The sequence below is a fragment of the Bos indicus x Bos taurus genome, chromosome 23 (genome assembly GCF_003369695.1).
Source record: "Bos indicus x Bos taurus breed Angus x Brahman F1 hybrid chromosome 23, Bos_hybrid_MaternalHap_v2.0, whole genome shotgun sequence".
In the NCBI taxonomy this organism is placed as follows: Eukaryota; Metazoa; Chordata; class Mammalia; order Artiodactyla; family Bovidae; genus Bos; species Bos indicus x Bos taurus.
Genome location: NC_040098.1, coordinates 11,225,544 through 11,513,901, shown reverse-complemented (window position 1 = coordinate 11,513,901; position 288,358 = coordinate 11,225,544). Strand labels below are relative to the sequence as shown.

Genomic DNA, 288,358 nt, shown 5'->3' with positions numbered 1-288,358 from the left:
GCCATTAGATGTAGCCCAGTATATCCCAGGTCATCTGACTTAGTCTACTCTGTATGAATCTTTATCTTCCAGGGAAATTATATAGTGGCACTGTCTGTAAGGCACATAGCCCAGTTATCTGTTGTTAAAAAACAAAAATTCCACTAAGTAAACCCTTAAGTTGTAATTGACTTTGTTCAGTCTTTGTGAATCAGGCAGTATCCCAGCTAGCACAGAGAAAGGTGCTTGCAGACCTTGTGCAGAATGGATGGTTTTTACAGGCAGGAGTAAGGTGGGCAAGGAAGCAATTAGCAAATGAAAGGAAAGGATTGTTTTAGGCCAGATCACCTTATGTGGGGAAAGGATGAGTTTGAGTCATGCAGATTCCATCTTCTTCCTTTGTAGGGGTTGTGGAGGGTGGGATGGAGAGGGTCCAAATGACAGATTACCTTGTTGGTGCTCGTCAGAAAATTCCAGGATGAATGACTGAGACTACATTCCCAGGGAAAGTAAAAACTGCAATTAGATGAGGTATTAAATCTAAGTTTGTTATACTGGGCTTCAGCATAAATGATGCCGTTTTGGGCCTATGGTTTCCTTTTTAACACTACAAACACCCTTTGTAACCAAAAAGGCCCAACTGTACAGTACAAGGAACTCTGCTCAATATTCTATAATAATCTAAGCGGGAAAAGAATTTTAAAAAGAATAGATATATTTATATGTATAAATGAATCACTTTGCTGTATACCTGAAACTAACACAACATTGTAAATCAATTATAGTCCACTATAAAGAGAGAACGGAGAAGGAAATGGCAGCCCACTCTCCAGTGTTCTTGCCTGGAGAGTCCCGGGGACAGGGGAGCCTGGTGGGCTGCCGTCTCTGGGGTCGCACAGAGTCGGACACGACTGAAGTGACTTAGCAGCAGCAGCATAAAGAGAGAAGGCAATGGCACCCCACTCCAGTACTCTTGCCTGGAGAATCCCATGGATGGAGGAGCCTGGAGGGCTGCAGTCCATGGGGTAGCTGAGAGTCGGACACGACTGAGCGACTTCACTTTCACTTTTCACTTTCGTGCATTGGAGAAGGAAATGGCAACCCACTCCAGTGTTCTTGCCTGGAACACTGTTCTTGCTCTCCCAGGGACGGGGGAGCCTGGTGGGCTGCCGTGTATGGGGTCGCACAGAGTTGGACACGACTGAAGTGACTTAGCAGCAGCATAAAATAAAAGTTAAAAAGTAAATGTTAAAAAATAAAAATAAAGGGCAAGACCTTGATCTTGAAAAGTAAAACAACAGCAGCTTAACCTTTGTGACTTGCCAAAGAGACGTGAAGGTCAGAATGGCTGTTTTCTAAAAGATAATAAGATGTGGAGAGAAGGGAATCCTCACGCACTATTGGTGGGAATGGAAATTGGTGCAACTACTATGATAAAAAATTAAAAATAGAACCACTGTTTGATTCAGCTTCTACTCTTGAGTATTTATCCAAAGAAAACAAGAACACTAACTAGAAAAGATATATGCATTCCTATGTTCATTGCAGCATTACTTGAAATAACCAGGTTATGAAAGCAACCTAAGCACCCAACAATAGATGAATGAATAAAGATGTAATATATAAATATATACATATAATATTCATATATGGATATTAATCAGCCATGAAAAAGAACAAAATCTTGCCATTTGCGACAACATGGATGGACCTAAAGGTCCATATTACGCTAAGTGAAGTTAGATGGAGAAAGACAAATGCCATATGATTTCACTTATATGTAGAATGAACAAACATAAAGCAGAAACAGTTATAGATACAAAGAACAAATTGGTGGTTGCTAGAGGGGAGGCAGGTAAGAATGGTGGGGAAAAAGGTAAGGGAGATTAAAAGTACAAGCTTCTAGTTACAAAATGAATGAGTCATAGGTCTGAAATGTACAGTGTGGAGAATTTAGTCAATAACTATGTAATATCTTTGTATGGTGACACTAGTAAATAGACTTACATCATTCTGAAATGTGGGCTTCCCCGGTGGCTCAGTGGTAAAGAACCCACCTGCAATGCAGGAGACACAGGTTTGATCCCTGGTTTGGGAAGATCTCCTAGAGGAGGGTATGGCAACTCATTCCAGGATTCTTGTCTGGAGAATCCCATGGACAGAGGAGCCTGGCAGGCTATAGTCCATAGGGTCGCAAAGAGTCAGACATGACTGAACACGCATGCACACACACAGGCATTTTGAGATATATAGAAATATTGAGACAGTATGTTGTATAACAGGAACTAAAGTTGTAGATAAATTATACATCAAAAACAAATAAATGAACTCAACTTATAGAAAAGGGTATCAAATTTGTGATTACCAGAGCAGGGAGGGGAAGTTGAATGAAGGTGGTCAAAAGGCACAAACTTCCAGATTTAAGTACTAGGAATGTAATGGACACTATGATAAATATAATTAACACTGCTGTATACTATATATGAAAGTTTTGTTTCTTTTTAAAAAAAATTTATCTTATTTTGCAAGACAAGGGAGACTAACTTGACTTGGTCACTTCTTGCTTATGCCTCTGGAAATCATGGGCAGAACTTAAACTCTTCGCCAATATTTTTATGAGGTAACCACTAACCAATTCCCTATCATTTAAGAAAAGTCTAATATTGTAACCAATCACTGTGAAGAATAAGCAGTCACTGGGGTCGCTAAGAGTCAGGCACAACTGAGCGACTTCACTTTCACTTTTCACTTTCATGCATTGGAGAAGGAAATGGCAACCCACTCCAGTGTTCTTGCCTGGAGAATCCCAGGGACGGGGGAGCCTGGTGGGCTGCCGTCTATGAGGTCGCACAGAGTCGGACATGATTGAAGTGACTTAGCAGCAGCAGCAGCCTCCTCACTAATGTTGTTATTGTTTAGTTGCTAAGTTGTGACTGACTCTTGTGATCCCATAGACTGTAGCGCTCCAGGCTCCTAAGACCATGGGATTTCCCAGGCAAGAATACTGAAGTGGGTTGCTGTTTCCTTCCCCAGGGGATCTTCCCGACCCAGGGATTGAACTTGTGTCTCCTGCATTACAGGTGGATTCTTTACCAGTTGAGCCACAAGGGAAGCCCTAAAGTTTTGTTTCTTTAGCCTTGTATTTATATGAGCTGATGGATGTTTACTAAGCTTATTGTCATAGTCATTTCATGAGATAGGTCAAATTATTATTTTGGACACCTTAAATTTATACAGTGCTATATGTCAATTATACCTCAATAATTATGGAAGAAGAAAAAAATAAAAGAGTTGTGAGGATCACATGAGATTAAGTTCTTGCATGTGGTTCATAAACTGAAAAGTGCTATGCAAAAGTCTGGAACTGTAACTAAGTCGTTAAGGATAGGGAAGACTTTAACAAAAGGCACTGGGGAAGAAGGGCCTCTGGGCAGGGAGAATGAAAAGCAAAGTGGTTTTTTTGTGCTGAGACTAAAGGAAACTGGGCTTTGAAGTCTAGCAAGATGAAAGCAGTCAAGGAAAGCCTATGTTTTTAAGACCATTAAGTAAACAAAGGACCCCAAGCTTAAAGGATTAAAACCAAGCCTTATGGTCTTACACAGATACACAAGAGCCTGGGGGCACATAATACCACAAAACAGTAATGAATGACTTGCACACATGCTTCTTTCGCTGCCTAGATGGCCTCTGTTGAAGGCAGGCAGGGGCATTGTCATCTTTGTTTCCAGGAGCCTGATAATTTCTGCTCAAGGGCACTGCGCTCCATTCTCAAGGAACCAGTGGGCGTCCAAAAGTCTTGGGTCCTCGCTAACCCAAGGGATGGGACAGACTCCGCAGCTGGGTAGCCTTGAAAAGCAGGTTCTGTGCACACTGGGGTGCCCTCCCCGTATCCGGTATCAGATGTCCAAACCTATGAGAGCTCACCCCATCCAAGGCAGAGTATGCTAATCCTTACTTTAAGGGAGTGTAGATGGGCGTGGGGGTGGGGGTGGGGAGGGCTAGGGGGTGGGGTGGGTGGGGACCGATTTATGATGGAAATCAAGAGTTGGTTGGGGACCATGACTACAACAAGTGAAAAAACTTAATGGAACTACGCAGATGGGCGCGAGTACGCGCGCACACGCAAAAATGAGTGCAAGCCTGAGTGGTTAAATCTGAGGTTTGTCATCTAGTTAATTGCTTCGGTCTAGTCCATTGGACAGGACAGGACAGGGAGGCCTGGCGTGCTGCGATTCATGGGGTCGCAAAGAGTCGGACACGACTGAGCGACTGATCTGATCTGAGTCCACTGTACTCCGCCGATATTAATTTCCTGGTTTTGATAACGCAGTGTAGTTATGTAAGGTGTTGAGAGAAGCTGGATGGGTGATGGGTAAGAGGGACCTTTTTGTACTAATTCTGTCACTTTGGGGGAGAGTTTATAATTATTTCAAAATGAAAAACAAAAAAAACAAAAGGACTCTCACGGCAAGCCTAGCCCGGTCCCGCCCACCCCGAAAAGGACCCACCCCTCAGGCTTCTTCGCTCAACTCGGCCTCTCCTGCCCGAAGGAGGCGAGGAGGGGCGGGGCGGGGAGGGGGGCGCATGCGCAGACCCGGAACTCGCGCCGCGGCTCCGGGAAGTCACGCTTGCGCAGTCTGTCACCCTGGTAGGCGCGCCAGCCTGTCTCCGCGGTGGGAGCCTGGGCAGCCTCGGCCCCTGCGCTTGCCGTCTTTTCCGGCAGTTGGGGCTCTTCCTGTCGTCTTCACACCCGCAACCGCCCCGCGGCCCCCTACTTCAGAGTCCCTAACGCGTCCCCACCCCTCCTCCGGTCGGCTGGCAGCTGCTGCGGGGGTTTCGCCTTGCCTCACTTCGAGACCGCTGGCCCGGCTGGCGTCTGCGGCTGTTCGCCGCCCCCAGCCCTGCCTCTCCCCTCAGCCCGGGGCTCCGGTGAGTGTCTTGCTGCCGTTGTCTTCCGTCCATCCCGGCCTTTTCCTTTCTCTCCTCTTTCCCTGACTCTTTTTTGGGGTTTTCCCTTTCCCGCCGGCGTCTTCTTTCCAGCCCTGCCCTTTCGGCCCCTGCTGTCAGTGCTTTTCCTCCCGGCTTCCAGAGGCTCCTGGCCGGTCCTCCACATGGTTTCCCAGGCTCCGCACCCCGTCCTTTCTGTCTTCGAGTGCTGTTGGGGCGGGGTGCCAGGCTCTCTTCTTTCCATGTCGCTTGCTTTGTCTCCTCGCTGCCACCGCTCAGTCCCCTCCAGGATGTCTGTCGGTCGTTACCAATTTTCACGTCCTTTTCTTTTTTTCTGGAGTCTTAAGAATCTGAGGGGTGTTGTCTGAGGCGGTTGTCGAAAACCACCCCCCTCCCCCACCTTGGGGGGCGGCGGTTACCTTTGCGTCTGCCCCCTTCCCTATGGTTAATCTTAGGGTACCGGGCTTCAGATAATCCAACTGAAAACCACAGGAAAATGTAGTGAAGCCGTCTTTAAAGAAGAGAGTGGAGAAGGAAAGTAAGGACTTGGGGCAGAGTCTGTGCAAAAAGACTTCAAGTGTGCAGAATGGCAGGTAGAGTGACCCAGAGCTCCCACTAGACGAACAGACCCAAAGATAATCTTGTTCTTTTTGAAGTGTACAGGGGAAGACTGGAGTGGAGACCACTGCCTTTCTTCTCCCTTTCAGCGCACTTTGGCTCCGAGTTGGAATTAGCCAGGCAGTGGATGTGGTTTCCCTAAGCGTAAAACAACCGCCACCACAATAACAGGCTCCAGTCTCCCCCAGGCAAGAGATGGCAGCTTCCTCTTAAGGGGATGAGGTCAACTCTATTCCGCTTGGTATAGAAAACCATTCCATGTCCTAACCCCACCCCCGTCATACATACATATTTTCGGCTCCTAGTAATGGGCATAAGAAACCAATTTTTCCTAGCTAATCTTTTATAAGATACTCAACTAAGTGCATAGCATTGTACCCGATATGGGGAAAAATATTAAAAGCATTATAAGACAGGGTGCTTGCTTTCCAGTGAGTTAGAGTTCCAGGAGGAAAAATTAGATATGTGACTATTAAGGAATAGTCTCAGCTCCAGTGTTGAATTGTCCAAATGAAAGATACTAGGTTGTCAGTCACAAAGAAAGAAAGAATTGGTGAGGAAAGGGGATATTTATGGAGTTCACAGGGTACTTTTGTAAAGTCAGTCAGTTAACCATGCATAACTCTCTAGATACAATGATAGTTTTCATTTGATCTTCTTTTAATGTTTGCCCCGACTTGTGAAGATCACATTCTTCTGTTAGATTTCTTTTTTAACTTTTAAGAGTCCTTGCTTACCTATCATTTCTTAATTCTGAGCTGGAGAATGAAAGAAATAGGGCAAGGGCCTCCAGTGGCCTATAGGTCAGGACAAGAAGGCTTGAGTTGTCAAAGCTTGAGGGAGAGTCGTCTTATGGAAAGTACTTGATTGACCCAGAAAACCTATAAATTGCTATAGGGCAATAGTAACTTTTGATGAAAGGTTATTAGAATTATCAATTATGAATTTATGAGCAGAGGAAAAGGATGGGGGGGAGGGTTTGAAGAAAGGCCGAAGGGAAGGACAGTGTAACCTTAGCCATTGCATTAGAGACTGAATGAAGGTTGAAAACCATTCTGTTACAACATTATTGGCCTTTTATAGGAGTAACTTTGAGTGCACTTAATCTCCTGTTGATCTTCTACAAAGTTTAGGAAGACATGCTAGCAACTTAAATGGGTCAAAATTTTGTTCTCCAGTTTTTATATACCCATTAATATAAATGTAATTTTGTTCTTTTAACTTTGTTGACAACTGAAAATCATTAATTTGCTCAATTTATGTTTACTAACTGCCTGTTATATGGAAGGCATTGTTTTCTTAGCTTAAACACTCTTTAGTTGTGTTTTTATGTGGAAATAATTTCATTTGTTAAAATGTGTATGTATATGTATAGAGACAGACAAGAACATTCTCCGGAAATTTTCAGACAGGGGAGGAGTACTAAGCACTCTCTTGCTTCAGACTTGTTTTTAAATCTGGTTTTAAAATTTCCTCACCAAACTTAGAGAGCATGTGGTTTTCATTGTGGGTGGAGGGGGTACAGGCTGACAAATAAGGAACCACACCCAAGCTTCATAAACCAGACAGAGGTTTAAAAAGAATTCTGATATCCTAAAAACATTTGAGTTTGCTTTGATGTTAGCAGAAACTTCCCCATAAAAAATAACATTTTATAGTAAGATTGAGACGAGTTCAGTGTCTTGAATTTGTGATTACTGATCATTTTAGCACATCGTGAATGACTGAAGTAGAGCCTTGATTTTGAATCTCTTCTCTGAAAAAATTATTCTTTATGTGATTTCCCCCCCCAGTATCTTTTTGTAAAATTGCTTAATGTTAAGTCTTTTTTCTTAGTAATAATGTGTTTACACATTTCTTAAAAGGCTACATTTAATCTCTGAAACAATTTTAAAAGCTGCTAATTATCAAGAGGAGAACCTTAAGAAAACTTTTGTAATTAAAAGATGCTTGCTCCTTGGAAGGAAAGCTATGACAAACCTAGACAGTGTATTAAAAAGCAGAGATACCACTTTGCCAAACAAAGGCCTATATAGCAAAGCTAGGGTTTTTCTAGTAGTCATGTACTAATGTGAGAGTTGAACCATAAGGAAGGCTGAATGCCAAAGAATTGATGCTTTTGAATTGTGGTGCTGGATGGAGGAGACTCTTGAGAATCCCTTGGACTGCAAGGAGATCAAACCAGTCAATCCTAAAGGAAATCAACCCTGAATATTCATTGGAAGGACTGATGCTGAAGCTCCCATACTTTGGCTACCTGGTGTGAAGAGCTGAGTCATTGGAAAAGACCTTGATGCTGGGTAAGATTGAGGGCAGGCGGAGGAAGGGTCAACAGAAGATAAGATGGTTGGATGGCATCCTCGATTCAATGGACATGAGTTTGAGCAAACTCTGGGAGATGGTGAAGGCAGGGAAGCCTGGCATGCTGCAGTCCATGGGGGTCACAAAGAGGCGGACACAACTGAGTGACTAAGTAACAACAAAGCTATTTAAACCTCATTGGTATCAGTTTTCAAATATGTAAAACTAGGAAGTTCGGGCCTCTTGTTTTTAAGGTATCTTTCATCACTAAAGTTATGACTCAGGTTTTTTTCTTTTGTAGTATTGTTTCCATCATAGGTCTTTGTTTTAACTTGTCAACTCAAATAGATAGCAGACATCTGTCGAATACCATAAGCCATGTCACAGTACATTTATACCTATAGGTGAAGATTTTAGTCATAGATTTTTTTTTAAATTATAGAAATTTTAAATTTAAAAGTTCTTGGTAACTTAGTACACACTCATTGAAGAAAATGTGGAAAAACACAAACAAGAAGATGATCTGTTGTATTCTCACTGCCTAGAGTTAGACCACTAATAATATTTTTCCCCACTGGTAACATTTTTATATATGTTTCTAATAATTCTGTGCATATACAGTAAACACATAAAAGTGAAATGGTATATGTTCTGTTTTATAACATTATTTTCAATTAGATTGGAAATATTTTTCCTGAAAAATGTTTTTTGTCTTATTCTTTAAAGGCTTGCCTGACAAACATTTAAAGATATTTTAATTGTCTGCATGTTATTTCATTGTAGGACTTTCCCATGATTTAATCAGTTCTGTTCTTGGTTATTCAAGTTACTTGTAGTTTTTCTTTGTCATTACAATGTTGCATTGAATCCCCTTGTGTGTGAATCCTTGTGGGTCTTTGATTCCTTCGAGGTAGATTCCTAGATGGCAAAGAGTGGTACTGTCTGTGTTACATGTTCTTAATATATGTGTCTGGTATTGTGGTCTTGTTCCCTTCTTTCTGAAAAATGCAACGCTCTTCCTTAAGGATATATTCATGTCGCTTTTGCTATATGGTAATTTCTTTGTATGTTTCCACAGCATTTTACTTGTTGATTTGCTTACTGAATTGCTTCTAGTTTCTCCTAACACAGTTGATGGCATAAGGACCATCTTCTATAGTACACATCTTGTTCATGTTCCCTTAAGAGCCTGTGTGGAGTGGGGAAGTCCCTGGCAGTCTGGTGGTTTCGTCTCTGCGCTTCCACTGCAGGGAGCACGGGTTCCATTGGCACAAGAAAAATAAAAAAGGAACCTGTGTGATAGTTTCTCTAGGCCTTATACCTAGGCATGGTAGTTCTGTGTCAAAAAACTTTAATGTATACTTGTTTTCACCAAGTATTCTGTTTGTCTGGGTTTTGTTTTATACTGTTTGTATTCCAGAAAACTTAGGTCAATTTACATTCCTACTAGTAGGGTAGGAGAGTACAGAACTGGTGGATTCCATCTCCAAAACTAATACCTCTTTTTTTTCATTGTTTCTAGCAGCCATGGCAATGACAGGCTCAACACCTTGCTCGTCCATGAGTAGTCACACAAAGGAAAGGGTGACGATGACCAAAGTGACACTGGAGAATTTTTATAGCAACCTTATTGCTCAACATGAAGAACGAGAAATGAGGTAAAGAATTTTGAGAAAATCGAGTCATGGTTTTGGGATCCTTCTCTTGTATCATGAATCACATTTGTAATATGATTGAAAGAAGACAAGAGTAGCAGCAACCATGTTCTAACCAGTTCCATTACAGTGGAGTGACAGTGTCGTTGATTTCCAAGGTCCTTGCTAATAACCCACTTATTTCTATTTCTGTTTACTGGTCAAGAACGTAAAATTCCATGGTACTATAAGAAGTTAATTGGACCAAAACCTTGCAGTTCATCGTTAAGGCACTGTGATATAATGGAAAGAGCAGCATTATGGAGCCAGATCTGGGTTTAGAATCCTGCCTTTACCATCTGGTCGATGTATGAGGTTAGAACAGATTTTTAGTCTTTCTGCACATCAGTTCTCCTATCTGGAAAATGAGGAGAGTACTACTTGCCTTTCAGCATTGCTGTAGGTATTGAATGTAACACATATGAGTACCCACCAAAGTGCGTCACACCTAGTAATCACGTGAGTGGTGGTAGTAGTAGCGTTACTGAGTCGAAGCTCATGCTGCTCGCTGCACTGACAGACCAGTAAATTGAGAGATGAGTTGTTGGGGCAAGGAATAGTGACTTTATTCTGAAAGTGAGAAAACTGAGAAGATGGTGGACTCATAGCTCTAAAGAACCACCTTGCCTAAGGCTTTTCTTCCACTAACTGGAGAGGGAGTAAAGTCAGACATTTCCTGGTTCTAGTCAGCCTCCAGAGGAGTTGTTTTAATTTCTTCCTCCCTGCAATCATTCACAGGTAGGCCTGGTCATGATTGTTCTGTGAGTTAAACAAAGGCCTTTTAGCTTAATGCTCATTACTTGAGAGGCAGGGTTACCAGAGATGGGTCATTACATATAATTTAAGCTTATAAGGCGAAATGGCAACCCACTCCAGTGTTCTTGCCTGGAGAATCCGAGGGACAGGGGAGCCTGGTGGGCTGCCGTCTATGGGGTCGCACAGAGTCGGACACGACTGCCTCGACTTAGCAGCAGCAGCAGCAAAGGGTCTTCCCTATTAGAGTGGCAGGTATTGTTACTGATCTAGTGTGTACTATCCATGAAGTAACTCATTTAAAATTTTTTTCCATTATTTTATTAAGAAAATATTCAGAAGCACAGAAAAGTTGAAAGAATTGTTTTCAATAAATACCCATACAGACATCATATAGATTCTACATTTATCATTTATCACATATTGATCTGTCTATCCCTTAATACATTCATTAATTCATCTTAATCTTTTTGCTTGTACTTCAAAGTATGTTGCGGATGTCTGTATGTTTTATCTCTGAATATTTCTGCTTGTATAATGAGTTTGATATATATATTTCTTAAGGGAGTTTAAAGTTTGCATACAATGAAATGTACCACCTTAAGGGTACATTTTGATGAATTTTGACAAAAATATATACCTGTGTAACTTAAATCTTCGGAGAAGGCAATGGCACCCCCCACTCAGTACTCTTGCCTGGAAAATCCCATGGACGGAGGAGCCTGGTGGGCTGCAGTCCATGGGGTCTCGGAGAGTCAGACACGACTGAGCGACTTCACTTTCACTTTCATGAATTGGAGAAGGAAATGGCAACCTACTCCAGTGTTCTTGCCTGGAGAATCCCAGGGACGGGGGAGCCTGGTGGGCTGCTGTCTATGGGGTCACACAGAGTTGGACACGACTAAAGCGACTTAGCAGCAACTTAAACCTTTCTCAAGACAGACTGTTACCATTACCCCCGAAGGGTCTTTCCTGGAGATTCTTCTTCAACCCCTGGCCACTGCTGTTGTGGTTTTGTTTCTACCATAGATTAATATTGTCTGTTCCATACAAATGGAACATGTAAATGGATTCATTTGAATAAAGCATCTTGCACTCAGCCTAATGTTTTAAAAGTTCATCCATTTTGCTATTGTGTCCATAGTTTGTTCCTTTATATTCCTGAATACCATTCTGTTTTCTGATTATACCATAGTTTGTATGTTCTTTTATTGATAAAAAATTAGGCTTTTTAAAGTTTTTGGCTGTTCTGAGTAAGTTGCTCTGAACATTTATGTATAGATCTTTTTGTGAACATTTGTTTTCAGTTCTTAGGTAAATATTTAGAAATGAAATAGCTGGCTCTTGGCTCATAAATATACATAAATATGTGTTTAGTTTTATGAGAAGTTGCTAGACATTTTTCTAAAATATTTCCAATGATGTATGAGAGTTGTAGTTGCTTTATATATATATTTTTTAAACATTGGTATTGTCAGTCTTTTAACTAGCTGCTTTTGTGGATGCTCAGTGTTATTTGATTGTTTTTTTAATTTGCATTTCCCTAATGATTAAATGATGTTCAACATTTTTATTTATATGCCTTTTGGCCATATTTTCCTTTGTGAAGTGTTTGTTCAATTTTTTTTTTTGTTCAAATTTTTTAACTATTGAGTTTTAGAATTTCTTTATACATCTTAGATAGTGATCCTTTGCTGTAGATGTGTTTTGCAAAGTTTCTACCAGTCCGTGGCTTTCCTGTTCATCTAATTTGGCTTTTTTTTTTTTCTTTTGTGGTTATTGCATCCTGTGACCTGTAAGAAACCTTTGCCTACTCCTCAGTCATGAAGATAATTCTATTATGTTTTCTTCTGGAAGTTTTATAGGCTTAGTTTTTATATTTATGTGATCAATCTTGAATTGATAAGTGTGTGGGGTATGAGATGGGGTTTGAAATTTATTTTCCATATGGATATCCAGTTATTTTAGTACTCTTTATTGCAAACTTTCTTTTCCCCATTAAATTGCTTTGGCACTTTTGAAAATCAAATGCCATATAATTGTGAATCTGTCTGGGCTCTTTGTTCTATTTCATTTATCTATCTGTCTGTATGCCAGTATCAGATTGTCTTGATTATCAGAGCTTTGTAGTAAGTTTTGAAGTCAGTATAAGCCTTCAACTTGGTGGTGGTTCTTGTCTTTTTCAAGGTTACTTTGGATATTCTTGGTTTTTTGAATTTACATATACATTTTAAAATCAGCTTATCAGTTTCTGCAGAAAAGCCTGGTGGAATTATGGTTGTAGTTGTATTGAGTCTGTGGATCAGTTTGAGGGAGGGTTGACATCTTTACAATATTGACTTTTTGATGCGTATCAATCTATTTTTGTTCGGTTTTTAATATTTCTTAGCAATAGTTTGTAGTTTTAGGGTGGAGGCATTTCATGTCTTTTGTTTGTCTATTAGTAATATTTTTGGATTTTTTTTATGCTATTGTAAGTGGGTATTTGAAAGTTCATTTTCCACTTTTTTGTTGCTAGCATATAGAACTATAACTGAATTTTGCATATTGACCTTAAACCTTACAACTTGCTAATTTACTTTCATAGTAGCCTTTTTGTAGATTCCTTAGAATTTTCTTTGTAAAGAATCATACCCAGATAGAGTTCTACATCTTCCTTTCCAGTCTGTACACATTTTCTTTCTTTTTACCTTTTCACATTGACTAGGATTTCGGGTGCAGTGTGGAATGTAAGTGATGGGAGTAGACACCTTTTGTTCCCGTTTACAGGGGAAAGCACTGTTTCTCTGTTAGTTATGATGTTAAGGTAGGTTTTTCAAAGATGCTCTTCATTGATTGGGAAAGTTTCCTTATGTTCCTGTTTGAGAATTTTTATCATGAGTGGGTGTTGAATTTTGTCAAATGCTTTTTCTGCATCTTTGAGATGATCGCCTTGTGTTTTCTTTATTCTTCCACTATAGTGAATTACATGGACTGGGTTTTGAATGTTAGACTCACCTTCCATTCTTAGGGTAAAACCCTCTTAGTCAAAATGCATTATTCTCTTTATATATTGCTGGATTCGGTGTGCTAAGGTATGGATAAGGATTTTTGCAATCATTTTCTTCAGGAGGGTAGAAATCATAATTTACATGGGATATATGATTTGATTTTAAATATGCAGCTCTGTATGCAGAATAGCAAGATACTTTATACGGGTGGTGGCTAGCTTTGTTCACTGGGACAAATAAGAGCCTGTACAGTGCTCTTTGTTAGGATCATGGGGCATTCAAAAATAAATTTGTATGCTCTAGGCATGTAAAACCTGTTGGGGATGGTTATTTTCAAATACAACTGCTCTGTTGAAATCAGAGCTTCTGGTGTTACAGTTACAAAGAAATGTTTATGAGTTCTGATTAAGTTACTTATTTTATTTGATAATAGTCAGTTGGTACTTGTTACCTGTTTTATTTACAGTAGTGTGTATATGTTAATCCCAGTCTCCTAATTTATCACTTCTTTCCATGTTTCCCCTTTGGTAACTGTAAGTTTGATTTCAAGATCTGTGAGTCTATTTCTGTTTTTGTAAATAAGTTCATTTGTATCATTTTTTAATTAGATTCCACATGTGAAAGTCAGTCAGTTGTGTCTGACTCTTTGTGACCCCATGGACTATATACAGTCCATGGAATTCTCCAGGCTAGAATACTGGAGCGGGTAGCCTTTCCCTTCTCCGAGGGATCTTCCCAACCCAGGGATCGAACCCAGGTCTCCCACATTGCCCACAGATTCTTTACCAGCTGAGCCACAAGGGAAACAGATTCCACATATAAGTGATACCATATGATTTGCCTTTCTCTAACTGATTTACATCACTTAGAATGATAATCTCCAGGTCCATCCATGTTGCTACAAATGGCATTGTTTTCAGCTTTTTTATGTCTGAGTCATATTCCATTGCATGTATGTATCACATCTTTTTTATTTGTTTCTCTGTTGATGGAGATTTAGGTTGCTTCCATGTCTTGGCTATTGTAAATACCGCTTCAGTGAACATTGGGGTGCATGGATCTTTTTGAATTACGATTTTCTCCAGGTACAAGCCCAGGAGTGAGATTGCTGGGTAATATGGTAGTTCTGTGTTTAGTTTTTTAAGGAAGCTCCATACTTTTCTCCATAATGGTTGTACCAGTTTACATTCCTACCAACAGTGTAGGAGGGTTCCCTTTTCTCCGTAGCCTCTCCAGCATTTATTGTTTGTAGACTTTTTGATGAGGGCCATTTTGAACAGTGTGAGGTGATACCTTATTCTGGTTTTTACATTTCCTTAGTGTCCTCGTTTTTGGACATGAGTTGATATTTGGTCTTAAGTTTGTTGATACAGTTTGGTAGGACTGTTTTATTTTGGGTTTTATCACTCCAAGAAAATTTTAAAAAAAGCAGTATATAAATAGCTCATATAACTCAACATCGGAAAATCAAACAATGCGATTGAAAACTGGGCAGAAGAGCTGAATAGACATTTTCCCATAGAGGAAACACAGATGGCCAGCAGCCACATGAAAAGACGCTCAGCCTCACTAATCATCAGGGGAATGCAATTCAAAGCCACAATATCACCTCACACCTATCAGAGTGGCTGTCACCAAAAAGAACATAACAATTGTTGGCAAGGATGTAGAGAAAAGAGAACCCTCCTGCATGGTCAGTGTGAATGTAAATTGATGCAGCTACTGAGGAAAACAGTATGGAGGTTTCTCAAGAAACTAAAAATAGAGTTACCATATGATCCAGCAATTCTATTCCTGGGTATATATTAGAAAAAACCAGAATCACTAGTTCAGGAAGCTGTGTACCCCAGTGTTCATAGTAGCATTATTTACAGTTGACAAGATATGGAAGCAGCCTAAATGTCCATCAATAGAGGATTGCGTAAAGAAGATTTGTAATGTGTGTGCACACACACACACAAAATGGAATATCACTAAGCCATAAAAAAGAATGAAATTTTTACCATTTCAGCAACGTGAATGGACATCCAGGGCATTATCGCTAAATGAAGTAAGTCAGACAGAGAAAGACAAATACTGTGTGATATCATTTGTGTGTAGAATTTAAAACATACCACAAACCAGTAAATATAACAAAGAAAGAAGCAGAGTCACAGATATAGAGAACAAACTAGTGGTTACCAGTAAAGGGGAGGGGTCATAAAGGGGTAGTGGAGTGGGAGGTACAAACTATTGGATGTAAGAAAGGCTACAAGGATGGATTGTACAACATAGGAAATATAGCCAGTATTTTGTGATATTTGTAAATGGATTGTAACCTTTAAAAACTATGAAAATTTGAAAAATTAAATACAGTGATTGGCAGGAGCTACTACAATAGTAAGTAAACTCAAATTGGAACTGTCAGAGATTTTCAAGAGTTTTGATGTTATGGGGGCAACATCACAGAACCTTGACAAATAAGCAGAGTTTTAATGATATGAGACAAATGATGGTTAAGAAACATTTAATTATGAATATGTGGCTAACGTGATGCTGCTACTGCTGCTGCTAAGTCGCTTCAGTCGTGTCCGACTCTGTGCGACCCCATAGATAGCCTCCCACCAGGCTCTGCCATCCTTGGGATTCTCCAGGCAAGAACACTGGAGTGGGTTGCCATTTCCTTCTCCAGTGCATGAAAGTGAAAAGTGAAATTGAAGTCACTCAGTCGTGCCCAACTCTTAGTGACCCCATGGACTGCAGCCCACCAGGCTCCTCCGTCCATGGGATTTTCCAGGCAACAGTACTGGAGTAGGTTGCCATTGCCTTCTCCAACATATGATGAGCAGTTTGAAATAATAAGTATTGGGCTGGTAAATTTGGGGGCTAATAAAAGAGATCAGGTTGTAATACAAATATTTGTTTGTATATGTCTTGTTGTCTTTAAAATCTCTAGTTTTTCCTCCCATTTATATGCAACTTCTGTGCCATTCTGTAGTAGAGCACTGGGTTATATTTGCAACTTTTTATTTATTTATGGCTGCGCTGGGTCTCCAGTGCTGCATATGGGCTTTCTCTAGTTGCGGCAAGTGTGGGGCTTCTCATTGTGGTGGCTTCTCTTGCAGAGCTAGGCATGTGGCCTCAGTAGTTGTGGTGCATGGGCTTAGTTGCTCCTCCGCATGTGGGATCTTCCCAGACCAGGGATGGAACCTATGTCCCCTGCATTGGCAGGTGGATTCTTAACCACTGGACCACCAGGGAAGTCCAACATTGGTTATATTTGAACAAAGGGTTTACTGCAGAAGATAAAAGCAGAAGGAAAAATGAAAATCATTTGGAAATTGTCTCCTGTGTAAAAGTAGAATATGAGAACATTGGGTTATTTCATAGAAACACTACAGTAATCCTACATATTGGTTTAAACAATTAAATTCCCTAAGTCTAGTGTGGCAGAATGCTTATTGAAGCTCCTTATAGGTGGCAAACTGAATACATCCAATAATGCAAATTTCATATTTTTTTAATCTGTCTTTTGCCTTTCCTGGCCTCTGTGTTAAGCTTCTCTAGCAATAGCAGTTCTCCTATTCTCTCATGTGATCCTAGGTGTCCATAAAGAGAGATAGGTATTAATAATCGCCTAGTTGTTCATAGAAAATTAGAAATTTGTAGATTATCCATAGAAAATGGATAATTTGTAGCAGTTTGAAATGAAAACTGAGGCAACTGGCATTTCTTTTTACAAAATGATCTGTGTTGTTTCTGTTCTTTATAAATATTATTTTGGAGGATTAATTAAAGCCACAAAAGCCTAATTTAATAGGCAATAATTTTGTGCTTTCCCCTTTCTTCCCCCTAAATCATTTAAGAATTCTTGTACATTTTACCCTCTGAGAACCAGCATCTGCTGCTACTTCTCTTCCATATTCTTACTCAGGTTTTTCTGTTTGCTTTTAGTCTGATCTGATAATGAGTTTTGCAATGTGTGGTTATTACAGTGAGCAAGTGCAATGTTTGATTATTACTAGTGAGCAAGTGTCAGTTTTATTTGGGCCCCAGGAATGGGTGAGTCTAGACTTATATATTAAGAAGAGGTGGCAAGAATACACAGAAGAACTGTACAAAAAAGATCTTCATGACTCAGATAACCACAATGGTGTGATCACTCACCTAGAGCCAGGCATCTTGGAGTGCCAAGTCAAGTGGACCTTACAAAGCATCACTACAAAGTTAGTGGAGGTGATGGAATTCCAGTTGAGCTATTTCAAGTCCTAAAAGATGATGTTGTGAAAGTGCTGCACACAATATGCCAGCAAATCTGGAAAACTCAGCAGTGGCCACAGGACTGGAAAAGGTCAGTTTTCATCCCAATCCCAAAGAAGGGCAATGCCAAAGAATGTTCAGACTACCTCACAATTGCACTCATCTCACACGCTAGCAAAGTAATACTCAAAATTCTCCAAGCCAGGCTTCAACAGTACATGAACCATGAACTTCGAGATGTTCAAGCTGGATTTAGAAAAGGTAGAAGAGCCAGAGATCAACTTGCCAACATCCGTTGGATCATAGAAAAAGCAAGAGAATTTCAGAAAAACATCTACTTCTGCCTTATTGACTACGCCAGAGCTTTTGACTGTGTAGATCACAACAAACTGTGGAAAATTCTTCAAGAGATGGGAATACTAGACCACCTTACCTGCTTCCTGAGAAATCTGTATGCAGGTCAAGAAGCAACAGTTAGAACCAGACATGGAACAACAGACTGGTTCCAAATTGGGAAAGGAGTACGTCAAGGCTGTGTATTGTCACCCTGCTTATTTAACTTATATGCAGAGTACATCATGTGAAATGCCAGGCTAGATGAAGCACAAGCTGAAATCAAGATTGCTGGGAGAAATATCAACAACCTCAGATATGCAGATGACACCACCCTTATGGCAGAAAGTGAAGAACTAAATAGCATCTTGATGAAAGTGAAAGAGGAGAGTGAAAAAGCTGACTTAAAACCCAGCATTCAGAAAACTAAGATCATGGCATCCAGTCCCATCAATCCATGGCAAATAGATGGAGAAACAATAGAAACAGTGACAGACTTTATTTTCTTGGGCTCCAAAATCACTGCAGATGGTGACTGCAGCCATGAAATTAAAAGACACTCACTCCTTGGAAGAAAAGCTGTGACCAACCTAGGCAGCATATTAAAAAGCAGAGACATTACTTTGCCAACAAAGGTCCGTCTAGTTAAAGCTATGGTTTTTCCAGTAATCATGTATGGGTGTGAGAGTTGGACTGTAAAGAAAGCTGAGCATTGAAGAATTGATGCTTTTGAACTCTGGTGTTGGAGAAGACTCTTAAGAGTCCCTTGGACTGCAAGGAGATCCAACCAGTCCATCCTAAAGGAAATCAGTCCTGAATATTCATTGGAAGGAGTGATGCTGAAGCTGAAACTCCAATACTTTGGCCACTTGATGCGAAGAACTGACTCATTGAAAAGACCCTGATGCTGGGAAAGATTGAAGGTGGGAGGAGAAGGGGATGACAGAGGATGAGATGGTTGGATGGCATCACGGACTGGATGGACATGAGTTTGAGCAAGCTCCAGGAGTTGATGATGGACAGGGAAGCCTGGCATGCAGCACTGCCTGGGGTCGCAAAGAGTTGGACACGACTGAGTGACTGAACTGAACTGACTAGATAAGTCAAACTAATTTGTTGAGATTTTTAAAGATTTGTGTAATATTCATTTTTAGGGTAATTCTGGAGAATTCTCAGTTTTGATCATGGAGATACCCACTGTTTATTTCTATACCATTTTCCCTGGTTTTAAGTGACTCATCTGCAGAAATTAGCAATATTGTCCACTCAACTCGCTTGTAGAGTAGACTAGCCTTTCCTCCCATCCCTGTTGCCTCTGAATCGAGCTGTGTTGGAGGCGAGTCTAAATTAGGTGTAGTAAAGGGGGCTGATTACAAGTAATCATGAATGTGTGCGTACATTGTGACACTTTTTTTTTTTTTTTTAAATTTAGTAAATACATCTTAGGCTTTCCTGGTGGCTCAGAGTGTAGAATCTGCCTGCAATGCAGGAGACCTGAGTTTAATTCCTGGGTTGGGAAGATCCCCTGGAGAAGGAAATGGCAACCCACTCCTATATTCTTTGCTGGAAAAGTTCATGGGCTGGTGGACTACAGTCCATGGGGTCGCAAAGAGTTGGACACGACTAAGCGATTAACAACAGACATCTTAAAAAAATTGCTGTGTACAAAGCACTATTCTTAGTGGAAAAGGAGGATTCAGATGTGGTCCTTGTCTTCAAAAGAACTTACTGTCTCATGTGGGAAATGGGTCTCACACCCTAATAAAGGGAGCTCATGGAAGCCTTGCTGGGTGGGGTTGGGTGTGGCCTCTATGTGTGGAAGTGCCTGTCCCCCTCAGGGTCCTGGTTTGGAACATTGGAGCTGAGCTGGAGTGACCTCATCAGAAGCTGGGGTGTTAAGCTACCTGGCCCTGCAGTCAGAGACGTGTAGTGGAGGAGCCTGCCTTTGTTCATACAGTCAGCCCCTATTCCATTTTATGTTTTCTTGCTATTGTGTTTTAAAGCAAATTTGAAACATCTGTCTTTTTAGTCCTGTCTGCTTCAATATGCATCTCCAAAAGCATGGGCATTTTCTTGTCATCACAATGCCAACATGAGTCTAACAAGTTAGTAACTCTGTGGTATTGTCTCACAGAGGATGTGATTCATAAGCCTTTTGTAAGATGTCACTGTGTTATGCCATTTTTGGTGTCTTCAAGATCTTTGACTTGGTCCCAGTGAATCATTACCATGGATCATTTTGGATGGTAGGTTTTTTCTGGATATTTTCTCTAATAAAAAAATCTGAGGGAAATTCCTTGGCCATCCAGTTTTAGGACTCCGAGCTCTCACTGCCTGAGGGCCCAAAAGTTTGATCCCTGGTTGGGGAACTAAGATTTCATATTTCACAAATTGAACGCAGTGGCCAGAAAAGAAAAGAAGCTGGTTGTGTTCAAGATGTTGATGCTGCTGAATACTTTACTCTCAGGCAGATTATCTACTGAGACCAGTTTAATTACACTTGCAGCGGCAGTGTAGAATACTTTACAGTTTGAATTTAGATTTAAAATTCAGAAGGTGCAGTCTCTGTAACACACATTGTGTGATAGCATGTTAAGACTGCTGTCACCGTCTGGTGTGATCATTCAGAGAACATGTAGTCAGAAAGTATGATGGTGTTTGATATTCAGGGCCCAGAAGTAGCTGACCAGGGTTGAGTTCTTATAGTTCTTACCATGAGTTTACTCTTTTTGTGTGTGTGTTTACTCTTACTCTTCCCAACTTCAACTGTTTAACCACAAAAATGGAATTAATTTTCACTCTGGAAGTTACCAGTGGTGCAGCCTTCTCTCTCTGATGTGTATGCACACATAGATGCATATCCCCAGACATTCTGGGAACTAGGAGAAGAGGAGTGGGCAGACTGGGAGTCATGCAAATGCTTTCTTCTTCCTTCAGAGTTGCAGTAGATCTTTTCACTTCCTGGGAGTTTGGACGCAAATTCTTATTTATCATCTGAGCCTGTGGATTTGTACTGTAATATGATTTCTAATAGTAAATAAATATAATTAAATAAAAATATTCATTTTCACTAAATACTGGTATTGCAGTAAATATTCATTGACTAAAACTCATTATCGTCCCATGTTCCTCTCTGTGTGTTCCCTGTCGTAGTTAGTGGCATCATTATCCTCTCACTCAAGAAATTCTAAGACTGTTCGCTTGACTCTTCCTGTCAACTGGTCATATTTGCAGTGACTCTGTTCACATCATTTTGAGTTTCCAGCCCTAGCTCCAGGTCTTTATTGTCCATCTGACTCATGATAGCTTTTTTTGTTCCAGAGTCCCTTCCCACTTCTGTCTCCTGTCTCCTTTCTCCTCTGCCTGTTGCTTTTCCTGATAGTCCATCAGCTCACTACGGGCTGCCATTCTCAAAGAGAAACACCATTCCGTTGTGTACAAGCCTCTAGTAGCTCCTAGTTGTGTACAGACTGAGAGTCAACCATCCTTGTGTGACGTCGAAGTACAGGGTGCCTCAGCTGGCCTAAACCACATGATGGTGCTTCGTGTAGCCTATATGTCTGTTCTTCCCTGCCCTGCTCAGCTGGTCTGTTATCTGGGATCCTGACAGGGACAGAGGAGATTCCAGCCCCTGTGCTTTCATTTATTATGCAGAATAAATAACAGGAAATTTTACTTGTTTCTCTTAGTTTTATCAAATCAGTATGAGAGTATAGGTCAAAAATATTCTTGGATGCAGTTTCTAAGGTATCCTACTCCAAGGATTTAAAATGTCAAGGTTTTTTTTTTTTTTTTGGTGCTTTTTTGGTATTGTTTTGTAATTGTTTGTTTTGGCTGTTCCATGTGGCTTTGTGTCTTTTATTAGTGCCGCTCATCACCTTTTGTGAACATCACCCCCCTTAAATCTCCAAATTCTGTGTTTACCTTGGTTACTTCTGTGCTTGTGGCAGGGGGGAGGAGGAAGATGTGAAAACAAAAGAAGTAGATTTCAGTCTGGGGCAGGGAGAGAAACACCCTGATAGAAGAGGTTATCAGACACCAGCTGTTGGTTTGTTAAGGAAGAACTACCACACCCAAAGAGAGAGAACTTTACATTTTGAAATTAGATTCTTTGTTGCATTAACATCTTAAACAATTTTTGTCAAAATGTAGAGCTAACAAAGGATGAGAATCTTTTCACTTGCCTTAGTAACTGTAATTTGTTGATTTAATGAAGCATTTTGAGTTTGACCTGTTTCTATCAGTAAAAAAAAAATTGTACATAGATTAACAGAAAGTTATCATTCAAATGTTAATTTCATATGTCTTTATTTTTAGACAAAAGAAGTTAGAAAAAGTGATGGAAGAAGAAGGCCTCAAAGATGAAGAGGTAATTAATATTGGAAAATTTCCTTGAAACCAAGCCTGGCAGATCATGTCTTGTGTAGCAGGTTGTTAGCATTGGCGCATGGAGGAAGGGTTTTGACTTGTAACAGGAAATTATGAGGGCTGGTGTGCTTCTGGATTTAGGTACTTATGCAGAGGGAGAAGTTAATTATTAAATACCAAGAAGGATGACTTCTAGGCTCTGTAGTAGTAAATTAATTAGTTTTAGAATTCCAAGGAAAGGAAGACATGAAATAAAATGAAAATTTTAAAAAGCAAATTAGCATTTTTTTTAAATTAGCATTTTTAATTCACTGAAAATGCTCCATAGAAGTGGAGCAAATTTCTGAAATTTTTGTCGAGGTGAAATACCTCTCGAATCAGCCTTTCCCCCCAATGCCCACAGATGTGGCAGAAAATATAATAAATAAGAAACTGTGAAAAGAACTGAAATGGCTGTGGAAGTGTTCTCAAAAGGAGAAATGAATCATAGAACCCAGGAAAATGGTGAAAAATACCCAAGACTTGTAGGAACAATAGAAAGTTAATGCATAAAATGAACCATAATGTGTAAAAATTCCAGAGAGAAATTTAAAAACCATACTTGTATATAAGAAAAGTTAAAGAAAAATGTTGAAAGTTTATCCTTCCAGTTTAGGAACATTAGAGTAACAGGCTGTGAAGCAGGTTCATCCACGTCCACAGAGGAGGCGTCCTCTGTTCAGTGTGGTTATGGTGTCTGAGGGCTGGGAGGCAGGGCTGACCTCCTAAGGGTCCTTCTGTGGTGCTTTCCTGTGTGAACAGATGGTGCTTAGTCTGGCGGGGCCCTGCTTTCAGGGTGGGCTAAACCACAAATAAGACTTGTTGCAGAGTCCCTTCCCACCTCTCTCCCTCTGTTTAAACATTAGAAACGACTCCGGAGATCAGCGCATGCTCGGAAGGAAACAGAGTTTCTTCGTTTGAAGAGAACAAGACTTGGACTGGAAGATTTTGAGTCCTTAAAAGTAATAGGCAGAGGAGCCTTTGGTGAGGTAAAAACACCACAGATACTTATCAAATACAGGAATCCCACAGCACATCGAAGCTTCTAACGTAACGTGAGCTTGTGATGGCTGTTAGAACTGCAGCATGGAGTGGGTGGGCCCGGCTTTGAGCCGCGCGTCTTACCTGCTCTCTGTCCTCTTTTTCTTGCCCTCTCACTGTCCCAGGGATCTGCTTGTTCTTCTCTGTTTTGCTAGAGATGATGTTGATGCTTTAAGTATTCATCTAGAGGGAGAGTTGATAGGTAGAAAGAAATCAATATTGATTGCTTAGTGAGTGCTTCTTTCCGAGAATCATGACTAATATGTTATACATGATGTGGTTAAGCCTGAGGGGATATATAATGTTCCAGTGTCACACATCCATTGGGCAGTGGTACCAAAGCTGGGCCAAGGTCTTCCTGATCTCAAAGCTGTTGCTTTTCCCATTACACTGCCTTTCCAAGAGCAAACTTGCAGCATATTTCCACCCTTTATTTCTTCCTGCCAGATTGGTACAGCTCTGAAAAGATAGCCCTGGGAAACAATTTATAGAAATAAGTTAATGTGGGTGGTGGTAGAGAATGAAAGCATTTGCAGCTTTGTCCCAGCTGGTTGTCCAAGTGCATCCTGCTTGGTCACAAGGGCAGTCTGCTGGGGAGGGTTTGAATGAGCCTGTGCAAGATCCTTCCCATTTGTGGAAAGCACCCGAAGTGAACAACCTACTGATGCAATAGTTTCACTATCGTTGTGAATACAAAAGGAGCAGCACATTATTAAAAACCAGCACCTAGGGGAAATGTGAGTACATATTCAAAGGCACAGGTGAGAGATTAAATTGATCCCTCAGTGTTCAGAATCCCTGTTGGCCTCTTGAGAGAGGAAAAGGTACAGGACCACATCTAAAAGAGCTTTATGTTCAACGAGGAGGGGACCTGGGACTCAAGGAAAATAATGTTTCAGGGAGAAGAAAACATACTTGTCTTGGGGGAGGAGGAGGGAATGTGCAGGGACTTGCCGAGGAGTTGTATTTGGGTTTGCAGACCATTTCTTTTCATCATAAATTATCTGTTCTCTCTCTCTAAAAAAAAAAAAAAAGGAAAATAAAAAAGAGAAAGGAGAGCTGCAGAAAACTCTATTTCCCTAATTATACATTTTAGTTCCTCCCCCATTGCCAGGCGTTTTTTTTCCTGTGCCTTAGCTTTTGCTGTTGTTTTAGACATTGTTGTAAACATTTCCTTAGGTTTTTTTGAGCTGACTGGATGACATGTGTCATGGGTTTAATGAGTCCAAAGTGAGGGTTTTGAATTAGCTTGATCTGTTCAGCTAGGGATCCAGAGCTATTCAGAGGTGGAGATAGATATCTGAGGGTGTTTCGGCACTGACCTCACTGTGTATAATATATCCATTTTGAAACATTGAAAAGCATTTTCTTCTGCTTTGTTATTGCTTATATAAAAATTGCAGTACTTTTTCAGTTTAAATATGATTTCTTGTTACACATGAAAGCGTTAGTTTGGCATCGTGAACTCTTGGCGTTTCTCTTATAATATTTAGGTGCGGCTTGTTCAGAAGAAAGATACGGGCCATGTGTATGCAATGAAAATACTTCGTAAAGCAGATATGCTTGAAAAAGAGCAGGTAAAGCACAATTGTAGCAGTGATTTTAGTTACCTGACGAATTTTTGTCTTCTAAAACTGTTTTTTGCTTAATTGAAGTGTATATTCCTCTCTTAGTTTTCTTTAGCCCTGTCATATAATATTGCTTTTCTTTCTCGCCTCCCCCCCAGTAGAAGCAGTTACATATATTTTAGGTACAAATAATGCCTAAGACATTATGTGCAGTCTTTTTAAAGTTGAAAGTCTACTAGAGAAACATCTGCTATTTGTGTTTCACAGTTGATCACAAGCTGTCCTTGTCATTAGGAGCAGTTTTCTGAGGTTGTACTTACTGTGGTAGCTTGTTCCTTACAGAATGTTGAGGAAAGTTGTGTATTGTACCTTGGAACTGAGACTTAGGAACTAGAATTTGGAGTTTGATCTAAAATAGGTCTTAACATGCTTCATTCTGTAAATTCACGCAAACCCAGTTTGGATCTTCTGAGTGGCTTATCACTACGTGAGAGAGGCCAGTCTTCTTTGGGAATGAATTTGAAAAAATATAATGAAGGTGGCACAGCAGTGCAGACTCATTTAATGATTAAGAATATTTTCTAAAACTTCAAATCTACTTTGCAAATAGATGTATAAGCTGCATCCAGTATTTTATGCAGAATAAGTATGATTTTAAGTATTAGACAGTATATATTAAAAGTGAGAAGGCAGATTTTCTATAAATCTGATTTAATTTAGCAGAACAGATTGTAGTGGGCGATGCCTGCAAATATTCTGTAAAATACCAGTTGCTACAGGAGGGCAGAGAGACCCCCCTGGAAAGGAGAGCTCCAGATACAGAACCACAGAGCCAGGATGGAGGTTGGCCCCACACCCAATCCTTCCAGCCGCTTGAGAGGAGCTATAATCACCAGGGCTTTTCTGCCCTTCATTTCAGTGCTAGCTCAAAATTTGGGATTTTAATTTTTTCTTTAATTTTCCTATGTTACCCAGAAGCTTTAGACTCCCAGGGATTTTGGTCAGAAGTAGCAAATACCCTGGCAGTAGATGTTCAGACATTATATGTTAACACCAACCTTATTCAAAATGCACACCAGCCCTCTTAATGTATCTAAAAATCAGTGCGATAAGGGTATTGACACTGTAGGAGCTTCAGTTAATCTTGAAAAGGAGAATGTGAAGCTGTATTGATTACTCCGTATAGTTTGTATGTCACAAGTAAATTTTATTTTTACAAGATATATTTCCTGTAGTTTTAATCAAGACTCACAGTATTTCTTTATCAAATGAATAGTAGGGTAAAATTGTAAAGAGAAGTGCACGTCATAACTTCCACTTACTAATCCTTCATAGAGGTAACAGGTGGTAACAGAGGATGATCCAAACATGTTGTTTAAAGACATTCTGTCAAGTACTGTACCTTCTTCAAAATTAGTTTCTAAAGACTTTCTACATGAAGATAAAGGAAATGTCTGTTCAAATTAGGATTTTAAATGAATTAACTTAAATTGTTAGCGCCATTGTTGCTGATGGACTCAGCTCCCTAGGGTTGATCTCAGCATGGTCCAGTTAGTTTCCGGCCACAGACATGACCTGGGGCAGCTGTCTTGAGGAAGCAGGCAGCAGCTTTGTGGGGCAAATCCATCACTTCTGAGTGGGGCTGACAAAGTACAGATTGAGAGCCTGACTTCTTGTAGGTATAGGTGCCCTCTCCAGAGAAAAAATTCTTATTTGCTTTTATGAAACTGAGCAGGAATTACAGCTACCCATTTAGAGTTCTGGTTGTTATTCTGTCTCACAAGATGGAAGTTTCTGCTACCTGGAAAATGAATTTTAGAGCATAAGAGACCAGTGTTGAGCTAGTCTCTTCCCATTTCTCTTCCTGTGCGAAAGGACAGCCTCTGGTTGTGATGCCCGTGTAGAGGTAGGATGGACCCAAAGACTGTTCCCTCTGCTCTCCTAGTGCCCTGGGTCACAGCTGGCACATAATCCCCACCCCACTCAGTGTTTATGGAGCAGGGGAAAGGGAATCCAGAGCCCACCCTCCTGTAAAGTCGCCTGACTCCACCCCTAGACCTTGAGTTCTTGACTTGCTGTCTCAGCCCCAGGAGAAAAGGGCAGGGTGTGGCCACCGTACCTGCAGCTTTCCCTGTGACAAACCAGGAATGTTGCAGTCACGGTCCTGCCTTCTAAGGTGAGTGACAGGCAGCAGTGGTCACACCTGTCCTTTCCGTGTGTCCCTGCAGTAGGCAGAGGCCTTCACAGGAGCCACGGAACAGGTTGGGGAAGTCAGCTTCGTGCAGTCTTTGTGTGGTAACTGACTGGGGCAGAGCCAGCAAGTGCCGTGAGCATTTCCTCAGATCTTCACTGGGCTTCATCCTAGTTTTATGGCACCATTCCTTATCACCGTTACCTTCTTCCATTTTTCCCACCCTCATGCCATAAGTAGAGATGTAAAAATGTAAAATTTCTAAAACACTGAAGTTACTTAAAAATTTCCTTGAAAACAGTTTTGGTAGAAACTGAAAACTCAGTAGGAGTTTTAGGCCCATAGGAGTGAGCACGGAAAGATGAGGCAGGTTAGGTGTAAGACAGGAGAGAAGGCTCTGGGGTCTGTGTCCGAATGGAATAGAGCGCGCCTGGCTTTGCTGAAGACATTCCATTAAGGCAAGCATGCAGAACATCCTATCAAACAAAACAACCACCAGGGGCTGAGTTTGCCAGTAGAAGTGCCAGTTTGTGAACTTGGTATATCTTCACCTCCAAACATTGTAGGAGGTCCCACCCTGGAGCACATGTTGAGATAAAAACTTCTACTCAAGGATCAGCCTGAGTCGTAATAAATTTACATCTGATTCAACCCCGTCGTGCAACTTAACAGCACTTATACAAGAAGAAAAGGGGTGTGACTTGGTGATATGCAGCAGTGTTTTGATTATTATTATATATTTAAAGTAGATGAAGTCAACTTGATAATAATAAATTAATAAAGTAATCCTCCCAAATCTTTGGCCTAGCTTGGTCTCCTTAGCTAAATGTTTCAGTACAAATAGAAAACTGGCAGTGTCATAAATGAATCTACAACTCTTCTTAGCTGTTGTCATGTTTCAGTTCAGTCAGAACTGAGTGCCTCCTGTGTGCACAGCTGTGACCATGTACTGTGGCATCACAGCATCTGGGACTGTCAAGGTGCCGTCTTCACAGATGTCTCTGAAGACCTGAGACAGGATTTGCTTAGAGTCTCATCTTGGGGACTTACTTTGATCAAAAAAGAATTATTAGAACAAAAAGATATGAAAAGAATGGTAATTTTAACTAATCAAGAGGTTCACTTTATAGCACTGTTAAAGTTTCCATTTGCATTAAAGCCGTTGATTTTTGCCATTTTCAAGCCTTTCATCACTCAGGTTTTCATCACCGAATACCTTCAAGTCAAATGTTGTCAATTTTGAATTCGTAGGTTTGCCTAAGCATAAGCTGTATCTTTTGCATCATCACAATTTAATACTCAACAGTATTTAAATTGTTTAAGCAAATATGCAGTCTGATAAAGCAGAGCAAGGCTTGTCATTAATCCAATGCATGTACCTCCAGGTTGGCCACATTCGTGCGGAGCGTGACATTCTAGTGGAGGCAGACAGTTTGTGGGTTGTGAAAATGTTCTATAGTTTTCAGGATAAGCTAAACCTCTACCTAATCATGGAGTTCCTGCCTGGAGGTAATTACTTGATGATGAAAGGTCATTTTTCCTTTTTGTTTTGTGGTTTCTCTCTTACATGGATTAACCCTCCTTTCTACTTTTAACCGTGCTCACAAAGTTGCTTTCTGTATCTTTTTAGGTTTGTAAAGGAGGTCAGTAATCTGTCTGTGCTGAGTACCTTTCTACAGCTTTAGGGCCATAAAAGTAACCTTCTCATTCTCAGGATTTCAGACGGATATTTATTTTCTTTTTAAATATATAGAAATAAACTAGGAGCTTTGCCTGTCCTGTCAGTCTGTTTACCCAAGTGACAAGATTGAAGCTATTACATTCTTTGCTTCAACTTTTTTCCCCCCTGTAACTTATAAAGAGTGAATTTCTCATTACATATATTAGTAGTCACAATCTGTTTCTTATTTCTGAAATTTAAAGTTTTTGGTAACTTGGCATGTGCATCTTGTAAGACAGCTTCAAAGTAAACCCAGAATAGAACATACGTCTGTTCTGGGGAACACAGTCTGTTTCCCAGTGAGCAGATAAACTGTGAGCACACTGGTAGAAAAAAAAAAGAAAACTTTCTCTTTTTTTGCTTTTATACCAAAGCTAATCTAATTGTGGCATAATATTTGATCTGGTGACAACCTTTAGTTAGATCTAGGGTCATCAGTACTTTTTATTAACAGCTGATGAAGGTTAGAAAAGAATCTATATGACAGAATGAGGAGAAACTTTTTAACATTTAGATGTCAGTTGTTATAAATAGGAGTAAGAACCAGCTCAGGAACCAGCCAGCCCCTTGACGTGCGTCTCCACAAGCCTTACGTGCGTCGTCTTCCGTAGCTTTCCGTGTCCCCTGGACCCTGCCCTTTGCACTCGGTGGGGCTGGCCTGCACAGCCCAGATCCTCTGGCCTGAGCGCTCTGATCATGTGGGCACGCTCACACAGGTGAGGCCCCTGGCTGCTCTCCTGGGCCACTGAGCTGCGGCCACTCAGGTACCTCAGAGCTGGCCCCACTGATGTGCCTCCAGATTAAATGTGTGGCTGCCAGGAGTGATTAGGAAATCATGTTTTTCAAGTTTTGGGAGCATCTTAATAAGTGCCTTAATTTTTGCCCAAGGGTAAAAGTTAGAAATAAGCAGCATGACACACTATTAAAATCTGAGGTTTCTGTCTCTTTTCCATTTTCTAACATAAATGGCTTTCTGTGCAATGTGAACTGAATCTTTCCTGTTTCTTTTACCTTTAAACTGCTTATTCATATTTGCTTTGCTTTCGTCTGACTGTTGAATTGGATCAGAATCTTTTTTCACCATTGTATGTTGATGGTATTAAGCAGAAATACTTAAATTTTGACTTTGCAGAAAACTAACAAAGTTACTTTACTGCTAAAATACTGACATTGTGTTGTAAAAGTTGCATAAAGCATTTTGTACCCACAAATAAGCACTGGAGAAAAAACCCCACTGGTCTTGGGAGGTGTTCATCATGCATGTTTGGGAGGCAGTTATTACACATCCTAGTCTGTAGCATTTACTGTTCATATTTACAACAGCTTTTGTTGACTAACACTTTGCTACCTAAATCCTACTTTTTTATATATGTTCTAGTGTTCTGTGAATAGACAGTGGAAAGCTTGTTTACAGCCTCCCCAGATTTTTACATTTTTGTTTAGGCTTCCTTGATAGCTCAGTTGGTAAAGAATCCACCTGCAATGCAGGAGACCCTGGTTCGATTCCTGGGTTGGGAAGATCCCCCTGGAGAAGGGAAAGGCTACCCACTCCAGTATTCTGGCCTAGAGAATTCCATGGACTGTAAGAGTCGGACACGACTGAGTGACTTTGACTTCACTCAGCCTGTTTAATAACTGTAGTACAGCCATTGTTAGAATGTGGAAATGCCTTAGAGAAGTTTGTAGGTATTTGTGCCAAGTGAAAAATAAAGTAGCTCTTTCCCCAGTCCAAAAAATTGTCTTAAGCAAATTTATTGATTGATTGGTTTATTATTTTAGTGTGGGAGAAATTTCCTTTCTCTCTCCAAAGTAAAGTGGAAATCATTGCTCAGGGGTCAGCATCAGTTAGCTTAGTGAAAGTGTTTTGCCATCTGTGGCTGTAAATTTTATCTTTTAAGTGTTAGAAACTGCTTACCATTTCTGCTCATGTTGGGCATTTCCGCCCATAGTAGGTCATCTCTGGGACACAGCAGAGGCCTATTTAGCACCGCCTTATGGTGGCAGGTAGGGAGGACATATCTGAAAACTGGCTGTTACTCATATTGTTTTGTGTGTTTGTGTGTGTACGTGTGTGTACTTTGTACCTTCTTGTTTCCAGGGGACATGATGACCCTGTTGATGAAAAAAGACACGCTGACAGAAGAGGAAACTCAGTTTTATATAGCAGAAACAGTATTAGCCATAGACTCTATTCACCAACTTGGCTTCATCCACAGAGACATCAAACCAGACAACCTTCTCCTGGACAGCAAGGTACTGTGAGGTGTGCAGGCTGACCAGCGTGTCTCTACCTGTCTGAGCAGCCTCTGCCTTAACCCCTGCGCGACTTGTCGTAATCACAGTAGGGGAGCTGTGAGCTCCCTGGTGTATTTTCTTCTTTTTTTTTAAGGTAAGAAAGGCTTATGAATTCCATAATTTGAATTTTCCTCTTAAAGAACATTTTGAAAAATTATTAAGCATAAAATTGATTTAAGTTATTTTGTAGTGAAGCCAAAGATGATCATCTTCTCATATGATTAACTACACTAACGCATCCCCTGTCAAGAACCCCTCTGCTGAGGTATCCCAGCCTAGAACTAGGAATTACAGCGACAGCAACAGAAAGCTGTCACAAAGCTCAGCTTCCAGACCCTGTGCCCTGCACTTAAAGCGGAGTCCTGCTCAGCCTCCCTGATGGCCTCTTTGTAGTTAGCTTTGGACATGCACGTGAACTGAGTTGCCTGATTCTTAAACTCTCAGCAAATCAGAAGAGAATCCCTGTGCTGCTGTGTTGTTGATGCTGCTTGACAAGTTACTCCACCGTCTGGACCTGACTCATCTATGAAGTGAATATATGGATTGGGAAACGCTCCAAAGTTCCTTCCAGCTTTAAAATTCTAGATTGTTGTGTTCTGGTACATAGAATTGTTTTCTAGATTGAATTCTTTTAAGTAGGAAAGTAAATTTAATTCATAGGGTATTTTCCTTTCTTACTGTCTTTTGATAACAGTCTTTGGAAAAAATCTGAAGTTTTAGTCTACTTTCTTTGAAAACCTTAATCTTTCTGTTTCGAGAGTAGATTTGTCTAGTAATTTCTTCTGGTTAATAGTTTTTTCCTTCATTATAAGAATAATATACAAACATAGTAGAAAATTTGAATAATACAGAGAGCTATAAAGAAGAAAAATGTAATGTCATTGTTCAAAATATTTTTTTATTATTATTTTTTATTTAAATAAATAGAGTACTTTTGGCCGTGCCGGGTGCTCGGGCTTTCTCTAATTGCCGCGAGTGGAGTCTGTTCGCCACTTGGGCTGTGTGGGCATCTCCCTGTGGTGGCTCCTCTTACGGAGCCTGTGGGATGTGTGGCGTCTCCCCTTGCGGAGCGCAGGCTCCATGCGGGCGGGCTTCAGCAGCTGCAGCTTGCAGGCCTAGCAGCTGTGGCACACGGGCTTAGCTGCGCCGTGACGTGTGGAATCCTCCCTGACCAGGGATCGAGCTCGTGTCCCCTGCGTTAGTAGGCAGACTCTTAACCACTGGACCACCAGGGGAGTCCCAGTAACAACTGTTTTAGTGTAATAGCTTCAGTAGCTTTCTCTCTGTGCCAGTTTATGTACAGTTAGTGTCCTCAAAGTGAATAGTAAAATGGTAACATGTATGAGATTATTTTTCTGTCCTTAAGCTCAGATATATTTTAATAAAGTAGCAGCTCTGCTCTGTGTTGTCTTGGGTTCAGATGCCTTGGTCCTGTACCCAGTGCCTTAGTGTTGGCTTCACTGGAGGCTAAGTCTGTGTTCAAGGCCAGCAAACATACTGAAGGCCAAGAGCTGGGGACTCAATCTAGCTGAAGAGGACTGGGGACACCTGTTTGGTGCAGACATGCTCTCTACAATATGTCAGCCCAGACTTGTAGAAGAGGGCTCATTTATGTGTTTAGCCATATTGGTTGTAAAAGTGAAAATGTAGACATTTTGAGTTCCTGCTGTATACTGAGAAGTGCTACAGAGTTCTCTGAAAATCTAGGTTTGAACAGCATTTGCTCCAGGCACTGTTTTTTAAGACTGTTCTGGAGTTGTCTAGGTAAAACATGTAATTAAAACTGTGAAACACTTCCTTGGCTTGTAGAACAGGTTATTTGCAAATCTAAAAGGGAACTAGCAGGTTAGTAGGCTCAAAGCCATCTTTGGTAGTTTACCTTTTATGCTTGTGCTTGCGTGTGTATACACATACACACACACACACACACACACACACAGCCAAACGTAATGAGATTGAAAAAACCAAAGCAACACAGAAAGCTACTCTTAAGCAAGGCTTCTGTAGCCTTGTACCCTGGGATGTTTATATGTTAGGGACCAAAGACCACAGATGGGGAGGTCACCAGGGCTCAGTCCTTGGCCACATCACTTCTGATTGTGTGACCTTGAGCAGTATAGAGTTGCTCCCAGCAGCAAGAGTTGCTCCCCTAGTTTTGGTTTTACCTCCTTATCTACCTAAAATTTTGGTAGGTGGACATTTGGTCCTGACTGTGGCCATTTGGTTCATGACAAAAGTTCCTTGAAATTTGGTCCAATCCAAAACATCCATTTTAGACAGAACTAAATACCAAGGACTTTTTGGTGTGGACCAAATGTCCCGCAATGGAAAATCTCACCACCCCTAGAACACCCTCTTCTACCTTAGAGAACCAGGAAAGGAGCCTTACAAGCCTTAATTCTCACCATTCATGCCAGGAAGATACCATGATACGCATTTTCTAGATGAGATCAGGGGTTGGAGAGGGGTTAAATAATCCTGGTCTGGAGAGAAAGAGCTTTGACTTCTGGCTTTGGTGCTGCCATTTCACCAGCAAGTCGTTTAATGACTCTGAGTCTATGAAAGGTGGCTTAAGAATTATAAATGAGACAACACATTTAAAGGCATGGTGCCTGGCTCATAGGAGGTGTGAGTTTTCTTTGAAGAGAATGATGAAGTCAAAGACTTAACGATTGGAATACAGTATGGCAACACTTATCAAGAACTGTACAATGAAGTTGATTCCCTTTGTCTTTGGAATAGTTTACTCCTTGGAATTTATCCCAGTGAAATAATTCAAGTGGAGAAAAAGCTATGTGAATAAAGACTTGCTCAAACAGCCTTTTATAAAGACCATCCTCTGTATCATGCCTGACTAGGGTTGGGAACACGGGCCCTCTCTGGCACTGCGATGCTTATTGTAATCCACATGACTTGAGATTGGATTAAGTAGCATTGTGGGGATAGGTAGACAATGATGTACTGAGTCATTTGATTATTATATAGATGTTAAAAACAATTTTGAAGAAACATAGAATATTGATTGAGGTAGTTCAAGAGGTAAAATTAGATGCTGTGGTTCAAGAGGTAAAATTAGATGCTGTGGATACACCCAAAACATATAATATTTGTATAATAGGATTTGGAGTGATCTTTAATTCATTTGCTAGTATATATTTCTCCCCATAATAAAAGCAGCAGCAGCATCCTTTGGTTGTGGAGCCGTAATGGGTAATGCACGGAGCTGGAGAGGATAATGTTCTCTTCCACATCCGTGAACGTTCATCTGTTCTTTCCCTTGTTTCCTCTCCATAGGGCCATGTGAAGCTTTCTGACTTTGGCCTTTGCACAGGACTGAAAAAAGCACACAGGACGGAATTTTATAGAAATCTGAACCACAGCCTCCCCAGTGATTTCAGTAAGTGTTAACAGTGATGGTAGCCTTTTTATCCCTGGAAGAGCTATTCCCCCTGGTAACCAGAATATGCAGGATGGAGTAGGAGATTCTCATAGTTAAAGTCTTTCGAGAATAAAAATACCTCCCCAGGTTTGCCTGTGATTTGTACTGTGTGGTGAGAGAAGATGAAGGCCACCAAATGTGTTAAGGCAGATGTCCCAACAAGCATTCTTTGGAGCTCTCCTGAGAAGGTTACAAGGGATGAACAAGGAGCAGGCAAACAAAAGTAGTAGAGGAAAAAATCCTGGGAACAACTCCAGGTTAGATTTACCATTGGTGCTTCTTTCTGCAGTGACAGAGCGAGTTACTTTCGCTCTGTCAGACTGTTGAAAAGTCAAAGTGAAAGGGTTAGTCGCTCAGTCGTGTCCAACTCTCTGTGACCCCATCGACTGTAACCTACCAGGCTCCCGTGTTCATGGACTTCTCCAGACAAGAATACTGGAGTGGGTTGCCATTCCCTTCTTCAGGGGATCTTCCTGACCCGGGGATCGAACCCAGGTCTCCTGCATTGCGGGCAGATTCTTTACCATCTGAGCCACCAGGGAAACCCCCAAACCATTGAAACTATGTAGTAAAATTACAGTTCATCCTTGGGAAGCTATGTCTGTAGTGTATAATATATACAGAAGTCTCTGATTATGTAAGAGTTACTACTCTTGGAAATTTGATAGTAATTTGAAAAGTTGTGCATGTTTTAGGTCTACTTGAGGACCGTCGCCTCTCTCTGATGAGACTGAATTCCCCGTAATTCTGATTCAGTTCCTTGTAATTCTGTTTAAGGCCTGTCCTCCTCTCTGGTCATATTATCTCCAGAGAAGTGTGGCTTAAAACTCTCTGCATGATGCTTTGAATCAATGCTTTAGCGCCTCTGACTGGGGCTTACGGATTTGGTGGGAAATGTATCATGCAGAGTTCTTGGTGTGTGGGGAGAAAAGCGAGACTTGAGGGTCTCCTGTGGCTTGAACCAGAGCCTAAAAAAGTAGTAAACATTGCTGAACTTTTCTTATTAGAACTTGTTTTCTCTACTTTTAGCTTTTCAGAACATGAATTCCAAAAGGAAAGCAGAAACCTGGAAAAGAAATAGACGTCAGCTAGTAAGTAATATCTGTGGCTTCTTAAATGCTACACACCAAGTATGAATCAGTTTAGAAATATGCACATAAATTTGCATTTGATAAATGTTTGCAGCTTACTATTCCTTGTTTTAAATTACCTTAAGGGAGGCCTGTCACATTGGGAGCACCAAAAGTTGTATTTTGAAGGAGGGCAGATATAAAATGAGGTTGTTTTGGTCATGACATTTTCAGTGGATGACCTCATTCTGACCTTTTACATTAGTGACAGCTGCTTTCCTTCCTCTTCTACCTTTTCCCTCTGTTTATGGTGGTAAAAGGTTATATTTGAGGTGGAGTTCTCTCAAACTGAAACTAAGTACAAATATCTACCGGGAACTTCAAGGCTGTGGTTCTCAAACTTGTGATTCACTTAGTTCGCCTGCCCCACCCTTTCCTATGTTATTGCAGAAAGAAGAACTTGGTCATTAAAAACTGGAGAGAAATTTAAGAGAAATGCTTACTTTAATAATTCGTGTATATACACATAAAATTATGCCCCATAAGCTTAAAAATAAATAACATTATTGCATTATCTCAGTAACATGGTGGAACTTATTTAAATAGTGCAAATTTACCACTGAAATGTTCTGTCTAGGCAAACTTTTATTCTGATCCATTGGTTCATAAATTACAATGCACATATCCCATTGTCTAGTTATTGGAAAATTATTGACCAGATGTAATAGGACTGTATATCCCTACATATTAGGCTTTGCAAGAAACCCAATAGCAAGTTGAAAATAGTAAAGCTAAACTGGCAGTGGGTCATTAGAAAGCAAGAATGGCAAGGATGGAAAACTGGGACTAACTTGGAATGAGGATCATGCATGTGTGTTTCTAGAAATTGTGGCATTTCTGCTTGTTGGTGTACACAGTTGTAACTTGGCAGGTTTGCCAAATACTATGTTTTGGCCAGAGTCCTTAGTAAAACACTGAATTAGGGTTCTCTGTGGTATTTCTAATAATTCATTTAATAGGTTGCTAGTAAGTACCTGTTAGTCATATGTGAAAGTTGGAAGCCTTAGGATTAAGAAAGAATCAAAGGAAAGGCTTGCATTTTTTGGATTCATTTGAGGTCCATTCAAGACCATGTTTTGAATATTATGATTTTTATGTTAAACCCAGGCCCTGGGAGAGGCATTAACCTAAACCAAACATTTTTGGAAATATAGTAAATGAGACTAATGTTTGATATCTTGTCTAACATTAATTTGGGGATACTAAAGTTTGGTATACCTAATCACATCATAGCCTTCTTAGGAACTCTGATACTCTTTAAATGTTTAAATTTTATAGGTGGTTGAAGCACCGTTTACATAGGTTGTTAAGGATTAGGGAACATTGGGAACAAATCTTTTCAGATGCCTCTATTGTCTGTCACAGAGCGGTAGGTCTTAGCCTTGGCTGCTCACCAGAATCACCTGGGAAACTTCAGAGCATACTGATGTCTGGCCTGGGTCCCACCCCAGGAGATTATGATGCAGTTGGTTTGGGGTATGTAGTCTGGGTACCTGGTTTTTTAAAAGGGCTCTGGGTGATTCTGCTGTGCAAAGTTGAGACCCTCTACCTAAGAAACTGTTTCTTAGACAGTGGCTCCTCCATTACTGGGAGACTGATATTTATCTGTGTTTTGGAAGGTAACAAAAGGTAAGGAATCTTCTGTGATTAAAAAGCAGTTTTTAAGGCAAACTAAGATTAAATCTTTGGCCACTTTTATTTTGGGGGTAATTAATCTTAAATACCTTAAATTATCCTCATACTCTGAGAAGCTTTATGCCCTTTGACATAAACCAGAGAGTCATGTCAAACTTATTAGGAATGCCTTATAGGTCTATAAGGAAGGAGGTTCCACAAGTTCTACATTTGGAGTTAAATGACCTTTAATATTTACTGTTCTTGAATTTGAATAAACTTAGGTTCTCATGCTCTGGTTAAGGTTCTTGCCTTTTTATCTACAGCAGAAGTGGTCATCCTCATATTACCTCCTTTGATAACTTGGAAATAAAGCTACCGTTACTCAGTCTTCAAAAGGTCATTTAACCCTGTGCTTTTTTGACCTTTCGTAAGTGATCCCATTCTGCTAGTGGAAGGTTAATATAAGTTAATGCTTAGTATAAATTTATTGCTCTAGGGTAAGCCTAACATATGTAGTTGTTCACCCAGCCTGTTACTTTTCAGCCTGTTACTTTTCAGTCTGTTGAAAATCACAGAAAACAAGTGGAGGCTTTACCTTCATCTTTGGCTGCTTAAATTCCGTTCTAATATTTGTAGTGCCAGCATGGTCCTGGGTGATTGTTAGGCCAGTAACCGATTAGGACGTAGGTATGAGTGAAAGTCTCTCAGTTGTGTCCGTACAGTCCATGGAATTCTCCAGGCCAGAACACTGGAGTGGGTAGCCTTTCCCTTCTCCAGGGGCTCTTCCCAACCCAGGGATCAAACCCAGGGCTCCCGTATTGCAGGTGGAGTCTTTACCAACTGAGCCACAAGGTATGAGTCAACCTTAATTTATTTATTAAACAGAGGTAAAAGTTGAAGTACATCTATGCGTCTAATCTTTGTCAGTTAATTTTTTAAAGTGTAAAATTTACAGAAGTGATTAAGAAAGAAATTAAATCGCTATTTCCCCTAAAATCCTAAATGAAATAGTAAGTTGCAACACATCTGAAATTACTCTTAACAGTGAACAAAACTTTTTAGCACAGCTGCAATTGACACTGTAAACAACACTTAGACAACAAAAGGAAAAAAAATAGTACAGATTTTAGGTATTAAGAGCTTGAAATTGGAGGACACGTCCGCGTGGAAAGCAGAGGTTTGGGCAGGGGCCGGTCCCTGCTTACCTGCACTTACAGGTGGGGCAGTGAGCATGGGCTCCCAGGGAGGGGCTCTGGCTCCCAGGTGAGCACGTTACAGCAGTTTGGAACCTGCTGTTGCCCGCATCCTGTAACTCCAGGATTTTTTTTTTATACCTTAGTATCTTGAAGTTCTTTTTTTTGTAGCAAGAGATCTCAGTTTTATAATGGAAATCTTCGGACAAATAGGATTTACTTAACATCCAGCTTTGCTGGAATATATTTAGTCTAATTTGAAGAGGTTTCTATAGTTTCTTAACTTTTATAATTAGAATTAAAATGCTAACATTTCTTGGGGAAAGCCCAATCCATATTTCAAACTTGAAAGATTAAAAAAGTGGCATTTATGTTATTTAACATGCATATTTGAAAGAAAACAATGTACAATTATTCATATGGAAAAAATGAATTCATACCTTACAATATACACAAAAAAATTATAGATGGAAAATAAAATTTTACAAATTTTAGAAGAAAATACAAGGCAATATGTGTATGACTTCAGTAAGGAAGAGTTTCTTAAATAACATACTGAGAAATAATGCAGGTAATTAAGTATAAATTGTGAAGGAATAAGTGTATTTTACTACTTTAAAGAAGAATAATTTGTATATTGAAAAATATAAGCAAAATAAGAGGCAAGCCACATGGTCCAAACTCCTTTGGAATCATCTTCCAGTTCATGTGCGTACTTACCCTTAGTCAGATGCCCTGGAGAAACTCTTGCACCTCTGAACCAGGAGATATGCATAAGAATTTTTATTGCATTTTCATAATAGCAGAAAACTAGAAATAACCATGTCCATCAACAGGAAAATGGTTACATTCTGGAATAGAATATTGTTTAGCAGTGAAAATAATTGAACAACGGCCACATGTGACAACATGGTTCAAATTTAAAAACAAAATAGAGGAAAAATCAAGTAGCAAGAGAAGACTGCATGTAGAATGATACCATTTTTACAAAGCTCAAAAACAAAACTAAGATCTCAGTTTGAGAGACTTGTGGCAAAATTACTTTTTAAAATCAGAGGAATGGAATTCCATGTCGGTTCAGTGGTTAGGATTCTGAGCTTTCACTGCCAGGCTGAGTTCAATCCCTGGTCGGGGAACTAAGATTCCACAAACTGTGAGGCCTAAAAAGGTTTTGTTTTTTTTTAAGTTAAAAAAGAATTCCAATGAATCAATGATAAAAAGTGATGCAACTGGGAAAAAAGCTAATAGTCAAAGGATCTGAACAATAATTCACTGAAAAAAAAAGAAAACTGAATGTCTGATTAACAGATGAATATGCACTCAGCCTTACTAGAGATCTTGCAAATGAAAACAGCAAGATCCTATTTCATATTCATCAGATAGGTAAAAAAATGGAAGTCTGGCAAAGCCAAGTGTTGGTGAAAGTGGATCGCTAAGAGCTATCCCCACTGGGCATGTTTAAAGAGGAGGACAACTTGTCCACCTTGGAGGACAACTGAAAGATGTCTCATTGAGTTGAAGATGCTCATAATGGAAGACCCAGCAATACTCCCAGTGCCCAGGAGGTGTTACAGGAATGTTTATTCAGGTGTTACTTGTTAGAATGAAACACTGGAAGCAGCATAAGTGTCCATTTACAGAAGAATGGATAAAACCATTGTGACGCTTGTATAATGTCACAGCAGTGCACAGCAGTGAAATGGGTGAACTAAGAGCCGCATGAGTAAATCTCAAAGTCATAATGTGGAAGAGAAAAAGCAAGTTGTAGTATTGTAGAATAATACAGCACAGTATGAAACCCCTTATTAAGAGTTGAAATATGCAAGGAGTAATTTGTCATTTATGCAAATTTCTATACAGTCATAACACAGCAACTTCAGGTTGTTATGACTTCAGTGAAGAGGGAAGGAGTCTCACTTTTCTTGTTTACATAGTTTCTTTTAAAAAGACAGACGACCCGAGAGAAAAATACCACAGGTTATTAACTTTTCTTTAATATAGGTAATGGGTACATGGATGTTGTATTCTCTGTGCTTTTTTTTTTTCTATACATTTGCACTGTTTGATAATATTTTTTAAAACACCACACAGCTGTGGCTTTTAACTTTACAAGTTGTATAACATGGAAAGCACTTAGATCTGAGCTTTCCCCACTGGGAAGCCCTCAAACGCTGAGCACAGGAAGGCTGTGACTGCACTTTGCCTGGTATTGCAGTCCTGGTGTGAGAGAGTAGATTATTTGAATTTAGAAAGTAACCGCCTAAGAACTATTACATACATGTTTCAGTTTGGTAAGTAGATATTTATAAACTTTTGACCAATAGTTTATAATTTTATCTTTAATTTCCATACGGGGGTCTACCACCTGACTAGTTCTGAGGCCTTAGGCAAAGCCGTTTTGGGCGTCAGAGTTTTATCTACAAAGTCCTCTTTGCTGAGTTTTGTCATAGGCTCGTAAGCATAAAAGTATCAGAGCCTGGCACACACTGGGTACTCAGTCTGTTATGGTACTATTATACTTGACAGATCCCCTTGACCTCTGCCTTTGAGTGAATGGCCTCTCACTTCACTGACAAGGCTTTATTTTCATTTTGGAAGTGCTGTGGAGAGGCCTTCCTGCTTATTTAGTCTGTGGGTAGCTCCAGGAGGTCTCATAGCCTCTGGTCTCTAGGACAGAACTCTGGGCGTCCGCCTTCCTGCCAGGCCTCCCTGACATGTGGTGCGTGTTTCAGGCCTTCTCCACAGTAGGCACTCCTGACTACATTGCTCCTGAGGTGTTCATGCAGACCGGGTACAACAAGCTCTGTGATTGGTGGTCGCTGGGGGTGATCATGTATGAAATGCTCATTGGTAAGTCGCGTGCTTTCAGGGAATTTTTCTTTGGGGTCAGGAAGGAGCCGTGCGTTGATAAGGCTGTTTCAGTTGGGGTACCTAAGTGAGCACTTCTCCCCCCATGTCATTCACTATGAAGTTTCCTGGGTAGAAAACTCTGGGTCATCGAATGAATCCCACTGTATTTGGGCTCACGGGCACCCTGTCGTGGCTTTGCTGATCATTTATCATGGTTTTCTCTGACTTTTCCATCCTCTCCATCTGGCAGCTCTTTCATTCACTGGCATTTATTAAACACCCACTGTATTCAGAGAGCCTTCACTGGGCAGTATTAGAAGCACTCTTACTTGCTGTCCCCCTTCTCTCTCAAAGCCTTCAAAGCATGGACTGCTCTGACCCCTCTCCCTCTTGCTTGGTGTATCTGTGTATTTAGGGGACGCGTCTGGGGGGGTGCCATATGCCTGAGCACTAGGAGAGCCCCGTCTGTGGTGGCCCAGAGCGAGTCCGTGTAAATGACGGTGTGGGTGTGGCAGCGTCTGGCTGCTGTCTCTGGAGCGTGGGATGGGTGCGTGTGGAGGTGGATGTGATCCGTGCGGGGGGCACGTGGAGCGACACGCTGTGACTGCCCTCTCCCCTGCAGTTCTCAGGCGTGGAGTCACTTTTCCCAGATAAGGATGTTCCTGGAAGGGGTTATTCCTTAGTGCCGCATCCTTTTTTTCCCCCTCTTGGGGCCCAGGGAGCCCCGTGTCCACAGCTCGACTTCTGTCCTTCCTCTTGAGCCCCAGCTAGTAGCTGGCTCCCTAGTGGTGTCAGAAGCACAACTTCACTTTGGATTTGGGGGAAATGAAGAATTGGTTTAGTTGTTTCCTGGGATAAGTGGGAATCCTGTCCATGTCACATAGGAAAGGACACCATAGGATCATTAAAATTCTTTTAGAATCAAATTAAGTGGAATAATCTCACTCAGATTCAAGAGTTCTGGGATGTGAAAGCTCCGAAGTTCCCTTTTCATTACAGGCTACCCACCTTTCTGTTCTGAGACCCCTCAAGAGACATATAAGAAGGTGATGAACTGGAAAGAAACTTTGACTTTTCCTCCAGAAGTTCCTATTTCTGAGAAAGCCAAGGATCTAATTTTGAGGTATCAGAGAACATTTCCCCTGTCCCCCACCTAGGCCTTTTGAGATGAATGAATCCTTTTTTTTTTTTTTTTTAAGAAATTTCATCATTTCTTAGGTCTGCCCTCTGCTTCCTCCCATTTCTCTCTTTTTTTTAAAAAAGGGGAAGGTTATTCCTTTTCTTTTTCTGAGGAGACTGCTTGAGGTGTGCTGAAAAGCCTCTCTTTTCCAGATTCTGCTGTGAATGGGAACATAGAATTGGAGCCCCTGGAGTTGAGGAAATCAAAAATAATTCTTTTTTTGAAGGTGTTGACTGGGAACATATCAGGTATATCCATATAAAAGCTTTTAGGATAATTTGAGTCTATAGCTTGCTTAATAGTAATTTAGAAGCCATTACTGGCATGCCAAGTATGGGAAGAGAGCTTCTTAGAAATTCAGGGTCTTGTCCTGATTTTCATTCCTGTTAAGGATTGGGAGTTGGGACTTCCTGTCGGCCATGTGCCACAGGATTTGTTGAAGCCAGCAGTTGTTTGCAAAGTGAAACACCTTTGGATTCCATGGTGAAAGGACCGCCTGAGCATCGTGTTTCACTTGCTTCTTACCTCGGACACACCAGTCTCTCTAGTGTTGGGGGCCACCAGCCGGACAGTCTGTGCCCACAGGTGGAGGCTGTTATTGGGGGGTAGAGAAGGAAGAAAGGAGTTGAGGGGGAGGCAGGGGAGCATGAAATTGTCGTGGGAGTGGGTCGTAGAGTGCTGTCAGTGTTCTGCCCACACCGCTGTAGCCAGCATTCCCTGATTGCTAAACAGAAGATGAAGTTGTATCTGTTTCATAATTGTCCCTAATTTGCATGTTTGTGATTTGTAACCTTTACCTTTTAGCCTCTCTACTCGGTGGCACTTCTGGTAGAAGAGGGCAGAGCCCTGCACGAAGGGACATGTAGAGGTTGAGTTTCCCTTTTCAGCAGACAGGGCACGCTGTCAGGAATAATGCTAACTTTGAATTTTAATTTCACCTTATTTTTCTTGTCTTTCTTCCTAGCTATGGATAATTGTTACATTTTTTCATCACAGTTTCGTTTGGATTTAGTCAGCTAGTGTGATTGTCAGTGGTCATAGCTTTTCAAAGGAAATAAAGGCTGCCTGTCAGTGGACAGAGTTTCCCTGTCAGTCAGATCAGGGGTCTTTCCCAGACTTTAGTTGTGACCCATATGATTACTAACCATAGTAATTTTTGGAATGTCTGTTCTTGGCAGAGAGAGACCTGCTGCAATATCTATTGAAATCAAAAGCATTGATGATACCTCAAACTTCGATGAGTTTCCAGAATCTGATATTCTTAAGCCAACAGGTAATACCACCACCACCTCAGGCTGCCTTATCAGTGCATTATGTCCCCCAAATTTGGGTGTGATGTTTACAAATCAGGGTAGAGAACACGGAGAGGAACTTCAGTTCTTCAGGCTCTTTGTAAGTATATGTCCAGTGTTAATGCTGGGCAGCAAGTGAGACCTTGCCAAATGGAAAGTGAATACAAACGCCCACATTCAGACGGCTCAACCACAAAGATTTGCTCTCTTGTTTATTAAATTAAAGGTTAGGTAACCTGAAATGACAGAAGTTGGAAAATAAAACTTTAAAAATATTGTGAAAAATATGAGGTTCAAGGAACATAGGCAAGCAAATGTAGAAAATCTGCAGAATGTTCTCCAGAATGTTACGACTCATCAGGGTAAGGCTGTGAATCAACTCTGACATCTGTTTCTTTCCCAGTGGCAACAAGTAATCACCCTGACACAGACTACAAGAACAAAGACTGGGTCTTCATCAATTACACCTACAAGCGCTTTGAGGGCCTGACTGCACGGGGGGCGATACCTTCCTACATGAAAGCAGCAAAATAGTTTTCCTTGAAAAGGGATCCTAAATCGAGCAGAGTTCTTTGTACAACATCATGGTTTTCTTCTCACATACTCTTTTGAAAGAGTTTCCAGAAAGTTTATGGAACCCACCAACATGGTGACCATGGTGATAGTGAGTGGATTCTCTTCCATAACATCTGATGACCAGTGGAACAAAGACAACTGTTTCTACTGTGTTGGCCATGAATGGCTGTCCTGTTCTTTAGAAGTATCATGAGCCAATCTGATGTTTTTAAAAAACCTCAAATTTTCCTAAGTTCATCAGAACGAAGGGGGAAAAACAGCCATCATCCAACTTTGAGACTGTAACATAAACTTATTATCAGCCAGTTCTGGGTTTTTGTGACATGCTTCCTGTCAAGCCCACCAAGTATTTTTTTTCTTTACGGCTAAAAGTTTATAGTACTAAAGGAAATAAAGCAATAAAGAGCGTCAGCAGCCAGCATGCTGGCTGAAGGAAATGATCCGCCATTCTGAATGGGTGGTTATGGTGGTTTCTCCCCAGACCTCAGCCTCTGGCAAGTGGCTTTTTATAGCCTCAGTCATGGTGCACTTTATTTATGGTACTAGGATAAAGACTCTCAGTCCATTTTGATTTATTTGCTCCTGCCCATCTAAAATACTCCTGCTGCTTTTCTGAGTGTTGATGGAGGAGGCCAGCTTGATCCATCTTTGTTCTTAGAAGGCCCAAAGGCTGCTGGGCATCACCAAGGAGGCTCAGATCACGTGGAAAATCCTCACCTTCTCTTCACGACTGTATCAGAAAATCCCCTTGGATATTGCCATGGACCAGCAGTACCCACAAGTGCTGCCAACAGGACCTAAGCGCCTTCCTGAGAACACAGCAGGGGGAGCCTGGGCAGAGCAGGAGGCTGGGAACCCTCTTGGCTAAGGTGCTGCTCCTGTTGTGTCTCTAGGACCTCCTGGAGCGGGGAGGGAGCCAGCCCAGTACACAGTGCAGAGCCTGCCTGCAGACGCTTGTACAGCTCACGCCTCTCAGTCCCTGGTGCGGCCGTATTTGTATTCTCAGTGTTTCTCCTCTCCCAACTTCAAGTAACCATCTTGCCTTGGAATCATGATTACAAATTTTTCCTTTGCAGATGCCTTCCTGGGGGATGGTCCTCTCCACCCTAAAGGGTCACCTGCGGGCCTGGGCTGACCAGGCCTCTCTGCTGGGGTGGTCTCTGAAGAGAGACCCTCTGAATTTTAGCACGAAGTGCCTTTTCTTTCACAGCTGCCACCACCTTTAGAGAACTTCTGCTGCATCAGAAAAATGTGGAGGCTCCATATTAATGCATTACTGCTTTAAAACTTTTTGATGACTCTTAAAGCGTCATTTGCACCTATGTGATAACTTTGCATATTGCAGAGTGTCGTAGCCAAGTCACAACTGGGAGACTGCTTCCTGCCAGTCTTGAGGTTGTAAACATCAGCTATGAAAGGAAAGTATGTCCTAGCTTAGCCATTCAGGAAAAAAAAAAAATTATCAAAGTGACAGTAGTAAGTGAAACCTCTGGGTTTTAATGACTTAGAGGAAGGAAAAAGAATTTTAGGGAAATATTAACTCTGGATGAAGATCATGTGTTTGCCCCTTATTCTTTCATTCATGGTTTGCTGGTGAAAAGGAAGTGAGAGTCTTTTGTGTAACTATGTAGTTTCTTTGGATTACCAAATAGTTGGGGTCTTGACCCCCATGTGTTTTGCAAGAGTGTGTAAGCATGGGTAATGAGAACAGGAGGGTGATAGTCTGTATGTTGGAAAGTGGCATGGGATGATTTTTCTTGGCAGGGTGGGGGTTGGGGGGATGCCCACATTTTAACTTCTAAACTTCTGAATAAAGTGTGTGAAAACAGTTGCATAAATTTGTGTGTTTTAAAGCAAATGTGGCTTGTAATACCAAGAGGCAGAGTGCTGGTGGCTTCTTCTAAACCCCTTTGTCTGCAAAGCATTGCAACAGCGAACGCCATCTTTAGGCAGAATGCTTTACTGTCTCAGGGAAGATGGGAGCCCGCCCTTCTGAACCAGAGTTCGTGTGAAGAGACGTCTTCTGTCGGCCCCATGCCCCTGCTCCTTGCACCTGGCTCAGTCTCAGGGCAGCGGGCGCTCCTGCAGTTCAGTGCAGTGAGGCCCAGGGGAGACCTGCTGGTGAAAGTGCTGTCAGCTGGTGGGCCCTTTGTACAACTCAGCCCCATTTTCCCCACAAGCTGCCAAGATGGACACCTCAGCTCCTGATGTCCACCAGAGCAGGGCTCTGCTCGGGACACGTATGTGAGGAGCCTTCTCTGGGTCCAGGAAAGGAGCCTCAGGCAAAGACCAAGCAGGGTGGGAATCTGTTTAAATTGAGGCATCTGTTTAAATGCAGCTTAAACAGAATGTGTTGTCTTCCCGTGGCTCATGAGTTTCAAGAAATGTCGGGAACCATTGTCTCTGGGTTCTGTCTCTTAGCGGGGAGTTAGAAAATAATAGAACTTAACTGTACCATGTACTAAAGTGAAACTGAATACTGATGCATTCAGTCTCCTTGATTCAGGAGTACATCAGGATTTTCTTCAGTACCTATTTAAGAATTACTTTTAAAAGAGGCAAATTCCTTTGGGATTATAGGCACTGACTAGCAGATGGCTAATTTTAGTGCTCATCTATATAACATAAGAATCCTCTGCCACTGATTACTAATACTCCTTCTCTGAATCATTTCCTTGGAAAATACATTTCCTGGATCACCTTCTGTTACTCTCTCCTGGGCCTCTGTGTGTTACCCAAATGGTGTTTTTAATTGAATGCAAAAAGGATTCAGTGAATGGTGTTTTTTCCTTTCCTAGTTAGCAAACATTTCCCTGGAATTGTCTTATCAAAGCCAACACTGACTTAAAAACAAGGCTCTGTGATGCTTTTCAGGCATATTTTCAGAGACAAACCTCTTGCCCACATAATACTTAAGCATCCATAAAACACAGAGCTCAATCCCAGGCACTCGAGGGAGCAGTAGGGAGCCCACTGTGGTTCTGAACCACAGATCGGTGTGAGGAAAGAGTTCCCAGCCAGCAAGTTGGCTTAACAGAATTGTGGCATCAACTATAAAGTTACTACTATATTAGTGTTGCTGTAACAGTACTGTTAAGCCAACCCTGAGTTCCTGGGAAGGTTGAGGACACTTCTCAGAGATGTTTACAAGTAGCAGTGATTTAACAGAGGGGAAAGTGCAGGCCAGGATTTGGGAGGCTGGTAGGTATGCTCCCCTCGGAGAAGGCAATGGCACCCCACTCCAGTACTCTTGCCTGGAAAATCCCATGGATGGAGGAGCCTGGTGGGCTGCAGTCCATGGGGTCGCTAAGAGTCGGACACGACTGAGCGACTTCACTTTCACTTTTCACTTTCATGCATTGGAGAAGGAAATGGCAACCCACTCCAGTGTTCTTGCCTGGAGAATCCCAGGGACGGGGGAGCCTGGTGGGCTGCAGTCCATGGGGTCGCACAGAGTCGGACATGACTGAAGTGACTTAGCAGCAGCAGCAGGTACGTTCCCCTGCAGTGACGGAGGCATGGAGCTACGAATAAGTATTACTTTCTAAAGAACACTTCTCAGTGTTAACTCCATTTCCCTCTTCTGGCTTCTTCCAGTTGTATGAAATGTGTTAGTATTAATTAACCCATGTGCAAAACATGCTACTGATTTTTTTAAGCATTCCTCTGGTCACTGGTGTCCTAACTGCCATGTCCACTGGCTTCTCTTCAGCCCCCATTTACCTGACCACTCTGCGGCACTCTCACTGCTGACTTACAAACAACTGCTCCACCTCTTTGACTTCCCGTTTGTAGTTCTGCTGCTGCCTAAGTGCTGGGGCTCCTCAGAACAGTGCCTTTGCCTTCTTTTCACTTCTATGACTTCTCTCATACTGTGACTTCAACTGCCATTTTTGTGGCGAGATCTTCAAAATGACCATCCTGCCCAGAATATCTCCCCAGAACTCTAGATCCCACATAACAAGTGCTTATCAGAAACTACCACCCGGAAGGCCTCTTACCAGCACAAACTGTTTAGGGAGCTTCTCTTGCTTCCACTGCCTTCTTTCTAGCTCATTCTTCCTGCCATCCAAGCCAGAAATTTCTTACACAACTCCCATCAGTGAACATGTATAATTCTTGGGTGTGCTCGTCCGTCCTGCCAGTCTTCATCATTCCTTGCTGAATCCATTGTTGTGGTCTCTTTGCTGGCCTCTTTGTTCCTATTCCTTCCCCTTTCAAGTCTGTTGTTCTCCCTGCTGCCAAGGAAATTCTTTAAAATTTCAGATCTGGTCATGTCATTTTCCTGCATAAAACCTGTTGTTGTTCACTCACTCACTGTTGTCCAACTCTTTTCGACCCCACGGACAGCAGCATGCCAGGCTCCCTGTCCATCAACTCCAGAGCTTGCTCAATCTCAGGTCCATCCAGTCAGTGATGCCAACCGTCTCATCCTCTGTCGTCCCCTTCTCCTCCTGCCTTCAATCTTTCCCAGCATCAGGGTCTTTTCCAATGAGTTGGCTCTTCACATCAGATGGCCAAAGTATTGGAGCTTCAGCTTCAGTCCTTCCAGTGAATATTCAGGATTGATTCCTTTTAGGATTGACTGGTTTGACCTTACAGTCCAAGGGGACTCTCAAGAGTCTTCTCCAACACCACAGTTCAAAACCACTAATTCTTCAGTGCTCAGCCTTCTTTATGGTCCATGTCTCACATCCATACATGACTACTGGAAAAACCATACAGACCTATGTTGGCAAAGTAATGTCTCTGCTTTTTAATATGCTGTCTGGGTTTGTCGTAGCTTTTCTTCCTAGGAGCATCTTTTAATTTCATGGCTGCAGTCACCATCTGCAGTGATTTTGGAGCCCAAGAAAATAAACTCTGTCACTGATTCCATTGTTTCCCCATCTATTTGCCATGAAGTGGTAGGACCAGACACCATGATGTTAGGTTTTTGAATGTTGAGTTTTAAGCCAGCTTTTCACTCCTCTTTCACTTTCATCAAAGAAGGCTCTTTAGTTCCTCTTCACTTTCTTCCTTAAGGGTGGTGTCATCTGCCTATCTGAGGTTATTGATAAAACCCTTAAGGCTCCCAATAGCTTATGCAGTGAGACCAAACACCTTGTCTGAGATACAGGAGTCCTTACTCTGGCCTTACTTCTGCATGCCCCCATCCTCTTCCCTCATGACAGTAGGCAACTGTTTCACCTTCGCATCTTTGATTATACAGTTGAACTGGTTTGGAATGTCTTCCATTTAGATTCATGGATCCAAAAGTACTGTTTGTCTTTAACAGTTCGGTTCATGTGTCATGTATAGAATCCTCTCATGAACTCTCCTCTAATCCTCACAGGAACTGGCTACTCTACCCTTTTGGGATTCCCAAGTGACCTCAACTATTTATGGATCTGTCTTCTCCAGGCAATTATAAAAGCCCTCTGAGGGAGGGAATTGCATCCTAGGCAGCGTGTCCCCATGATTAAGCAGTTCGGCCTTGAACATCCTCAACAGGCCATGTCTTCAGAGCATGTTCTTAACCTCTGTGCTGTTAAGGGCAGGCCTGCCAGGGAGGCCGGCTTGTTTAGCACCCTTGAAGTTGTATCACGAATAAGCTCCCAGGCGAAGTGAGCGGAGGGAGTCCAGGAGGACCCGAGTAGAGGCCGAGACAGAGCAGAGGAGGAGCGAGGTGTCCTTTCCAGGGACCCACCTTCTCACCTGCCTTTCACTCCTGCCATGTTTCCTCACTTGCTCTAAACCAAAACTAGTTCATAAGACATATGAGCTGTCCTACCTTATTTTACATTTGGCTTTGTAGGGTCCTACTTAGTTGGATTTGAGGGTTCAAGAGGTCTTGAATGCAAGTTAACCAGACACTTGAGAAGGCAGACCCTTAGGGCTCTGGAACCTGGGAATCACAAGGAGCCGCAGGGCGGGGAAAGTGCACATGGACTCCAGGTAAGCTCCCTGCTGTGTGGGAAGGAAGAGACCCTCCGGACAGCCTGTGTGCCGCCCTGGCTCCAAACCTACTCTAAAACCAGCAACAACAAAACAACATGGACACAAATGGTAACATTTTATTATAGAAAAAGCATCCCAAATGTAAGGACTTGGTAAACACTGGTAGGTGAACAAATGGAACTTTAAAGGTAAATACAAAGTAAAGAGGCAAAACCTACAAGCCTTTTGCCTTAAAGAGGAAATGTCATGTTCTCCTGCAGATGGTATCCCGCCAGAGCACGAACGGCTCCATCTCCCACAAAGGCCTCAGGTCTGCTTTCTGAACTATGCCCAGTTTAACAGTTTCAAAAATGATGGCAAGAAGTGGCACTGAGTGAATCACCAAGACTGACTCTTAACCTTCTATTGACTATTACTCAGTTAAGGCTCCCAGCACACTCTGGCTGTGTTTCCTCCGAGGAGGACCAGCTGGAACACTATCCATCCTTCCTGGGCTTATTCCACAGTGTTTCCACAGACCTGCATATGTTAGGTTACCACACGGAATTTAGTTCACAACAGCATTGGCTATTGCATATTGTGCAATAAATTAAGCTACTTTCTAGCGTCCTTACCCTTTTTTCTGTCATTCTTTTAATTCCTTTTCTCCACTTTGGAGAAACCATTAAGTCATCTCAGACACATTTTAACACTGTCTCCATGCCTGCATCCAGTTCCTTAATGGCAACTGTTTCCTCATCAGCTATCTATGACCTGATGCATACACAGACTCAGATCCTAAACCTCAATTCAGGTTTATCTGCTTGCTGACACAGATACCTCTGAATAAGACAGTCTGGGCAAAACCATTTTCTTATGAAAATGTTTCTGTACAAACAGCCTGGCTTTCTTATTTAGGCACTTAGGAAAAAAACACCAAACCTGAGTGCTACCTTTTTCATGAGAAACACCTCTTGCCCAGCTGGCCAGTAGCTGACTCCTGATGGGAGTGACTGTAACCCAGCTCTTGGCCCTTCGAGAACTGTGGAATGTCCTGGCCCTGGGGACAGCAGCTGTGGCTGAGAGGAGCCACCAAATTAGAGCGATGCTTCACTCCAGGCCAGAGGGGAGGGGCCGCCGAAGACACGCCTCTCCACCAGAGGGAGCCTGCAGGCCCTGCTCGCCCCCCAGCCCCCAGCCCCCAGCGCCTGGTGACACCTCCATGCATTTCCAGCACACTCAAACCCGAGCGCTGGGTCCAAAAGCACGTCAGCCCAATTCTGGGGGGAAAAAAGACCTAGTTTGTGAAAGCCTGAGGAAGTTAAATTATTTACACAGAACAGAGTACAAGCCATACTTTCATACCTAGCTTTGTACCTAAGCAAGGACTAATTGTGTTAGCTAAGACACGTTTACCCCTAAATGTTAATATATAAGCTATAAAACAGAAATTATACATACTTACTACAGACTACACAAAAGTTTGACTCCAGTTTCCTTTGTGATGGCATGGAAGTCAACTGAAAAGTGTAAAGGAAGCACCGTTAAACAATCTGGGCTGGTCAACTACTCATGGGTGTAAATGTAGTACCAGTAAGGTCAAAGCCAAACCTGACCTCAAATATGAGCCCGTTCTTTTCACAGAATTAAAACTACCCTCTGGGCTACAAAATAACACTAACCCTCAACGGCAACCCTGGCCATCAGCCATACAAATGGATGCCAGTGTTCATCAGAGTAACTCTGTAGCTGGGGGTTGGCTCAGTTTAACCCCTTGCTCCTAATTTTTCTGAATAAGAACAGAGCACTGACGTGCCTTGGGACACTGGTCCTGGTCACATGTGCAGAACACACGCCTTAAGAACACTCTTGTTCATCAAGCCTGGAAAATAGCTGTCAGCACACTTCTGACTTTCCCTTTGGAGGACTGTGACTAGGGCAGTCATAAAATGGCACTGAGTAGCTTCCCTATAGTATCTTATGGAAATATGGGACACGGTATCATATGGAATTTAAGAAAACCAGGCCTCTTCTTAAAGAACTTGAAGGAAACTGTGTCCCTTCTTAAATGCTCAGGCTCGGTGACTGGAAGGCCAACCTCTACCACAAAACGGGAGAAAGTCTCAAGACGCATCTAGCTATAAGCTCTGAAGTGAGCTCTGCTGTTCACAGCCACAGGGACATCAGTATAGACAGGAGTGACCCCACGGCGATGCAATCACTAAGCTGGATCCCTTCTGCCCTTTCTTCTTTTGGGGTTGATCTTAGTACAGTTTTCTTACCTAGTGTGTGAGCAACTGATAGGTTATTTAAAAATCAAAATACCCTGATACCTAAAGTATTCCATAGTATGAAATGAACCTACAACGAAAAATCCTACACTGGGACAAAGCCTAACCACTGACGCTTCCCCACTCAGATCCACCCCCCGTCCTTCTTCCCGAGCTCTTACTGGTCTTTCTACTGAGAAACTGAGTACTTTTGGAAACTTACTGCTCACATCTTAAAAGCCTGTTACACCATATCTGAGGTCTCCCAGACACACCCAGACAACATGCTAGCCTAGGGTGAAGACTACAGCTTCACGCCAGATTCCGAGCCAGGAGAATCAAAGTGGCCTGATCTGGAGAGCTTCTTCAACTTGGGTGTGAATTTCATTCCAAAGGAATAATAATCTGTTTAGGCTCAAAAACCTTGCAGCTAAAAAGGTTTCATAAACACTGTTACGCATTATCCTTCCTGTCAAAGAATCCGTGAGGTTTTAGATTGTTCACTGCAATAATGAAAAACAAAACTGAACTGAAGCTCTTAAAATTTCCTTTTGGACATTTTGAATAAGAGCCTATTTCTTCCCAGAGGCAGCCTGGGCACAGATGCCACCAGGATGGTACCTTCACTAACCTCTAATGAGCATCCCACCACAGTTTGCTTGTAGAAGGTACAGATTGTCTCCTTTTAAGTTTGGTCCCTTTGCTGCTAAGTAATGTGCCTGGTATAAAACAATCAACAACAACCAAGAACAGAGTGCGAAGGATGAGAACTGCTTTGCCGAATATGAGGCAACAGGAGTCCTGACTTCCTTCTCTGCTTCCCCAGTTATGCAGACCTGGTGAACAGCACCAGACCCCAAATTTTCAAGTTTCCAGGGCTGCTGCAAAGCTGGTAGTTTAATTACCAGCGAGTGCTTTTTCATCCCCTGCTGGAAGCACAGGCTTCCTGAAAAGGATACAGATTAATTATGGGAGAAGAGGAAAGGACGGGGGAGAAGCATGTCTCCTGCTCAGTGAGACAAACCAGGGGAGGACTGGCTGGGCATCCCACACAGAGACAAGGCCTGCAGAGGGACAGACCCACAGCCGGCCCTAATCCTGAAAGTCATTAGAAGCCATCTGAGAAAGTGGGGCATTCAGCCGGTCAAGTTCATCCACTTGGGGTGGATGGTGCATTAATATTTCTTGGTCCTCCAAGACATCTTCTCCAGCAGCGACTAGATTTGTGAGGGACTTGCTTCTGACACACTGGAAATCCACATGGCGACTCTTCCCTTCTTCTTTTTCCCAGGACATCTGGATAAAGGGGCGCTGCACATAATTATAGATTACTTCTGACCGGCCGCCAGGTCTCCTCTTAATTTTTTCTTTACAGGTAGGGTAACCTGAAACGGGGAAAAAAGGCCATCATAACCCCAGAAAATCGATCACTCGGGTTCCCATACTTCCTTCTTTATAACCGCATCAGTTTCCTCCCAAATCGCCAAGACTGTGTGAAACCACAGGGAGGAGACCATGTTCTCCAGCCCCCGGTGCCCACGGCCTGCTGCCCTCCTGCCCAGGTTAGTAGGTCTTGTCCCTGAAAGGGAAATAACAAAAAAGTGTATTCCTTCTAATGGAAGGGGGAGAAGCCTCTTACTAATTTCACAGGTCTGTCTTTTACTGGCTTCAGCACTACAGGACACAAATCCTATTGTGGCCCTCTAATTCTGTTGCCTACAGGGCATCCTGTATGAATAGGTAAGGAAATGTGAAATGTTTAAGCCTAAAGGAAAAACTGGGATGCTGCCTACAGTATCTAAAAGGCTGTCACACGGAAATGGGAGAAATCTTATTCACCTTCGCAGACTAGAACTGGAACGAAGACGGAAGAGGGAGGAGGTCATCTACCAACTGTGGAAGAATGTTCTCATGGTAGGACAGTCTGATGGGCTACTCTGCGAAATGGAGTGACCCCTCTCCCTCTGTCCCTATGGTTATCAAAGAGATAAAGGAGGACATAATAGAAAGAGGTTTAATAGATGATCTCAAAAATCTCTTCCAAGTTTAAGTTCCAACCTAAGTCAGACACAGTAACAGGTTCTGTGGGCAACACCGAGACAGCTACAGCAGCAAAACGCAGGTGTCAAAAGGCCTGCGGAGGGGAGACCAGGATGGCTTCCGCACTCTCCCGACAGTCAGTCTCCAGTACGCTTCCATGGAGATCACAGGTTGGGAGCCCCTGCTCAAATCATTTAAAGCAGTTCTGTCAATACACCCAGACATTCCTCAGAGATATGCAGGGAATAAAACGAGTCTCCAAGGTAGTTGTCAGAAGGACCCTTCCAGATCCCAGAAAGGTCCTCACCAGGACAGCTGACTAAACAGATGGCCCTCCCACGTGGCGAGCCCACGAGCCCTCCATTTCCCTCCAGTGTCCTTCGCCCTGACTGCTCTGTATCCTGAGGCAGTTAACTGGAACTTATTCCTACAGCTGCTTTAAAGCATTTTCAACTGGAAATGAAAAGAAAACATACGGGCAAAACAAAAACTGGAATTTCAAACTTGGGTAGGAATGTAGCTTCCATGTGGGTCTCTATTCTCTAGGCCCTCAGCAACCAGGTTTTAAGGACATAAGATATGGCCACAGCTCCAACTATACCCACAGGCCATGCGAGCTGGATACTGACGGGTTGTTCTTTACCTTCAATCCCAATGCGAATGTTTTTCAGGCCCCGTTCCTTTAACACTGTTTTAGCAACATCCCGATTCTCAATGTATTTGAAAAATCTGTAGAGCTTAGAGCTATAAAGAACTGGAAAAGAAAAAATAAGTCTGGGGTTAGTCATGGAGTGAATACCTTTGTAAGAGAAAGGAGATGAGCTAACAGATTCAGACTAATGAATGACCTGAGCCCTGATGCCAAAAAATTGATATGGATCACAGAGTAAATGTTAAATAATAAATCAACCATAAGAAACCATGTTAAGAAATTTTCATAGTCTCAGAGTAGGGAAGGCTTTCTGGATATGACATAAAACCTAGACGTCATAAAGGAAAAACTAAAACATCTCTGCTTACCCAAAACCAAACAAAGCTAAGAAGACAAGGAACTGAGAAAAATACCTGCCACTCTTATTACAAAGGGCTAGTTTCCTTGATATCTATGGAGAGTAGTCACAAAGAGAGCTTTTGCAAACCACTAAGTAAAAGACTAACGATCCAACTTTGTAATGGGCAAAGGCATGACTACAGTTAACAGAAAAGGAAATTAAAACGGCTTTTAAAAAGATGTTCAGTCTCATTCATGGAATAAGAAATGCAAATTAAAACTCCAGCAAGATGCCGTTTTTCACCTACCAGAGTGGCAAATATAAAATTTCAGTAAAACTGTGTCTTGGTGAAAAATGGGAAATAAACTCATCATATACTGTTTTGTGAGTTATAAACTGGCTCAACCTTTAGAGAAGATAATTTGGCAAATTTTATTAGAATCATAAAAGCACAAAGGTTTTGACACAGAAATTCCATTTCTAGGGATATTATTCTACAGGGATATACGTGTGTGAAAAGACTTTCTTTAAAAAGATAATTCACTGGAGCATCAGCCATAATTCATAGCTTAAATGGTAACCAAAAGGGCTGGTTAAATCAATTATGGCAGTCATGCAATGGAATACTATACAGGTATTAAAAAGATGGTGGGAGCTTTTAATGTTAAGACATGATATAGAACAGCCTCTACAATATGGTATCATTTGGGGAAAAAAACATGTACATAATTGCTTATGTATGTGCACTGAATAAATCTGGAAGAATATAAAAGAAACTGAAGAGGAAAACTAGGTAGATGAGGCAGGTGTGGGAAGAAAACTTTTCGATGTATATCCTTTTGTATTTTCTGAATTTTGAATTACTACCAATTCAAAAGGGTTTAAAAATGAAACAGATGGAGAAAGGAATGAAAGCACCTCTTCACGTGTGGCCGGTGCTGACCTAGCAGGGATGCCAGGGGCAGGCGTGGGAAGCAGGCACGCTCACGGTAGGCCCCAGCATGAAAGACCTGCATCACCAGACTGATCATCCAGGTGAGTGTGCTGCTCACCAGCTCACCAGCGACAGCCCACTGGTTCTAAGGTCTAGCTACGACTGGGCAGCACGTTTCTTGCTGAAAACATCTACATCGTGCCGGGGCTCCTACTTTGAGAATACTCCTCTCCCATGGGTGGGGGGTGGTCTTCGTCCCAGTCCACAGAATCCTCATCCGTCAGCACGACAATGTGGCACTCTCTCTCCCCTTTCTTGGCACAGCCCACCATGATGGGCAGGATCAGCTCTTCGAGGTAGTGATCAAACTGCTTGTGAGCGCCGTCGTTGGACAGTTCATGCAGTAAAGCACCTGGGAGACAAATGTAAGAGAACACCCTCTGCTCAAACGCAGGCGCTACCGGAGTGAAATGATGAGGTAAATGGCTGTCATCATTGGTAAGGTCCAGAAACGTGGCTCACTTCAGGGCAGAGAATGTTTCCTGCTCTGAGGTGATAATTAAGCTGAATTTGTTACATGCTTTACACATTCTACCAATCTCCTGTTTAATAAACCCCGAGCATTCTGATCAGTTGAGGTTTTTTCAACATGCAATATCAGAACACAAACATTAATTTATGTTAATGGTTAACCATTATTTGGGGATGACTCTTTATAGCACCTCTTCTGAAGATGCTCTGGACTGCAATTTAGAGTACCACAGGAGAGGAATAATCTAAGGTTTGGAGACACCAAGGGACTTTCTCTAAGTGGGTACTAGACTCAGTGGAGAAACCACACATCCAGAGAACGTCATGGAACATGAAAGAAAATGTATCATGAACTTTAAAGAATTTTAAAATCATTTCACAAAGCTTAGGTAATAAGAGCATGGAGTCTGTATTCAGAAATCAGTTATCCCAGCTTTAAAGTTTAGAGCTTTGAACAAGCCAATTCCTCCATCTTTTCATTTGTTAAGTGAGATTATCACCCATCTTTCAAGGGTTAATTGTGAAAATTAATGCAAGTTTCTACAAGGGCTTCCCTGGTGGCTCAGAGGTTAAAGCGTCTGCCTGGAATGCGGGAGACCTGGGTTCGAACCTTGGGTCGGGAAGATCCCCTGGAGAAGGCAATGGCACCCCACTCCAGTACTCTTGCCTGGAGAATCCCATGGAGGGAAGAGCCTGGTGGGCTACAGTCCATGGGGTCGCAAAGAGTCGGACACGACTGAGCGACTTCACTTTCACATCTATAAAGCACTTAACAAACACTAAGTTAATGATAAATGTAAGAAGTACCCAGCCAATTTATGTCCTGTGACTATTACTGAACCTTACGTCGTATCTGAGGATCAGTATCCTTATCTGTTAAAGAGTTGAGATCCCAAGAGAGGAAGCAGTTAGCCTGGTGACTCATGGGGTCAAGCCAGCCTTAGAGCCCGCTCACGTTCCTGTGTTTACTCTACTTCCTCACAGAGTTTTGAAGCAAAAGAGGGAATGGTTAGTACCATGTCTCTTCTCTGCAGATGATCTTCAACCCACACTGAAAATGCTTTCTGTTTAGTAATAAAAATGTTAATTCTAAGCAAATTCAAAGTTTAGCTGCTCAAATGCAATTTGGCAGCTTCTCCTGTACTCACTCAGATCTTGACATCGGATAGTGTTGAAGTCAAAGTTAATGCAGAGATAATCACATGTATCTCTAAGGTCTGGTATAGAGATGCCATCAGGACAATTGATGATACCAGTTTTGTAATAATCCTATAAAGAGATTGAAAAGAGGAAATGTAGTCAAAGAACAAGATGAAAACGTCCCTCTTCAACCTTGACTCATTCATTCCTGGTTCAGGTAAAGTGCTGGGTTACTAGAACTATCACCAAGTTGGTGATTCATTAGACAGCAAAGTGACTCCTGGCCATCTTGACATGTTTAATCACAACCTGATACCTGACTGAGCTCACACAAGCAAGAAGGACTTAAGAATTACAGGAAGAGAAAATAAAGCAGGAAAGGCAATAACTAGAAATGACAAACCCTGAAGTCAGAGCAGTCTGAGGAACTCTGAAGGCTTCTGACTACGCATGCCCCCAGGAAGAGGATGGAACATGAGGGCACTACGCACCAGCACCGTTCGGAACACAGTTGCACTGATCCCTTCTGCAATCTCATACTCGCCCTTCTCGTTGGGACGCGTGAAGTTGTACTCTCTTCCTGGTCCAAACATCCTGAAAGATACCCAGGCAACAGTGTTACCCTCTCCAGCAGGATTCTCCACAGATGAAACTTCTCTCCCTTCTTTACCTTATCCTGGAAGACTCCATTCCCCTCTTACAATATAATTTTAAACAGAGCACCAGGACTCAACCCCTATAAGACACACTTAAGTCTTAGGAAACTCCCTTCAGACAGAAAAAGGCGGCAGCAATTGCTTCCAGTGTTTGAGTGCAACAAGGAACAAAGCAGCCTCCCCAGGTCACCGGCAGTGAGCTTCTGTGGCGCACAGCGGCACTTGCAAAGTCTCTGGAGCACTGGCATCCTGGGTGACAGTGTCTCCCCCTGAGCCTTCCTGTTCCTCCCCCTCACCCATCAGCATGTACCCATCCAGCACGCCATCCTCGATGTTTCTGAGTTTTGCTTTTCAACATCTGATAGACAAATCTGAACTAGTTCGTGCAGATGTTAGTGCTTTCCCTTTCCTGGTACATTTTACAGCCGAGCTCTGGAAAAAATGCCCTTCTTCAATTCAGGGAGTAACTAATGATGGGAATTTCAGGTCAAGCCAAAAAAGAGAGGAAGAACTAGATCATCAACAGTTTGACATATTTCAGAGAGGCAGGCCTGCTCTGGGCTGACTTCAGAGGTCATGAAAGCACAGGGAGGAAACCTTGTTTTTATACTCATCCATTCCCATCCCTCCTCCCTCTCTCAGATCCCTTCCAGAAAAACTGGCCCCATGACTCCTACTACCCCTGCTGCATGTCTGTGCAGGAGCTGTGGAAGGAGAAGCCAGCACGAAGGACAGGGCAGGCGGTATCGTCAGTCAGCCCGACGGGGACTCACTGCCTTTTCCTTTCTTAACCTGTTGGGAAGCCCTGCTGTCCAGCTGTTCAAAACTGTTATGCTCCACCCTGAACTGGGTGCTTTCCAAGGTCTGAAAAAAAGTCACATGCTCTCCAAATCTGCACTGTACATAAAAAATCCATCTGATAAAAGTAGTCTTCAAAGAATGCTGACTTTTTTCTGGAATGTTTTGGGTGAAGTGTAGCTTACTAGCAATGAATCAAAATAGTGAACAACAGGCCATAAACATAACCCCACCTCAGAGCCATTCATCCAGGAGTGGCATGGATCTGCACTAATCATTCTGTTTCTCAGCTTGTCCTCTGTGACTAGTGGCCCACATCTGTATGCTCAGTGGCCAGGGATATGAATACTTTATGTAGCCACAGGACAGAACAAACCCAAGAAACTCTCAGAATTCATGACCTCGGCTGACTCACTGATGAACCACCTAGATAAAGGGGTCTATTACCCAGAAAACGCTTGCCTTTCTTTTCTTGAGCACTACTTTCAGAGACAGCTTACTTCAGACAGATAGCCTATCCTAAGAAGCACCTTCTTTGGGGGACCTGGGGAAAAGTGGTGGTGAAGATACCAAGACTGAAGACATGAAGTCAAGTCTAAAACAGGACCAATTTAGAAAATGTTTTAATGTTCTAGCTTAATCTTAAGTCATATGTTTAAGAAATATATAGGTTTGGCTTCAGTTAAAACTGGCTGGTTCATCAGCCAGTTCATCATTTGTATATATGTAAGTAGACACATATTTGAATAGCTCAGATTTCACTTAGCCTAAAATTCAGCAAATGGTGTGGTCCATTCTGTTTTCTAATTCAGTTAAAATCAGTTCAAAGTCTGGAGAGAGGTTAAATCTTTAGATAAGATCCACTCTTAAGTACTAGATGAAAAGCCAAATGTTTGTGTGTGTATACACTCAAATTATTTTACTCTTATCCCAGTCTGCTCTACACATTAAGGTGTGTACAGCTGGCTAGAAGGAGAGCTCCTCACTCCCAGCCCAGGCTCTAAGAATACTTCTGGGACGGTAATCCTCCTCAACAGATGCTTTCCTTTTCCTAAACTCGAGTCATAAAAAGCTGGAGGCAGGAGATGCTGAGGGGAGAATAAGACTATATTCTGAATGAAGCAGCACAGAGAATGGAACATGAAGAACAGAGAGAGCCATCATCATACAAAACAGCCAGTTACAAAGATCTAGTTTCAGAAAGCTTGATTAGTGATGGAGGTCTTAGAAATTGATGCCACCTGGACCTTTTGCACTCCCCTTTGTGGGGGCTCAAAAGTACCTACCCCCCAAAATCACCAACACATGTAAGGTTTTTATGCTGTTTCACAAAAGTATCAAGGTAGAAAAGTAAGCGATTCAATGTTTTCATTCTCACATCTAATGCAAGGCAAACAGCAGGTATTTCTATTCATAGAGAAGAGAGTTAATTTGGAAGGAAATTATCATCAATTACCTGCCCAACATGGTATCCGGATGAGCAGTGAAAATCTGTGGGTTGACAACAAAACGTGTACCGTCCACAAGAAGTGTCACTTTCTCTGGCGCCTGAGAGTGAACGTTACAGCCAAAGCCCACAGCGCTGTTTCCAAATCGCTCTGGAGCAATGAAAGGTTCATGACTCCGTTTATTCCCACTCGGGAAGCAAGAGCCTTTGACATCTTCAGGAAGTGACATCATGTGAGGGAACGGAAGATTTGCTGGCTGAGAGGCAGAGTCAAGTGGAAGGTCTAAAAGATCATACGATACAAACAAACCAAAATAACTTGACGGCAAAAAGCCTCGGGAGAAAAATAAACCTTGTCCTTTTAAAAAAACAAGAACAAAAAACATTAAACAAGAAAATGCCCAAGCTTTAGGTATCCAAAGGCAAAAACTCTTGTCCAGAGCACATAAAGAAAAAACAAACTAGAGACCCATACTGGATGCCCAGGAGCTTTTCCTTCTGCGTTGTGTATGTTTTTGTGTGCTGGGAGAGGGCAATGAAGGCAGTAATGCCCGCATTCTAAAAATATAACTATCAGGGAATTTCCTGGAGGTCCAGTGGTTAGGACTCACTGCTTCCACTGCTGGGGGCCCAAGTTTGATCCCCGTTCAGGGAAGGAAGTCTCGCAAGCCATGGGGCATGGCCAAAAAATAAAATGATTGAACACTGGAGAAGAATTTCTATGGAAAACAAGCAACTCTCTGCCATATTTTCAAACCTCCCCTAGTCTTGTTTCACAGGCACTTTATTTTCATTTTCACTTCTATCTCTAAATACTGACCAAATTTCCTGCATTTTATTTAAGAAACTTGATAAATTCATTAGCCAACACTATTCGTTTTCCACATTCTTAAAAAACATTTCTAAATTTTATTTTCCAAAAAGGATAGTGATAGTCTCTTAATTGCCCCACTTTTCCTAGAAATTCATTGAAAAATGCATTTTCATTACGCACAGGGGAATCCTAACATTACCAACACCATTTTCTGAACAGACAGGTCTTGCTCTCAACGGAAAAGTTCCAATGCAAATGGTCTTGGATTAGAATTCATTCATGGAATCAAAATTTTTGTTTTAGTATCACCAAAGAGCCATTTCCTTAAAGAATCTGACATTTCTAAACCTGATTCATTATCTGTAAAGTGAAAATAACGTTCACTCCACCTACCTCACAGGACTGGTTTAACTATCAACTGAAATAACAGTTAAAACAGCACTTAAAAATGTATAATACCACCTCATGTAAATAGGCTGAAAACCAGATATCTGAAATCTGGCTGTATACAGAAGATGATACGGAAAAAATATTTTCAAAAGGATTACCAGAAGATTGTTTTTAAAATTTTTTTGGCCACACCATGCAGCATTGGGATCTTAGTTTCCTGACCAGGTATCAAACCCGCATCCCCTGCAGTGGGGGTGTGGATGGCTTGGGAAGTCCCAGAAGATTCTTTTAATTAGGGACCTCTCCTAGTATATTTTATGTTAATGCAAAAGAATGTGTTTTTTTTAATGAAAAATTTCAAATATATCAAAGCCTAGAGTTAATACAGTATGTGTACATCACCTGGATTTGGTTAACATTTTCCTAAATTTTCTTCACACTTTTTTAGAAAGAAATGAAATAGGTACAATTTAATGTCTCACTCCCACCCTTCATGTCTCTCCCACTCTTCACGTCTTTTAAATTCGTTTACAATAATTCATGAACAGGATTACTGTCCATGACCTCTGAGAAATTAGTTTTATTTCAGGCACTTAAGATAATCAAAAAAACTGTTAGCTAGAGTATACTTGATTTTTCCCCATTTGCTTCTGCTGCTGCTGCTGCTGCTGCTGCTGCTAAGTCACTTCAGTCATGTCCGACTCTGTGCGACCCCATAGACGGCAGCCCACTAGGCTCCACCGTCCCTGGGATTCTCCAGGCAAGAACACTGGAGTGGGTTGCCATTTCCTTCTCCAATGCATGCATGCATGCTAAGTCGCTTCAGTCGTGTCTGACTCTGTGCGACCCTATGGACACCAGGCTCCTCTGTCCACGGGATTCTCTAGGTAAGAATACTGGAGTGGGTTGCCATTTCCTTCTCTACATTTGCTTCTAGAGGAAAGGAAACCAAAATTTAGACCAAAAACCTGTTTAGGGTTCACATCCTATAGCCTCTGGTAAATTTTCAATGTGGCTCTCTGTTTGGATACCAAGAGCTAAGTTTCTACAAATCCTTGGGCAAGCTTGTAGCAAGAAAAACTTTAATCACCAAGCCAGGCTTTCAACACTGTAAGTGCTGTTTTTAAAAATGAAACTAGGTACCTAATTTATTACCTCAGTTCTGCAGAATACTTGAATTTTCCCCCAGCAAAGAGGCAATTAAATTGGGCTGATTCCTGAAGGACGCCTCAGGTTCCATCCTACTTAAATGGGTGAGCAGGACGAGATTCGCTGCATAAATTCTCTGTAATGGGCACTCTAGGGTGGCAGGTACACTCTGCTTTTCTGTCAGCAAAGGCTGGCCAGAAAGACACAGGTTTAAATCCCAGTCCCCCACCTCTTAGCAGTGTGAACCTGAGCAAGTTACTAATAACCTTTGAAGCCTCAGCTTCCCCATCTGTAAAAAGATTAATCTAAGCAGGGATCAGCAAACTTTCTGTGAAGAGCTAAAAAGTAATTATGTTTGGCTTTGTGGGTCACAGTCTCTGCCACAGTGCAGGAAAGTAGCCATAGACAGTATGTAAATGAATGGGCATGATGGCTGTGTTTCAAGTTTTTATTTATAAAAACAGGTAGTGGTTCAGAGTTGATCAGTCTGCCACCCTTGATTTAAAAAAAATAAACTTTTAGCACAGTGAGTGCTCAATAAATGGTAACTGCTATTATTTTTGTTGCTACTGTTTTTATTAAAAGTTAAAAAGAACCTAACAATTTATCAAGAGCCTTGACATCCATTAACTCAGTATCTTCCAGCCTTGTGAGGTAAGGAGAATATTAACATCCTTGCTGTCTAGATTAAGCAAGCAGGGCTCAGAAAGAGTAAGGCGCTCATTCATGGTTACAGCTAGAATGTGAATCTCCAAACCCAAGACTATTTTTCTTATACTATTATCACCAAGTTAGATGTACTAAACTGATTAAGTAAATGGAGATATTAAAGCAACTGTACTGTGAGAACTGGACTGTGAAGAAGGCTGAGCGCCAAAGAATTGATGCTTTTGAACTGTGGTGTTGGAGAAGACTCTTGAGAGTCCCTTGGACTGCAAGGAGATCCAACCAGTCCATTCTGAAGGAGATCAGCCCTGGGATTTCTTTGGAAGGAGTGATGCTAAAGCTGAAACTCCAGTACTTTGGCCACCTGATGCAAAGAGTTGACTCATTGGAAAAGACTCTGATGCTGGGAGGGATTGGGGGCAGGAGGAGAAGGGGACGACAGAGGATGAGATGTCTGGATGGCATCACTGACTCGATGGACATGAGTCTGAGTGAACTCCGGGAGTTGGTGATGGACAGGGAGGCCTGGCGTGCTGTGATTCATGGGGTCGCAAAGAGTCGGACACGACTGAGCGACTGATCTGATCTGATACTCTAATTTAAAAAAGGACTTCTCTAACTGTCCAGGGGTTACGACTCCATGCTTCCAATCCAGGGGTCACAGGTTCCATCCCTGGTTAGGAAACTAAGATTCCATGTGCCACATGGCACAGCCAAAAAAATAATTTTTTTTTAAAGTGGAGATTTTTTGGTGATAGCTTTATATAATTGTGATATGTAAGCTAAGCCAATTAACTGGACATATTATTTAGAGTAAGAACATTTATGCCTTCTGGGAGAATAGGTGCTCAGGTGTCAGAAAGCCCTCCAGACTAAAGCAAGAGCTAATCATCATACCATCATTCCTGGGACCTAGAGGATAAGTAAGATTTTGAAGACCAGAAGAAGCTGGACTGTTTGCTTCTTTTTCTTGAGCTGCAGCTGAAGCTTCATCCATCAGGCAGCTGGCCTCCTGCTGCAGTAGCCTGTCGCTCTCAGTGCCGCGGCGAACACTCATCCTTGGACTGTGTGTCCTGAACTGTCTGCTTGATCACAGGGAAATCCTGGAAGACAGCAATATGCACGATTTAGAACTAACTAGAGAACTCTCAGAGAGTTCTTATTCTTGTTTTGAGAAGAAATGACATCGTAAACATTTCTGTGATTTTATACTGAGAGGAATTGGGCTGACTTGAGTTGTATTTACCAAATCACAAAGAACACTGATAAACTTGTTACTAGGGAATAATTTCAAACTTTATTTATAAACAGACATCAAATCCACTGACTTCGCCCATATTCACATTCAATTCTGCATATTAACTGGTGGTAAAATAACTTGGTGGTGTTTATACCACAGATTCACATAAGGGACAGAGAGTTCAAATTGTCAATTAAAGAAAACCAGCCCATATGTCTCAAAAACTTGAGAGATACATTCCCGCAACAGTTGAGCACTAGGAAATGAGAATCACAACTACAGTGCGAGCGTGACAGTTGAAACCGGAAGTCATGGGCACTAAAAATAATTTTTTTTAAATAATAAATTTACGTATGGTGCTCAAGTTCTCCTTTATAAGTTCTCTCTTTCACTTTCTGTACCTTTTGCTTGACCCCTATCTCAAAATTACAGCAAGATGTCACTGGTTATAAGCCTAACTCTCTCCAGCAGTGCACAGCCGTGGTGAACACCACCTCCCGAGGGATGCCGTGTGCCGCGCAGCCGCTGCTTGGGCAGAATGGCCGCCTCGCACCTCTCTTCTGGGTGACCACCCTGCCCCGCAGAATGGCCGCCTCGCACCTCTCTTCTGGGTGACCACCCTGCCCCGCAGCCTTTCCACCCTCTGGGGCTGCCCAGCTGCCCCAAACATCCCTGAAAGTCATCCTACTTAGCACGTTCCCAGTTATACTCTACTAGGTTCCACTAGGTGTTCTGATAGAAGAGGCATATTACTAGCAATGTTTATGCCTAAGGATTGCATGAAAACAATACAGGAGGAAGAAGTTATGCTTTAGGAAGAAGTTTCATCACTAAGATCAGGAACATGTTTTAATAATAACTCTGAATTTCCTGACATGCAAGCATGTAGAGGTGCCAATAAACACTTTAAACTGCATTCGATTTTGAATAACTTCATAATCTATATTAGTACATTTTTGAGCATAACGATTGATCATTTAGTCCTGTTTTAACTTGCACAAAATATCAATATAATAATGAGCCCTTTTTAAGAAAGGAGCCAGTACAGATGCCTGAAAGCAAATAATTTTAAAGAGACACTTTCACAGTTGACGAAATCTTAAATTCTCAGATAATAGCTCTTACAACGTAAGGCACACAGAGGAGATAAAGTGAATGTTCTGTTGGAAAACCTGACATATGGCTACAGCTTTTTCCAGATTACCCTTTCTTAAAGAAAAACGTATTTATGTATTTACACAAAACATGTGGCCCCTTAAAATTGATCCCTAGCAACTGGTAAAGTCAAATAGAATCACCACTGCCTTCAAGTTTGACTCAGAAGATGTCAAAATGAAAATCAAGACTAGAGAATAAGATAAAGAAGATCCATGAAACTGGACAAAGCATTACTAACACGGAAGGACCAAAAGGCGGTCTGCTTCTGTCAGCTTAACTGGGTTTGAACCACGTTCCACTCTGTGTACTTGCGCTGCTTAACTCTTCACTAGCTGCTCCAGAACCGAGTTCAAACTTCTTTTTGTTGCTCTCCAAAATATCTCTTGGAACAAAACAACTTTGAATAAACAGATTTCTTGAGAATCCGCACAGACGAGACCATTATATAAGTTACTTCATTTATTCCCTACAATGTGTGAAAGAGTTTCATTATAATAGACTATAATGAAAACATTTTCTTCCTAGTCTATGAATAATACCAGGGCTCAAAATTCAGTTTAACTTACAACAATGAATTAATAAACAGAAAGACATGCTTGAAAATTAGCAGGGGCAGGTATCTCCAATGAAGAAAAAGAAAGTAACCTGCTGAGCACTTGACAAGCATTTTATTTGTATTTAGTTAATTTTTATTATAAATAAAACATGAAAATTCTCCCTCTCAGGAGCCTGGTAGGCTGCAGTCCATGGTATCGCAAAGAGTCAGACACGACTAAGCGACTTCACTTTGACTTTTCACTTTCATGCGCTGGAGAAGGAAATGGCAACCCACTCCAGTGTTCTTGCCTGGAGAATCCCAGGGACGGAGAAGCCTGGTGGGCTGCCGTCTGTGGGGTCGCACAGAGTCAGACACGACTGAAGCGACTTAGCAGCAGCAGCAAAAGAATTCAAGCGTTATACAGGTATACTATAAAAGCATATCATTTGTAAAAAAACATACAAACTATACATTCTCACTCGGTAATATGCTTTTTTTTTTTTTTTTTTTTTTGAAATTAACATTCTAAAACCACCCATGTTAGAAGACACATCTATCTAGTTCACTCATTTTTAACTGCTGTGTAATATTCTATGATTCTGCTTTCCTATCTATGAATTAAGTTGTTTCTAACTATTACAATGTTTCAATAAATAGGATCAAAGTGTACCATGAAATTCCAAGACAGGACCCAATTTGCAGTTTCTCCAAAAGAATTTGGCCTCAAAACATTTTTTTTCCCCAAGAAACCATCTCAGGATTAATGCTTAGTGGCACACACTTTAAGAAACCACCATCATTTCTCAAAGTCCCCTATAAACTAATTCTTCTATAATCCTAGAATGATAGAAGAAAACCCTCTTGATCTATGAAACCTAAGAAGCAAACTGACAGACACTGAATTCTTCAACAAATAACAAAGCAATGAGTTTCAACATTATGGTAAGGGTCTGCTCCCCTTCCAGGATGGATGTTTCATTCAACTTTGAATGTATATTTTTATTGCCTACCATGGCTCATTTCTGTAACCATCCCCCAAATGCATCTTGGTCCTCAGAATAGATCTAAGAAAAAAAGAAAAGAAAGAAAGAAATAAGCAAAGCACTTGAATATAGTTCTCCATTGCTACAAAACTGTCTGTGGCCAACACAGACCTAAGTCATAGCAGTATACAACGACAAGCACCAAAGGATCGTGCACACCCCTGGTACACCTAACAGTAACTGAAGAGACTGCTTCAGAAAAGAACTAGGAATTACAGACACATAAATAATGGAACTCTGACTGTAGAGCTGTGAAACAAAACAAACATCCAGCGAGCCAGCTCAAGCATCACTTCCACACAGAATGTGAAACCATGTTTTAAACACTCTAAAGAGCTACACAAATACATATATCTATTATCTATTATTTATCTATTCTATATTATTTATCTATTTCATAGGCCTCCTGTGAAGGCCCCTATTTTGTTAAAGAGTTGCTCTAGCTGACCCGGAACGGCAAAACCTTTACTATAATCTCCCCACCTTGGAAAATTTGTGTATAATCTTTGATAGTGGAATTTGCTCCATATAGTCTTTGCACCTAAAAAAAATGACATGTTGGTTTCTCCCTAGAACATAGTCCCTCTCAAGTATTAATCCATAATGAGTCTATGTATTTTCTTCTTTTTACTTACAATTCCCTCTAATCATTTATGAAGAAAACAAGATTATGGAAACGTGATTTGTGTAACTGAGTTCAGATCTTGCAACTGAACTATTCAGATTTTGAAAATGTAGTTGGGGGACTTCCCCTGCTGGTCCAGTGGTTAACACTTCACCTTCCAATGCAGAGGGTGCAGGTTCGATCCCTGGTCTGGGAGCTAAGATCCCATATGCCCTATGGCCAAGAAACCAGGACATAAACAACATAAGCAATATTGTAACAAATTCAATAAAGAATTAAAAAAAAAAAAAGAAAATGTAGTTGGAATGCCTATGGGGCCAAACTTCACATGGACAGATCTCAAAAGCATAATGCTTTCAGACTGCTAATGATACGAGGAGTTATAGTCATAATCCAAGAATCCTGTGATAGAATAATTGTATTTTTCCATATATAAAATAGCATCAGTGTTTTACTGCTTATAAAAGCAATCTATGCTCAAAAAAAAAAGTCAATATAGAAAGATATAAATACTTCAAAAATCAAAGCTGTGGTAAAATACATGCACATGTATCTTTGGGCACATATTCCATTATATCCTTGGAATAAACGCCTAGAGATACAATCACTATAGAAAAACGTAAATAAGTTTTGATGTATACTGCCAGACTGTCCTTTATAAACATACCAATTTATACTCCTTCTGGCAGCACAGAACATCCATTCTCCAGAACTCTGGCTAACAGCATATCAACCTTCCTCATCTTTGCTAGTGAGATAGTGTGAAATATGACAGCTCATAGTGTGGTCATTGAAAAGTCATTCACTCTTTTTAAAATTTTTAATTGGAAGATAATTGCTTTACAATATTGTGCTGGCTTCTGCCATACATCAACATAAATCAGCCAGAGGTACACATATATCCCCTCCCTCTTGGACTTTCTTCCCTCCCACCTCCCACCCCATCCCACCCCTCTAGGTTGTCACAAAGCAAAAAGTCATTCATTTTCATCAACACTTGGAAAATTTCACCTTTAAGAGCCTTAAAAGATTTCAGTAGGCAGGGAAAAAAAATCCCATGCTGGGTAAACATTGGGTAATAGCAGTGATATTCACGTCAAGTTTGTCCGGCTTGACGAGAATCACTGGATGTTTCCATGGCTTGCTCTCATCTCCCTAGAAGTATAAATGACAAGGTATGATGACAAGACCACCCACTGCTGCTGCTAAGTCGCTTCAGTCGTGTCTGACTCCGTGCGACCCCAGAGACGGCAGCCCACCAGGCTCTGCTGTCCCTGGGATTCTCCAGGCAAGAATACTGGAGTGGGTTGCCATTTCCTTCTCCAATGCATGAACGTGAAAGTGAAGTCGCTCAGTCGTGTCCGACTCTTCGCGACCCCATGGACTGCAGCCTAGCAGGCTCCTCCGTCCATGGGATTTTCCAGGCAAGAGTACTGGAGTGGGGGCCATTGCCTTCTCCGAAGACCACCCACTAGACTGAGGCAAAGCAGTTTCTGGCTTTGGCGTTGTTACTATTGATAATTAAGCCTCACCACCAAGAAAACGTTCTTTAAGCATCAGTGTTTTCATCCATAAAAATAGGATGATATCAGCCACTACAAAGCTAGATAGTCCTTTCTCAATTAAGATGTATGGGAAAAAAAGCATGAAGTGCTATACAAAAGCAAGAGACACATCTGTTATATGAATCTCCCTTATACAACTGCTTAGTTACCATTTATTGGGCTCTTGAAGCGCGTCATCCTCCACTTTTGAATATACTTTCTATGTTCTATTGTATGGTTCTACTGATTTCAGCTACATTTCTTTCTGATTTCAGCAAAATGACACATGGTACTGCCTTTAGGGCTTCCCCAGGGGCTCAGGAGAAAGAATTCACCTGCAACACAGGAGATGTGGGCTTGATCCCCAGGTTGGGAAGATCCCCAAGGGAAGAAAATAGCAACCCATTCTAGTATTCTTGCCTGGGAAATCCCATGGACAGAGGAGGAGCCTGGCAGTCTATAGCCCATGGAGTCGCAAGAGTTGGACAGGACAGAGGTTAAACAACTACTACTTTTAGAATTCTCTGAATTATTTTTTGCCTCAGTTGCCTAACTTGCCCTTTGAACCTGACCTTTTGTGTCTTTCCACTTTTCCCTCAGGAATTTGTTATTGTTTAGTTGCTAAGTCCTGTCCAACTCTTTGTGACCCCATGGACTGTAGCCCACCAGGCTCCGCTGTCCATGGGATTTCCCAAGCAAGAATACTGGAGTGGGTTGCCATTTCCTTCTCCAGGGGATCTCCTCGACCCAGGGATCGAACTGTTGTCTCCCACCACTGGCAGGCTGAGCCAGCAGGGAAGCCCAGTTAGCACAGATCTAACAAAATCCAAATGGCTAACCAACTAACTGCCTTAATATATTCTCAAGAGTCTGTTTTTTCCCCACACTGATTTGAGATGGCACTTTAATCAAACACTAACATAATTTATGCTTGGTCTGGTTTTTAAACTCTGTTCCACGGATTAATCTTATTTGTCAATACAATTGTCCAATTTAACAATCTTGACATCATTTTTCTGTCATTTATCTAGAACTTCTAGAATGGTTTTTAAGTTGTCAACAGGGAAATTTTTTCTTTTAATCTTTAAAATTATATCTTAACCACTCACTTTTTTTCTGCAGTGATTGCTAGTTTAGAATTATTAAGTTTCATAAAGCATTAAATTTAATGGAGATGGCAGCTGCACGCATACCAGTTTATTACTCAGAATGTAGCTTTGTTTGCTCTCTTACTACATGGAAGTAAAAATTTGCTTTACCCAAAAATATTACTGCCATAATTCATTCCAATGAAATATTTTTTAAATGTGTGCATAATTAGATGTATTAATACTAGAGCATTTTTACTATTTATAAGAGTGTTTAGTCAAGTTTTTAATTCAAAGTAAAAATGTTTATTTCAGCTATTTTAATACACATAAATACATTATTTACAAGTTAGGTTACTATTGCAGCTATACTAGAATACTTTTCTGTGCAAGATTTTGCTTTTCTTGAATACTGGTCAAGGTTCATACACCTGCCTTTTTTATATACTCTTCCTGTGGGTCTAAGCAACTATATAATTAATCCCTGGTAAAGATCAATTCCCTTCCCCTAACTCTTTTTTTTTTTTCTTTTCAAAGAACTAATGCTATGAAATGTTCTCCCATTTCCCATACCATTTCCTCATTAAGTCTCAAATTAAGGGAACTGACAAAGCAATCTATGGCATGTGTAAACACTAAAAAAAAAAAAAAAAAGTTAGCTAGTATTACTTTTTATATACTCAAAACCAGCTTCAAGCCTATAAAAATCTTCAAAGACCTTATTTTTTAAATCTCTAATTGTTTCTTCTTTCCTGCATTAACACCTAACCTCAACTTTCATTCATTATCTCAATTTCAATACCAAAACCTCTCAATTATCCGATTAAAAAAAATCATCTTAGCATTAAAAAAAAAGGTACACATTTCAAGTTATAAGATAAATAAGTGCTGGAGATGTACAACATGATACAGATAATTAACACTGCTTTCTTTACCTCACCTATGAAGGTTGCTAAGGGAGTAAATCCTAAGAGTTCTTATCACAAGGGAAAAAGGAATCTTTTTTTCTATTTGTCATGTTTCTATATGAGATTTATGTTCCCTAAACCTACTGTCATATCATTACGTAAGTAAGTCAAATTATGTTGTACATCTTAGACATATACAGTGCCACGTGTCAATCACATCAATAAGTGTAGAAGGGAGAAAACTATCTCTGGGTATCTGTGTTTTCATAGAGATCAAGTACTAGAGTCCTTATATATCCACTTGCAGAGGCAATAAAACTCAACTATGATACCACTGTTAACTCTTAATTCCAAACATTTGCTGGTAACAAACATGTTATTTCTATAAACCAAACCTGTAGTTTTAGAACTAAAAACTACACATCTTTCTATTGGACCTTTTGTACTGACTAAGTGCTTTTATCAGCTAGGTTTCTTTTTTTTTTAATCTCTCAAAACCATGGAGAAGTTTCTGGTAGTCTCTTCAGATTATCAACAAATTAGTCCCAACATATATATTATAGCCAGCACTTATTTACCAAACCCCTACTGTGTGGAAGGCACACTGTGTGCCAGCACGGAGCAACACAAAGGACTGAGCAATGCTCTCAAGGGTTGGCCCCAAGCTCCCACTGAGGAGGTGGGGCTATATGAAAAAGACAAGCAACTTTAGGTAATAAAACAGAACAGGTGGTTCAAACCAGCGGTTCCAGATTCTCGGGCCTATTCTTACAATGAGTCTGGAATTTGTGATTAAAAATTAAACAGTCAGCTTCTTAGGCAGCTCTTATGTGGCACTCAGGTTCGGGGATTATAAAATAAACACCGAAGTTGGAGCGAAAATCACCTCTAGACAGTGTGGTTGGGAAAGGAAGTCTTCATATGAGATAAGATCTGAGCTGGGCTCGGAAGCAAAGATTTTCTCCTCAACATTATTTTTTTGAAACTTTTCAAATCTACAGAAAATTGAAAAAGTTATTATAACCAGTAAAATCTTATATATCCTTCAGATTTACCAATGATCATCTGCTCCCCCACCACACAAGTTTTTCTGAATCACTTAAAAGTTAACATTACAACACTTCACCCAAGTTGCTTCAGCAAGCACATTCTAAGCATGAGAGCATTCTCTTAAAAACACGCAGCAGCACTGCTCTCATGTCTAAGAAAAGGAACATCTGCATAATCTAACATATAACCAATAAGCAAATTTACTCAACTGGCCTAGTATTTTCTTGCATCATCTTTTTTGGGATCCATAAGTCAATCAAGGCTCATCCCTTACATTTGGCTGTTCTGAATCTTTCATATTCTGCATCCTCTGTCCCTACCACCGCAATTTGGGGGACAGCTGTTTGACATGAAATTGACTTTTTAAAAAAAGTCTAGGTCAGAGAAGGAACCCTCCTACACTGTTGGTGGGAATATAAATTAGCGCAGCCAACTACAAAAAACAGTATGGAGTTTCCTTAAACTAAAAATAGAGGCATCATATGATCTAGCAATCCCACTCCTGAGCACATATCCAGAAAAGACAAAAACACTAGTTCAAAAACATACACGTACCCCAGTGTTCACAGCAGCACTATGTACAACAGCAAAGACATGAAAACAACCCAAGGGACCATCAACAGATGACTGGCTTAAGAAAATGTGATATATAGATACAGATGCGTGTGCGCGTGTATGCACGCACATACACACACACACACACACACAGGAATACTCCTCAGCCATAAAAAAGAATGAAATATTGCCATCTGCAGCAACATGGAGGACAGACCTAAAGAATTTCATACTAAGTCAGAGAAAGACAATTATGATACAACTTACATGTGAAATCTGAAAAATAATACAAATGAATCTATATACAAAACAGACAGACTGCCAGACATGGAAAACAAACTTTGGTTATCGAAGCAGAAAGAGGAGGGGTGACAAATTAGGAGAACAGGATTAACAAATACAAACTACTACATATAAAATAGATACACAACAAGGATTCACCATCTAACACATAACTACATTTAGTAGCTGATAATAATTACAGTGGAAAATAATCTGAAAAAACATATAACTGAATCACTTTGCTGTGCTAATAAAATATTATAAATCTATTATACTTCAATAAAAATTATTTTAAATTAAAAAGTGTAGGTCAGTTCTAACATCCATCTCATTGTTTCCATGTGATGTGATACAAGTTAAATTTTTTTTAAACAAGAATACAGTTGTACCCTTCAAACTGCCATCACATCAGAGTCACGTAATGCCAGGCTGCCCCACTACAGGGAATGTCTGATTATGTGGATGAAGTGGTGGCAACAGCTCTTTCTGTTGTAAAGAAATCTGATATCCTATCTCCCAGTAACTTTTCACCCAGGGGTTTCAGCATCTATTGATGATTCTTGCCCAAACCAATTATTAATACATTTACGTTTGGGACTACAAAATGATGACTTTCTAATTTTATCATTCTTCCTACATTTACTGTCTAGCATTCTTCTGTGAAGTAGAACTACTACTTCACTCTCCCTGTATCTTCCTTTTAAAATTTAATTATGAACTCAAAGATCTGTTTTAATATAATGCATTAAAATGATCCATTACCATCTTTTTTTTTAACTTCTCCAGTTATTGGTTCAAATTGTCCCAGGTATGGCTAGTGGGATTCCCTTCAAGCCTTCATCTGTCATTTAAACACAATTCTATTGGTTTTTGGAGAAGGCGATGGCACCCCACTCCAGTACTCTTGCCTGGAAAATCCCATGGACGGAGGAGCCTGGTAGGCTGCAGTCCATGGGGTCGCTAAGCGTCAGACAAGACTGAGCAACTTCACTCTCACTTTTCGCTTTCATGCATTGGAGAAGGCAATGGCAACCCACTCCAGTGTTCTTGCCTGGAGAATCCCAGGGACGGGGGAGCCTGGTGGGCTGCTGTCTATGGGGTCGCAGAGAGTCGGACACGACTGAAGCGACTTAGCAGCAGCAGCAGCTATTGGTTTTTTGAGGCTACTTCCTATATAAGTTTTCTAAGCTCACCTTTCACCATCTCTGACCCTGACTTACAGTCAGCCAATTCTCCAGAAGACTTTCTTCTTTTTAATGGACAAAAGCATTTATAAATCAAGATGTGAACACCAGGTGTCTTATCTATTGGGGTGTCACAGTCTACTGAAATGGTTTAGAAGCAAACCTGGAGATTTTTTAAAACACAGAGTTTATACTGATATTTTCACCTCAAATTTGACATTATGGTTTTTCTTTACTTATTTTATATTAGTACTATATCTTTTCTCTCACAATGAAAATCTTGGTTCATAATTCAGTTTTAAAACTATAACATTAATGTTACTAACATTTAAACCCACTAAGTTTAATTGTCTTTTGGGGGCTAATTCTTTTTGTCCTTGAATTACATTTCACTAGGGATGTATCGTCAGCATGCTATGTTTATTTTATTTTTAGTTATACTATTTTATTCTGTATGTCCTGTAATTTAGGTTCATTTTTGTTTTTTAATCACTCAATTATAGCTTATTTTTCATTATTTTTTGATTATGTAAAACATTTATATGGTTCAAAAGTTAGTGTTACAAAAAAGGAATGCTCAGAGATATCTCTCCCTTCCCCTCCAGTATTTTCCTATCTATTCCCTGCACATAACTAGTTTTATTAATTTGTTTATCCTTCATGTTTCTCTTTATAGATAATATGTGTATATACATATAAATTCTTAATTCTTCTGTTTCTCATGCAAAAGATGGAATACCATATCCAGTTCTGTACTTTGCTATTTTTCTTAACACCGTATCTCAAAATTCACCCCGCAGGAGTGACTGGAAATCTTCCTCATTCTTTTAATGGCTGTTTAATACTCCACTCTTAGATGTGGAGAACTTTGGTTCTTAGATGTAGAACTTTGGTTCTACCTATTAAAGAAAAGAAAGGGCATAAAACAGGGTTAATGATGTATAACAGGTAGAAAAGTAAGAGTGAAAAGGTGCTTTATTATTATAAGAAAGGAGTGGAGGGGTAGACCAGCCAGGTCAGAGTGAAGGATTAATACAAAAGGGTGGCAGAAAACAGAGTAACCATCATACCATACAACTTCAGGGAACCCCACGCACACCACCATTTAAGGAGCTACACAACACACGACTTAGATGGCTGTACAGAACAGCCCTAGGAGAACACAGGTTGAAAAATAAGTTGCAGCTAGTTTACAGAGGCCTTGAATTATAAAGTAAAATAGAGTTAAGGACTTTGTCTTGTAGGTGAAGTTTTTATATAGAGAAGTTTCATATTCAACATGTTGCTTTAAAATAAATATAACCACAGATGGACAAGGAGAGTAAGAGGTTACTGGAACTGTCTAGACGAGACAGGATCTCAGTGGGGTGACAGAAAGAAGGGTAGCAGCTGGGAGATGCAGGGGAGAAAGGCAGCGTGCCCGCCGGCCTTCATTTCCGCGTATGAGCTGCTGGCAGAGGCCAGGCTGGCAGATAAAAGCACAAGGACGGCAGTGGTGAGATTGTAACTGCTTGGATACACTTCCCTGTCTCCTTTACTTGACGCTCCTAACTTACTGCTCTGATAGCCTTTCTGCCAATAAACTTAGGTCCAAAAACAGCTTTTGTGCCAGAAGACTGTATTACAGTTACCTGAATTTAAGACTTAAAGACCTTACATTCAATTAGTAATTGTCTAAAGGCCTTTAAACAATTCCCTTTACAACTTTATCAAATCACCTAATTAAAAGAACTATTAAACAAAAGGATTTAGAGAATAACTTTTTTACTCACTAATAAGACAAAAAAGAGACAAATATAGTTGAATCCCCAGTATCCTAAGTTTGATATTTCATTTTTAATGATACTTATAATCTTTTAGGGAGAAGGCAATGGCACCCCACTCCAGTACTGTTTCCCGGAAAATCCCATGGATGGAGGAGCCTGGTGGGCTGCAGTCCATGGGGTCGCTAAGAGTCACACACGACTGAGCGACTTCACTTTCACTTTCCACTTTCATGCATTGGAGAAGGAAATGGCAACCCACTCCAGTGTTATTGCCTGGAGAATCCCAGGGATGGGGGAGCCTGTTGGGCTGCCGTCTATGGGGTCGCACAGAATCGGACACGACTGAAGCGACTTAGCAGCATAATCTTTTAACATGCTCTTTTTGCGTTTTAGTACTTCAACTGCCTATCAAGCCAGTCTTAAAGTACTCAAAAAACCTTCAGTAAATCCTTAAACTTAGATTCATTAATTTATCTGAAGAAGTTTTTAAATACTGCAACCCCTTTCAAGATGCAAAGTTTTCTTACATCCTTAAATGACCAAATCTAAACCCAATTACTCAAGAACACATTCTACATTAGAATCACTAATTAATCAGTTGAGATTCAATATGCCAAATTACCACAAACAGTCCATCTTAAGTCTAGATGGACTAACCTTTGTTGATTTTAACATATATCATTTGCTACATGTTATTCTAAGTACTTTATAAATGTTATTTAACTTAATACTAACAAAAACAACAAAAAACCTTTATGAAGTAGCTGCTATTATTATCCTCATTTACAGATGAGGAAACTGAGTAATAAAGAAGTTAAGAAAAGTTCTCACAGTCGCACAGCTAATAAATAGTACAGCCAGGCTTCAAACATAGGCTTCTGGCTTCAGAGTCAAACGCATGGTACCCTTAAGCTGTGCTATATCTGCCTATTGGAGATTTACTTCTGATTTACTTCATGAAGTCTATGTTAAGTTTCCCAAGTTTGGAGATATGATCTCAAGCCAAAGATCTGGAGCCAAGACATATGACCTTTCCGTGCCAGTAATGAACACCCCTAGCACCTTTTCTGTTTAAATAGTTGCTTTGAAACAACCTCTAAATCAATTAACTCCAGATAGCAGATGATTTTACAATCTTGAGTTCCGAGTTCAATTTAAGACCTTACTTAATTCTGCTATAACTCTCAACTTTATTACCTAAAAACAGAGTAGATCAAATTCTGTAATTTCCACACAGGGTGCTTCTATCTTTTAATGGATTCAACTAGTTATGCTCATTCTAATGACAACTTTAAGCTAGGAACAATCCAAGGTATATAACAGGAAGAGACACTGAAGTTAAGATTACTTAATGGCAAATTTCCAGGAAATTTCCAAGATCTATACTATTAGCAATAATGTCTTAAACAGTACAAGGGTGTACAATTTTTTAAATTTTAAATGTATTATTCAATATAGTAGGCCATTTGATAAGAAAGGCTGAGTTCTTGTATGGCAAGATCTGAAGGTCTTAGGGGACAGATCTATGAAGCAGTACTGTAGCAACAGAACAAATGTTGAAAATTCTGGAGACAATCTACAGTCACTGTGTCAGAAGATGATTCAAGGACCAGTATTAATCAGTGTCAAAAGTTTTCACTGACATAGCAAAAATGAGGGCAACGGAGATAATGTAATGCATGCATACAAACATAATTATTATCCCAATTCTAAGACAACTGACATTGACTAAGACATCAATCTAAGAACAGTGTTTCAAGAAAGTGCTATCATATTACATACATGATTTTAAGACACAGCCTGATTTAAAAAATATTAAAATGTGAACTAAAGAATTGTGGCAGATGTTAGTTTAATGCTTTCTTGGTACCTAAACTTTTACTTCATTTTTTTATATTAAATGTCTTTTCTTTTATAAAATAATGGTGACAGAAAATGATAGGTGTTTTGTTTTTTTTTAAATGCTGGTCACCTGATGATGATGGGCTCCCAATTTTACCCCCACAATCATAAATCTCAAAAAGATCTGGGGTCCAAATCACCTTCCATCTAGGACTACAAAAACACTATTAGTTCAGCCCGGTCTAACTAAAAATATTCCAAAATAAAGAATCTCTTGCTTATTATTAGCTCATCCTATTGTTGGCCACTAATGCTTGGGGGGGGGGGATTTTTTTTTCCTTTGTGCCAAGTTGAAGTCTGCCTTCCTCCCTGCTCCCACCATGACTTCCGTGCATTGGTAAGTCCTATCCCCTAGAATAATGCATCCATCAGAATGGGATGGGTGAAACCAAAAAAGAAAACAAAAACAAAAAAAACCCACATCTGTTTGAAGGCATCAGACAACTAGCAAGAGAGCCAAGACTGTGGAGGAGCTGTGATGGTCAGTTTTAGATGTCAGCCCAGGAGCTACAGTCCCAGTTATTCAATCAAATGCTAATCTAGGTGTTACTATAAAGTTTTTTGGTAGATGTGATTAAAGTATTTAATCATTTTAGGTTAAATAAGGAAGATTATCCTAGATAATGTGCGTGAGCCTGATCCAACCAATTCCAAGGCTTTAAGAGCAGAACTGAGGTTCTCTGAGGAAGAAAAAATTTGTCCTAGTCCAATCTCCACATGGTATACACTAACACCCTTCAACAAATAACTTAATATATATGTGCCTGTATTTATATACAAATAGATGATATATATTATTTTGATGGTATATAAATAGTACATAGAACCATAATCCACAATTAAAACCATCCTTTAGAGAAAATTCCAGGACCAAGTGGCTTGACTAGCAAATTCTTCCACATCTTTAAAGGAAGAAATTGTATCAATCTTATCAATATAAACTCTTCCAGAGAACAGGAAAACAGGGCATACATCCCAATTCATTTTCTGAGGCCTGCATATAACACTGACTCAAAACTTCACTAGGACATTACCAAAAAGCATTATGGATGACTTTTTCTCATAAGCACAAAAATCCTATACCAATTATTTAAAAAAAAAACAAACCCAGATACATAAAAAAGGATAATACAAAGGTTGGCTTAACATTCTAAAAATTAATATAATTCATCACATGAAAAGACTAAAAATGTTTTATAATAACTAAAATAGCATCAAATAGTACTGATACACTAGATTTTAAAAAGGCAAGTTGAAACAATCTAGTCATAGAAAAAGATTAAAAATATTAATATTCTACCTTAACTACAGGCTTATCATATGTGATTTTTAAAAAACTGTTTTATTGACTATGCCAAAGTCTCTAAAATGAATGTGTTAACTACTTTTAAAATGAGAAAAATAAAAGGAAAATGTACCTCTAAAAACAGGGAACTCTTTGAGAAAATGATGGAAGTTTTGAAAAATCTTAGAATACTTTAAATTTTTTAAAGTTTAAGAGGAAAATGACATATCACTACTTAAGAGATCTTGACATTTTTTCCATCTAGATTCAAGAAGAAATATTAGGAATACCAGACAAATTAGGAATTTAGGTTAAATACATGAAATAGTTTCTCAAGCAGATTACTCAATAGGATGACAGAATAATCTTGATAGCTTTAAATCCAACACAAGGACTTAAGGTGGAGGCGTGATGCGCTTCTTAGGGGACTCAACAGCAAGCTCTAAGGAACAGGTGGAAGGCAGGACATGTGGGCAGGCACAGGATAAAGCATGATCCTCAAGTCCCAAGGTGGAGAACGTTCAGACTGTGTTAGTTGCTCAGCCGTATCCAACTCTTTGTGACCCCATAGACTGCAGCCCACCAGCTTCCTCTGGAATTCTCCACGGAATTCTCCAGGCAAGAATACTGGAGTGCGTTGCCATTCGCTTCTCCAGGGGATCTCCCCCACCCAGGGATCAAACCCAGGTCTCCTGCACTGCAGGCAGATTCTTTACTGACTGAGCCACCAGGGACAGATTACCTGGCATTTAATTCCCTAAACAGACTGCTATGAGCTAAATTAAATTGTGTTTCCTTCAGAATTCATATGTTGAAGTCTGTTACCCTAAATCCTCAGAATGTGGCCTTTAAAGAGGTGGTGGCTCTTTAAAAGAGTGGACATGACTGAGTGACTTAACACTCACTTTTCAAGATTAAATGAAGTCATTAGTGGGCCCTAATCCAATACAACTGGTGTCCTTTTAAGCAGAGATGAGGACAAGAGAGGCACAGAGGGAAGACCGACCATGTGAAGACACGGAGAAAGCAGCCACCCACAGGCAAAGGAGCAAGTCCTAAGAAGAAACCAACCCCAGCAACACCTTGAACTTGGGCTTCCAGCCTCCGGAAACTCTACTGTTTAAACCACACAGTTTGTGGTACTTTGTTATGGCAGTCCCAGCAAACAAATACATAGATATAACTGCAAAAATTAAAATTTTATCCTTTCCCACCAAAAGAGTTTTAAGGCCAATACACTGAAGGAATCTTACATGGTTTTAAGGTATATACTGTGGCCCTCCTATAGAAGTATAGATCATTAGTTGTTTTATTCTAAGAAAGGTGAACTTTCTCTAGTAACCTTAACCAAATCATGTCACAGATCTTTGTACTACACCCCAGTGCTTTCCAAAATTTTAGTAAGCCCTGCCTCCCCCATGTTACAGTAAGAAAGTTTAATTTATATCTACACTATAAAAGCCTTAACATTTCAACACCTGAAAGGACAATCTAAATCTAAAGAAAATATCAACAGTATCGTAAATTATTTTAAAAAAACCAATTAACAATCAGCATCTCCTGAGAACTCACAATAGTCAGGTGTAGATCAAAGCATTTTACATGAATTAACTCAATCCCAATAACCCTCTGATGTAGCTACTATTACAACCTCTATTTCAGAGAAAGAAACTGATGAATGTCCAAGCTAGTAAATGAAAGAGCTAGGATTTAAACCCAGGAAAAACTGGCTCCAAAGCCCACATTCTTAACCACTGCCCAGTGAAGAATAAGGAGGGCACTACTGAGCATAAGTATTAATTGATGGAGTCGGTCTAAGCTTGAACGCTGGCTCAGCCACTGACAGGTGTATGACTTTGGGCAAACTTAAGCTCTTTATGTCTTAGGTTCGTTGGCTATAAAATGGAGGAAATTAAATGAGAAATGTAGACACATTGAGTGAAGAGTCTGGTACAAAACAATGTCTACTAATCAGTCTGGTACATAATAATGTCTACTAATTAATAAGTCCTTATTATTTCTTTTTTCGGCCACACCCTGGTGCAAGCTGAACCTTAAGTTTCCCCACCAAGGATGAAACCCTCACTCCCTGCTGGGGAAGTGAAGAGTCTTAACCAGTGGACCGCCAGGAAAGTTCCAAATCCTTACTATTTCTAATTCTACCTTCCTGAATATACAAGAACAATCCAAAAACACCTACTGTGGGGACTCTAAGAAAAATAGCATGGGGTTCTCTTCTTTCATCTGTACTTCTTTCTTTCCTACTATTCCAGAAATGCATATACTATTCCAAAAATCTCATTTCTCATAAGAGGTATATGGAATCAGATTAGCAGTTAGATCAGTCTTACTTTCTGTCTCCAACAGAGATACCTAATAATTTGGGTAAGGACAACAGTATAGTTACATGGCAAGTTCAAAAAATTCTGGGCTTTGCTCAAACATCCAACATTTAATAAAAATTCAATGTACTTAACCTTTACTGAATTAAAAAAAATACCAACTTCATAACATTTCTTGGGATTACAAGAGAACTATTTGCTCATTATTTCAAGGTTCAGAATTCCTTATTTTAGTATTCCTACTCTTCCTGGTTTATGTGGTTAGAACACACTCTCCTTCCATCTCCATTTTTCCAAATATTGCTTTTGTATTCATGTGAAAGTCTCAGTTTTCTTCATCTACTTATAACTGAATTTCTCTAAACCGTTTCCATTTTTGAAGCATTTTTCTTGAGATGATTTAGTGGGAAGAACACTGGGCTAGGAGCCAGGGGTCCTCTGCCATCTCATCTCTTAGATTCCTCATCTTAAAAGGCAAGAGGCGGGGGGAAAAAAAGCAAGAGGACTGCACCGTATAAATTTGTAATAGGTTCCCTTATATCTCTAAGCCTCACAGTTCCATGACTCTGGGTCTTCCAACTAGAAATCATTCAGCATTCCAACAATTTCCCTACACTTTTTACTCCAGTTAGCCAAGGAGGAGTAGGCATGTACAGATTCAGGGGCAGCTGCTGCTGCTGCTAAGTCGCTTCAGTCGTGTCCGACTCTGTGCGACCCATAGATGGCAGCCCAACAGCCTCCCCCATCCCTGAGGAAGACGCCATAATCAAGAAGCCCAGGTTATAGAAGGAAAGACAACAGTATTTTGTGAATCAACAGAAATAGGTTAGGAACAAAAGTGAAACACTAAGGAGAAACCAAAGACAAAAAAAAAAAAAAAGTCAGAAAACACAGAGCCTAACTCTAAGCTCATCCCTACACATCTATTAATATCTGAAGGACTAAGAAACAGAAAAAGCTTTCGGCAGCAGAGGTTATCCAGCCTTCATATTTGCCTCAAGGGAGCAATGCAACCCTGTGACATCTTTGTAATGTTGTTGCTAAAATGGCCTACTACAAAATAGGCATTACTGGGGTATCTGATGACTGAATTAATGTTCAGATAAACTGAAAGCCCTTGTAAATGCTACTGGTACTGCTACATAACAGGAAATCTGAGTTCAAGGCCAGATGAGAATTACACAGCATTAGCTGTCCTGGTTCTAAAGGGAAGAAGACTGAAATTAGTTGGGAGGGGGGAGATTTAGCCTAATGGCATTTCTAATGAGCTGATGATACTGGAAGCAGGCCCCTGAAAGATAAAAGGACAGATTAACAGGCACAGACTATCTCCAAGGCAGGCTTCCAATGTGGGGCTAGTGGTAAAGAACCTACCTGCCAATGCAAGACATGTCAGAGAGGCAGGTTCAATCCCTGGGTTGGGAAGATACCCTGGAGGGCAAAGCAACCCATTCCAGTATTCTTGCCTGGAGAATCCCATGAACAAGAGGAGCCTGGCGGGTTACAGCCCGTCGGGTCACAAAGAGTTGGACATGACTGAAGCAACTTAGTACACAGTAATCTCTAAGGCATTAGAATATGTATTTCCTACCCCAATATCCTGGTAGCTCAAACGGTAAAAAAAAAACTGCCTGAAATTCGGGAGAACTGGGTGTGATCCCTGGGTTGGAAAGATCCCCTGGAGAAGGGAACAGCTTCCCACTCCAGTATTCTGGCCTGGAGAATTTCATGGACTGTATAGTCCATGGGGTCTTAAAGAGTCAGACGACTGAGTGACTTTCACTCACTCACCCTGATGGCAGAGTCCAAGAAAGCACTCTTTAGTTTCCTTCTAAAGACTCAGACCTTCTTGGCTTATGATTGGCTAGGGGACAAAGGAGAATAAAAATCAACAAAAGGATAAGGAAGTTGGCCAGTTCTAAAAATTCTCAGGCCAGTCTATTTTGCTGTTTCTCTAAGTGTGGTCCCTGGATCACCAATAACAGACCCAGAAAGGGGGTGCTTGCTTAACATGCAGACTCAGGACCCATCACTGATTTCCAGAATCAAATTTCTGAGAGTAGTACAAATAAAAACCACATGAGTTATCACCGCACACTTCTCAGAACGGCTGGCATCAAAAAGAACACAAATGCTGGCAAGGATGTGGAGAAAAGAGAATCATCTTACACTATTGGTCAGAATGTAAATTTGTGCACTCACTATGGGAAACAGTACGGAAGTTTTTCAAAAACTAAAATGAGATCTATGTGACCCAGCAATTCCACTCCTGGTGATACACCTGAAAAAAAACAAAAGCACTAATTGGAAAAGATACACGTACCCTAATGTTCATAGCAGCATTATTTACAATTGCTAAGATACGGAAGGAACCTAAATGTCAATCAACAGATGTATGGATAAAGAGGTAATAAATATATGCCATGGACTAATACTCAACTAAAAATGAAAAACAAAATTTGCCCATCTGCAACAACATGGATGGACTCGGACGGCAGTATGCTAAGTGAAAAGTCTGACAGAGAAAGATAAATGCTGTATGGTATCACTGATACGTGGAATGTAAAAAAAAATACAACCAATATGTAACAAAAAAGAAGCCAATTCACAGATATAGAGGAAAAACTAGTGATCACAGGGTGGCAGCGGGGTAACAAAGGGGTGGGGAGTGGGAAGCGAGAACTACCAGGTATAAGACAGGTTCAAGGATGTTATTGTACAACACAGGGAATATAGCCAATATTTTGTAATAACTGCAAGTGGAAAGTAATCTTTAAAATTATATAAACAATTTTAATATATACAAAAAATTGGGAGACGGGTATTTACATTTTGGGGGGGGGGTATTTACATTTTCAAGGCGCAAATTCATGTTTAAGAACTGTCCCAGATGTGCAGGGAGGGTGAGAATAAGTTGAGGATGAAGTTCTTTTGACTGGATTAATCAAATTCAGCTATGATAACAGCACTGTTTGGGGACCATTAAAAACTCTTAATTTCTCAGGTAACAGCTGCTCCTAGTTGTTTAACAGCTAAGAGGGGGACAATTAAAGGGCCTGAAAAATGCATTTTCATAACCGGGTTTAACAGTTCCTTGCCGCCTGTTATCTTGCTAGTTTATTCACTGGTTTCTCCTTTAAAAATAAATCGGATCAATCCCGGAATTTTCAGAAAGAATCACAAACTCCAAAAGAGAAGAGATTTTTTGAATAGTGCAGAACTGAAGACACTCAACGCTATAAAAAGTAAGGTTTTATTTAAAAGAAAATTACCAGTTCAGTCTCCCCCAGCTCTTCAGCACCGATGAAAGCTGGTAATTTGTGGGTGGCAGAGAAGGAAGATTTTGAAGAAGGGGTGCAAAGAGCGAGAAGTCCGACCCAACTACCTAATTTTTAGTGAATTCAATGAATTGCCAGAAAACAAAAACAAAAACACGCAGGCAAGTGTTTTATCTATAAACACTCCCGAGCTCTCACTATTTCTCCTCCTTTAGGATAAAAACACCAAAGGCCTGCAGGAAAGTCAAGTTATACTTCAGCTGTCCCCCGAATGTGCAGACCTATGTCCACGCAAAGCGATCCCCTCTTCTTCCCCGGATTACCAGGCTTTACCCTCAGCACGAAAACCGGCGCCTGGAACCCGTTTGCCAACGTTTTTCCTCGAGATGATAGCACCGCCGCGGCCTTTCGATGGGGGTACGACCCGGAGGGCTGCCGCCCGAGCGCCGTCCTGAGGAGCGGGTCCCCTTACCCCCCGACACAAAGGCATTTCCCGGGGCCAGGCCCGCCGCCGCACTCACCCTGCCGGCTCTTCGCGTCGGACCACTTACCTGACGCTCCCGCCGCGCTCCGGAGCCCGGGGCCCGAATCCGCCTGGGAGGCGCGCGCGCTCACGGCGCCGCCAGCAGCCGCCGCGGGGACCGGCCGTGCCGCAGCGGCGCGCGCCCCGAACCTCCCTGCCCCAGCTCGCGCGGCCACGCGGCTGAGTCACCCGGCGCTTCACGTTAAGAGTCCCCCTCGCCGCGCGGGGCACGCCGGGAAGGCCGGGCTCAGGCCCGCCCCCTGGGCCGCAGGCCACGGAGTGTCCCCTTTCCTTCCCGACACGCCCCACGGCGCCACGGAGGGCGCTGCCCCACGGCGCCGGGGAGGGCGCTCCCTATCTTGCACAGCCGCGAGAGGTCAATTTCTGAGCTGCGGATGCCCTGTTTCAATTATTGAAAGTCTGAAACGGAAAAGTTAGTAGTTATATCTGAATGGCGAAATAAGCGCGCGCATCCCCGGGACAGCCAATGCGTGAGTGACTGTGAAAGTCGCGCGGTCGTGTCCGACTCTTTGTGACCCCTCGGACTATACTGTCCCTGGGATTCTCCGGACCTGAATACTGGAGTGGGCAGCCGGTCCCTTCCCCAGGGGACCTTCCCAACCCGGGGATCGAACCCAGGACAGCCAACACTTTTAGAAAATTGTGAAGCCCGGATCTTTACATAATATCTGGAAGGAGAAGTTTATAAGAATAATGGAGTTCTTTAAACACGTTTTGCTTGGAAATCCCTATACTGGATATGCATTCTGACCGAAAGGAGGGTGAAAAGCTCCACGTTTTTCTCAAATCTTGAGTTTAATGATGGCAAACAAAGCTGAATTTTCAACAAATTTTTATTCACCCTAAAGCAAATTATTGGAAAATTGTGTTATGAGTAAAATACTTCAACACTCAAAAAAATCTATGTATACTCCATGACCTATAAAGCATATAAAAGGACAGAAATAGCCAGTCCTTTCTGTCGTGCCTTCTACTGAGTGCATGCTGTGTGCTGAGTCGCTTAAGTCATGTCCGACTCTGTGACGCCATGGACTGTAGCCCGCCAGGCTCCTCTGACCATGGGATTCTGCAGGCAAGAATACTGTAGTGGGTTCCCATGCTCTACACTTTTAAAAGTTAATAAAAGTTATACTGATTATGCAAAGTATTATTTTAAAATTGTCAGAAACCAATTAAGTTAATAATAGTACAATTTCTTAAATTTTGAGTGCACTTTTTTGTTACTTAAGAGTCTAAGAACTAGTTTTAGGGCTGCTGGTTAGGATTAGAGTTGCAATGGAAGGAATAAGAGAAAATATCTTATTCTAGTAGCTTGCAGTGGTAGCTGGATACTTATATAGCAAAACTGCCTCATTAAGGGCAACAACTTTAAAAAATTGAAGCTATAGTTTGTTCATTATAATTTTATCTTAGAGTGTAGAGAGGATCATTACTGAATTCTGTTCTTTCACTTCACTTATAATGACGGTAAAGCATCCAGCGTTGTGTTTGACATTCAAAAAACTAAGATCATGGCATCCAGTTCCATCACTTCATGGCAAATAGAAGGGGGAAACGTAGAAGCAGTGACAGATTTTATTTTCTTGGGCTTCAAAATCACTGCGGAGGGTGAGTGTAGCTGTGAAATTAAAAGATGTTTGCTCCTTAGAAGGAAAGCTAGACAAACCTAGACAGCATGTTAAAAAGCAGAGACTATACTTTGCTGACAAAGGTCCATCTAGTCAAAGCTATGGTTTTTCCAGTAGTCATATACAGATGTGAGAGTTGGACCATAAAGAAGGCTGAGCACCATAGAACTGATGCTTTTGAATTGTGGTGTTGCTTGAGAATCGCTTGGACAACAAGGAGACCAAACCAGTCAATCCTAAAGGAAATCAACCCTGAAAATTCACTGGAAGGACTGATGCTGAAGCTGAAGCTCCAATACTTTGGCCACCTGATGCGAAGAGCCAACTCATTGGAAAAGACCTTGATGCTGGGAGTGATTGAAGGCAAAAGGAGAAGAGGGTGGCAGAGAATGAGGTGGTTAGATAGTATCACCAACTCGGTGGACATGAATTTGAGCAAACTCCGGGAGATAGTGAAGGACAGAGGAGCCTGGCATGCTGCAGTCCCCTGGCATGGGGTCGCAAAGAGTTGGGCACGACTTAGCAACTGAACAACACCTGTGTTTGAATCAGGATGGGCTAGGTTATATATAGTACTGCACTAGTCACCTGTAGGTCAGGTGACTCTCCAGGGCAGCTCACCTCCACGTGGTGACTCAGCATTTCCAGCTGCTTCCATCTCTGGCTCTGCCAACCCAATGTGAGGTTCCACATCAGAGACGGCAGAAGAGCTACACTGGAGGATTCTGCAAAGGCTTTTCTTTGCCTCCTCCGGTTATGGACCTTTCATTTCTGCTGACCTTTCATTGGCCTGAGCTAGTCACATGGCCAAACTTGACTGACTCCCAGAAGGCTGGGAGGTACAACTTCCTGTGTGCTGGGGAAAAGGAACAAGAAAAAAAGATTTGGTAAACACAGCATTGTCTCTCTCACAGTGTTCAATAGTAAAGATAAATATAAACCAATCTGAAAGTGTTACAGGATCCAAGCTTTACAACCAGAGTTAACATAGAGAACTGTTCAAACTAAAGCCTTTATTTCCATTTCTATATAGTACAGTGTTATGTCTGTTGACTTAAAAAAAAAATTCACAACCTAAAAGTTGAGAGTTATGTTTTATTTGGTGGGAAGTTTTAGGACTTCAAACCCAGGAGACAGCAAGCATCTCAAGTAACCCTGAGATGTTAGGGTTACTGCTGAGCGAGGAGGTGAGGGAGAGGAGCCAGGTTATACCATTTTGCAACAAAGGGCAGGCAGTCTGAACATCAAATGATTATTGTTAAAGAAAACCAAATATTCCAAGTTAAGGAATTTAGCGCTTTTCTCTGTATGGAAAGATGCAAGAGTCTGGGCTCACTGAAATCATTCCTTTCATACGCACCTCAGCATCTGGAGCCAGTATCCAAGGTCTACACGTCTTGAGCTTCCTTTCCTCAGGGCTCATTGTGGGAAGTGGCCATTGTCTGATGGCGGATAGATAGCAGGTATTCTTCTCCTTCCTGAGGGTCCTCAAAGCTCACTGGCTTACACTGGAGGGCTGCAATTGCTGATAACTGTGACATCCTTGTTTAATGATATGGCAGGAAATATTTCACTTCTCTTGTCCTTTGAGTGAAAAGAAAGAAAAAACTTTTCTGATGTTCACGTAAGGCAGTTCCTGAAACAAATTCTCACTTTATGGAAAGGTTTCTTTCAGCAAATTTGTAATATATTACAAAACTCTGGACCCAACATTGGAGAATTAGGCTAACTATTGTGTCTTTTAATTAGGAGTTAAGAGTAAATTATTCTATTTTTGCTTCTAATTTCATAAACTGTTAATGAGCGTCCATGGGGTCACGAAGAGTCGGACACGACTGAGCGAGTAAACAACAAAAACAAATTTCATATAATGAATAGCGTATCAGATCTGATATTTTGGGGGTAGACATTAAGGAGATGGATTATGAAAACTGTATGGTCATAGAAAGCTGATTTTTATCAATTTATTTCTAATTTAATGAATCTCCGAAACCTGAATCTCTCAGATGTGTTTGTATCTGGAGTTGAAAACGTTTTTAATGTCAAATTGGCAGACCAGAAATTTTCGATTGTCACAATGGCCAGTTCAAAAGGCAATATAGTTCATTTGATTGTGTTATTTAAGTTCCTTAAATATAACATCTGCTGCTGCTGCTGCTAAGTCCCTTCAGTCAGTGGCTGACTCTGTGCAACCCCATAGACGGCAGCCCACCAGGCTTCTCCGTCCCTGGGATTCTCCAGGCAAGAACACTGGAGTGGGTTGCCATTTCCTTCTCCAATGCAGGAAAGTGAAAAGTGAAAGTGAAGTTGCTCAGTCGTGTCCGACTCTTCACGACCCCATGGACTGCAGCCTACCAGGCTCCTCCGTCCATGGGATTTTCCAGGCAAGGTTACTGGAGTGAGTTGCCTTTGCCTTCTCCAAAATATAACATGTACTACTAGTAAATATTACAAAGCACTTTCCACAGTATTTCTCATGACAACTTCTCAAAAGCCTTGTGTGAAAGAAAAAATGAAGCTGGTATTGCTAAGACAGCTCTCTAAAATGGAGCCAGGAGGCCACTGAGGAAATGTGACTTATGCATGCTCAGTCTGGATGGAATCTGACCTTTTGATCTGATGAAGTAATCCAGAACATTTGCCAGAGACTGCTGACAGTCTATCTACCTATTGGACTCTCACCCTAAAAAACTCATGATTCCTTAAAGACAAGTATTTTTCTGACTTGCATTGGAGTTAATCACCATTTTTTGCCAGACAACTTTTAACAACCTCATGGCTTTTTGTGTTTATAAGCCTCTGACGCTGGGAGGGATTGGGGGCAGGAGGAGAAGGGGACGACAGAGGGTTAGATGGCTGGATGGCATTGCTGACTCGATGGATGTGAATCTCAGTGAACTCCGGGAGTTGGTGATGGACAGGGAGGCCTGGTGTGCTGCGATTCATGGGGTCGAAAAGAGTCGGACACGACTGAGCGACTGATCTGATCTGATGTGATCTGATTCTTTTTCTTACCAGGAACCCTCCTTCAGGGTTACCCAAATCTATGTGTCCCCAGTTAGAGTTCTAAGTAAACTTTTCTTATTTGTAGCCTCCTGCGTAATTTTTTGGTTGACACCTGGGAGATAGATTTTACTACTCAAATTCACAAACAAGAAAAACAAGACATAAACAAGTAAAGTATCTAAGGTCATTTAACTACTCAGTTGTTCTGGTGGGCTGAAAACTCAGACCAGCTGACCCCAAAGTTCTTGCTTGACATTCCTTGAGTGAGTGGCAGCTCCACCTGCTTCCAGGTGAACTCCTGAGCACTTCTAGACAGCACCCTAAATGCCTTCAACTGTTAAAACCAAGTAAATTACGGTTGACTCAATCTTAGAATGAAAATATTTTAAAGTAATAGCTATTATCAATCATATAAGAAACTAATTATCCTTTCTACATACTACATTGTATGTAGTAAATATAAAAACAAACCCCCAAATGCCAAGATTTTTTAACTCACTCAAAAGAATTACATTTGCAAAAACAATTTCTTTAAATGCTTTAGGTTGTATAATCTCTAGACCTGCAGACATATCAAATGAAACTTTATCGAAGAATAATCACTTATGTTTGGGAGTCCAAAATTGGGCTCAAATATAGATGCAAATGACTATTTCTGACTTTTTAGCAGGGGCCAGAACTCTGCATATTGACCCAAAGTAGATTCACAAGAATCTTTTGTACTTCACTTTCATCTGTTCACCTTCAGTAGCAATCTCTTCATGAAAGTCACAAAGGCTTATGACCAGCAGGAAACAGACTGGACCTTAAGTACATAATCAACCAGAGAAGCAAGAATTTTAAGTTCCTAGTGACTAGAATTTGCTACTAAATCGTTATTAATGTACATATGCTTTACATACAACTTCAGTATGCCATTTAGTCTCATTTATAGGACTATGTTTCATCTGCAAAATCAATAAACATACAACCATAGTCCAAAGGTGTAGGACCCCAAGAGAATTACAAAGATGATAACCACAGGGTCTTTCCTCTAAGGGAACTTTAAAAAGTTAAGTTTGGTTATTTTGGTAACCAAATAGGAGATAAAGGGAAGTGAATCCACATCAGAATATTCCACTATGAAGTAAAAAAAGAAATGATAGAATATCCTAATTTTGCTGTCCCGTGTGAATTAATAGATATAGGTATTATGCATCAATAGGTCCTAAGATTATAAAAAGAGAGAATTCGATATTACATGCCTCCTGAGGGAAGACCACCCCACCACCTAAAATGCTGCTAGACGGATGGAACCTAAAGTGGGTCTAGACTTGAGATATAGTTGCCAATTTAAAGGAAACAGAGAACAGAGGGACATGTTGAACTGCACCGTGAATCACACAATCTGTGAAGTCCTGACCACAGAGGACTACAGGTCAAAAGGCCTCATTTCTTCAAGAGAAAACTTGTAAAGTTAAAAAAAAAAAAGACTTAAAAGTTCAATTTTTTCAAACGTGCATGTATGTGTGTAGGGGAAAACCTATACTGTCTAGGGGAGAACACTTGTGTGGTCAAACCATTTTTAAAAAGGAAGTGAAAGTGGTTACTGTAATGGTTACTTGTTTGTTGGTGGTGAAATGGTTGTGATTGGGAAGCAATAGACAGAAGGGACTCCTAATAGGTATTGAAGTTCTGTTTCTTAACTCAATGGTGATTACAAAAGTATTTGCCTTCCAGTTCCAGTTCAGTCGCTCAGTCGTGTCTGACTCTTTGCGACCCCAAGAACCACAGCATGCCAGGCCTCCCTGTCCATCACCAACTCCCGGAGTTCACCCAAACCTATGTCCATTGAGTCAGTGATGCCATCCAACCATCTCATCCTCTGTTGTCCTCTTCTCCTCCTGCCCTCAATCTTTCCCAGCCTCCGGGTCTTTTCAAATGAGTCAGCTCTTCGCATCAGGTGGCCAAAGTATTGCAGTTTCAGCTTCAGCTTCAGTCCTTCCAATGAATATTCAGGACTAATTTGCTTTAGGATGGACTGGTTGGATCTCCTTGCAGTCCAAGGGACTCTCAAGAGTCTTCTCCAACACCACAGTTCAAAAGCATCAATTCTTCAGTGCTCAGCTTTCTTTATAGTCCAACTCTCACATCCATACATGACCACTGGAAAAACCATAGCCTTGATGAGATGGACCTTTGTTGACAAAGTAATGTCTCTGCTTTTCAATACGCTGTCTAGGTTGGTCATAACTTTCCTTCCAAGAAGTAAGCGTCTTTTGATTTCATGGCTGCAATCACCATCTGCAGTGATTTTGGAGCCCAGAAAAATAAAGTCAGCCACTGTTTCCACTGTTTCCCCATCTATTTGCCATGAAGTGATGGGACCAGATGCCATGATCTTTGTTTTCTGAATGTTGAGCTTTAAGCCAACTTTTTCACTCTCCTCTTTCACTTTTGTCAAGAGGCTCTTTATTTCTTCTTCACTTTCTGCCATAAGGGTGGTGTCATCTGCATATCTGAGGTTATTGATATTTCTCCCCACAATCTTGATTCCAGCCTGTGCTTCCTCCAGCCCAGAGTTTCTCATGATGTACTCTGCATATAAATTAAATAAGCAGAGTGACAATATACAGCCTTGATGTACTCCTTTTCCTATTTGGAACCAGTCTGTTGTTCCATGTCCAGTTCTAACTGTTGCTTCCTGACCTGCATACAGGTTTCTCAAGAGGCAGGTCAAGTGGTCTGGTATTCCCATCTCTTTCAGAATTTTCCAGAGTTTATTGTGATCCACACAGTCAAAGGCTTTGGCATAGTCAATAGAGCAGAAATAGATGTTTTTCTGGAACTCTCTTGCTTTTTCCATGATCCAGCGGATGTTGGCAATTTGATCTCTGGTTCCTCTGCCTTTTCTAAAACCAGCTTGAACATCAGGAAGTTCACAGTTCACATATTGCTGAAGCCTGGCTTGGAGAATTTTAAGTATTACTTTACTAGCGTGTGAGATGAGTGCAATTGTGTGGTAGTTTGAGCATTCTTTGGCACTGCCTTTCTTTGGGAATGGAATGAAAACTGACCTTTTCCAGTCCTGTGGCCACTTCTGAGTTTTCCAAATTTGCTGGCATATTGAGTACAGCTCTTTCACAGCATCATCTTTCAGGATTTGAAATAGTGTTTGCCTTAGAATTACTGATTAAGGTGAACATTTTCTTTGTCTTGTCTTTGGTTTCTGTGTTTTATAATAAAAAATTTTTTTAAAAGAAAAGCTTTGGAACTAGAGGCTAGTCCTACCCAAGAGCAGAAATAATATTTTCTTCACAATGAGCCATTTGCAAATGTATCCACTTGGTTTCCTGGGAAAATATTAAGGTTCAGTTCAGTTCAGTTCAGTCACTCAGTCGTGTCCGACTCTTCGCGACCCCATGAATCGCAGCAGGCCAGGCCTCCCTGTCCATCACCAACCCCCGGAGTTCACTCAGACTCAAGAGGCAGGTCAAGTGGTCTGGTATTCCCATCTCTTTCAGAATTTTCCACAGTTTATTGTGATCCACACAGTCAAAGGCTTTGGCATAGTCAATAGAGCAGAAATAGATGTTTTTCTGGAACTCTCTTGCTTTTTCCATGATCCAGCGGATGTTGGCAATTTGATCTCTGGTTCCTCTGCCTTTTCTAAAACCAGCTTGAACATCAGGAAGTTCACGGTTCACATATTGCTGAAGCCTGGCTTGGAGAATTTTGAGCATTACTTTACTAACGTGTGAGATGAGTGCAATTGTGGGGTAGTTTGAGCATTCTTTGGCATTGTCTTTCTTTGGGATTGGAATGAAAACTGACCTTTAAGGTTAAATTACTTTAAAAAGAAAAATAAATGCTTTTTAGAAAACTTTTGAAAGATATTCCATGTTGAATTACAATTTGGGAATTTTATTTAGATACTGTCCATTTTTAAAGATAATGGACAAGTAGGTAGGAGTGTATTTTGAGGGTTAAAGGGGTAAAATGAGAAAACATAAGGAGACTAGAACAATTTCTTGATGCTTAATGGTTAAATTCCAATAAAGGTCAGGGGAGTAATCTATTAACACTTCCCATTGAGATTTTGTTGAGGGCAAGAATTCCCTCCCTTTCCTATCCTACATGGGAAGATAATTTCATCTCAGAATTCTATGACTTTTTAAAAGTACAGAGAATAGAATGCTCAGCTTGAGAGTCAAGAATCAAACAATCCTCTTAAACAGAAGTTCTGTGGGGAGTCACACTGGAGAGTCAAAAAATGTAGATACACGTTAGCCCAGGCTTCAGCAGCGGCTGTGTGTAAACCACTGATACGTTTATCTCTCATTACCCTTTTTACCAGTTTACAGACTCAGACCTTCCAATCCCACCCACCAGCTCTGACCACTGCCCCTGTTTACCAACAAACAAGTCTCATTCTTGAGCTCAATACTGAAGATGCTGGGAAGTTTTTTTTTTTTAACCTTATATGGGTTTTAAATAAACTGCATTTTGAAAAGAAAACAAAAAGGCAAGTCCCCAAATACACATTCTTCAGCTAGGATTTGAACCAGTGACATTTAGGCTCACAGAATAGATTCCAGCCACCCACTAAGCCACCACATAAAACCTTGAGGTTCTTTTACTTTGCTCAGATCACACTTTCTCCTTTTCCCCAAACATTCAGTAAATGAAAAAAGGACAAAATTTGTTTACCAAAGCATGCGTCCTGGTCCCTTTGCTCTCTGAGAAACTTTACAATGAAAAACAAACAGATAACTATTTAGTATGTTTAGCTAAGAGGGAGAAATCCCAAGGGAATAGAAGGGGAGCAGAAAGAAGGAAAGGTGGAGGCAATATCAAACTAAAAAGGAAAAAGAGAAAGAAGAAAGAAGAGGAGAGAAATATAGGAAGAAAAAGAGTTGGGGAGAAGGAAAAGAGAGAATGACAAAGAGGTAGGGAAGGAGAAGGAGGAATCAGAGAGGCAGAGAGGCTGGGAGTGGAGAGGAAGGAAGCTCGTCTCAGAAGGGAAGGAAAAGACTAAGAACAAAGAATTGCAGCAGAAGCCAGGAGAGCTGAGTTGAGTTCCTTTTTTCATTCTACAAATATTTATTGCCCATTCACTGTGTGCAAGGCACTCTGATATAGTCATTTCTTGGGAGAAACAAATATGAATTACTCTATTGCACAGAGTTCATTATTTCATTTCTTTAGTACTCCCCCCCACCCTGCCCCCACCGAGAATGAATGTAATTTATGCTTCTTCAGAAGATTTGGATGATAAAGCTCTAATTTTTTTCCTCTGGGAGAAAGGCAGGGTAAAAAGAGAGTCTAATTCTAGCCTGTTGACATTTTGCTGCCTTTTGTGTTGCATTCTTTCTGATGTTTAGTCTGAAGGGCAGCAGTTCCCCAGGGAAAACTCTTCCGTGGGGATGGCAAAGGTGCAAAAGGACAAGCAGAAACACACCAGGCCTCTTCAGGCCTAGGAACTAACCCACTGTCAGTCCTGCCTCTGTCTCATGAAGTCATGGCAGAGATGTAGGATGCAGGGTAAAGAAACAAGACCAATAATTACATACATTTAATTTTATATCATATAAAAGGTATAACTCTTTAAGTACAGCAAATTTAAATTTATACAAGTTATACAGTCAGCTCTCCTCCACAAGCGTTTTTGTTTTTGTTGTTGCTGTTGTTTGGCTGCATCATGCAGCTTGCAGGATCTTAGTTCTCTGACCAGGGATCGAACTTGTGCCCTCTACAGTGGAAGTGCAGAGTCCTAACCACTGCACCACCAGGGAATTCTCTAGAACACTTTTTTTTTTTTTTTTTCATATTCAGATAATACTTTTTTTTCTGGCTTTGAAATAATTATGACACTACTCAGCAAAGTCCCAGGAAGTTCAAGTTACAAGGCTACCTTCCCAAAGTCCCTAAATAAATCACTCACATGGAACATCCATGCTTTTTCCAGTACAAAATAAAAGCCTGTGTAATTGTTAGGCTCTGACAAATGCTTTAAAAAGCCTCTAATTCAACCATTCATTGAGCCCCTAAACACCGTATGCTAAATGACGATTGTGACAGTGTCTCTATTCTGGAGGAAGCTGCACACACAAAAATGTGCTGCTAAACATGAACATCTCAGGAGATGTTAAAGATGATTCTATCCTAGAGTCAGATAAGTTAGTGTAATGTAGTATAATTTCCATTTTCAGACCCCAAATTTTATTTGGCATATTAAAGGCCAAAGTAAGTCCCATAACAAAGAAGCCTGGCTTTTCACACCCTTAACTAGCAATTAATAAGCAAAACTACCTTCCAATGAACATCTAAGCCCCTTCCTCATCTCTTGCTTCTCTAATTACTTTGACCTCCACAAAGAATGCATTTGACTGTATCAGAATAGTTTTTATAGCAGGGTTTGTTTTTTTTCCTTTTTAAAACCAGGATCCAAAGTTCACACACAGCATCTAGTTGTTTTCCTTCTTTAGCATCTTCTAATCTAGGGCGATGCTCCCCATCTGCCCACCATTTTATCTCCCATAATACCACTTTTTAAAAAGAGATCAGCCAGTTAGCTTGCAGAATGTTCTCATGACTCTTTCAGACTTGTAACAATTTCCAAGGCCATTCTACTTTGAGGATTTCTTTGTCTCTTTCAGTACATAATTTTTTACTGAATTTTAATTATTTAAGGTATTTGTAATTTCCAGCTGCTGTTAGATTATTTCTTCTTCTAGCATCCTGTTCTTGTTTCGTGGATGTAATGCTTTTCTGATGATATACTATGATTTTTTTTGGAAGTATTTTTATGCTCCTCGATTTGTCTCTGTTTCTTGCAATTCTTTTCTCCCCTGATTCTTACGTATTGGAGATTTTAAATTATCTTATGTTGAAGTTAACCTTCAATATAAATCCAGTATTTACAGACTTCCCTGTAGCTCAAAAGGTAAAGAATCTGTGGATACAGGAGACTAGGGTTCGATCCCTGGGTTGGGAAGTTCCTCTGGAGAAGGAATGGCAACCCACTCCAGTATTCTTGCCATGGAGAATTCCATGGACAGAGAAGCCTGGCGGGCTACAGTTGTCCCCGCTGGAGGGATTGTTGTCCACTTATATTTTAAGAGAAAAGGCCCCAAAGCTGATCAGGGGCCACAAGTGTGTGTTTGAGTCTTGTCAGTTGAAGGGATTCACTGTAGGCTGTTCCTATGGGTCCCTTAATTGTCAGTATCTGTGGTTCTTTTTTCTGGCATGGTTATTTTTTCCTGAGACGCACCCTTTATTTTCTGCTAGAGATAAGAACGTGGCTGTGATGTTCTTTATGAGAATAAGAAGAGATCTGGTATCTCATATTCAAATTCAGACTCAGCTCCTCTCTTTTCATTAAGATGTCTCACTCCCACTCTAATCTATGCCTGGTGTTGCCATATTAGAACTCCTTTGGTTTACTTGTTCCAGAGGTGACATTTCTTGTTTCACATGATGGTAAAAGCAGTAGTCTGATTATATCAGGTGGAGTCAGGACCTGGGGATCTGATCACTTTTTAAACATATTTTCAAACAAATCTCTCTTTCCAGTGCTACAGTCTTTTCATCTCCACTCCTCTAACTTCCTTCTGTGTTTTACCTGCTTCCAATTCTGGAGTCTTTTCAGGGTTCCTCCTGGTGACATGCCTTGTTTCTCCGTGGTTTCTCCTTCTTCACCACTGAGATTTGACCTTCCTTGGGTCTTCTAAGTCCTTTGCCGCCCTCCATCAGTTTTCCATTTTCATGTGCCGTAGGTTAGGGTGATTATCAAGTCTAAATAAAGATGAAATTTGTGGGTTTTTTTTTTTTTCTCTCCTTTTTATTTTTGAGAGAAGTGGTATGGGGACGGTCTCACTACCTTGAATTGAAAACTCTTCACTTATTTTTAGTTCTTCAAATGCCTTGAATTCTTTACCGCTGCTGGGCTTTTACATTTGGTATTCCAGCTCTCTGAGATATTCTTTTTCTCTCCCTCATCTTCTCTCCTGGCCAATTCCAAGTCATCTTTTAGGTCCCAGGTAAACATCATTCATAGATGAATCCTGCCCAGCCATCCAGACTAGGTTAAGTACACTCCCTATAGTAGATTTACATAACACCTGCCATGACTCTAATTAATGTACATGCCTAACTCCTCTGCTAACCTCCACAAGGGAAGGGAACATTTCTATCTTGTTGACTGCTAATGTCTAGTGTAATGCTTAGCATTCAGTAGGGGATCAGTATGTTTTTCTTACCGTTGATAACATATATTGCTCATTATAAAGATTTGTAGCTTAATTTACAGTTGCTGCTACCAATAAGTAGTTATTTTTAATTCAACAATCCTCATTATTATAATTGTCTAGCTATTAATATGAAAACACCATAATATGGACTCTTGGGTTTATTGTACAATGAACACTTTTTAAATTATCATGTGGGCTTCCCTGGTGGGTCAGATGGTAAAGAATCTGCCTGCAGTGTGGGATACCTGGGTTCGATCCTTGGGTTGGGAAGAGTCTCTGGAGAAGGGAATGGTGACCCACTCCAGTATTTTTGCCTGAAGAATTCCACGGACAGAGGAGCCTGGAGAGGGCGAGGCCAAGGCCAGGCTCCTCTGTCCATGGAATTCTTCAGGTAAAAATACATGTTTTGCCTGAAGAATACATTCCATGGGATTGAAAAGAGTCAGACACAACTGAGTGACTAACACAGACAAATCGTGTACTGGCAGTAATGAAATATGCCCGCAAGTCAGCACACTGTATAGGTTTTCTATTCCTACTGTTTCAAATGATCACAGATTGGATGGCCTAAAACAACACAAATTTATTATTTCATGGTTTTGGAGGTAGAAAATCTAAAATGGGTTGGCAAGGCTGCATTCCTTCTGGAGGCTCTAGGAGGGAATCAGTTTCCCCACCTTTTTCAGCTTCTAGAGGCTGCCTGCATTCCTTCGCATATCACTCTGACCTCTGTGTCCACTGTTACATCTCCTTCTCTGACTTTCTTGCCTCCTTACAAAAGACCCATATGATTAGTTCAGGTTCACATAACCCAGAATAATTTCTGCTTTTCAATAGCTTTAACCACATCTATAAAGTCCATTTTGCTGTAGAAAGGAAAATGTTCACTGGTTCTGGGAATTAAGATGTGGACATCTTCGAGGCCTACCACACAGAGACAACAAAATATGAACCCACAGATGAATTAGTTGCTGCAGGAAATGATAAAAACCTGACTCATATACATTTAAAACATTAAATTAGAACAACCTCCAAAATAGATAAATAATTTAAATGAAAAAATATCATTACTATGCCTCAAAATAAGATACCTAATATAAACCAATGATTATTAAATAGACAACATATATCAGCTCAACAATTACTTAGACTTCCATATACCTCCCGTGACTATGCTTTTGAGAATCCTTGGATTTCTTCAAGATTTCAGGTAGTCACAGCATTTTGTAAAGACAATTATACTAACAACCATGTTAGTATAGTTGTTACTAACAAGAGTTTAGTGTTTTTCTTAAATATATTTAAAAATAAATTTTAGATGAAAAATATAGCTGGTGCTCTGTAGTCACCAGTTCTGCATCCTTGGAGCTCAGTTGTAAAGAATCTGCTGTAATGCAGGAGACCTGGGTTCAATTCTTGGGTCAGGAAGATTTCCTGGAGAAGGAAATGGCAACCCACTCCAGTATGCTTGCCTGGAGAATCCCATGGACAGAGGAGCCTGGCAGACTACAGTCCATGGGGTCACAAGAGTCGGACACGACTTAGCAACTAAACCACCACCACCACCAGATAGAAAATATTCAGAAAAGAAAATTCCAGAAAGTTTCAAAAAGAAAAAAACTTGGAATTTGTTGTGGGTCAGCAATTATTTACATAGTATTTACATTATATTTACAATTATTTACATGGCATTTACATTGTGTTAGGTATTATAAGTAGTCTAGAGATGGGGGCATAGCAACCCACTCCTGTATTCTTGCCTGAAGAATTCCAGGGACAGAGGAGCCTGGCGGGCTACACTCCATGGTGTTGCAAAGAGTCAGACACGACTGAGCAACTAACACTTTATTTCAGAGATAATTTAAAGTATATGGGAGGATGTGCATAGGTTATATGCAAATGCTATGCCATGTTATATAAGGTACTTGAATATCTGTGGATGTAATATCCAAAGGGGATCCTAGAATCAATCCTCCATGGATACCAAAAGATGGCTGTATAATTAGCACTGATCATGTTTCAATAAATATCTCATAACATCCTGCAGAATTACTTGGGAATAATTATAATAAAAACCTATTTGGGGAAAATGAAGTCTAATATGCTCAATTATTTACTTTAACAGGCCATAATTAGATACTTTATTCTCAATTATCTAGCAATGTCATGTGAACAACCAGTACAAAATGACAGTTTCACAATGAGCTGGTGGGTAATGCTGTCAGCTGGCTCTTTCAGACAAGACTCTCACCCCAAAACTGTATCTTGATTGTCAATTTTGCTCATTTAGTAATTTAATAATTGTACCCAGGTCTGATCTAGCTCTGAGGCATTAGCTGGAGAGGATGTCCTTTTCCCAATGGAAAGTTAACTTGAGAAATCAAATAAAGGTTAGAAGATTGCCTGATGAGAACAGTTAAAATGTCAGGCAGCCTAAGGCATCAAAAATGACCAGGCACACACTACACTTCATCCCACAGCTCCCACACCCCAAATCTGGCCCAAATTACAATAATCAAAATTTATAATAGCATCCTACACTGGAAAATGTCATACATTTGAATAATGATGAGATTAGAATTTTACCTGATGGCATTGTTGTATGGCAGAAACCAACACAACATTGTAAAGCAATTATCCTTTAATTTAAAAAAATGAGAATTTTACCTGATGATATCCCCCAACTTAGTTTTTCTAGCTGAGATTGCTGCTTACTGTCGTTCTCTCAAAGCCATTTCTTTTCAGTTCTTGCTTCTTCCTCTAAAGCTGCAATACAGCTTTATCATATTTATTGTCCAATACAGTAGCCACTGGCCAAATGTAGCTACTGAGCACCCAAAGTGGCTACATTTGAACTACATTTGTGGCTAATTTGGACTGAGATGCGCTGTAAAATATATACCAGGTTTTGAAGACTTACACTAATGAGAATATAAAATATTTCATTAATAAGTTTTATATTGACTACCTGTGGAAATGATAACACTGAAATTTATTTAGGGATACATTTGGTTAAATAAAACATATCATTAAAATTCATTTTACCTATTCCCTTTCACTTTTTAATGTATCTACTAGAAAACTTAATGTTACATATGTGTCTCACATATTTTTATTGGACAGTACTGATGCAATGCTTCAGAAGGCCTCCTCTGCTACCTTTCAGTTGTTTTTTATGGTTTGACCTCTCAGTCATTCTTTGATTTTTTATTAACTGCTTAGATTTAGAAGGTAAAATAGCAAGTCAAATTCTGTGGCCAACCTTTAAAATAAGATAAGTAAGTATACTGATAGACAATGAAAATCATCAATTCTTCAACTTACTCGATTGGTGCTTTACTGCTGCTGCTGCTGCTAAGTCGCTTCAGTCCTGTCCGACTCTGTGCAACCCCACAGATGGCAGCCCACCAGGCTCCCCCATCCCTAGGATTCTCCAGGCAAGAGTACTGGAGTGGGGTGCCATTGCCTTCTCCGATTGGTGCTTTAATATTGGAAGAAAAGGGAGCAGTGTGCACAGAATAGCCTTCATTGGCATCTGCAGAGATGGACTGTGTGTATATGGAGTATTAAAGAGGGAATACAAGAGCCATTCTGGGGAGGAAATACACACACCCACATCCACACACACACACCCTGCAGTAGGTGGAAGAATATATTCCATCTCCAGTCTTCCCCACCTGTCTAGGTTTTTTAAATCTATTTTTCTTTTGGCTATACTATTAATAATTTGTCTCTCTTCTATGTGTACTAATTTAACACTGTTCCCTGGATGGAATGTAACTATTATGATGAGAAACTGCTGGGAGATGAGGATACAGGGTGATGTATCAGATCTAAAGAGTAAACAACATAGATGTTTACTTCAGTTAAAAAAAGAACGTACAGATCACCCTGTTCCATCTTCCACCCAAATGCAAAATCTTTTAATATATGGTATAAAGGCTGTTTGTGTTAAAATATCAGTATTCATTTATCATACCAAATATATACTGAGAAATGGGAGAAATCCTCTGAAAATATTTTTAACAGGAAAAAAACATGAAGAAGAAAAAACATGATGCCATTGTTTATGAACCTAAAGAACTTCTGAATCCCTCTCCCAATGTAACAAATTGTTGCAAATCACTGTGGGTGAAATACAGTTTTCAGAGTGCTTACATGACCCAACTTGTCAGCTCCCAGCCAGTTTCAGCCATGTCAAGGAAACCAGGTAAGATATTATTTGTATTAAGCTAAGTTAAATATTCTATTTAGCTTGTATTTTTCCTGGTACTGAAGATATAAAATTGGGCACTGGAGTATTTAAACATTAAGAAGTAGTGTAAAAAAAAAAAAAAGAAGTAGTGTAAATCTATTCATCGAAGTTCTTACATAGTAAAAATCTAAAACTGACTTTGCTTCATGGTATAAATCTCCTAGTTTCTATGAGCTCTGAATCACTGATGTGACAACTAATTAAGGTGATCCCAAATTCACTAAAATAAATCAAATTCATCTTTTAATAAAAATATACCTTTAAACTTGACCTGAAAATATCTGCATTGTTAAGGTAGGGAAAATTCAGTGTAGGTTCCTTCTTGATATTGTCAATATAGGAAAGAACATGAGGGAAAGATAAACTTGAAATTTTGTTTTTAAAAAATGTATGATTCCTAAATGTCCCAAAATGTTGGAAAATTAAAGTGCTGTGTTTGGAAAAGCATTAAAGAATGTTAGAGTTAAATGCATGCGGTTTTAGACTTTTAGATTAAAAACATGCTAGACACCTGAAAGGATTTAAATTAATCTCAAACTATTTTCCACTTTAAAAGAATTACGTGCCACTAAGAAAGCAGAAATTTCAAGCATCCTAATGAGACTCTTGGAGAAGGCAATGGCACCCCACTCCAGTACTCTTGCCTGGAAAATCCCATGGACGGAGGAGCCTGGTAGGCTGCAGTCCATGGGGTCGCTAGGAGTCCGACCCGACTGAGCGACTTCACTTTCACTTTTCACTTTCATGCATTGGAGAGGGAAATGGCAACCCACTCCAGTGTTCTTGCCTGGAGAATCCCAGGGACGGGGGAGCCTGGTGGGCTGTCATCTCTGGGGTCGCACAGAGTCGGACTTGACTGAAGCGACTTAGCAGCAGCAATGAGACTCTGGCCGCCACATCAAATATGGTATTCATTTTCTAAAAAGAACTCAGTTGACCAAAATTTTGAATTTTCATCTGGACAGGTGTCAACAATGGTATCTCCAAACCTGAGACTGTGTCACCTATTATTACCTTATAGAACATACATTTCATTTTTCTAAGTTGAGATGTAACTCGTACCATAAAGTTCACACTTCTAAAGCACACAATTCAGAAGCTTTTAGTATATTTACAAAGCTGTGCACTATTCTAGAACTTGTATTTTACTGCAAACCTTTTTCAGTGTTTTCACACTCACTATGGGGTCGCAGAGTCGGACACGACTGAGCGACTGAACTGAACTGATATTACTTAATCCTCACCGATCCTTATGAAACTGAGGTGCACTGTGGGCGGTTGCCACATTTACCCCAAAAGCTTTCCTAATTAGTTTCACCTCAAAAAAAGCAGAAGGGTGAAGAATTACTAATGCTACTAACAGTGACAGCCAACAGCCTAATCTGCATTTTTTTTTTTTTTTTGCATAGAGTTCTCATTTTACTGCATGTGTAAAATCTTTGTGTCTGGCAATTTTTGTCTGGTGCGCCAATAGTGCATGCCACGGCCGCGGGTTACCGCTCAGTCAGAGGCGGTAGCGGCCAGAAGCCGCGCCCCACCCCCACTCCCATTTCCTTCCCTCACGGGCTCAGCAAGAAGCATCGTGTTTCTCCCCTTTTATCGCTGAAGGAATGGGGATGCGCAGACTGAAGGGGGCAGTGTGAGGGACACTGAGTTATTTATGACGTCGAGAACGCTAAAGCCAGGGTCACTGGAGGGGCCTGGTGGTGTACCCCGGATACCTGTTCTCCCTCCCTCGCAATCGGATTTGAAGCAGGTAGCGAACAAGTTCGCCTGGAAAATCCCACGGACGGAGGAGCCTGGTAGGCTGCAGTCCATGGGGTCGCTAAGAGTCAGACACGACTGAGCGACTTCACTTTCACGCATTGGAGAAGGAAATGGCAACCCACTCCAGTGTTCTTGCCTGGAGAATCCCAGGGACGGGGGAGCCTGATGGGCTGCCGTCTATGGGGTCGCACAGAGTCGGACACGACTGACGTGACTTAGTAGTAGTAGCGAACAACGAGCGCCACCCCCTGCGCCAGAGACCGCCTCTGGGCACAGCGCGCCATGTGCACTTCCCATTGGTCACAGCCGCTCACGTGACCTCTACTGCCAGCCCCGCCCCAAGGGTTTTTCCGGCCTCCGACCGGGTCTGGGCAGCGCGTCTGAGGAGAACCCTGAACGCGCAGTCATCCAGGTGTGGTTGGTCGCGTGGAGGGAAGCTCTCCTGCTGGGAACTTGATTGGATGGATGGACGGATGACAGAGATAGATTAGATAGGTTAGATAAATTAGATACAGCGAACTGTTAATGAAGAAGCTGATTGAGAAGATCCCTTTCTCCTCTTAGTGCTTTTGTCCCAGGTTGCAACACAGACTGAAAATGAAAATCACAAGCCATTGTTGGCTGGAAAATGACTGGTTGAAGCCCAAACTTAATCTCTGTTACTTTGGGGCTATTCTCTTGATGAAAGTGAAAGAGGAGAGTGAAAAAGCTGGCGGAGAGTGAAAAAGCTGGCTTAAAACTCAACATTCAGAAAACTAAGATCATCGCATCTGGTCCCATTACTTCCTGGCAAATAGATGGGGAAACAATGGAAACAGTGAGAAACTTTATTTGGGGGGGCTCCAAAATCACTGCAGATGGTGACTGCAGCTATGAAAGTAAAAGATGCTTGCTCCTTGGAAGAAAAGCTATGACCAACCTAGACAGCATATCAAAAAGCGGAGACATTATTTTTCTGACAAAGGTCTGTCTAGTCAAAGCTACGGTATGGATGTGAGAGTTGGACTATAAAGAAAGCTGAGCACCGAAGATTTGATGCTTTTGAACTGTGGTGTTGGGGAAGACTCTTGAGAGTCCCTTGGATTGCAAGGAGATCAAACCAGTCAATCCTAAAGGAAATCAGTCCTGAATAGTCATTGGAAGGACTGATGCTGCAACTCCAATACTTTGGCCACCTGATGCAAAGAACTGACTCCTTGGAAAAGACCCTGATGCTGGGAAAGATTGCAGGCAGGAGGAGAAGGGGACTAGAGAGGATGCGATGGTTGGATGGCAACATCAACTAGATGGACATGAGTTTGGGCAAGCTCCAGGAGTTGGTGATGGACAGGGAAGCCTGGCCATGCTGCAGTCCATGGGGTCGCAAAGAGCTAGACACGACTGAGCAGCTGAACTGAACACTAGCCATATGAACATATCTGTTTGGTGCTGGGGTCGGGGGGAACCCATAGTATTTGTATGGAGAATGTGTGTGTGTGTGCACACATACACCTGTGCTCAGTTGTGTCCAACTCTTTGCGACCCCGACTATAGCCCACCATGCTCCTCTGTCCATGGGGTTTTTCCAGGCAATAATACTGGAATAGGTAGGTTGCCATTTCCTCCTCTAGGGGATCTTCCCAGCCCAGGGATTGAACCTGAATCTCTTGGGTCTCCTGCATTGTCAGGATTCTTTATCACTAGCACCACCTAGGAAGCCCATGTAGAACTAAAAGACACTTAGAAAAGTTGAGGAGGTGGGTAGGATTTGGAGAAGTCCAGAGCAACCGTCCTGATACGTCGTTTAAGATAAATTAGACACTCTTGGGAAAACAAAAATGATTAAAAGTGGAAAGAAGCCCTGTCCACCTCTAAAAATGTAAAAAGTATTGCTAGGAAAAGTGTGTGTGCTCAGTCATGTCCAACTCTTTGTGACCTGTGGACTACAGCTGGCCGGGCTCCCCTGTCCATGGGATTTTCCAGGCAAGAATACTGGAGTGGGTTGCCATTTCCTTCTCTATTGATAGGAAAGGGCAGACATATATATACACACACACAGAAAAATTTCCTGGCATCTGGACTCTGCACTTCTGTACAGGACTCTGCACTTCCCAATGCAAGAAGCCTGGGTTCAATCCCTGGTCGGAGAACTGAGATCTCACAAGGTGTGGGGTGTAGCCGAAAAAGAATCTGTCAGCAATGAAAGAGACCCAGGTTCAACCCCTGGGTCAGGAAGATTCTCCAGAGAAGGGAATGGCAACCCACTTCAGTATTCTTGCCTGGAGAATACCATGGATAGAAGAACCTGGTGATCTAAAGTCCATGGGGTTACAAAGAGTCGGACACAACTGAGCAACTAACACAGAGACACTCATAGATACATAGGTAGGTGTAAATGGGATATATTAATTGTAGAAGTCAGAAGAGGGTCCAGTTTTCAGCTTCTTTCTGCTTCTGAGATTGCTTGTATTACAGAAAGGGGAGCCCTCCAGGGTCCCCCTTCCCGCACCACTTGGGTGTTCATTATATATATATATATTTTTTTTTTTTTTTTTACTCTCTAGTTGTGGTGCATGGGTTTCCGGTTGCAGTGCCTGCTTCTTGTTGCCAAGCATGGGCTCCAGGGCACAAGGGCTCAGTAGTTGTGGTGCATGGGTTTAGTTGCTCCATGGCATGTCAGATCTTCGTTCCCAGAGTAGGGATCAACCCTCGACCCCTGCACTGGCAGACATATTCTTAACCACTGGACCACCAGGAAAGTCCCTTGGATGCTCATTTTTGCTTTTTTTTTTTTTTTTTGGTGCTCCTAAGGCTCACCATCTGTCTCTTTCCTCCTCTAGATGGACACATTGACTTTTTTTATTCATTAAAAAAAAATACTATTTTAGGCACTGTATTACATACTCAGCTGACAATGGTGAACAAAAACAGCAACAGCCCCTTCCTTCCTGGCACTGATGGTCAGGTAAAGAAGGCAGACAGCAGTCAATCACATGTACCAATGTTAAATGTAATGTGATAGGGTGCTAAGAGGTCCAGATGCTATAATGGGGCTTCGACCTAGGAGGGAGGTTAGAGAAGGCTTCCCTGGAGATGTAACCCTGGACTGAGACCTGAGCGGGTTAAGGAGGGTGCAAGTTGCAGGCAGAGGGAATGGCTTGGGCAAGGGAGAGCTAGTAGCCTCTCCCCTTCCGATGACTGCTCATCTCATCCATTTCCACTAAACATACACTGATCTTGCCTCTAAGTTCTCAGAAAATACTCTTTTCTTTTAATTCTAAGTTCTTAGGGAGTAACGGTAACCCATAATTACTGATATAGACAATGTGTATCCAATAGGTAAGTATGCTGATACACACATCTAATACGCAGTATCATCTCTTATTTCGGGCTTCCCAGATGGCACTAGTGGTAAAGAACACACCTGCCAATGCAGGAGACTCAAGAGACGTGGGTTTGATCCCTGGGTCAGGAAGATCCCCTGGAGGAGGAAATGGCAACCCACTCCAGTATCCACACCTGGAAAATCCAATGGACAGAGGAGCCTAGCAGGTTACAGTCCATGGGGTCAAAAAGAGTTGGACATGACTGAGCACACACGCATTTGCCATGCTGCAAGTGTTTCACCAGTAATTGTTCAGACATGCACGAAATACAAATAGTTGTTATGTTGAGTTCCAGAATACAAAACACACTTCTTGCTTTGAGCACAATCTTCTGTTGTGTCCTATCTCTAGGTCCTTCCTTCTCTGCCCCTTTGTCTACCCAGCTGAAATACCCAAGGCTTATTAGCATTCTTTTCTTTTTCTTTTTCTTTAAGTCGCTCAGTCGTGTCCAACTCTGCGACCCCATGGACCGTAGCCTATCAGGGTCCTCCGTCCATGGGATTTTTCAGGCAAGAGTGCTGGAGTGGATTGCCATTTCCTTCTCCATTCATTAGCATTCTTATAGCTCCATGTCTCCCAATGTCCATTACTGGAACTTACCCAACTTGTATTCCGTCTTCATACTGCAGATACTGGATTTTGTACTTCCCAGGTGACAGTCAGTTAAAATGATAGTTGCAAATCATCATGCTTTTGATTGGCACAGGTAGGGCTGGCCCTAAACCCATTTTGAAGTTGATGATACTCATTTTGAAGGTCTCCCCACTCAGTTGCCCTTTCTCCTCTCCACATGTTATGTTACAAAGGTAAAAGGTTATGCAAATACCCTTCACATTCTCTTAAGGCTCTGGGATTCAGGAGTGGTCACTACCACCAATCAAGTTCGTAGGTACTGAAGTGATTTTCCCTGAGAATAAACATCTCCAAGTAATGAAATAGTGGATTAAAGCTGTGATTGCTTAAATCAGGCTGAGTGCCAACAAAAAAAGTTGATCAGTTGGTCTAAGAAAGAAATGGAAATTTTATTTTGAGCCAAATTGAAGATTATAACCCCGGAATAGCCTCTCAGAAAACTCTGAGAACTGTTCTGTCCATTAAAGGTCAAAGCACAGTTACATATGTTTTTGAGACATTATGCTGTACATTAAATGATGGATTGTTGACAGTTTACATAATCCAGATCTGCAAGTAGTGGGTCATGAAAGTGAAAGTTGCTCAGTCGAATCCAACTCTTTTCGACCCTATTCCTTCCAGCGGATCTTCCTGACCCAGGAATCGAACTGGGGTCTCCTGCATTTCGATGGCACCCCACTCCAGTACTCTGGCCTGGCAAATCCCATGGATGGAGGAGCCTAGTAGGCTGCAGTCCATGGGGTCGCTGAGAGTCGGACATGACTGAGCGACTTCCCTTTCACTTTTCACTTTCCTGCATTGGAGAAGGAAATGGCAACCCACTCCAGTGTTCTTGCCTGGAGAATCCCAGAGACAGGGGAGTCTGGTGGGCTGCCATCTATGGGGTCACACAGAATCGGACACGACTGAAGTGACTTAGCAGCAGCAGCAGCATTGCAGGCAGATTCTTTACCAACTGAGCTATCAGGAAAGCTTAAAGCTTTAAAGGAAAGCTTTAAACTTAAGCCACATCTTAATTGGCTTCTTATTTATACCATAAACTTTCTGTATTACCTTTGTTTTCTGGACTTTCTCACTGTCTCTCCTCCGCTGCTCACACGATTTGTAATTATGATATCTTCAAGTTTCCCAAATTTTCAATCATGCTATGTTTTCAATCAAATCTCCCTTTCCTTGGGGACTTCCCTTCTAGAGTTGTTCTCTTGTTCCAATCTCATCACTATCTGGGCCTGTCATCCTGGGACTTCCCTTCCCAGCATTGGATCCACCTTTTGCTGATTTTTTTTTTCCCCTTGATTTAGTCATACTCTGTTTCACTGGAAAACCTCCTCAAGAGGCTTCCTAAGAAATTGTTTATGGGAGAACAACTTCCTGAGTCCTTGCATGTCTGCAAATGTCTTTATTCACCTCTCACAAATTATCGAGAATTAGGTAGGCAGAAACTTCTAGGTTGAAAAGAATTTTTAATAAAATCCTCGAGGGTGGGAATTCCCTGGTGGTTGTGGTTAGGACTTGATTATTTCACTGCCAAGGGCCAGGGTTTAACCTCTCTGGTTGGGGAACTAAGATCTTGCAAAGCACGTGGCATGACCAAAAAAAAAATTCTTGAGGGTATTAATTCTACTATATTCTAGAATCCATTACTGATGGGAAGTCAGTCATCAAACTAACCCATGTTTCTCTTTGGAGATCTTTAGCATCTTTAGCCAAAATGACATCTTTTGAAATGTCAGTATGGTCCAGAGGTGAGGATTTTATTTCCCCTTTTGTTGTCCTGAGAATTTGGTGGGGCTTTTTTCTTGGTGAGATGTTCTAATCTGAAGTTTGTACTGGGAAGCTGTCATATGCTGTTTAACAATTTTCCTCCTCTGTTTCTGTGACTCTTACTAATCCGGTGCTGGTCTTTCCAGATTGGTTCTGTATATCACCTATCTTATCTCGCCTATTTAAAAATTCTGATTTTTTTTTCTGAGTGATTTTCTTTTCTCAGACTGTCAATTGTATTTTTAATTTTAGCAATCATATTTTTAAAAACTGAAAGATTTTGTTGTAGGTTTAATCTTTTTTCACAGCATTTTCTTTTGTTTCCTAAATGTAATATTTTCTTTCTTTTTTTTAATAAAGATTTTTGTTGATGTGGACCATTTTTTTTAAAGTCTTTATTGAATTTGTTACAATATTGCTTCTGTTTTTATGTTTTGTTTTTTTGGCCACAGGCCTGTGGGATCCTAGTTCCCTGACCAGGAATCAAACCCACAACCCCTGGGGAAGGTGAATCCTAATCACTGGATCGCCAGGGAAGTCGCTAAATGTAATATTTTCTTAAATCACTCTAAAGATATACATTAGAACTTGCAAACATTCTCTTCTGTTTCCTGAATTACACCTGTTTTCTTCAGGATCACTATTTTGCTTGTTTATCTGGTATTTCTCTTTCAATTATTGTTCTTCTCAGTTGCCTGGTGATATTCTGTTATTAAAAAAAAAATACTGACCGGTTAACTCGTGTGGGTTTTTTCTGCTGTTATGTGAGGACTGTTTTCCCAGTTGGTGGCAGTAGCTAACACTTACATAGTATTTGGGCTTCTCTGATAGCTCAGCTGGTAAAGAATCTGCCCGCAATGCCGGAGACCCCTGTTCTATTCCTTGGTTGGGAAGATCCGCTGGAGAAGGGATAAGCTACCTACTCCAGTATTCTTGGGCTTCCCTGGTGGCTCAGCTGGTAAAGAATCCGCCTGTAATGTGGGAGACCTGGGTTCAATCTCTGGGTTGGGAAGATCCCCCTGGAGAAGGGAAAGGCTACCCACTCCAGTATTCTGGCCTGGAGAATTCCATGGACAGAGGAGCCTGTCGGGCTACAGTTCATGGGGTCTGTATTGGACATGACTGAGCAACTTTCACTCACTCATATAGCATTTATCCATGTTCCAGGTGTGGTCCTGCACAGGTTAAATGTATTAATTCACTTAATCATTTCAACAACCCCTCTACAAGGTAGTTACTATAGTATCTTATTAAGTTTGTGCTGTGTGCTCAGTCGTATCTGACTCTGCGACCCTATGGACCGTATCCCACCAGGCTCCTCTGTCCATGGAATTCTCCAGGCAGGAATGCTGGAGTGGGTTGCCATTTCCTTCTCCGCTCATTAAGTTTAATATTCCATCAATTGTAAAATGTACTATAATTTTGTTTCCTACTAAGAAAATAAACAATCTGTTGGAATATGACATGCCATAGACTATAAAACACATTCTCTTTTGGAGGCATTATAAAATCTTAGAATTGATAAAATAATATATTACCATTCCCATTTTACAATTGAAGAAATGAAGGCATAGAGAAATTAAATAACTTTCCCAGGTTACACAGTTTTATCTATAAATTTTACATTTGAACCCAAATGATTTGGCTTCGGAATCTTAGCACGATGCCTCACTGCTTCCCAGGGCTCCTCACTGAATGGGGACTCAAATAGGGGGTCTGAACTGGGAGAGTTTTAGGGCGGTGAGTTAGGGGAGCTGACGTTTTGGCCCCAGATCCCTCAAATGCCAGAACAAGGAGACCTTTGACCTGAGGCACCAACATTCATAAAGAAGTTTTAGCTCTCTCCACAAGATTTGTTCTCGTGTTAGGGAAGACTGGTCTGGATTTTTCACCTGAAATCTGATGGGTCCAGTGGGCTGGGGTTGCCAAGGGTACCAAGTGGGACAGTAGATCCTCCTCAGAATTCTAGTCAACGGCATGTTCCCCTTTCCCAGCTTCCGGGTCCTGGTGAGTGAAGGGGCTTCCTATCATGGGTTCTTGGCACTTTCTGGCTCACTTGTCTATATCTTGTCTTCTCTTCTTTCTGCCTTCTAGAAACATGTATAGATCTCTCATCTGCTGTTGACTCTGCTTCCCATTCTTTTCACTGTGGCAGTTTTACTCTTTTTTATACTTTCATTTTGGTGAGGTCTTGGGAGGGACTAGGAGAAACGGAAAGGTCAATGCTTGTGCTCAGTCTTAAATCAGAAGGCCTTAGATATCTCTTTTTTATCAAATAAAATCAAGATTATAAAAAGATGATCACCGTCTGAGACAATAAAATATTCACATTATAGCTGGCAGTGGAAAAGCACTTACAAAACCTTAAAGTCCTATTCGTTTAAAAGTTTTCCTAAGTGCAACGGAAAGAAACTTTTGTATGTTGATACAACATTTTTTTAAAGTCACAATACATTGAGGCTTGTTATCTGCTTTATGAAGGAGTTATTCTTTTGAAAAGATTAACAATGAGATTTTTCCAAATTCCCCACTAGGTCATTTAGATGACAGTTTTATTTTTAGAATTCTATGTGGATATGTATATATCCACACAATTTTCAGCATAAAGTGAGATAATTTTTCCTTTTGGATATTAAAAATTCAGTATTGGAATATAATAGAGCACTTGAAATGTGGCCAGTGCAATCGAGGAACTGAATTTTAAGTTTTATTTAATTTTAATTAAGTTTTAAAAACTGATACTTGATTTAGTTGTTGGAAAAGTTTTAGGTATGTGTGGAACAACTTGGATATATATAAATTTACTTTTTAATTGTAAACTTCATGAAATCTAAATACAAATCAACACTTCATGAAATAAAATACAAGGTTTTCCAATGAAATTAGTTAATATCTGGATTGAGATGTGTTGTAAGTATAAAATAAACACTGGAGTTTGAAAGCTTAAATAAAAAAGTGCAAAACATACCACTAATAATTTTATATTGATTATATGTTATGATACTTTGGATGTGAGAGTTGGACTATAAAGAAAGCTGAGCACTGAAGAATTGATGCTTTTGAACTGTGGTGTTGGAGAAGACTCTTGAGAGTCCCTTGGACTGCAAGGAGATCCAACCAGTCCATCCTAAAGGAGATCAGTCCTGGGTGTTCATTGGAAGGACTGATGTTGAAGCTGCAACTCCAATACTTTGGCCACCTGATGCGAAGAGCTGACTCATTTGAAAAGACCCTGAGGCTGGGAAAGATGGAGGGCAGGAGGAGAAGGGGACGACAGAGGATGAGATGGTTGGATGGCATCACCGACTCAATGGACATGGGTTTGGGTGGACTCTAGGAGTTGGTGATGGAGGGGGAGGCCTGGTGTGTTGCAGTTCATGGGATTGCAAAGAGTCGGACATGACTGAGCGACTGACCTGAACTGAACTTTGGATATACTGTCTTAAGTAAAATACATTACTAAAATTATTTTTTACTTGATTTTACCACTAGAAAAATTAAAATTTATATATAGCTTGAATTATATTTCTACTGGACAGAGCTATTTATTCCAGTGCAAGGCTTTGCTTTCAATAATCACTATGATGATGGGATTTCATTCCTCTCGTTGTCTAAGCCAGTTTTAAGTGACTAGTGGTGAGTGATAGTTAATGCAATTATCTCTTTGAACTCTTTTCTATCAATGTAGATTACAATCCACCTTCTCAGCCCAAGGAGGATAGTATTGGCCAGAACCATCACCAGGAGGAAATACGTCACAAGTTGGCCGTGCGCCTGAGAAACATTGGGGACAGCATTGAGCAGAGAATGGTGCAAGAGGTGAGACTTAAATTTCCCCAGCAAAGGCCTACCTGGAAAGAGCAAACAGAACAATGGCTGCCAAGTAGCTGGAATGCCCAGGAATTAGCAGAACACATGGGTTAATAATGTCCAGATTACCAAGCATTAGATCTGAAAATTGAGAACCTGAGCCAATGCCAGTATTTGATCTCACATTTGCCTCACGAAAAACTGGTCCACGGACCAGCGGCATCCGCATTATTTGGCAGCTGACCAGATGTGCAAAATCTCGAACCCCAGCCCACAGCTCTGGCATCAGAATTTACCATTTTGCACACACCCTTGGGGATCTGAGTTATAAATGTGAGAAACTTTGCTTCACACTCTCAAACTAGGATGCATGTGAGGATCACCTGTGGAGTTTTAAGAACTATAGATGCTGGGCCCTACCTTGAGAGATGAGTCCAAGTGAATGTAATGCTCCATCGTGGAGGAGGACCTTTGACTTAGATTGTGGTTATCCTCCTTGAACCAACCCAGGTTCTGCTCTAAGCCCAGCTCTCCCTGATTTCTTTGTTTCTCCTGATTATTATAAGAAGTAATAAGGGAAAACATAAAGATTACTCTTTTAAATTCTGTGAAAGTGTTAGTCGCTCAGTCATGTCCGACTCTTTGTGATCCCATGGACTGTAGTCAGCCAGGTTCCTCTGTCCATGGAATTCTCCAGGTAAGAATACTGGAGTGGGTAGCTGTTCCCTTCTCGAGGGGATCTCCCTGACCCAGGGATCAAACCCCAGTCTCCTGCACTGCAGGAAGATTCTTTACCAGCTGGGTCACCAGGGAAGCCCAAATCTTAGGCACGATGAAATCCACAGCCAACTTAGTTTTCCTCCAGAACAACCTGTAACTGGCAGCAGCAGGAGAATAACCATGTGGGGCTCTGTGCTAGGACAGGTGGCTGACCCTTAGAGCCCAACTTCTTGCCCTTACATTCATCACAGGACAAGTACCTGCAGCGATTTCTTGTTTATCCCTGCTGCTGCCATCATGCTGACCTCAGGGAGTGCCAGGCCCCTTTCTATGCTCTGGTTCAAATGTGGCAGTACTCAGCCATCCCCTCAAATAAGACATTCCTGGAGACAAAACAAGAACAGAAGGTCCCAACAATAACGTTACTAAAAGTGAGAAGGAAACAATCACATAAAATACTGATAGACCGATTATGCAAATATTTATTGAGTACCTACTATGTGCCAGTCCCAGGTATTGACAGACCAAGTTCACTCAAACAAGTATTTATTGAGTGCTTCCCATATGCCAGACTCAGTTCCAGGCAGAGAGCAGGGCGGAAGATGAGCCTACTCTCATAGGGCTCATAGGAGCGGGACAAACTGAAGTCATGACTAGACTGCTGGGGGTACTGAGTGATGGAGATGACCCTGCATGGGCCGTCAGGAAAGGCTTCTCTGAGGAGGTGATGTTTGAGCAGAGACTGGAAGTGAGCCAGGGGAATACCTGGGGAGAGAGTGTTCCAGACAGAGGGAACTGGGAGTGCCAAGCCCTTGGCATAGAAGCAGGCGTAAGGAACAGCAGGGAGGCCAGAATGGCTGAGCGCGTGGGTGTGAGGTCCAGGGGCTGGCCTCTGTCTTAGGAGTGGTGGTAAAAGGTTTTTGGGTTTTACCCTAAGTGTTTATAAGAGAAACTTCTTCAGAGGGAGAGTAGAAGAGTGCCATGTTCTGATTTATATTTAGAATGAAGCCAGTAGACTGTTCTGAACGCTGAGTGAGATAATTTGATGGAAAATGATCAGTACATGTTATCAAAGCCAACAACTTACTTTGTTTTTGGCCTTATTTGGGTTGAACACTTCTTGGCCGCGTATCATGTATTACAGAGTGCTCTTCCTCCGATGCTTCAGTTCCCTCTGCAGTTTTCACTGATGACTGTGCTTTATGAATTACAGGCAAGTCCTTAGTTCAACTTTCCTGCTTCTTTATCAGCTAGCACTCTGAATACTCCTGCTTCCTTCTAATGTTTTCTCTGGAGAGAGCAGAGTAGGAAAAATCACAACCACCTATTTTCTACATTTATCTCAACCCAATCAGGGAGTCACTTCTCTATGTCACCTCCACTTCCATTTTCCTTTTCTTCCTTTCCCTTACCTTTTTTTTTTTTTTGGTAATGATTTTTTCCCCTTACCTTTTAAGCTGTAATTTACTTATGTCTTAAATTTACCTCTGCAACTTAATAAATTAACCTTTTTTTCTTTAAAAAAAAACTTTATTGAGAAAATTCACATCATACAATTCATCCATTTAAACAGTATAAGTGGCTTTATGTTTATTCACAGAGTTGTACAGCCATCATCACAATCAATTTTAGAACAGTTTCATCACCCCAGTAAGACACTCCAAACCAAATAGTAGTCCCTTCTTATCTCCTCCCATTTTCCTTCCAGCCCCACCAATCTACGTTCTGTTTCTCTGGATTTGCCTATTCTGAAATTTCATATAAGGGGACTAATATAGTATGTGGTCTTTATGTCTGACTTCTTTCACGTCAGTTCAGTTCAGTCGCTCAGTCATGTCCGACTCTTTGCGACCATGGACTGCAGCAGGCCAGGCCACAACTCCCGGAGCTTGCTCAAACTCACATCCATTGAGGCAGTGATGCCATCCAACCATCTCATCCTCTGTCGTCCCCTTCTCACTTAACACAATGTTTTTTTCAAGGTTCATCCATGTTGTAGCATGAATCAATGCTTCATTTTATTGATGAATAATATTCCATTGTATGTATATATATCACTTTGTTTATTCATCAGCTGATGAACGTTGGGGTTGTTTCCACTTTTTGACTGTTATAAATAATGATGCTACGGACATCTGTGTGGGGGTCTTTGTGTAGATGAGTGTTTTCAGTTTTTTTGAGAACATGCATAGGAGTGGAATTGCTGAGTCATATGACAACTTTAACTTTTTGAGAAACTTCCAGACTGTTTTCCAAAGTGGCTGTACTATTTTACATTGTGGCTCACCAGCAAGGTATCAGGGATCCTGTTTTTCCACATTCTTGTCAAAAATGAGTTAACTATCTCTTTGATTATAGCCAGCCCAGCGGGTGTGAAGAAGAGTCATATTGTGAGTTTGATTTGCACTTCCCTGAAACTTAATGTCATCCGCATATCTGAGGTTACTGATATTTCTCCCTGCAATCTTGATTCCAGTTTGTGTTTCTTCTAGTCCAGCGTTTCTCATGATGTACTCTGCATAGAAGTTAAATAAACAGGGTGACAATATACAGCCTTGATGAACTCCTTTTCCTATTTGGAACCAGTCTGTTGTTCCATGTCCAGTACTAACTGTTGCTTCCTGACCTGTGTACAAATTTCTCAAGAGGCAGATCAGGTGGTCTGGTATTCCCATGGCAGAAAGTGAAGAGGAACTCAAAAGCCTCTTGATGAAAGTGAAAGTGGAGAGTGAAAAAGTTGGCTTAAAGCTCAACATTCAGAAAACGAAGATCATGGCATCCCGTCCCACCACTTCATGGGAAATAGATGGGGAAACAGTGGAAACAGTGTCAGACTTTATTTTTCTGGGCTCCCAAATCACTACAGATGGTGATTGCAGCCATGAAATTAAAAGACGCTTACTCCTTGGAAGGAAAGTTATGACCAACCTAGATAGCATATTCAAAAGCAGAGACATTACTTTGCCAACAAAGGTCCATCTAGTCAAGGCTATGGTTTTTCCTGTGGTCATGTATGGATGTGAGAGTTGGACTGTGAAGAAGGCTGAGCGCTGAAGAATTGCTGCTTTTGAACTGTGGTGTTGGAGAAGACTCTTGAGAGTCCCTTGGACTGCAAGGAGATCCAACCAGTCCATTGTGAAGGAGATCAGCCCTGGGATTTCTTTGGAAGGAATGATGCTGAAGCTGAAACTCCAGTACTTTGGCCATCTCATGTGAAGAGTTGACTCATTGGAAAAGACTCTGATGGTGGGAGGGATTGGGGGCAGGAGGAGAAGGGGACGACGGAGGATGAGATGGCTGGATGGCATCATTGACTCGATGGACGTGAGTCTCAGTGAACTCCGGGAGTTGGTGATGGACAGGGAGGCCTGGCGTGCTGCGATTCATGGGGTCGAAAAGAGTCGGACACGACTGAGTGATCTGATCTGATCTGATAGTTAATGTTGTGCATCTTTTCAGGTGCTTATTGGTTATTTGTATAAATCTCTGGAGAAATGTCTATTCAGGTTCTTCATTTTAAAATTCGGTTGTCTTTTAATTACTGAGTTGCAGGAGCTCTTTATATGGGCCTACCAAGTGGCGCTAATGGTAAAGAACCCACTTGCCAACGCAGGAGACGTCAGAGACGTGGGTTTGATCTCTGGGTCAGGAAGATGCCCTGGAGGAGGTCATGGCAACCCACTCCAGTGTTCTTGCTGAGAATCCCATGGACAGAGGGGCCTGGAGTCCTATGGCCCATAGGGTCACAGAGGCTTCAGTCGTGACTGAAGCGACTTAGCACAGCGCAGCAGCACAGTTCTCTATATATGCTGAATATAAGTCCCTTATCAGATATGTTATTTGCAAATATTTTCTCCCATTCTGAAGGTTGTCTTTCATCTTGACAGTGTTCTTTGAAGTGCAAAAGTTTTAAATTTGATGAATTTCAGCTTACCTATTTTTCTTTTGTTGCTAGTGCTTTTGGGTCATATCTAAGAAATCATCATGAAGATTTATGCCTATGTTTTCTTTCAAGAGCTTTAGACTTTTAGCTCTTAAATTTAGGTCTTTGACTCATTTGGAGCTAATTTTTATATATGGTATGAGTTATAAGTTCATCTTCATTCTTTTGCATATGGGTATTAAGTTGTCATAGCACATCTGTTGAACAGAGTACTCTTTTCCTACTGAATTGCCTTGGCACCCTTGTCCAAAATCAACTGACTATAAATTTGGGGTTTATTTCTGAACTCTCAATTCTATTCCATTGATCTATGTCTATACTTACACCTGCCCTAGCTTTTCTTGCAGTGTTTTACAAAGCTGGCTTTGACCTACACTTTTAAAGTAGTCTTTCTTGTATTGCAAAATTGTCTTTTAGAGCACTTCAAATGGACCATAGACTATTTTTTAAATAATTTTTAAAATTCCTCTTCAGTTTGACTCTAAAATGCTAAAAGGCTTTACTCTGCTGCTTCCAGGCTTAACTCAAGTAACTTCAACAAAATTTTGAATCTGGCATGGTATATTTCTTTCATATGCAATCATTTATTCACATTTTGTACTTTGTTTAATCAAGTGGTCTCATTGATTCTCCAGATGCCTTCCTGCTTTTGATGTATTTAAAGAAACTTTGATTCTTGCTCTTGGAACTCCCTGGCAAGGAGCTCACCAAGGTGCATTTTTATCTGCTGAATTGATTGTCCTCAAGCTATCACATAGCTTGACTTCTTATTATTTTCACTTAAGCAAGTGTTTGGTGTTTTCAAATAGGCCTTGATTCTCAACCTATTTTGCCATCTAGTTTTGAGGGGTTTTGTTTCAAGGACCTGTTTTTTTTTAATCTGGGGCATGTAATTTTCCTAGCTATAAAGTATGTATTAAAACAGTCTTTCTATGCTTTTAGGATCTTAAAGTGCCTTTGAAATTTTTCTCCATAGACTCTATCCTGGGTCCTAGAAGCTGCCCCCTCCCTGTCCCTACAGGCCGAGGAGTGGCAATGCCTCTGCTGTTACACCACCCTTATGCCTCCTCCCCCCACTTTTGTAAAGTGTCTTCATCCGACCCTGTATTATCCTAATTTGAGTGTTATCTGTTTTCTCTGGGACCCTGACAGTAATGTATAAGAAATTTCTTAAGATTGTTAGAAGGACAGGTGGGAAATGAACATTTACTAAACATTTTCTTTCAGGCACTCTGAGCTACTCTTATTTGTTTCATTTAATTTTCCAAATAACTCTATGAATTAGTGGAATCGGTATTTCAGGAGAAGCATTTGGGGTTCAGCAAGATTAGATAACCTATCCAAGGTTACTCAGCAATTAAGTGGCAAAACTGGAATTTAAATATATGCGCATCTGACTCAGTGCTCTATACATTTTCTTATCTGCTTTGCAGGAAAGAAATTCAATTTTTCTTTTTTTAATTAAAATCTTTAAAATTTTTTGGCCATGCCACGTGGCATGTGGGATCTTAGTTCCCTGAGTAGGGATTGAACCTGCGCCCCCTGCAGTGGAAGCACAGAGCCTTAATCACTGAACCACTGGACCACTGTCAAAGTCGCTCAAATTTTTAAATTGATATCAATTATAAAAGGGAAAAACAAGTTCTTTCATGGTTTCCAGTTACAGTGGTATTTACTTATGGGCTTCCCTGGTGGCTCAGCAGTAAAGAATCTGCCTGCAACGTAGGAAATGCAGGAGATGCAGGTTTGATCCCTAGGTCGGGAAGATCCCCTGGAGGAGGGGATATGGCAACCCACTCCAGTATTCTTGTCAGGAAAATCCCACAGACAGAGGAGCCAGTGGGCTACAGTCCACGGGGCTGCAAGAGTCAGACACAACTGAAGCGACTGAGCACGCACCAGAAACCTGCTGAGGTCTTTGCTTCCAACCGTGCTCACACTCACCCCCTCTTCACCATCTAAAGTCCATTCTTCAACCCCAAAGCAGACTCCCTTGGTTCTTTGGGAGAACTAAGAAAGTGCTCTGGGAAGCCAGCTAAGCTAAGCTAAGTCACTTTAGTCGTGTCCGACTCTGTGTGACCCCATAGATGGCAGCCCACCAGGCTTCCCCGTCCCTGGGATTCTCCAGGCAAGAACACTGGAGTGGGTTGCCATTTCCTTCTCCAATGCATGAAAGTGAAAAGTCAAAGTGAAGTCGCTCAGTTGTGTCCGACTCTTAGCGACCCCATGGACTGCAGCCTACCAGGCTCCTCCATCCATGGGATTTTCCAGGCAAGAGTACTGGAGTGGGGTGCCATTGCCTTCTCTGTGGGAAGCCAGAGGAACAGGTTAATCAACCTGGGAAAGAGTGCCCAATTTGCTGATGGTGAAGATGGAAAAAATGTCCAGAGGAAAACTTCCCCAGGTTGTGTGGATGGCACGGACATCACGAACAGACCAAGATATTCTCCCACTCAGACACTTCACGGAGCAGCCCGAGAAGCGAGTCTGTAGCACTGACTGAATTAATACTAATACTGAATTTCTAACTTTGGATTATTTTATCGCCTTTTTAGAAAACTCACCCTCCCTTTCTTGCTCTCTTTTTAAACAGAACTTTCAGCAAGAAGGCAGAGCTATCCTGGCTCACTACGTCTTCGTTTTCTTTGGAGGAGTTCACATGCTGCTGCGCTTTCTCTGGAACAACCATTTGATGTAGAAGGAACGTAAGCGGCAGGCTCTGCTTTCCTTCTACCCTCTGAGAAAACATGAATCCCACCGGGGCAGATGCAAAGAAGACCCTTCTACTCCTCCTCTCCTTGTTACCCATCGCGGTTGCTTTTGTCTGGTTTGTTGAAGAACTGCGGACCCACTGGCCATTTGTCTGTTTATTGGTCAGCCAGCGATGAGACGTCTGTGACGGTCTCATGGTGGAGCCCAAGGAACTTAGAAGCCCAGGAGGCCTCACTGCTTAGGAAACACCAGCACTGTGGATAGCCCCAGTGCTCCTTATAAGGAAGCCTTGGAAGGGAACCTCCCATGAGTGCCACTGAACCTCATTCCCAAACCAGAGGTCACAGAAATGGGTGCTTCCTCACTCTTGTTGCCCGTGTCCAGATCTGCAGCGACCCCTGCTTCTTTTTACCGCTCTGTCTACCTCATATTCCCTCCCTCCGCCCTCTGAGAAGCATGGCGAGTGTTAAGCAAGTTTGTTGTTATAAACTGCAAGTTCTGTTTTGAGTTCTTTGTAGGAAAAGTGTTATTTTAGAAAGTAATTAAAAATGAAATAAATATGGTTATTTTATTGAGCATGAAACACCTGTGCATATTTCTTTTGTGAAAGAGGGATTCCCCTTGTTCCTGCTCATACGAGTTCATAATTTTGTAGTTTGATCATACACAGTGTCGTCTTTGTCCTTCCAAAGGGAAATGTTCCCATCTTTTTAAGTGTTTCAGGCAATGCCTATCATCACCTATGTTTTGGCTTCCCTAAAATATCTTCTTTATTTTTTAACTCTTTTGAGTATGTATTTATTCACTTATATGTTTAAAAAATCAAAACCATATAAGAACATTTACAATGAAAACACTTGCTCTTATTTACTTTCCTGAATTCTAGTTATAAGTTTGTTACATACCCTTCCAGAGTTTCTTTGTACAAATACCTGCCTGGAAGAAAAGCTATAACAAACCTAGGTCCGTACAGTCAAAGCTTTGGTTTTTTCCAGTAGTCATGTACAGATGTGAGAGTTGGACCATAAAGTAGGCTGAGCACTGAAGAACTGATGCTTTTCGAACTGTGGTGTTGGAAAAGACTCTTTAGAGTCCCTTGGACAGCAAGGAGATCAAATCAGTCAATCCTAGAGGAAATCAACCCTGAATATTCATTGGAAAGTCTGATGCTGAAGCTCTAATACTTTAGCCACCTGATGAGAAGAGATGACTCATTGGAAAAGACCCTAATTTGGGAAAGATTGAGGGCATGAGAAGGGGATGACAGAGGATGAGGTGGTTGGATGGCATCATTGACTCAATGGACATGAGTTTGACCAAACTCCGGGAGATAGTGGACAGGAAAGGCTGGTGTGCTGCAGTCCATGGGGTCTCAAAGAGTTGGACACGACTGAACGACTGAACAACAACAATATATATTCACACACAAAAGGTAGCATGTAATTCTCTGGTGGCTTAGATGGTAAAGAGTCTGCCTGAAATGTGGGAGACCTGGGTTTCATCCCTGGGTCAAGAAGATTCCCTGGAGAAGGAAATGGCAACCCACTCCAGTATTCTTGCCTGGGAAATCCCATGGATGGAGGAGCCTGGCAGACTACAGTCCGTGGGGTTGCAAAGAGTTGGACATGACTGAGCGACTTCACATAATTAACAGACACTATTCTGTACCTTGATAGCATGGTGGTCAGGTACTCCTGGTCTTACAAATGTTAACTTATTTACTGTTCATAATAACATTAGAGGATAGGTATTATTATTATTAGCTCTATGGTAAGTCCCCTACATCCAAAATGAGTTCCATTTGGAGAGTGTGTTCCTAGGTCCAATTTGTTCGTAGTCCAACAAAGTTAGCCTAGGTACTCAACTAACATGACTGGCCATCAGTTCAGTTCAGTCACTCAGTTGTGTGGGATTCTTTGTGACCCCATGGACTGCAGCACTCCAGGCTTCCCTGTCCATCACCAATTCCCCAAGCTTGCTCAAACCCATGTCCATCGAGTCGGTGATGCCATCCAACCATCTCATCCTCTGCCGTCCCCTTCTCCTGCTGCTTTCAATCATTGCCCGAGTCAGGGTCTTTTCCAGTGAGTCAGCCCTTTGTATCAGGTAGCCAAAGCATTGGAGCTTCCACTTCAGCATCAGTTCTAATGAATATTCAGGGCTGCTTCCCTTGTGGTTCAGCTCGTAAAGAATTCACCTGCAATGCAGGAGACCTGGGGTTGATCCCTGGGTTGGGAAAATCCCCTGGAGAAGGGAAAGGCTACCCATTCCAGTATTCTGGCCTGGAGAATTCCTTGGACTGTATAGTCCATGGGGTCGCAAAGAGCTGGACACAACTGAGCGACTTTCACTTTTCCTTTAGAACTACCAGTTGGATCTCCTTGTAGCCCAAGGGACTCTCAAGAGTCTTCTCCAACACCACAGTTCAAAAGCATCAATTCTTTGGCACTTAGCTTTCTTTATAGTCCAACTCTCATATCCATACATGACTACTGGAAAAATTATAGCTTTGACTAGAGGGACCTTCATCAGCAAAGTAATGTCTCTGCTTTTTAATACACTGTCTAGGTTCGTCATAGCTTTTCTTCCAAGGAGCAAGCATCTTTTAATTTCATGGCTGCAGTCACCATCTCCAGTGATTTTGAAGCCCCCCCAAATAAAGTCTCTAACTGTTTCCACTGTTTCCCCATCTATTTGCCATGAAGTGATGGGACTGGATGCCATGATCTTAGTTTTTTGAATGTTGAGTTTTAAGCCAACTCGTTCACTTTCATCAAGAGGCTCTTAAGTTCTTTTTTGCTTTCGGCCATATGATTGGTTATATAGTACTGTAATAGGTTTATAACATTTTTCACACAAATAATGCATGAAAACAAATACAAAAATAAAACATTTAAAATCTTACAAAACAGTACTTTGAAAAGTATGGGGACTTCCCTGATGGAGGAACAGCTAGATCCCATATGCCGCCAATTAAAAAGATCTCATATACTTCAATTAAAGATCCTGTGTGCTTCAACTAAGACCCAACACAGCCAAATAAATAAATATATTTTTTAAAAAGTCCAGTAGTACAGTACAACAGCTAGCATACAGGGCCTGTCATCGAGGGACTAGGCAACAAGAGTTACTGACTGGAGGAAGGAGGGAACATGGTAGATGGTAGAGCTGAAGGATCGTCAGCCATAAGAGATGGACAGCAAACTGCACTTTCACTCACACCTGACGCTGATGGCACAAGTTCTAGTTCCTTGCTGGAATAAGATGCACATTCGCATCTTTGAAAGTTCATATGTAAGGGACACACTATATTTTTACTATTAAGGAAACAAAGGCAGTATTTTGCAGAGAGAGGCAGTACAGAAGGTAACTAAATTGCTCAAGGGCACATAGCCAGTAAGTGACATAGTTGGGTTTCCAAGCCAGCGGTTATCCTCAGAGTCCAGGGACTTACCCACTCTGCTGTACTGACTCTAGGAGAGCTGGCCACGGTCCACTGAGAGCCTGTCGGATGACGCACAGGATTCTGTTAAATGGATGCAGCATCATTTATTTCATCAGCCCTCTCTTTATGGATGCCTGAGTTGTTTCTAATCACTCGGTACTGTAAGCCGTGCTGAAATAAATAACCATGTACCTTTTGTATACAGAGAAGGCAATGGCACCCCACTCCAGTACTCTTGCCTGGAAAATCCCATGGACGGAGGAGCCTAGAAGGCTGCAGTCCACGGGGTCGCTGAAGGTCAGACACGACTGAGTGACTTAGCTTTCACTTTTCAGTTTCATGCATTGGAGAAGGAAATGGCAACCCACTCCAGTGTGCTTGCCTGGGAAATCCCATGGACAGAGGAGCCTGGCAGGCTACAGTCCGTGGGGTGGCAAAAGAGTCCGACACGACTAAGTATCTATTGAATACACTTCCAGCTGGGATTGCTAGGTGAAGGCTATACATTTGCAGCTTTGCTGATCCTGCCATCCTGCCTTCCGAGGGGCTGCACCACCTTACATGTCCTCAGTTCTCTGTTCCCCTCAGCCTCTCCAGCAGATTGTTATGAAACTTTTAAATTTTTTTCCAAATTAGCAGGTTAAAAATGATTATCTCAGAATAATGTTAATTTGTACATCTTTTACAATGGGAGAATCTGGGCATCTTTTATGTTCAGAAGCTATTTGGCATTTTGTTTAAATGTGGATGGTCTACACATGTCCTTTGTTCATTCTTCTATTGGGTCTCTGGTCTTGTTCTTACTGGTTTCTAGGTGCTTATGATTTATCAACGCTAAGCCAATAGCGTCTACACCTTGGCTTTTTTTTTTAAAGGATTTTCTTTTTTTTTTTTTAATTTATGTATTTGGCTTCAAGGCATGTGGGATCTTAGTTCCCCAAACAAGGATCAAACCTGCACCCCTTGCATTGGAAGTGTGGAATCTTAACCGCTGGACTGCCACGGAAGTCCCACCTTTGGCTTTTGGGCAGGTTATTAAGGCTTCTTGCCTCCTTTTCTTCCACATGCATTGGTTTGCTCTAGTGGTTACAATCTCCCTCGGCTTCCCCTCAAGGGAGAGGGAGCTGAAGCAGGTACACATGGGTGATGGGCAGGTGGGCACCACACCTGGAGCAGCCAGGGGCTGTGAAAAGGTGGCAGCTGGGATCCACTAAGTACCTGGGTCTAGGTCAGAAGAGCATCACAGCCTCTCTAACGGTGGCATTAGGGCCAAAGGGGAGGCCGTGGTGGGGTCGGAGGTGTAAAGGCCACTCACCCTTAAGGGGAGAAGCGCCTGGTCTGGATGGACAGCACGGGAGGGCCCCCCCCAGCACCCCCCGCCCCTCATCTGCAGAGATGAACATGAAGTTGGTGTGTTGCTGCTGCGAGACCAGGACCAGGGATTCCCTTGGCTCTGCAGGTCTCGCAGAATACAACCTCTGCCCCCACAAGGAGTGCTGCCCATCTGCGAAAGAGGTGGGAGCAAGACCTGTGCCTCCCAGCCAGTGAGCTCTCGGGCACTCTGGGACTCTGCTCCCACAAGGGCCAGCCCCCTGCCTCCCCGAAGCCGACATTGTGGGGAGTGGAAGCCGGATCCCGCTCTTTCATTTCCCAGGAGGATACCAATTACCAGAGCACCCCGTGCACCTCCTCAGCTGGAACCCCAGCACACACCACCTGGCTCTATTTGAGATTCCATCCCATCAGGCTTTCCAGTTTGGGGGTCAAGTTTGGGGTTTGGGGAAGGAGGGCCTAGGAGTGCTGGCTAGGGCCCAGCAGCCGCAGCCCCTGGAGCTTCATGAGGGACAACCGGCGGCTCCCTCACCGCGTGCAGTGCAGGTGAGAGCCTGATGGCTGAACCACGCGGCAGCGCACAGGGCCGCCCGCCCTCCGCCCCTTCCCCACCTCAGGGCTTGATGCAGATTCTGCTCGCTGACCTCGTGCTTAGAACCTGGGCCATTCCTGGGGCACAAGTCCTGTAGGAAAAACCTTTTCACCTAATATTCTTCGAACACGTGAGGAACAGAAAAGTCCCTTTAAAATTCTTTTTGTTCTTGATTTACAATGTCGTGTTTAATGTCTGCTGTATACAAAGTGACTCAGTTATACATATATATATTCTTTGATATTCTTTTCCATTATAGCTTATCGCAGGATATTGAATACAGTATCAGTGCTGTAGAGTAGGACTTTGTTGTTTATCCATCTATATATAATAGTTTGCATCTATTGCTAATCTCAACCTCCTAATCCTTCCCTCCTCAAAATCCCCTCCCTCTCGGCAAGCACAAGTCTGTTCTCTGTGTCTCTGTTTCTGTTTTGTAGGTAGGCTCATTCGTGTCATATTTTACATTCCACACGTACGTGATATCATATGGTATTTGTCTTTCTCACTGCGCTTAGTATGATAATCTCTAGGTTCATCCATGTTGCTGCAAATGGTATTATTTCATACTTTTTAACGGCTGAGGAACATTTAACATTCAGTTTGTATATATACATACCTGTTGCTTCCGTGTCTTGGCTGTTGTAAATAATGCTCCTGTGAACATAGCGGTGCACACATCTTTTTGAATTAGAGTTTTGTCTGGGTATGTGCCCAAGAGTGGGATTGCTGGATCATATGGCAATTCTATTTTTAGTTTTTTGAAGTTTTTTGAGGAACCTCCATACTGTTTTCCACAGTGGCTTTGCCAATTTACATTCTCACCAACAGTGTAGGATGGTTCCCTTTTCTCCACGCCCTCTCCAGCACTTATTATTTGTAGACTGAAAAAAGTCCCTTTTACTTATCACTGGACTGGAGGTGCTGACTGCAAGAGAATGAAAAGTGAGGGTAGGAGTCAGCATGTGGAAATGAAATAAAAAACAAATTACATTCCAGGAAGATGACAGGCTTCAAAGTTTCAGGTGCTACTGGGGGTTGTGTGTGACCTTAGGTCCTTCAGAGACCGCAAGGGAAATTCCTGCCCATCTCTCTGGATCTGGGAGGACCCCATCTGTGGTTGATAATGTCTGAAAAATTCAGGGGTTTCCCTCTCAGCATAGTTTTCGTGTTTTCATGGAGGCAGAACAGCCAGAAAGGAGTGGAATTCTTTCCCACCCTCCAGCCAAACACAGGAAAACAGACCCCTCTGACTCAGGTATAGTAGTTTTGAATTTGTGGGCTGTAGGTCTCAAATATCACAGAATAGAGAAGCACATTCAAAATGCAATTGGCAGTTGGTCCCTAGAGTTCCTGGAAGTCCTGGCTGCCTGTGCAGGCCTGCCCCAACACCTGCATGACACCGGCACACAGCCTCTGAGCTGTACACCATACAGCTTGTGAAAAATTAATTATTTTATTTTTTGGCTGTGGTGGGTCTTCATTGCCACACACAGGCTTTCTCTGGTTGTGGTGAGCGGGGGCTGCTCTTGGTTGCAGTGCACACACTTCCTGTTGCAATGGCTTCTCTTGTGGCAAAGCATGCGCTCCAGGGCTCGTGGGCTCAGTAGTTGCTGCTCTTGGGCTCAAGAGCATTGGCTTAGTAGTTTGTGGAGCATGGGCTTAGTGGCTCCATGGCATGTGGGGTCTTCCCAGACCAGGGATCAAACCTGTGTCCCTTGCACTGCAAGGCAGATTCTTAACCACTGGACCATCAGGGAAGCCCCAGCAGGTAACTTTTTGTGTCTCCCTTCTGCATTATCAGAGATCTCCCTTGGAGACTCTAAAGTCCTACTGCTATTCTCCACACAGCCTTTTCCTTGCATTCATGCTAGGTATAGGTGTTATCACTAAAATGACATCTCACTCTGCTCTCTGCCTGTCCCTGGCTACTGAGGCATTCTGCCACATGTTTATTAGTGGATCTGCTCTACTGCAGAGCTTCTCAACTGAGTAGTTTTTCTCTCCCTCCCCAGGGACATGTGGCAATGTCTGCAGACATTTTTGGTTATCACAACTCGTGAGTTGGGGAGGGGTGAGGCTGGCATCTAGTGGGTAGGCACTGGGGATGCTGCTATGTATCTTATAAAGCGCCCACAGCAAGGGGCTGTCAGACCCGAAGTGTCTACAGTGCCGAGGCTGATAAACCCGGCTGCGCTGAGGACTGCTGGGAAGGTTCTTCGTCTTAAAAAAAAATCAATTTAGAGATGCTCTCGACCTGTCACAGGCACTTTATTTTTTAAAATAATTTATTGGTCCGTGCTGGGCCTTCTCTCTAGTTGCGGCACATGGGCTTCTCTTTGCAGTGGCTTCTCTTGCTGCAGAGTCCGGGCTCTAGGGAGCACAGGTTCCAGTGGTCGTGGCATGTGCGCTCAGTAGCTGCGGGCCCCCCGCTCCAGAGCACAAGCTCAGTAGCTGTGGCACATGGGCCTAGTTGCCCCGAGGCATGCGGGATCTTCCCAGGAATCGGGGATCAAACCCATGTCTCCCTGGGTTGGCAGGCAGACTCTTTTCCACTGAGCCACCCAGGGAAGCCTGCAGGCATTTCATCTGCCATCTGCATTGCAACAGGGAATTTTGGAATTCCCCCAAATCCATCCTCTTTTCATTTTGTTTATGGTATCTTTTGACACATAAAAATTAATGCAGCCAAATATGTGCTTCACTTTTTATTACAGTCTCTGAGTTTCCTGTCCCGGCTGAGTCTCTGCTACCCTTGTTCAGTGCATATGGTTTTCTATTTCCACTTCTGTTAGGGTTGCTATTTATTGTTCAGTTCATTAGGCCTTAATCCATCTGGAACTGATTTTTGTGACGGGTGGGAGGTGAGGGTCCAAATACAGATTTTTCCAGATAGAGAGCCAGTTGTGGTTTTATCTTACCTCAAATTAGCTAACCTTTCCCACTAAATTAATGTCACACACACACATAGGGCTCCCTCTTCTTTTCCAGGGATACTTGTCAATCTTTGGTTAGTACCATCAGATCCTGATTATGTGGTTTTGTCCACAAAGGCCAACTCTCACTTCTATGCCTTTTTTTTCCCCTTAAAAAATTTTTGGGTCAATTCAGACATTTCTTCTTCTTTCTTAGGTCTCCAAATAAAGAACGGATGCCTCTTCTTCCTCCCATGCTGGGTTTTGTTGCTCCGCCTTCTGTTTGTAGCACAGCGCACTTTTCGTCTGTGTCGCTGGTCGGGACTGTCACGAGACAGTCATTGGTTCCTGGGGTCCCTCCTGCCAGCTTCACTCTGTGCCCTGTCCCAAGCAGCAGCATGGTGCCTGGCACGTGGCTGGAGCTGGAATAAATGAAGGAATGCATGATGCATATCTCTTTTTTCCCAAACACGAAAACTAGTTCTCTCTTTTGTGTTGTTTTGGGACCTGGTGGTCAGAGGTTGGCTTAGTCCTTGTCATTGTCAAGGGGTGGCCTCAGACAGTCGTTTCTCTCCTCTGCTTCGGTTTTCTTACCCATCAGGCTGGACCTGATGAGCCCTGAGCACCTTCCACTCTCACGCAGCTGGGGGCAGGAAGTGATGAAGAGCTCTGGAGAGAAGCATCGCAGGCACAGTGCGAGGGCCTCCATACTCTTAGGGGCCCATGAAAATCGCCCAATTTCTTTTAAAAATCGGAAGAAACGAAGTCATACCTTTTAAGTCATATGATCTGGCTTTAAATCAGTCATACACCCTTAAGTCACATGACCTGGCTTTAGGTCAGATCAACCTAGAAAGGGGCGGGGGGAGGGAAGAGGGAAGAGGAAGAGGCTCAGATGGGAAGGGAAGAAGAAAGTCTGGGGAGAACTCTTGAGAGAAAGGGCACAGCGCCCACCAGACGCCCACCAGAATACTACCGCTTTTGCCTGCTCCATGTTCACGACCACAGCCGCGTTTTCCAGATGTCAACACGCATGCAGGCCTATAGCTTAGAAACTGCAAGCCCAGGAGTCAAGCCCAGCATTTCTGGGCCGAGCCCCGCCTCTGGGGAAACAAAGGGCAGTCACACCGCAGACTTCCTCTCAAGCTGTCCAACCACTGCGCCAGCCGACCAAGCTGGAAGTGTCCGCGTCGGGTGCTCACGGTAGACCTCTGGGCCCTCTGTGAGGCGAGGCAGTTTGGGCCGGGGTAGAAGCTCCCGGTACCCAACCCCTCCTCTCTGGGCACGTCCCTGGGATTCCACCAGCCCGGGCTCCAGCTCCTTTCCCAGCCTGGAGGGCCAGCCCGAGAGCTGCGGGTGGGCTCTGCCGGTGCTCTGGCGCCCTCCAGTGGCCATCTGCTCTAAGGCCCGCTCTCAGCCCTTCCCCCTCCCTCCCTCCTCAGCCCTGGGCGAACTGCTGCCTGATGTGCTTCCTCCTCTCCCTCCAAGCACAAAGAAGTGACCTGCAGTGGGGGGTATTTCTCTCTCAAAGCCTCCCAGGTCACTTGCCCCTCCCTAGCCCACCCCACTACTTTAAGTCAGTGAGTCAGCTTTAAATCAATCAGCATCCCCTGAAATCACATAAGCTGGCTTTAAATCAGTCAGTCACTATGGAGAAGAGAATGGAGATGTCCCAAAAACTAAAAATAGAGTTGCCATGGGATCTGGCAGTGATACTCCTGGGCATATATCCAGGGAAAACTCTCATTCGAAAAGATACGTATACCCCAGTGTTCATACCAGCACTAGTTACAATGGCCAGGACATGAAAGTAACCTAAATATCCGTCGACAGATGAATGGGTAAAGAAGATATGGTATATAACTAATATGGAATATTACTCGGCCATGAAAAAAGAACAAAATAACGCCATTTGCACCAATGGGTGGACCTAGAGTTTATCATACTAAGTGAAGTAAATCAGAGAAAGACAAACGCCATATGGTATGACTTACATATAGAATCTAAAATATGACACAACAAACTTATTTAAATAAAAAGAAACAAACTCATAGACATAGAGAACAAACTTAAGGTGAGCCAAGGGGAAAGGAGGGAGGGATAAATTAGGAGTTTGGGATTAGGAGATACGAATTATTATACATAATAAATAAACATAAGGTACTACTGTAGGAAAAAACAGGAGGAAGCCCCCTCCCCCCAGTGTGTGTGCACACACTCTCATATTCATATCCTCTCTCTGACACACACATACACACACACTCACACCAGCCCAGGCACTGACTCTGAGGTCACAATGAGAACAGGATGCAGAAAGCAATTACACTGCCAGGTATTTTGATAATACAATTTTTGAAACCGCTAGCTGAAAACAGTTAATGGAGTAACTAAGATAACTTGACCTAAAAGCTTTGATTTAAAATTAACCTGGCATGTGTATACTGTCTAATTATTCTCTCCTATGATCTACCCTCTCATTAAAGTCAAATTTCTTTGCGAGAAATTCTGCATTTTGCCCCGTGATTGGGAAGAAGCCACACTCTCACCTGCTGATGGCAGTGGAGGGCTATCAGAGGAGCTGAAGGGGACCGGCGTGTCCTGCCTTCTCAGGTGCAGGGAGATCCATCTCTGCAACAAACCACACCCTCCTTCCCACCTTTCCCTTAGGGAAGGACCGACAGAAATCTAACCAGCATCAGCTGAGGACCCCAAACGACTAGGTGCCTAAGTGGGAGGGAGGTGCCCATGGGGCTGGAAGAGGCACCTCAAACTCAGAGAAAACTCAATAAGCTGGCATCCAATTCACTTCTGCACTGGTGAGAAAGCCCAGGCCAACGAGGGAGGGGCCTGTTGGAGACCAAACACCAAGCCGGTGGCAGAGGTGGGAACAGAAACTGTTTTCACTGCAAAGCTTCTCTCGCTGCGCCCGCCATCACCTCTCCTTCTAACTCACGGTTTGCTGGCACATTCCCACCTAGCAGAGCTCCAGGCGTGGTGTATGGCTCCTGGCATGGAGATGCTGTTGGCTGGACCAGGCTTCTGAGGCCACGCTCCAGGGTGGTGGCCCCTGGCTGTTGGGCGGTTTTCTCTTGTCTGCATCTCTAGCCAGCTGCCTGCTAGGCCCTTGACCAATCTAGGATTCTGCGACGGGGTTGGGCACCTGATGAGGCTCACCTGTGGGAGGAGGGTCGTGGCCAAGGCTTCTGTTGGCAAGCTCTCGGCCAGTGTCTGAACAAACGGCATCCTTTCTGTGTATGGAAACCCTCGGAGGTACCGCGATACTGTTTTTTAAACATAAGCCCCACTTGGCATATTTAGGAGATAAAGAAATTCCCCCATTAAAGTTCTGGAATGACATGCATTTAGAATGAGCAGGAAGACACAGTATGCTCGCAGATGATCTATTACTTGGGGGACTTTAAAATTCTCACCAGAAATCATTCACCCTCTTCACCCTCTTGGGCATCAGCACAGGCAAGGCTTGGCTGCACTCTGCCTTTATCCCTGTGATTTCTCTTGAGTCTTTCCTTCCAGGAGAAATCTCTGGCCTCTGCAGGGACTGTGAGTGGTGACAGGTAACTCTGAGGCTGAAATGCTGGAAGAAGACAGACAAGGTCTGCAAACATTTGGATAGCTGGAGCAAAGGAGATTTCTCCATGGAGACATGTAAACACAAGTACAAAGGCCCGGGCTAGGGCTGGCATGAAAGGTGGCCTGACTGAGGATCAGAGGCCAACTCAGGAGATGCCCTGAGGGGCCTTCTGCCGAGGGGGAGGGCAGTGGCTGCAGTTCCCGCTGGGGGGGTGGGGAACACATGGGGTCAGGCCTTTTCTGACTGATCCTGGGAAGCGGGTCAGCTCTGGGCTGATAAGCCCAGGGCGGGTCTGGGACTGTGTGGCCTAGTCAGGAAAGGGTGGATCCTGGCAGTCCAATGGTTGGACTCACTCTCACTTGGGTTCAGTCCCTGGGCGGGGAACTAAGACCCCACATTCTGTGTGGGGTGAGGGTGGGGTGTGCAAAAAGCAAAAAAGGAAGGGGATATCCTGAGTTCCAGCAGAATCGTTGTGGGGAAGGTTCTTCACAGGAAGCCATTTCTCAGACACAGAGGGTGGGGAGATTTCTAGACCTTCAGGTCACCTTCAACATTGCTGAGAGGCAACGGGCTGTGGAGGGGACAGGAAGGGCAGACGCCCAGACCCGGGGCTGTGACAGGTTGGAAGGAAACACAAATGCATCTCAAGGGTCAGAGAGGCAGGGCTGCTGCTGGCTGATCGGGAAACGCAGGCTGCGACCTCCCAGTTAAGTGGAGTCCGTGCTCCCAGTTGGCAAGCCTGCAGAAGCCATTACATTTGGAAAATCAAACTGAAATGGAGCCAAATAACCCATGACTTCTCCAAAAAATAGCTATAGAATAATTAATTGGAAACCACATGCAATCAAAAGACTGTAGACACAAACTTTACAATTTGCACCAAAACTCACTAGAAATTGTTCACAAACACATTTAAAAAGCAAAAGGATAAAAACTGTTAGATGAAAACACAGAAGAAAATCTACATAAACTTGGGCTTGGTGAATTTTAACATAAAACCTCAACAGCCTATTCACAAAAGAAATAAAGTTTTGAATACAGACTTTAAAAATTTAAAACTTTATGAAATATTCAGAAAACCGAAAGATAAGTCATAAATTGGGAGGAAAAAAAATTTGCAAAATGCATATCTGATAAAGAATTGGTACAACTATAAAGCAAACACCTTCATTACAAATGAGTAAAGATTTGAACAGACACCTGGCCAAAGAAGATATACAGACAATAAATAAGTGGACAAAATATGATCAGCATTGTATATACCGTTAGAGAATGACAAATTAAAACAAGAAGACAGGGGCTCCCCTGGTGGCTCAGTGGTAAAGAATCTGCCTGCCAATGCTGGGGATATGGGTTCAAGCCCTGGTCTGGGACGATCGCACAGGCTGTAGAGCAACTAAGTCTGTGCTCCACAACGAGAGGAGCCGCTGCGATGAGAAGCCCACACACCACAGCTAGAGAGTAGCCCCTGCTGCTGCTGCTAAGTCGCTTCAGTCATGTCTGACTCTGTGCGACCCCATAGACACCCCTGCTTGCTGCAAATAGAGAAAAGCCCACGTAGCCATGAAGACCCAGCACAGCAAAAAAAGACACAACAATCTTAAAAACAACAAGACAGCCCACCCCTCCTAGGGCTGCTAACCTCCTCCCAAAATGGCAACACCGCTAACCAGAGGAGGAGGAACAGCAGCAGCCCTCCTTCACTGCGGATGGGACTCGCATCCGGCCTCCTGAGACACGGGCGGCAGTATCTTCCAAAGCCAAACAGGTCTCACACCTTGAGAGCCACCTTTCATGCATCCAGTAATCGTACAACTGCTTGGAAAAGCTGTATCCAAACAAAAACAAGGATGCTATTACGCACAGAACCTCTTCTCATGTCTGAACCTTACAGCAATCAGGATGTCTTCAGGAGATAATGCATAAGCAAATTGGGGTTCCTCCATGTGAAGGAGAGCAGAATACGACACCTGAAATACGGGATTTCAAGAGAACCTAAAGAGAGCTAAACCATTTTTTAAAAAGAAAATCCATGTTGGAGGTTCACACTTACTAACATCTGATGTTAGCACACAGAAATACTGAATAAGACACTGTGATACTGGCATGAAGATACACATATAGATGAACGGAATGGGATAGAGGTCCCAGCGATAAACCCATTTGTCTTCGATGAATGGATGTCAGACTACAGTCAACAGCAATAAAGATGGGGGGAAGTTGGGGACTTCCCTGGCTGTCCAGTGGTGAAAACTCTGCACTTCCACTGTAGGGGCATGAGTCTGACCCCTGGTCAGGGAACTAAGATCCTGCATGCCACACAGCCAAAAAAAAAGAAAAAGAAAAAAAATGGGGGAAATGGTGTTTTCCACAAATGGTGCCAAGTGATTGGCTATCCACAAGCAGAGGAATGAAACTGGACTCTTCATACCACACACAAAAAGTATCTCAAAACACACAGAAGCCTTAAACGTAAAAAGTAAAATTTCACTTAGTCCCTTGTATCCACGGGTTCCACGTCAATGGAGTCAACTAATGCCAGATCAAAAAATATTTTTAAAAAAAATCAAAAAAGTTTCAAAAAGAAAAAGTTAAATTTATCACATGCCAGCAACTATTTCATAGCATTTACTTGTTTTACAACATTTGTATAGCATTTATATTGCATTAGTTCTTAAACATAATCTAGGAATGATTCAAAGTATACAGGAAGATGTGCCTAGGTTATTTGCAAAACTCGATTATTTTATATAAGAGATTTGAGCATCTATAGATTTTGGTATCTGCAGGGTGTCCTGGAACCAATCCCTCATGGATGCTGAAGGAAAACTGTGTAAAATCTCCAATAAGACATGGGGATAAATCTTCAGAATCTTGGATTTAGCAATGGTTTCTTCAATCTGACAGCAAAGCACCAGCAACCAAAGGAAAACAGCTTTCCTCAAAATCAAAAACCTTTTTTGCATCAAAAAATGCAATTTAGAAACTGGAATGACAGCTCACAGAATGGAGGAAAATAATTCCACATTATATATCTGATGAGTCTTCATCCAGTGTGTATCAAGGACTTTTACAACTCATCAGCAAAGACAGCCCAGTTTTAAAAATGGACAAAGGACTTAAATAGACTCTTCTCCACACAAGACATGCAAATGGTCAACAAGCAGATGAAAAGATATGATGGAAATGCAACTTATAATCACAATGCAATAACTCCTTCACCCACGTTAAAGTGAGTATAATCAAGAAAATTAAAAATAACATATGTTGACAACAATGCAGAGACACTGGAACTTTTAAACCTTATTGTGGAAATTGGAAAACGATGCAACCTGTGTTTACCCTATGAATATGCAACTGCCATACGGCCCAACAACTCCACCCCTGGATACAGAACCCAAAGAATTGAAAACAGATGTACACATCTATTGAAAGCCGCAGTGTTCGCAATAGCCAAGAGAGATCAACAACACTAATGTCCACCAATGGGTAAATGGATAAGCGATACGACGGCTGAGCCATATTATTCTGCCAGAAAAAGAATCAAGGGAAATGACACCACCTCAGTAGAAAATAGTACGGCAGTTCCTCAAAAACTTCAACATAGAATTAACATATGATCCATGAACTAACTCCACATGAGGGTATATACCTAAAAGATTGAAAGTAGGAAATGATATGGTACCCCCATCTTCATAGCAATATTAATTACAATAGCAAAAGGTGGAAGTGATCCAAGTGTCCATCAATCAATAAATGTGGTATACACAAAAAGCACTGAAAATTCAGCCTTAAAAACAAAGGAAATTCAGACACAAGCTACAACATATATGAAAAATGATATGATTCCACTTAAACAAGGTATCCAGAGAAGTCAAATTCAAAGACAGAAAGTAGAATGCAGTTGCCAGGGGCTGAGGGGAATTCGTATCTAATGGCTACAGAGTTTCATTGGTGAAAATGCAAAAGATCTGAACATGGATGGTGAGGAAATTTGTACAACAGTGTGAATGTGGTTAATGCCAGGGAAGTGCGTACATAAAGTGGTTTAAATGGTAAATGTTAGTACATTTAATCACAATAAAAAATGAAGTACTAATACATGTTACAATACAGAAAAGGCCACCCAGATCTTACTAATAATCCATCAAGGTTGCGATAATGAGGAAAAGTATCCTCATGGTTCCAGAAGAACAAACAGGATCAGAATGAAGAGAGGCATTTCCCGAGAGCTGGGGCAGCTGGTGAAAGTTGGAGTGGGTCTGCGGATTGGATGACAATGTGGAAACCACAATGATTTCCTTATGTGAAGGTCTCGTGCTTGTTCCCTGGAAGACTGTCATCATTCTGGGCAAGGCACATTGGCGTGTTTTGTGAGCAGCGGCGAGAGTCAGTACTTTGTACCACCACTGAAGAGTTCCTGTACATTTGAAATTACTGGTAAATAAGTTACTTTTCAAAACACTCGTGTCAATAAAAGGACAGAAAACAACAAGCTTTGCTATAGAGGCCAAGGCCCGCCCAGATCCTGCTCACCCAAAATGACGACGCAATTCATCTTTATATGATTTCACGTATTTTAAAAGGGCGCTGTGGGAAGATTATATTAGTAGTCACTGTGTCTTGGGTGTTGTGGATGACCGGGATGTGGCAGAAACAGTGGGATTTCTATTTCCAGCTTTCCACATCAAATCACCAAAAACATCTGTTAGGACCAATATGTGAATTCAGTGTAGCTGCAAGATACAACATCAGTATACAAAAATCACTTGTAGTGTTTCTACACACTAACGATGAACTATCCGAGACAGAAATCCAGAAAACAATCCCATTTACAAAAACATCAAAAGAACCAACTACCTAGGAATAAATTTAACCAAGGAATAAATTTTACCGAGATGTGAAACCAACTACCTAGGAATAAATTTAACCAAGGAATAAATTTTACCAAGATGTGAAAGAGGGGCACATTGAAAACCTTAAGACATCGATGAAGAAATTTGAAGACGCAAATAAATGGAAAGATATTCTGAGCTCATGAATGGGAAGAATTAGTAATGCTAAAATGTCCATTCTACCCAAAACAGTATGCACATTCAATACAATTCCCATCAAAATTCCAAGGGATTTTTTGACAGAAGCTGCGTAAACAATCCTGACATTTGCACGGAACCATAAAGGACCCCAAACAGCCAAGAGGATCTTGGGAAAGGAGAACAGCAGCTGGAGGAAACTCACGCATTGACTTGAAACCACATTGCGACGTTATAGAAACCACACCCTAGAAACGGCACAAAGAGAAGCACACGGGCCAGAGGAACAGAGACCCCGGGAGAGGATCGCTGTGTTGGTGTCTTGGGGACATCTGGAGGAGTTCCTGACAGTGGGGATGCAATCTGTCCATCTTTTCCCTCCTTGGTAGAAATCGCCATGTGACATGCGCGTCTCTAAGAATCCTCCCTGAATTGGCACCTGAGGGAATCAGAGCTGAGATTCAAGTTGTCCTCACAGACAATAACACAAGTGTCACTTCAACAAGATAAAATTTAAATGTTATCATCGGGAATTCCCTGGCAGTCCAGTGGTTAGGACACTGCTTTCACTGCCAGGGGTGTGGGTTCAGTCCCGGGTCAGGGAACTAAGATCTCATAAGCCCCTTGGCACGGCTAAAAGAGAAAACAGGCTATTATTGCCCTCTATTCCAAACACGAAGAGGGGGAATGTCAGCAGGGCAGGGGCCTAGTGTTTGGAGCTGTCTGATTTGACTGGGCCTGTTCATTTGCCCTCAACTGGCCTCACACCCACTTGAGTTACTGGCGATGACCAAGCTGAATCCAGACTTGCCGGTAGGAAGGACGCTGATGGAAACTTTCCTATTGCCTGTCTTTTGGTTTCTCTGCATTTGCTGGTCAGTAGGCTGTGTCACTCCCTATGGTGCCAGATTTTTAATATAGTTATCACCAATTATGAGGACGAACAGAAATCAGCTATCCCATGAAATCTCTCTGAAACTGGAGTCACTTTGTTTTCCTAGTTTAACAAGTCAGTTAGTTGCTACTCATTACTAACTAGCCCTGTTTTACCATCACACCAGGCAGTCAACTGAGATCTACCCATGTTTATATTTATACTGGTTCTACTTCAAAGAGCCTCCTGGATCAATCAAACATGTGAGCAGTGTCACCTCAATGTGGAAATACTGGAAAGGCAGAATAAATTCAGTTTAATGGAATTTATATAAATTATTTCTTACAGGGTAAAGGTCTTCATGGTAAAGGCCAATAGTTGTCACCTGCTGCTGCTAAGTCGCTTCAGTCGTGTCCGACTCTGTGCGACCCCATAGACGGCAGCCCAACAGGCTCCCCCATCCCTGGGATTCTCTAGGCAAGAACACTGGAGTGGGTTGCCATTTCCTTCTCCAATGCATGAAAGTGAAAAGTGAAAGTGAAGTCGCTCAGTCGTGTCCGACTCTAGCGACCCCATGGACTGCAGCCTACCAGGCTCCTCCGTCCATGGGATTTTCCAGGCAAGAGTACTGGAGTGGGGTGCCATTGCCTTCTCCGTAGATGTCACCTAGTTAAAATAAATATATAACACCAATCTGATCTCATCTGATCTCAAAATTGTGCTTGCTATATACACACATACCAACACACACACACTGGCGTGGACACATACATGTGCATATGGTCAGACAGACCCTCGCTAAAGTTATCAATAGCTCAAGTTACCAAGGGCTTCCCTTGTGGCTCAGCTGGTAAAGAATCTGCCTGCAGTGCAGGAGAACTGGGCTCGATCCCTGGGTTGGGAAGAGCCCCTGGAGAAGGGAAAGGCTGCCCACTCCAGTATTCTGGCCTGGAGAACTCCTGGACTATACAGTCTATGGGGTCCCAAAGAATTGGACATGACTGAGTGACTTTCACTTTCACTTTGAAGCCAGTGAACCCCACAATTATGAGCTAACGGTGTGGAAGGAGCTGCATCTGGGTTCAAATCCTGCCTCTGGCTGTGTGACAGGGCACTTCACCTCCCTTCACAGCTTTCCTCTGCTACTGAACAGCACCCACGACAGAAGGGTTAATGTGAGGATCAGATGGAATAGTGCCCGCTAAACTGGTGCTTCTCAAACTCCAGAGTACACACGAATCACCAGACTTCCTGGGAATCATGTTACAAGGCTGGTGCCGATTCAGATTCTCAAGTGGGGCTTGACGTTCTAAGTTCCTAGGTTATGCTGCTGGTCCATGGAACCAGACTTTGCATTGCAAAGCACAAACTGAAACTTCACAAAAGGGAAACCAAAACCATGATCCAGTGGTCCTGCCAGTTAAGGAGGAGAAGCAAACTGAGCAAGGATTGTTTTTGGTGCTCAGTGTGAGCTTGGCATGAACTCAGTTCCTCTCGATGCAGAGATGATAACACGTAGGCTTCATTCTGCCCCCTCCTTAGCCTTAGCATGACTCAATTTCCCTTCTTCCACCCAGGGGCCATGGGAACCCACAGAGATGGGGAGTCTCATACCTGGCAGAGTCCTGGCTAATCACCCCCGCAGCCACCAAGGCCTTCAGGTACTCGCTGGGCTGCTAGTGGTGGATGTAGTGTGGAGAACAACTGTTCCTGGGGTCCCCGTTCAACGCAGGAGACTCTATAGCTACCTGGAAGGAAAGACAGGCAAATGAGTGGACTTAAACTGAATGCATCTTACAGGAATTACAATCAGCTCTGAGAGACACACACAGCCTGATGGGAGGAAAAGCAGCACTTTACACACCTGCCGATAATAAACGGAGTTAGAGAAGAAATTCATTATACCTTTAAAAACTAGTTACTAGACCACACATTGTAAAGCAATTTTCCTCCAATTGAAAAAAAAAAAGTTACTAGGGAATTCTCTGACAGTCCAGTGGTTGGGACTCAGTGCTTTGACTGCTGTGGGCCTGGGTTCAATCCCTAGTCAGGGAACTAAGATCCTGCAAGCCATGCTGCTGCTGCTGCTAAGTCGCTTCAGTCGTGTCCGACTCTGTGCGACCCCATAGACGGCAGCCCAACAGGCTTCCCGTCCCTGGGATTCTCCAGGCAAGAACACTGGAGTGGGTTGCCATTTCCTTCTCCAGTGCATGAAAGTGAAAAGTGAAAGTGAAGTCGCTCAGTCGTGTCCGACTCTTAGCGACCCCATGGACTGCAGCCTACCAGGCTCCTCTGCCCATGGGATTTTCCAGGCAAGAGTACTGGAGTGGGGTGCCATCGCCTTCTCCGGCAAGCCGTGAGGCCTGGCCAAAAAACCAAAAACGAACACAACCAGTTACTAATTTAGTTCCTCATCTGCTTGAGGCCACCTCTGTCATCTCCAATCTCCCTCTCCCCCCACGCCCACTCATTTCTGTGTCCAAAATGGAACTTGAGGTTGATGTTCAGGTCAGAAAGCCCAGCTGCTGGTGATCAACAGCATCATCAGGCAGCAGAGCTAAGGGCAGAATATTGTAATTCACTAAGTCTTCTGTGCTCTCCAGGCAGGATGATTCCATCTCTGAGGCCTAGATAAAAACCCCCTTAAAACTCAATTCTGTGTTAAAGATGTGGTCTGTATAGCAAAGCCATTGTTACTCTCACGAGTGGCCACTTGCAGAGAGAGATGGTGAAGTGGTTATAAAATTTCTCCAGAAGTAGCTCTGAGAAAGGCTCCATTTATGTAAAAACTCATGCCCATGCTGGAGAAGACGCCTGAATGCTACGGCATTGTCTGTGGCAAGTGGAGAAGAGAAACCTCTGGCCCCCAAGTCGTCATTATCCTTTAATTTCTTAAATTTTCTTATGACCCCCAATATTATCATCATCTAAATAAAAGTTGACTCACTGGACACTTCTTAACAACAACAAAATGCCCAAGCCTTGGGGAGTGTTGCTAAAACAGAAAGGCATGTCTCTTCTGATTTTTAACATCATCACCATTTCAATAAAAGTTATCCCAGCAAACACAGCTCCAAAGAAAAGCTTACATTTGGGGGTGGCAAGTGGGGAGAGAAGGGTGAGGTCTGGAGGTGCAGTGGGGAGGGGGGCCTTCTGGTCCGAGGGGTCAGGGACAATGTGGGGTGCAGGGCAGGCTGCAGAGGCCCATCCCTGGCAAAGGGGTCCCTGAAGCTCGTGCTGGGGTCAGCCTGGCTCACTCAGGGAAGCAGATCAGGACTGGGACTGAGGCCCTGAGAAGGTGAAGACAGAGGCCTTAGGGAGAGGGTGGTCTCTTTCTCACTGGTTCTGGGTCTGACCAATGAGGAACGCAGGGGGAATCTCCCAGGAGCAAAACCTGCACATAACCTATTTCATGCGGTAAGTGATGCTCTGAGAATACAGACTTTCCTGAGAGGTGCAGTCCCAGGTCCTGTGCTGGGGGCTCCCCTGCACCCCATCACAGGATCCTGTCTGGCCTCTGACAGCCAGATCCAGGCTTGGGGTGACCTGCTGATTAAACCTGTGCTCTTTCCTCAGGAATGAGTGAAACCAGAAGGAGAAATGGTGAGAAGAGCAGCCGGCCCAAGATGGGGGCTCGTTCTCTGTGGTTCACCACCCAGAGCAGAGCCCGGGGCCGGAGCTGGGGCCTGTTTCAGGTTTTTAGGAGGGGATGAGCAGGATGAGGCTCACCTCAGATGGGGCTGCACCGACCCACTGCGCTCTCAGATGTTTCACTTTTGCTCACCTTAAATGAACTCTCTGTGGTAAGGCAAGGCACGAAGCTCATCATAGCTCCTCCCACCTACAGCAGAGGCCTTTGACTGATAATAAATGATACAGTAAGATAATAGATATGCACCTTGGTAGACAAAATCTGTCAGAATCTGATACCCATGGAGCAAAAATATAGAGGGATTTTTTGTTTGTTTTTTATGAGGGGGATGGGGTTTTATGGGTGGTTTCGTGGAGGCTCATGCAGAACTGAATTGGGGAATTTTACTTCTGGGCAGAGATAATTCAGGGTCATTCCCAAACACAAAGATGGGCAGAATGAACAAATAAGCCTCCTCCTCACCTCCCCAACACCCCATCTCCATGCCGCCGCCCCCACTCCCGCTTTCCCCAAGTAGCTTCCCAGTTTGTCATCCCAGGAATCTGGAATAAAGTTTGGGAAAGAGGTGGTCCCTTCAAATCCAGGCATGTGCTCAGAACTCCTGAGTTCTGTTAATGAGTCCTCCCTGTAACAGTGACCTCTCTGATACATGCCGGTGCCTGGCCCAGTGCTAACCTTTCCGAGCTCTCACTGTGGTTCTGAAATGGTTGGAAACTCGCTTCACTGTTTAGGATTCCAGGGACACTCAGGCAGCAGGCTTCTCTCCCTGGAAGGGCCTGCAGTTTAAACCCTTGTCCACCAGGTGGCGCAAAGCCTCTTGTGTTGGTGTTTGGGTCACTAATCTGCAGTGTCTGTTCTGAGACAGAAGGCCTGCCTTCTCCTTCCAAGATGTATGTAACTCTCCAACTCAGGCATGCTCTGTAAGGAGACATCCAGCCCCTGCTTGAACACTTCCAGTGATGAGGCACTCACTACCTCTCGGGGCAGAGTTAGTAGCAGGAGGGAGGGTGGAACTGCAGGCACCAAAAAGCTACCTGTTCAAGGATTTCACTTCTCCTTTCCCAACCAGCCCGGCAATGGTTTTTGCAATTCCTCGCTTCCCAGGCTCTTTCTTGGGAATAACTTAACTCCTTTTCTTATCACCTTATCTCTGAGTAGGTCACCAACTTGCTGAGCAGAGGCCCAGATGAGTCCTCTCTGGGGCACAAGCCTCCCTACCCTCTACCCACACCCTCAGCTGCTGATTAGGAATCGAAAGGACTGAGCTCCCTCAGTTCCCTGGTGACTTTAGTGAAGTCAAGCATCTGAGCCTAAGTTTCCATATCTGTAGAATAAGTAACAGCATTGTCTGCTCTACTGGCCGCATTTTGTTGAGACCTTCAAATGAAATCATTTATTTACTTAACAACTGTTTACTAAGCACCCATGATATACTACCCCTTCATGGATCATAGCCTTTTACCGGTGAAGGGGCTTCATAACTCAGTGAAGCTCTGAGCGATGCAGTGCAGGTCCACCCAAGACAGATGGGTCACAGTGAAGAGTTCTGACAAAACGTGGTCCACTGGAGAAGGGAGTGGCAAACCACTCCAGTATTCTTGCCGCTGGAACCCCATGAACAGCATGAAAAGGCAAAAAGATATGACACGCCCAGGGGAGATGAGCCCCCCAAGGTCGGAAAGTGTCCAGTATACTGCTGGGGAAGAGCGGAGGGCAATTACTAACAGCTCCAGAAAGAATGAAGCAGTCGGGACAAAGCAGGAACGACACCCAGTTGTGGATGTGTCTGGTGGTGAAAGCAAAATCCGATGCTGTAAAGAACAATATTGCGTAGGACCCTGGAATGTTAGGTCCATGAATCAAGGTAAATTGGACATGATCAAGCAGGAGATGGCAAGATTGAATATCGACATCATAGGAATCAGTGAACTAAGTGAAGTCGCTCAGTCGTGTCCAATGCTATGCAACCCCGTGGACTGTAGCCCACCAGGCTCCTCCGTCCATGGGATTCTCCAGGCGAGAATACTGGAGTGGGTTGCCATTTCCTTCTCCAGAGGATCTTCCCAATCCAGGGATCGAACCCAGGTCTCCCGCATTGCGGGCAGATGCTTTAACCTCTGAGCCACCATGGATAAGAGTGGGCGAACTTGATTCAGTCAACCATTATATCTACCACTGTGGGCAAGAATCCCTTAGAAGACATGGAGTAGCCCTCAGAGTCAACAAGAGTCTGAAATGCAGTACTTGGGTGCAAGCTCAAAAATGATGGAATGATCCTGGTTCATTTCCAAGGCCAAACCATTCAACATCACAGTAACCCAAGTCTATGCCCCAATCACTGATGCTGAAGAAGCTGAAGCTGATTGGTTCTATGAAGATCCACAACATCTTCTAGAACTAACACCAAAAAAAAAAAAAAGATGTCCCTTTCATCGTAGGGATTTGAATGCAAAAGTAGGAAGTCATGGGATACCTAAAATAACAGGCAAATTTGGCCTTGGAGTACAAAAGGAAGCAGGGCAAAGGCTAACAGTTTTGTCAAGAGAACATGCTGGTCACAGAAAACACCCTTTTCCAACAACCCAAGAGACAACTCTACAAGTGAACATCACCAGATGGTCAATACCAAAATCAGATTGATTATATTCTTTGCAGCCAAAGACGGAAACACTCTATACAGTCAGCAAAAACAAGACCTGGAGCTGATCATGGCTTACATCATGAGCTCTTCATGGCAGAATTCAGGCTTAAATTGAAGAAAGTAGGGAAAACCCCTAGGCCATTCGGTATGACCTAAATCAAATCCCTTATGATTATACAATGGAAGTGATAAATAGATTTAAGGGAGTAGATCTGATAGACAGAGGGCCTGAAGAACTATGGACGGAGGTTTAAAACATTGTACAGGGGGCAGTGACCAAAATCATCCAAAAGAAAAAGAAATGCAAGGAAGCAAAGTGGTTGTCTGAGGAGAATAGCTGAGAAAAGAAGAAGAATGAAAGGCAAAGGAGAAAGGGAGAGATATACCCAACTGAATACAGAATTCCTGAGAGTAGTGAGGAGAGATAAGAAGGCCCTCTTAACTGAGCAATGCAAAGAAATAGAGGAAAACAACAGAATGAGAAACACCAAAGATTTCTTCAAGAAAACTGGAGATATCAAGGGACTATTTCAAGCAAGGATGGGCATGAGAAAGGACAGAAATGGTGTGGACCTAACAGAGGCAGAAGAGATTAAGAAGAGGTGGCGAGAATACACAGAAGTATACAAAAAAGTTAATGACCTGGATAACCATGATGATGTGGTCACTCACCTAGAGGTGGACATCCTGCAATGTGAAGTCAAGTGGGCTTTTGGAAGAATTTCTATGAACAAAGCTAGTGGAGGTGACAGAATTCCAGCTAAGCTATTTAAAATCCTAAAAGATTTGCTAAAATTTCTTGTAAGATTTGTAAAGTAAATTTTATAAATTTGTTGTAAAATCCTAAAAGATTTGTAAAGATTTGTTGATGTTAAAATTCTGCACTCAATATGTCAGCAAATTTGGAAAACTCAGCAGTGGCCACAGGACTGAAAGAGGTCAGTTTTCATTCCAATCTCAAAGAAGGGCAATGTCAAAGAATGTTTAAACTACCGTACAATTGTGCTCATTTCACATGCTAGCAAGTTTATAGTCAAAATCCTTCAAGCTGGGCTTCAGCAGTACTTGAACCAAGAAATTCCAGATGTACAAGCTGGGTTTCAAAGAGGCAGAGGAACCAGATATCAAATTGCCAACATTCACTGGATCATGGAGAAAGCAAGGGAGTTCCAGAAAAACATGTACTTCTGCTTCATTAACTATGCTTAAGGCTTTGTCTGTGTGGATCACAACAAGCTGTGGAAAATTCTTAAAGAGATGGAAGTACCACACACCTTACCTGTCTCCTGAGAAACTGGTATGTGTGTCAAGAAGCAAGAGTTAAAACTGGACATGGAACAACTGACTGGTTCAAAACTGGAAAAGGAGTATTATGAGGCTGTATACTGTCACCCTGCTTATTTAATGTATATGCAGAGGACATCACGTGAAATGCCAGACTAGATAAATCACAAGCTGGAATCAAATTGCCAGGAGAAATATTAACAACCTCAGATATGAAGACGATACCACTCTAATGGCATAAAGTGAAGAGGAGCTAAAGAATCTCTTGATAAGGGTGAAAGAGGAGAGTGAAAAAGCTGGCTTACAACTCAACATTTAAAAAACTAAGATCATGGCATCTGGTCCCATCACTTCATAGTAAATAGGAAGGGAAAAAGTGGAAGCAGTAACAGATTTTATTTTCTTGGGCTTCAAAATCATGGCAGATGGTCACTTACACTTGCTCCTTGGAAGGAAAGCTATGAGAAACCTAGACAGCTATTAAAAAGCAGAGACATCACTTTGCTGACAAAAGTGCATATAGTCAAAGCTCTGGCTTTTCCAGTAGTCGTGTACGATGGACCAGAAAGAGTTGGATCATAAAGAAGGCTGAGCGCTGAAAAACTGATGCTTTCTAATTGTGGGGTTGGAGAAGGCTCTTGAGAGTCCCTTGGCTGCAAGGAGATCAAACTGGTCAATCCTAAAGGAAATCAACCATGAATCTTCATTGGAAGGACTGTTGCTGAAGCTCCAATACTTTGACACCTTGATACGTAGAGCTGACTTATTAGAAAAAACCTTGATGCTGGGAAAGATTAAAGGCAAAAGAAGAAGGGAGCGGCAGAGGATGAGATGGTTGGATGGCATCACCGACTCAACGGACATGAATTGGAGCAAACTCCAGGAGGTAGTAGAGGACAGAGGAGCCTGGTGTGCTGCAGTCCACAGGGACGCAGAGAGTTGGACACAACTTAGCACTGAACAACAATAACGATTACACTAGGCATTGGTTTAGAGACCAAGTTGTACAGTGGCAGCCAAGACAGATAGGCAAGTGGTAAACACAGCATATGATGTCAGATGGTGATAAGCGACATGAAGGCAAACAGAGTCAAGTGAGAGTCAGTTTCTAAAACTAAGCTGCTAGAGGTATGAAACGCTTGTGAAAGTAGAAGCAAGTCATCACCCCCTGCATCAACTTTCCCCCATAGACTACCTGTCCCCTTCTATCTGACCTGCAGTTCCCACCCATGAAAGTCATGTCTGAGATAGACAGTGTTGTTAGTCTCTGTTACGTGCAACCAAATGCGATCCTAATGGATATGAATTATGCAGACAGGAAACCAGGAGATGATCAACATGGCACAGAGCTATCCTTTTCTATCTCCCTCCTCTGCCCATGGCGGAGCCGTAAGATAAGACCAAGTTCAATTCAGTCGCTCCGTCGTGTACAACTCTTTGCAACCCCATGAATCATAGCACGCCAGGCCTCCTTGTCCATCACCAACCCCCGGAGTTCACTCAGACTCACGTCCATCGAGTCAGTGATGCCATCCAGCCATCTCATCCTCTGTCGTCCCCTTCTCCTCCTGCCCCCAATCCCTCCCAGCATCAGAGTCTTTTCCAATGAGTCAACTCTTCGCATGAGGTGGCCAAAGTACTGGAGTTTCAGCGTTAGCATCATTCCTTCCAAAGAAATCCCAGGGCTGATCTCCTTCAGAATGGACTGGTTGGATCTCCTTGCAGTCCAAGGGACTCTCAAGAGTCTTCTCCAACACCACAGTTCAAAAGCATCAATTCTTCGGCGCTCAGCTTTCTTCACAGTCCAACTCTCACATTCATACATGACCACAGGAAAAACCATAGCCTTGACTAGACGGACCTTTGTTGGCAAAGTAATGTCTCTGCTTTTCAATATGCTATCTAGGTTGGTTATAACTTTTCTTCCAAGGAGTAAGTGTCTTCTAATTTCATGGCTGCAGTCAGCATCTGCAGTGATTTTGGAGCCCCAAAAAATAAAGTCTGACACTGTTTCCACTGTTTCCCCATCTATTTCCCATGAAGTGATGGGACCAGATGCCATGATCTTCGTTTTCTGAATGTTGAGCTTTAAGCCAACTTTTTCACTCTCCTCTTTCACCTTCATCAAGAGGCTTTTTAGTTCCTCTTCACTTTCTGCCATAAGGGTGATGTCATCTGCATATCTGAAGTTATTGATATTTCTCCCTGCAATCTTGATTCCAGCTTGTGCTTCTTCCAGCCCAGCATTTCTCATGATGTACTCTGCATAGAAGTTAAATAAGCAGGGTGACAATATACAGCCTTGATGTACTCCTTTTCCTATTTGGAACCAGTCTGTTGTTCCATGTCCAGTTCTAACTGTTGCTTCCTGACCTGCATACATATTTCTCAAGAGGCAGGTCAGGTGGTCTGGTATTCCCATCTCTTTCAGAATTTTCCAGAGTTTATTGTGATCCACACAGTCAAAGGCTTTGGCATAGTCAATAAAGCAGAAATAGATGTTTTTCTGGAACTCTCTTGCTTTTTTGATGATCCAGCAGATGTGGGCAATTTGGTCTCTGGTTCCTCTGCCTTTTCTAAAACCAGCTTGAACAACTGGAAGTTCATGGTTCATGTATTGCTGAAGCCTGGCTTGGAGAATTTTGAGCATTACTTTACTAGCATGTGAGATGAGTGCAATTGTGCAGTAGTTTGAGCATTCTTTGGCATTGCCTTTCTTTGGGATCGGAATGAAAACGGACCTTTTCCAGTCCTGTGGCCACTGCTGAGTTTTCCAAATTTGCTGGTATATTGACTACAGCACTTTCACAGCATCATCTTTCAGGATTTGGAATAGCTCAACTGGAATTCCATCACCTTCACTAGCTTTGTTCTTAGTGATGCTTTCTAAGGCCCACTTGACTTCACATTCCAGGATGTCTGGCTCTCGGTCAGTGATCACACCATCGTGATTATCTGGGTCGTGAAGATCTTTTTTGTACAGTTCTTCTGTACAAAATACACAGTTCTTCTGTGTATTCTTGCCACCTCTTCTTAATATCTTCTGTTAGGTCCATACCATTTCTGCCCTTTATCGAGCCCATCTTTGCATGAAATGTTCCCTTGGTATCTCTAATTTTCTTGAAGAGATCTCTAGTCTTTCCCATTCTGTTGTTTTCCTCTATTTCTTTGCATTGATCGCTGAGGAAGGCTTTCTTGTCTCTTCTTGCTATTCTTTGGAACTCTGCATTCAGATGCTTATAACTTTCCTTTTCTCCTTTGCTTTTTGCTTCTCTTCTTTTCACAACTATTTGTAAGGCCTCCCCAGACAGCCATTTTGCTTTTTTGCATTTCTTTTCCACGAGGATGATCTTGATTCCTGTCTCCTGTACAATGTCACGAACCTCATTCCATAGTTCATCAGGCACTCTATCTATCAGATCTAGTCCCTTAAATCTATTTCTCACTTCCACTGTATAATCATAAGGGATTTGATTTAAGTCATACCTGAATGGTCTAGTGGTTTTCCCTACTTTCTTCAATTTAAGTCTGAATTTGGCAATAAGGAGTTCATGATGTGAGCCACAGTCAGCTCCTGGTCTTGTTTTTGTTGACTGTATAGAGCTTCTCCATCTTTGGCTGATTTCGGTGTTGACCATCTGGTGATGTCCATGTGTAGAGTCTTCTCTTGTGTTGGAAGAGGGTGTTTGCTATGACCAGTGCATTTTCTTGGAAAAACTCTATTAGTCTTTGCCCTGCTTCATTCCGTATTCCAAGGCCAAATTTGCCTGTTACTTCAGGTGTTTCTTGACTTCCTACTTTTGCATTCCAGTCTCTATAATGAAAAGTACATCTTTTTTGGGTGTTAGTTCTAAAAGGTCTTGTAGGTCTTCATAGAACCGTTCAACTTCAGCTTCTTCAGCGTTCCTGGTTGGGGCATAGACTTGGATTACTGTGATATTGAATGGTTTGCCTTGGAAACGAATAGAGATCATTCTGTCGTTTTTGAGATTGCATCCAAGTACTGCATTTCGAACTCTTTTGTTGACCACGATGGCTACTCCATTTCTTCTGAGGGATTTCTGTCCGCAGTAGTAGATATAATGGTTAAATTCACCCATTCCAGTCCATTTTAGTTCGCTGATTCCTAGAATGTCGACGTTCACTCTTGCCATCTCTTGTTTGACCACTTCCAATTTGCCTTGATTCATGTGGTCCACTGGAGAAGGGAATGGCAAACCACTTCAGTATTCTTGCCTTGGGAACCCCATGAACAGTATGAAAAGGCAAAATGCTAGGATACTGAAAGAGGAATTCCCCAGGTCAGTAGGTGCCCAATATGCTGCTGGAGATCAGTGGAGAAATAACTCCAGAAAGAATGAAGGGATGGAGCCAAAGCAAAAAGAATACCCAGTTGTGGATGTGACTGGTGATAGAGCAAGGTCCAATGCTGTAAAGAGCAATATTGCATAGGAACCTGGAGTGTCAGGTCCACGAATCAAGATAAGACCAAAGAGATCATCAAATCTACTGAACAGACCTCAACACTCCAGGTTAGGCCCAGCTAAGCATGCCAGCTCAAGGAAGTCCTGTGTATTATCCACAGTGATCTGGTTGGAAAGCCCCAGAGTTCTAAACATAGCCCTTGAAATCCCAGCAATTCTGATCAGGAAGGGATTTCCCCTCTGTCAGATGATCGTTCACTTCAGCCAGTGACAGGCTCAGGTTCTGAACCCATGGCATGGGATGAAGGTGTACAAATCAGATTCCTGGGAAGCGAGCAGGCACAGGGAGGGAATCTCCAAGAGATTCTGAAGCACCCGACAAGGCACTTTTCTTCCCACCAGCCCTCAGGAGCATCAGAATCTGGCCCAGTTTAGGGATGGGGAAACTGAAATCCAAGATGTGGGGGGAGCTTGAAGGTCTGGGATCTGGATTTCCTCCAGAACCGCCCCCCTCTCCAAGCTTTGGAATACACCGCGTCAACTCGATCTCTCCACAGACTCTAAGGTGTTTTGCAATATTTCAAAAGTTATGTTTCCCTGGCTGAACAGTGAATAATTCACCAACTCAGGTCTCGATCAGTATCAGAAAGAGAAAAGGGACTTTGACAAAGTAGATCTGAACTAACAGTGCAAGGCCCTCAAAGAAATCACAGAAACAGAAGCTTGGTGGTTCAACCACATCTGATTTTGAGCAAAACAAAGTGCTTTTCTGATAATACAAATTATTTCATTGGACTCCATAGTGAGGAAGACATGTCCAGATGAAAACCCAGCTCCCCTTCAAGGGAAGCCAGTCCTGACGATTCTGCTCCCACTGTTTTAGCTACTGTATCAGTTACACCTGTAGAACATGAACTGAAATCTCAGTGGCTTAGCATGGTAAACATTTGGTTCTGTTTTTGACTACCTTTAGTTTTATTGAGATGTAACGGACATACAACACTATATAAGTCGAAGGTATACAGGACAATGGTCTGACTGAAATGATTATCACAATTAAGTTTAGTGAACATCTGTCATCTCATACAGATACAAAATTAAAGAAATAGAAAAAAACTTTTTGCCCTTGTGATGAGACTCAGCATTTACTCTCAACAGTTTTACATATAACACACAGCAGTGTTCATTATAGTTACCGTGTTGTACATTAACATCCCTAGTACTTATTTATCTTTTAACTGCAAGTTAGCACGTTTTTACTACCTTCTTCCGATTCTTCCCCTACCCCAAACACACTGTGCCTCTGGTAACCAAAAATCTGATCTCTTTGTCTGCGGCTTTGTTTGTCTGTTTGTGAAGCACAGTTGACCTACAACTCTCTGTTAGCACAACACAGCGATTTGGTATTTCTGTACCTTTCGAAATGAGCATCAAGATAAGCCTATTTACCTTCTGTCGCCATACAAAGATATTGTGTAACGACTGACTATATTCCATGACTCATTTATTTTGTAACTGGAAGTCTGTACCTCTTAAATCTCCCTCACCTATTTCTCTCCTCCTCCTATCTCCCTCCCCCCGGCAACCACCTGCTTGTTCTCGGTTATCTATGACTCTTAGTTTCTGCTTAGTTATGTTTGCATTTGTTTTGTTGTTTAGGTTCCATGTAAAAGTGAAATCATACAGTGTTTGTCTTTTTCTGCTTGATTTGACTCACTTTAGCATAACAGCCTCTAGGTCCGTCCATACTGTCACAAATGGCAAGGCGTCATTCTTCTTTATGGCTGAGTGTGGGGGTATCACATCTTCTTCATGCATTCATCTATTGATGGGCGCTGTGGTTGCATCCTTATCATGGTTATTGTAAATAATGAATATCTTTTGCCATCCCCTTTCAGTCTGTGTGTCTTTTAGATCTGAAGTGAGTCTATTACAGGCAACATATTTATGAGTCTTTTTTTGTTTCCATTCACCCACTCTATGTCTTTTAATTGGAACATGTAGTCCATTTACATAAAGTAACTATTGCTAGGAACATATTTATTGTCATTTTAAAAACTGTATTGGGTTGTTTTTGTAGTTCTTTTTTGTTCCTCTCTTCTTTTGTTCTCTTCCCTTGTGATCTGATGACTACCTTTACTGTTATGTTTGGATTCCTTTCTCTTTTTGTGTTTGTATCTATTACAGATTTTTGGTTTTTATAAATCTATGATATATTCATTTATAATAAATTGTTTTTATAAATCTATTTTTGGTTCTATAAATCTATTATAGATTTTACGATGAGGTTTATATAACTATATACATAATTTTATGTATACACAGACAGGTTATTCAGTCACTAAATCATGTCTGACTCTTTGTGACTCCATGGACTGCAGCACACCAGGCTCCTCTGTTCTACACTATCTCTTGTGGTTTGCTTAAATTCATGTCCACTGAGTCAGTGACGCTATCTAACTATCTCATCCTCTGCTACCTCTGGGAGTATTAGACCACCTTACCTGTCTCCTGAGAAACCTGTATGTGTGTCAAGAAGCAGCAGTTAGAGCTGGACATGGAACAACTGACTGGTTCAAAATTGGGAAAGGAGTATGACAAGGCTGTATACTGTCACCCTGCTTATTTAACTTATATGCAGAGTACATCATGCGAAATGGGCTGGGTGAATCACAAGCTGGAATCAAGATTGCTGGGAGAAATATCAACAACCTCAGATATGAAGATGATATACCACTCTAATGACAGAAAGTGAAGAGGAACTAAAGAACCTCTTGATGAGCGTGAAAGAGGAGAATGAAAAAGCTGACTTGAAATTCAACGTTCAAAAAACTAAGATCATGGCATCTGTCCAACAGCAGACAGAAGTGGGAAAAATGGAAGCAGTGACAGATTTTATTTTCTTGGGCTCCAAAATCACTGTGGACAGTGACTGCAGCCATGAAATTGAAAGACACTTGCTCCTTGGAAGAAAAGCTATGACAAACCTAGAGAACATATTAAAAAGCAGAGATATCACTTTGCTGACAAAGGTCCATATAGTCAACAGCTATGGTTTTTCCAGTAGTCATGTACAGATGTGAGAGTTGGACCATCAAGAAGGCTGAGCACCAAAGAACTGATGCTTTCAAATTGTGGTGCTGGAGAAGACTCTTGAGAGTCCCTTGGACTGCAAGGAGATCAAACCAGTCAATCCTAAAGGAAATCAACTCTGAATATTTATTGGAAGGACTGATGCTGAAGTTCCAATACTTTGGCAGTATTGGAGGAGCTGACTAATTGGAAAAGACTTTGGTGCCAGGAAAAATTGAAGGCCAAAGGAGAAGGGGGCAGCAGAAGATACATATACACACATGCACACAACCCTGAATGATCCATAGCCTGCCATATACCTTCTAACTTCCTCTTATAGATTGAATTCCCCCAAATTCCTGTATTGAAGCCTTAACCTTCAGTACTTCAGAATATGACTATGTTTGGAGAGAGTGTCTTTAAAGAGGCAATTAGGTTAAAGGCCCTAATTACAGTGGGCCCTAATTCAATCCGACTGGTGTCTTATAAACAGTGGAGATTAGGACAGTCAGAGAGACACCAGGGATACGTACACACACGGAGTAAAAACCATGGTAGGGAACAGTGAGAAGCCAGCCGTCAGGAATCAAGGAGGGAAGCCTCAGAACAAACCAGCCCTGCCCACACCTGCATCTTGGACTTCCAGCCTCCAGAACTGTGATAAAGTAAATATCTGTTTAAGCTACCCAGTCTGTGATACTCTGTTACGGCAGCCCTAGCAGACTAGTACCTGTTCTGTCCTTTAAGACTTCTCTGTGTTATGGTTCAGTACCTTGATAAATTAACCTGTGATAACGTTTCAATGGAGGTGATGTATGCACTCAGCTGCTCAGTCATGTCCAACTCTTTGTGATCTCCTGGACTGCGGCCCACAAGGCTCCTCTGTCCATAGAATTTTCCAGGCAAGAATACTGGAGTGGGCTGCCATTTCCTACTCCAGGGGACTTTCCCGACCCAGGCAATGAACTCGTGTCTTCTCTGTCTCCCGCACTGGCAGGCAGATTCTTTACCACTGCAGCACCTGGGAAGCCCCATGGAAGTGGTGGAGTCCCTCAAATTTCCCTCAATAACGCATCTAAACTTAAGCATGAATCTTTAATGCATAACCCCTAAAAGAGACCGGCAGTGAGGTAATGTAGGTATTAGTTCAGCACACCTCTTGCCATATTCCTGCTAATAATTGATTTTGCCTCTGGGAGCAGCTCCTCTTCTATTCCTTCATAGTCTCTTGATCCTGGCAATGGGAGAGCTCTGTAACCTAGGCAGGTTCACTGAGAGAAGTTCCCTGACCGCAGTGACTGTTCCAGAGATTGCACATGACCCAGGACAGGCCAATCAGAGACCTTCCCTAGGATTTTTCTAATTGCAGTGGCAAGGAAGTTATCCCCAAGCTGGTGGTGGCCATATCCTCTGCCATGAGGGGATGCCAGGGAAGCAGGAAAGGTGATGTGGGTGCCAGCACAGACTGGTCTCTCACATCCAATTGGCAGGATTTCTGAGCTGTCCTAACCCCTGTGGATCTCCCTTCAATTCTTTTACAAACTTAATAGCTTTCTAATAAGTCTCTCATTTAAAATGGTTTGAGCTGGTTCTGTCTTAGGTAAAGAAGAAGAATATGACTGTATTTTGAGGTATAGTCAAATGATTACTTGGAACCTTTCAAGTTCACACCCAAGCCTGCTACTTTTCTCTTTCCTAGGAGGTAAGTTCCTCATCATTAGAGGTTTTCAAGCAGAGAAGGGATGTTCTTTGTCTGGGATGAATCAGAGGGAATTATTGCACTGGAGTTCAAAAGATTTAACTGGCTGGCAAGAATATTCCCAGTAAAATCATTGATCCTGCGGTGTACAGAGTCCTCCTCTTTTCTCTTGGAAAAAAAAAAAAAACAAAGTTGGAGGATCCACATTTCCTGATTTCAAAACTTACCACAAAGCTACAGTCATCAAAACAGTGTGGTCCTAGCATATGGATAGACATGTAGACCAATCAAATAGAATTGAGAGTCCTGGAAAAAAAAAAAAAAAGAATAAAGGGTCCTGAAAGAAACCCACACATTTTCAGTAAGGGTGTCAAGAGTATTCAACAGGGAAAGAATCATCTCTTCAACAAATGATACTGAGAGAACTGGATATCCACATGTAAAAGAATGAAGTTGTACCTTTTCCTCACATCGTATATAAAAGTTAACTGAAAATGTATCAAAGACATAAATTTAAGAGCTAAAACCATAAAAGTCTTAGAAGAAAATTAGGAGCAAATTTTCATAACCATGGATTAAGCAATAGTTTCTTAAATATGACACTAAAAGCATAAGCAACAGAAAAAATTAGATAAATTAAACTTCATCAAAATTTAAAACTTTTGTGCTTCGAAGAATGCTATCAAGAAACTAAAAAGAGGCAGATACGTTCGTGGGGTTACTCCTTTCTGCCCGTGGACGCCGCCGAGAAAGCATCGTTGAAGTCTTCCCCGCCTCCACTGCCGTCATGTCTAAATCAGAGTCTCCCAAAGAGCCGAACAGCTGCGGAAGCTCTTCATCGGAGGACTGAGCTTTGAAACAACCGATGAGAGTCTGAGGAGCCATTTTGAGCAATGGGGAACGCTCACAGACTGTGTGGTAATGAGGGATCCAAACACCAAGCGCTCCAGAGGCTTCGGGTTTGTCACATACGCCACGGTGGAGGAGGTGGATGCGGCCATGAATGCAAGGCCACACAAGGTGGACGGAAGAGTTGCGGAACCAAAGAGGGCCGTCTCAAGAGAAGATTCTCAAAGACCTGGTGCCCACTTAACTGTGAAAAAGATTTTTGTTGGTGGCATTAAAGAAGACACTGAAGAACATCACCTGAGAGATTATTTTGAACAGTACGGGAAAATTGAAGTAATTGAAATCATGACTGACCGAGGCAGTGGCAAAAAGAGAGGCTTTGCTTTTGTAACCTTTGATGACCATGACTCCGTAGACAAGATTGTCATTCAGAAATACCACACTGTGAATGGCCACAACTGTGAAGTGAGAAAAGCCCTGTCTAAGCAAGAGATGGCTGCTAGTGCTTCATCCAGCCAGAGAGGTCGAAGTGGTTCTGGAAACTTTGGTGGCGGTGGTGGAGGGTTTTTGGTGGGAATGACAACTTTGGTCGTGGAGGAAACTTCAGTGGTCGAGGTGGCTTTGGTGGCAGCCGTGGTGGTGGCAGATATGGTGGCAGTGGGATGGATATAATGGATTTGGTAATGACGGAAGCAATTTTGGAGGTGGAAGAAGCTACAATGATTTTGGCAATTACAACAGTCAATCTTCAAATTTTGGACCCATGAAAGGAGGAAACTTTGGAAGCAGAAGTTCTGGCCCCTGTGGTGGTGGAGGCCAGTACTTTGCCAAACCACGAAACCAAGGTGGCTATGGTGGCTCCAGCAGCATCAGTAGTTATGGCAGTGGGAGAAGGTTTTACTTACTGCCAGGAAACAAAGCTTAGCAGGAGAGGAGAGCCAGAGAAGTGACAGGGAAGCTACAGGTTACAACAGATTTGTGAACTCAGCCAAGCACAGTGGTGGCAGGGCCTAGCTGCTACAAAGAAGACATGTTTTAGACAATACTCATGTGTATGGGCAAAAAACTCAAGGACTGTACTTGTGACTAATTGTATAACAGGTTATTTTAGTTTCTGTTCTGTGGAAAGTGTAAAGCATTCCAACAAAGGGTTTTAATGTAGATTTTTTTTTTTGTACCCATGCTGTTGATTGCTAAATGTAATAGTCTGATCATGATGCTGAATAAATGTCTTTTTATTTTTTTAATGTGCTGTGTAAAGTTAGTCTTCCTGAAGCCATTTTGGTAAACTACCCCAACAGTGTGAAGTTAGAATTCCTTCAGGGTGATGCCAGGTTCCATTTGAAATTTATTTACAACCTGCTTGGTGGAGAAGCTGTTGTCTTCAGAACCTTGGTGTAGTTGAACTGACAGTTACTGTGTTGTGACCTGGAGTTCACCATTAAAAGGGTCACCCATGCAAAGTCATGGAGTTTTTTAATTTTTTTGGTTATTAATGATTGTTGGTACATCCTATGCAATATATCTAAATTGAATTATGGTACCAGATAAAGTTATAGATGGGAATGATGCTTGTGTATCATCCATTATCATGTGTAATCAATAAAAGATTTAATACCCTCTTGAAAAAAAAAAAACTAAAAAGATAACACAAAAATTGAAGAAAATATCTCCAAACTGTATACCTAACAAGGGACTTATATCCAGGATACAGGAAGGATTCTTACAACCCAATAAAAAAAAAAAAGACAAATAACCCAATTAAAAATTGGGCAAAAGACTTGAATAGATGCTTCTCCAAAGAAGATATACAAATATCAATAATAGCACATGAAAAGATTCTCAAAATCACTAATCATTAGGGGAATGTGATCAAACCACAATGAGATACTACTTTATATGTACTAAGATGGCTGTAATAAAAAAGATGAACAGTAACAAGTGTCAGAGAGGATCAGAGAAACTGAAATCCTCATATATTGCTGATATGTAGCTGCTATGAAAAACAGTTTGGCATTTTCTTAAGCTAAAGCAGATTTATGATATGCTCCAGCAATATTATTCCTGAGCACATAACCAAGAGAACTGAAAATTTATGAATATGTATATTTATACACAAATATTCACATGAGAAACGCTGGGCTGGAAGAAGCACAAGCTGGAATCAGGATTGCTGGGAGAAATATCAATAACCTCAGATATGCAGATGACACCACCCTTATGGCAGAAAGTGAAGAGGAACTCAAAAGCCTCTTGATGAAAGTGAAAGAGGAGAGTGAAAAAGTTGGGTTAAACCTCAACATTCAGAAAACGAAGATCATGGGATCTGGTCCCATCACGTCATGGGAAATAGATGGGGAAACAGTGGAAACAGTGTCAGACTATTTTTTTGGCTCCAAAATCACTGCAGATGGTGATTGCAGCCATGAAATTAAAAGACGCTTACTCCTTGGAAAGAAAGTTATGACCAACCTAGATAGCATATTGAAAAGCAGAGACATTACTTTGCCAACAAAGGTCCGTCTAGTCAAGGTTATGGTTTTTCCAGTGGTCATGTATGGATGTGAGAGTTGGACTGTGAAGAAAGCTGAGCGCTGAAGAATTGATGCTTTTGAGCTGTGGTGTTGGAGAAGACTCTTGAGAGTCCTTTGGACTGCAAGGAGATCCAACCAGTCCATTCTGAAGGAGATCAGCCCTGGGTGTTCTTTGGAAGGAATGATGCTAAAGCTGAAACTCCAGTACTTTGGCCACCTCATGCGAAGAGTTGACTCATTGGAAAAGACTCTGATGCTGGGAGGGATTGGGGGCAGGAGGAAGAGGGGACGACAGAGGATGAGATGGTTGGATGGCATCACCGACTTGATGGATGTGAGTTTGAGTGAACTCTGGGAGTTGGTGATGGACAGGGAGGCCTGGCGTGCTGCGATTCATGGGGTCGCTAAGAGTCGGACATGACTGAGCGACTGAACTGAACTGAACTGAATTGATTCACAGCAGCATTATTTGTAAAGCAAAAAAAAAAAAAAAAAAAACCCAACCAAAGGAAACAAATAATGGAAGAATGGATAAACAAACATGGCATATCCATACAATGGAATGTTATTTGGCCATAAAAAGGAAGAAAGTTCTGATACACGCTATAACATGGATGAAGGTGGAAAACATTATGCCAAGTAAGAGAAGTCAAATACAAAGGTTACCTATTGTATGATTCCTTTTATATGAAATGTCCCGAACTGGCAGATCCATAGAAATAGAGGGCAGATTGGTGGCTGCCAGGGGCTGGAGGGAAAAGGGAATGGGGAGCGACGATTAATGGCTATGGGACTTCTTTTCAGGGTGATGAGGACCTGAATGTCTTCTTCTCATGAATATTTAATTCTTATGGAATCAGATGGTATTTCTTTGCAACTTTTCTGTCATTTTCAAATTTCTTTCAGGGATGAGCTATCTGATTAAAGTGCTCTTAGGAAAGTCATAATAAGCATGATTCATGGCTGCACTGCCCTTTGCCTACCCTTTTCTTTCTTGTATCTCACATGGGCCTGTCAAGTATAATATTTGTGAGTTTTATCAGTCTGGCTTTAGTTGGAGGAAAACAGAAAGTCCATCAGCTAATTTTAGCAGAAAAGGAAGCAGGGGTTTACAAAGTCATTGAAAGGGCTGGAGGAGTAGGTTCCAGGTGGGACCTCCAGGAATGTTCCAGAACACCACCACCAGACAGCAACATGCTGGAATCTTGCTGCTACAAAGAACACAGGTTCTCTTTAACCCTGCTTTGTTCCAGCAGCATCTTCATCCACAGAAATTTGCCCTTATCTAACTTGCTACTTCCAAATCATGGGCCAGGGCATGTGAACTGTCAGATCTGAACTCAAACCGGAAACTCTTAGCTGTAAGTCTGGGAAATGTACTCTTCAGTTTTCCAGCCTATGAGGTAGAGGAAGAGACCTTGGAGGAGGTTGGGATACATGTGAATGGGGTCAACCCATTAGGACAATCAAGATCTTAACATTTAGGGACTTCCCTGGTGGTCCAGTGGTTAAAAATCTGCCACAGGGCACATGGGTTTGATCCCTGGTTGGGGAACTAAGATCCCAAATGTCACGGGGTAACTAAGCCCAGGAACCACAACGACAAAACTCATGAGCCACAAACTAGAGAGAAGCCCACAGGCTGCAACTGAAGAGTCCACAGGCCGCAATGAATGCCGCGATTAGGACCTGACGCAGCTAAATAAATATTTTTTAAAAGACCTTCACATTTACTAAAATTTAAATAAATTTAACATTTAATACATTAAATTATATTTAACAAGGTTCAGTACTTACTTGAGCTAAATAACGGATGATCCTTTTTGTGTGTGTCTGTAAAATTTGTATTTGTTTTGTGAAATGACTTTTTCCCATCTGTGGAATCTAGAGATTGACCCCTGAAGCGGGTCCTTGGAATCTGGAGAAGTGGTTTCCTTTGAGAAGTGCTCATATCTGACTCTGAGTGCTTTGCATGGCTGACACTGAAGTGAATAACTGCTTTCTCTACAGGAAGTGAGACACTCCTGTGCATAATATATGGGAAGCAAGAGCTTCCTTGTATTCTCTTGAGCATAATGAGCACTTCCTGGAGGAAACAATACAACTTGATAAATTGAATATTTTTTTCAATTAAAGAACCAGCTGCTCATGAATAAACTCAAAAGCCTAGACGTATTTGAGAAGATGCTTAATTTCATTAATAATTGAATAATTCAAATGACAGTGGCTTATGGATCGACAGCAATGAACAGGCTCAGAGGTGTCAGGAGTGGGAAGAAGCAGCCATTCACAAACCACAGCTGGAGATGTGAAGAAGTGCAAAGTTTTGGAAGAGAATTTGGTAGTCTACCAAAGTTTTAAACATGTCTTCCTTGTAACCCAGCCATTCTATTTCTAAGGATATACCTTTCAGAAATATTCTCACATAGTACAAACATATATTCAAGGAGATATTCTCTGAAGCACTGTGTTATTGTCACAAAAGCTTAGGAAAAATCCAAATGACCAGCAATGGGGTTTGGATAAATAAATACAATGAAATACCACACAGCTAATGTAAAGCTAAAAAAATGTGCTGGATGAAGCACAAGCTGGAATCAAGATTGCTGGGAAAAATATCAATAACCTCAGATATGCAGATGACACCACCCTTTATGGCAGAAAGTGAAGAGGAACTCAAAAGCCTCTTGATGAAAGTGAAAGTGGAGAGTGAAAAAGTTGGCTTAAAGCTCAACATTCAGAAAACAAAGATCATGGCATCCGGTCCCATCACTTCATGGGAAGTAGATGGGGAAACAGTGGAAACAGTGTCAAACTTTATTTTTTTGGGCTCCAAAATCACTGCAGATGGTGATTGCAGCCATGAAATTAAGAGATGCTTGCTCCTTGGAAGGAAGGTTGTGATCAACCTGGATAGCATGTTAAAAAGCAGAGACATTGCTTTGCCAACAAAGGTCCGTCTAGTCAAGGCTTTGTATGTACACATCCACATGTATGGATGTGACAGTTGGACTGTGAAGAAAGCTGAGCATTGAAGAATTGATGCTTTTGAACTGTGATGTTGGAGAAGACTCTTGAGAGTCCCTTGGACTGCAAGGAGATCCAACCAGTCCATTCTAAAGGAGATCAGCCCTGGGTGTTCTTTGGAAGGACTGATGCTAAAGCTGAAACTCCAATACTTTGGCCACCTCATGCAAAGAGTTGACTCATTGGAAAAGACTCTGATGCTGGGAGGGATCAGGGGCAGGAGGAGAAGGGGACGACAGAGGATGAGATGGCTGGATGGCATCACGGACTCCATGGAGTGAACTCTGGGAGTTGGTGATGGACAGGGAGGCCTGGCGTGCTGCGATTCATGGGGTCACAAAGAGTCAGACACGACTGAGCGACTGAACTGAACTGAATGTAAAGAAAAGTAGATTCATAAGTAGTGACGTGAATGGATATGTGGACACTTCTGCAGGCACAGGGCTGAGGGTCTTGGTCTTTTGTCAAATGGAGACGCTATCCTGGTCTATGAATATTTGGAACTGGTGAAACCCTGATTCAGAAAACATGGCACAGCAAGGCTTGGGTTGATTTTGTTATATAAGATAGTTTATAAAAACTGTATCAAGGAATTAAACTGAAAGCATGGGATATTCACTAGTCTTTATGTCTTCCAAGGAATTAAACTGAAAGCATGGGATATTCACTAGTCTTTATGTCTTCCACTAAGTCATGAGAATTTTACTTACCTCTCAGAATCTCAAGTGAGAAAGGAAATGTTCAACTTGGATCTCCTTATTGTCAACCATCTTGGGTTAAAAGCGGAGGGAGTGTTACCTTTGGAAGGGAGGGAGGGACCCAGCTGTGGACAAGCTGATGTAAGCCCACCTCCTGGTCTCCTCCCCTCTCCTCTGCCTGCCTAAGTTGAGCTGGGAGTTCCAACTTTTTAAAGTTTCAAGGAGAAAAGTCATCCACAGAAGGCTGAGGAGCCAGTGTGGGTAAAATGTAATTTTCTTCATGTCACCTTGAACAGGAAATACAGGGACACTGCTGAACACCTCTCTGAGTACTGACTGCTTCTTGGAGTTCTGAACATTTTCACACACTAAGTTTAAAAAAAAAATCATCTGGGGTTTAGAAGGCAGAAAGGAGTCTTCTTTTCTCTTTGGCCAAAAACTCCTTTAAGATAGTTTATTTGTCTTTGTGTTTATTGTGGAACCACCAAAAGAACATCTTAAAAAAAAAAAGCAACTTGTGGAACAGTATATGATGAACGTTCCGTCTGTGACAATAAAAACAACAACAATGAATCATAGAAAACAGCATATACTTTTTGCTATTAAAAGTACCCCATTCTGGAGAAGAAAATGGCAACCCTCTACAGTATTTGTGCCTAGAAAATCTCACGGACAGAGGAGCCTGGTGGGCTACAGTCCATGAGGTTGCAAAAAAGTTGGGCACAACTTAGCAACTAAACAACAAAATAATAAAAATTGGTTCATTAATTGTAACAAATTAGTATTGTGTCATATTAATGTGATATGTTAATAGAGGAAACTGACTGTGAGGTATATGGGAACTCTGTACTATCTTCCCAACTTCTCTGTAAACCTAAAACTTCTAAAAAAATTAACTCTAGAAAAATTGAAAAAAAAAATCCCAGAAGAATATATTTAAAACAGTGACTCTCTCCCACATGTGGGGGTGTTATGGGGTCCTGGTATTTTAGGTCATACACAGATAAGTATTATTACACAGTGCAACGGCTCTGCTCCCAGCAGTTGGCCCAACAGGCCTGCCTGTCAGTATGGCTTTTGTTTTGATAAGACCTTCAAATTCTGTTCTGGATAGCTTCCTGGTGAGTGGAGTGACCTTCCTTATCAACGGAGAGTGCAGTCACCTGCTAATACTAAGGTCCGCCTATTCCTTGAAACATAGCTCCTTCTTGGTTGGACCCTGGTACCTGAAATCCCACCATCTGATAACTTTCCCAGGGGAATTTCAGAACCGTCAGGAAGAGGCTGGCTCTCAAGTTTCACCTTGTGGGCAACCTCTGCAGGTGGAAACCTGCTCCTACCCCAGACTTCTATAGAAAGTCAGCGCTAAGAACAAAAGTCACTAAGGACAGAAAAGCCTGTGAGTAATGCTTTCAGTTCAGTTCAGTTCAGTCGCTCAGTCGTGTCCGACTCTCTGCAGAGAGAGAGTAATGCTTTGGGGATCAACCTTAGCTTCACTGTTTTCGATGTTGGTTTTGCATTTTTTATTTCAAGATGAACTATTTTCTCTTTTATTTCATTTTATTTGCTCATTTTTTAGAGTCCATGATGGGAACACTTTGAAAGTAACAGGATGGTACTATCATCTGCCTGGCATGCACTCCTTCTACTGGACAGTCAGGCTAATAAAGTCAGTGCTCCTGAGGGCTTCCTTGAGGAGGAGGGGGAATCTCAGTGGGTTTGTGACTCAGAGAAGACAGACAGCTGAGTCGTGAACCTGGACTTGAGTTAGCTGGGTAGGGGTGCCCAGACCTGGAGACCTAGATTGCTGAATGACTGTGTGTGAAAGTCTGTATTAGTTCCCTGTAGCTACCATAACAAATTGCTACAAATCTAGGGGCTTAAAATAACAGAAATTTATTCTTGCACAGGAGATCAGAGGTCCAAAATCAAGTTATCAACAGGGCTGGTTCCCTTTGGAGGTTCTGAGGGAGATCCCATTCCATGCCTTTCTCCTAGATTCCAATGGCAATCTTTGACATCCCTTGGTTTATAGATGCTTCACGCCCATCTCAACGTCCATCTTTACATGGCTGTCTTCCCTCTATGTGTCTCAAATAGCCTTTTGCTTTTCTCTTATAAGGAGATCTGTCATTGGGTTTAGGGCCCGCTCTCAATCCAGGATAATCTCATCTTGAGGTCCTTAACTACACCCCAAGACTTTTTCCAATAATGTCACATTGCATAGACTCCAGGGGTTTAGACTTGGACACAGCCTTTTGGGGGTCATCACTCAGCCCACTAAAGAGAGGGACACATCGGGACGGAAGATAGTTGCTGCTCTCAATGCCCTTCAAGCTACTGCAATTATTCATGGCATGTTGCAAAACTCTCTTTGCCTAGTAATTTGCATAACCTCCTATCTGTAAAAGAGGTCCCAGCTCCCAGGGACTAAATTGCATTGTTTCAGCCAGTTCAGACCTGGCAGGAACATGGGTGTAATGAAGCCCATTTGCAGAGGAAGAAGGGATGCTGAATAGAAGGAGAAATAGACAGGCATTTGCGGGTAGGTGGCCAGCTCCTGAGGAATAGGGCCTTCTTGAAACCCCTCTCCTCCCTTCTGCTTGTTGTCAGTCCCAGGCCCTTCTGCTGGTGGGGATCTCTCTCCTCACCAACCCTCCCAAATGGGAAGCTTTGATTTGGGTTTGTTCAGTGGCCAGAAAGCCAGAGCCACTGCTTGGCATTCTTTTTGGGAGGGAGGTAGTGACAGAGAGGGCCTGGCCCGCAGCCAGAATTTCTCTGTGAAACTGAAGCCCTGGGTGACATGTTTGAGGTGCCAAGTGAACAGGAAGGAAGGTTTCTGTGAGACACAGCAAACTGGAAGCTGTCATTGGCGGAGATACTCCAGGAATCCTCCCTTTGAACCCCCATTGATAAGGGCGCAGGCCATTTTCTCATTATTGCTGGTTTTTGTTTTTATGTCAACATTCCTTTATCGAACCATGTATACTACTGAAATATAAAGAAATCACGAGTTTACGGAAGATTACCAAGACTAATGTCATTAATTCAACACAAGGCTTCATGTACTGAAACAATTCACCTTCATTATCAGCACAGAAATGTAAAACTTTGAAAAGCTAAATAAAACAGTCTCAGTTCAGTTCAGTCGCTCAGTCGTGTCCGACTCTTTGCGACCCCATGAATTGCAGCATGCCAGGCCTCCCTGTCCACCACCAACTCCTGGAGTTCACTCAGACTCACATCCATTGAGTCGGTGATGTCATCCAGCCATCTCATCCTCTGTCGTCCCCTTCTCCTCCTGCCCCCAATCCCTCCCAGCATCAGAGTCTTTTCCAATGAGTCAACTCTTCACATGAGGTGGCCAAAGTACTGTAGTTTCAGCTTTAGCATCATTCCTTCCAAAGAAATCCCAGGGCTAATCTCCTTCAGAATGGACTGGTTGGATCTCTTTGCAGTCCAAGGGACTCTCAAGAGTCTTCTCCAACTCCACAGTTCAAAAGCATCAAAACAGCCTACTTAACTTCAAATCCTGTTCCATGAACATCTTTAACAATTATTTGACATAATTTTAGGTGCTATATGAATAGCAAATAATTTAACAATAACTTTAACAATACGATTTAACTAAAATAAAAGTATAAAATTCTGGTCAGTCATACTTTTTTTTTTAAAGTCAGATGGTAAAAGCTATAAATTATTGAGTTCCCTGCCCCCTAAACATCTGGAGTAACCCTGTATACAATGAAAAAATGTAAGTATAAAATATTATTGTTAAACTATTAATTGCATAAGGAAAAAATGTAGACTTCACCATAGCAAAGATGACTACTAGCTTTGGTTACTATTAGATTCAACCACCATTCAGTCACTGAGTTTTCTGAGTACCCACAACAAGCCTGGCACTATTCTAGGCACTGGGAGACAATGAACAACAAAAATTAATAGTTTTTAATCCTCATGGGACTTTTATTCTGCTGTGGGAAATAGACAAAAACAAACACAAAATAATAAGAATCGTAAGTGTGGTAAATTCTAGTAAGGAGACAAACAAGACTTTGCCAAAACCTTGAAAGCTGAACTGTGGAATTCTAAAACCTAAAAATAAAAAATTCATGAAGAGTTACATCAAGATGACATAGATTCTGGACCTTTGCTAACATATTAGAAAACTATAGATACCGGGGTCCAGCCCCGGTGGAGTCAGGGGTTTTGAAGGGGAGACGGCTTTGGCGATCAGGATACAGTAGAATTAAAGATATAAAGAGTGATCAAATAAGGATAGCTCAGTGAGAAAATTCAGTGGAGCAAAGAGGCTGAATAACTTGGTTTACGTGGAAAGCTAATAAAATTCCAAGATAAGGAATTCACGTCACCTACGTAGGCCGCAGGCGTCCTCCCGTTCTCCCGAAGGAGAGGAGACACTAAGGCCTCCCCAGTCAGATCTTAGAAGCCCAGGCATAGTTAGTAGGCTTGACAAGCCTCCACGTTCCAGGTGGGAATTCAGCCAGAAGGTGAGAGAAAGAACGACATGGGGACACCAAGTTTTGGTGAACAAGGCCCGCACTTTATTTTCCAAAGTAGTTTTTATACCTTAAGTTGTGCATAGAGGATAATGGGGGAAGGGGGTAGAGTCAACAGTAAGCCAGGCTTTCTTCCTGCAAACTTATCATATGCAAAAGTTTAGGTGAATTACATCATCTTCTGGCCAAGAGGCCTGTTAACATTTTAAGATCCTTTCTTCAGAAAACTTATTTTTCTCTAAAGGTGATTATTCTAAAGTCAGGCGCCACCCTCCAAAAGCATTAGATAAAGTTACATTCCTATAGGGCAAAGGTGTGGTGGGCTATAACAAGAAAAGAATTAACTCAAGGGTCCAAGGTTACAAACATTAAAGCTACTACTTACATTCCTATACACCAATTATATTAATCAATACACTGCCAGGGACACAGTAGGTAAGGGCTATGGAAACTTAGCAGCAAACATTGGCCCAACAAGTGAAAAACCCTTCACTAATACAATTTCTAATCAATCTTTTAACTGCTCAAAGGAATCTGTATTAAGACAGTTTAGAACATCTCATGCCTTTCATGGTTGGGAGGCTGTGAACAATCACATATGGCCGGAAGAACCTATTCAGGCAGGCTAGAGGACTTCCAAAGGAGTTTGTAGGTTGAAACACTCTTGTCACGCCCAGGAACTTTATTAACTGGAGCTGTAAGTTAACTCTTTTTCAGAGAGAGGTGGTGGGGGACAGCCCCCCATAAAGTCAGAGGTATAGGTGAGAGCACAAAGTAGTAAAGTAGGCAGACTCTGGTTTTGGGGGTAGATGCTCGAGAATTGCCAGGGGGACTCTTGAGGCTCGATCTGCACGCATGCCGAGCCTCCTTCCTCATGACCTTTGTCACGGGTGGAGTTCCTCACGCTGGCTCCCAGCATATAGACACTGCCAGTGGAGACAGAGATCAATCTTTCACTGTCAAAGCTATGAATGGCATTACTCAGCAATATAGTAGCCTCTTAAGATAATTAACCTCACAGTTCCACAGAGTTAAAAAGTTTGTAAACACAATATTAAAAAAAAATAAAATTAACAGGTGCCTAAGGAGATAGGACAACCAAATGTAACGTGGCATCCTAAATGGAGGGACTTCCTTGGTCATCCAGTGGTTAAGACTCCATGCTCCTAGTGCAGGAGGCCCAGGTTCCATCCCTGGTTAGGAAACTATATCCCACAAGCCACAACTAGGGACCACGAATACCACAGCTAAGACCTTGTGCAGCCAAATAAATAAATTTTTTTAAAAAGAAGAGTAAAAAATATCCTGAATGGAATACTGAAACAGGAAAAAAAAAAAAAAAGAAGGAAATCTGAATAGGCTACAGACTTTAGTTAATGATGTATCAAGATTGGTTCATTCATTGTAACAACTGTACCATACCAATGTAAGATGTTAATCACGGGGGATACTGGGTGGGGGTATCTGCATGATCTTAATTTTTTTGTAAATCTAAAACTGTTTTAAACAAAACCAAGTATACTTTTAAAAAACATATATAAGATGGCTTCAGGAATTATGGTGGAAGGAAGGGAAGTTAGTAAAAGACTTAAATTAAATGATAAGCCATAAAACTCTGCAATGTGAATTAAAATATAACTCAAAAGGGACTTCCCTGGTGGTCCACTGGCTAAGACTCTGGACTCCCAATGGAGGGGGCCCCAGTTTGACCCCTGGTCAGGGGACTAGATCCCACATGCCACAACCGAGAGTTCGCACGCCACAACTGAAGATCCTGCATGCGACAATGAAAATGGAAGGTCCCTTGTGCAGCAACTAAGACCCAGCACAGCCAATAAATAAATACTAAAATACAACTCAAGAAATTCAAAGGAGATGCACAGATACTTATGACCTCTATTCATCCTAAAATCTTTCTAGGACAGAGATCAATGGATTTTTCATACAAACTAAATAGCTCTGCATCAAAACAGGCAATAAGTGCACAGTATTTTAGATCCCTATTTAATGACTAATAGACTATATTTTACGTATGGCACTGTCCTGAAATTGTCATAAAATGCCTGGACAAGGATCAACCTCATAGGTCTAACTACATTATTTCCTTCAAGAAACAAGTTTACTTGTTGTGTGTTTTCCAGGTCTCCTGTAAATTTATCACACTTTGATAATAAAAAAAAAATTAAAAACAGAATGAAACAAGTTTATATTTACTTCAGGAAAAAAAAGCAGAGGACACCTAGTAAGGGGGCAGGGAGAAAAGATTATGTATGAAAGGAGAAAAATTATTTCCCAGGTCTAACTGGAAGGAATTACATAAGGCAGTACATACTTAAATCTAATTGAGATAACTAGATGACGAATCTATTCCTTCTGTATTACTCCTAACCCCAAAAGAAATCCTACAAAACAAAGATGTCCCTTATTCTAAAGTCTTCTCTCACAGAAATCTTAAATATATAATTGGAAAATACTCAAGAAGAAATGGAATAATTAACACTTCCTCAGTAATTCTTGTTTGCACCACTCTGAGGAGAATCAGACACTGCTTCGTGTTGAGACGAGAAAAAGGAAAGGAAAGGTGTGAAAAATTCCAAGTAGGCCGACGAATTACACTGCATCACGACTTCCCCTGTGGTCAATGCAGCGAACCTGGTTTAATCCCTGGTCAGGGAACTAGATCCCACATCCCCTACCACAACTAAGACGCAGCGTAGCCAAGTAAGTAAAATAAAAATAAACATTTTTTAAAATTGCATCTGGCACAGATTAGGAAAAGCATCAACGTTGCCAAAAGAACTGTCAAGGATGCAAGTCAAGAGAAGGAAAGGAGGTTTTCCAACAGGCCACAGCCTAACCCAAGGGGTAAAAATCGCCACCGCCCCCACGGCTCCCTCACTCCCCAACCACACCATCCTCAAGTCGCCTCCAATCCAAATACACATCCTCCATGGTTGGTGGTTTTAGTCGCCAAGTCGTGTCCGACTCTGCATTGCAGGCAGATTCTTTACCGACTGAGCTACAAGGGAAGCCACATCCTCCATAACCCACACCAGCTCCCCATCCAGGGGGAAACAACCCAAGTAGCGCCCAGGACCTCCACTTCCCTCCTTCCACAAGATTCGCACTTCTGGGGGCCAAGACTCTGGGGAAAGCAGAGCCCAGACCGCACCCTCCCTGAAGGACGAAGAGGCCGGATCCGGAGCGGGGCTTCCCGGGTGGGCCTCATGGAGCTGACCAGCCGGGATAAGAGCCAGGAACTGGCTGGGGTTCGAGCAGGGAGCGGGGGTGAGTGAGTCCAGTGCCCCGAAGGGACGCTCAGGCGGCGGGGGCTGGGCGGGGAGAGGGCCGGGTGGCGGGAAAGGAGCCGGCGGAGCCAGGGACGCGAGGTCGAAACCCGCCGGCGGTCGCGGCGATGAGAAACCGGCGGCCGAAAGGGGTGGGTGAACGCGGGCGGCGGCTGGGGGAGGAGCGGGCGCGGGAAGCCGCGCACTCACTGCTCTGCGCCCCCGCGAACGCCGGCTGGAATCTCCTCAGCGGCGTCCGGAAGTCTCCACCCGCGGGCGGGAGGGAGCCGGCGAGGCTGCCGCCGCCGCTCCCGCGCGCCGACGGAGAGGCTCGCGGACGGGCGGGCGCCGAGCTCCCGCGGCCCCTGCAGGCCCGGCGGCGGGCGAGGCTGAGGGCAGGGCTCCTCTCTACCCAAGCTGGCAGCCCTTGGCGTCGTCCGGCACCGAGCGGGGCCTGCGGTTAGGAAAGGAAGAAGGGAGCGGCTGGAAGCAGCCAAGAGCGTGCTCGGGGTCCGGAGGCTGGAATCGCTGCCGCCTCAGCGTCTGGTCGCGAGACCGCGGTGTGGGCGGCGGGGCCTGAGCGCGGCCGCGTCTGGCGTCTCTTCCCGAGCGAAGCCTCGGCTGCGGCCGCCAAGTGCGCCCCGCGCAGCTAACGTCTGGTTATTATTTCTGTTCCTACAAAGTCTTTTATCCAAATTTATTTATCTACCTTTTTTTTAAAGTTCTTTTGTTTGCTTTTTTAAGTGGAATTATTATATGTAATGCTTTAATGCGTCTGGAAAATATTTTAAACTACAGTGTAGATCCAAAACGATCCTCCTCTGATTTCCGGCCAGTTTCTCCAACATCATTTACTGCATCATCAATCCCCTCTTCTTTTTGGTTTGTGAGCTTTCTTTCTCAATAAATTTGTATGTTATTTTGTATGGCTTCAGAGCTTATTTTTTTCCTTGATTGATTTGCCCATTAATTCTTCTGGATGCAGCCTGATTTACTTCTTTGTTTGTAATACACTTACTATCTAGCAGAGAAAACATGCCCTCCTCATCTTAATTATTTTTCTTTTCCAAAAATTTGTAAACTCACTTGCTAATTTTCCAGTGATATAGAGCTAGGGGAATTTTTGTCAGTTTTAAAATTCTGTGTCAATTTCTTTTGAATTTTAACTGGATATATGATGGATTATGAATTAACAGAGTTGACATTTTTTTCATGGATGTTTCTAAATTTTCTCATGTCTTTTATATCATTCATGGATCTCATGCATTTCTTCTTTAGGGTAACTAGAATATTTAAAAATTGCTGTCGTGGCTAGGATATTTTCTGCTATCATATCTTCTAATTGGTTATATAGAAATACAGTAAATAGAAAAGTAACAGTAAATAGAAAAACGACTTTTTTGTGTGTACATTTATTTGGCACACAGACTCTTGTGTTATTCTGAGTTTTTAGTAGGTTCCAATTTTCTGGCTGTATAATATTTTTACAAGTGATAACAATATTGCCTTCCTATATCTATATCTGTATCATCCATATCTATAAAGGATTTCAATATAAAATGAATGAAAATATGAAATGGAGAATCTCACATATGTGCCCTCAGAATAACAACTTCAGAACAGAGAGACTGGGACTTCCCTGGTGGTCCAGTGGTTAAGAATCCACCTTGCATTGCAGAGGACTCAGGTTTGATCCTGGTTTGGGGAGCTAAGTTCTCACATGCTGTGGAGCAATTAAGCCCACATGGCAACTGCTGAGGCCACACTACAACTAGAGAGTCAATGTGCCCCAAGGAAAGATCCTGTCTGAACTTAAATGTTGTTTTAAAAAAGAAAAGAGAAATTGATTTCCATTAAAGGTCTGATTTACAGGAGACTGAGACATCTTACCAATGAACATTTGTCAAGAATCTCTCCCCGTTCTCAAGCCAATAAGCTTACTGTTTGGTCTCTGGTTGGACTTCCCTATCTTTGCACTCCTTGCCCATAAATAGACTCCTTCCCAAACCATCAATTAATTCAGGCTACAGCATGCATTTCCCAAATTGCAATTCCTCTGCTACTCTCAAATCTAAAATTTCTGGTAATTTGAGATTGCCTCAGTTTACCTCCTTATTTAGGTTGACATTGAATGGTGTCAGAAGTGGGATCCAAGGAAGAGCACCTCAGGAGGGATAGTGACTCTCATCAGTGAGCAAGGTACCTGTGCTGAGCCCTTGTGATCAGTGCTTCTTAGAGTCGCCTCTTCCGGCTTGATGAGTCTGCTCTTGGATTTCAAGCTCCCTCCCTTAGGTCACACTCTCCAAATCTATTTAGGATTTGGATAAGGACAGATTGTCCTTCCAGTGAGTGATCGTTTAGTTTTTGAATTAGAATACACTTGGATTTTCCTGAGAGCAAACCAAAAAGTAAAATTGGCAGACACAGATTGAACCCCTAAATGCTGCCAGAGTGCTCGCCACTTGTGTATGAGAGACAACCATCCTCAAGGCACAAGGTTCCTGTGTAAGAATAAAGTGGTCACAAGTGAGCAGATTTCCCGATAGGCCACTTACCACTCACAAGAAAATTCCATGTAACAAGGGACACCAGGGCACAGGTTGGACAAAGAGGGCAAAGGCTGTCCGCCAGAAAAAAGAAGTATCCCATGAAAGTCACACTGTGAACAAAACTCAAGCCCCAGCCCTAAGCATATCCCTTTGGCTATCTAGGACTTTGTGTGCTTGCTCTTGGAGAAAAACTCCAAAAATGGGATCCTAGTCATCTAAAGGCTTTACGGTTGGCTCCTCTTTAGGAACCCCAGCCAGTTTTATGTTTAAAAATTACAGTGTCTCCACATGTGAATGGACTAATCTTACTGATGACAACCTAGAATTATTCTGTCCATTATGAAGACTGTTCCAATTAGACAAGATCATTCATTTAAGAGATGTGCTTGAAGGCAAGCGTTCCCAAACCAAATAGGATGGATACATATTATAGTTGGTATGCAGACACCTCCAAAAACTTCAAAATTCCAAAATTTGAAAACTTCACTGAAAACTTCATTGTGAAAGGCTAATAAAAATTAAAGATATAGGCTAATAAAAATTAAAGATATAAGTACCTATAACAAAAGACTATGAAGACTGATGTAACGCCTACTGCTGCCCTCTGTCCTCCTTGACTTGGGTACTCATTCTACCAATTCTCCTCTGAATTGCCTTTCCACTCTGAACAGACTACAGGACTGTAAACAAAATTCCACAGAATTAGTTATCCTCATATCCACCCTCAAAGAATGGCCCCCACATGTGTCTGTCCCAGATTTGACAGGATTCTGAGGGGTTTTCTGGTAAACTGCCACCAATTATTCCCTTAAATAGCCAAGGGGAAACTAAATTTAAGAGTAATGGTTAAAACTCTGAGCATCCAATTCAAGGGGCATAAGTTCGGTCTCTGGTCGGGGAACTAAGAGCCCATATGCCATGTGGCATGGCCAAGAAAACAAACAAACAAAAGTAATGGAAAACCTTGCCAAATTTTGGTAAAGACCAGAATTACACTATATTTTAAATCCCACTCACTTTGGAGCCTACACACTGGATCCTAGGAAAACTGGCAGAGACCAAGTGAAGGGTCAGAATTCGTTTAGAGTCAACATTCCTGAATCTGTCTATCCTAAGAAAGAGAAGAAAATAGAATTTCATGTTGTCCCTTCCTTTTGGAATCCAGATACATTGGTTATTGAATTTTCTCTCCTGAGCTAGCTGTTACCTTCTTGTTTGTTTCATTTTGTGTCCTGAGAACTTGGCTTGGCATTCATCAGGTTGGGGATCCCCAAATATGGCTAGACAGAAATGTCTGTTGCACCCCATTTGTGGCTAGGTATGGCTAGATAGAGATGTGGATTCCACTGCATTTGCAGCTTGAATCCTTTTGCCAGCCCTCAAGAGAACTGTCTTTCATTTATATGGTTATCTTTGGGGATGGCTCTGGATCCTGGGAAGACAATCCCTTCTGTACTGTCTTCGGGGATGCCTGTATGTGTTTATGCCATATATGTCTTTCTCCCCCTGAGGAATCCTGCTTACTGCTGAATGTGTATCTTTTTGCATGTGTTCTTACAAAACTGGCATTGTTGTCTTTCCAATTTGTATTTTTAATTTACATAATGTTATTTGGTACATCTCATTCTCTTTTTCTGGAGAAGGCAATGGCACCCTACTCCAGTACTCTTGCCTGGCAAATCCCATGGACGGAGGAGCCTGGAAGGCTGCAGTCCAGGCGGTCGCTAGGAGTCAGACACGACTGAGCGACTTCACTTTCACTTTTCACTTTCATGCATTGGAGAAGGAAATGGCAACCCACTCCAGTGTTATTGCCTGGAGAATCCCAGGGACCGGGGAGCCTGGTGGGCTGCCGTCTATGGGGTCGCACAGAGTCGGACACGACTGAAGTGACTTAGCAGCATTCTCTTTTTCACTTTTTTCCCCCTGGGAAACACTGCATCTCTAGGATACTTCCACATTTCTGTCGGTTGCTTCTAATGTGTAAATAATTCTCCAGGGTGTCCATCCACTACCTCTTATCTGTCCTTCTCCCAGGATCTTTCAACTCCCTGCTACCACAAGTGGTGCTGCCATGGATATCCTTGTTTCAGTTCAGTTCAGTTCAGTTCAATTCAGTCGCTTAGTCGTGTCTGACTCTTTGCGACCCCATGAACTGCAGCACGCCAGGCCTCCCTGTCCATCACCAATTCCTGGAGCTTGCTCAAATTCATGTCCATTGACTCCGTGATGCCATCCAGTCATCTCATCCCCTGTCATCCCCTTTTCCTCCTGCCCTCAATCTTTCCCAGCATCAGGGTCTTTTCAAATGAGTCAGCTCTTCACATCAGGTGGCCAAAGTATTACAGTTTCAGCTTCAGCATTAGTCCTTCCAATGAACACCTAAGGACTGATCTCCTTTAGGATGGACTGGTTGGATCTCCTTGCTATCCAAGGGACTCTCAAGAGTCTTCTCCAACACCACAGTTCAAAAGCATCAATTCTTCAGCGCTTTATAGTCCAACTCTCACATCCATACGTGACCACTGGAAAAACCATAGCCTTGACTAGATGGACCTTTGTTGGCTCTGCTTTTTAATATGCGGTCTAGGTTGGTCATAACTTTCCTTCCAAGGAGTAAGCGTCTTATAATTTCATGGCTGCAATCACCATCTGCAGTGGTTTTGGAGCCCAGAAAAATAAAGTCTGACACTGTTTCCACTGTTTCCCCATCTATTTCCCATGAAGTGATGGGACCGGATGCCATGATCTTGGTTTTCTGAATGTTGAGTTTTAAGCTGACTTTTTCACTCTCCTCTTTCACTTTCATCAAGAGGCTCTTTAGTTCCTCTTCACTTTCTGCCATAAGGGTGGTGTCATCTGCATATCTGAAGTTATTGACATTTCTCCCGGCAATCTTGATTCCAGCTTGTGCTTCATCCAGCCTGGCATTTCTTATGACGTACTCTGCATATAAGTTAAATAAGCAGGGTGACAATATACAGTCTTGACGTACTCCTTTTCCTATTTGGAACCAGTCTGTTGTTCCATGTCCAGTTCTAATTGTTGCTTCCTGACCTGCATACAGGTTTCTCAAGAGGCAGATCAGGTGGTCTGGTATTCCCATCTCTTTCAGAATTTTCTACAGTTTATTGTGATCCACACAGTCAAAGGCTTTGGCATAGTCAATAAAGCAGAAATAGATGTTTTTCTGGAATTCTCTTGCTTTTTTGATGATCCAGTGGATGTTGGCAATTTGGTCTCTGGTTCCTCTGCCTTTTCTAAAACCAGCTTGAACAACTGGAAGTTCACGGTTCACATATTGCTGAAGCCTGGCTTGGAGAATTTTGAGCATTACTTTGGTAGCCTGTGAGATGAGTACAATTGTGTAGTAGTTTGAGCATTCTTTGGCATTGCCTTTCTTTGGGATTGGAATGAAAACTGACCTTTTCCAGTCCTGTGGCCACTGCTGAGTTTTCCAAATTTGCTGGCATATTGAGTGCAGCACTTTCACAGCATCATCTTTCAGGATTTGAAATAGCTCAACTGGAATTCCATCACCTCCACTAGCTTTGTTTGTAGTGATGCTTTCTAAGGCCCACTTGACTTTGCATTCCAGGGTGTCTGGCTCTAGGTGAGTGAGCCCACCATCGTGATTAACTGGTCATGAAGATCTTTTTTGTACAGTTCTTCTGTGTATTCTTGCCACCTCTTCATAATATCTTCTGCTTCTGTCAGGTCCATACCATTTCTGTCCTTTATTGAGCCCATCTTTGCATGAAGTGTTCCCTCAGTATCTCTAATTTTCTTGCAGAAATCTCTAGTCTTTCCCATTCTGTTGTTTTCCTCTATTTATTTGCACTGATTGCTGAGGAAGGCTTTCTTATCTCTCCTTGCTTTTCTTTGGAACTCTGCATTCAAATGGGTATATCTTTCCTTTTCTCCTTTGCTTTTCACTTCTCTTGTTTTCACAGCTTGTGTATGTGCCCTTAAACAGCTTTGTGAGAATGGCTAGGAGTGGAATTGCTAGTCCCTGGAAAGTAGACATCAGTTTTCACTAACATGGCCTGATTGTTGTCCAGAATGGCTGTACCAGTCCGTATATTCCCTATCTGCCTGCAGAGTATGGAAGTTTTCTGAATGTTGAGCTTTAAGCCAACTTTTTCATTCTCCTCTTTCACTTTCATCAAGAGGCTCTTTAGTTCCTCTTCACTTTCTGCCATTAGGGTGGTATCATATGCTTATCTGAGGTTACTGATATTTCTCCCGGCAATCTTGAGTCCAGCTTGTGCTTCCTCAAGCCCAGCATTTCTCATGATGTACTCTGCATGTAAGTTAAATAAGCAGGGTGACAATATACAGCCTTGATGTATTCCTTTCTCAATTTGGAACCAGTCTATCATTCCATGTCTGGCTCTAACTGTTGCTTTTTGACCTGCATACAGATTTCTCAGGAGGCAGATAAGGTGGTCTGGTATTCCCATCTCTTTCAGAATTTTCCACAATTTGTTGTGATCCACACAGTCAAAAGCTTTGGCATAGTCAAAAAAGCAAAAGTAAATGTTTTTCTGGAACTCTCTTGCTTTTTCTGGAGAAGGCAATGGCACCCCACTCCAGTATTCTTGCCTAGAGAATCCCAGGGATGGGGAAACCTGGTGGGCTGCCATCTATGGGGTCGCACAGAGTTGGACACGACTGAAGCGACTTAGCAGGAGCAGCAGCTTGCTTTTTCTATGATCCAATGGCTGTTGGAAATTTGATCTCTGGTTCCTCTGCCTTTTCTAAAACCAGCTTGAACATCAGGAAGTTCATGGTTCACATACTGTTGAAGCTTAGTTGGAGAATTTTGAGCATTACTTTGGTAGCGTGTGAGATGAGTACAATTGTGCAGTAGTTTGAACATTCTTTGGCATTGCCTTTCTTTGGGATTGGAATGAAAACTGACCTTTTCCAGTCCTGTGGCCACTGCTGAATTTTCTAAATTTGCTGGCATATTGAGTGCAGCACTTTCACAGCATCATCTTTTAGGATTTGAAATAGCTCAACTGTAATTCCATCACTTCCACTAACTTTGTTCATAGCAATGCTTCCTAAGGCCCACTTGACTTTGCATTCCAAGATGTCTGGCTCTAGGTGTGTGATCACACCATCGTGGTTATCTAGGTCATTAAGACCTTTTCTGTATAGTTCTTCTGTGTATTCTTGCCACCTCTTCTTAATATATTCTGCTTTTGTTAGGTCCATACCGTTTCTGTCCTTTATTGTGCCCATCTTTGCATGAAATTTTCCTTTGGTATCTCTAATTTTCTTGCAGAAATCTCTAGTCTTTCCAATTCTATTGTTTTCCTCTATTTCTTTGCGCTGATCCCTGAGGAAAGCTTTCTTATCTCTCCTTGCTATTCTTTGGAGCTCTGTGTTCAGATGGACATATCTTTCCCTTTCTCCTTTGCCTTTTGCTTCCCTTCTTTCCTCAGCTATTTGTAAGGCCTCCTCAGACAACCATTCTGCCTTCTTGCATTTCTTTTTCTTGGGGATGGTTTTGATCACTGCCTCCTGTACAGTATTTCAAACTTCTGTCCATAGTTTTTCAGGCGCTCTATCAGATCTAATCCCTTGAATCTATTTGTCACTTCCACTGTATAATCGTAAGGGATTGATTTAGGTCATACCTGAATGGTCTAGTGGTTTTCCCTACTTTTTTCAATTTGAGTCTAAATTTTGCAATTTGTGGTTCATGATCTGAGCCACAGTCAGTTCCTGGTCTGGTTTTTGATGACTGTATAGAGCTTCTCCATCTTAGGCTGCAAAGAATATAATCCATCTGATTTCGGTGTTGACCACCTGGTGATGTCCATGTGTAAAGTCGTCTCTTGTGTTGCTGGAAGAGGGTGTTTGCTATGATCAGTGTGTTCTCTTGGTAAAACTCTGTTAGCCTTTGCCCTGCTTCATTTTGTGCTCCAAGGCCAAACTTGCCTGTTACTCCAGGTATCTCTTGACTTCCTACTTTTGCATTCCAGTCCCCTATGATAAAAAGGACATCTCTTTTGGGGGTTAGTTCTAGAAGGTCTTGTAGGTCATTATAGAACTGTTCAACTTCAGCTTCTTTGGCATTAGTGTTTGGGGCATAGACTTGGATTACTGTGATAATGAATGGTTTCCCTTGGAAATGAACAGAGATCATTCTTTCATTTTTGAGATTGCACCCAAGTACTGCATTTTAGACTCATTTGTTGACCTTGAGGGCTACTTAATTTCTTCTAAGGGATTCTTGCCCACAGTAGTAGATATAATGGTCATCTGAATTAAATTCGCTCATTCCGGTCCATTTTAGTTCACCGATTCCTAAAATGTTGATGTTCACTCTTGCCATCTTCTGTTTGACCACTTCCAATTTACCCTGATTCAGGGACCTGACATTCCAGGTTCCTATGCAATACTGTTCTTTACAGCATTGGACTTTACTTCCATCATGTCACATCCACAACTGGGCGTTGTTTTCACTTTGGCTCCATCTCTTCATTCTTTCTGGAGTTATTTCTATTTCTCCAGTTTTTTCTGGTGCATATTGGGCACCTACCAACCTGGGGAGTTCATCTTTCAGTGTCCTATCTTTTTGCCTTTTCATATTGTTCATGGGGTTCTCGAGGCAAGAATACTGAAGGGGTTTGCCATTCCCTTCTCCAGTGGAGCGTGTTTTGTCAGAACTCTCACCATGACCTGTCTGTCTTGGGTGGCCCCACAGGGTATGGCTCATAGTTTCATTGAGTTAGACAAGGCTGTGGTCCATGTGATCAGATTGGTTAGTTTTTTGTGACTGTGGTTTTCATTCTCTCTTCCCTCTGATGGATAAGGATAAGAGGCTTGTGGAAGCTTCCTGATAGGAGAGACTAATTTTGGGGGGGATCTGGGTCTTGTTCTGATGGGCAGGCCCATGTTCAATAAATCTTTAATCCAATTTTCTGTTGATGGGCAAGGCTGTGTTCCCTCCCTGTTGTTAGGCCTGAGGCCAACTGTGGTGGGGTAATGGCAACCTTCTTCAAAAGGATTTATGCCTGCCCACACTGTTGTATTCAGTACCCCTGACCCCACAGCAGGCCACTGTCGACCCACGCCTCTGCTGGAGACTCCTGGACACTCACAGGCAAATCTGGCTCACTCTCTTGTGAGGACACTGCTCCTTTCTCCTGGTTCCTGGTGCACACAAGGTTTTGTTTGTGCCCTCCAAGAGTCTGTTTCCCCCAGTCCTGTGAAAGTTCTGTAATCAAATCCCACTGGCCTCCAAAGTCAAATTCTCTGGGATCATCTTCTTATGCCCCACTTTTCAATGCACCATTATTGCTCTGGGCTTCCCAGGTGGCGCTAGTGGTAAAAAACCCACCTGCCAATGAAAGAGCCACAGGAGCCGCAGATTTGATCCCTGGGTTGGGAAGATCCCCTGGAGGAAGAAATGACACCCCACTCCAGTATTCTTGCCTGGGTAACCTCCTGGACAGAGGAGCCTGGCAGGCTACAGCCTATAGGGTTGCAAAGAGTTGGACAAGACTGAAGCAACTTAGCACGTGTGTGTCATTGCTCTAAGTGATTCTGCTGCATCCCTGAGAGTAGCTTGGAAAACCCGAAGCATATGACCCTCAGTATTAACAGGGTCAGCAAACTATCATTTGTCACCTGTTTTTGTATGGCCTGAGAACCTTTGAGAGTAGTTGTTACATTTCTCAGATGGTTGAAAAAAGTGTTTTTAAGAATAGTATTTCACAAGATGCTCAACATCACTCATTATTAGAGAAATGCAAATCAAAACCACAGTGAGGTATCATCTCATGCCAGTTAGAATGGCTGTCATCAAAAAGTCTACAAACAATAAATCCTGGAGAAGTTGTGGAGAAAAGGGAACCCTCTTACACTGTTGGTGGGAATGCAAACTGGTACAGCCACTATGGAGAACAATGTGGAGATTCCTTGAAAAACTGGGAATAGAATTGCCATATGACCCAGCAATCCCACTACTGGGCATACATCCCGAGGAAACCAGAATTGAAAGAGATACATGTACTGCAATGTTCATTGCAGCACCATTTACAATAGCTAGGACATGGAAGCAACCTAGATGTCCATCAGCAGATGAATGGATAAGGAAGTTGTGGTACATATACGCAATGGAATGTTACTCAGCTATAAAAAGAAATGCATTTGAGTCAGTTCTAATGAGGTGGATGAAACTGGAGCCTATTATACAGAGTGAAGTAAGTCAAAAAGAGAAACACAAATACTGGATATTAATAAATATATATGGAATTTAGAAAGACAGTAATGACAATACTACATGCAGGGCAGCAAAAGAGACACAGATGTAAAGAACAGACTTTGGACTCTGAGAAGGCGAGGGTGGGATGCTTTGAAAGAATAAGGTTGAAACATGTATATTACAATATATAAAATAGATGACCAGTGCAAGTTCAATGCATGAAGCAAGACACCCAAAGCCAGTGCTACAGGACAACCCAGAGGGATAGGGTGGGGAGGGAGGTGCATGGCAACCCGCTCCAGTACTCTTGCCTGGAGAATTCCATGGACAGAGTGGGCAGGCTATAGTCCATGGGGTCACAAAGAGCCAGACATGACTGAGTGACTAACACTTCCCCCAAATAGTTGGAGTAATCCTCCCGCTCATTAGCCTATGAAATTACCCAGCCCATAAAATCTAACCACACCACATTTTGAGGCTGCACTCACCCTCTGTGATGGTCCACACTCCGGGGAGCGTATTTCTCTCTGAATAAATCCACTTCTACCTATCACTTTGTCTCTCACTGAATTCTTTCTGCAATGAGACATCAAGCACCTGAGTTTCATTAGGTCCTAAAGGTAGGTGTGTGATCTCAGTTGGAAGACCGTGGGTTTTGGCTGGGTGTGAGTCCTAGCCATCTGGGTTAGAGTCTCAAACTGGGTTTTTGCTGGGTTCAAGCCCTGGCACATGGGGTCAAGTCCCTGTCTGAGGTTAAAGTGTTTTAGTTCCATCCAAGCAGAGACCTACAAAGTGAGAAGGAATTGGCCATGTGAAGATGGATAAAGGCAGGTGGCAAGAAGAACATTCTGGGCAAAGAGAACAGCATGTCCATGGCCAGAGGGATCAGATCATGTTGTTGGAGGAACAAGGAGATGTTTGCATTGTCATTTGCATGATAGGCTTGTGCGTGCTAAGTCACTTCAGTCCTGTCTGACTCTTTGCCCGCCAGGCTCCTCTGTGGGCTTCTCTAGATCTAACATTGCCTGTGCTCACGTGCCTGCTGTGTGCCCTGGGCTAAGTGCACACGTGAATTGCCTCCTCGAAGTTTCCCAGTGATTCTGAAAGGTCAGTATCACTTATTCCAGATGAAATAAATATTCATAATCTAAGGCAAGTCAAGGAAAATTTAAACACAAATACTTTTCTCTGCCCTTTGGCCACCTCTCTCCCCTCTACTGTGCATCGTGCATCAACCAAGCCTCCCCATTGGCAGAAATACCTGTGAAACAGGAGGGCAGGGGCAGGGCACAACCTTTAAAAGAATGACATAGCCAGAAAACACAACATAAACTGATCAGAACCAAGTAGGCCCAAGAAGGTGCACAAGTTGACTTCCACTGGGTCTTGAGCCTCAGTATACTTTCACTGTAACACATCAGCAAGCTAAGTAGCACGCCCACAGGCACCACGACAGTGCCAAGGATGACCATAAAGGTCAAAAAGTGGGCAGTGGCCCAACTTCTGGAAATTCTCACCCCTTCCCCCATATAGTTGGAATACTGTGAAGTTACCCACCCCTATAAAAACTGACAACCCCATACTCTGATGCCATACCCCTTTCTGGGATGGTCCACACTCTGTCTGTGGAGTGTGTTTCTGTCTAAATAAATCCACTTTTACCTATCACTCTGTCTCACTGATGGAGAAGGCAATAGCACCCCACTCCAGTACTCTTGCCTGGAAAATCCCATGGATGGAGGAGCCTGGTGGGCTGCAGTACATGGGGTCGCTGAGGGTTGGATACGTTTGAGCGACTTCACTTTCACTTTTCACTTTCATGCATTGGAGAAGGAAATGGCAGCCCACTCCAGTGTTCTTGCCTGGAGAATCCCAGGGATGGGGGAGCCTGGTGGGCTGCCGTCTATGGGGTCGCACAGAGTCAGACACGACTGAAGTGACTTAGCAGCAGCTGTCTCATTGAATTCTTTCTGCCATGAGACATTGAGAACCCGAGTTTCATTAAGTCCTGACACCAAGTGTGTGATCTCAGTTAAAAGACCATAGGTTCAAGTCCCAATCTGAGTTACATGCTTTCACCTGCTCAACCATAAACAGCAACATTCTCCTAACACCAAGACAACTCCTTAAAAGATAACCTTCCTTTTTGATCTTATAAGGGGCCACCCTGACCCATGACCTACCACTTGTTTTGTGTCACCCATCAATAGTACATTATTAATGTACACCTGTGTTGGCTCAGATGGTAAAGAATCTGCTTATAATGCAGGAGACCTGGGTTCGATCCCTGGGTCAGGAAGATATCCCGGAGAAGGGAATAACTACCCACTCCAGCATTCTTGACTGGAGAATTCCATGGACAGAGGAGCTGGTGGGCTCCTGACTGGTGGGCTGTGGGGTCACAAAAGAGTCAGACATGATTGAGCAACTAACACTTTCCCTTTTCTGTCTCAAAAACGTATATAACTGTGCTTTGACCTCTAACGGGTGGAACAGTCCCCAGAGTTCTGCAAGAAGCTGTTCCCGGGTTATAATCCTCAGTTTGGTTTGAATAAAATTTTCCACTTCTTTCTTAGAGTGACTGATTAATTTTTTTGTTTAAATTCCCATTGTACAGCTGTGAAAATTGAGGTTCAGAAGAACAATGGAGTGCCATGGTTAATGGCATGTTCTGGAGACAGATTGATTTTAATCTGCCATTTAGCAGTGTCCCTTAAGCGTTTATCATTTTGAGCATTCACTTTGCATATCTGCAAAATAACACTATATACTTTATAAACGTTATTATGGAGTAAAAATAAATAATCCATGTAAAAGCTCTTATTACAGGGCCTGACAGATGGTGAACATTTCACAAATGGCTGTTGTTCTTACTATTCTCAATATGCCCTCTGGGGCTGAGAAGCTGGGCTGTAGTGCAAAGGTCAAAGCCAGGTCATCATCATGACCACCTGAGTCAGCTACTTGCTGTGGAGACCTAGAAACAGCTGAGGGAGGGGAGATTCTGGGAGCCACTGAAGGGAGAGAAAAAGTAACTGGGACAGGGAAGTGTAAATGGAGATTGAGATTCATTGAGCACTTCAGGTGCAAGACCTAAATTCAGTCATTTTGCACAGGAACCAAAAGAATATATATATATATATATATATATATATATATATATATATATATATATATATATTTTTTTTTTTTGGTCATGCTGAGCAGCTTGCAGGATCTTAGTCCCCTGATCATGAATCGAACCCAGGCCAGGCTACCACAACAGGCAGCCAAGTCCTAATCACTGGACCGCCAGGAAATCCCCCAAAAGATTAAGACCTTCTGACTGCAGGACTTTGGTCCTTGGTCCTTACCTGGCTTGAGAAAGAGTGAGGTCACAGTCTCTCAGGGACCTCTCATCGAGGAGAAAGAAGACATCCCTCCAGGAAACTTGGAGCCCAAACACAGAGTGGGGGCTAGACTTTGCCCTGGTTGATTCCAGGCAGAGGGTGTGGCTCTGGGAAGGAAGGTGCATTCGCGGACTTGCTCTTTGCTCTTGGGAATCACCAAAGGCACACGCACAGTATTTCCATAACGCAAATTCTCTTGCCAGGTTGGGGGCAGATTTGTGGGAACTGAGTTTCCAAACATAGACAGGTGTGAGTGTCTCTTGTGAAAATTCTTCTTCTCAAATATGTTGCTTAGAGCTGCTCTCCTGATAGCTCCTGAGACTGGGGCCCTCAGTCCTATCCATCTCTCTTAGCATGTAATACCTGCATTTTCACTCAAGACGAAGTTTATCTTCTGTGTCTCCACGTTGCAAACCCAGGCCACACAAGAGGGTAAATAGACTTTCTAAATAAACAAATATTCAGACTCTCAGGGGGCAAAAATATCTGTTTTGTGAATATATTACCATTTATTTATTTACTCATCTCATTGTTCTGGGGCATTTGGGTAGTTTCAAGTTTCTGAGTCTTTGGCTATAACAAATAGTGCTGATGTAAGGCAGTTTTACAAACGTTGTTTTGGGGTAGCACGTGCATTTCTGTCATGTATGTGTCTAAGAGTGGACATCCCAGAGTCCCAGACTCTGTGCTCCCAATGCACGTTCCCTCCCAAAGGTCAGGGACCTAGATCCCAGGTACCACAACTAAGAGTTCACAAGCTGCCACTAAGAGCTGGTACAGCCAAAAAAGAAAGAAAAATATTTAAAAAGACAAAACAGTGGAGGTGCTGGGTCAGCTTTACTAGATATTAGTACTCATTGGACCCACTCCAGCGTTCTTGCCTGGAGAATCCCAGGGACGGAGAGCCTGGTGGGCTGCCGTCTATGGGGTCACAAAGAGTCGGACACAACCGAAGCAACTTAGCAGCAGCAGCAGTACTCAGTTCTCCAAAATAGCTGTGTCACTGTCCACTCCCACCAGCGCTGCATCTGATTGGCCCGCGTCCGCTCTGACTTGGTGTCACCAGTTGGAGAGTTTACAGCTGTAGCCACACACAGCAGCATGGCTGCACCTCAGAAACAGAAACACGGAATAGAGTGAAAAAAGCCAGACGTAACAGAACACACGCCATGTGACACAGGATAGTGGTACCCATGAGAAGCAGGAGGGGGCACTTCTGGGGTGCAGGTGATGTCCTGCTTCATCCAGGGGCTGCTTACACAAATTTACGCCCTGAAAATTCACCAAGCTGTGTAGTCAGGATTCATGCACTTTCCTGTGTGTGATACTTAAATAAAAATTTCTAAAGAAGTTCTCTCTCAACCTCCCCCTCTCTCTCCCTCTGTCATCTTTCCTCATAGTACTTGGTTGGGAACTGTCCCCACCAGTGGCCCCTTCTCAGCCATGCAACCTGTACAGTTGCACAGGTCCCACACTCAGAAGGGCCTGCAATTGGTTTCATGCTCTGCCATCTTTGTCTTGAAATTTTTGGTGCCCAAGGGGCCTTTTGTTTGCTTTTGGGACTGAGCCTCACATGTCACGCAGCCACCCTGGCCACGGGCACCCTCAGAATCTACACAGGCCCCCTTCCCAGCTTGGTCTCTGAGGACAAGGTCAGGGTGCCCCTATTCCTGAATAGAGAACGTGCCAAAGGCCCAGTTTGGCCCCAGGATGGTTCTCCCTCCTGCGGGAACATGGAATTGTACTTCCCTGTGGATGGAATTCCTCGGTCATAGGGTAGGTTTGGCTTCCCAGGTGGAACTAGTGGTAAAGAACACGCCTACCAATGCAGGAGTCATAAGAGGCGCAGGTTCGATCCCTGGGTCGGGAAGATCCCCTAGAGGAGGGATGGCAACGCACTCCAATATTCTTGCCTGGAGAATCCCATGGACAGAGGAGCCTGGCAGGCTACCATCCATAGGGTCACACAGAGTTGTACATGACTGAAGCAACATAGCACACACACATGGTAGGTTCAGCTCTCAGTTTAGTTATTATGGCTCATCTGTTCATTTAAATGGTGCAAGGAAATACTCGGTAACAATTGATGAGACCCTTTATGTCCAGGTCCTAGGGAGAGCGTACTCTTAGCTGGGGAAGGAAGGACTTATGGAAGACGTGGATCTTGAGCTGTGCTTTGTAAGACTTGTTTATACCAGGAAAAAAGTGAAAATTCCAGTGGAGAACCTAGTGGATTAAAGGTTTAAAATTAGATATTAACATATACATGTTCAATAGATAATGCAGAAATAGTCACCCGAGCTGGTAGTCGAGGTTGAAAAAAAGTGACTTGTGAGGTTGCATAGATAGTGCGACTCTTAGCAACTCTGCTGTGTTGCCTTATAGGTTTTAACAAGGCTTTTTTAAGAAGTGATGACTTAACTGTCACGATTTAGTGTTTTTGTGCAGAGTGTTAGTTTAGTAGCAGTTTTAGACATTCTTTTTGCCCATATTAGTCAGTTAACTGTTGACTGTTATGTCCTTCCAGGAACATAGGTTTTGTCCATAGTGAACAGAGAGCGAGGGGCTTCTCTGGTGGCTCAGTGGTAAAAAAAAATCCAGCTGCAATGCAGGAGACACAGGAGATGCAGCTTGGATCCCTGGGTAGGGAAGATCCCCTGGAGGAGGGCATGGCAACCTGCTCCAGTATTCTTGCCTGGAAAATCCCACGGACAGAGGAATCTGGCGGGTTACAGTCCATAGGGCTGAAAAGAGTCGGACACGACTGAAGCAACTGAACACGCTTGCATGCACGAACAGAGTTAATGTTCATAGTAAGACAGTGCATGAAAGAGTTGTGAAACAGTTGACGCACTAAGTGCTAAATCGGTTGTTGGTCAAGGATCCTATCAGACCAGGGGAGGGATCAGTGAGGACCAGGTTTGCATAGCCCTAACTTGAATGACAAGTGGAACGTATATTGCTACAGTTAAGAGAACAGAGGTATGGAGATGGAAATGACCCTGGTGTGCTCCTAGGTTGATAAGAGCAGAAGATACACACAGAAAGGAAAAAGGAGATAGAAACGTTCGGTTACTGAGTCCAGGTCCCAGCGGCCTTGAGAACCAGGACTGAGGAGAGGACAATATTAGTGACCGTGAGAACTGAACCAAAGGCCTAAACGCAGCACGTGTTTTTCTGTACATTTTGCTCTTTTATCACGGCTTTCTTAAATGGGCATCAAAGGACTTTTTTTTTTAAGTTTTGAGTTATTTTCTATAACTGTTAGGGTAGCTTTGTGATTTTATGAGGGGATCTGGTTTGGAAATTGACAAAATGAATAATTCCTTCTTGTGTCCTATTTCATTTGGTGTAATGAGTTGGTTTCATAAGACTGTTAATATCAGCTTATATTTAGATATATAATATAGATAGCCTGAAAGTACGGAAAAGATATTTTTCATTTAGTTCATTACAAACTAACTCTACTTAGGGATAATTTTGTTTTGGATAGTTAAGCTACTTGTCTAGTCACTATTGCCATAAACTTAACCTAAGATGTATTTAGAGCAAGGATTCCTTTTTTAGTGTCATGAACCTCTTAGCAGTTAATTGAGATCTCAGGCTGAATTCTCAGGATACTGTTTCAAAATGTATAGTATAAGTAGGATTACAAAGGAAGCCAATTGTATAAAAATAGCTACAACAATATAGTTGTTAGTCATATCCGACACTTTGCAACCCCACGGACTGTAGTCCACCAGGCTCGTCAGTCCATGGAACTCTCTGGGCAAGAATACTGGAGTGGGTAGCCATTCCTTTCTCCAGGGGATCTTCCCAACCAGGGTCTCCTGCATTACAGGCAGATTCTTTACTGTCTGAGCCACCAGGGAAGACACAATATTTAACAAGTTGAATGATATATTTACTTCTTTATCATATGATGCATGAGATAGAGGCAGTTTACAAGCCATCATAATGAACATAAGCAAGATACTAAGAGCCTAACAGTCATAAAGCAACATGAAAATACATGATTTCTGTTAGTGATTAAATCACAGAAGTGTGGTTAAATGTGGTTTGTTGCCTACAATAATAATTGAAGGACAAGCTAAATTTCATGACAACAAAGATAATTTTACCTGCCCCAGGTACAAAGGTCTGGGGTTAGGAACCCTTAATTTAGGATAGTTTGAAATGCTCAATGATATTGCTTTTCTCATTTTCTCCTTATTGCTTTCTCTTTAATCCTGAAAAATACAGTCAACAGTTCACATAAAACATGTTCATACTATTTTGGGTTATGATGCTTGAGCAATATCCTTTATTTTAATAATAGCTATGCAATTATCTATATTTACCTAAGTATGCTTTAGGAAATTATTAGCAGGTTTCATTATATTGCAAACATGTGTAACAGAGTCCACAGTTAAGATTAAGTTGGCAATCAGGTGTATTAATCTGGTTAATTATTGATGTTCTTTATTTAGGGTCCAATTAATGTAAAAATAGTCTAATGATGTGGCACATTTTACAAAACTGTATACTGAAATAGCAAATAGTATTCTTGCCTGGAAAATTCCACAGACAGGGGAGCCTGGTGGGCTGCAGTCCATGGGGTTGCAAAGAGTAGGACACGACTGAGCAGGCACACACAGGTACCAAAACTCTAACTTGTTAAGCATGAATTTTTAACAAAGAAACTGTGCTCTGAAAATCCTGGTCAGATGGGAGAAGAAATTGATGTACTTTTTAAAGTGCTGTAGTAATTTAAATGTCCTTCTTATGAGACCAAGTGTACACCTAGTTCTAATATAGGTGTTTAAAATTATTGGCTTTCTTTTCAGTTTATAAATGAGAGGAAGATTTATTCTGTCAGCGTCATATGTACAGTCACTGTTAAAATGCTGACTTTGGCTAGCAGTTAGGTCAGTTGAAACTTACATTTATTGTTACTTGATTTTGCTGAAATTTTAGAAGATTATCTTTCTCAAAACATACTAATTTGCTTGATGGAAGGATATATTTTGTTTTTCTCACCTTATTTAGAAATCATTAATTTTGGAATCAGATTCTTCATCTGCTAAAGAAATGTGAATTTTTCCTTTTTTAAAAAATTTGGCAGCATATTGTATGTACTTGTTAAACCAAAAATCATTGTAATTATTTGTTGACTCTTGCAGCCTTTTGAGCTTTCCTGGTGGGTCAACAGTAAAAAAAGTCCACCTGCCAATTCAGGAGACATGGATTCCATCTCTGGGTTGGGAGGATCCCCTGAAGAAGGACATGGCAACCCACTTTAGTATTCTTGACTGGGAAATCGCATAGATAGAGGAGCCTGGCAGGCTACAGTCCATAGGGCCTCAAAGAGTTGGACACGACATAGTGACTAAAAACAACCAACAAAGGGCAGGTACATGCACCATACCCCAGATGGCTCTCTGCCCTGTGCTTCCATCTGCCTTAAAAAACAAAAATTGTGATAAAATATACAGAACATAAAATTGACCATAGTAACTATTTTAAAGTCTGTAGCCCAGTGGCATTAATTTACATTGTTGTACAACCATCTGCACCATCAACCTCTAGAACTTTTTCATCTTCCTAAACTGATACTTTGTACCCATGAAACACTAATTCCCCATTCTCCCCTTTCTCTTCCACCTGCTTTTATATATATTTTTTCTTGTTTGTGTCTCTTCCCAGCTACATGTACACTCCATGGACTGTAGCCCACCAGGCTGTCTGTCCATGGGATTCTCCAGGCAAGAATACCGGAGTGGGTTGCCATGCCCTTCTCCAAGGGCATCTTCCCGACCCAGGGATCAAACCCAGGTCTCCTGCATTGTAGGCAGATTCTTTACCAACTGAGCCACCAGGGAAGACTGCAAGAGGGCCAGGAGGGGGCACTGTCTTCAGAATAAAGAAGAGTATGTATGATGCACCCAGGACCTGGGGAACATGGTTAACAAAAAGCTTTGTTAAATAAAAATATGGGATATAATTTAACCCTTGTTTGAAATCTGGGCTGGTTCTTGGACTAATAAATTCTCTAAATTCAGTGTTGAGCCAGTAGCCAGGCAAAGTTGGATCTAAAACCTCTTTGCTGATGGAGTGGATAAAGCATTAACTCTGCTCCACTAATAAAATATTGACTCTTTGTTAAGTACTTACCAGGGACTAGGTACTCAATACACAGAAGGGACTTAGAAAAGTACCTGTTGTTGTTCAATCACCCAGAGTCATGTCCAACTCTTTGAGACCCCATGGACTGCAGCTCAATATATTTTTTTTTCTTTATGAGAAGTATCACATTTGGCTCTGCAATCATCCTCAAAGGTGGTCATTCAGTTCTGAGTGAGAAATAAATTCAGAGACGTGGTGTCCCCTGCCAGAGGTCACACAGCTGGCAGATGGTTCCAGGTCTGGGTGATTCCAAAGCTCAGTGGGTTCAGTATTTACTTTGCAACACTTCCCCATGTCAATTAATCAAAACAGGATTTCTGACACATTTTACTTTCGTTTGAATAAAACTAGTTTTTCCTGATTACAAGCATGTATAAGTTCTTTTTTTAAAAAAATTCAAGCATGGGAATTCCCTGGGAGTCCAGTGGTAAGGACTTGTTGCTTTCACTGTGGAGGCCTGGGTTCAATCCCTGGTCGGGGAACTAAGATCCCACAAGCCACAAGGCAGAGCCAAGGCATAGAATAATTTAAAAATAAAATAAAATTTTTAAAAATTAAAACATTCAGGCACTACAGAAAATGAAACTATTAATTAAGACTTCTTAGAATGTTCTGTCAAGACTCAGGGTGACCCTACCAGGGGTAGCAGGATTTGGAAAGCACGTTCCTCATCAACTCCTCCTTCCATGTTTTGTCTCCAGGTCAGGGATTTTATGTTACATTCAGTGACCTTTCTTTCTTTATCATCCCCTCCTCGATGTTCTCTGGAGAGAACAGAGGAGGGTGTGCAGATGCTGAATCTACTCCTCCCATCTCCCCACTTGTGTTTCCCATAAGAACTTCTTGTTTTCCATTCTATGTACTGGGTTTCCTCCAGCCAGGTCTAAGTTTGTTTTTCTGAACATTGGTTTCATCCTGGGTGTAATAAGGAAGTTGTCAAGCGAAACTGTTTTTTCCGGAGTAGCTGCAGTAAGCCTGCTATCTCTGGGGGAGCAGGAAGCAGCCCTTGGGATAGGATGGGCAGGTGGCGGGGGCGGGGGCCGGGATTGGCTGTCCATGAGCTCACCCCCTGGGTGGCATGATATATAAGGTTCTGACCAAAGCATCTTCTGAGACAGCCTGGAAACTGGCAGCATCATCTCCCTGGGAGAGCTGGAACTACTACCCCTCATTGGATACACCTTTCAGCAGACAGGGAGTGGTGCCCAGACGTGGGCAGTACCTGACGCGAAGCCCCTTGATTGGGAGCTCCCGATCACAAGTGTCCTGCGACAGGAGCGACTTCCATGCTCTGAAGCTGACTGAATGATACTTTCCTTAGACGACTGGAGTAGTAGGTGGGTATCTTGGGGTCCTGAAAGGAGGGTAAACCCCGAGTCCAGTCCCAACACTGCTTCTAGCTTCCTGGTCTCTTCATCTCTAGAAAAGTACAATGTTCAATGACATGATTTCAGCCAGGTGTCATGCAAGGAGCTGGGGACTCACCTGGATTTAGAAGCTCTGAACTCAAGTCCCAGCCCTGCTGCTTTCTTGCTTAGCAGTCCTGAGCAGGGAACTTCACTTCCCTGGGCCTCAGTTTCTTCGTCTGTAGAATGGGGGCAGCATTACATACCTCTCCTGCTCATCTCCCTGTTGGATGTTGTGGAGGTCAAGTGACAGCTTGGCATGAAGGTATGTAGTAAAGAGAAAGTTTGCAGAAACAGAGGTGTTATTACCGATGGTCGGATGAAGGTTTTATCACTTTACATTTCTTGGAAGCTAGTCCAAGGACAGGGAGATCTTATGAAAAGAGTTCTGGTGGCCTGCTGCTCCAACAGGGATTTTAGGGGCAATTATAACATTGCGTGGCCTGTGGTCTGTGGTCGTGGATAGAGGACAAGATGGGGTGAGGATGGGATAGGGGTACCTGCACAAACTCTAGTGCTGGATGGAGGGGTGCCGTGGTCGTTTTTGGAGTTCTCCTGCTCTGTGTTGATGACCCTACTGCCCCCACAATCTGCCCCACCGCTGTGTCTCGGAGTCTGAAGGTCCACAGTTAGGGAGTTCATTGTTTTGGGTTTCAAAAGATCCTCAAAAGATGCAAATCCCAACCTTTTGGAAAATAGGTACCAGGTGATGTGTGTTTGATGGTGACAATCAGATTGGGCAGATGGTCCAAGTCTAGCTCTTGACATTGAGCTGCAGGTTGGCTCTGGCAGAGCTGACCCCAGCTTTCCAGCCCCAGGCTCAGATGCCTCTTTGATCTGAAGCTTCATGCAAAACCCCACTGGGCTCTGCTGTGGTCAGGCCATGGCTGCAGCCCTTCGTCCCTGCCCAGCCTCACATTTTAAGGTGGCCAAGGACGAGCTGGAGAGTTCTCAGGGACAGATATCCAGGCAGGAGAAGGGTCCAGAAGCAACGAGATACGAGGACACATCTAGAGACCTGGGCTGTTGGGCAATGGGCTGGCTGGAGGGACTCGGGGTGAGGTAGCCTCTCCTCAGGGCGTGAGGGCCTGCCGCTAGCCAGGTCAGCTCTGAGGAGTGTGTGTGTGCTAAGTCCCTTCAGTTGTGCCCAACTTTTTGTGACTCTATGGACTGTGTAGCCCACCAGGCTCCTTGGTCCATGGGATTCTCCAGGCAAGAATGCTGGAGTAGGTTGCCATGCCCTCCTCCAGGGGATCTTCCTGACCCAGGAATCGAACCTGCATCTCTTATGTCTCCTGCATTGACAGGTGGGTTCTTTACCACTAGCGCCTCCTGGGGAGCCCCCTGTTTAGGGAGGCCTGTCCTTAATTCCCGCTGGCTGATGGTGGAACTGTCTGCCTTGAACGGTGGTGAGCTCCCATTGCAGGGAGTGTCCCAACAGGGGAGGCGAGCGTACAAAGGAGCCCTACACTTCTCAGGGTTCTTCCAGTTCTAGGAACCGCCTAGGGACCCCATGAAGGAGAAGGAATACCTGGATTGTTCCCACTTAACACTTGGGAGGCAGGTGTGAGAGCAGGATGGGTCCAGTGTTGAGGGAAGAGATGACCACCTTGTCCCCCACTCCAGTCCTCCAGTGGTTGTTGGAGTTGTCCTACCAGACGGTGTGGGCTGTGGGTGTGGACCAGTCATCTTGAGAGCCCAAATGGAAGACTCTGACCTCAAATAGGCACTGACCTTCGGTGTTCGGAGTGTCCATGGGCTCACTTGTGCTGATGAGTAGGAAACGTGAGCTGAGCGTCAGCCCTTGATTCTCCTACTCACCGACTGGCTTCCGGCCAAGAGTCTGTGAGTCCCACCCTGTGTCTACAATCTTTGCCTCTGGGACAGAAATGTTAATACCTGGGCACACGTGAGTGTGTGACTCCAGCCGTACAAGTCACAGCAGGCACGTGTATAGTTATCAATGTCAGCATGAAATAGCAGATTTGTTCACCCCTAAGTGTGTATGTGTGTGTGTGTGTGAGTGTGTTTACGTGAGGCCACTGTGCTGGAAAAAGAATTCAGAATCCAGAGAAGTGGATTCAAGCCCTGTCTCTCCCTGCTTCTCGACTGTGAGACCCTGGGGAAATCTCATAATTGTCAGAGCCTCAACCTCCCACTGCCAGCCTGGCTCATTGCCAGGCTGGGGCCAAGTTGAATTGAGAGCTTGTGGATGGAGGATGTGCTGGGTGCCCTGTGGCTGGTAAGCTGATTGTGTTTGTATATTTGTTCCAGAAACACTGAGAGCCTCCCAGGCAGTGTGGACACAACAGAAACCAGGCAGACTCGGGCCCTTTCTCTGGAACTTGGATCGAGACAGGGAGGGCAGAGGGCAGACGGATACCCGGAGAATGAGGCCCTGTATTTACACTTGGGGGCCCAGGAGGGAAACTTTAGGGTGTTATGAGTTCTCGTAGGTTGACGGTACGAGAGCATGTTTCGGGGTCACATGAGCATCTTAGCCCGACTGGGCTGCCGTCACAAACTCTCATAGACGGGGTGGCTTAGAGGCAGCAGGGATTTGTTTCTCACGCTTCTGGAGGCTGAAGTCCAAGACTCAGGCGCCCACAGGTTCGGTGTGTGGTGAGGCTTCCTGGTTCCGAGACCGGGTCTCTCTATGTGCTCACACGGTGGAAGGGGTGAGGGAGCACTCTGAGATCGCTTGTATAAGGGCATTAGTCTCTTCCATTCGGGCTCTGGTCAAATGACTTAATTATCCCAGAGGTCCTCACTTGTACTACCATCCCACTGGGGATTACGTTCCAACATATGAATCTGAGCGGGACACAAACCTCCAGTCTATAGCAGTGAGAGTCTGTGGATGTGACCCTGGGTCCACACCACGCTCCCTCGGAGTGGCCAGCTGTTTGTTGTATCTATTGTTTGTAGTCCAGGAGTGGAGAAGGGGAGCAGCTAAACTCCCTCTAGGGAGCGGTGACAGAGCTGTTACAGAGGAGCTTGGCAGGTGCGTGAATTAGAGAATGATGTATAGATGAGATCAGTGTATAATTTAGAAAATAAACCCCAAATGACAGCACACGTGTGAAAAACTGGCCAATTTCCCTTTCCGCAGTAACTCAAGGTCCGCTCTGTGCACTTTCTCTGGTATTTTACTGCTGTTTTTAAATACGTCACCAGTACATGTCAGAAGTCCTGCAATCGGCAGATCGTTGGGGTGTTACGGGTATTTCTGAGCAGACTAGGACTTTGCTCTGAAATCCACTTTCTGTCAAGGCAATGAACAAGTTGATAAGAGCAGCTGGGTTTCATGCAGCCAAGGTCTGCAGCTGTCTCAGGGTTACCATCTGGAGGCGTGACCTGGACAGGGTGGAATTCCCCGACGGGCAGGCAGAACTTAGATGATGTCCTAGGCAAAGCAGGGATACAGGACAACAAAAAAAAAAGAGGAAGGAAAAAGAAAGATTTGCTTTGATGAATTCTGGATAGGCAGAATTTTATAATTAGAAAGTCTGGAAAGATTTAATTTCAGCACGCACAGAATCTGTGTGTGTGTGTGTTTGTATGGTGTGGGTAGTATGTGTGTGTGTGTGTGGGGGGGTGGTTAATATTAAAACACAATCTTCTCAGGCAGGGCTTAGAGACTTTAAAAGTCTGAGGACACATCTGCCCCACAGATCTTCCAGGTGTCTCCTTGGAGGAGGGTAGGCCTTTAAAAAAAAATGTTTATTTCTTTATCTGGCTACACCCTGGAGTTTCTCTTCCCTGGGGAACACTCTTGGAATGCCAAGGTCATGCTCCCCTCCCCCCACCCCCCACCTCGCCCTGCCCCTGGGGCCGCTGCAGCTGCTCCTCCTCTCAGCCTCCCTCCCCTTCCTCTGGGCTAGGGAGCATTGTTGTTTCAGGAAAGCTAGGGCCAAATCAAGGCAGTTTTCTTGAAAAAACTGCACGAAGGAAAACCACTGTCGAGTAGAATTGTCTTGATGCTCTGATTAGAAGTAGCAGAGTGTCCTTTGAATGTGGTAGGAGGACACTGCCACCATCAGCAATGGGGGAAACCGTTTCCATAGCAATGACAGGTTTTTTCAGTAATAACTGCGCCTCTTTTCTCTTTCGTTGAACAAAGATGCCAGGCCCTCTGTGTGGGAGACCCCCTCAGCCAAGTTAGAGCAGGAAGCAAAGGGGCTGGTTTGGTGGTTCTGTTACTGAGCAGCTTCTCTGCCAATCTCATCCAATTTGCCCGATCACAGGAACATATGGAGCTAGCAGAGAGCACCCTGACATCATTCAGTGAATATCTCTGTTTCTTCCCCCTTTTTCTTTTTGGCCAGCAGCTGTGGGATCTCAGCTTCCCCACCAGAGATGAAACCCAGATGTAGCCTCGGCAGTGAAAGCGAATCCTAACCCTGGACCGCCAGGGAAGTCCCTCAAGGAATATTTCTGGCTCAGCTAACTTTGATCTTAACATCAAATAGAACTTCGACCTCAAGTTATCTTCTCTTTAAACCATGTGCTATTAAAGAGAGAGAGTAGGGACTTCCCTGGCTGTCCAGTGGTTAAGACTCCGCCTTTCCAGTCCTCGGGGTGGAAAGTTCGATCCCTGGTAGGAGAACTAAGATCTCACATGCCACAGGGCACAGGCAAAAAAAAAAACCAATAAAATTAAAAATAACTAAATAAATAAAGAGTGAGAGTAGCTATCAGGGGAATAGAGAATTATTGCCCTTACCACGTACACCTCTACCCCTGCCCACGTGAGGGCTCCAGCTGCATTTCGTTCCCTAGCACCGAGCACTTCCTGGTACATAGTGGGTGCCTGTTAAAGGTTTGCTGAAAGAAATTAATAAGAAAGCAAAATATTTTCTTCTATGATTTCTTTTCTTATCCCACTTAATGCCACATTTTGGATGCATAACTGTAAGGCGGCTTCTGAGGCTTTCAAGAACATTAGACAACTTTCAGATAAAATAACATTGCTGAAAGTTTTCACGTAACTCTATTGCTTCTTTAAGGAACCTTGAGCAACAAATAAATCCATACAAACTGCCTGTTTCCTCACCTCATTTCCTCCAAGACTGCAAGCATGTGGATACCTCGCCGGGTGGTACCCACTGGCTTCTGGCCATCCTCCCTACCCTTCCTCTTGAAACTCATGTTTGAAGGAAGAAAGGCATCATTGACTGCTAACTCTCACCTTCAAATTTCTGTATTTCCCTGTGCCTTTTCTTCCCTCTCTTTATGTATCTTCCTCACATATATCTTCCTCACATGTATCGGATCCCTGCACATCTGAAACTACAATTATAGCTTCTCATTTTTGTCTCTAAGCTGGACATAGTAATAGAATACATTTTAAAGTAATGAATCAGTTGGGAAACACAGAAGATATAATGTAGATACATTAATACTTAATACACTAATAATAGTAAATGCATGATGAAGCTGTATTACAAATTAGAGTGCTGCTGCTGCTAAGTCGCTTCAGTCGTGTCCGACTCTGTGCGACCCCAGAGACAGCAGCCCAGCAGGCTCCCCCGTCCCTGGGATTCTCCAGGCAAGAACACTGGAGCGGGCTGCCGTTTTCTTCTCCAATGCATGAAAGTGAAGTCGCTCAGTCGTGTCCGTCTCCTAGCGACCCCATGGACTGCAGCCTACCATGCTCCTCCGTCCATGGGATTTGCCAGGCAAGAGTACTGGAGTGGGTTGCCATTGCCTTCTCCACAAATTAGAGTAGGCAACTCATAAATCTAAACTGCATAGGAATCTCTGGAACTCAGGACTGAGATTCCAAACCATATTTCCTTTTTCTCTTAACTTCCACCAAAGGGCAAAGGGTTTCTGAACAACTTCAGGAAAATTGGAAAGCCTCAGGAGTTTCAGATTAAAGGCACACAACTCAAGTGCTCTGCCCACACCCCAGCCTGGTTAAAATGCTGCCCAGAAAGAGGAGGTTGTTTTTTCTTTTCCATCAGTAGTTGCTTCATTTTGGATGGAGAACGGAAGGGTCCCGGCTGCTTTAAGATGGAGCGGGTCCGAATTCATTTATTGTATGTTAACTACACACTCTTAGGTATTGTTCGGTTTACTAAATGCTCATTATACATTTATTCCTTTGTTTAATAAGTACTTACTACGTGCCAGTGATGTGCCAGGCATCTTCGTAGGTACTCAGGAAACAAGACCTAGCAAAACAGACAAGAGGGGAGGCAGAGAGGCTCAGGCAACAAACCGCTAAACATGTGAAGAAATCTTGCCAATAGGAGGGCCCCTTTGGGAAGGTAGAGCTTCTCTGGTGGCTGAGACAGTAAAGAATCTGTCTGCAATGAGGGAGACCCAGATTTGATCCCTGGGTCGGGAAGATCCTCTGGAGAAGAGAATGGCAATTCAATATTCTTGCCTGGAAAATCCCATGGACAGAAGAGCCTGGTGGGCTACGGTCCATGGAGTTACGAAGAGTTGGACACAACTGAGTGACTGAATACACACATACATACACACCAGTGGTTAGGACATGGCACTTTCACTGCTGAGGGCATAGGTTCAATCCTTGGTCGGGGAACTAAGATCACCAAACTCAGTCTCGTGGACTACAATCAATGTGTTGGCAGGGTGTTCCTCCTGGAGGTTCTAGGGGTCTAGCTGTGAGATCTGGGGCATGACCTCCTGTGGATCGGTTTCCTCCTCTGGGACACGGGACAAGGATACTCGACCCTCCCAGGGATGCTGAGGAATTTAAACAAGACAACGGCTTTGAGAGTTGATAGTACTCACATGACGGGTGGGTTGGATGGGCACACAGGTCAGCACCAGTAGCCACCTCACAATCTCCGAGGCCTCTTCTAAGGGAGCTGTCTGTTTCGGTTGTAGTGCAATGGAGCCTCCGTGGAGCCCGAGGAAGCCTCTGTCGTGGAGGAGAGCCAAGTCTCTGGACAGGCTGCAGAACGCCAAGAAGGATTCAGAGTCGTGGGACTGCCAGGGCCCTTCCCTGCCCACCGGCCCCTTCAGGGGAGGTCTTTGTCGGACGGCCAGTGATGGGGCCAGATGTCTCAAGAGTCCAGTTCAGTCTGTGGAGGCTCAGGACACCACAGCTGCTGCCCCCAGCCCAGAGGAGACCAAGGACCTTCTCAGCGAGCAGAGGCCTCTGCAGGACGCCAAGAAGGACAAGGCCCAGTGGCAGGCCCCGCAGGGATGGCTGAGGTTTGTGGTGAACTTATTCTTCAGGACAGGCCCTGAGGAGCCCAAGGAAAAGACCAACAAGAAGGCAAAGGGGAAGGAGGGCCCCTCCGAGCCCACAGAAACCCCCGAGAGCCTGGGCGAGCCAGCTCCCAGGAAGAAGGCCCACAGCAAGAAGGCCAGCCGCAAGAAACACAGTCAAAGGAAACACAGTGCGGAGGAGGCCAGGGGGGCCCGAGACCAGGAGGCCGAGGGCCAAGAGGCCAAGGCGGCTGAGGCCTCACGCAGCGAGGGGGCTGACCTGGGCCCAGCAGCCAGGGGTGAGCAGACTGTGCCTGTTTCTATGGTGACCCCACCCCCATCCCTACCCCAGGGGCTGGGGTGCTCTGAGCTGTTTCCTCAAACCTCTCAACAGAAAGGGACTTGGAAGGTAGGGCTACCATCAGGAACAAAATCTCTTCTTAGAGGCAGAGGTGCAGGGGGGCTGAGAACTGGAGGTGAAACCCCAGTTCCACCACTCACCGGCTGGGTGACCTGGGGCTGGAGACTTGCCTCACTGAGCCTCAATTTTTTTTTTTTTCATTGATACAACGGAGACTATAACAGGTAGCCGTAGTCCAGAGCTGGCATACAGCAAGGGCTTCATAAGTGGCAGATGCTATTATTGTTAAGTACTCAGAGTTGAGGAGCACAGCCAGGGAGAAATATGAAGGCAGAGGGGAAGCTGAGCAGGAAGCTCTATCCCTCAACATTAATCTACGTGTGAGGCCTGGGGTAGATGACAGGGAAGTAGAAACAGCTGGCTGCTGGTTCTAGACTTGATTCCATCAAGTTTGGGATAAGTTTGCTGTGTGACCTTGAGCAAGTTGCTATCCCTCTCTGATATCTTTGATTCTCATTTGTAAAATGAGTGAGCTGGTCCCTAAGATGCCTTCCGTTTCTGATGTTTCGTGTCCTAGAGTTGAATGTCCCACAGGCAGCTGGAGGAAGATGGAAATTTGCCCTACAGGACTCAAAACTCACCATGTTTTTCAGGGGGAGAAGAAATCCAAGGAAGATTCAGGATACTTGGGGGTGGGAGAGTGGAGAAAGATGTCTGGGCTGAGGCAGCCTCTTTTCAAATGGAAACCTAGGAGGGTTTCTGATTGTTTTGGTTAAGCCAAGAGCTGGCTCCAGCAGTGCCTGGCCTGCTGTGAATTCCTTGCACTGTGTTGATTAACAAAGTCAGAAGAATCTCACTGACACCCACACACAGTCCCACACACTTGGTTTCATCTTTATTATCGGTGGAGAAGTCTCTGATTTCCACCAGTTCTTGCTCCTCGAAGGTGGGGGTGCTAGAGTCTGGAAAGTTTCTTTCCAAGCCGTAGGTCACCAGCAGGAAGACAAGCTCAGAAAGCTCGATATTACTGTTTGCAAACAAAATGGATTGCTCCAGACAACTGATTGGACCTTGGATGTTTAGACCTCACAAAATGCATGTGCCAATTTTGACCTTGGCTCTTCTGGTGCTTCTGGTCCATTTATGTTAGAGTTTCACAGAAGGGAGTCTCAGGAATTAGACTGGTCTCTGGAAAATGCTTCTGCCTTATGTGTTAATGAGCATGGGAACTTTTTAAGTCATTTAAAATTTATAGAAGGAATATATACATATATATATATAAACACCCACATATATATACATAAATATTTAAATATATAGAAGAGTGGAAAGAATAGTTCTGTGCACATTCACATACTTACAATTGTTAATAGTCAGCCTTGCTTCATTGTTGCTGAACCCCTTTAAGTAAAGTGATGCTTCATCCTTAAATACTTAGACACACATCTGCAAGAAATAAGGACAGTCTCATACACTACCCCAGTCTTGTTATTGCCCTTAATAAAATCCATAAGGCTGTATGAATCTAATTTCCTACTAAGAAGGGGCATATTTTAAAAGATATGAAAATGGAGGAGCTATGCATCTGTCAAGGAGTAGCTCAAAGGCATTTAATTGGTTATTTTGCAGGAAATCTGCAGGATGATTGTTTTCTCACATGAGAGGGAGATGGCTGGTAGACTGAGTCAAGGAACAAAAGCCTAACAGGGTTTATAAATGAGAGGCAAGGGGTAAGAACATCTGCAGACAGTCTGGGAAGAGGGGATCTTGTCTGCACCTTCTTTTGTGTAATCTGATCAGCTGCAACTAGCAGAGGCCACTCTGGGCACACTGTCTTTGGGTAGGTCAACTGGAATATCAAAAGAAAACCATTTACATCGTTTGGGCTTCTGTGTAAAGACTTGGCAGTGTGGTTGGGGCACCAGCGTGGCAGGCTATCTGTGTCCTGCCTGCTGGAGTGCCTCTGTCCACCTCAGATGGGCTGGTGCTCCATCATTTCCCTGGCTGAAATTTTGTGGGTCGAATCATCTCTAACCTTGTAAGGTATTTCCAAACGTAGTCTCCTTTGACGGCCTGACAGCCTCCTGAGGGATCCAGGATGGGACTTATGAGTCACATGTCACAGAGGAAGTGATGAAGGCCCAGAGAGGTTAAGACACTTACCCAAGGTCACACAGCTTGGGTCACAAACTCAAAGTAGATGTTTACAGATCTGCAAAGTTCAAAGGAAATTGTGGGGTACAAGTTGAATGCCTGAAGGACTGACTTGAAACTTCTGCGTAAAATTGCACGCTTTGGCCTAGTACCCTTCACCTGTGGACCTTCCAAGCCTTTCTTAGAAGGACCAGGCCCTGGGATTGTGCTCCCCCATCCCCAGTCTGCGGCCTAAAGGAGCTGTTTTAAGAGGACCCTCACTTAATCCAGAAGTCCCAAGTTGGTCTCAGAAGGCCAAGGCAGTCATTAAAAAGAGTCCTCTCTGCGCCTACAAAGATTAACCAGGTGTATTGGTTTTCTTCTAGAGGATATCATCATCCAGAAGATAGTGGAGCTGCTCCAAAAAGTGGGAGACCAGTGGGAGGACGAGGTGAGGCGCGAACCGTCCGCACAGATGCCCAGGGGCACGCTGCCCTCCCTCCTGCTCGCTCAGACCCTACCTGTGCTTGCGGGCCTCCCTGCTCCCCTGCTCCGGCCTCTGTCACCAGCCGTGCCTGGGGCCACCCTGAAGCCCTTGAGTGCTCCTCGGCTGCTTCTTGGGGACCTTTCCCCTCTCCTGAGGGTCAGGGGCCTGACTCAGTTTCTCTCTCATCTCTCCCACAGCAGCATCAAGCCCTTCAGTCTGTGGTGACCCCACGAAACCCAGCACCAGTCGTCAAGAAGAAATCCCAAGAGAAAATGTCTAGCCTCAAGAGAGCCTTTTCTTTTAAGAAATATGGCTCCGAGGAGCCCAAGAGAGCAGGGGCCGCCCGTGTTTCCAGCGCAGAGTCCCGGCAGCCCAAGAGGCCCAACTTTCTGCCCCTGTGTGTGGGCGGCCATCGGCCCTCCAGCTCCAGCCTCCCTGGTGAGCAGGCTCACGGTTACCATAGCAACACTGCCTCCCGCGCTGGAACCTTCCCTACGGCTTGAATTGGCCATGTGCAGAGCTGCCGTCCCTGTTCTAAATTTTGCTCTGCCCTGAGCAGCGTGGGGAGGGCAAAAGGAATGCCAGAAGGTCACCTCCACACACCACCCCTCATCGTCTAGGCAACCCAGCTAAGCCCCCGGTGGAAACTGTGTTCAGAGAATTCCACCAACTAGCGTGGTCTCTCTGCAGCCTCAGCTTCCACACCCTGGCAGCGGGTAGCACGTGCAGAAGGGAACTGGAGCCTGGGAGGCAGGAGATCCAGGTGCTGGGCTGTATAATCCTTAACTCTGTGCCTCAAATCTCCTCGCCTGTAAAAATAAGACATTTTCTGGCTGTGTGTCTGTTGGCCACCAGTCCTCATCTTAGGAAGTACACCTTATTATCTCCATTTCACAGATGAGGGAACTAGGGTTTCGGGAGGTAAAATCATGTGTGTGGTCACGGGGCCCATCACGATGGAGCCAGAGTTACTGGGAGAGAGGGTCTTCCTGGTGTCAGGGAGGAGCAGCCTAGCAGGTCATCCTGGCCAGGGGAATTCACATTTTAAAAAGGAGGAAGCAATGTTGAACTAGTAAGAGTGGATCCCCGGTGGTGGGATTTCAGGCCACAAGGGAGATATTTTCATGTAGGCGGAGCCTGGCTGCGATCGGTCTAATTCAAGCCAGGGCATCAGGCATCTATCTACTCTCCAGTTCGCAGGTGAAGCCAAGATGGTGGCGGGATGAGCTTCCAGGGGAAGAGGGGGATGGTGGTGGTGGTGGAGAAGCCCAGGACAGGCACAGCTGTACGGATGGACGTGCAAAGGGGTGAGGGAGCTTGGTCTTCAGTACAGCGGAGCCACAGCCCTGCCCAGCAGCCCCCTGCCACCCCAAAAAGGCCTCTGCATGCGCTAGCCATGGAGCGCACTCTGAGTCTCTGCTGACTTCTGTGCATTAGTCAACACCCTCAGGCTGGTGAAGCTCACCCACCGTTTCCTCTTGCTTTTTAGGTGTGGAAGAACCTGAAGTCCAAGAGGCTGTAACTACAGATGGTAGAGATCCAAGTCCCTTTGAGCTTTGCACCCCAGCAGAAAGTGGGGGACCCGACAAGGACCTGCAGCAGGACAGAGCCACAGAATTCAGTCAGTACCCACTCTTCTCTTCTCAGAGGCCCCTTGGAAAATGTCAGAAGAGAAACTGAACCAGAGATAGGCAGTGACCTGTCCTTTCCTGCCTCTGAGCACTGTGGGCTGGGGAGGCAGCTCGGGGTCCAGAACACAGGCCCTAAGCCAAATTGAGCCTCAGCTGTAAAACCACAAAAGTAATAATGCCCTCCTTAGGGAGGCCGACACTAGGAGATGCAAGGGAAGCATTGGCCTGTGGCAAGGGCTCCGTAGAAGGTACATCTTTAGAACCTGGATTTGAACCTGAGCTCTGACCTCTCCAGCTGAGTGATCTTGGACAAGCTCCTTCATCTCTGGTCTTAGTTTCCTCATCTATAAATTGGGGATAAGAATAGTACCCACTCCCTAGAGTTGGTGGAAGTTGTCAATGAATTAGTGGCGATGAAGCATTTAGAGGTGTACCTGGGAGCTGCTAAAAAAAATGTCAGCTGCAGTTTATTGTGACTATTAGTGTTGTCATGTAACCGGGCTTGAGAGCAGAGCCTCAGGAGAAATAAAGAGGCTAGGAAGAGGGGGCGAGGCCTTAGGAGAGAAGCTGAACTGATGGTGGCTGCCACCTTTATCATTATTATTTTATCATTGGTGGAGCCAAGCCTATAATCATGTAATCACTGTCCTTTCTGTCTGTCTGAAGATCAGCTCTCCCTACCTCTCCCATTTTGCCTTCTTTGCTTTTCACAGAGGACGTGCCTTGAAGGAGAATTGAGAAGGGCCCCTGATCTACCTAGAAGTGGAGGAAGGAGCAGGGAGCGGGGATTTGGGACCAGACGGCCTTGAGACACCTTCCCCTGGAGGCAGGGGTCTCGGCTGTTTTCCTAAACATAACAAGGCACGTCTAGGCCCTTCCACAGCAATGAATGAATAAGTGAATATGTTCCCATGGTATGAATAAGTGAATGAATAAATGAATATGTTCTCAGGGTTTCCCTGGTAGCTCAGCTAGTAAAGAATTTGCCTGCAATGCAGGAGACCCTGGTTTGATTCCTGGGTCAGGAAGTTCCCCTGGATAAAGGATAGTCGACCCACTCCAGTATTCTGGGGCTTCCCTGGTGACTCAGATGGTAGAGAATGCACCTACAATGTGGGAGACCTGGGTTCAGTCCCTGAGTTGGGAAGGTCCCCTGGAGGAGGGCATGGCAACCCACTCAAGTATTCTTGCCTGGAGAGTCCCCATGGACAGAGGAGCCTGGAGGGCTACAGTCCACGGGGTCACAAAGAGTCAGACACGACTGAGCAACTAAGCACATGTTCCCATGAAACCAGCTCTGCCCTCAGGCCACCTCTGGGGAATCTGTGGTCCCCACCAAGGGTTGGGCCAGGGATGACCTCAAATGCAAGCTCATTAGCATCCACCCTGGAGGCCTGTGAGAATCGCCCAGGGAGCCACCGGGTCTTAGGAAAAGAAGACTAACCACAGAAAAGCTTTTCTCAGCACTCAAGTGTGAGCATCCCCTTTGTTCTTTTTTTTTTTTTAGAAGAATTCATCCAGAAGATCATTGCCCTACTCCAAGATGCAGAGGAGCAGTGCAGAGACAAGGTGAGGAAGACTTTCCCCACGTAGACCCTGACCCTCACTTTGGACACCCCCCACAACCTGGCACAGCCCCTCCCCCAATCCTACATCTTGCCAGAGCCTGGCTCCCTTCTCCCTTCCTTCCCGGAGCCTCCCCTAACTGCTGCAGGCTGTGCTTGTCTCCCCAGCTCTGAGCATCATCACCCTTCTCCCCTAACCACACCATCTGGCCCACAGTGGGTCTCCGTTTCTGGGGCTGCTGGTCTCAGCTGACTTGTAAAGTCAGGGGCCCTGACTCAGTTTCCCTTATCTCTCCTGCAGCAACTTCAAGTCCAGGAGCCGGAGGTAGCTGTAGAAAACTTGGCCCCAGCCTACAGGAAGAAATGCCAAGAGAGAAAGTCAAACTTCAGAAAAGCCTTCTATAAAAAACACAGCTCCAAGGACCCCAAGAGAGCGGGGGCTGCAGGTGCTGCCAGCCCAGACTCCCGGCCACCCAAGAAGCCCAGCTTTCTGCCCCTGTGTGTCGGTGGCCATTGGCCCTCCGTCTCCAGCGACTCTGGTGAGCAGACCCAGGGTTGCCATGGTAACAGAGGCTGCCTCTGGCCCCGTGGCTTCCTCCAGGGCAGGGCTGGCCAGACATGTGGTGTACCGTTCAGTCTTGACTTTCACTCTGAGCAGAGTAGGGTGGTGTGGGGGCACAAGAGGAGAAAGGAGTTGGTTGATGCCAGGATTCACCCCCCACAACACACACTTTCCCCCAGCCCATCGTAAACACCTAAAAACAAATATGGTATGAGAGCATCACCATACATAAATCAGAATCACCTGGAAAGGTGATAGAGAAATAGAGACTCAGGTTTGATGAAGTAGGACGTGTCCTGGGCCTCTGCTTTTTCACTACACTAAGGTGTGAGGACCACTGGGGTACAACAATCCCCCCCAACATTGGCAGAGTGCCCGCTGCATGCTGCGTTCACACATACTATCTCATTTAACCCCCCTTACAACTCTCCCAGTTGACAGATAGAAAAAGTGAGGTTCAGACAGGCTAAGGGACTCAGCAAAAGCTTGCCAAGTTAAAGGGGAAGGGGGCTCACTTGCTGAGACTTGTTGGCAGGCCTGCTTGCTTTCCTCCCAGATATAAGGAGGCAGAGGGGGTAGGTGGAAGACAGAATGCGATTCCTGGAGGGACAAAGAGCACTGTGAACTCCTCTGAGGCAGGTCCAGGGGCCTGGGGCTTCCCTGAGGAGCCTGGGAAACCAGGACCCCTCTTAAACCAGAGACTTTGGACAGCTTCTTGTCAGAACCTGGATTCAGTGATGTGCTGGTGGATTTGAGACAGGTGCAAACACATTCACACCAACTCCTCTTTGCCCTCAGATCCGGAGGATCTCGAATTCCAGGGATCCCCACCCACAGAAGGGGAGCCAGTTGGAGCCCCAGAAGCACTCTCCCAGGCCAGAAGCCACAAGCCGGAAGCGGGACGTCAGCTGGATGGAGCGAATGAATCCAGTTAGTGTCACCCTGCTCTCTCCTGGGACAGCTGCCCCGGGGCTTCCCCTTTGCATGGCTTCCACAGGCTGAACCCTAGTAGGGAACTGGGAAGGCAGCTTTACAAATACCCTAGGAGACTCTAGAAGGGCAGAGAGGACAAGGGTTGACCTTTGAACTGGGGCAGAGTTGCAGGTGGACAGCCTTCTTCAGGTAGAGAGTGTCTATCCCTTCTGTGGGATGCCCTTTCACCCCCACGGCATGCCACTGCTTCTCGTGAATGTTTCATGTAAGACTCCTAGCTTGCTCTGGATCTCATAACCAGTGGCCTACTGCGAACAAGCTCCAGTACACTAGGCGCATGGTGTCCAGGGGAAGCCCTGATTTGTAGCCTTTGCAGATTTCTGTGGTATAAAATTCCCACCCTGGCTGATTTCAAGTTGCCAACAGTTTATAACAATGGGTCTCCAAATATTCCGAATATTCATAATTAAGTCTTGGTAAGAGCCGCACCACCCACACGCCATTGTTTATGGCCCAGGCTGATGGTGCAGGCTATTCTGCAGCCTAGATAAGGTCTCAGTTTCCCCATCTGTCAAAATGGAGCTGAATGTGGTGGCAGGTGAGGCTCGGCAGGTCCAAGAGCCTTCTTTGTCTATAAAGCAAAACGAAACAAAACCCTCATGCTCCAGCTCTAGTTGAGGGGAAGATTTTTCTTTGCTCTTCATAACTAATCTGTGTGCTGTGTTTTAGAGGCAAAATACTTCTGGGATCGATGGATGGGTTATTGCAGAACTTGTCAACAGTCCCTCAATCCTTCTTTATTTTTCTTAGAGGAACTGATCATCCAAGAGCTGGTGGCCCTTCTCCAAGAAGTGGATGGCCAATTGGGAAAGCAGGTGAGGAGTGCTAAGTCCCCCCAAGGACTGAACCGGAGTTCAGTCCCCATCTGGGTGACTGTGGCCTGCCCCATAACTTCTGTGAGCCTGTTTTCCCTTTTGCAAAATGGAGTATAAATACCTACTTGCCAACTTTAGTGCATATATAGAATATGCCAGACACACAGCAGAGGAGATCAATGTTAATTTAAAATAACGGAAAGCTCTGTGTCTCCACCTCCCAACCAGGACTTCCCCCTGTCCAAATCATCCTTCAAGTTCAGCTCAAGGAAGCCTCCTTCCCCAAGTCCCTCTGATTTCGTCCTCTATCTGCCCTTCACTTTGTCTTGGCACACGCTTCAGCAATTATAAGGCCTCTAATTCTTTCAAGCTTTTAGAGTTCCCTCTATTGCTAGATAGCTTGTAACATAAGGTTCCTCGCTTTTGAAAACCTCACAGTCTACTTGGAGAGACAGACACAGATCACATACAAAGAGGCAGGTCATAGATGAGTGATCAGTGTGGTGGTTTAGTCACTGAATCATGTCTGACTTTTGTGAACCGGTGGACTGTAGCCCACCAGGCTCCTCTGTCCATGGGATTATCCCAGCAAGAGTACTGGAGTGGGTTGCCATGCCCTCCTTCAGGGGATCTTCCCGACCCAGAGATCAAACCAGCATCTACTGCATTGTAGGTGGTCTCCCGTATTGTAGGTGGTCTCCAGCATTGCAGGCAGATTCTTCACAGCTGAGCCTGTAGCCAATGTTATTGGTACCTCTTCTGGCACCACAGATCACCTGGCCCAGCTCCCGACTACCAGCACCTGCATCCTTTTGCCTGAAGACTGGCCCCTCCAGAGCCATTTACACCCATACAATAGGCCAGTGTGACACTCTCCACCTTGCCAGGAGCAGCCCTCAATCATCGGCTGATGGGAGCTGGTGTGTACATACCCCAGCTCCCTCCCACCTTGAGGGGATAACTGGGGGGCTCCCAAAGTGCCCCAAGGGGATCAGGCTCAGCTGCCAGCCGGAGGGGGTGCTTCCCATTCTTGCCCTCCTGTCTCCACTCCCCCATCTGTGTCTGCCTGGATCACTCACCACAGAAGGGAGCTGCATCTGAGTCCTAGTCTTTGGATCTGCCTCTGGGGGAACCCAACCTAAGACATTTAGGTATTAGGAGGAGGAGGCTTAGGGCGGGAACTGAAATTCACCCAATATCCACTTTTCACAAAACATTAAACTATCTCACTTAATCCTCTCCCCCCAACAATAGTGTGTTGGGGGAAGGTATTATTACCCCCATTTTACACATGACAGAGGCTCAGAGAGGTCACACAGCTAGTGAATCCTATTTAAGCATCCATTATCTGAATCCAAAGACCTGGATTTTGTCTTTTGGGTTTTTTTTCCCCCACTTTGTAGTGCTGCTTGGAGCTGTACCTTGCAGAGCAGATTCTGAGAGGCCAGGGAAGGTGGAGGAATTTAATAAGGCGTGCTGTCCCAGGGACAGGGAGGTGCCCAGCCTGACCACGTGGGGTTGGTGGAGGAGGGGGTGCTAGTGGGAGGGGAGTACCCACCTGCCAGCCACACTGATGGCCTGCCTTCATTTCTGCCTCCAGATCAAGCGACACCCAAGCTTTAAGAAATTTTTATACGAGCCCTCAGTCTCTTCCCTCAGAAAGCTGGTAGCCACGCTGCGCAGCCGAGGGGCCCACACCACTGAGCCCAAGAGAACCTACCCATTCGTTTTTGGCTTGGGAAACCAAGGTGCTGGCAACAATTACCACCCCGTCCTCAGTCTCACAGGCCTACACTACAGGAGACCCAGCTACGGCCAGTTCCCATACGAGGAGGCCCAGCAGGTGAGAACCGGCCCCGTGGTACGGGGCGTGACAGACTCAGATCACAAGGACCTGCTTTGTGTCCTCTCCCCTCCTCTGCTTAGTTCAGGGCTTGTGGGGTCCAGCTCAAATGCCACCTCCTTGTCCAGGCCTTCTGAGACAATTCTGCACCACAGGGGTCTTTATCTTTCCCAGCCTCCCCGCTTTACCTGCTAATAAGCTAATTAGCATCCTCCTTTATTTGGCTCTGGTCTCCAACAGGAGGGGTATTTTCATACTTCTTGATATCAGTATGGAATATTGGACCAGCTACTATCTTAGCTTTACCCTCTTGCTGTTTCAGGGGTTGGGCTGTTTGGCTTGCCAACTGAGACAGTCATAAAATTTAAAGAAAAAAGTACAGTAAGATTACATAAGGGATGGTGAGGTAGATGAGAAGGCTCCCTGGGGCTGTTTGGTTCTGAAAGGCTTCTCAGAGGACATTCTTCAAGGACCTTGCCTTGACTGATTATGAATAGCCTCTCTTCTGCCATCACTCACTCTTTTGATTGGTTTCAGGCTTTCCCTAATAATCCTTCCTTCCCTGAGGCTCTGGAATGGTCCCTGTAGACAGAAAACTTATTACTGAAAACTTATTATCTTTTTTAAAATCTGAATTTTCTGCTGGACTCTAAGTTCTCCCCGCCCTTTTCAAATTCACTTAAGATGACCAGCTTACAAACATTTAACCACTTCTAAAGTGGAGATGGCAACCCACTCCAGTATTCTTGCCTGGAGAATCCCAGGGACGGGGGAGCCCGGTGGGCTGCCGTCTCTGCCGTCTCTGCCGTCTCTGCCGTCTCTGGGGTCGCACAGCGTCGGACACGACTGAAGCGACTTAGCAGTAGCAAAGTGCAGAAACTACTGAGGGAAACTGTGATTTTAAAGCAATGAAACGTCCTATTGGAGTTCGACAAAGTGGACCAGAACTTCCAGATCCAAATGGTCCCCTGGGGAACCAGACCTTTATTGCAATGATGTCAGTCTTACTCAAACCCTTTGTCTCCCCCTGGAATTAACTTTAGAAGCCGTTGTGATAAGTCTCTCAAGAAAGCAGGCCTTATTTCATGATACTTGTATCTCATCATTTCAATGGCTTTCCTGGTGGGAACCCGTTATGACTTTAGACCTCTCTTTTCTCAGACTCACTGTCTTCTCCTGGAGACTAGGGACAATTTGCCCTCTAAGGTGGATTAGGTAACACCGGATGGAGTGATCTGAGCTCTTTGTGGAAGATATTATAGAGACATCAGTTCTGACATCCTCAGTAGCCCTAACACTGTATCTTCTGGTTTTGCTAGCCATTCATTTATTTATTCACTCATTTATCCAATCAGTACCTATTGAGAGCCTCCTATTAGCCCAGCTGTGTAAGATGCCTGTGAAAGGTTCTGAGGGCCTGTGAAAGGTTCTAGTGGAAAAAGACAGACTGTTTACTGATAATAAAAGTAAATATCAATTAAATGCCAAATTAGCGCTGTGGCCAATAAAGCAAGTTGGTTCTGGGAGCCTTCCAGAAGGTAGCAGGCATTGATTTTGACCTTTGAGGATGGAGAGGCTGTAGATGGGGAGAAAGGACCAAGAGGACACTGCAGGCAGGAGGTACTCTGTGAGCAAAGACCCAGAGCTGGGAGCTAGTGGGTTAATGAGAAGTCTGTTGTTATCAGGGTGGGACCCATACGTAATTGGACTATGGCTAAAATCTGTGTTCTTTTTCTCCTCCCAGAACATCACAAGTTCTCAGATCCAGAGTCCAGATTGAAAGCTGTGCTTTGCACTCAAGTTCCCTTGAACTATGCAAACATTAGTAGCTTCAGCCAGGAAACCCTGAAAACGCTCCATGTTCTCCCAATCCAGTGCTTCACAGACATGACTGAAGACAAGCGTGGACAGCCATTCTGTGTCCATGCACCACCGTGGGCTCATTGAGACAGAGAATGAACAAGGTGTTCGTCTACAAAACTGGAGGCAAAGGCCATGGGGGAAAATGCACTGGACTGGGAAATTAGGAGACCAGGACTCCACGTGCTGACCTACCTCCAAACTTGCTGCAAAACCCTGTATAAGTCCCACGTCCTTTCTCCTCTCCAGACCTTGGATTCTGGGCTGGATTAGTGACCCATCAGACCCCTTCTGGTTGTCTTATGCTAAAATATCTCTAAAGAGAGATAGCAAGTGCTTTCACTCTGTGGCTAAATATACCCACCCCACATAGCTGGAAGCAATCTTTAAGTATTGACCAAATGAATGAATGAATGGAACTCCTGAGATCCAGGCAATTCTGCCAGACATTCTCTGGGAGGCCTTGGTCCTCAACTGGAATTGTGAGACCAGTGGTTCTCCTCTGAATTGGTAGTTGGAGAAGAAATGGGGGAGTTACCTCAGTAGGCATTGGTCTAGAGCCCTGGACCAGAAATCAAGGCCTCTGCATTCTGGGGCCAGCCTTAGGGCCTAGTGCTGACTTATGTACCCTTGTTTGTTTGTTTGTTTATCACGTGTTTTCTTGGTTCATCATGGCTAAAAATATGCCCATGTCATGTAGAAGAGCTGCTGATACCTTTTTCAGATGTTAGTTTTTTAAATAAGTCTCTTGCTTCCCTGATAGCTCAGTTGGTAAAGAATCTGCCTGCAATGCAGGAGACCCCAGTTCGATCCCTGGGTTGGGAAGATCCCCTGGAGTAGGAATAGGCTACCCACTCCAGTATTCATGGGCTTCCCTTGTGACTCAGTTGGTAAAGAACCCGCCGGCAATGCGGAAGACCTGGGTTCAGTCCCTGGGTTGGGAAGATCCCCTGGAGAAGGGAAAGGCTGCCTACTCCAGTGTTCTGGCCTGGGGAATTCCATGAACTGGATAGTCCATGGGGTCGCAAAGAGTCGGACATGACTGAACGACTTTGACTGACTTTAGTTTTAAAAATACATCTATGCTTAGTCTCTCACCTGAACATCCACATGCCCGTGACAGCTGTGCAGCTACAGGGATCACATAATCTATTCAGCTTCCCAACAGTACTTAGTGCCCATATGGATTTGTAGACCCTCCCAGGAACCCTGCAGCCTCTAGATGGGGAAGCAGCAGAATGGGGTCAACTGGCCTTTCTTAGAATCCTCTTAGCCCTTTGTCCATTGGAGAAGGAAATGGCAAGCCACTCCAGTGTTCTTGCCTGGAGAATCCCAGGGACGGCAGAGCCTGGTGGGCTGCCGTCTGTGAGGTTGCTCAGAGTCGGACACGACTGAAGCGACTTAGCAGCAGCAGCAGCCGCCAGCAGCCCTTTGTCCTGTAATTCTACAACCAAGAAATGAAGCTGATGCCTTTCAGCTCTGCCATCTCATGTTTTGCTTGTTTAGTCGCTAAGTCATGTCTGACTCTTTGTGACCCCGTGGACTGTAGCCTGCCAGGCTCCTCTGTCCATGGGTTTCTCCAGGCAAGATCACTGGAGTGGGTTACCATTTCCTCCTCCAGGGGATCTTCCTGACCCAGGGATCAAACTTGCATCTCCTCCATTGGCAGGCAAATTCTTTACCACTGAGCCACTTGGGAAGTCCAAATAATCCATGCAATGATATTTAAAACTAAATTTGGAAATTGAATGGGGTTCAATCGTGGGGATTTGCCAAAAGTCACTAAGAAAATCAGCACAAAGAGTTCTGGAATTACACAGTGCCATGTCTATATACGTTGCTAATCTTATGATAGCTACAATCTGGGTAGTTTTCAGGAAATGGGAGAGGGCTTCAAGCTAGATTGCCAGGGAGGGTTGAATGAGTGTGTACTGCTCAAGAGCACCAAACTGCAGGAGACATTGACTCCTGAGACATTGTGGATTTATAGATTTATGATGATGATTTTCCAGCTGATGGCAGAAAAGTATCTTGAGAAATGGGCTCCTTTTTGTTTTTGCACCAAAGCAAGGTTTTGTCTTCTACACAGCTCAACAGTTCCAACAGCCTGGCTCAGTTGGTCAACTGGGCATGTGTCTATTATCTGCATGAATGCTTGACAGGGCTATGAACACAGCCCTCTAACACTGCCTAGAACACATGGCCATCGGGGAGAGGGTGTTAGAACCTGGATGGCCAACCCATCTTTGTTATCCTTGGTGGACACTGTCTTGCTCTTATGACGAGCCCCATAGGGTAGAGCTGAGGTGGGGGAGAAGCCAAGGGCAGAGAGACTTGGGCACTTAGCAGGGACTGGCCTCAAACTTGAGGCAAAGTTTTAGATTCTGAAAGTCATTTAGTGTTATTGCTGCTCCCAAGAAGTGGGGGAGGTTTATTTATTTTATGGATTCATTTTAGGCAGTGTTCAGGAACACAGCACTAAAATGTGAAAGATCAGAATCAGTTTTGAGAAGGTCAGGCACCTTCTGTACAGAGTTTCTTATTTGAAATGATGCTCTTTAAGTTATGTAAGTATTTGGTATGAGTTTTCGATGCTGGCATCTGAGTCTCATTTTTGTACTGTGTTATCTGAGCAAATAAAGAAACTGGTTTGCACAGAAGTCTGACTTGGATTGGATTATTCACCGTGGAAGCAAGATGGAGCCACCTGCCATGTCCAGGCCAGTCCAGAGCCTGCAAGGTTGCGGGGGTCTGCCTCTTTTTTCCTGCCTGGGGGCCCTGTCCAGATGCTATTCAGGTGTCCCATCCTTGTGGTGCCAACTTGCTGAGGCAGTGGAAAAAAAAAAAAAAAAGCTGCCCTGTCTTGAGCATTGGGTGACCTGGGTTTTAATCCAGCTGCCTTCAGGCTGATGACCTTGGAGACAAGATTCTTGCCTTCCAGACCCGCCATTCTACAACTCTGTGATTCTTCAGGTGACAGTGAATTGTATGTCCGGGAAAATCTGGGCCAGTCCTAATGCTGCATCATCTGTCCTATTGATTCCTAAACTCTGGTACCCAAACTCGGCCACTCAAACCAGGATAAAAATGGACAGAATACAGCGCCTGGTTTTTGGTCCAGAAAATGTGGTCTCCATTGAAAGTCATCTAAAGCCTCCTTTCCCCTGTCTCAGATAACATGTGAGTTCTTCCAGCAGCAACCTGAGGAAAGGGAACTTGTATGCATAGCTTGTCTTCTTTCAAAAGTTAAGTTTCCTTTCCCCAGCTCTTGAAGGTGTGCCTTAATGCTCTGAGAAGGGCAGGAGACAGCCACACTACCATTGTCTCACGGACGAGGACGCTGAGGCTGGGAGTGCCCCAGGTCATATAGCCAGCGACAGACAGAGCCACCGAGGGCCCTGTTCTGAGAGCCTCTGTAGTGCCCGCCCACCCTCAACCAACATTTCTGTGTCGGGTCTAGTGTTAGCTCTGTGGAATCCACAGACGCAAGACACGACCCCTGCCCTCGGGACACTCACAGGCCTCACTGGCTGCAGTGCCAGTCTTGTGCCAGGAGGAATACAGGACCGTGGGGTTCCCTCCACTCACCTTGGAGGCCTCAAGAGCACTGAGGCACAGGGGAGACCCTGCTGCTTTGAAAGGCTTTTGAAAGGTGGGCGAGTGATAACAGGACATAATTAACTAACCTCTTAGTGTCCTGACAAGTCAGGAGGCTAACTGGGTGGGTCAGAGATACGTGTGGGAATTCTCTGGTAGTTCAGTGGTTAGGACTCCAACTTCACTGCCAAGGGCGCAGGTTCAATATCTGGTCAGGGAACTAAGATCCTGTGCAATCTGGGTGGCAAAAAAACAAAACAAAAAAACCCAACTCCACAAAAAAACAAACCCAGAGATAATGGGGTAAGGGGGTCAGCAGAGAACTGGCTGAGTTTGGGCGTTAGCTGGGCCGCAGGGGGTGCGTCACTCAGATACGCTTGTTTGGAAAACTAGCAAGTGTTCTGGCCTTGGCACCAATGACACCTTCTGATTTCAAAACACAACCCATTCCTGTTGCTGTTTTCTTTGGTTTTTTTTCCCAAGGCATAAAAAGGAGAGAGGAACTATTAAGGCTGCTAAAATTAGCAAAGAAAAATATGGGTGGCCCAGTTAAACCTGAACCTCAGACAACAAATAATTGCAATGCTGGGGGTACCCTGACACGAGGTAATTATTCATTGTTTATCTGAAATTAAAATTTAACAAGGAGTCCTGTATCTTTTTTTTTTTTTTTCTCTAGCCACCCTGGAATTCAGGCAAGAACAATTCTCTAACTACCTCAGAGCATCTGGGCTCAAATACAGGCTTTGAGTTAGAGCAATAGTTAATATTATATTCAGTTCTCCTTTTCACACCAGGGAATAAGCATTCCTGAGTTGCGCAAGATTGCAACCCTCCCTCCCGGCTCACATTCCCAGGGCCTCTGGGCACACAGTCACTCGCAAACAGCAAGACCTTCTTAGGGAAAGGACTGAAGACAGCAGGGCTGCTCCACCTGACTCCCGGGGCTCCTCTCTTGACTGGCGGGGCCACAGAACTGAACAAGGCAGCGGACACTAGAACACCTGAGATTTGGTTCCTCTCAGGCCTCTCAAAGGTACTTAGATTCCTCCAGGGAGATCCGTCTGAAGAAGATGTGTGTGGACTCTTGTTCCCTCACATGGTCCTGTTCCGTGTAGGGTCCACCCGTCTCCATGCCATAGCCTCCCACCCACCTTAGATGGGCTTAGATTTGCATGCGTCCTTCTCAGGGGCCACAGTGCAGGGCTGTCTTCCACCTAGTCTTCTAGGATTTGCATTCTAGGATTTGTTGAGCAAATGCATCTGAGGCCTGTGGACAGCCTGTTTTTCCTTACTGGGTCTGGCTGGAGCCAGAGGTTATCCACAAGCAGTGAGTTAATTTTATTTTTTTTTTCCGGACAGGCTGCAAAAATTGAAGTTAAAGGCCTCCTTCTTGTGGACCGTTTTCACTGAGGTGTGAACAGCAGACAGAGTCTGCCCTCATCTGGGCTGGGAAAGGGGAGGGGAGGGCACACACGGCTTCCCATTTCCTCTGTCAGCACAGCAGGACTTGGGGAAGGCCAGGGCCACCCGCTCCCCCAGCTGCACCAGTAATCCCCGGGGTAAAAGCTGGTAAAGGCTTCTGGCCAGGTCAGCGCCTCCAAGGGATTCCCGTGAGTGGCCGAGATAGAGTCCGCTGGTTTCAGGTCAAGCCTTTTGTGTACTGTGTGAACAAAAAACAAATAGCAGGAGAAGATGTGGTCTCTTGACACCGCAGGAAACAGGAAAGGGTGTCCATGGCTCAGCTCTGCCTGACCCCCGACAGTTTTGCCCCGTGGATGAACTCCTGGGGGAGGACGAGGATCTCAAAGAAGCAAACTCAGGCCGGGTTGGGAGGAGGACTCAGAGCCCAGCTGCCTGGGAGGAGGCTGTGCTGCTCACTCTTACTGTCTGTTCTGACGTCCATCTGTCTGTCCAGAGCAGAGTAGTGGAAGGACCCAAGGGAAGCTGGGAGGATGTTTAGACAAGGAGGCTCTTGCCTGGGGGAAGCAGGACCCTCTACCCCAACAGCCTTGGTGGTGGGTGGGACCCCGGTCCTTGCAAGGCCTGGGGTGAAAGGAGGGCGTCTGAGAACAGTGAGGAGGAGAAGGTTCAGCCTCGCGGGCATCAGGTTCTCTCCCGTTTCAGCTCAAGTTTCCTCTCTCGGCTCACAGTTTCCTAGAAAAAGGACACAAATTCATCATCTCCAAGTCCCAAATCTAGTACTCCCCTCCCCTTATATCCACTGAGACCACAGCTCACAGCTGCATATGCTTTGGGCATCCTGAGCAAATAGCCACATTGATATGTGGAAATAGGAAATCTCAATTTGTATCAAAAGCCAGTTCGAGGGTTTACTTTGTCATACAAGTGGTCTTCTGCAAAAGCAGAGTTCTATTTGCAAAGCAGGAGTTGGTGAAAGCATGTTTGCCATTTTTTTTGACTTACAAAAGTCTGGTTGATATTTGGTTTTTCAGGAAGAGGTGGAGGGGTCTCCAGTATGCTGAGTACAGTCGTGTGGACTGCACACTGAACAAGGATACACTGCCAGTACAAAAGGGCAGGCACTCACAGACATACTGATGCTGCATGTCATTCATACAGTGTTCAAGCAGTCAGTAATCAATTGTTCAAAAAAAATCAGCACATTACAGCAACTTTCCAGCAGGTGGCAGTCAAGTTCTCAAGGAGAGGGTGCTCTTTTCTTGGTGCACAAGGCTTTCTACAGGCTAGTGCTGGCCTCGACCCTTGACCAGGAAGAGGCAGGTGGGGGCAGAAAGAAAGATGGGCTGACGGGGCTCAGAGGTCACCACAGCATCCTGGCACAGGACCGGCAGTGTCTGGCCCCCAGGGACACCCTGGGGAGTTCCACACCTCGGGGCAGCTGTATTCCTGGATGCGGCTGGGATGAGGCTTATAGGCGACCCAAACTGTCTCAGAGGTGGAGGTCAGGGAGAAGTCAAGTGGGCAGGGGGCAGACCTGGATGTGAAAAGCCAAGGAAGCACACGTGAGGGGAAATGAGACCAGAAGGGGGAACTGGGAATCCTGATTTCCAAGCCCTCCTCCGCTTGCTGTGTGACCCTGAGCCAGTCACTTACCCTCTCTGGAAAACGGCAGGGAGACACCTACAGAACTCATCCTGGGGAAATGCTGGGATGTGGATTTGGGGTATTTGTGGATAATTTTCAAATCTGACTGTGTCATTCTGTTGTTTAAATCCTCTCATGACTCCCCAGCAACACAGACAAAGTTCTTTAGCATGGCATCCAAGCCAGACTGACCTGCCCCTTGCCATGCATCCGAGCGCCTCTCCAGGCCTCTCCCTGCCCAAATGGAGGGGCCACACTAGACCCTGTGACTTCTGACCCTCACTCCAGCGCTCCTTCTACCCTGGAGGCTGGACCACTTAATGGCCAACATCAAAATCCTGATGACAGAGGTTCCTGATCCAGATGCTGGCTCTGCCATCTACCAACTGTGTAACTTTGGGCTTGTTACTTAGCCTGTCTGTGCCACAGTGCTTGGAATATAATAACTACTATGTAACTTTTAGCTATTATTAAATTCACCGATTAAAAATTTTTCATTGGATTATAGTTGATTTCCAAGGTTGTATAAATTTATCTTTGAATAGGGGGAGGTTCCATAGTAACTCAAAGGAAAGATTCTCTAATAGTGGAAATTTGGGGAGTCTGACACTTGGTCTGTGGTTAAGAACCTGCTTGCCTATGCAGGGGACACAGGTTTTGATCCCTGGTCTGGGAAGATCCCACATGCTGCGGAGCAACGAAGTTGGTGCGCCGCAAGAACCGAGCCCAACGTCTAGAGCTCGTGAGCTGCAACAACTGAAGTCTGAGTGCCTTGAGCCCATGCTCCACAACAGAAGCTACCACAGTGAGAAGCCCGTGCCCTGCAACTAGAGAGTTGCCTCTGCTTGCTGCAAGTAGAGAAAGCCCACACACAGCAACAAAGACCCAGTACAGTCAAAAATAAATAAACATTAAAAAAAAAAAAGGATGTGAGTAGCAATCAGCAAGACGGATCTCCTTCTTTTCCATCTGTAGCCTGCAAGCAGTATTTCAGTTTCTCTTTCTACTTGTCTTTCTACTTTGAGGCCAGTTACACATCCTGAGTCAGATGACCACTGAACTTTTACTAGAGGAGAGATAAGGCCAGCAGAGGACAGCCAGGCTGATACATCTATCTAGCCATGCTCCAGGAGAAGAGCATATCTGGCATTACTGCTGATCCTGAATAAAAGGGACAGGGACAGACTTGACCCCAAGCTGTAAGCCTAGGCAGAGCTATTGTAGCCAATTCACAGACCTATGAAAGAGAAAAGTCAAATGTTTGTTTTGTATTCCACTGAGATCTTGGCCGGGGCAGTGCGGGAAAGAGTGCTGTTTGTTATACAGCATTATCAAAACAGCAAGAACTGACTAATACAACCCATGCCAGAGTATAGATTGAACATTTGATTTAAAACAGACACAGACACACCCAGAACATCTATCCTGAGCTTTTATTCTAGACTCTTTCCTCTGCCAGGAGACCAGGAGTTTCCCCAGGACTAGCCAGTGGATGTGGCAGCGTCTCCTGTGACTGTAGTTTCGGAACAGGTCTTTCCTCTTGCTGGATCACTTCTGTTTTTCTATGCCTTTTATATACATATACATATATACATATATATATATATATATATATATATATATATATATATATTTCCCCCCGCCCTGTCCCCTAACCTTGTCTTTGAAACTCATAGCAATAAATCTGCAAGGAATTGCTTAAGATCAATTGGTATATTGCCTCCAGTAGTTTCATCAACTTGTTCTATAAAGGAACACGGCACACAAGATGTGTGACTCATCAACAACAAGGTTTCCCACAGCTTGTGAAAATCGTTTTGTTTGTTTTTATCACATCCTGCTTCTTTGTACAACACCTTGATTCCTAGAAGTTTATCAACCAAGGAAGCTTTGGCTGAAGCGCACGGTTCCCACTCTTCTGAGCATGGAAAGAGGTGTGGCTCTGGAGTCAAAGAGCCAAGTCTGGACCTGGCTCCCAGAGAGCACCCCAGCTGCAGGGAAGCTCCCCACATCCAAGGCAGACCTTCCTACACCCTCACGACCACACCTGACCCTGAGCTCCTGGAGACAGACTCAAAGGTCAGGGAAGTGTTGAGGCTGGAGACCAAGGAACAGAGTGACTAATTCCAGGCTGCACTGATCCCACCCATACGTTCCAGAAACCAGCGACTGCCCTGAGTCCTACACCCTTGCTGTGCACTCAGTTGCTCAGTCATGTCCAACTTTTTTGCAGTCTCATGGACTGTAACCCACCAGGCTCCTCTGTCCATGGAATTTTCCAGGCAAGAATACTGGAGTGGGTCGCCATTTCCTTCTCCAGGGGATCTTCCCAACCCAAGGATCAAACCCATGTAAATCAAACTTTAGGGTAAATCTTCAAAGTTGGGGATCAAGTTGAATTTATCTTGCTTTTTTTCGGCCACACCATGAGGCATGCAGGAGCTTAGTTTCCTGACCAGGGATTGAACCTGTGCCCCCTGCATTGAGAGCACAGAGTTACCACTGGACCACCAGAGAAGTCCCTTATACTGCCATGGCAAACATTATTGGCTGTATCAGCCCATATCTTTTTTTTTTTTGGCTATGCCCTGCAGCATGCAGAACTTCCTTGACAAGGGATTGAACCCATGGCCCCTGCTTTGGGACCGTGGAGTCTTAACCACTAGACTACCAAGGAAGTCCCTGAATTCGTCTTTGATATCCCCAGAACGTGGAAGAGTGCTTGGCATTTGTGCTGTGCTTAGTAGCTCAGTTGTGTCTGACCCTTTGTGACCCCATGGCATTTAGTAGGTGCTCGATAACGTTTGACTAATTAAGCCAAAACAATCTAATAGAGTCAGAAGCAATTAGAAGCAGGCCTACATTGGTCAGGACTTTAAGCTGTAGGTTGGCAAGAGTTAGGAACTCTACATGGTGAGTTACATGAGCACCCACAGCTTGGGTTTTTAAGAACAGTTCTTTTTTTCCCCGCTCTGGGATAAGGAATGGGCTTCCTAGGTGGTGCTGGTGGTAAAGAACCTGTCTGCCAAAGTAAGAGACAGAAGAGACATAGGTTTGATTCTTGGCTTGGGAGCATCCCCTGGAGAAGGGCATGGCAACCCACTCCAGTATTCTTGCCTAGAGAACTCCATGGACAGAGGAGTCTGGCAGGCTAGAGTCCATAGGATCACAAAGAGTCAAACACGACTGAAGTGACTTTAGCACGGGGCAAGGAATAAATAGCAACTTTATTCCAGAAGATATCAGATGGACTAGTGGTCTAGTGGACGACTTTATTCCAGAAGATAGCAGATTGGACTAGTGGACAACTTTAATATTCTTTAAGTAGAGTTCTATTCAGAAGCTAAGAAGTAGCTAGTTAACTTCTAGGAGTTATAACCATAATATCTACTAATTATTGACTACTATCACACATCTTGCACTCTGCGAAGCAAGTTACACAGTTGACCTAGTTAAACCCTCACAACAGCCTTACAAGTTGGTATTAGCCCTATTTTACTAGGAGATAGAGGCTCAGAAAGACCAAGAGTCCTAAGCACGCTCCCTGGGTGAGACTGTGGCTGAACAGGAATGTTATGTTGGGTTCATCCAACTCCGAAGCCCAGCTCCTCATCCTGATCCTTACTGACCCCCCTCACTACCCCTATAATCTTCCTGCAGCCGTTCCCTTTGTGGAATTAGAGACATTAATCATGCTCACTGCACTTTGCTGCCTGTTTTCTTGCTTCGTGGATGTCTTAAGCAGCCTTTTCTGGTGCCACTTGTCTTTTGTTTGTTCTTCTTGAATACCTTGCTCACCCAGTTGGACTCTTCAGCAGGCCTCTCCCTGGACAAAGAGATGAAGTCATGGTTGCTTAATGACAGGGCTCCACTCCAGCTCAGAAGGTAGACAGACACACAGTGTTATGATTCTCAACCCCAGCTGAACATCAGAGTTCCCCAGTGAACTTTCACTTTGTAATCAATGAATGTTTACCTAAGGAACATCATAGCCACTAGTCAAATGAAACTCAAACTTTTATACAGTTACATATCAATGCAATAAAGTAAGCTATCATGTGAATAAAATGCATAATTTATGTCCAAGCACAAAATTATGTATGTAAACTTTTTCCAAAAATTTTATAATTAAAACTATACTTAATGTGAGAAGCAGGTATGTTTTAATATCCTGGATATGATACCAAGTGACAAGTGCCTTGGGCCCTTTTCTCTGATGGTGGCCATAGGAAAACTCAGCCACTGCCAGAGCTACCCCAAGGAGGGGAGGGATGAGGTTGGTGAATAACAACACCCTGATTTACTCTCTGATCTCCTGCTGGTGCCTTCCACCGGCCAACCCCACTGGCATTCAGTCAGCAAGGGAGCCTGGGTATTGTGATTCCCAGAGAGGTTAAAAAGAAAAAAAACCTTCCCCAGCCGTCTCGTAATAGTTGCAAGGGTAACAACAGAGCACATGTTACACAACCCAGATGGTTGAGGTGCATTATGAAAGAAGATTTTCTGGAGACAATCTGCAACATAGCAGTATTAGCCCCCTTCTTATGCTGTTAGAAAATAATTTGGATTAAGGGAGATTTGGGGTAGAATTCCCTTAATTTATACTGTGCAGGAACCACCCAAGGCTAGGGTGCAGCAGGCCTGCCAGCTCTCTTGACCTGAGACATCCCCAAGAGTCAGGTATGAGGAAGCGTGCACACTCCCCCACCGCATCCAGAGGAGGTACACTCCCAGTGCGCACAGCGGCGACTGGGACTGACACTGTCGGGAGGAACAGACTCGTGTCCCCGTGTCCCCCCACTGAAGGAGAGAGAAGGGAGGCAGTGGTCTGTAATCACATCCAAAGAGGATCCCCAGGCAGCTAAAGAGATGGAAAGTATCATTTAGCTGGGCCCCCTCCCCGACCGAAGGAAAGAAACTGTCCCCAGTCAAGGAGATACTCACACTGCGTGAGGTTTGCTGGTGGTTTCCTTCACATTAGCCAGAGGCACGGTGCTTTTCAAATTTGAAGAGGCAAAGGGAGCTACAGCCAAAAATAAAAATATAGAAGATGTGAGTGAGATGGGGACGGCGAGGAGGAGTACTTAGTCATTTCTGAAATAACAATAAGAAGAAAGTGAGAATGTTTAGAAACTCTTTTTCTTAAATTCTCGTATTTGGGACCAGAATCATATTTGGGGACTTGACTGAGATCCAGGGCAACAGCATCTGCGGGAAGGCCTGAAGCTAACCCTTGACATAATATTATCAACAATTCTGTCCTGAAAAGCAGCCAGTTGTGTTAGGGAAAGTTTTCAAGAAAATCCCCCACAGGGGCCTGAACCTTCCATCATCTGCTTTCTGTAATGCTTTTTTTGTCTTCTTTACTGGAATAGGAAATAGAAATCATTTCATGACCAGTATTCTTTTCAAAATTTTTTGGCCATGCTGCGGCCATGTGGGATCTTAGTTCCCTTGACCAGGGATCAAATCCACTCCCCATGCATCGGAGGCGTGGAGTCTTAACCACTGGACCACCATGGAAGTCCCATCATGGCCACTATTCTTAAGTAAGCTCTCTGCATGTTTCCGACGAGTATGGGGATATATAATACATGAATATTAAGGTGTAATTATGTAACACATGTAAATGATAATAATATGGAATAAATTAGCACATTCATCTATCTGAGGAACTTGGAGACCTTTCATCTGGGGACCTGCTGGCTGTCCCTCACTTGCCCAGATCTATTTGTGGTTCCTTTGTTTATGGATTTTCCCCAGGACTTTCTGCAACACTCCCACCCCCAACAATAACATGGCAAAACAACAAATAACATGAACCCCTGGGAGCGGCACTCTGTCCAACTCCCCCTGATGGCCTCAGATGTCACTGCTGAGACCCAGCAGGGCTTCTCGACCTGAGGACTCCGGACGCCACCGGCCAGGCAAGTCTTTGGTGTAAGGGTTGAGCACTGTAGGATGTTTAGCAGCATCCCTGGCTTCTCCCGACTACGTTCCCCACCAGGTGACAACCAAAAATGTCCCCAGATGCTGCCAAATGTCTCCTGGGGTAATATTGCCTCTAGTGGAAAATCACTGGGCTATCTGTGCCCTCTGCCCACCCCCGATACAAGTGAGGAATGCCAACTCCAGACTCATGATTGTTCAGGCCCCTGAAGATGGCTGGCTTTAAGCACTGGTGTGATAACATAAAATAAATGCATTTCATTTAACTGGGAATAAGAAAGCAAGTGAAACACTTTGACCAACTTTCTGACTCCTAAGTTCTGGTATTTTTGTCTTGTGATTGAAAAGAATCAAAGTGAACCTATTTAAAAAAAAAAAAAAGGGAAGAAAGGAAGACAAGAAAAGAAAAACGAAAACAAAATAAAAGGCAAAGTGAACCTATTCCCAAAGAGAGAAAGAAAAAAAGGAAAGAAAAGAAAAACAGAAAAGCCAAAATGAACTCACTCCAGAAAAAGGAGGGGGTCACACCTGACCTGGGGCAGAATCACAAATAAGGAAGCCTTGCTAACCTGTGCTACTATTTATCATAATAACTATGAAAGCCCGACCGATGGACCATGAAGGCCCTACAGCCTGGCCTCACTCCATCACTTGGACCTCTCTCCGTTGGTTCCCACCCAGACCACCTACAGTGGCCAATCAGGTGTCGCCTTTACATTGAAGGTGCCTTATACCTTCCTTCTCTGCACCCGGACCTCTAGAATAAACAAAATCTGAAATGTTCTTTCTACTTGGTCAGATCCCACAAACCACAGTTGTCAAAATCCTGCCCCTTTCAAATTACCCCTCACCTCCGAGAAGCCTTCCTTATTTCCCCCCAGAGAGAGGTGATCTTATTCTCTGTAAGTACCCTCAACACTGTTTTTGTTGGTTACACAGTACGTGAGAATTTCTTCTTGTATTTTTGAAGTTAGCATCCATGCCATTCCCTCTGTCGGAAGGGAGATTTCCTGAGAGTGAGGAATTGAGAACAGTTCACCTTTGAAGCCCCCAGAGAGGGTCTTCTCAAACTATCTGTACTGAAGAACCAATTTCTAAAAATCATACTTACAATCCATAATGGACTAGTACTTTGGTAAAATGTATTACAAATGAACTACAAATGAACTAGTAGGAAATGATGAAACTCTTGGATGTCACGGCTCTATCTTATTGCTATAAACATTTCAAAATGCTTGCTCTCACTTTCTGCACTCATCTCATTGTGCACAAGTAACAGACAATTCAGAGGCTGGCACTGGTCCACAGACCGCTCTTTGAGTACCACTGCCCCGGCACAGTGGCTTTCACAATAAAAATCTACTACAATTGCAGTTCTCAAACGTGAGAGGGCAAAAGAACTTGGAAGGCTTGTAAAAAATGCAGACAGCTGGATCCCACCCCTGGAATTGTTGATTTAGTAGGTATGTGGTAGGACCTGAGAATTTTTATTTCTAACATGTTCTCAGGTGATGCTGTTGCCGCTGGTTGGGGACCACACTTTGAGAATCAATGGACAGGAACCAGTGGTAAAGAACCTGCCTGCCAATGCAGGAGATATAAGAGACACGGGTTTGATCCCTGGGTTGGGAAGATACCCTAGAGGAGGGAATGGCAACCCATTCCAATATTCTTGCCTGGAGAATCCCATGGACAGAGGAGCCTGGCAGGTTATGGTCCATAGGGTCGCAAAGAGTCGGACACAAAGGAAGCGACGCATACACAAGCTAAAGGAAAAGACAAAAAGTCAAGTACACTGCCCTCTCATGGTGGCCTCTCCTCATAGCCATAGTGAAGTCGCTCAGTTGTGTCCGACTCTTTGCGACCCCATGGACAGTAGCCAACCAAGCTCCTCCATCCATGGGATTTTCCAGGCAAGAATACTGGAGTGGGTTGCTATTTCCTTCTCCAGGGGATCTTCCCAACCCAGGGATCGAACCCGGGTCTCCTGCATTGTAGGCAGACACTTTACTGTCTGAGCCACCAGGGAAGGCCAGTAGAGCCACTAAAGCTAAGGGCTAACTAACCTCACCAGTGCACCCCTCTAAAGCGATGGCTATAGCTACCACATCATTACATACTTGCCAATGGGCTCGGATGTGAGGCAGCTGAGACAGGCCAGAAGGGTCCATACCTTGGGGCTGTTCTGGGCCCAGTTCCTCCACAGGTGGCTGTGCAGGTGATGCTGAAGAAGAATATCGGGGCAACGCTGGAGGTGCCCCCACACCGCAAGGCCCCAGGGGTGGCCTGGGTGATGCAGTTGCCTGGGGGGGCGGGGACTTGGGCGGTGATCCAGTCGGTTGTATCTGCTGGGATGGTGGTACAGGTGACAGCCCAGGTGTTGAGCTGGGGAGTAAGGGCACGGCTGGGAGTGACGCAGGTGGCAAGTCAGTTGGAGAACGTGACGGCGATGAGGCTGGTGGCGATGCAGGTGATAAAACAGGCGGCTCCACAGGCCAGTCACATGTGGATTCGGGTGCCGGCATGGGTGGGGACAGAGGTGGACAGCGGCCACCCCTTCCATCCTCTTTGGGAGCCCGCTGTGTGTGAAGTTGTCTGGATTCTTCTGGACTGGCCGGCTGTCTTTGGAGGCTCGGTTGACAGCGTTCAGGACACTGGTTGCCAAGGGCGAGTTCTATCTGGCAGTACACTTCTACCCGGGGGAAAATCACTCTCTTGGAAGGAGAATTAAGATAAGCAGCATCTAGGAAAAACAACAGCATGGGGTCACAGGTGGCATTTCTAACCCCTGACCTGAGCATGATGTTTGCAAAAAATGGTTTCCCAGATTATTTTCATGAACAGGATGAGTGCTGGTCACTGTTTTTGTTTTGCTCTTGCCGTGTGCCCAGAGGGATCTCAGTTCCCTGACCAAGGACTGAACCCAGCCATGGTGGAGAAAGCCCAAAATTCTAACCCTGGGCTACCAGGGAATTCCTGGATTAGTGCTTTTCAATAGCCTTTCTTTACTTACTTGAATTTATATTGAATGACTGTGTTTTGATAGAAGGCTGGGGTAGATTTAAACGTTGCTGGTAAGGATCCAGTTGAGAGATGGAGGTCGGAGAGAGAGAGGGAATGATGAAAAATTGGAGAATTCTGAGACAGGAATGGGGTCTGAGCCCAGGTGGGTGGGTGAGCTCTAGACACAGGCGAAGAAGGGTCAGGGAAAGGTGAGTCTGTATATTTGGTGGCGCAAAGTCGAGAGAACTCCCCTCGGATGGCTTTGGTTTTCTCTGTGAAGTAGGAAGCCAGGCAGAGTAGAAGACTGGAGGTCAGGAGCAGAAGGTTTGAGGTGGTAATTGCAGAGGATGAGAAAGTAAGTTGACAAGAAAAATATAATGTGATTGCTTTCAGTGTAGAAATTCACAAGCCATTTCAAAAATTCATATGAAAATATGAAGGACTTAGAATAACAAAAACAACTTTGAAAATGGAACAAAAGCTGGAAAACTAAGACTACCAGGTTTCAAGATTTACTGTAAAGCCATAGGGATCAAGACAGGATGGTCCTGACATAAAGGTGGGTAAATCTATCAGTGGAACAAACGGAAGGTCCAGAAATAGTCCCATGACATAGACAACTGATTTTAGTCCAAGATGCAAAGTTATTTCAATGGAGAAAGCAAAGTCTTTTCGACAGACAACACTGGCATAACATGATATCCATTTTTTATAAAGAACTTAGATTTATATCTTGTACCTTATACAAAATTAACTCAAGATAGATCACAGACATAAATGAAATCCTAAAAAAAGGAAAAGCCTCTGGAAGAATGGTGGGGAGTGAGAGAAATGGGGGAAGGGGTCAAAAGGTAAAAACTTCCCGTTATAAAATAAGTAAGTCACAGGATGGACTGTACAGCCTGGTGACTAGAGTTAGTATTAACAATACTCTATCAAATATTTGAAATTTGCTGAGAGAGGAGATCTTAAAAGTTCCCATCACAAGAAAAAAAAAGTTTTTTATAACTCTGTGTAGTGATGGAAGTAACTAGACTTTTGTGCGGAGAAGGCAATGGCACCCCACTCCAGTACTCTTGCCTGGAAAATCCCATGGGAGGAGGAGCCTGGTGGGCTGCAGTCCATGGGGTCACTAAGAGTCGGAAACGACTGAGCGACTTCACTTTCACTTTTTACTTTCATGCATTGGAGAAGGAAATGGCAACCCACTCCAGTGTTATTGCCTGGAGAATCCCAGGGACGGGGGAGCCTGGTGGGCTGCCGTCTATGGGGTCGCACAGAGTCGGACACGACTGAAGCAACTTAGCAGCAGCAGCAGACTTTTTGTGAGGGTCGTCTTGCAACATACACAAATTTTTAATCATCATCTGTACACCCTGGTGGCTCAGACGGTAAAGTGTCTGCCTGCAATGCAGGGGACCCAGGTTCAATCCCTGGGTTGGGAAGATCCTCTGGAGAAGGAAATGGCAGCCCACTCCAGTATTCTTGCCTGCAAAATTCCATGGACTGAGGAGCCTGGTAGGCTACAGTCCACAGGGTCGCAAAGAGTCGGACACGACTGAGCGACTTCACTTTCACTTTTACACCTGACACTATTATAATGCTCTGTGTCAGTTATATCTCTAATTGTATTTCAATTAAAAAATAAAAAGAAATATTGCTCTACTAGGAAAAAAAGAACCAAGTCTTTTGGTGCAAGTGGAGTGACTCTTTGGAGGGCACATATCCTTTTTCACCTAATTATTAAAACACTGAATTTTTAATAAAATTGCAAAAATAGCTCTATTTAATTTGGGGGTCATTTTTTGTTTGTTTGTTTTATAGACTGAACATTTCCTTTTCCCCAGACTCTTTCCAATCACTAATGTCTCTAAGAAATTAATTGCCTATACCTGTTTTTCTTACTGGTAAATGTTAATCTCCTTGTATACTGTAATTGCCTAAAATAATTGAACTGAGTTCACCATGACTCAGTTATTTGATTTTTATAATAAAACCTTTGTATTTTAAAACATTAAAAATCCTCTAGAAGAAAACAAAGAGAAATATTTTTTGTAATCTTGACTGAAGCAAAGATTTCTTAGATGAAGACACCAAAAGCATGATGCACAAAGGATAAAAGTTAATATGGACCTACTGAAATAAAAAATTCTCCTTTTCAGATGACACTCTTAAGGAGTTGGGTAGAGAAATCATGGACTGGGAGAAAGTATTTGCAAATAGTATTTCTGAAAAAGGGCATTTATAGAGAACACATAAAAGCTCTTAATAAGAAAACAACCAATTCCATTTTGTAAATGGGCAAAGAGCCAATTGAAAGAGCTCCCAGTGGTCAAAACTGGAACAATTTGACTAACAAAATAAATAAAGTAGGACTGAATAATAACTCACAGTAAAAAATAAGTACTCGGGGTTCATAGTGATATAAACAGATGATTGAATAGGTAAGTCAATGGGGAAGAAAGAGACAAATCTCTCATGCAGAATTCCCAATACTTTCAGTGGATACTTCAGCCCTTAAAGAAGTGGAAAATACTCTACTCCTTCCATGTGGGCTTTGCATAGTGACTTCCTTCTGAAGAGCACAGTATGGAAAGGAGAAAGAGTAACTTTAGAGTGGAGACACCAGAAATCCATCCTCAGCCAGGAGACCAGGCTCAATGTCATCAGTGATACGTCATGTAGGCAGCACGTGTCCTCGATACAGTGTCATGAGAACAGCACTTTGCATCAGTTGTCTTCCTCCCCCAAATCCACAACCCCAGTCTAACCATGAGAAAAAACATCAAGCAAACCTCAACTGAGCCACATCCTCCAAAATATCTGGCCAGTAGTTCATTAAAAGGGCTTCCCTAGTAGCTCAGCTGGAAAAGAATCTGCCTGCAATGCAGGAGACCCCGATTCAATTTCTGGGTCAGGAAGATCCGCTGGAGAAGGGATAGCTACTCACTTCAGTATTCTTGGGCTTCCCTGGTGGCTCAGACAATAAAGAAGCCACCTGCCACGAGGGAGACCTGGTTTCGAACCCTGGGTTGGGAAGATCCCCTGGAGGAAGGTATGGCAACCCACACCAGTATTCTTGTGTGGAGAATCCCCATGGATGGAGGAGCCTGGTGGGCTACAGTCCGTGGGGTTGCAAAGTGTCAGACGTGACTGAGCAACTAAGTACAGCACAATTCAGTTCAGTCGCTCAGTCGAGTCCGACTCTGCGACCCCATGGACACAGCACGCCAGGCCTCCCTGTCCATCACCAACTCCCGGAGTTTACTCAAACCATGTCCACTGAGTCGGTGATGCCATCCAACCATCCCATCTTCTGTCATCCCTTTATCCTCCTGCCTTCAATTTTTCCCAGCATCAGGGTCTTTTCAAATGAGCCAGTTCTTTGCATCAGGTGGCCAAAGTACACAGGTCATTAAAAACAAGGAGAGTCTGAGCAACTGTGACAGACAGGAGGAGTTTGAGGAGTCAGTACAACTAGATGTGACATGGGATCCTGGATGGGATACTGGGGCAGAAAAAGGACATTGGGTAAAAACTGAGGAAATCTGAATAAAGAATGGGCTTCAGTTAGTAACAATTTATCAGTGTTGGTTCATTAATTATAAACAATACACCATAGTATGTACTAAGTACTGTGCTATAGTATCTAACAAGTGTGAGACATAAAATAAGAGGGAAACTAGATGTGGGGTATATGGAAACTCTCTGTACTGTTTTCACATTTTCCCTGTAAATCTAAAACAATTCAAAAAAATAAAGCTTAACAAATAAAGGTCTAGAGGGGAATTGGGCCAAAGAGTGGAACGGACACTTCACCAAAGAATATACTTGAACGACTAATTAGCAAATGAAAAGATGTTCAACATTATTAGTCATTAAGGAAATGCAGATTAAAATCACAATAAGATACCACAAACACACCTATTAGAATGGTTAATATTAAAAAGACTGACCAGGGAACTTGCCGTGGCTGGGAATCCAGTGGCTCAGATTCCACACTCCCAATGCAGGGGGCCTAGGTTCAACCTGTGGTCAGGGAGCTAGAGCCCACATACCACAGCTGAGTTCAGATGCCACAACTAAGAGATTCTACATGCTGCAACTAAGATCCAGTGCAGCCAAATAAATATTTTTTTAAAAAAACACAAAAGCTAAAAGAGATTGACCATACCAAGTGTTGGTGAGAATGTGGAGAAACTGGAATCCTCATACACCGTTGGGAATGTAAAACGATACAATCACTTTGGAAGATAATTTGGCAACTTCTTAAAAAGTCAAACATACATTCTGGGTATGTGTCTTAGTCTATACATATCTAAGAATTGAAAACAGGATCTCGAAGAGATACCTGCACACCCATGTTCCTTGCAGTATATTATTCACAATAGTCGAGGGGTGGAAGCAACCCAAATGTCCATTGATAGATAAATAGATAAAGAAAACTTGGTCTATATTCACAGTCTATATTATCCAGCCTTAAGGAAAGAAATCCTGTCACATGCTACAACATGCCTGAATCTTGAGGACATTATACATGAGTTGGTTAATCGGGATAGACTTTTAGTTTTTCAAGATGGAAAAGTTAAGGGGATTGGTTGCACAACAATGTATGTTTAACACTACTGAATTGTACATTTATACTGGTTAAGATGATAAATTTTATGTGTGTTTTACAACTACTATATACATTATATTTTATATTAAATTAGTATATATTATACATATATTTGAATACATATATTATATATTAAACATACATCCACCATACTATCTGGCCATTCCACTCCTGTGTATTTACCCAAGAGAAATAAAAGCTTTTGTCCATACAGAAACTCAAGCGTGAAATGTACATGCGTGCATGCTAAGTCGCTTCAGTCATGTCCGACTCTTTGCAACTCTATGGACCATAGCCTGCCAGGCTTCTCTGTCCATGGGATTCTCTAGGCAAGAATACTGGAGTGGGTTGCCATGCCCTCCTCCAAGGGATCTTCCTGACCCAGGGATCAATCCCATGTCTCTTACATTCTCCTGTATTGGCAGGCAGGTTCTTTACCACTAGCGCCTCCTGGGAAACCCAGGAAATGTACATAGCAACTTTATTCATAACAGCCCCAATTTGGGTACAACCTCTATGGCCATTAAAGGATGAATGGATAAATGAACTGTGGTATATTCACACAGTTGATTGGAATGCAAATGGGAATGAAATATTTATACCAAGCAATGACACAGATGAATCTCAGAATAGTCATGCTGGGTGAAAAAAAGCAGACAAAAAAGAATTCATACTATAAGACTCCGTCTATCAAAAAAAAATCTAAAAATGAAAATTGATGTATAATGACAGCGAGACATCAAGGTTTGCTTGAGGGTGGGGGAATGAGGGAAGGTGGGAGAGATCCCAAAAGGGCATGAGGAAACTTGGGGCTTGATGGATTGTTCCCAATCTTGATTGTGGTGCTGGTTTCACAGGTGTGTGTGTGTGTGTGTGTGTGTGTGTGTGTGTGTCTGTCTGTCTGTCTGTCTGTCTGTCTGTCTGTGTGTGTCTGTGTGAAAACCTATCCAATTGTGAGCAGGAGGAAGGGAGGCAGGAAGATCGGTCTGGCCAGCATGCCTGGATGTGGGACGGATATTTCAAATGTGGCAACTTCTGAGCTCCAGTCTCACTCAGCACCCATGTCCACGCATCTGTGTAGGGAAGGCGGATTTTCAAGGATGCCAGCAAGCAGTGCCCTTTGTTTTGGCAGAAGGCAACTGCCAGGGGAGACCAAGGGTGGAGAGGGAGGCTCAGCTGCTGGCAGAAATAACTAAGTCAATGTGAGCCTTTAGGAGGGGGGAAGACTGAAGATGCCAGGATGTGAGCTGAGGAGTTGAGGGTGACACCTTGCAGGTGTGGCTTCCTGCCGGAGCTGACCCCCTTTCAGAAAACAGGCAGGAGGCTGGAGCAGACTTCCGATTTCTGCTCCCAGATGGTAGGTGGGGATTAAGAGAGTGTAGCTCTGGGCACCAGCCACAGTTTCTCAGGATATGTCAGTATTTCCTGCCTGCATCTGGTGCCAGGAGAAAACTCCAGGCCCATCAAACTCAAGAGGGTTGAGGTGCTGGAGCTGAAGCTTGCACTGAGAAAGCCACGCACACACTGGCAAATTGGAAGAGGAAGCAAAAACAGCTGGCAGCCAGCATGAGACACTTTCTCCCTTATGAGTTGTGTCTGTTCCTACTTGGAGTGATTCCAGGGCCATTGGGGAAAATCTGCCATCCTCCATATACTGTCCCCAATTCAGGAGTGGATGGTTGCAATGCTACTAGAGTTTCATCTTTGGGTTTAAGACCACCATTCACACCTGTGAGAATGTCCCAACCAGCTAAGGGTGGAAGGGGGGAGGGTGAGAAGTCACGGGGTTCCTCCAGAGGGTGAAATATGGGGCTCCTGAGAAACAGGGGAGACGAGAGATGCTTCAAAATCCATTTTGTATCTCTCCCTGGGGCTTGCCCTGAGAGGGAGATAAAGGAAAATTCTAAGGGAGAGACAGGTATGGAGGCAGCCCAGTAGCTGTAATCTGAGCTGTAGAGGGATTTCCTGCAGCAGGGAATTGGTGCCTGCTCCAAGATCCAAGAACCAAACAGGGGATTCCCAAACCCCAAGTCCTCAGTATACACCATCACTGAGGAAAGAATAGAGGGACTCCCAGCTGGTGGTGGGAAGGAGCCCAGGCCCCAGCCAGACCCTCCTATTCCTGGGGCTCTGGAGGTGAGCCCTCATCTCCACCACCACACACCCTTCAGGTGGTCCTCCTTTTGGATACTTGCGGTTCAGCTTCCCAGCTGTCCCCTGTGCAAATGCAGAGGATGGAGGAGTTGTCAGAGGACAGTCAGGACTAGGAGGTGTCTGTCTGCAGAGAGGTGAGAGGAGGGGCCTTCTCTGAGGTCAGAGCAGGCAGTGGACAGGACTGACCGTGGCTAGGAGTGGAGATACGGTTCACCACCAGCCACCTTGTACAGATGAGAAACAGGCCCCAGGAGGTGAATTACTTACTCAAGGTCACACAGTTGGTGTGTCGAGAACCAGATCTAAATAAACCCTTCGTACAGATTAGGAACCAAGACTCAGAGAGGTGGAGTGATTTCCTGGAGCTTGCGCAGCTTGGGGGATGGGGGTCCTGGCCCAGGGCCGCTCACTTCCAGAGTCCACATTCCCTCCATCCTGCTACCCATCCTCCTAGCTGGGAGAAAGGGCCCAGGAGAAAGTAGATTCGGGACAAGGGAAGCTTGGGAAAGCAGGAGGCAATTTTGGAGGAAAAAATTTTTTAAATGCATATATCCTAGGGGGAAGAAAAACCACATTCAATCTTTTAATCTCACTCCTAAAACACATACTTTTTAAACTACATACAGAAAAAGTTCACCATGATTCCACAGGGCCCTACAGGCTCCTAGGCACAAAGTCTTGCTGTGTCCCCTATTTCTTTGATTATAGGAAATAGCCTTCATTCAGCCTCCTCAACCTTCCCTGAGTTCAAATGGGCAGGTTCAAGCAGTTGTTAATTAGGGAAGGGAGGGAATGGGAGACCAAGGAGAAATAGCCAAGAGCAGCCTAGGGGCAAGGTCATGTTTCCCATCAAAGGATACACACAAAAATATCTTTGAGTTATTCGGCAGATATCTGCAGAACCATTCAGCTTCAGCTTCTTTAGCATTAATGGTTGGGGCATAGACTTGAATGGTTTACCTTGCCGAAGAAGCTGAAGTTGAACGGTTCTATGAAGACCTACAAGACCTCCTAGAACTAACACTAAAAAAAGATATCCTTTTCATCATAGGGGACTGGAATGCAAAAGTAGGAAGTCAAGAGATAACTGGAGTAACAGGCAAGTTTGGCCTTGAAGCACAAAATGAAGCAGGGCAAAGGCTAATAGAGTTTTGCTCAGAGAACTCACTGGTCATAGCAAACACCCTGTTCCAGCAACACAAGAGATGACTGTATACGTGGATATCACCAGATGGTCAATATTGAAATCAGATTGATTCTGTTCTTTGCAGCCAAAGATGGAGAAGCTCTATACAGTCAGCAAAAACAAGACCAGGAGCTGACTGTGGCTCGGATCATGAACTCCTTACTGCAAAATTCAGACTTAAATTGAAGAAAATAGGGAAAAGCACTGGACCTTTCAGGTATGACCTAAATCAAACCCCTTACGATTATACAGTGGGAGTGAGAAATAGATTCAAGGGCCTAGACTGGATAGACAGAGTGCCTGAAGGACTATGGACAGAGGTTCATCTACACTGTACAGGAGGCAGTGATCAAGACCATCCCCAAGAAAAAGAAATGCAAAAAGGCAAAATGGTTGTCTGAGGAGACCTTACAAATAGCTGAGAAAAGAAGAGAAGTGAAAGGCAAAGGAGAGAAGGAAAGATATATCCATCTGAATGCAGAGTTCCAGAGAATAGCAAGGAGAGATAAGAAAGCCTTCCTCAGTGATCAGTGCAAAGAAATAGAGGAAAACAATAGAATGGGAAAGACTAGAGATCTCTTCAAAAAAATTAGAGCTACCAAAGGAAAATTTCATGCAAAGATGGGCACAATAAAGGACACAAATGGTATGGACCTAACAAAAGCAGAAGATATTAAGAAGAGGTAGCAAGAATACATAGAACTATACAGAAAAGGTCTTAATGACCCAGAATACCATGGTGGTGTGATCATTCACCTAGAGCCAGACATTCTGGAGTGTGAAGTCAAGTGGTCTTAGGAAGCATCACTACGAACAAAGTTACTGGAGGTGATGAAATTCCAGCTGAGCTATTTCAAATCCTAAAAGATGAGGTTGTGAAAGTGCTGCACTCAATATGCCAGCAAATTTGGAAAATTCAGCAGTGGCCACAGGACTGGAAAAGGTCAGTTTTCATTTCAATCCCAAAGGCAATGCCAAAGAATGTTCAAACTACCATACAATTACACTCATCTCACATGCTAGCAAAGTAATGCTCAAAATTCTGCAACCTAGGCTTCAACGGTACGTGAATTGAGAACTTCCAGATGTTCAAGCTGGATTTAGAAAAGGCAGAGGAACCAGAGATCAAATTGCCAACATCAGTTGGATCATAGAAAAAGCAAGAGAGTTCCAGAAAAACATCTATTTCTTCTTCATTGACTTACACTAAAGCCTTTGACTGTGTGGATCACAGCAACCTGTGGGAAATTCTTAAAAAGATGGGAATATCAGACCTTAACTGCCTCGTGAGAAATCTGTATGCAGGTCAAGAAGCAACAGTTAGAACCAGACATGGAACAACAGACTAGTTCCAAATTGGGAAAGGAGTACGTCAAGGCTGTATATTATCACCCTGCTTATTTAACTTATATGCAGAGTACATCATGTGAATGCTGGGCTGGATGAAGCACAAGCTGGAATCCAGATTGCCGGGAGAAATATCAATAACCTCAGATATGCAGATGACACCACACTTATGGCAGAAAGCGAAGAACTAAAGAGCCTCTTGATGAAAGTGAAAGAGGAGAATGAAAAAGTTGGCTTAAAACTCAACATTCAAAAAACTAAAATCATGGCATCCGGTCCCATCACGTCATGGCAAATAGATGAGGAAACAGTGACAGACTTTATTTTGGGGGGCTCCAAAATCACGGTAGATGGTGACTGCAGCCATGAAATTAAAAGATGCTTGTCCCTTGGAAGAAAAGCGATGACCAACCTAGACAGCATATTAAAAAGCAGAGACATTACTTTGCCAGCAAAGGTCCATCTAGTCAAAGCTGTGGTTTTTCCAGTAGTCACGTATGGATGTAAGAGTTGGACCATAAAGGAAGTTGAGTCCAAAGAATTGATGCTTTTGAACTGTGACGTTAGAGAAGACTCTTGAGATTCCCTCGGATTCCAAGGAGATCTAAGCAGTCCATCCTAAAGAAATCGGTCTTAAATATTCATTAGAAGGACTGATGCTGAAGCTGCAGCTCCAATATTTTGACCACCTGATGCGAAGAACTGACTCCTTGGAAAAGACCCTGATGCTGGGAAAGATTGAAGGCAGGAGAAAGGGATGACAGAGGATGAGATGGTTGGATGGCATCATCGACTTGACAGACATGAGTCTGAGCAAGTTCAGGGAGTTGGTGATGGACAGGGAGGCCTGGCATGCTACAGTCCCTGGGGTCTCAAAGAGTCAGATACAACTGAACAACTGAACAACTTAACTGAAGTGAACATTTGGTAAACATCCTTTGATCCAGGAATCATTTTTTTTTTTAAATATGCCCCATGGAATTAATTCTAGATATAGAAAAGCATTTTTCTTTCATTTTAACAAAGAAGTTTGCATGGAGTTAGAGTGTGTAATAGATGCCATTGAAATCAGAAAATACACAGAGGATACACAGGGATGGGACCATGCTTTTCAAACCAACATAGGGTGAGGGCTCTTCTCTCTCATTTGTTGATCAATATGTCACTCAAAGTCTCACACAAACATAAGCTAGTCATATGTAGTTCTATATTAACACTACTGTTTCATTGGAAAGAGAATAAAATACAGGAAGAATAAAATACATTTATTTTATACAATAAAATACACGTCATGTAATGACGTGAAAATGGAATTCTCCAAGGAGACACGAGCTATGTATTTCCTAGCTTTTACTTTTATTTATTTATTTTTAATATATTGGCTTTTTAAAAGATTCTTTTTGATGTGGACCATTTTTAAAGCCTTTGTTGAATCTGTTACAATATCGCTTCTGTTTTATGTTTTGGTTTTTTGGTTACCAGGCATGGCATGTGGGGTCTTAGCTCCCTGACCAGGGATCTAACCCACATCCCCTGCTTTGGAAGGTGAAGTTTTAACAAGTGGACTGCCTGCGAAGTCCCAACCTAAACATAGTTTTTAAATCCAGAAAATTTATCTGTTCAAAAACTGTAGACACAGTCTAATCAGTAAGCCCCCTTTTCCACAGAGACCATAGTTTCTGGCACATCGGCCTGTCCTGGACAATGAAGACAGTCGGGTTCTTGTACCCATTTCCGGCTCTCCTGGCTGAAGGGCACCTCCAGTTCACAAACTGGGGGAAACGCGCCTTTACTCAGCTCTTCTACTTTCTGTCTTTGCCCCATCTACCGCCCCCCACCCCCGCCCCACTTCCTCCTGACCCCACATGGTACTCACTCAGCCTTCTCAAGTACAAAACGGCATCTTCGTACCCTCGGTAGTAATAATTGTGGAGGATCTGCAAGGTGGAGCACCAGAAAGTAAGTAAGGGTGCAGCAATGCAGAGCCTGGCAGCCCCCTGGCCCAAAGCAGCTGCTTTCACTGCTCTTCAGCTTCCCTGGATGGGCTTTTCAAAATGTGCTCCTCCCTTGCTATCTGCTAAGTGGGGGGCAGTTCCTGACCATGTGTCCATAGTGATGCTGCATGAAGGTGTTAAACCATTCGCAGCTGATCATCAGTGTCCCCTGGGCCGCAGAGTGTGAGAGGTCTCTAGTAGAACCCGAGAAGGTGCATTTGAACAGTAGGAAGAGCAGAACGAGGAGACAGGGCTCAAATCCCAGCACGGCCACTTATCGGCTTGGTGGCTGTCTGAACGTGACCTCTCACAGCTTCAGTTTCTTCACTTGTAAAATGGGAATAATAACTGTATGTATTACAGAGGATGCTGGCGGATTACCCGAGATATTGCCCATAATACCTTTTCTGTAAAGGGCCAAATAGTAAATATTTGGGGCTTTGCAGGTCACACATAGTCTCTGTCATTTCTTTTTTTATTTTTATTTTTAACAATGCCTTAAAAATAGAAAGTCCATTCTTAGCTCACAAGCGATGGGCTGGATTTGGCTCCTGAGCCATAGTTTGCTGACCCCACACTGCATGTCAGAGTGCGAGAGTTCAGCCAACATTCCTATCAGCAGTTCTGACATAGTCAGGGGGAAAGAATTGAGGCTGGGAGCACCTTGGGCACTTGTTCATTCCTGGGTAGCAGCAAGGCCAGGTTACAGGTTTACGAGGAAGTTTAAGGGACCAGCGAAGGGGGAAAACACAGATGGACTGAGTGGGCCCCCCTGGCTCCCCCGACCCAGTCCTCCTCCCCACCCCACCACCCTCCCTGGCTCTCCCTGCACCCACTCTCAGATCCCTCGTGTCTCTCACCATCAGGTCTGGGGGGAACAGGGCATGGGTCATCCTGGCAATGTTCTCCAGGGAGAACTGGAAGGAGCAGTTGAACATGCGGAAATCGTGGAAGATGGCAGGACAGTCCCGCGGGCAGATGTCCTGCTGCCCGGTGAAGGTGGAGATGGTGATGGAGTCGGTCCAGAAGGAGCAGGGTTGCATGCCGGTGAAGCCCCCGTCGATGTACCGCTGCGGGGCGGGGTGCCCGTGAGAAACGCTCATCTGGGGTCAGAGGCCCTCTCCCCCACTCAGGGCATCAAAGAAATGGGTCTTGGGACTTAACTAATGGTCCAGAGGATAAGACTCTGCTGTCCCAGTGGGAGGGGAGGGGTGTGGGGCGTGGGCATGGGTTTGATCCCTAGTCTGGGAACTAAGATCTCAAAGGCCATGTGGTAAGGCCGAAAAAACAAAGGAAATGGGTCCCTCGGGAGAAGCTCTGACACCAAAGTTCGGGGGCATCCACACTCTGGATAAAGTTGGCACAGTCCCTGTTTGTGAAGTCCCTCAATGGCTGAGGGCAGGGCTGGGGAATGGAACCCGCCCCCTGGGCCTTATGAGAAGGTGTACATGCGGTGAGTCTGAGCAGGTTGTGAGATATTCCCCCTCTAGGCTGCCGCAGGGCCCAGTTGCCTTCCTCTGTTGAGGTCAGACCTCCCCTCACAAACCTTCAGAACCCTCCTCACCACCAAGTGTCCACCCTGAAGTCCCTTCCCCTCTTGGGGCTTCTGTTCCCTCAACTATGAAGAAAGGATCACAGACACAGAGGCTCCAACTCTCTGGGCGCCTGAGAATTACATGGATAACATGCATTAAGAGTCTATCTGCTAGCTGACTCCTAGTCTCTGGATCTCATTTTCTCTAGATGTAAAATGAGGAGGAGATGCAGGTTAAATCCTCCTGCTCAGAGTGTGGTCTGTGGACCAGCAGCATCTGCATCAGCTGAAGCTGGTTAGAAAATCTGGCAAACTTGTGGAGCCTTGACTTGCCAGGCTCAGTAATGGGTTGGTGGGTGCAGAGAGAAGCCCAACCCAGTGGGGGAAAGGCCATCTTAAAGCCCCAGAAATCCATCTACATTAAGAATTCTGAGTAGGAAAACGCAAGGGCCTTTTCAATTCTTGTGGTCTTCCCACTGAATTCTGAGACCATCCCTCACTGATGTGGGTCACAGGGGCCCCCCTGGATCCCAGCTCGCCCCCTCCCACACTGAAGCACGTACCACGCCACGGTAAGTTGGAGGAATAAGGCCGCAGTACACAGGGACAAAGCAGCTGCAGTACAGGGCCTGTGGGGAGAGAACAGGGCTGAGACGCCCGAGGCCTGGGGGCTGAGTGGGGAGGACTCACCTGCAGCCTCTGGGCCACCACCAGCCTGGCCCTCCTTACACCAAGGTGGAGGCCTTGCCCAGGAAAGTGGAGCCCCAAGTCAGATATACTGGCTGGGTCCTTGGTAACCTCCTTGGTTGGTCTGGGTGGGGTGTCCCAGCTTTAAAGGGAGAGAGTGGCCTTAGTGATCTCCAGGCTTCCTTCTGGCACCAAATTTCCATGAATCCAATGGGATTCAACAACCATTGTTATGTATCTGGCCTGGGCCTTTGGAATCTGATCCTTTGGAATCAAAGGATATGCCCACCCTTGGGAATTTTCAGACAGTGGTGACCAATGCTGTGATGGAGGTAGGCATGGGCAACGTGGCCCCAAAGAAGCACCCAACCCAGTGGGTGCAAGGCCGGCAGGTAGTGAAGGGACGTTCCCTGGCAGGAGTGACTGGAGTCTGATTGAGCAGGTGAAGTGGGGTGGGGAAGGGCATCCCAGGCAGAAGGAACAGCAGGTGCAAAGGCACAGAAGCCTGTTTTGTGTGACCTGCTCTGGCTGGTATGGGTAGGAGGGGGAAGTGGTGGAAGAGGACTGGGGAGACAAAAGTCTTGAAGAACTGGATGCTAATAAACCCAAGGGAGTGTCCATGCCCACTGTCTATTCCTCCCCCTCACCAGGATCAAAGCCATGCCAGTGTGGGGAAGTGAGGATGGGTGGCAAGGGCCTTGCATTCAGAGGAGGGAAGGGGAGTAGAAATAAGGGTGGAGGGGCATGTGCTCAACCCCTTTGTCCTGAAAGAAAATTGGGCATATCCACAGCACTCTTCAACACTAACAATTCTTAACTAAAGTTTACATTAATGGGGGCTTCCCTGGTGGCTCAGTGGTAAAGAATTCACCTGCCAATATAGGAGACATGAGTTCGATACCTGGTTTCCAAAAAGGTCCTACATGCCTCGGAGCAACTAAGCCCGCACACCACAGTTATTGAGTCTGTGCTTTAGAGCCCAGAAGCAGCAACTACTGAAGCCTGACCACCCTAGAGCCAGGGCTCAGCAACAACAGAAGCCCTCGCACCTCAACTAGAGAGTAGCCCCCATTCTCTGCAACTAGAGAAAAGCCCGTGCAGCAACAAAGACCAATAAATAAGTAAATAAAATTATTTTTTAAATTATATTAAGGAGCTTAGAAAAGTGCACTATCAGAGCCCCCTTTCCATTTCGTGATAACGCAATCCTTTTTATCAAGGACCAAAGGAAGAGAAAGGGCGAAGGGAGGCCGTTCCCACAAACCGGGAGTAATTCAGCGGGGAAACACTGCAGCCCAGGCCGACAGGAGCCACAGGACCTCTGTTGATAATACAGACGGACCTCTGAGAAGCTGCAGGATCAAAGCAGAGGGCAAGGCAGAGGCAAAACGGACGGGACTCTGAGCGCTGAAGCGTAGGATGGTGACCAAGTCTGATTTGTTTTTGGCGTCTCTCTGTGTCCATCTCGTTTAACAGCGTGCCTAACACAGAAAGACAGATGGCAGGAAGGCGAAGGGAGGGAAGAACTTGGGAAGCAGAAAACAGAAGGAAGTGAGGCAGACAGGTGGACCGTCCCAGAGGCCTGTCAAAAAACCAAGACCAGCCTCTCCTTTTCGGCCCCAGCTCCCCGGCCGGCTCTCATTACCAGCCCCGCCCGCCCAGGCCCCGCCCGCCCAGGCCCCGCCTGCACACCCAGGTCCCCCCCAAGGCCCCGCCCTGATTCCCGGCCCCGCCCACCAGGCCCCGCCCTCACACCCAGGTCCCTCCCAGGCCCCGCCCTGATTCCCGGCCCCGCCCTCACACCCAGGTCCCGCCCCCTTACCTCAATGAGCTCTTCCTTGGACGTATACTCTGAAACCACCACACTCTCTCCATCCGTGAACCGGGTGAGGGCCACGTGGAGTTTCCCGGTGGTGACCTTGTAGGAGTCCTCAGGCAGGACCCGGTACAGAAACTGCCTCATCATCTGCACCATCTTACAGGACGGCGATAAGGGACCCAAGAAGGACTTCTTCACCTCGGCCACACCCACATTGAGGACTCGAAGGTATTCATCTGCGGAGGAAGCAGAGAGGAGTGGGTGCTCAGCAGCCCCTATGGCATAAAGAGGTCAAGGGCGATTATGCTATCTCATCCTGCATCCAATAAATAGAAAAACCTGTAATTCTGACACAAGAGAGGTCTCAGGCATCAACCTGTCATTCTGCACGTGAGGAAAGCGAGGCACAGAGGAATGAAATCACTGGCTCCCGAGAGCCCACCGCTAGTCAGGCGTCCTGACTCCTTCAATTGAGGGCAAAGGACCACGTTTCTACCCCACCACCAGACTGCATTCTTTTGAGTCTTATAGGCTTTTTGCCCTCTATGAGGGTCCCCTTAAAACAGTGATATAGTTGAAAGGCTTCACCCAGTGACACCCTGGGACGCATGCTTAGTGCCTGCTGCATCTGTGGGCAGGAGGGGGTGCTAACCTTGAGGCAGGGGAATCACAGGGAGGGTAAGCTTTGTCTTGAAGCCATTGCATCATCTTCCTTTTATGGCCCCTGGCATAGGCCTGAGAGGGAGAAGGCCCTGAAGTGCACACACAAGGCTGTGTTGCAGGGGTTCCCAGGAGGGCGAGTGAGATGAACCTTCTGCCTGCTTCTGAGAGGGGCACAGCCTGGGCACGTAAGAGCCTACACGTGCCAGATTACGGGGCAGGGGGCGGGGCTCAGAGGTCAGATGTGTTGTCCAGGGGGTGGCAGAGGAAGGTGTGACCCACCCTGCCCGCCACCACCCCCAGAATTCCACCAGGGAATTGTGCACTGAATAAGTGCTGTCACAGCAATAATACTGTGAGGTAGGTAGTTCTGGCCTCATTTTACCAATCAGGAGACTGAGGCTCAGAGAGCTAATATAAGTTGCCCAAGGGCAACCATCTGGTAAATGAACAAAGTGGGATTTTAACCTAGAGTGTGTGACCCAGGAACTCATCTCCTTTACTACATTAAGGTAAAAGCTTTCAGAACTGGGCCTGAACCTGCTTCTTGCCAATTGCTGCTAATTTTTATCTTGTGCAAACCCTCTGGGAAAATCAGGAGTGGAAACAGATCTGAAAAGGACTGCTAATTTTTACAGCAAACATTTAATTGTAAAACATCCTATACTGGGACTTCCCTGGTGGCCCAGTAGTTAAGAATCTGCCTGCCAATGTAGGGGACAGGAATTCGCTCCCTGGTCCAGGAACTAAAGTTCCATATGCCGCAGGGCAACTAAGTCCATGAGCCACAACTCTGAGTTTGTGTGCAGCACCTACTGAAGTCTGCCTGCCCTAGGGCCGGCACACTGCAGCCAGAGAGCAGCCCCACCTGCAGCAACTAGAGAAAGCCCGGGAGTAGCAACGAACAGCCCGTACACCACAATGGAGACCCAGCACAGCCAAAAATAAAGAAATTTAACTGAATGTTTTTTTAAAAGCAAAACCCAAAACATCCTATACAAAAGAACTTTCTTACAATTAGCATCATGTAGCAATGGCTACTTGGAAAGCTGTGCAGTCGTAAGCTCTCTGGCACTTTAGGTCATCAAGCAGAGATAGGACAAGTACCTCAGCCAAAGAACTCATCAAAGGGATTCCTGCATGGGTGGTAAGGACCAAGATTCCTTCCAACTTCTGGGACTCTCATGGCCGCCTGAGAGTAAATCTGAGAAGCCATCACAGGGGACATTACTATCCTATTTACAAACAGAGCGTCTGAGGCACAGAAAGGTTAAGTGATTTGTCCAAGGTCATACACAGCTATTTGGGGACAAACCAAAGCTAGGGGTGCTCTCCTCTCATATTTTACCATTCACAGATTATTCCTCATTAATCCTGGAAGCAGGTAAGATAAGGAGCTTCCGTATCACTTTACAGATGTAGAAACTGAGGCAGAGAAAAGCGAAGAGTACTGCCTGAGGTCAGACAACCAGGCAGTGTTTGTTCTGACTCCAGACCCCACCTCCTTTCTCTGGGTGTTGGACTGATCCCAGAGGCTGAGCCAGCCTGGGTTGCCATGGTGACGGCCTTTTCTCTCCAGCATTCAGACTCACAGCTGCCTGGGTGTAGTAGGGGCTGACCTGATCAACGCAGCATCTTAGCCATCACCCCCTTACAGGGGAGGATGCTCCTGGTGAGCTGGGAAGGCTCTGCAATTTTAGCAAGGTTACCCTTTACCAAGTACCAATTTGTACAGACTGTTTTCCCTTGGGGTCAGGGAGTGGCGGCAGCCAACCCACCAGTAGGTTATGAGACAACTGAGCATTTTGATACCAAGGTGTTGTTGGGTCACTTGAGTTCTTGCCCATAAGACCAATCAGGTTGGAGAGTCAAGTTAGGGTGGGGACTCGCTTTTTGGCAATTCTTAAAGAGCAGCTTGAAGTGGCCTCACCGGGTTGGTGGTCTTTCTCACAAGCCTCAGAGTCAGGAGTACCTGGCTCAGCTTGCCCCCCAACTCCTGGACTCCTAGCAGGAGGTGCTCACTAGGACTGCTGGAAGGAAATTGTTTTCACTGCACAGGAAATATATATTCATTGTGGAAAAAAGAATTTTTTTTTTTTAACGCAGATGAGCAAAAAGAAAGTAAAATTAATGGCTTGGAATTCCTCCACCCAGAGGTTAACATTTGGTTTGTGTCTTCCTAGACTATTTTATATACTTATTCTTACAAGAATACTTACATAGAGTCATACTACATACACTGTTTTGTAACTTGCTTTTTTTACCTAATCATGTCTTTCCACATCAGTAAGAACCCATTTATAACCTAATTCATGAGCATCATGGACAGCTATTTGTAGAGATATATCATTATTTACTGAGCAGGTCCCCAACAGGGGTTGGCTACTTAGTTTCCTTGCTTTTTCTAAACAATTCTGCAATGAATCATCTCTTGCTAAATTCTTTGCCATGTCCTTAATTATTGTCATCAGGATAAATTCCTGTACATGGGAATGCTAGGTCAAAGGCATGCATATTAGTCTTGTAATACTTAGATCATTGCTTTGGTATATTATCCATTCACAGTCAACTCTCAGTTGTATAGGGATGGTGGTGGGTGACAGGGACAGGGCAGTGGCCAAGACAACATGGATATCTCCTATATACTTACATATGAAAAATGATGCTATCTGGAAATTAGGAGGGTGGCCAGGTTGAAAGGGGGCAGGAGATTGTCTGATTGCTCCCACTCAGGTGCCCAGTTTAATATTTTTTCCTACTGCTCACTAGGATGGCATCCCAGAGTGTGCAGAGGAGTTATCTCTGTCTCGCCTTGCTTCTCTTCAGGTCTCATTCTCTGCATCTCTTCCTCCCTCTGTCTTCTCAGAGAAAAACACCTAATCTTCTGGTTAAACTAGTCTCTATTGGTAGAAAATAAAATGTTAAGCATAGCAATTGCTGGGTGCTGCGAGGAGGGATAAATTTAGCTGGCTTCTTTATGCATCTCTGTTCTTTCTAGCACCTTCTCCCATTTAAAGTCCTCCTTCCAAGCTGCAGGCTGCTGGGCTCTGAAACACAGTGTCCCACAGGGACCACAGAAAGATAGGATTTAAAAGCAGCTCTGTGGGAAACTCAAGGTGGGCTGCTCCCACCCCCAGCCCACACCCGCCACAACCGCAGCTTCTGTTCCTTCCCACCTCCTTTCCCACCTTTGTCTTTAATCTAACTGTGGGTCTGTCTCCAAAATCAAGGAGATTCTCTGAGGGCGGGTCTCTGTGGTCTTCCTCTCTCCATGACCTTCACTGCACTTTGCGCATGGAAGACCCTTCAGAAACTTTGCTGTACGTTGGGAACTCCTCAAGGAAGGGATGGGCCACACTCACCTACACCCACCAAGCCCCCCACAATACTTGGTGGGTGCTCGGTTTTGTTCAGAACATGAACAAAGGAAAATAAAAAGCTAACAGAGCAAGCAATGGAAATGCTTACAGGGAAGAGTTACTTGACTTAATTACCCAATAAAAATTCGAAGGCAAGATCATCACAGATGGATAGATAACAGAGTCAGTCATATTGATAAGTATGGCCAATTCACCAGGTTTTGTGAGTGTATTGTACCAAAAACTTCAGTTGAAAAATAAATAAGATCCTGGGACTGGGAGGTTTTGAAGAGCATTTGGAAACCACTCCAAGACTTAGCCACTCAGAGACTCTTTTCTGTGACCAGATCCAGTTCTTAAAAAGAGGTTAGGCTTTGGAGCCAGGGAGATGTGGTTCAAATTCCAGCTTTGCCACACACTACCTGGGTCACCTTGGCAAGTCAAATAACTTCTTCCAGCCTCAATTTTGCCACCTATAAAATGGGTATAATAATTATTATACCTTACTGGGTTGTTATGAGGAAGATCTTTTTTTTTTTTTTTTCATTCTTTTTAGGAAGACAGTTTTGTTTTGTTTTTAAAGAGCCTGCTCATAGTAAGTGCTCAATACTGGTTATACTAGTAATTCTCCATTACTAGTATATGGACACGGACAGTGTTTCTTGATGTCTCTGGCTTTCAGCTTTCTCACCTGAACATGGGACAATGATTCCAACCCACATCTTCATCAAGGTGCACTCAGGCTCACTTACGGGTTCAAGAGAGCAAAGTACAAGCACTATGGAGATGAGAGGATGTACCCCAGTTTCAGGGCACGGTGAGGGGATGGGTTAGGTGCAATGTAGCTTAGGCAGAGTAGGCAGTAGCACTCCTTCCCCTGTCAACTTGGGGGACCCTACAGATTTAGAAGGGGAAAGGGGGTTTTAGTAAAATCACTGAAGAGGAAAGAAAGAATTAGATACATGTTTATCTTACTTATTTGCTTAAGTGCCTAATGTTTCCCCCTTCATGTGGGCAACGATGGTCTCCACATCATTCATCCCTTTGTCCCATAGTGCATGGAACATGGTAGGCACTTAATAAACACAGATGCATCCATGAATAATGAATATATGAGTAAACCCAGAATTCAAGGGAGGACACTGAGGCTCAAAGAAACGGCTATTTAAGGTGACCCAGAGTATAAAAACAGAGGGCTTTTCTTCCCCTCCTTCACATAGCCTTCATGCTGAGTGTTAAATCCTAGAAAGATGGGCACTTGGCAGCTGACAATTTAAACTGCTGGGGATCCCATTCACAGGGTGCCCGAATTAACTCGGCTGTGCGGGATGAATTTGCGGTGGAGGATGGGACTAGAGGCCCCAGCCTCCCGCGGACTGGTAGCCTAGCAACAACTTCCAGTTTAGCCAATCACCGTGAGGCTCCCTGCAGCTGCGGGAGCGGTGGGCAAGGGTGTGGGGGTGGGGGTTGAAGTAGGGGGCGCAGCAGCCCGCCCCCCACCAACCCCCACCCCGGCTCCGGGAGGCATTGGCGAGTAGGCTCGCGTTCCCAGGGAAGCCATGCAATTCCCCGAGTCCCTGAGTGGAGACCCTGGGAGTCTACTGCTTTTTACCTGATCCCTAATTGTAGGCTGAATTATAGGCTGTATTTCCCTGTGGGTATATCTTGATTGCCCGACTCCACTGTAATAATTATTATTTGCATTATCTTAACAGTCGTTTACCCAGGCAAGTTTTCACACTATAATCTCAGTTTATCCTCACAGAGACAGCAGGCCCCCCCGGGCGGGGGGGGGGATGTGGGGGAGACAGGTTTCCTCTCCATCTTATTTCTGTATCCTGCACTGCAGGGGCACTGATTGAAAAACAATTGGCCTGAAGCTGCAGAGTCACCACGGGAAGGTCCGTAGAGACCCCCTGATTTTTCAGTCAAGGAGTCTTTGTTCAAAACGAATATGGGGAGGAAACCCACAAAAGAGGGGATACATGAATATGTATGGCTGGTTCACTTTGCTGTACAGTAGAAATGAACACAACATGGTAAAGCAACTATACTCCAATTAAAAATAAATAATGAGAAAAAAAAGAAAAGAAATCTCAATATGTAAAACAACTAAAAACAGGGCTGCTCTGGGCTGAAGACAAGTGGGGTCTCAGGCTCTGCCCAATCTCCCTAGCCCATCCTGGGAAGGAAGGTCCTGAAAGCACAACCCTGAAACTCCTAAGGATCTAGGAGCTTAGGTCAAAAATGCTAAACCAGACTCATTCTCTCATTTCACAGGTAAGAAATCCAGGAGGACAAAGGTTGAGCTCAATACGCATGGCTGAATGGTGGGCTGGCTGGCGGGCTAAATGGAGAGATGAATAAAGAATGGATATATCCTAGGTCATACTGTCTATGTTAGCAGAAACTAGAACTAGAATCTATGAAAAAACTCACATTTTCCTTCTCTGTTCTGAATGCATTATTGGCTTTAGGCAAGAGCAAAACAACTCTGACCTAGTAAGCACTTAAATAAACAACTCCCCCCTACAAAAAAAAACAACAACAACAACAATACTTCTTAAGGATAATGACAATTTTCCACACAGACCTTTTTTCTGGCCCTAAGGGTTTACCAAAGAATTGGCATTAAGAAGTTCAAATCATCCTATATCAGATTGCCATGGAAACAGCAGTGCCTGCCACTGGAGCATCACGTGGATTCCTATCAAGTTGCCTGTGGTGCTTTTTCCCGGGGCCTGGGGCCTCACACAGCCCCTCTGTGCTTCTTGCCCAGAATGCAGGCATGATCTCCACAAATTTCCACTGAAGCATCTACTGATTATCTTGGGATGGAACAGGCAAAGAGAATGTGTCCCAGCTCTATTCTTTCTGTTTTCTTTGGTGGACCCAGAAGTCTATTTGGAATTCTGCTCCAAGGTAGAAACAAATACTGCCCTCCTTCCAGGCTGTGGCCCGTCCTGCCTTACAGACTCTCCCTTCACTACTGTGGGGACACTGGGATAACGCAAGAGTTGTGAACTAGTCACCCTCCAGTCTTTGTGTGTGTGGATATGGTCAGGGGACTTCTGGGTCAATCTTTGCGATAAAGAGAAAAAATCATCTCAGAGCATCTTCTCATTTGAGATTTGCCCAAATTAGGGCGCCACTGCAGAGGAATGCCCATGCCTCCCTCTTTCAGAACCATGATAATCGAAGTTCATTTCTGCTGACTGGCAGTATTCACTGCCCCAGCTGTCCAAGACTTCACTTAGTTGGGTCTGTGACCTGCCTACATAGACCACCATTATGTTACGTGAGTCTTGAAGTTCTCATGAAACTACAGGGTTCATTCAGTCCCACTCTGCTGTTTATGGAGGAACCAGAGATCAAATTGCCAACGTCCGTTGGATCATAGAAAAAGCAAGGGGATTCCAGAAAAACACCTACTTCTGTGTCATTGAACATGCCAAAGCCTTTGACTGTGGGGATCACAAAAAACTGGAAAATTCTTAAAGAGATGGGAATACCAGACCACCTTACCTGCCTCCTGAGAAACCTGTACGCAGATCAAGAAGCAATAGTTAGAACTGGACATGGGACAATGGACTGGTTCAAAACTGGGAAAGGAGTACGTCAAGGCTGTATATTGTCACCCTGCTTATTTAACTAATATGCAGAGTGCATCGTACAAAACACTGGGCTGGAGGAAGCACAGGCTGGAATCAAGATTTCTGGGAGAAATATCAACAACCTCAGATATTCAGATGATACCACTCTAATGGCAGAAGGCAAAGAGGAACTAAATAGCCTCTTGATGAGAGTGAAAGAGGAAAGTAAAAAAGCTGACTTAAAACTCAGCGTTCAAAAAACAAAGATCATGGGAGCCAGTCCATCACTTCATGGCAAATAGATGGAAACAGTGACAGATTTTATTTTCGTGGGCTCCAAATTCACTGCAGACGGTGACTGCAGCCATGAAATTAAAAGATGCTTGCTTCTTGGAAGAAAAGCTATGACAAACCTAGACAGTATATTAAAAAGCAGAGCCATCTCTTAGCCAACCAACATCTGTATAGTCAAAGCTATGGTTTTTCAGTAGTCATGTATGGATGTGAGAGTTGAACTATAAAAAAGGCTGAGTGCCGAAGAATTGATGCTTTCTAACTGTGGTGCTGGAGAAGAGTCTTGAGAGTTCCTTGGACTGCAAGGAGATCAAACCAGTCAATCCTAAAGGAAATCAACCCTGAATATTCATTGGAAGGACTGAAGCCGAAGCTCCAATACTTTGGTCCCCCAATGAGAAGAGCTGTCTCATTGGAAAAGATCCTGATACTGGGAAAGATTGAGGGCAGAAGGAGAAGGGGATGACAGAGGATGAGATGGTTGGATGGCATCACTGACTCAATGGACATGAGTTTGAGCAAACTCAGGTAAATAGTGAAGGACAGGGAAGTCTGGTATGCTGCAGTCCATGGGGTCGCAAAGAGTCAGACACAACTGAGTGACCAAACAACTGGCTACCACTCTTTGGTACCTCTTGGTGCCACACCCTGTGCCAGGCTCCGAGGGCTCATAGTTTCATTTAATCTTCATGACATCCCTTTGAGGTAGGTACGATGGTTATCTCCTCTTTTTTTTTTTTTTAATTTTATTATTATTATTTTTAATCTCCTCTTTAGATGAAGAAATAGAAGCTCAACCAGTAGCTTGGCTAAAGTCACACGCTGGAAAACAGCAGAGCTAGGCCTTGAATTCTTGAGGGGCCCAAAGCCAGTGTTCTTTCCAGCACAGCCACTGTCTCCGCCAGGGAGATGAAGGGCATCTTCATCTCCAGAGCCTCCGGTTCCTACAGTGAGGCGACGGTTGCGGGGGTGGTGTGTGGGGGTGGCTGGTTTCACAGAGGCTCTTGGGATCTGCCTTGCTAGGGTTTAGTTTAGGCATAGTTCCTAAGGGCTCAGATATCCCTGGGAGACAGGAAGAGCAACAGAACTCAGATCACATCTTCAAACATATGCTCCCCTATCTGCAAACCCAGAGTCCTTTCTCAAGCCCATCTCTTCTCTCATCAGTAAACAGAGTGCACAATCCTGCTTTTCTTCCCGATACACAGACTTCTATTTATTTACTGATTTTTTACTATCTCTGCAGACTTCACCCTAAAGCCCAGCTGAAGATCTGGGCCCCTTCCCGATCACCCCCGCTGTTAGCTCTCTCTCCCCCGTTACTGTCTGCACCATTTATCTCAGGCTGCCTTGAGTAGCCCATCCTGTGTCTGTGGCTAGCACATTCCTTGAGGACAGGACCTGTATCAAGAACACCCGCCTCCCCCATTATTGCCTAGCTCAGTGAGAACACTTAGTAGGTATTCAAGAATGAAATGAAAGCCCTATTTAATGTTCCCTTATTTCTGTTTTGCTCCTCCTTATAGCCCCAGCACTTAATTCAGTACCTGGCACACTCTGGAGACTTAATAAATGTGGAATAAATCAGTAATGAATGGTGAAGGACTCCCCTGGTGGTCCGGTGGATAAGAATCCGCCTGCCAATGCAGGGGACGTGGGTTCGGTCCCCGGTCCAGGAAGATTCCACGTGCTGTGGGGCAACTAAGCCTGTGCTCCACAACTACTGAGCCAGCTTTATAGAGCTTGTGTGCTGCAAGCACTGAAGCCTGCTCCTAGAGCCTGTGTTCCACAACAGGAGAAGCCCCCGCGATGAGAAGCCCTTGTACTGCAACTAGACGGCAGCCCCACTCGCTGCAACTAGAGAAAACTGACACACAGCAATGAAGACCCAGGGAAGCCATAAATTAATCAATTAAAAAAATAATGAATGATGAGAAATGAATGAGTGAACTGAAGGAGGCGATCAAAGAGTATCTTCTCTATTAGACTGTTGGGACTCTTCCTGACTGCTGGTCAGGAAGGTGGAATTCTTCAGTGACTCAGCTGGACTTGGGGTTTTGAAGGGGCAAACCACAGAGCAATTTGCTCTGTCAAGCCTGGTCCTAACTCTTGCCCCTACATCCATAGACACAGGAGCCTGAGCTGTGACTGAAGAGGAGATTCTTCTTTACGTGGTGATCTCAGGAGGATAGAGGTGGGTTACCCTCAGGACTGATGAGTCAATTCCCAATTCAAATGTGAGTCAAACCAGTCTACGTATTTGTTTATCATTTGTCTGCCTCTTTTTCCCTGTAGAATTGGAAATAGAACTCAAACCAAATTTGATCCCAAAGAGAAGCAAAGAAAACATCGCTATTTTAATACTAAGTGAGCCGGTCTAAAAATGGATCCACCAAATGTAGTGTAGGATCCTGGATTGGATCCTGGAACAGAAAAAGGACATCAATAGAAAAACTGGCTCAATCTATAGTTGATGGTAACGTATCAACGTTAATGTCTGAGGGTTGGCAAATGGACTGTGGTTATATGAGAGGGTAACAATAGGTGAGGGATGGGGGCCTCCCAGGTGGTACTAGTGGTAAAGACCCTGCCTGCCAATGCAGGAGACACAGGAGATGCAGGTTTGATCCCTGGGTTGGGAAACTCCCTTGGAGTAGGGCATGGCAACCCATTCTAGTATTCTTGACTGGAGAATCCCATGGACAGAGGAGCCTGGTGGGCTGCAGTCCCTAGGGTGGCAGAGTGTCGGACATGACTGAAGCGACTTGGCATGCACACACGGGTGAAGGATATACAGAACTATCTGTACCATCTTTGCAACTTTTCTGTATATCTATCATTATTTCAGAATACCAAGTTTATTATTATTAAAGTAAAAAAAATAACGAACAAAGGTTGCCCAAGACTATTAGACACACAGTGCCTGCCGCCCAGCAGGGGCTCAGTTAACACCTGCTAATATTGAGGGGACTGAATATAATATAGGTCACCTGCATGAGTTGCTTTCCAAATAGATGTTTCCACTGCATAATCAACACATTCAGAATTTTACCCAATTTTCCATTCAACTGTCTTCTACTTTAGTCCAAAGGCTTGTTTGGAGAAAATAATTTTTTGTCTATTTGGTTGGAGAGATTAAACATGTAAAATACAAATTACTTTCTATTCAGTGAATTGAAAGATACTGATTCCAGCACAACAGGGGGAGTTACAGCCACCTCCACCCAGTGATGTCATTTCTGTACATTTCATAAAAAGGTATTTTTTTTTTTTGCATACATCATGTCATTTGATCTCACTTCCTTAACCAATGTGCAAATGATTGCTTGGCCCATGGAGTTTGGTAGGAGAGCTGATGTGTTGCTTGCAAAACAACTTCTGAAATCATTAGAGAAGATAAAGAAATTTAGGAATGAAGAGAGTCCCAGTCTTGGCTCATTGTGGTAGCTAATCTCTCTGAACACCTGTTTCCCACTTTGTAAAATGGGTATAAATATAGGATGGTGAGAAGATAAAAGTAAATGATTTATGCAAAGCTTTAGGCATACTACCTGGCACATTCCAAGGGCCTGATAAATAGTATTATTAGTGTGAGTCAGAGCAGAGTTCGTGTTACAGAAAACACTGCCATCTCAGGCAGATAAAGAACTCTGGGGATGATTTTTGATGAGGACATTTTGATTCTGAAAAGTGCACCCAGCAGCCAGGGCTGAACTTCAGGTTGTATCTGGGCAACAACACACACATACTCACGCTCGCTGGCAAGAGGGGGCAAGAGTGGTTTAAAGAACTTTGGAGAGGCTTCTAGTTCCACTAATAGAGCGCTGAGCTGAAAAGAAAACTCTCCAGCTTTAGTAACAACATTGTCTTCATCATCAGTGACCACAACAGAACTGTGGCTGACTTCACAAGTAAGAAAGAAAACAGAAATGAAAAAGGAACTGAAAGTCAGTGCCGAGTGAGAGAAAGCTGTTGCTGTGATTATTGGACCAGAAACTGGCAGCGACAGGGCCTTGGTTCTGCTGTGTGAGGGTCAGTTGAACCGAGACCCTGCTTAAAGCCAGGGTCATCCAACAGCTGCTGGGCCAATGAAACATGGCAATGGCCTGCCTCTGTGTAGGGCTCTCAGTGAAACAACATAAAGTCTCCCGTAAACATGCAAAGCCCCCAAGCTGGCATTATCTGTGGCTTAGAGCTTGAATTGACACCACCTACAGGGTAATCACCATAAACATTGGTCCTGAGTTGCTGATCACCCTGGGCACCTGGCCAGGACCAAGGCAAACCAGCTCAGACAGTCAGTCCTTCCACTGCCCAGGCCACACAGAATTCCCATAGAAAAACCAAGTCCTTGTGCAGATGAGTTCACAAGTAAAGTATTAAAAAATATTAACCAGACCAAGTTGGAGTCCAGTTCTCTGTTTTAATAAATTTAACAACATCTCTAGGGTGTTCTTTTAGTTAAGTTTGAAAAGTGCCGCATGACCTATGCTTTTCCATTTCAAGATCATTTTCTTTGCCCTTGTTCATCCATTCATTCAGCATTCATTCATCAAAGACTGATTTTGTGATGACTATTTGCCCAGCACATTCAGGATTTCTTTTGTCTCTCATCATAACATCCTAGGAATGTGTTCCCACCCCCAAGTTCCAGATGGGAAAACTAAGGAGGCAGCAGGTCGCTGGTGGACTGAGGACCAGCCCAGCCTAGCCCTTCAATCCTGGGAGCTGCGTTCTCCATCAGCCCTGCTGAGTCTTGTCCCTTGACTGAGCCACAAAGACAGGCACAGGGTGACTGAGGAAAGAAGTCGCCAGAGCCAAGCTTCTCACAGAGGCACTGTTGTCTTCTCAGCACCGACTGAGGCCCCAGCGGGTCCACTAACAGGAGTACACCTGGGTGAGCTTCAGCCGCCCGTGGCTCCAGGGCCTCAGGAGGGGTGGCAGGGGCTGCCCGAGGCGGCAGCGACCAGGCACGGGAGGCAGACCAAAACGCCCGTCTCCACTGCAGGAGGCAAGCCGGGCCCTGCTGTGCCCACGCGTGTGGGATGGGGCCCCAGCTACTCCCCTGGGCCTCCCAGGGGCTCTGCAGGGTCCTTTTGGAACCCATATCCTGTCCGGAAGGACAGCTTGCCTTCCTTCCCGACAATGCAAGCCCGTCTGTTGCACCTGCATATCTCACAGCCTGGAAGACTCTTCTCTCAGAAAACAAAGTTCTCCCTCCCTTCCTTCCGCCTCCGAGAGGCCTCCCCGCCCAGCCCACCTGACACCTCACCCTCTGATCACTCACCACACCCTTTGCTGGCTTTATTTTCTCCTTTGAGCATGCCTGTTGGTGTTTTTCTATGTTGAGTTATTTATGGCTTGATTTCACGGAGGGAGAGCCAGCTTCATGAGGGCAGAGAGCTGTTTTGTTCGAGGCTGGATCCCTAGGACCTAGGATGAGCAACAGGGCAAATGGCCTGTCTTATCATTGTACATTCAGCCAGAAACTGGTCCTCAACTTTTTTGTCTGCGCATTAAGCAGGTTAGACAAGAGCAGTGACTTTCAAACTTAAAACAAAAAAAAAATAATTGGAGATCAGGGGAGACACAGGGAAAAAAAAATCATTGGAACACTTTGTTTAAATGAAATTTTATGAAGAATGGAAAATAGCAGCATTGTACTCACTGAAGCTGGGGGAAGGCCGCGGGGCTTCAGTGTGTATCCTCTCCCTGCTCTTTTCTTCCTAGCCCCACCTCACCCACCCACCAGAATCCTGGGGTTCCCTAGAACACAGTTTGGAAATCACTAGCCTGAGTGAGGTCCACCTTCAATCAGTCACTTCCACATCCAAAGTATAAATACAATCATCCATAAAGTTGAGGAGTTGGAGTTGCTGACCTTCCTTCTATGGCATTCTAGTATTATAAGTCATATTAGGTAAACGCCAAAGTAGAAATTGCAGACACATTCAGTGTCACGCCTGCCAAAGGCTGGCAATTGTCAGGCGTTTATCAAGCAGTACTTGTTGGACCAGTAGTTTGTGGGAGCCACGGGACCAGTAAGATCTCAGATTGCTCAACCAATCTAGTTGATGGGATGAGACACAATGTCTGAAACAATTAAGACAGGATACCATCAAGTGGACAGATTCAATGGGTGAACTTGAGATCCTGGAAAGAGATCCAGGGGGTAAAATGGGACGGTGTGTTGGGAAGAGGTGTTTTCTCTGGATAGGACACCAGAAAGTCTAGGCAGGGGACACAGAAGGACTGGGGGGCACTCACATGCCTGCTGCCAGGAGGGCAGCCTGCTGATGGTTCAGTGCTGAGCCCCTCCTCAGCCAACACACTGGACTTGACCTGGTGTTTATGAAATCCAGATCTTGGTCCCAGGAAGGACAGACTTTTTCCATCATCATCATCATATATCTCATACATCAAACTATAACTACTATGACAATGACTGCTAGTTGTCCCCAATATCCATTCTCCCCTTCTTCCTTAGTAGTTGAGCCTTCAATTTTTAGCTGGACACATGGCATTCCAGAATAGAGTCTACATTTCCCAGGCTCCCTTGCAGTCAGGTGTGGTCATGAAAAGGACTTCTGATCCGTGGGATGTGAGGTGACATGATGTGTGTCATCTTCAAGGCCTGCCCTCAGAGGGGAGAGGTGTGCCCCCCTTTCCCCTCTGCAACTAGCTGGAATGCAGACGTGGTGAGGAGCCCTCTTGGACTGTGAGCAACACAGTGGAAGGAACCTAGGTCCTAACCTGGAGCCAACACACCAGCCTTGGGGGGCTGGGGTGCAAAGACCACAAGAGCGAGCAATGCTCTTGTGTTTTGTTGAAGCTCTGCCCCTCCGACCAGTGCAACTGCAGTGTCAATCCGAGTTTGCAGAGCTCATTCCCAAGGACCACTGCTGATCTGGAGCAAGCTGTGGGGAGGGATCGGCAGGCATATTCCCTCCCACTGCTCCGTAGCTGAGCTGAGTCTCAGGGTGGCCTGGCCGAGGTCACTTGCTGAATGGATTGCTGGGACCAGAGGAAAGGGAAGGTGGACAGAGTTCGGACTTTGGGTTCAGACTAGCTCTAGTTTGAAGCCTACCTCGATGCTTCCTAAACCCTGTTCTGAAAAACCGTGTGAAAATAAGGTGAGTGGCAAACTAGACTCACAATGTGACTGTAGACGCTTTTGTTCTCAGAATCCAGACAGCCTGCTTCCTAGACAAGTGCTCTTTCCCACCGGGATTCCCATCTCTGAGACAAGTGTCCTCCAAGAGCCAGCCACGGGAGCACCAAGGGACCGACAGGAATGAGGAGACTCTCACAGGGGTGATGTCTGCGGTGGGACTTGGAGGATGGGGAGACGGGACACGGGGAGAAAAGAAAGGGGCCGGCACCCATGGGAGAGGGGACAGCTTGAGCAAAGGCACAGAGGCAGGACACAGCCCGAGACTGCTGTGCACTCGAAGAGGAGAGCTCTCATTCCAACCCTCAGCCTCAGCTCCCTCCTTTTCCTATTTTACTTAGTGCTTTGGGTGTTTAGTGGGGTGTCACCGTGAGAAGGCAGTGGAAGAGATCTTGGAAAATAATTACTTCTAGAGGACGAAACAAAGTCACCTGATGAGCTCAGCTAAAAGGCAGCTAAAAGTCCCCTGCCCCTGTCCCCCACCCGGCAGGGGAACAGCCACTGAGGCTGGTACCCAGCACCATTCTTTCCCAGGAGACCAACCAGCCTCACTCCCCCTGGGCTTCTCAGACTCAGTCCTTACCTGGAGAGATAACCTGTTGTGAAATGTTCCTGCAGAAAACAAAGCCTAGGGAGGCTACATGCAACTTCTATGCAGATTCCAAATTGTTTCAAAATGGTATTAAAAGAAACAGAACAAAGCCGGGTTGGGAATATGCAGACGAAGCCCCATTGGTAAATATTGATAAGTGTTGAAGTTAGATGATGGGTGGGTTCTTGAGGGTGCATTATATTATTCTCTCCCAGACACTTTAAAATTTTCCACTTAAAAAGGTTATTTAAGAGCTTCTGGAGATCCAACTAGTCCATTCTGAAGATCAGCCCTGGGATTTCTTTGGAAGGAATGATGCTAAAGCTGAAACTCCAGTACTTTGGCCACTTCATGTGAAGAGTTGACTCATTGGAAAAGACTCTGATGCTGGGAGGGATTGGGGGCAGGAGGAGAAGGGGACGACAGAGGATGAGATGGCTGGATGGCATCACTGACTCGATGGACGTGAGTCTGAGTGAACTCCGGGGGTTGGTGATGGACAGGGAGGCCTGGCGTGCTGCGATTCATGGGGTCGCAAAGAGTCGGACACGACTGAGCGACTGATCTGATCTGATCTGATCTGGTGGCTCAGTGGTAAAGAATCTGCCTGCCAATGCAGAAGACACGGGTTTGATCCCGGGCCAGGAGGATCTCACGTGCGACTGAGCAACCAAGCCTGTGCGTCACAATTGGGCCTGTGCTCTAGAGCTTGGGAGCCATAGCTACTGAGCGCATGTGCTGCAGCTAGTAAACTCTGAGCTTTAGCAGCTGAGGAGCTAGTTTAGTTGGTTGAGTAGTAGTGTAGTTCTCTGTGCTCCACAAGAGAAACCACCGCAATGAGAAGCCCACGCACCACAGCTAGAGAGTAGCCCCCGCTTGCCACAACTAGAGAAAAGCCAGGCAGTAACAAAGACCCAGCACAGCCAAGAATAAAGAAAGATTTTTTTAAAGTTATTTAAGGATTTCCCTGGCAGTTCAGTGGTTAAGACTCCACGCTCCCAATGCAAGGGGCACGGGTTTGATCCCTGGTTGAGGAACTAACCACATGCCAAGCAGTGTAAGAGTTCTATTCATCTTTCAGGCCCCTGGACTTCCCTGGTGGCTCAGACAGTAAAGCGTCTGCCTACAATACGGGAGACTGGGTTCAATCCCTGGGTCAGTGATTTCCAAGTTATTGAAAAATAACTTTCAAGAAGTTATTTGAAAGTTTAAGAAATGTACATGAATGTTCATAACGACATCATTTATAATAGCTCAAACTAAAAACAACCCAAACATTCCCTGACAAATGGATTTTAAAAATGTGTTATATCCACACAAGGAAATATTATTCAACGATAAAAAGGAGCGAAGTACTGACGTGTGCTATAATGCATGAGTTTAGAAAACACTATGCTAAGTGAAAGAAGCCAGACACAAAAGGACAAATATCGTATTGTATAGACTCCATTTATATGAAATGTCCAGAATAGGCAAATCTATAGAGATAAGAAGTAGGTTAGTGGCTGCCAGGCAACTGAATGGAGGAATTGAGAGGTAATAGCTAAGGGGTTTGGCGTTTCTTTGACAGGTAATTAAAATGTTGTATGATTGATTGTGATGTTGGAGATACAACTGCAAATATACAAAAAGCCATAGAAAAAGAGAGCCAGTAGAGGCTCCCAGCCATGGGTTTTCATAGGCTTCGATGTGAGCTCGGGCAAAAGGTGAGGTATGGACCAGCCCCTGAAACAAGGTCTGTCTTCCTCGGTTATGGCTCAGCCAGAGGAATTCACAGAATCTAGCCCAGTCTGAAGCCTCTGGAGCAACACCGTTTTTCTGTATTCTGGAAAAATCCATGCCCCATTAATAAATATGGAATTTTGTTAGTCCTCAATGCCTGACCCATTTTCTTTGCCCGATTGTACAATCTTAGACTCGCAAGGGGTAGTACGTCTTAGTTTTGCCAAGGGCACTGGGGCTTAACCGAGGCTGCACACCAGGATCACCTGGGGGTTGAATGAACGCTGGTGCCGGCTTCCGCCCCAAGAGATCCTCATTTAATTAGTGTGGGGAGAAGCCTGGGCAGTGGATGTTTTCAAAGCTCCCAGGTGATTCGAACGTGCAAGATTGAGAATCATTGACTAAGTGAAGAATTTTTTAATGACTAGGAAAAAATAGCAAAAATGTGGCATGGAGTATGGTGAGTATTTAGTCATGAAACTTCTCTTTTAGATTTATGTTCACACTGGGTCACAATGTGAAAAGTACTTCTTACTGTAAGTTTCAGCCTGGGGGTTTGGAGACCCCAGGTTGACGGGTCCTGTCAGTCACCGAGATAAACGAAGGGGACCCACCAGCGGCAATCAGGTGCCCCCCAGCCTCTGCGTGGGCCTCTCCAAGGACAGATGCTCCCCTGCTTCCAAATAGCCCTTTCCCACCTTGGACAGCTCTTGCTGAGTCAAAAGCTGCCTTTCTGAAACTGTCACATCAAACCCTGACACCAGAGGACTGAGGACTTTAGCACCCCCTGAAGGCATTATGTGTCCCAATCACGTGACTTTGCCCTGTTGTCAAGCAGAGTCCGGCTAGAAGCTGAGGCTCCTGCCCAACCTGTCTCTACATGTCAGATTTCTACTCATCTTTCAAGCCCCTGGACTTCCCTGGTGGCTCAGATGGTAAAGTGTCCGCCTACAATGTGGGAGACTGGGTTCAATCCCTGGGTCAGGAAGATCTCCTGGAGAAGGAAATGGCAACCCTCTCCAGTATTCTTGGAAAATCCCATGGACAGAGGAGCCTGGTAGGCTACAGTCCATGGGGTTGAAAAGAATGGGACAGGACTGAGCAACTTCACTTTACTTTTCAAGCCCTATCTTGAATGCCCCTTCCATGAGGTCTTCCACTATGGGATCTGTTTGCTCTCTCCCTCTGCACTCTTCTGCCTTTTAATTTTCTAATATATGGTTGGAACTTGTTATACGATAACTCGTTGGTTACTGCCTTTGAGTTTGAGTAAACCGTGAGCTCCTTGAGGGCATGGGTGGAGCTTCATCTTGTGTTATATCTCTGTATCTTCTGCAGGGTCCAGTTATATGCTCCATACACAATCATTGGATGAACAAATGAACAATTGGCTTGCCATGAAGTTTTTATAGGGAGGAAGGTACCAAGTAGCAGCTTAAGTGGAAATGGGATTTTAAGTTCACCAAATCCTCATTCTTTAATAAGAGAAAAAATGCATAACTTTGGTATTTGAGCCAGTGCTTGAAAGGTAAGTTGAAATTTGACAGGGAGAGAAAAGTCGAGGAGTAGTTTCTAGCCTCAGGTTGGAAATCCTGAATCCCCCCCCCAGCTGGTTGTCAGGGAAACCATCTCTCCTCAGATGGGTGAATGAATGAACATTCATTCTCTAATGCAATTCTAATGAAAACCAGGCTCTTGTGTTAAGTGTTTTGCAAACATTTTCAGGTGCCCCCAAATTGCCCCTAATGCAGAACTAGGCTCATGTAAGCAGAAGATGGACCCACAGCTACCTCCGCTTCCAATGAAGAGAACACCATCTGAGGATGGAAAAGCCCAGGCTCCGAACAAGAGGACAGGGCTCGGCCTGCAGGAGAGAGGCTGGGGGCGTGTGTTGAAGTAGTCTTTTTAAGAGACAAGCCTGTTGTTTGTATGCAGATAGTACGATTAGTTACACATAAAGTATAGGATAATCTACCAAGGAACTTTTAGAAATATTTGAGGATGTTCATGAGGTTGCCCAAGACAATATCAACAAACAAAAGCCATCAACATTACTTTATATCAGCAATAATCAATTAGATTAGAAAACGCCGTAGAAAAAAGATCTTGTTTCCTCTAGCAACAAAAGCTATGAAATCTCATAAAAGACACAAAAAACTTTACTGAAGGACAAAAAAGGTCAGAAGAAATAGAAAGATGGGTAGGCTATTAATATATTATAAATGAGAAGCTATAATTTCAATCAAAATCCTAATAGAGCTCTTTCACATGAGGGAAAAGGGGGTCAAGAATAAGAGTCAAGGGATTTCCCTGGCGGTACAGTGGATAAGAGTCTGTCTGCCAATGCAGGGGACACGGTTTTGATCCCTGGTCTAGGAAGATTGCACGTGCCACGGAGCAACTAAGCCCGTGCACAACAGTTACTGAGCCCGAGCACTGCACCTACTGAAGCCCGGACGCCTGGAGCCCACGTTCCACGAGAGAAGCCACGGCAATGAGAAGTCTGCAGACCACAACTGGAGAGTAGCCCCTGCTCACAGCACTGGAGGGAAAGCAAAGACCTAGTGCAACAACCACAAAAACAGGCACAAAGAGTGAGAGTCAATATTTGAAGAAGAAATTTTAAAAAGAAGGAGAAGGCTGCCATATATGCTATACCCCTTATTATAAGACTATCATGATCAAAATACTGTGATATAGTGCAGAAATAGACAAATTCACCAATAGAAGAGAAGAGAGACTCCAGGGATTCCAGGAACTTGAATAAGCTAGAGGCAGCATCTCAAACAAGTGTGGAAAGTTCAGTTCAGTTCAGTTCAGTCGCTCAGTCGTGTCCGACTTTTTGCGACTCCATGAACTGCAGCACACCAGGCCTCCCTGTCCATCACCAACTCCCGGAGTTCACTGAGACTCACGTCCATCGAGTCAGTGATGCCATCCAACCATCTCATCCTCTGTCGTCCCCTTCTCCTCCTGCCCCCAGTCCCTCCCAGCATCAGAGTCTTTTCCAATGAGTCAACTCTTCGCATGAGGTGGCCAAAGTACTGGAGTTTCAGCTTTAGCATCATTCCTTCCAAAGAAATCCCAGGGCTGATTTCCTTCAGAATGGACTGGTTGGATCTCCTTGCAGTCCAAGGGACTCTCAAGAGTCTTCTCCAACACCACAGTTCAAAAGCATCAATTCTTCAGCACTCAGCCTTCTTCACAGTCCAACTCTCACATCCATACATGACCACTGGAAAAACCATAGCCTTGACTAGACGAACCTTTGTTGGCAAAGTAATGTCTCTGCTCTTGAATATGCTATCTAGGTTGGTCATAACTTTCCTTCCAAGGAGTAAGTGCCTTTTAATTTCATGGCTGCAGTCAGCATCTGCAGTGATTTTGGAGCCCCAAAAATAAAGTCTGACACTGTTTCCACTGTTTCCCCATCTATTTCCCATGAAGTGATGGGACCGGAAGCCATGATCTTCATTTTCTGAATGTTGAGCTTTAAGCCAACTTTTTCACTCTCCACTTTCACTTTCATCAAGAGGCTTTTGAGTTCCTCTTCACTTTCTGCCATAAGGGTGGTGTCATCTGCATATCTGAGGTTATTGATATTTCTCCTGGCAATCTTGATTCCGGCTTGTGCTTTATCCAGCCCAGCGTTTCTCACGATGTACTCTGCATATAAGTTAAATAAGCAGGGTGACAATATACAGCCTTGACGTACTCCTTTTCCTATTTGGAACCAGTCTATTGTTCCATGTCCAGTTCTAACTGTTGCTTCCTGACCTGCATATAGGTTTCTCAAGAGGCAGGTCAGGTGGTCTGGTATTCCCATCTCTTTCAGAGTTTTCCACAGTTTATTGTGATCCACACAGTCAAAGGCTTTGGCATAGTCAATAAAGCAGAAATAGATGTTTTTCTGGAACTCTACTGCTTTTTCCATGATCCAGTGGATGTTGGCAATTTGATCTCTGGTTCCTCTGCCTTTTCTAAAACCAGCTTGAACATCTGGAAGTTCATGGTTCACGTATTGCTGAAGCCTGGCTTGGAGAATTTTGAGCATTACTTTACTAGTGTGTGAGATGAGTGGAATTGTGCGGTAGTTTGAGCATTCTTTGGCATTGCCTTTCTTTGGGATTGGAATGAAAACTGACCTTTTCCAGTCCTGTGGCCACTGCTGAGTTTTCCAAATTTGCTGGCATATTGAGTGCAGCACTTTCACAGCATCATCTTTCAGGATTTGAAATAGCTCAACTGGAATTCCATCACCCTCCACTAGCTTTGTTTTTAGTGATGCTTCCTAACGCCCACTTGACTTCACATTCCAGGATGTCTGGCTCTAGGTCAGTGATCACATCATCGTGATTATCTGGGTCATGAATATCTTTTTTGTACAGTTCTTCTGTGTATTCTTGCCACCTCTTCTTAATATCTTCTGCTTCTGTTAGGTCCATACCATTTCTGCCGTTTATCGAGCCCATCTTTGCATGAAATGTTCCCTTGGTATCTCTAATTTTCTTGAAGAGATCTCTAGTCTTTCTCATTCTGTTGTTTTCCTCTATTTCTTTGCATTGATCGCTGAGGAAGGCTTTCTTATCTATTCTTGTTATTCTTTGGAACTCTGCATTCAGATGCTTTTATCTTTCCTTTTCTCGTTTGCTTTTTGCTTCCCTTCTTTTCACAGCTATTTGTAAGGCCTCCCCAGACAGCCATTTTGCTTTTTTGTATTTCTTTTCCATGGGGATGATCTTGATCCCTGTCTCCTGTACAGTGTCATGAACACAGTCCATAGTTCATCAGGCACTCTATTGATCACATCTAGGCTCTTAAATCTATTTCTCACTTCCACTGTATAATCATAAGGGATTTGATTTAGGTCATACCTGAATGGTCTAGTGGTTTTCCCTTTCTTCAATTTCAGTCTGAATTTGGCAATAAGGAGTTCATGATCTGAGCCACAGTCAGCTCCTGGTCTTGTTTTTGTTGACTGTATAGAGCTTCTCCATCTTTGGCTGCAAAGAACATAATTAATCTGATTTTGGTGTTGACCATCTGGTGATGTTCATGTGTAGAGTCTTCTCTTGTATTGTTGGAAGAGGGTGTTTGGTATGACCAGTGCATTTTCTTGGCAAAACTCTATTAGTCTTTGCCCTGCTTCATTCCGTATTCCAAGGCCAAATTTGCCTGTTACTCCAGGTGTTTCTTGACTTCCTACTTTTGCATTCCAGTCCCCTATAATGAAAAGGACATCTTTTTTGGGTGTTAGTTCTAAAAGGTCTTGTAGGTCTTCATAGAACCATTCAACTTCAGCTTCTTCAGCGTTACTGGTTGGGGCATAGACTTGGATTACTGTGATATTGAATGGTTTGCCTTGGAAATGAATAGAGATCATTCTGTCGTTTTTGAGATTGCATCCAAGTACTGCATTTCGAATTCTTTTGTTGACCATGATGGCTACTCCATTTCTTCTGAGGGATTCCTGCCCGCAGTAGTAGATATAATGGTCATCTGAGTTAAATTCACCCACTGCAGTCCATTTCAGTTCGCTGATTCCTAGAATGTTGACATTCACTCTTGCCATTTCTTGTTTGACCACTTCCAATTTGCCTTGATTCATGGACCTGACATTCCAGGTTTCTATGCAATATTGCTCTTTACAGCATCGGACCTTGCTTTTATAACCAGTCACAACCACAGCTGGGTATTGTTTTTGCTTTGGCTCCATCCCTTCATTCTTTCTGGAGTTATTTCTCCACTGATCTCCAGTAGTATATTGGGCACCTACTGACCTGGGGAGTTCCTCTTTCAGTATCCTATCATTTTGCCTTTCATACTGTTCATACTTAAGCGTGGGCGGCTGCGACCGGCGCACTTAAGCGCGGCGGAGAGGAGCTACCCCACGTCCGAGGTCAGGGGCAGAAGCTGGGAGGACCCCATGCCCGAAGGGCGGTGGCCAAGAGGAGTTACCCCACATCTGAGGTCAGGGGCAGTGGCTGAGAGTGCCAGGCTGCGATGGTGCACAAATGGCCAAGAAGAGCTACTCAAGCCTGAGGTCAGGGGCAGCAGCCGAGAGGAGCTACCCACCATCCGAGGCCAGGGGTGGCCGCCGGGAGGAGTTACCCCACGCCCGGGGCCAGGGGCAGCAGCTGGGAGGACCAACCCCACGTCTAAGGAGCGGTGGCTGCGCAGACACAGGAGGGCCTAGAGGAGCTATCCCACGTTGAAGGTCAGGAGGGGCGGCGGTGAAGAGATACCCCTCGTCCAAGGTAAGGAGCAGCGGCTGCGCTTTGCTGGAGCAGACGTGAAGAGATACCCCACACCCAAGGTAAGAGAAACCCAAGTAAGACAGTAGGTGTTGCAAGAGGGCATCAGAGGGCAGACACACTGAAACCATACTCACAGGAAACTAGTCAATCTAATCACACTAGGACCACAGACTTGTCTAATTCAATGAAACTAAGCCATGCCCATGGGGCCACCCAAGACAGGCGGGTCATGGTGGAGAGGTCTGACAGAATGTGGTCCACTGGAGAAGCGAATGGCAAACCACTTCAGTATTCTTGCTTTGAGAACCCCGTGAACAGTATGAACAGTATGAAAAGAGTGGAAAGAGTTGCCTATAAATAGTGTGGGGTATTTGGTTACCACAATCAAAATCTTCTATTTCTACCTCAAAAGAGCTACAAAATAAATTTCAGATGGATGAACTTAAATATGAAAGAGCAAAATTTCCAAACTCTTGAAAGAAAATACAGAAGTAATCATTGTAACAAAGTAAAGATATTAAAAAACACAAATTGTAGGAGGAAAAGATTTGATATCCCTGACTGCATCAAAATTGGAATTTTCTGAGTAACAAAAGACATTGTCAGATAAAAAGGCAAGCTATGGAATGGGATAAGTTAGCTACAATGTCCATAACTGACAAATGATTCATGTACAGCCTATATAAAGAACACCCACATGTGGAAGAGAAAAAGATTACCAGGAAAGGGTCATGAGCAGGTAAGTTACAGAAGAGGAAACGCAAGTGGGGACTTCCCTGGTGGTCCAGTCGCTAAGATTCTATGCTCCCAATTCGGGGTCCTGGGTTCGATCCCTGGGCAGTCAACTAGATCCCATATGCCGCAACTAAAGATCTCCCGTGAACTAAGACCCAACACAGCCAAGTAAAATGTTTTGTTTGTTTTTTTTTAAGAGAAAACACAAGTGGTTGATAAATACATTGAGATGCTTAACAGCACTAGTAATCAGGGTGTGCAGATTAAATAAGCAAAATAAAATGAGATATAACTTCACATTCATCAGATTGACTTAAAACTCTTCAGTCTTGGGAGTTCACTGGTAGCCTACTGGTTAGGATTCTGCACTTCCACTGCCATGGCCCAGGTTTAATCCCTAATCAGGGAACTGAGATCCTGCCAGCCACCTGGCATGGCCAAAAAAATAAAAAACTCTACAGTCTGATAGTCCCAAAGGTTGATGATGACTTTGTGGGGAAATCAGGAACTGCTAGTGGTTAAATATATGGATGTGAGAGTTGGACTATAAAGAGAGCTGAGCTCAGAATTGATGCTTTTGAACTGTGGTGTTGGAGAAGACCCTTGAGAGTCCCTTGGACTGCAAGAAGATCCAACCAGTCCATCCTAAAGGAAATCTGTCCTGGGTGTTCATTGGAAGGACTGATGTTGAAGCTGAAGCTCCAACACTTTGGCCACCTGATGTGAAGAGCTGATTCATTTGAAAAGACCCTGATGTTGGGAAAGATTAAGGGCAGGAGGAAAAGGGGACGACAGAGGATGAGATGGTGGGATGGCATCACCAACTCAATGGACATGAGTTTGGGTAAACTCTGGGAGTTGGTGATGGTCAGGCAGGCCTGGCGTGCTGTGGTTCACGGGGTCGCAAAGAGTCGGACATGACCAAGCAACTGAACTGAACTGAACTGAACTGAGCGGTTAAATTGGTACAACCACTTTGGCAAATAATTTAGCCAAGTCTGCTAAAGTTCATTTGATATGTATCCTAGGGAAACATTCCATGTGGACCTGAGAGACCCAAACAGGGATGTGCATTGTTTATAACAATAAAAACTTGGCCATGTCCATCAACAGAATGGCTAAATGAACCACAATACAGTTTTAATGGAATAGATCTGAAAAGAGGTAAAGAGGATTAAAGAAAATCAGGAGACCGAGTCCTGGTTCTTGCTCTGCTTCTAACTGATGATAGGATGGGACAAATCACGTATCCCTCTTCACTGAATGCTGTCCCCAGACGTTCTCGTGGCTCACTCCCTCCCCTCCTTCAGGTCTCTGTGCAAATTCCACTTACTCAGAGAGGTTTCCCTGACCGTGGTGTCCATACAACCAGCATCCATGCCCCCTGACACTGCTTTGTCAAGAAGCAGAGCGCCGGGATTTCCCTGGTGGTCCAGTGACTAAGACTCTGAGCTCCCAATGCAGGGGGCCCGGGTTCGATTCCTGGTCAGGGAACTAGATCCCACGACTAACTATCCCTCATGCCACAAGGAAGATCCTGAATGCCACAACTAAGGCCTTGGTGCAGTCAAGTAAATAGATATTTAATTAAAAAAAAAAAAAAAAGCAGCAGCAGTTAAGTCGCTTAAAGGTCAGGCTAGGTTAAAACACCAGCTTTACCAACTACTGTTTGCATGACCTTAGGCAATTGATTTAAGCTTTCTGTGACTCAGTTTCCTCCTCTGTAAAATGGAGATAATAGTAGTTTTCACCTCAGAGGGTTGCTGTGAGGACTGAATGAGTTAATACACCAAAGAGAACAGTGCCTGATTCGGGGGCGGGCTGGTTAGTAGTAAATTGCATGGCAGTTAAAATGAACGAAGTACGCTTGAGTGATGGTGGCTCAATCTCATAAACATGCTGCTGAATGAAAAGACCACACCCCTCACCCTTCCCTGAACTTCCCTCCCAGTCACAGGCATGTGGCTGGCACGCAGACCAGCCTTCGGTCACACCGCCGTCAGGGGCCCTTCTCGTGGGTCTGAGTCCCTGTCCCCTGGCATCCACAGCCTGGCCAAGTCAGTTTTCAGTTCAGTTCAGTTTGGTCATGTTCGACTCTTCGACCCCGTGGACTGCAGCACGCCAGGCCTCCCTGTCCATCACCAACTCAAACTCATGTCCATTGAGTCGGTGATGCCATCCAACCATCTGGGCAGTGTTTATTGATTGAACTGGATTAATTCTGAAAGTTCTCAAATTCCCGAAGACAGAGACACCACTGACCCTTCTGGCTGGTGCGTTGAACTAAAGACATGAGGAAATGGGGGCAAGGGAGCAGGCGAGTGACCCAAGTACCTGGAAAGAAAGAGAAATCCCAGAAAAGGGGGTGTCTCCAAGGGGAGGGAGGCTGTGACTCCAAGACCAGGGAGTAGGCGATGCTCACCCCAGCCCCTTTCTGAAGGCCTGTCCTAGGGTCCACTGGGTGACTGAAGGATGAACTGCTACATTCACAGAGGACTTGTCATTAAAAAAAAGATCTAGAAGGATCCCAGCAGAGTCCTTCCACGGGCTCCAGGAGGAGAAGTGGGATTGAGGACAAGGGGGGAGGTGAGTGAAGGCTTCTTTTTCCCTTTATACTCTAAATACTTTTGCATTGTTTGAATCAAGAAAGAAGTGATTACTTGTGAATTACGAGAAAAAAAAAATTTGTCTTGCATGGAAGGGGTACTCAGCGAATGGGTATTACAATTATTATTTAAAACAGAGAGAAAGACATCTCACCCAGCACAAATCCGCAGGCAGGAAGGGGCCCTGCTGGCTCTCCTCCTCACTCTGCAGCGGGCCCCTCATCCCTGGCCCTTCCTCCAACGTGCACCCGAAAGCTGACGCCCTCACTGCTCTCACCGCCCAGCCACCTGCCCTGTTCATCCCTTGCTTCAGAGAACAGTCTCTACTGCTCTCCCTGTTTCTTTCCTCCCCCTGCTTTTTTATTGCTCATTCAACTCTATTTTTTATATTTATTTATTTTTGTCAACTTTATTTTTATATTAATTTATTTTTAATTGTCAACTTTATTATTTTTTATATTTATCTATTTTTAATTGATGATTGCTTTACAATATTGGTTTGATACATACGCCCCCTCCCTCTTGAATCTCCCTCCTTTCTCCCACCCATTCCCACCCCTTTGGGTTGTTACAGAGCCCCAGTTTGAGTTCCCTGAGTCAGAGTCCCTTGGACTGCAAGGAGATCCAACCAGTCCATCCTAAAGGAAATCAGTCCTGAATATTCATTGGAAGGACTGATACTGAAGCTGAAGCTGCAATACTTTGGCCACCTGTTGTGAAGAGCTGACTCACTGGAAAAGACCCTAATGCTGGGAAAGATTGAAGGCTGGAGGAGAAGGGGACAACAGAGGATGAGATGGTTGGGTGGCAACACCGACTCAATGGAGATGAGTTTGGGTAAACTCCGGGAGTTGGTGATGGACAGGGAGGCCTGGCGTGCTGTGGTCCATGGGGTCGCGAAGAGTTGGACACGACTGAGCGACTGAACTGAACTGAACTGAGTCCTACAGCAAATTCCCACCGGCTGTCTATTTACATGCATTAGTGTATATGGCTCCACGCTACTCTCCCCTTCATCTCACCCGCCCCCCACCTCCCCCAGCGTTGCTCTCCTTGTTTCTGCCCTCCCCTCTCTGTCTCACTCCGCACAGCCGGGCAGTTGACACATACCAACCAGTTCACTCACTCAGGCCATTAACCCACTAACGTAACCTGAGAATGAGACGCGAATGGAATCTCAGCTGGACAGAGTAGAAACTGCGGCACAGAGCATCCAGCCGCGTGCCGCAGGCCAGTGCCGTGAAGCGCCCGCACGGGGACCCAACCCCTGAGGACTGGGCTCCAGCCCCCACTCTCGGCCACCTGTCCACTTTGCCTCCCTCCTTCCTCCCCACTCCCCAGGAGTGAAATTGGTTCTCCCCGCTACGAGGTCCACGTGACCTGGCCCCTGCCTGCCCCTTCAGCCTCACCCCCACCCCCCTCCTCACTCCCCAACGCCACAGGCTCCCCGACTGGTCCTGCACCCAGAACAGTCTTTTTTTCCCAGTCATCAAATGGCTTGCTCTCTCACTTCACTTGGATTTCTGCTTGAATGTCACCTCCTCCAAAAGGGCCTCCCTGACCACCCTTTCTCAAACAGTCCTCACTTTATTCTCTGACCCTTTCCTGCTGTGATTTTATTCATAGTTCTTATCACTTCCTGATCTGACGTTATGAGACTACTTGTTTGGAGGCTTATCATGTGTCTCCACTCTCTCTAGAATTTCTGTTCCGTGAGGGCAGGGACTTTGTCCCCAGTGCCTGGAACACAGGCTCGCACAGAATGGTAGTGCAGCAAATGAATAAATGCTCCCCCTGCCCGCTCCGGGACAGGGTCTGGGCCTGCCGTGTGGGCTGCTTGAAACAGTCCACTCCCCTTTCACGGGATGGCGCTCCTGCCTCTCCGTGTGTCGCCCCATCCTTCCCTCCGGGCCCCCTGGACGAGTGGGGCAGCAGGCAAAGTGAGGCCTCCCATATTCCTTCCCAGTTTCCCTCCGCCAACCCCTCTGTCCATCCCTCCAAGCCCAGGGCTTTCACTTCCAGCCACTTGGAAGCTGGTCTGACGAATCCACGCCCACCAAGATGATGAAGATGTCAATTTGTCCTTCTCAAGGATATTTGTATTTTTAAATGAGGCCAGGATGGAGCAGCTCTTCACCCAGTGTATGCCTGTGTTATGGTGTAACTCCCAAGACAGGATGTTTCAGAGAGATACCACCTTTCCCTCTCCCAGACCCTGGGAGACAGTGTCACAGGTCAGGGTGCTGAGGGAGAGGGAAACAGATTGCCAAGCTCAGCCAGTGGGTCAGAGACTGGGACCCAGCAAACCCTGACCACAAATGCTATCCCACTCAACCTACATATTCCCTTCCCACCACCCAGAAGACTTAGCTTTGTTCCCCAAAGTATCCTCAAGCCACCCTCAGGCTCTGCTTTGTGAAACCCCTCCAGAAGCTCCCCAGGGAACCCAGAACAAAAGCCTTACCCATTTCGATCCCACAGATGACCAAGGCTGCCACCACCGCACCTGCCGATGTCCCAGCGAAGCGATGGGCTGTTTCCAGCATCCGGGGGGCCAGGTCCCGAAGGGCATCCACCGCCCCGGCCTGGTAGAAGGAGAGGAACCCACTGCCCGAGAAGGAGATGGAATGAGGGGTGTCAGGGTCCCCCTTGAACACCTGTTCTTCCATCTCCTCAACCTGGGACCTCCCGGGGACGGGAGGAACCTCTCAGCGCCGATGTGCCTGAACGTCAGCCACTCTCCTGTCGAAACTTGCGACCAACCTTCCCTGCCAGCCCAGAGCCTGGAATGTGGCTGTCGCTCCCCGGGGGGCTGGGACACCCACGGTGGCTCAGACAGCAGCTGCCTGGGCCTGTTGAGCACGGTCAGGAGGCAGCCCCAAAGCCTGGTAAAGGCCCCGGCTGGCAGTGTCCTGGCCCTGTGAGTGCCCTCCTCTGCACTTGCCTGGTACCCCTTGGATTGCAGGTGGCCGCCACGCAGGGCCGGGCCCAGGAAGAAGTGCTGCTCAGCCCTGAGTCCCAAAGGGTTCACTCATCGGGTTGCAAAACCTCCCCCAATGGGTATGGGATGGCACCTCCCTCCCCGCACGCTGCAGCTGTAAAGGGAGTAAACGCTGGCCTCCCTCCAGGAAAGGGTATTCCTTTCCCACAGCGACAGGGCTGCCAAGTTGGCTCTGGTTTCTGAGGGAGACTCGGCTCACAGCACCCATGCCCCCACCGTGACGCCCCTCCCTGGGATCCTGCTCCAGGCTCCAGGGTGGCGTGTGTGAGGTGTGACACAATTATTTTTATTTGTTCTTGCATAAGTGCCCCTTTGCTTACTCATCTGTTTATTCACATGTTAGGACTGGCCACCCGCAAAATTGTAAAGGAAAAGAGTTTGGGCTCCAGGGCCCCCACCCACCGCCTCTCCAGCTCTCACCTTCTCTCCTCCGCCCTTTGCCAACACACCAACTCTTAGCACTCTCTGTCCAAACCCTGAATCTCTGCGCTGTATCCTAAGTGTCCCGTAAGAAGTCAATCTGAAATCTCCATCATTCTGTGTTAGGGCATCATACTGTATGCTCACTTTGAAATGAGACATTTGAAATGTCAGTATTCATGACATCTCATGTCATGAAGTCACATGTTTGAGATGTCAGTAATCCCAAGGATGAACAGCTTGGGACCCCAGGTGTGGGGGCATCTGGGTCAGAGCAGAGAGATGATTTGGAGCCTAAAGGGAAAGGCAGGTGGTGGGGGGACCAAGGGTAGCTCCAGGGAGCCCTGGTCATGCCAGTCTGGAGCAGTGCAACATGGCCCTGGCAAGGAGAGTCTTCCTCACTACCAGCAAATGTCACTGCCCAAGGATGTTGCAAGACAGCGAAGTGGCAGGTGTCCCCCTTCTCTGTCCCCCCAGGGCACACAGAAGCTGAGTCAGAATTGGAATGGAGACACAAAGTCTCCTGCCCAACGCTCAGTCCAGCTCCATACTCTGCTAGGATGTGATAGCCACACTGAACCCACCAAGGGAAGTGAAGTGAAATGAAGTGAAATTCGCTCAGTCGTGTCCGACTCTTTGCGATTTCATGGACTGTAGCCTACCTGGCTCCTCTGTCCATGGAATTCTCTAGGCCAGAATCCTGGAGTGGGTAGCTGTTCCCTTCTCCAGGGCATCTTCCCAACCCAGGGATCGAACCCAGGTCTCCCACAGCCCAGGTGGATTCTTTACCATTTGAGCCACCGGGGAAGCCCAAAACCCACCAGGGGACCTCCCGCCAACTCTGCTCACCTTACTGATCTAGTGGAACTTCACACTGGGGAGCAGTGCCCAGTGTTCGCTCAGGAAGGGGTTTTCTGTCTTGGATAGGTAGTTCCAGCTATTTGAGAAGGGAACTCCTGACTAAATGTGTCTGCAACAGAGAAAACGTGTGCGCATCTGTGTCTGCGCTTGTGTGTATGTGTGCAGACTCACACACACACACACATACACACACATCTGAGGCCACAGACAGGCTGGGGTGAAGAGTAGGGTGAGACTGGGTGGAGTCCAATCAGCTTTTGGCACATTGGGACCCTGCCTCCGGGAGATCGTAGGGAGTGGAAGCCCCATCCCCTAACACTGACACCTACACTTGGGAACAAGATAGACAAATGAGAAATAACCAGAGAACCGTACAAGGCAGTCTATAATTAGGTACCAAATTGTGCAGGGCTGAGACTCCTGCCAGAAAAGTTCAGAGATGAGAGTGGGCAGCATGGGCTGGAACCTTCAGAGAAGCTATGTGATAGAGTTGTGGGTTGGGGGGTTTAAAGAAGCTAGCAGGAGGAGGGAGGGTACTATGGCAAGAAGCAGTGTGCAGTCCTTACAGAGGGTGAAGGGGTGTGATGGCAAGCAGTTACACAGGATGAAGGATTAGACAGAAGTGGGTTGAAGCCCAGTTCTACTATGTATAAGCAGTGTGACATGTGGTAACCTCTCCAGGCCTCGGTTTTCCTCATCTGTAAAATGGGGACAATAATGCATATCCTGTACAGGAACTGTTAAAACATAAGATATGGTTATAAAATGCCTGGCACATGGTGTGTCTCTTATTATCAAAGGGCAATAAGGGCCAAGGCTTCTAGAACAGGTGGAGCTGGGAGCCAAGGTGGAATAGAAAGATGGGGTCAACAGAAGAAGGTGGGATGCACTTGCAACGTGTAGGAGGAGCTAGAAGAATTCTCGAAGGGGAGAGTCTTGGAAAGGCAGAGTGACAGGCTGGAGGATGAGGAAGGAGGATAGAGCTATATCCTCCTATGGATGTTGGCAGCCAGGTTACAGAGGCGGCTGAAGAAAGATAAGTTAATGATGCCACTGCATCAGAGATTCAGAGGACCTGGGGACCGGTTGGACAGGCAGAATGAGTCATGGCTGATGCCCGTTTTCAGCCTGGGTGCTGGGAGGCGTGGGGTTGCCTTCGGGAAAACTAGGACAGAGCTGGGGAGACTGGGTGGAGGGTGAGTTTAGGACATGTCTGAGATGACAGCAGGACATTGGAACTTTGGCGGAGGGGCAGGGAAGGCTTCAGAGAGGGGGAGAGAGACCCCTGCCATTGAGCAGCAGAGAAGGATGAGCAGCTGGAGGTGGGCATGGTGTCATGTGGAAGGAAGACAACCTTGGACAAGTATTCTTCCTGATCATCTGCTCTTCACAGTGAAAGAGGAGGCAGGGCCACCTGTTGTACATGGACTGCGGGGCTCCAGAAGGCTGGGACCCCACCACCGTTTCAAAGATAGCACTGTGGGACTTCCCTGGCCGTCCAGTGGTTCAGACTCTGCACCTCCACTGCAGGGGGCGCAGGTTCGATCCCTGGTCAGGGAACTAAGATCCCACGTGCCATGTGATGTGGCCAAAAATAAAAAAAAAAAAAGAAAGAAAGAAAGCAAAGACAGTGTTGAGTCCTGCCTCTGTTCCTGGCACCTTGCTCCTTGGGCCTGGCTGTTGGATTAAGCCACTGTCCTCACTGAGGAAAGATATTCTTCAGTTCCAGGGGGATGGTGGAGACCACAGCAGGTACAGCACAGCGTCTGTGCGTGTGTGCTAAGTTGTTTCAGTCTTGTACAACACTTTGCAACCCAGTGGACTGTAGCCTGCCAGGTTCTATGCAAACAAGCAAACTAGAAACTCATTGGGAAGGCCCATGGGAGCTGTCAACATGTTCCCGCACGCTGGCCCCGGCAGAGAGCTCTGTACACCTGACTTGGGCTTTGGGGCCACAGGGTTCCCCCACCCTGCCCCTCATCTCATTTCCCATTGTTCCTGGCGTTGAGCTCAAAGCCCCGAGAACTCCAAGTGGACACTGTCGGCAAAGGATCGCCTTCTGACACCTGTGTTTGATTTTAAAGTCAGCTCATAATCCTCTCGGGCGTTTTACTCCAAGTTAACTGCTCTTATGACTCATCAGCTTCTGAGGAAATCACATGGAAGAAACTGAGACTGCTTATCACACATGATTCCAACAAGACAACCCAAAGGAATTTATAGAAGAACCTGGGGTTTCCATAAATATAAAATATGTGAAACCACCCAGGACACCGCTCTCGGGGAGAAAGATGGCATTGAGGTTCTGGGTTAGCTTCTCGTTGATGGTATACCACCCTTTACTTAAATCTTATAAAAATGTTTATTTAGTGAAGAACCTGGTTGTTTCTGGACATGAAAGAATATGAACATCATAGCATTGTCCTTGCCAATGACAATTAACCTGAATCGAATGAAGGCCTAGCTTCTAGTTACAGTGAACACAGAATATGAAGGGAAGCCTCTTGCTCAGTCGTGTCTGACTCTTTGCAACCCCATGGACTATAGCCCGCCAGTCTTCTCTGTCCGTGGGATTCTCCAGGCAAGAATACTGGAGTGGGTTGCCATTTCCTTCTCCAGGGGATCGTCCCGACCCCAGGATCAAACTCAAGTCTCCTGTGTCTCCTGCATTGGCAGGCAGATTCTTTACCACTGAACCACGTGGGGAAGCCTACAGAGTACGAAGGAACAAGTTAAATGACACCATGTGAAAACAAAAGTGGGGGAAGGTCTGGTAGATAGCATTGCTACACAGCAGCCGTTCCCAGCCTGCTGCTCCCTGCTCCCCTCCCCGTAAGCAGTTAAAAGGGCAGATACTTGATTTCCCAGCCTCCCCTGCAGCTAGAGACTGACATAAGAGACAGTTCTGGTCAATGAGATGTAAGGGGAAATCTACTGGAGCTATGGCAGCCGTCTTGTACCCATCAGGGGAAACGGGCAGACATACTAGTGTATTAGTTATCTATGGCCTTGTCACAAATTACTTCAAAATTTAATTCCTTCAAATAACATCTATGAACTTACGCAGTTTCCAAGCTTTAGGAACCTGGTAATGGTCTCTCATGAGGTCGTAGTCAAGCTGATAGCCAGGGTTGCAATCATCTCAAGGGTCGTGAGGATGGAAGAATCCACTTTCAAATGCACTCTCATGGTTGTTAGTAGGCACCAGATCTTGGCTGGCTATTGAGAGGAAGCTTCACCACCTGGGCCTCTTCACTGCACAAGATGACAGCTTTCTTCTGCCAGAGTGAGAGGTGCAGGGGAGTGAGAGAGAGTAGGAGACAGAGAGTGTGAACCCCCCGATGGGAGCCATCGTCTTTCTACAAGATTCTCAGAAGTGATAGCATTCCTTTTGCTATATTCACATCCCTCCCACATTTTACCAGGGCTGGTCTGTGAGACCAGAAGGTGGGAATTCTTAGGCACAAAGGAGGCTGGCTACTTCACTGAGGACAGCAGAAGAGAAAGAAAGAGCCTGGGTCTTTGAGAAGATCGTTGAGTGACTGTCCCAACCCCCAAACCATTTGTACGTTTCCTTTTATATCAGATAATTGAATGCCTTTATTGTTGAAGCCACTGTGCATTCGACATTTGCTGCTGAAAACCTCAGGGATAATGCAAGGACTAGTCAATACTTCTAGTAAGACATAGAAATGATCTTGAGAAGAAAAGATAAAAACTAGTCCTGTGCTTTCAGAGGAAATACTTTAAGGTATAGATAGTTATTATAGCTGAAATCTGATTCCTAAAAATTCTAAAATATTCAGTCTGAAAATTTCAGATGAATTTTATTATACCTTTTGGAAATTGTTTATCAACTATTACTCTAGTTAGAAGAAATAGAATATTTTTTTCTTCCTCATTTCCCCTAAAACACAAGTGGTGTCCTACTAATTAACTGGATAGTCCTCTAACATAGCACTTGACTTTGGAGCTGTGTGACTTGGTTTTTATACACTTGATCAACATATATGTATATCCTCTGTGGGGTGAAAGTGTTTACACCTTTTATGAAAAGTCTGTAATAATGATAGTAAAAGCCTTAAGGTGAGAGGAGAAACTTGACACCCTTGAGACGGGACAGAGCTTGCTAGGTTATGACATAACCCTGTCATGTTGTTCTTTCGTATGACCTTGAGATCATTCATGCAAACGAAATTACACCTTCTTCTCATTATGAAACAGCTCAAACATACAGTAAAGTGCTGAAAATAGAACAGCAAACAACCATGTACCTACCAGACGGATCGAACTGATCTTAACATTTTATCACATCTTGGACAAATATTTGCTTGGTTTTAAAGAAATGAAATATTACAGATAGAAGTGAAACTTCCTTTCCACTCTTTCCTGATTTTGCTCCTACTCTTCCTCCCGTGGGAAACCATGTCCCAGATTGGAAAGTCTTTCTCTTCCACGTTTCCATATTTTTATTACATGAATATGTTTTGTAAACAATATATAGTATTGTTTTACAAACATTTTAAATTTCATATAAGCAAACACATTGACTTATTCTGCGATTTGCTGCTTTCATTCAGCGTTGGGATACATGGCTCTAGTCACTGCTTTTGGTAACCTATTTTATGACCATGGGCAGTGTATTCATTATTCTCTTATTGATGGGCATTCAGGTTGTTTCCAGTGTTTTATGCTGCAGTGAGAACTCTTTATTGTACATTTCGCTTTACACGATATGGGAATTTCTCAGATCATAATGTGGGTTTATCAGTACCCGTGGGATTTTAATTTATGGAGGTGACTGAGTGGTGACATGGAAAAGCTAATGCCAATGAAATAAAATTTTTATTACTTACATCCTGGATTCAAGAAGGCTTGCCATGCCATGCATGGCCTCATGGAGAGGCACCAGGTTTGGTCAGGAGACAGATGGGATGAGGGGAAGGCATGACACAGAAGCTTGATTGTATTTTCTGCAAGAAAGGCAAGGCAGGTTAGAGAAAGAACTTAGGATTGACCGATTTAAACAGTGTCAGCAGGCTCTGGCCTATAGAGGTGGTCTCAAGGTGTCTGGAACGTAGCCCTAGGTGATTGGGGGAGAGGAGTATTGCTTCCTGAAGTATAACAGCCAGATGGAGGAGGTGGTTCAGAGTAAGGGCTCTGGATTGGTTACTGTGCTATGAAAGGTGTGCTTTGAGCCCTTTGCTATCACTAAGAATTGGCCTACCCTAGGAGGAGTGGTCTCTCCTCAGTAGGAAGGCCACAAATGCCAGAGCATCATGAATACATACAAGGGGACTCCCCGGTCGTCTAGTGGTTAAGACTCTGCCCTTCTATTGCTGGGGGCGTGGGTTTGATCCCTGGTCAGGAAACTAAGATCCCACATGCCCCCACCCCCCCCGCCAATTATGTGTGTGTGTGTGTATATATATATATATACACATACATACATATATGTTGTTGTTCAGTCACTAAATTGTGTCCGACTCTTTGTGACCCCATGGACTGCAGGCTTCCCTGTCCTCCACCATCTCCCAGAGTTTGCCCAAATTCATGTCCATTGAGTCAGTGATGCTATCTAACCATCTCATCCTCTGCCACTCCCTTCTCCTTTTGCGTTCAATCTTTCCCAGCATCAGGGTCTTTTCCAATGAGTCGGTTCTTTGTATCACATGGCCAAAGTATTGGAGACAGCAAGCTCCAAAGTATTGGAGCTTCAGCATCAGTCCTTCCAATGAATATTCAGGGTTGATTTCCTTTAGGATTGACTGGTTTGATCTCCTTGCAGTCCAAAGGACTCTCAACTTATATACTAATATATATACACATAATAGGAAAATAGGGCACTTCTTCAATTTGACCAGTTGCCAAATTGCTCTCTGGAGTGGCTGTACTATTTTATAAGAGATCTAATAGCTTCCCTTCTCTTGGTATCACTAGAGTTTGTAAATGTTGCCAATGTGAAGGGTGGGCCTCCCAGGTGGCTCAGGGGTAAAGAATCCATCTGCCAATGCAGGAGACACAAGAGAAATGGGTTTGGTCCCTGGAGTAGGAAATGACACCCAACTCCAGTATTCTTGCCTGGAAAATTCCACGGGCAGAGAAGCCTGGCGGGCTTCAGTCCATGAGGCCTCAAAGAATCGGACACGACTGAACGACTGAGCAACGACAGTCTGAAGGGTGTGAACTCACTGTTGTTCCACTGATAGTTTCCTGATTATTTATGAGGCTAGGCATCATCTCATATTTCGTGTCCTTCCAGATTCCTCTTCTCTGAATTACTTATTCTTAGCCTTTCCCCACTGGGGTGAGAGCAGTTAATAATGTGTAGTCACGGATGCTAATATTAGCTCCACTAAATGCATTGTAAATATCCTTTCCCAGTTTGTGACCTGTCTTTTGACTTTTTTATGATGTCTCTATGGTACCAAATTTTAAAATTTTAATGTAGTAAAATGTATCATTCTTTCCCTTTATGGCTTAAGTGCTTGTATCTTTAAGTCATAAAGATGCCCTCTTGTATTAAATAGAGTCTTGGTTATTTTAAATGATTTACGTATCAAGCCTAAGCTATTCATTTATCTCCTTTGAAAAACTGCCTTCTGGTTTGTCACCACGAGTTTTAAAATATTGGCTTGGTCAAAAAGTTCCTTCAGTTTTTTAAGTAAAAATAAAAGACATACTTTTCCTTTTCACCAAGAACTTTATTGAACAACGTGTTCACTGTTTTATTCCACTACCTCGTGCCATTTTTCAGACAGCTTCATAAAAATTCCATCTTCCCAAAATGTTTTATCTTCTTTAAGCGAAGAATTGTTCCAGGTACCTTTTAAAGTCTTACAGAAATTGAAATATTTTCCATTAAGAAAATTGCATAAAGACTGAAATAAATGGACGTGTGAATGTGCAATGTCTGGTGAATATGGCAGATGAATCAGAACTTTCCAGCAAGCTATTAACAGTTTTTGACTAGTTATCAGAGAAACATGCAGTCTTGCATTATCCTCGTGGGAGATAATGCGTTTTCTGTTGACTAATTCCAGAAGCTTTTCATGAAGTGCTATCTTTAGTTGATCTAATTGGAAGCAGTGGTGGTGGTGGTGGTTGAGTTGCTAAGTCGTGTCTGACTCTTGTGACCCCATGGACTGTAGCCTGCCAGGCTCCTTTGTCCATGGGATTCTCCAGGCAAGAATACTGAAGTGGGCTGCCATTTCCTTATCCAACTGGAAGAAGTACTTGTTGGAAGTAATCATTTGGTTTTCCAGAAGGAGCTCATAATAGAGCCCCCTTCCTATCTCACATATACATCATCCTCTTCTTTGGATGAAGACTGGCCTTTGGTGTGGTTGGTGGTGGTTCATTTTGCTTGTCCCACAGTCTCTTCTGTTCCACATCATTGTACAATATCCACTTTTCATTGCCCATCACAATTTGTTTTAAAAATGGAACATTTTCATTATGTTTAAGTAGAGAATTGCATGTGGAAATATGATCAGGAAGGTTTTTATCTCTTATGTGAAACTCAAACATCAAAGTGATGAACATAACCAAGCCGGTGCAAATGATTTTCAGTGCTTGATTTGGATATTTTGAGCATGTCAGCTATCTCTCATATGGTAATAACACTGATTGTTCTCAATTAATGTTTCAATTTGCTTGCTATCTACTTCAACTGGTATACCTGTCTGTGGAGCATGGTTCAGTGAGAAATCTCCAGCATAAAACTTCTCAAACCGCTTTGACACATTTCATCAGTCACAGCACCTTCTCCATACACCGCACAAACATTTTCTTGCGTTTTAGTTGCGTTTTTACTTTTCTCATATAAAGCAAACTATGCTGAAAATGTTGCTTTTTTCCTTCTATCTTCAATATTAAAATGGCTACACAAAATTCACCAATTTTGATAATTTTTTAAAAATGCACGCTGATAATGATAGCTGTCACAATACAATCTAACAAAACTGCTTTGAATCAAGTTAAAGACAACTAAGCGCTACTACAGCCAACTTACAGAGAGAAATGAATGAATATTTTGACCAACCAATAAATGCTTGCAGGGATTTATCCTGCAGAAATACTGATAAGATCCCCTCCACCTCCTCAGTATATGCACAGGGCAGTTAAATAGAGCACCAATTGTAATAGCGAAAATATAGAAAATAACCTAAGTATCTATCAGTGGAAAGCTAGTTAAATTAATTATAGTCAGTATTCATATGTCACATAATGTAATTATCTGCAGCCATAGAAAAGAATAAGGGAGATCTGGATATACTCATATGGAAAGTTCTCCAAGACATATTGGTAAATAGAGAGCATTAGAAAAAAAAAAAAAAAAGGATCCAAAGAATAAATATAATATGCTACCATTTATGTCAAAAAGGGGGAAAAAAAAGATTCTCTGTGTGTGCGCACGGAAAATTTCAGATACAAAACTACTGAGGGTGGCTACTTCTGAGGAGGGGGACCAGGGTTTGAGGGTGGGAGGGAAACCCATTTTTCATTGCCAGTCTTTTCTGTTGTCATTGTTACTTGCATTACGGTAAACAAAGAAGAATTGCTGTAGGTGGTGCCATTTGCTGTAAGCTGCTATTTGTTTTGGCATTTGGAATATTCTGAGGTGAAGAGGGCCTTTTGTTCCAATAGCTGAGAAGAAATTGAATTATTAGAAATGGGGCAGGAGGCTGGGCATCATTGGGACAGTTTGATTACATGTGTTCTTTCTGCAGCTGGGTCTGAAGACATAAAGGGCAGTGCTCACAGACACGTGCTGGTTAATGAGATCCAGGCTTGCCTTTGTCTGGGGGAAGGGGAGTTGTCTGGGAACCAAGGGGAAGTGTTTGGGAGTCTTAGGCAATGACAGGTTGTCTGTGGGATGGGCGTGAGGTGGGGGGATACAGAGGGAAGAGGACGAAGGTTGTAGGCAGTTGGACTTGCCCAGGTCCCTGCAGCCCTAGGAGAAGCTGTCTGAGTTGCAGCCTGGGCCACCGAGGGCTCTGAGTTCCCCAGCTGCAGAGTAGGAAAAGGCTCTGCATCCCTCCCACAAAGGAGGAGGAGAGCCCCCACCTCAAAGGCACGGGCAGGCAATCCTCTGGAGAGGAGGAAAAACTAGGCTCAACCTAGAAAAATTCTTACCCAGTCAGTGGGAATTAAAGGCACCCCAAGTTTACCCTTGCTGAGATATGAGAAGGGAAAGGGATTGGGTCAGCATCCACAGAACAAAGATAAAATGTACCCCAGGGTCAAGTCCAACGACCTCCCTCAAGGCAGTGCAGTGTAGCTGGGCAGGGACCCGGGCTCTCTGGGTTCAAATCACTGCTGTGTCAATTCCAAGTTACTTAACATCTCAGTGCCTTAGTTTTCTTATATATAAAATGGGAAAATAACAGTCACCTCCTAGAGGGTGCCTGGCTTATGTGCTTACGAAGTATTAACCTTTGTAATTCCTCATTTACCACCTCTGTAAATTTCACTGTAGCTGGCACCCAGGGCAGTGACAGTCAGCATGTTGGGGGGTTGGGTCTGTATCTGAGGTGGATGCGTGTTAACCAAGCTCACAAACCTGACGAATAAGCCGTAACCAACTCATTCATTCACACAGGCCAGTGCTTGTAGGAGGATCCGTCATCACCTTAATCTTTACTCTTTTCCCCATGGGAGAGCCCAGACTCTACTCAGAGGCCCCTTGGGGAAATGTGGACGCTTCTGTGCTCTTATTTATTTCTCTGGCTGCTCCCACTGCGTGACTCTCTGCCTCGTAGGGGAGGGCACTTTGGTACCTCGGAGGCTGGTAATTCACGGTTGTCAAATAAATATCTATTGAATGAGTAAATGGTCAACACATGCTCCCTGACATAACCAAACACTGGAAGCAACCTGAATGCCCAACAACAAGTTGTTATTAAATCATGACCCAGTCACCCCACAAAACCAAAGATTCATTGAGAAGGATGATTTTAGCGATTGTATAGAAAGATAGAGAAATGCTTGTGGTGTAATCTTAGAAAAACAAAAGAAATCGAAATGGTCTGGGAGTGATGTGGTGATCTTGATATTTTGTTAAGTGAAAAAGCAAGATTCCAGAAAAGGAATACGATATGCCATTTGTGTGAAAATGGAGGCAAAGATTGTAAGACTTATCTTCTAACTGTAAGCACAAAATACTTCTGACCAACAAACCAAGTGACTGAAAACACCTGAGCCTCTAGGAAGGGGACGGAGAGGTGGACTGCTGGGAACAAGCCACTGACAAATTATGTGCCCTCTGAATGCTGAAGCTGAATGTGCTTCTGATTCAAAAAAATCAACTAATTTAAAATACTTTCTGGGGGAGTTGCCTGGTGGCCCAGTAGTTAAGAATCCACCTTGCAAAAAAAAAAAAAAAAAATCCACCTTGCAATGCAGGGGACATGGGTTCGATCCCTGGCCGGGGAACTAACGTTCCGCATGCCCGCACACAGCAACTACTGAGCCCATGTACTCTGGAGCCCACATGCCCCAACTACAGAGAATGCACGCGCTGCTACGAAAAATCCTGCCTGATTCAATAAAGATCCCACCTGCTATTATACAACCAGGACCTGAGGCAGCCAAACAAACGAAAAAACCACTTTCTGGTACATAGCAAAGTAAAACAGATCAATACATTTTTTTTTTCCTACTATATTCCTCAACGCTAAGGCACAAAGCTTTTTTAAACTGTTTCATTTATTTATTTTTGTCTGCGCTGGGTCGTCATTCCCGCACATGGGCTTTCTCTAGTTGCAGCAAGTGGGGGGCTACTCTCTAGTGGTGGGGGGCAGGCTTCCCACTGCAGCCTCTTGAGACTGCTGTGAGAGAATCACAAGTGGATTCTCTTGTTGTGGAGCACAGGCTCTAGGGTGTGAGGGCTCAGTAGTTGTGGAGCACAGGCTTCGTTGCTCCACGGCATGTGGAATCTTCCCGGATCAAGGATTGGTTGTGTGTTCCCTGCGTTAGCAGGCAGATTCTTATCCACTGTACCACCGAGGAAGTCCTAAGGCACAACTCTAACTCACATTTTAAAGTTTCTGATATTGGAATACATCTCAATCAGTGGGCATTCCTAACAGATTCTTGGGATGGGATTTCCTGCCCCTAAAAAGCATTTACTAAATTAATACTGACTTTTAAAATCAATGATATTTTAGGATCAAGGAAACACAGTATATAAAAACATGTCATCTGGAACGAAACTGTAACAGTATAAACCATTGTGTGATGGTATTGTGGGGATCTTCCTTTCTCAAAATAGTCCTGACTGATATTTTACATCATCTTTTCAAAAGTTTTTTAAAAATATACTTTTTAACAGTTTTCAGGAGACAATCAATGGTTTTAGAGGGAGGGATCCCCCAGCACCAGGGTATAGATAACCCACTAAGCTGTTCAGTTCAGTTCAGTCTCTCAGTCGTGTCCGACTCTTTGCGACTCCATGAACCGCAGCACACCAGGCCTCCCTGTCCATCACCAACTCCTGGAGTTCACTCAGACTCACGTCCATTGAGTCAGTGATGCCATCCAGCCATCTCATCCTCTGTCGTCCCCTTCTCCTCCTGTCCTCAATCTTTCCCAGCATCAGGGTCTTTTCAAATGAGTCAGCTCTTCGCATAAGGTGGCCGAAGTATTGCAGTTTCAGCTTCACATCTGTCCTTCCAATGAACACCCAGGACTGATCTCCTTTAGGATGAACTGGTTGGATCTCCTTGCACTCCAAGGGACTCTCAAGAGTCTTCTCCAGCACCACAGTTCAAAAGCATCAATTCTTCTGTGCTTAGCTTTCTTTATAGTCCAACTCTAACATCCATACATGACCACTGGAAAAACCATAGCCTTGACTAGATGGACCTTTGTTGACAAAGTAATGTCTCTGCTTTTTAATATGCTGTCTAGGTTGGTCATAACTTTCCTTCCAAGGAGTAAGCGTCTTTTAATTTCATGGCTGCAATCACCATCTGCAGTGGTTTTGGAGCCCAGAAAAATAAGGTCAGCCACTGTTTCTGCTGTTTCCCCATCCATTTGCCACGAAGTGATGGGACCAGATGCCATGATCTTAGTTTTCTGAATGTTGAGCTTTAAGCCAACTTTTTCACTCTCCTCTTTCACTTTCATCAAGAGGCTCTTTAGTTCTTCTTCACTTTCTGCCATAAGGGTGGTGTCATCTGCATATCTGAGGTTAGAAACTTTTCCCAGCAATCTTGATTCGAGCTTGTGCTTCCTCCAGCCCAGCATTTCTCACGATGTACTCTGCATATAAGTTAAATAAGCAGGGTGACAATATACAGCCTTGACGTACTCCTTTTCCTATCTGGAACCAGTCTGTTGTTCCATGTCCAGTTCTAACTGTTGCTTCCTGACCTGCATACAGAGGCAGGTCAGGTGGTCTGGTATTCCCATCTCTTTCAGAATTTTCCACAGTTTATTGTGATCCACACAGTCAAAGGCTTTGGCAGAGTCAATAAAGCAGAAATAGATGCTTTTCTGGAACTCTCCTGCTTTTTCAATAATCCAGTGGATGTTGGCAATTTGATCTCTGGTTTCTCTGCCTTTTCTAAAACCAGCTTGAACATCAGGAAGTTCATGGTTCATGTATTGCTGAAGCCTGGCTTGCAGAATTTTAAGCATCACTTTACTAGCGTGTGAGATGAGTACAATTGTGTGGTAGTTTGAGCATTCTTTGGCATTGCCTTTCTTTGGGATTGGGATGAAAATTGACCTTTTCCAGTCCTGTGGCCACTGCTGAGTTTTCCAAATTTGCTGACATATTGAGTGCAACACTTTCACAGCATCATCTTTCAGGATTTGAAATAGCTCCACTGGAATTCTGTCACCTCCACTAACTTTGTTTTTAGTGATGCTTCCTAAGGCCCACTTGACTTCACATTCCAGGATGTCTGGCTATGGGTGAGTGATCACACCATCGTGATTATCTGGGTCGTGAAGATCTTTTTTGTACAGTTCATCTGTGTATTCTTGCCACATCTTCTTAATATCTTCTGCTTCTGTTAGGTCCCTACCATTTCTGTCCTTTTTATAAACCTACAATAATCACCACTTCCTCAGCTTAGCTTAGTTTAAATAATTATCAGACAAAGCTCTGGGCCCTAACTCTACCTGTGGTTACAAGGAAAGACCCATTATCCTTGGACTTTTCCTGAGATGTCCATCTTCCAGGGATAGTTTGTCAAACCCGAGAAA

At 43.9% G+C, this 288,358-nt stretch overlaps 5 protein-coding genes, 2 long non-coding RNA genes and 1 pseudogene across 16 annotated transcripts; 4 read left to right on the top strand and 4 right to left on the bottom strand.

Annotated features, from left to right (window-relative positions):
* The first annotated feature begins 4,581 nt into the window (after nucleotides 1-4,581).
* On the top strand, nucleotides 4,582-46,191 carry STK38 (serine/threonine kinase 38). 4 transcript variants are annotated; one of them, XM_027523954.1, is made up of 14 exons: nucleotides 4,582-4,908; nucleotides 9,371-9,503; nucleotides 22,172-22,223; nucleotides 23,128-23,250; nucleotides 24,796-24,879; nucleotides 28,447-28,570; nucleotides 30,880-31,034; nucleotides 34,371-34,473; nucleotides 35,545-35,606; nucleotides 41,188-41,305; nucleotides 42,305-42,428; nucleotides 42,638-42,733; nucleotides 43,664-43,758; nucleotides 44,181-46,191. In XM_027523954.1, exons 2-14 carry the CDS (start codon nucleotides 9,373-9,375, stop codon nucleotides 44,309-44,311), a joined length of 1,398 nt encoding a protein of 465 aa, XP_027379755.1. In that variant the 5' UTR covers nucleotides 4,582-4,908; nucleotides 9,371-9,372; the 3' UTR covers nucleotides 44,312-46,191. The 4 variants fall into 4 exon arrangements, with proteins under 4 accessions (XP_027379755.1, XP_027379756.1, XP_027379757.1 ...); XM_027523955.1 differs by having other exon boundaries at nucleotides 9,368-9,503; XM_027523956.1 differs by lacking the exon at nucleotides 4,582-4,908 and adding an exon at nucleotides 5,312-7,844.
* Nucleotides 46,192-50,389: 4,198 nt separating this feature from the next.
* On the bottom strand, nucleotides 50,390-86,559 carry KCTD20 (potassium channel tetramerization domain containing 20). 3 transcript variants are annotated; one of them, XM_027523944.1, is made up of 10 exons: nucleotides 86,439-86,559; nucleotides 68,046-68,099; nucleotides 66,736-66,963; nucleotides 64,997-65,202; nucleotides 61,090-61,363; nucleotides 58,671-58,773; nucleotides 58,188-58,308; nucleotides 56,723-56,920; nucleotides 55,226-55,336; nucleotides 50,390-53,927 (listed from the first exon to the last, which is right to left on the bottom strand). In XM_027523944.1, exons 4-10 carry the CDS (start codon nucleotides 65,154-65,156, stop codon nucleotides 53,635-53,637), a joined length of 1,260 nt encoding a protein of 419 aa, XP_027379745.1. In that variant the 5' UTR covers nucleotides 65,157-65,202; nucleotides 66,736-66,963; nucleotides 68,046-68,099; nucleotides 86,439-86,559; the 3' UTR covers nucleotides 50,390-53,634. The 3 variants fall into 3 exon arrangements, with proteins under 3 accessions (XP_027379745.1, XP_027379746.1, XP_027379747.1); XM_027523945.1 differs by lacking the exon at nucleotides 66,736-66,963 and having other exon boundaries at nucleotides 50,394-53,927; nucleotides 86,439-86,544; XM_027523946.1 differs by lacking the exons at nucleotides 66,736-66,963; nucleotides 68,046-68,099 and having other exon boundaries at nucleotides 50,394-53,927; nucleotides 86,439-86,541.
* Nucleotides 86,560-103,334: 16,775 nt separating this feature from the next.
* On the top strand, nucleotides 103,335-122,848 carry PXT1 (peroxisomal testis enriched protein 1). Its single transcript, XM_027525490.1, has 3 exons — nucleotides 103,335-103,506; nucleotides 114,769-114,899; nucleotides 122,147-122,848. The coding sequence occupies exons 1-3, from the start codon at nucleotides 103,335-103,337 to the stop codon at nucleotides 122,249-122,251; spliced, it is 408 nt and encodes a 135-aa protein (XP_027381291.1). The 3' UTR covers nucleotides 122,252-122,848.
* Nucleotides 122,849-130,138: 7,290 nt separating this feature from the next.
* LOC113881544 lies at nucleotides 130,139-172,666 on the bottom strand. The gene is made up of 4 exons (XR_003508057.1): nucleotides 171,949-172,666; nucleotides 141,663-141,796; nucleotides 133,981-134,144; nucleotides 130,139-130,971 (listed from the first exon to the last, which is right to left on the bottom strand). It is a non-coding gene; the product is annotated as an uncharacterized LOC113881544 (long non-coding RNA).
* LOC113881542 lies at nucleotides 157,593-158,842 on the top strand (annotated as a pseudogene).
* C23H6orf222 (chromosome 23 C6orf222 homolog) lies at nucleotides 171,361-215,572 on the top strand. 2 transcript variants are annotated; one of them, XM_027524556.1, is made up of 11 exons: nucleotides 171,361-171,739; nucleotides 200,336-200,961; nucleotides 203,543-203,607; nucleotides 203,841-204,081; nucleotides 205,133-205,264; nucleotides 206,782-206,843; nucleotides 207,141-207,378; nucleotides 208,200-208,331; nucleotides 209,145-209,209; nucleotides 210,810-211,052; nucleotides 212,797-215,572. In XM_027524556.1, the coding sequence occupies exons 2-11, from the start codon at nucleotides 200,340-200,342 to the stop codon at nucleotides 212,830-212,832; spliced, it is 1,836 nt and encodes a 611-aa protein (XP_027380357.1). In that variant the 5' UTR covers nucleotides 171,361-171,739; nucleotides 200,336-200,339; the 3' UTR covers nucleotides 212,833-215,572. The 2 variants fall into 2 exon arrangements, with proteins under 2 accessions (XP_027380357.1, XP_027380356.1); XM_027524555.1 differs by lacking the exon at nucleotides 171,361-171,739 and adding an exon at nucleotides 192,595-193,402.
* LOC113881543 lies at nucleotides 196,605-201,799 on the bottom strand. The gene is made up of 4 exons (XR_003508056.1): nucleotides 201,665-201,799; nucleotides 200,240-200,402; nucleotides 199,600-199,650; nucleotides 196,605-196,877 (listed from the first exon to the last, which is right to left on the bottom strand). It is a non-coding gene; the product is annotated as an uncharacterized LOC113881543 (long non-coding RNA).
* Nucleotides 215,573-217,260: 1,688 nt separating the features above from the next.
* On the bottom strand, nucleotides 217,261-273,713 carry PNPLA1 (patatin like phospholipase domain containing 1). 4 transcript variants are annotated; one of them, XM_027525068.1, is made up of 9 exons: nucleotides 245,637-245,782; nucleotides 243,873-244,105; nucleotides 241,927-241,992; nucleotides 240,690-240,899; nucleotides 239,712-239,772; nucleotides 227,701-228,270; nucleotides 224,523-224,601; nucleotides 223,279-223,404; nucleotides 217,261-218,666 (listed from the first exon to the last, which is right to left on the bottom strand). In XM_027525068.1, the coding sequence occupies exons 2-9, from the start codon at nucleotides 244,023-244,025 to the stop codon at nucleotides 218,657-218,659; spliced, it is 1,275 nt and encodes a 424-aa protein (XP_027380869.1). In that variant the 5' UTR covers nucleotides 244,026-244,105; nucleotides 245,637-245,782; the 3' UTR covers nucleotides 217,261-218,656. The 4 variants fall into 4 exon arrangements, with proteins under 4 accessions (XP_027380869.1, XP_027380868.1, XP_027380871.1 ...); XM_027525067.1 differs by lacking the exon at nucleotides 217,261-218,666 and adding an exon at nucleotides 218,682-219,468; XM_027525070.1 differs by lacking the exons at nucleotides 217,261-218,666; nucleotides 245,637-245,782 and adding an exon at nucleotides 273,323-273,713 and having other exon boundaries at nucleotides 222,837-223,404.
* Between the last annotated feature and the right edge of the window lie 14,645 nt (nucleotides 273,714-288,358).

Excerpts from the sequence above, each read along its gene's own strand:
- STK38 (XM_027523953.1), top strand. Across the intron at positions 9,504-22,171 it reads CATGAAGAACGAGAAATGAG|ACAAAAGAAGTTAGAAAAAG; the intron begins GTAAAGAATTTT and ends CTTTATTTTTAG. Across the intron at positions 34,474-35,544 it reads CAGCCTCCCCAGTGATTTCA|CTTTTCAGAACATGAATTCC; the intron begins GTAAGTGTTAAC and ends CTCTACTTTTAG.
- KCTD20 (XM_027523944.1), bottom strand. The coding sequence starts at position 65,156 with ATGAGTGTTCGCCGCGGCACTGAGAGCGACAGGCTACTGCAGCAGGAG. Across the intron at positions 58,774-61,089 it reads CCGGATACCATGTTGGGCAG|GATGTTTGGACCAGGAAGAG; the intron begins GTAATTGATGAT and ends GGTATCTTTCAG. Across the intron at positions 53,928-55,225 it reads CATTCGCATTGGGATTGAAG|GTTACCCTACCTGTAAAGAA; the intron begins GTAAAGAACAAC and ends TCCCCGTTTCAG.
- PXT1 (XM_027525490.1), top strand. The coding sequence starts at position 103,335 with ATGAAGAAGAAAAAACATGATGCCATTGTTTATGAACCTAAAGAACTT. Across the intron at positions 103,507-114,768 it reads AGCCATGTCAAGGAAACCAG|ATTACAATCCACCTTCTCAG; the intron begins GTAAGATATTAT and ends CTATCAATGTAG. Across the intron at positions 114,900-122,146 it reads AGCAGAGAATGGTGCAAGAG|AACTTTCAGCAAGAAGGCAG; the intron begins GTGAGACTTAAA and ends CTTTTTAAACAG.
- C23H6orf222 (XM_027524555.1), top strand. The coding sequence starts at position 193,371 with ATGATACTTTCCTTAGACGACTGGAGTAGTAG. Across the intron at positions 193,403-200,335 it reads TTAGACGACTGGAGTAGTAG|TGCAATGGAGCCTCCGTGGA; the intron begins GTGGGTATCTTG and ends TTTCGGTTGTAG. Across the intron at positions 207,379-208,199 it reads CTCCGTCTCCAGCGACTCTG|ATCCGGAGGATCTCGAATTC; the intron begins GTGAGCAGACCC and ends CTTTGCCCTCAG.
- PNPLA1 (XM_027525070.1), bottom strand. The coding sequence starts at position 273,527 with ATGGAAGAACAGGTGTTCAAGGGGGACCCTGACACCCCTCATTCCATC. Across the intron at positions 241,993-243,872 it reads CCAAGGAAGAGCTCATTGAG|GCCCTGTACTGCAGCTGCTT; the intron begins GTAAGGGGGCGG and ends CTCTCCCCACAG. Across the intron at positions 239,773-240,689 it reads TGTTCCCCCCAGACCTGATG|ATCCTCCACAATTATTACTA; the intron begins GTGAGAGACACG and ends TCCACCTTGCAG.